General features: G+C 46.3%; 1 protein-coding gene across 1 annotated transcript; it reads right to left on the bottom strand.

The window, feature by feature from the left end:
- Nucleotides 1–478: 478 nt before the first annotated feature.
- LOC137340252 (polycystin-2-like protein 1) lies at nt 479–182,613 on the bottom strand. The gene is made up of 13 exons (XM_068002670.1): nt 182,358–182,613; nt 180,004–180,117; nt 122,058–122,185; nt 64,981–65,228; nt 61,930–62,154; nt 60,426–60,654; nt 59,349–59,519; nt 52,813–52,994; nt 39,709–39,829; nt 35,540–35,638; nt 28,378–28,499; nt 28,051–28,168; nt 479–679 (listed from the first exon to the last, which is right to left on the bottom strand). The coding sequence occupies exons 1-13, from the start codon at nt 182,611–182,613 to the stop codon at nt 479–481; spliced, it is 2,214 nt and encodes a 737-aa protein (XP_067858771.1).
- Between the last annotated feature and the right edge of the window lie 61,180 nt (nt 182,614–243,793).

Here is a 243,793-nt window from a genome sequence, read left to right as displayed (position 1 = left end):
GCAATTAACTTTGTATCATTTTGCAAACCGTGACTCTTTTTCTTAGCACTGCTAGTTTTTGAGTTTATGGCCAAATCAATAATTTAAAGTGACCCCAGACTGCAGTCTTGTTTCCAGGTTTACACAAGAACATTCTGTGAAGGAGAGTGAAATAATAGATGCGTCAGTTTTACCTCTTGAACACGGTCGAGCAGCTTTCCCATCATGTCTTTGCGATTCATTTTGTTTTTTTCCATTATCTCAAGTTTCACAGTGATTGCATCAATTTTGGACACAATGCTGCTCATTGAATGTTCCAGCTGAACAACACAACGCCCCATCCTGGAATAGGAAGATTATATTGTGATACCACTAGGCCATAACAGGTTGATGTTAACAATAAGAAACTTGCTTTCTAAGAAAATACTTCACTAACATTACATAACAATTTTAGTAAAACTATGTCTGTTAGGTCCCAATGTCTTATTTCACCTTTATTTTAACACCTTGCCATCACCTTGCCATCCCCATCCCATGATACGTACATTTTGAATTCCTCATTTGTTACACTGCTGTTTGGTTTATTGTTGCTGTTGATTTTCACATTATCATCAAAGTCTACAGAGTGGTTAAAAGTCTTTGAGCTGTCTGGACACCCAAAGTTCCTTCCCAAGTTCTCTATCTCGGCATTTAGAGCAATCTGTAAAGCAATGGTAGATATTAAATTGACCCTTTAAAGTTATAATAGTTTGATCTTGTAAAAGCTGAAAGGACTACTTTCAGAAATCTTACTCTCCAGGTAGGCAGAGGATAGACTCACTCAGGGAACCATTGCAAAGTCTACAGTTCCACATCTCTTTTAAATCCAGAAAACGTAGAAGACATCAAGTGACATCCTGCAGTCTCAGAGCAGGTACTCATTTATACAGGCAGAATGCTATTATTATATCAGTGTGAAAGCCATTACTGTAGCAGTCAGCTTTCATACTTGTGAGAGGAGTTGCAGCTCTGTGGTGACCCATATCAGATCCACCTTAATATGAATTTGGCAATCTAAATTGAGTCGCAAGTTTGACAAGTCAAACTTTACACTTGAACAATTGTCATTTATTTTTTTTAATGGGGTTTGAGTGGTTAAGTGTGGTTGAATTTTTAATTTATATGTATCTGTGTATATCAGAGAGAACACAAAAGTACAAACATCAAACTTAAAGGAGAGAAATCCTGGAAAGACTGTACTATTATTCAAGTAAAGGGACATTCTGGGCTAAAAAGACATGTTACATAAGCAGACTTCATTGGTAATACTAAATACTGTTGCAGGGAAAGAAACAGTACTGTTGGTGAAAAAGAAAAGATAGAAGTTAGTTTAATCTTTTATGTTTCGGGTTTTTGGTGCTTCCTATAAAAATAAATTCTCTTGCCTGATGAAACAGTCTGCTTATCCAATATCTCCAGTGCTGACTTGGCCTTGAGAAAGCCACTTACGTGGTGAATAAAAGCAGCTGTTTTTAACCACAACTGGCTAATTCTTGTGCCTAACTGACAGAGAGGTACCAGTGCACCAAAAAATGTAATAAAACAACTGCAGAAACCCAACGCACAATACTTGTGTTGAAACAGTGGTTTTTGGAAAGTACTGGAAAGTTAGACATCCCATGTGACTCAAGGAAGGAATGAGGTTGATAACTATGACTGAAACCAGCAAGCTCTGTCGAGATAGTATTTTCGATGTATGTAATGAACCATCAAGGGATAAGCCAGGAACGTTGTAGACATGTGAATTTACCACTGCAGGCTGCCCAATGTTGGGTGGCAATTAGGAACAGAAACTAATGGCAGTCCTGCCCTGTTGGAACTCTGCCCACTGCCCACCCAGATGAATCTTTCGATGGGTGGGACCAGCAATGGAAGATTGTCTGCCTCAAACAGGTAGGAACATCATTTAAATATTCATTTGCAAGCATGTTGATCCTGCATGCCATTTCTTGCCATCCTACATTGACCACACCCATATGACATACATGTACAGGCTTCTAGGCAGCGGTAAGTATCCTAGAGGTCAAGGAAAGGACACATTAATGTGAAGGTAAGTGTATTTAAACCATTTCTTAATGGCTTTTCTTCTTTTTATCTTGATGGCACTTAGCTTCTTATCAACCTTTGTGCCAATTTTTGTATAATATTTATTTTTTACCCCAGCATCTTTACTGGCATCAATGGAAAGGGGAAACCTTCTGTGAGATGTTTGAAAGAAGAGGAGGTTGTACAGAGGGATGTCAGCCAGGTCAGACTATATGAAAGGTGCTCTGTGCCCACCTGCAGGTACCCGAATACCCACATCAGCAGACATAAGCATTACTCAATGAAGAAAACAATTAGTCAGCCATTCACATACCTCATTGGTTATTCAGGCATTTCCTGGGACAGCAGCCCTGATGGCTCCATTGAGATATGCAAATGCCTGGCTAACCATAATAGTTCCTCAGAAGCACTCCAATCACAGTATGTCAAGCTTTCAGTGGCACTGTATGAAAGAAAGTATCCCAGGGTGATAAACAACCAGTACTGCCTAATGGGCCACGCCTACCAAGATGCCATCAACAGCACATTTCGATTTCAGTCTGTCTGGAACCAACTAAAAGCCATTCAACTGAGACTATTCCAATGCTCTCCTGGCCGGCCTCCCACCGTAAACTTGAGCTCATCCAAAACTCTGCTGCCTGTATCCTAACTCACACCAAGTTCCGTTCTCTCATCACCCCTGTGCTCGCTGACCCACACTGGCTCCTGATCCGGCAATGCATCGATTTTAAAATTCTCATCCTTGTTTTCAAATCCCTCCATGGCCTTGCCCCTCCCTATCTCTGTAACCTCCTCCAGCCCTACAACCCTCAGAGATCTCTGCGCTCCTCCAATTCTGGCCTCTTGCAATTTTCATCTCTCCACCATTGGCGGCCGTGCCTTCAGCTCACTAAGCTCTGGAATTCCCTCCCTAAACCTCTCGCTACCTCTCTCTCCTCCTTTGACTTGCTCCTTAAAACCTACTTCTTTGACCTGTCCTAATATCTCCCGATGTGGCTGAACAAACGCTCTTTTGAAGCACCTTGGGACATTTTACTACATTAAAGATGCTATATAAATGCAAGTTGTTGTTGTTGTTATCTCTTTATCCCTACCCTAAGAAGAGGCACAGATATTATTATCAGGAGTTCCCCAGAATCTTCCAGGGAAGCTGGTAAAGTAACCTTATGGTTAGAATCACACAGCACAGAAGGAGGCCATTCAGTCCATCGTGCCTTTGCTGGCTCTTTGAAAGAGCTATCCAATTAGTCCCTCTTCCCTGCTCTATCCCAAAAGCCCTGCAATTTTTTTCCTTTTTAAGTATTTATCCAGTTCCCTTTTGAAAGTTACTATTGAATCTGCTTCCATCGCCCTTTCAGACAGTGTATTCCAGATCTCAACAACTCGCTGAATAAAAAAAAATTCTCCTTATCTCCCCTCTGGTTCTTTTTGAAGTTAAACTGAGGACCTGTCTGCCCTCTCAGATGGATGTAAAAGATCCCATGGCATTATTTGAAGAAGAGCAGGGAATTCTCCCCAGTGCCCTGGCCTATATTTACCCCTCAGTCAACATCACTAAAACAGATTATCTGGTCATTTTGTTTGCTGTTTGTGGGACTTTGCTGAACGCATTTTCCTACATTACAACAGGAGCTCCACTTCAAAAGTACTTCATTGGCTGTAAAGTGCTTTGAGACGTCCTGAGGTCATGAAAGGTGCTATAGAATTGCAAATTCTTTCTTTCTTCTTAAATTACATTCTGCACAAATTCAACACAAAGGAAAAGGCAGGTTGAGAAACGGCAGAGGGGACTGGAAGGGGAACTCCAGTAACAAGTGTCTGGTTGATATGGACCCTGCTAGAGCAGCATCAGCTGTGACTCATCACCATATTATTCCAACAATGTCAGTGAGCAACAAAGCTCAGTTCAGTAGATTACAGAACATTGACCTGAAACGTTAACTCTGTTTCTCTCTCCACAGATGCTGCCTGATCTGCTCAGCGTTTCCAGCATTTTCTGTTTTTATTAGTTATGTATATAAAACAACTAGAACAGTGCTCAAAACATTGTAATAAAATGAAGAAATCTTTTGGACAGGAGGACGAGAAGTTAACAGTGGCCCTTTCACAGCAGACAGAGGCCATAATGCAGTTACGTAAAAAGCCCTTGGTTTTTCATGCTTGTGTGAAAACACGGACTCTGACCAATGGCCCGATATCACTGATAACATCATGGAGGTACAAAAACCCACTTCTCCTAAGCTAGTAAACAAGGTGGCAAAACAGGAGGTCCAATGTAAGCCTGAGGTTTTGAATCAGTACCAAACAGAGTTAAGCAGTAAACATCAGAGATTGAAAGATAAAATTGAAATAAGAGAAAAAGAATAGGTTATCCAGAACAGGAAAAAGGAGAAGAAGCAAAACATCTCTTTTCTACTTTAGACACAGCTTATCCCAGGATTTTAATGTACTGTCTCTTTAAATGTGTGTGTGGAGCTTCAGTGCTGCGGCTGGCTCTGCCCCTCTTCAGTCTGCAGCATTAACTCTTTTGTAAGCCTTAGTTCAGTTAACATTAAGACTGTTTTAACTGAACGAGCTAATCTTTCCTCAGTTATATTCAATGCATTTATAGTTATCTACAAGGCATGCCGAAGAAAGAAACAAGAGGAAGATGACTTGTAATCTACTGGGAATTTGTAAGCATGTGCTGTCCTATATATGTATACATATATGTGTTACTTTGAGATATTGGGGGTAATTTTAACCCCCAAAAACAGGTGGGTTTGGGGCTGGTGGGAGGTTAAAATAACAGTTTTTTGGAGTGGGACCGCATCCCGGCTCCAACGTGCCCACTTCTGGGTTTAACCCAGGCGCTTTTGTATGTGTGCGCACAAGAGACACCAGGAAGTCCAGCCCCTACTTAAAGCTGGCGGGCCGATACTTAAAGGACAATGTACCTCATTGAGATACTTGAGGTCCTTAATATTTGTGTATTACAAAAGTAAAACGAATTTAACCTCACCTGTTCGGGTTTCCCATCACTTTCGATTCATGTCAGGTGAAAGCAGGTGGGAAGATCCACGAGGTGAGGGCCTTTATTACACTGCTTATGGGCCTGGAGGAGTAGGAGTGTTTCATCCAGGCCCAACAAGCTCACCTGGCCGACAGGACCATGGCGATCAGCCACCGCCCCCCCTGAAGCTAGACCCCTCCTTCCCCATGCTGGAACCCCCGATCTTCTGAAACTGGAACCCCTGATCTTCCGATGCTGGCCCCCCGATTTTCCGATGCTGGGCCCCCCCTCACGATCTTCCGATGTTGGGACCCCCAATCTTCCGATGCTGGGCACCCCCCCCCCCCGATCTTCCGATGCTGGGCCCCCTCCACCGATCTTCCGATGCTGGGCCCCCTCCACCGATTTTCCGATGCTGGGCCCCCTCCACCGATCTTCCGATGCTGGGCCCACCGACCTTCCGATGCTGGGCCCCCCGATCTTCCGATGCTGGGCCCCCGATCTTCCGATGCTGGGCCCCCCGATCTTCCGATGCTGGGCCCCCCGATCTTCCGATGCTGGGCCCCCCGATCTTCCGATGCTGGGCCCCCCGATCTTTCGATGCTGGGCCCCCCGATCTTCCGATGCTGGGCCCACCGATCTTCCGATGCTGGGCCCCCCCCACCGATCTTCCAATGCTGGGCCCCCCCCACCGATCTTCCGATGCTGGGCCCCCCGATCTTCCGATGCTGGGCGCCCCCCCACCGATCTTCCGATGCTGGCCCCCCGATCTTCCGATGCTGGGCCCCCCGATCTTCCGATGCTGGGCCCCCCGATCTTCCGATGCTGGGCCCACCGATCTTCCGATGCTGGGCCCCCCGATCTTCCGATGCTGGGCCCCCCCGATCTTCCGATGCTGGGCCCCCCGATCTTCCGATGCTGGGCCCCCCCGATCTTCCGATGCTGGGCCCCCCGATCTTCCGATGCTGGGCCCCCCCGATCTTCCGATGCTGGGCCCGCTGATCTTCCGATGCTGGGCCCACTGATCTTCCGATGCTGGGACCCCCGATCATCCGACGCTGGCCCCCACCCCGATCTTCAAGGCCCACCCGATGTCATCCACGTCCCCCCACCTCCACCCCCACCTCCGATTTTTTCCAGGGCCCACAACCTCTTTCTCCCTCCAGCCCCCCTCTCTGATTCCCGGCTCCTTTTCCTTCCGACAGGCAGCCAGTTTGTCAATCCAGCTGCCTGGTGTGTGGGAAACCCGGAAGCACAAATACTTATCTTCAATCGAGTTGCAATTACTCATTTAGCTTCCGGGTTCCCTACGGGAATATCTACCAACGCGCTGGGTTCCCGGCTCCCAGTGAAAATCATGCCCATTGATCCCTCCTTTTTTGGGTTTGAACTGAATTGGAGTAATTGATGCTAACTGACCGGAGTTTATAGACTGAGTGCCTGATCAAATTATTAAATTATAAATACCGGTTCTCTACAGATGGTCACTGCAGAAAACTGGATGAATAAATTATGTGAACAGTCTCTGGTTCGCAACATGGGATTGTCAAGTAACAATTGGCACTTCTGAGTTTATTATCCTAACAGGGAATCGATAATTTAAGCTTTTTCAGAGTGAATCAGTAGTGAATGTTGATTATAATTAAGGTAAGTGGAGTTGTCATGTTAAATATCGGAGTATGTGAATACAGTTGATATCTAAGAAAACCTCATTAAATAGAAGGCATTAATGAAGTTCAGTTTAACTCCTGGGAGATTTAAGGTAGTTCTGCTTTATCTCATTCATTTTGGTCTATTTTTAAAGGAATTAGAACAGTTCATTCAACCTGGATGTACTGGATTAAGTTTGTCAACGAATAGCTGTCAGCAAGTTGAGAGTACCCTCTGGTCTTGTGGCCGACTCTGATCCAAACAGACCCGAGTCAAGGGAAACACGCGAGTGTTTTCTGCCAACTCTATGGCAACAACTGGAGGCATCTTGTGATTGGACTGTACTGACTGAACCCCAGGTCAAAACTACTTTAACGCTCATACAAAAGAATTAATTAAATAAGGGGCTCATGAAGGAGTATTGAACATCTCTCAACTGCAAAATGCTGATAAATAATTTAACAAAAATTGGGGTTTAATCTGGAATATTTGTAGGTATATCCTTTAGTGTGCATGAGACTGGGCTAGGAAACACTACTTTTCATTTAGAATGAGATGAACAAATTAAATTCTATCTTCTCCAACAAGGTGGAACCACACAAGTTCACAGAAATATGAAAGGCAAAATGTAATCAATCAACTAATTGTTTTGCTTGTTTCAGCAAATTTTCAATTTTTTAAGGATGCAAGATTTTCAATTTTGGAATCCATCTACTTGTACTAATACAGTGTATCTATGGTGCTGTCACTTAAGGTAGCAATGTTAGGAATTGGGAAAACTTTTGTGCTTTCACTAACAATGTTTGAAAATTGGCCATACATTAAAAATCAAAGATAAGTAGCCTAGGTCCATTTCGACTGAAATTCATTTTTATACTTGATTGGTCAAATCATACCTAGGACTTTAATTGTATCATGATCTTTGTGCAAGTTTATTTGACATTAAATTGATTGCAGCAGGTTTTATAAATCCGCTGGATACATTATATCACCATTAAATGTACAAAGTAAAAGAGTAAAGGGAGTTTGAAGAATTACAAAGTTACAGTTACAGGATGATGTCTTGTTTTTTTTTCAATTTGAACTTTTCAAATTATCGCTTTTTAAAATTTATTTGCATGCAGCAAGTCTGAAACTGCTGTTGTAGGGGCTGATTCCACTCCCAAGTTTTTTCCAAGGTACAGCCAAGACAGTAATTAACCCCTTGCTTCTATTCTCCCACGTTGTTAAGAATTTATGATCAGATCCACAGGTCTGCTTGAATATTTACTAATCAAAATTTTGTTAATTTGGAATATTTTTAAGTTTCAGGACTCAAGGTGAGAGCCTCAAATTTTTGTTTTATGCTGAAGAACATCATCAAATATCACGTTTTTTTTCACAGAATGGTGACAAAGCGGAGTAAAGCTTAGTCTCTCAAAGGCCTGACACAAATTGCTCACGGTGGGGAAGCCATGCTATGGCAGTTAGCTCCTTAGGCAACTGCAAGCACTCCAGCTTCTGCTGTCAATCAACTCAGCCTGGACATTGCTTGTTTGACAAAATATCAAACAAGGAACATACAGTCATACGGGTACACAAGAACACAACATTTGCTCAGAACTTACAATACGAGCTTCATTAAACATTGAGACCCACACTCCGAGATAAAAGAACTGACTATAATAGGCATGATATTTTATACAGGTCAAATAAGGGTTTAATAAACTAATTAAATATATTGATAATACATTGTACCAAACTGTGAGGGAATTACTAATCTATATTTTAAGGAGTAATGATTTATAGTTTATTGAACAATAAGGTTCCTCCGGGGCTCATGACCAAGTTGGAATGGTAATTTTTTAAAAATTCATTCATGGGATGTGGGCGTCGCTGGCAAGGGGCATCCCTAATGGCCCTTGAGAAAGTATTGATGAGCCACCTTCTTGAACCGCTGCAGTCCGCATATTATGGGGACATGTCATTTAATTGAACTCAAGAAAGTTACTGAGTGTATGAGGTATAAACAGGAAAATTGCACCACCAATTGGGGTCTAAAATCAGCACCCTAGGTGATCATGGGTAATAATGGTAAATGTTATGATAACCAGAACCAAGGGGTCATGGAAAAAGGACATGTGAGTATCTGCGAGAAACATAAATCACCTGGGAACAACCTGCCAAAGGGTATCAATCTAGAATCAATGCACAATCTAGTGAAAGTCAGGAGAGAGAAAATAAGAATAGTTAATTGATAGCTTTCTCTTGGAGATGGCTGCGTCCTTGCCTATACTCAACAATGAAAATAATGTATTTTAGAGCCTGGCTACTAAATATTTGTTTAACGTCTCTGCCATTTCCTTATTCCCCATTATAATTTCTCCTGTCTCTGCCTTTAAGAGACGTTAACTTTCGCTAATCTCTTCCTTTTTACATACTTACAGTCTATTTTTATATTTCTTGCTAGTTTACTCTCATATTCTATTTTCTCCCTCTTTATCAACTTCTTGGTCATCTTTTGCTGATTTCTAAAACCTTTCCAATTCTCAGGTTTACTGCTCTTTTTGGCAACATTGCAAGCCTCTTCTCTTAATCTAATACTATCCTTAACTTCTCTAGTTAGCCACAGTTGGACCACTTTTCCTGTGGAGTTTTTATTTCTCAAGGGAATGTATATTCATTGAGATTATGAATTATTTCTTTAAATGTTTGCCATTGCTTATCTACCATCATATCTTTTAATCTAATTTCCCAATCTACCTTAGCCAACTTGGCCCTTGAACCTACGTAATTAGCTTTGTTTAAATTAAGACCGTAGTTTCGGATTGAACTACATCACTCTCAAACTCAATATGAAATTCTATCATATTATGATCACTCTACCCCAGAGGATCCTTTACTATAAGATTACTAATTGACCCCGTCTCATTACACAATACCAGATCTAAAATAGTCTGTTCCCTACTTGGTTCCTCGACATAATGTTCTAGAAAACTGTCTCGGATGCATTCCATGAACTCGTCCTCCAAACTACTTTTGCCAATTTGATTTGCCAGTCTATATGAAGATTAAAGTCCCCCACGGTTATTGTATTACCCTTGTTACATGCTCCTCTAATTTCCTGATTTATACTCTGTCCAACACTACAAATACTGTTACGGGGCCTATAAACAACTCCCACCAGTATTTTCTGCCTCTTGTTAACGGGAGTCTAACCACCTCCCCTTAATATTCAACGGCATTACCATCACCCACCATCAACATACTGGGGGGTCACCATTGACCAGAAACTTAACTGAACCAGCCACGTAAATATTGTGGCTACAAGAGCAGGTCAAAGGCTGGGCATTCTGCGGCGAGTGACTCACCTCCTGATTCCCCAAAGCCTTTCCACCATCTACAAGGCACAAGTCAGGAGTGTTATGGAATACTCTCCACTTGCCTGGATGAGAGCAGTTCCAACAACACTCAAGAAGCTCGACACCATTCAGGATAAAGCAGCCCGCTTGATTGGCACCCCATCCACCACCCTAAACATTCACTCCCTGCACCACCGGCGCACCGTGGCTGCAGTGTGTACCATCCACAGGATGCACTGTAACAACTCGCTCAGGGTTCTTCGACAGCACCTCCCAAACCCGCGACCTCTACCACCTAGAAGGACAAGGGCAGCAGGTACATGTGAACATCACCACCTGCACGTTCCCCTCCAAGTCACACACCATCCTGACTTGGAAATATATCGCCGTTCCTTCATCGTCGCTGGGTCAAAATCCTGGAACTCCCTTCCTAACAGCACTGTGGGAGAACCTTCACCACAAGGACTGCAGCAGTTCAAGAAGGCGGCTCACCACCACCTTCTCAAGGGCAATTAGGGATGGGCAATAAATGCTGGCCTCGCCAGCGACGCCCACATCCCATGAATCAATAAATTGTTATTGCTTATCTCCACCCATACAGTTTTAAATCCTAATTTTCTGAGCTAAGGTCCTTTCTCACTACTGCCTTTATCTCACTCTTTATTATCAGGGCTACCCCCCACCCCCGCCTCCTTTTCCATTCTGCCTATCTTTTCTAAAGTCAACTTCCCTGGAATATTTAGATCCCAACCTTGGTCACCCTGCAACCACATCGCATTAATGGCTACTAGATCAAACCCGTCTGTCTCTATTTATGGCATTAATTCATCCACCTTGTTATGAATTTTTTTTTTTATTCGTTCACGGGATGTGGGCGTCGCTGGCAAAGCCAGCATTTATTGCCCATCCCTAATTGCCCTCGAGAATGCTTGTTGTATTCATATATAGCACCTTTAATTTTAATTTTACACTGTTTTTCCCTGTTGTGGCCTTAGTCACGAATGCTCTACTACCTTACTTAAACCCTCTGGGCTCAGTTTTGAAATGGGGGCGGGTTGGCAGCAGGGAGGGGGTTGAAGGTACACGTGCCAAACCCGCATAAATAACACTTACCGTTTCTGACGCGATCGGATTGTAATTGTTGATCAGTAACGTGCTCTCCGGGTTTCACGCCCAGCAGCCAGCCTGATTGACAGGAGGTGCAACACGAGGAGGAAGATCAGGGGGGAGAGTGGAAGATCGGGGGGGGGAGAGTGGAAGATCGGGGGGGGGAGAGTGGAAGATCGGGGGTGGGGGGAGAGTGAAAGATCGGGGGGGGGCAGTGGAAGATCGGGGGGGAGAGTAGAAGATCAGGGGGGGAAGAGTGGAAGATCAGGGGGGGACAGTGGAAAATCGGGGGGAGAGTGGAAGATCAGGGGGAGAGAGTGGAAGATCGGGGGGAGAGTGAAAGATCGGGGGGAGAGAGTAGAAGATCGGGGGGGAGAGTGGAAGATCGGGGGGAGAGTGGAAGATCGGGGGGAGAGAGTGGAAGATCGGGGGGAGAGAGTGGAAGATCGGGGGGAGAGTGGAAGATCGGGGGGAGAGAGTGGAAGATCGGGGGGAGAGAGTGGAAGATCGGGGGGGGGAGAGTGGAAGTTCGGGGGGAGAGTGGAAGATCGGGGGGAGAGTGGAAGATCGGGGGGAGAGTGGAAGATCGGGGGGAGAGTGGAAGATCGGGGGGAGAGTGGAAGTTCGGGGGGAGAGTGGAAGATCGGGGGGAGAGTGGAAGATCAGGGGGAGAGAGTGGAAGATCAGGGGGGGACAGTGGAAGATCAGGGGGGGACAGTGGAAAATCGGGGGGAGAGAGTGAAAGATCGGGGGTGGGGGGAGAGTGAAAGATCGGGGGTGGGGGGAGAGTGGAAGATCGGGGGGGAGAGTGGAAGATCAGGGGGGGAAGAGTGCAAAATCGGGGGGAGAGAGTGAAAGATCGGGGGTGGGGGGAGAGTGAAAGATCGGGGAGAGAGTGTAAGATCAGGGGGTGGGGGGAGAGTGAAAGATCGGGGGGGGCAGTGGAAGATCGGGGGGAGAGTGGAAGATCGGGAGGGGACAGTGGAAGATCAGAAGGGAAGAGTGGAAGATCGGGGGTGGGGGAAGACTGGAAGATCGGGGGGAGGGAGTAGAAGATCGGGGGGAGAGTGGAAGATCGGGGGGGAGAGTGGAAGATTGGGGGGGAGAGTGGAAGATCGGGGGGAGAGTGGAAGATCAGGGGGGAGAGTGGAAGATCGGGGTTGGGGGGAGAGTGAAAGATCGGGGGGGGGCAGTGGAAGATCGGGGGGGAGAGTGGAAGATCAGGGGGGGAAGAGTGGAAGATCAGGGGGGGAGAGTGGAAGATTGGGGGGGAGAGTGGAAGATCGGGGGGGGGGAGAGTGGAAGATCGGGGGGGGGGAGTGGAAGATCGGGGGGGAGAGTGGAAGATCAGGGGGGGAAGAGTGGAAGATCAGGGGGGGACAGTGGAAAATCGGGGGGAGAGTGGAAGATCGGGGGGAGAGAGTGGAAGATCGGGGGGAGAGTGAAAGATCGGAGGGGAGAAAGTAGAAGATCGGGGGTGGGGGGAGAGTGAAAGATCGGGGGTGGGGGGAGATTGGAAGATCGGGGGGAGAGTGGAAGATCGGGGGGAGAGTGGAAGATCAGGGGGTGGGGGGAGAGTGAAAGATCGGGGGTGGGGGGAGAGTGAAAGATCGGGGGGAGAGTGGAAGATCAGGGGGGGGAAGAGTGCAAAATCGGGGGGAGAGAGTGAAAGATCGGGGGTGGGGGGAGAGTGAAAGATCGGGGGTGGGGGGAGAGTGGAAGATCGGGGGGAGAGTGGAAGATCAGGGGGTGGGGGGAGAGTGAAAGATCGGGGGTGGGGGGAGAGTGAAAGATCGGGGGGAGAGTGGAAGATCAGGGGGGGAAGAGTGCAAAATCGGGGGGGGAAGACTGGAAGATCGGGGGGAGAGTGGAAGATCGGGGGGAGAGTGGAAGATCGGGGGGAGAGTGGAAGATCGGGGGGAGAGTGGAAGATCGGCGGGGGGGAAGACTGGAAGATCGGGGGGAGAGTGGAAGATCGGGGGGAGAGTGGAAGATCGGGGGGAGGGTGGAAGATCGGGGGGAGAGTGGAAGATCGGGGGGAGAGTGGAAGATCGGGGGGAGAGAGTGGAAGATCGGGGGGGGGGAGAGTGGAAGATCGGCGGGGGGGAAGACTGGAAGATCGGGGGGAGAGTGGAAGATCGGGGGGAGAGTGGAAGATCGGGGGGAGAGTGGAAGATCGGGGGGAGAGTGGAAGATCGGGGGGAGAGTGGAAGATCGGGGGGAGAGAAGAAGATCGGGGGGAGAGTGGAAGATCGGGGGGGCGGGGGGGAGAGTGGAAGATCAGGGGGAGAGAGTGAAATATCGGGGGGGGAGAGTGGAAGATCGGGGGGGCGGGGGGGAGAGTGGAAGATCGGGGGGAGAGTGGAAGATCGGGGAGAGAGTGAAAGATCGGGGGGGGAGAGTGGAAGATCGGGGGGGAGAGTGGAAGATCGGGGGAGAGAGTGGAAGATCGGGGGGAGAGTGGAAGATCGGGGGGGAGAGTGGATGATCGGGGGGGAAGAGTGGAATATTGGGGGGAGAGTGGAAGATCGGGGAGAGAGTGGAAGATCGGGGGGGGGAGAGTGGAAGATCGGGGGGGAAGAGTGGAATATTGGGGGGAGAGTGGAAGATCGGGGGGGAGAGTGGAAGATCGGGGGGGGGAATACTGGAAGATTGGGGGGAGAGTGGAAGATCGGGGGGAGAGAGTGGAAGATCGGGGGGGAAGACTGGAAGATCAGGGGGGAGAGTGGAAGATTGAGAGGGGAGAATGGAAGATTGGGGGGGGAGAGTTGAAGATTGGGGGGAGAGTGGATGAACGGGGGGAGAGTGGTAGATCGGGGGGGGAGAGTGGAAGATCGGGGGGAAAGAGTGGAAGATTGTGGGGAGAGTGGAAGATAAGGGGGGAGAGTGGAAGATAAGGGGGTGAGTGCAAGTTCGGGGGGGACAGTGGAAGATCGGGGGGACGTCGGGGAGGTGAAGAGGGGAGATGGGGGGGACATCAGGGGGGTGAAGAGAGGGAGATCGGAGAGGGAGACATCGGACGTCGGAGCAGGGTGGAAAGGTAGTTTGATTTTGTGTTTTAACTTCCTGCAATGGTTTTTGATGTACTTTATTTAGTTTCTTTTTCCCTGATTCGACCCTTCATGCCTGGTTTCATCAGGCGTGAATCAGAAGCGGTGGGTGAGCTGCCCAGGTAAGTTAAAAATCATTATAATCTGTCACAGGTAAAGTGCCTTAAGTACCTCAATGAGGTTTTTAACTGTCATCCTGCCGCTTTAATTGCCGGCGGGACTTCCGGTTTCGGGACTCCCGCGCGCACTCGGAACTCGGAAGTTGGCGGGTTGAAGCCGGCTTCCGAACCTGAACGGGATTGCCGCGATTTTTGGAGCCACCCGCCCCCAACGCACCCGCAATTTCCCCATAAAATTGAGACCTCTGTCCCATCCTGACACACTGTGCTTGTTTTTACACAAATTGCTACTCTGCTCTACAGCCTTGACTTTTCTCTTTAGACTTATAAATTTACCTTTCCTGAACCCGCCCCTGTATACAGTTATATACTGAATCATTACTAATTTAAATTTTTATTGACACATGTTCCATAGAGAAACTGACTTTTTACATAGAAATTAATGAAAAAATCAGCGTCGAGTTAAACACACTGATATCTATCAGAGGAATTGAATTAAAGTTGAGAGGGACATAGAACTCGAAATTCCAAAATTCGGTTTTGGGTTCCTCTGAATTAACACTGATTGGAACAGTTAAAGGCTACGGTGAAATAATACTTAGTCAAAATTATCCAGAAGACGGTAAAGGAGAGCTGGAGGATCTTTTAATTCCAGGGGATAATTTCTTGATAGATGGTAGTATTTGGGGGGAGCTTAGTTTTAACTGTTGCTTTCTGTACAATGTGTTATTATTTTCTTTGTCTGTATCATGATGTTAAATATTAACCAAATGAAACTTAAACTGGAAGAGTAATCGGCTCGAGATAGGTATGTGATGCTAACAGGATGTGGTGTAGATCATAGGAACATTCCCAAGATCGCACAAAGAGTCGGGGGGGGGGGATGTTAAAGATAAAGTACAAGAGATAGTAAAGGAATCCATTTTGTACAAAAATAATCCATTTATATTCGATTCTATTTTATATTAGCTCTGTAGTTAAAGGCTTAGAATTAAAAGACTGTAAATGTAGCTGATAGGCAATATCTGCAGAATGTCAACAAATCTGTAAGGTTGTAACTGTCATCATATAAAATAACCTTTCATAGTTCTAATCGTCTCATAGATACATTTATATGTTTATTATTTTCTGTACATATAAATAGATAAGGTCGTTTATGTTATGTCCTGAGACTGTGCTGTGGAGCCTTTTTGAGACTTTGGTATGTTGAGCTAATAATACCTAATGTAAAACCAAGAGTGCAGGTCATGGAGAAGGTGATGTAATGGCCTTTTAGCTGATCTTAAAAATTGAGACCATTATAATGTGAGGTTGGAAGAAATTGGAAAAAGCAGGAGAGAGAGAGAGAGGAGAGAACGTTGAGCTCAACTGGCTGTAACGTGCCTTCTTCTGCAGCAGCATCTTATGTTATCTTGGTATTGGCTCTGAGTGTGTCTATTCATTTAACCCTTAATAAACCTCCAAAGGGGTAAAATTGGCTCACCCCCAAAACCGGGCGTGGGTATCGCGTCCCCTGATTAACCCGCGCCTGGTGCTTCCTGCACAGGCAGGACGAGACATTTGTCCGGCCTGAGGACATACCTGACAAGAACATTAAAAACCAGGCCTGACAGAGGATTCAAGGAAATGTGTACTTTCCACCCGCAGGGGGAGCCCCAGTCTCTTAAAGGGAGGATGTCTCTTAAAATCTCTTAAAGGCAGCTGGTACGTGTTATTTGTTAAGATTAACAGTCTGCTAACTGCACGGAGTATGAAAGGAGATCAGACATCGCACATGTAAAACACAGATACAGGTCCTGTCCCTGTATTTACAAACTGATGAGTTGTGTTAAAACACTGAATAAAGGTTGCACACTACTAAATCCCACATCCTCCAATCTGCATGCCAGTTCTCACCAATCTGCCGATCTGAGTTTGTACCAGGCCTGTGAGAGTGTGTGTACTAAGGTTCTCTGCTGATGCACTAGAAGTCTTGGTTCAAGAGGTGGACAGAAGGAGGGACATCCGATATCCATGGGGGGAGAGGGGGGAGCAAGAGGCCCTCCAGACATATGCCCAAAAGGCAGTGGGAGGCAGCGGGGGACAAAGTCAATGCCAGGCGCAAAGCACCACGAACATGGATGCAGTGCTGGAAGAAGTTCAATGCTTTGACATGAGTGGTCAAGGTGAGTGAGATCAACTGTCAAGTGGTGTCTCCTACCAACTGCACCACACACTACACCCCCATCACCCACATACCAACAAACTCTTTCCATCAGTACTCAACTCTTCCAATCAGATGCTTCCTCTCACCCTTACATATTACCGCTGTTTCAACCCGCCCACCCATAACTCACAGGCCACACACACTGGCAGCTATTCAACCATGACAGGCACATCACCCAGACACACGTCCCACTTTCTTGCAGGGGAAGGTGGTGTATAACAGGAGGCAGCGAGTGGCAGTGAGTATTTAGCCCCTCGAGCCTGTTCCGCCATTCAGTGAGATCATGGTGGACCTGTGACCTAACTCCATATACCCGCCTTAGCCCCATATCTCTTAATACCCTTGGTTCACAGAAATCTATCAATCTCAGATTTAGAATTCACAATTGAGCTAGCATCAGCTGCCATTTGCAGAAGAGCGTTCCAAACTTCTCCCACTCTTTGCCTGTAGAAGCATTTCCTAACTTCACTCCTGCACGAACTGGTTCTAAATGTTAGGCTATGTCCCCCCGTCCTAGTATTCAATTATAGGAGACCTCCAAAAACAGTTACAAATGCATCAGCAGCCAGAAGCAATAATCCAGTAACTAACCTGTAAACCTTGCATGGTCCCTTTAAATAGCGCTGGTGGGGGGTCCTCCAGGCACTCTAAGACTTGTTCAGATGGTCGTGGTTAAGAATGTGCGTTGAATTGAGCGTTAAATTCCAAAATCACTTTAAATCAGCGTTGCACACTGATTGTACGCATTTTCTCCCTGCTTTACAAGTTGCCAGCGCTCGCTCTCTACGCATGCACTAATACCTATACCAAGATGGCGTCCGGCGCACGTCACGCTAGAGGCATGCGTGCGCAGCCAAGACACCACCTTGGCACTTCGAGTGGCGAAACAGTGGGCGCTGGACGGCCCAATTTCTAGCCCCTAGTGTTTGACATCATGTTTCAAACTCATTCTTGGCATATAGGCACAAGACTGCAGCCTTTGTCTATAATAAAACAAAAATACATTCCCAACATACTTGTGTCTCCTCCCATTGCTATATGCTTAAAAATGTTGGCCTAGATTTTCCTGGGGACTTGTGCATCTATGGCGTAGGGACACTGTTGGAGGTGCCGTCTTTCGGATGAGACATTAGGGGGATTTTAACTTTTAGCGATACTGTAAAATGGGCAATATCGGATCAGCCGTTCATTATACAAAGTTAATGGAAAGGAAAATCAGACATGGCGTATAATGGGCAGCTAACTCAATATTGCTCATTTTACACTACTGGCAAAAGTTAAAATTACCCTCATTAAATTGAGGACCTGTCTTCCCTCAATGTCACTTGTTAGTCTGCACTGTCAGAATGTCATTGAGGTTGGATGATTGAATGTTCTTTAATGCAGAATCAAGGGAGTGGTGAAGGGGGTAACAAGGACTGTTAATGCAAAGGGATTTTTTGTCGTTTTTCAGGTAAGGGGATTGAGCAGGTCACCAAAAGCTCTGCTCTATCCACTGCTCCCTGGTCTCTCTAACTGCAATGCGTTGTGCTGCCCCTCTTTCTTGTGGATTTCCCTCATCTTCATCCAATTCTTCCTCATCTGACGATGCTTCTTCTTATTGCTGTGTCTCCTCTAACTCCATTTTACTTTACATTGCCAGGTTGTGTAGAATGCAGCAAACTACAAAGATGCGACCCACTTTGTCTGGGCCATATTGTAGGGAGGCCCCAGTGCAATCAGTGCACCTGAACCTTTGCTTCAATATGCCAATGGTGTGCTCTGATATTCCTGGTAGTCCCATGCTGTGATTGTACCTGAGCTGTTCCGGCATGGTGGAGTTGTGGAAGCAATCAGCCATGTCTATAAGAGTATCCTTTGTCCTCTAGCATCCATCCTCTGACATTCCTGGATGAGTAGAAAGGTGGGGCAGATGGATGAGTGTCACAGAATGAAGGTGTCATGACAGCTGCCAGCGAAACTGACACAGACTTGCATTATCCTTCTGCAGTGATTACACACCCTTTGAACATTGATGGAGTGGAAGCCCTTCCTGTTCACAAAAGCTCCTCGCTCATCTTCTGGTGCCCTGATAGTTACATGAGTGCATTCTACAATGTCCTGGACACAAGAGAAGTTGGCCAATGCTGCAAATCCCACAGCTCTTATTCAATCTGTTGGCATCAATTATGAAGGTAATGTATTGGTTTGCTCTGGCATTGGTGACCTGCTTGATGCAGTTGTGCACTGCAGATTGGAAAATGCAGATTACGTCCCCTGTAGCAGCCTGGAAGGAGCCAGTAGCGAAAAGGTTAAGGGCAGTGGTGACTTTGACAGTCACTGGCAAAGCATAGCCCCCTGATCCAGTAGGCAGCAGGTATCCTGATTCAGTGCCTCTCAGAGATATGCAGGACACTGACTTGGCCTGTGGATCCTATGGGCTGGGTGAGGCCTATTACCATTCACCCATTCCATTCTCGCCTGGTATGTTGGGTTAAAATCAAAGCCTCTATCAGGTTTGTCAAGCACAACCTTCTTTTCTGAAATCCGTGTTGGCTGCTTCTAATTACTTTTTCTTCATCTAGCTATTTCATAATTTCATCTTTAATTAAAGATTTCAAAATTTTCTCTGTCTGTCAAACAAACAGGCCTGTAATTATTCAGATTAGCTCTGTCTCCCTTTTTGAAAATGGGTATTAAATTGGTCACTCTCCAGTCCACTGGTACACATCCACTCTCAATAGAACCTTGAAATATCATTTCTAGGGCTGACACTATTCCTTTCCATTTCCCTCAGAATCCGTGGATCTATCCCATCAGGTCCCGGCACTTCATCCTCCTCTAGCTTAATTAACTTCTCTAATATTTTTCTTTTAATTATTATAATAGATCTCATCTTGCTTTTAAGTAATTCAGGGTTTACCTCCTCCCTGATATCCTTCTCTTTTCCAAACACCGAAGTGAAGTACTTATTAAGTATGCCCGCCAATTTCAGCTAATCAACAATTTGCATTTATATCGCGCCTTTAACATAGTAAAACATCCCTAGGCGCTTCACGGGAGCAATTATCAAACAAAATTTCACATTGAGCCACATAAGGAGGTATTAGGACAGATGACCAAAAGCTTGGTCAAAGAGGTAGGTTTTAAGGAACGTCTTAAAGGAGGAGAGAGAGGTAGAGGGGTGGAGAGGTAGAGAGGTTCAGGGAGGGAATTCCAGAGCTTAGGGGCTAGGCAGCTGAAGCATGGCCACCAATGGTGGAACGATTAAAATCGAGGATGCATTAGAGGCAAGAATTGGAGGAGCGCAGAGATCTCGGAGCGTTGTAGGGCTTGAGGTGGTTAGAGTTAGGGAGGGGTGAGGCCATGGAGGGATTTGGAAACAAGGATGAGAATTTTGAAATCAAGGTGTTCCCAGACCGGGAGCCAATGTAGGTCAGTGAGCACAGGGGTGATAGGAGAATGGGACTTAGGATATAGGCAACAGAGCTTTGGATGAGCTCAAGTTTATGGAGGGTGGAAGATGGGAGGCCAGCCAGGAGAGCATTGTTACCTCCAGACTGCACTATTCCAAAGGCATGGATGAGGGTTTTAGCAGCAGATGAGTTGCGGCAGGGGCGGAGACGGGCGATGTTACCGAGGTGGAAGTAGGCGGTCTTGGTGATGGAGAGGATATGGAGTCGGAAGCACATCTCAGGATTAAATAGGATACCAAGATTGCGAACGGTCTGGTTCAGCCTCAGACAGTGGCCAGGGAGAGGGATGGAGTTGGTGGCTAGGGGACGGAATTTGTGGCAGGGACTGAAGACAATGGTTTTGGTCTTCCCAATATTTAGTTGGAGGAAATTTTTGCTCATTCAGTACTGGATGTTGTTGACAAGCAGTACTCAATCATAGAATCATAGAATGGTTACAGCATAGAAGGAGGCCATTCAGCCCATCAAGCCCATGCCAGCTCTCTGCAAAAGCAATCCAGCTAGTCCCACTCCCCTGCCCTTTCCCCATAACCCTGCAAATTTTTATCCTTCAAGTACTTATCCGATTCCACCACCCTTTCAGGCAGTGCATTCCAGATCATAATCACTCGCTGCGTAAAAAAGTTTTCCCTCATGTCGCCTCTGGGTCTTTTGCCAGTTACCTTAAATCTGTGTCCTCTGGTTCTCAACCCTTCTGCCAATGGGAACAGTTTCTCTCTATCTACTCTGTCTAGACCCTCCATGATTTTGAAAACCTCTATCAAATCTCCTCTCAACCTTTTCTGCTCTAAGGAGAACAACCCCAGCTTCTCCAGTCAATCCGCGTAACTGAAGTCCCTCATCCCTGGAACCATTCTAGTAAATCTTTTCTGCACCCTCTCTTAGGCTTTCACATCCTTCCTAAAGTGTAGTGCCCAGAATTGTATACAATACTCCAATTGTGGCTGAACCAGTGTTTTATAAAGGTTCATCATGATTTCCTTACTTTTGTACTCTATGCCTCTATTTATAAAGCCCAGGATCACGTATCCTTTTTTAACCGCTTTCTCAACCTGCCCTGCCACCTTCAATGATTGGTGCACGTATACCCCCAAGTCTCTGTTCCTGTACCCCTTTTAGAATTGTACCCTTTAATTTATAATGCCTCTCCTAATTCTTCCTGCCAAAATGTATCACTTCGCACTTCTCTGCGTTAAATTTCATCTGCCATGTGCCCGCCCATTCCACCAGCCCGTCTATGTCCTCTATCAATATCCTCCTCACTGTTCACTACACTTCTAAGTTTTGTGTCAATTGCAAATTTAGAAATTGTGCCCTGTACACCCAAGTCCAAGTCATTAATATATATCAAGAAAAGCAGGGGTCCTAATACCAACCCCTGAGGAACACCACTGTATACCTTCGTCCAGTCCAAAAAACAACCGTTCACCACTACTCTCTGTTTCTTGTTACTTAACCAATTTCGTATCCATGCTGACACTGCCCCTTTTATTCCATGGGTTTCAACTTTGATGACAAGCCTATTATGTGGCACTTTATCAAACGCCTTTTGGCGGTCCATATCCATCAACCGCATTATCCTCATCGACCCTCTTTGTTACCTCATCAAAAAATTCAATCAAATTGGTTAAACACGGTTTGCCTTTAACAAATCCGTGCTGGCTTTCCTTAATCAATCCACACTTGTCCAAGTGACTGTTAATTTTGTCCCGGATTATCATTTCTAAAAGTTTCCCCATCACTGAGGTTAAACTGACTGGGCTGTAGTTGCTGGGTTTATCCTTATACCCTTTTGTGAATAAAGGTGTAACATTTGCCATTCTCCAGTCCTCTGGCACCATCCCTATAGCTAAGGATGATTGGGAGATTATGGCCAGTACCTCTGCAATTTCCACCCTTACTTCCCTCAGCAACCTTGGATCCATCTCATCCGGACCGGGTGACTTATCTACTTTAAGTATAGCCAACCTTTCTAGTACCTCCTCTTTATCAATTTTTAGCCTCCTCTTTTACTGTGACTCTGGCAGCATCTTCTTCCTTGGTAAAGACAGATGCAAAGTACTCATTTAGTACCTCAGCCATGCCCTCTGCCTCCATGCGTAGATCTCCTTTTTGGTCTCTTGTTGGCCCCACTCCTCCTCTTACTACCCGTTTACTATTTATATGTCTGTAGAAGTCTTCTGGATTCCCCTTTATGTTAGTTGCCAGTCTATTTTCATACTCTCTCTTTGCCCCTTTTATTTCCTTTTTACTTCCCCTCTGAACTTTCTACATTCAGCCTGGTTCTCACTTGTATTATCAACGTGACATTTGTCATATGCCCCCTTTTTCTGCTTCATCTTACTTTCTATCTCTTCTGTCATCCAGGGAACTCTGGCTTTGTTTGCTCTACCTCGTGGGAATGTACCTAGACTGTACCCGAACCATCTCCACTTTAAAGGTCGCCCATTGTTCGATTACAGTTTTGCCTGCCAATCTTTGATTCCAATTTACCCGGGCCAGCTCCGTTCTCATCCCACTGAAATTGGCCCTCCTTCAATTAAGTATTTTTACTCTAGATTGCTCCTTGTCCTTTTCCATTGCTAATCTAAACCTTATGATACTATGATCACTGTTTGCCTACTGACACTTGCTCCACTTGACCCACCTCATTCCCCAGATCCAGATCCAGCCATGCCTCCTTCCTCGTTGGATAGAATCTTCCACTAACTCACTATCCTCTTCTCTCAGGGGGCTTGCCTCACATTTAACAATGTTTTTTAACTTATATATTTGTACAAAGGTTTACTGTTTTTAATATTTTTGAGGTTTGCTTCTCATACTCCCTTCTTGCTTTTCTTATCCCTTTCTTATCCTCTTTCCTTATTTTCTCATACTGTCTCTTACTTTTATCATTTTTATCATACCTATAGGCCCACTTGCCCTTTTTTTCAATTTTAGTTAGTTTATAACTTCTTTATTTATTCATAGCATTCAGAAACTTGAAGTCGTCTCCTTTTTTAATTGTATATATTTGTTCTGCATCTTTGCAATATCCTTTTTAAAACTATTCCATTGTCGATCCACAGTACTGAGTGCCAATTTCTTTTTCTACCTCATCTCAGCCAGCTCACTCCTCATCTTTGTAAAATCAGCCCTATTTCAGAATGGTGTCCTTATTTTTCAAGTAACTTGCTCTCTTTCTATTTGGGTCCTAAACCTATCATATTATAGTCAATGCACCCAAGGTACTCACCCACATTTAACTTATCTACCTGATCTATTTCATTACTCATAACTAGATCTAGCAACGACTTTCCCTTGGACATATATTACTGTTCCTTTATCGTCACTAGGTCAGCATCCTGGAATTCCCTACCTAGCAGCATTGTGGGAGCACCTTCACCAATAGGACTGCAGTGGTTCAAGGAGTAGGCCCATCACCATTCCCTTCTTAGGCCAACTAGGGGAGTGCAATAAATGCGGCCTTGCCAGTGTCGCCCACATCCGGGTGCAAATAAGAAAAATCATAGAAGTTTGCATCACACTAGGTAGAGAGGGCCTAAAATTACCCAAAGGGTTAAATTACTAAGTTGTCTTCGATTTTATGAAACTTTTAAAGAGAAAACAGTTGTTTAATATTGGGGAGGGGGGAGCAACTGAACCCCATGATGGGTGGTACCTGCACAATATAGGAAGGCCTGGATGCATATGGCTGAGATGACCCATGTGCAACATGGCTCTCTGACTGCTTACAATGGAGCACAAGGTTTCTGAGCTTGAGGAACAGCTGGTGAGACTTCGTCACATTTGGGAAGCTGAAGGGTTCGTGGACTGTACATTCCAGGAGCAAGCAGATTTTGAATCTCACAAGAGTTTGGTGTTAATGGGAGTTCAGGCTCACATTTTCTACATTTTTAAATTAGACACAGAGAGATAACAGTGCAGGATATCCTTGAGATGTGTGTGGAGTGCGATATGTGGGCCATCATGGATCATCAGAGTAACTAGGGGCAGTACATTTGCACTAATTGTAGAGGAAATGCTGGAGCATTGGCTGATCAAGGTGTTCAAAATTGCGGTGGCCTGAATAATCTTCACATTGTAAAGGAGCCTTGCCATGAAGCAGACAGGCAGCAGCAACCAGAGGCAAAAGATGACCCTAATCAGGAAACACAAGACTTATCTTCACAACCAACCTGCCACACAGCAAGAATCATACAGAAGAGTCTAATACACATTTTGGTTAAGCACCTGAAACATCCAATACACAGCAGTCATCTGCATATGTCTATTGGTGCCATTGTACATCAAGACCCATAAATACTATTGCATTTAGCCACAAGTACCTTATTTTGTCCTATCCCAAATTGACTCGAATACAATAGAGTACTTGATAATCCAAGTTTTGTTCCCTCCAACAATGTGTGGTGCATATGGATTTTACAAGGAGAAAGTAGCGGAACATTTGGATAAACATAATTTAATAGGACAAAGTCAGCATGGCTTTATGAAGGGGAAGTCATGTCTGACAAATTTGCTTGAGTTCTTTGAGGACATAACGTACAGGGTGGATAAAGGGGAACCAGTGGACGTAGTGTATTTAGACTTCCAGAAGGCATTCGACAAGGTGCCACATAAAAGATTATTGCTCAAGATAAAGAATCACTGGATTGGGGGTAATATTCTGGTATGGGTGGAGGATTGGTTATCTAACAGGAAGCAGAGAGTTGGGATAAAGGGTTCATTCTCGGACTGGCAACCAGTAGCCAGTGGTGTTCCGCAGGGGTCGGTGCTGGGTCCCCAACTCTTTACAATCTATATTAATGATTTGGAGGAGGGGACCGAGTGTAACATATCAAAGTTTGCAGATGATACAAAGATGGGAGGGAAAGTAGAGAGTGAGGAGGACATAAAAAACCTACAAGGGGATATAGACAGGCTGGCTGAGTGGGCGGAGATTTGGCAAATGCAATACAATATTGGAAAATGTGAGGTTATGCACTTTGGCAGGAAAAATCAGAGAGCAAGTTATTATCTTAATGGCGAGAAACTGGAAAGTACTGCAGTATAAAGGGATCTGGGGGTCCAAGTGCAAGAAAATCAAAAAGTTAGTATGCAGGTGCAGCAGGTGATCAAGAAGGCCAACGGAATGTTGGCTTTTATTGCTTGGGGGATAGAATATAAAAACAGGGAGGTATTGCTGCAGTTATATAAGGTATTGGTGAGACCACACCTGGAATACTGCATACAGTTTTGGTCTCCATACTTAAGAAAAGACATACTTGCTCTCGAGGCAGTACAAAGAAGGTTCACTCGGTTAATCCCGGGGATGAGGGGGCGGACATATGAGGAGAGGTTGAGTAGATTGGGACTCTACTCATTGGAGTTCGGAAGAATGAGAGGCGATCTTATTGAAACATATAAGATTGTGAAGGGGCTTGATCGGGTGGATGCGGTAAGGATGTTCCCAAGGATGGGTGAAACTAGAACTAGGGGGCATAATCTTAGAATAAGGGGCTGCTCTTTCAAAACTGAGATGAGGAGAAACTTCTTCACTCAGAGGGTAGTAGGTCTGTGGAATTTGCTGCCCCAGGAAGCTGTGGAAGCTACATCATAAATAAATTTAAAACAGTTTCCTAGAAGTAAAGGGAATTAGGGGTTACGGGGAGCGGGCAGGAAATTGGACATGAATTTAGATTTGAGGTTAGGATCAGATCAGCCATGATCTTATTGAATGGCGGAGCAGGCTCGAGGGGCCGATTGGCCTACTCCTGCTCCTATTTCTTATGTTCTTATGTTCCTCTTAATGAAAATGAATGGTATGTATTTTCTACTTCCTAACAATGTGTTCCTTCTACGCGAGATTGATGGCTGCTGGGTGTCAGTGTCTGCTCCTAGGAATGGCAATGGCCCAGTAGCAACTTGTATTGGGTCAGTAAATGGCTCTGCTACTGCAGATGGAATGGGTGCAAATATGATGGTAAGACATGTCTGTGTATTTGGAATATAAAACAGTTGACAGAGTGCAGAGCATTCTCCTTCTGTGATATTCCACCGAGCTTTCCGTGAAGTGCTATTAAAACAAAATTATTAAGTTACACAAAATGTACCTTGGCACCCAGAAAAAGATTTCCTCACCTGCTCCCAGCTTCGAGGGACAGGTAAGAACAGCATTCAATCATTCAGTATTCTACATCCAGGCTGCAGTGGTGGTAACCTTGACTTGAGGGTATCCTCTGCTTCAAAAAATCCAACCTTCTGTTTAGCATCCCCGAAGCAGCATCTTGGAACGTTGCCATTCTGCCTCTCTATCTTTCTTCTGCCATCTTAAAACGATGCTGCCCCTTCCCCTTTAGGGGCGAGCAGTGTTCCTTTAAATGCTGCACATTCTGTCCCATCCCCTTGGGCTCCCAACGGATCATTTAAATGGACTGACCTTGTTTTATAGTGCATGGTCAGCTTTGTGCTGTTAAGGTAGGCAGTAAAAGAAAGAAAGACTTGCATTTATATAGCGCCTTTCACGTCCTCAGGACGTCCCAAAGCGCTCTACAGCCAATGACGTATTTTTGAAGTGGAGCCACCATTGTAATGCAGGAAACATGGCAGCCATTTTGTGCTCAGCAAGGTCCCACAAACAGCAATGTGATAACAACCAGATAATCTGTTTTTTGTTGATGTTGGTTGAGGGATAAATATTTGCCAGGACACTGGGGAGAACTCCCCAGCTCTTCTTTGAAATAGTGCCTTCGGGTCTTTTACATCCACCTGAGAGGGCAAACGGGTCCTTGGTTTAACATCTCATCTGAAAGACGGCACCTCCAACAATGCAACTCCCTCAGTACTGCACTGGGAGTGTCGACCTGGTTATGTGCTCGAGTCTCTAGAGTAAGGCTTGAAACCCTGACATTCTGACTCAGAGGTCAGAGTGCTTCCCACTCAGCCAAGGATGACACCGTGTTGTAAGCAAATTATGGATACATAGATGATTGCACAGTGTTCAGTTCCATTCGCAACCCCTCAGATAATGAAGCAGTCCGAGCCCGCATGCAGCAAGACCTGGACAAAATCCAGGCTTGGGCTGATAAGTGGTAAGTAACATTCGCGCCAGCCAAGTGCCAGGCAATGACCATCTCCAACAAGAGAGAGTCTAACCACCTCCCCTTGACATTTAACTGCATTACCATCGCCGAATCTCCCACCATCAATATCCTGGGGGTCACCATTGACCAGAAACTTAACTGGACCAGCCACATAAATACTGTGGTTGCAAGAGCAGGTCAGAGGCTGGGTATTCTGCGGCGAGTGACTCACCTCCTGACTCCCCAAAGCCTTTTCACCATCTACAAGGCACAAGTCAGGAGTGTGATGAAATACTCTCCACTTGCTTGGATGAGTGCAGCTTTAACAGCGCTCAAGAAGCTCGACACCATCCAGGACAAAGCAGCCTGCTTGATTGGCACCCCATCCACCACCCTAAACATTCACTCCCTTCACCACCGGCGCACTGTGGCTGCAGTGTGTACCATCCACAGGATGCACTGCAGCAACTTGCCAAGGCTTCTTCGACAGCACCTCCCAAACCCGCGACCTCTACCACCTAGAAGGACAACAGCAGCGGGCACATGGGAACAACACCACCTGCACGTTCCCCTTCAAGTCACACACCATCCCGACTTTGAAATATATCGCCGTTCCTTCATCGTCGCTGGGTCAAAATCCTGGAACTCCCGTCCTAACAGCACTGTGGGAGAACCTTCACCACACGGACTGCAGTGGTTCAAGAAGGCGGCTCACCACCACCTTCTCAAGGGCAATTAGGGATGGGCAATAAATGCCGGCCTTGCCAGCGACGCCCACATCCCATGAACGAATTTAAAAAAATACAGTTCTGATTACTAACACTTTCTTCTACTTTCCCCATAAATATATAAAATAGGAAATGTCATTTTTTACAATTCAGTCAAGGCTCCACATCTGGTTTGAACCAAATGTCCAAGCTATTCCTTGATTAACTGATCATGATGATGATTGGATGGGCCAAGGTCTTTTCTCACTCCTAGTGTTCTTATGGCTAATTTCCTTACCTTCTTTTCTTCCAATTCATTCCTCATCCTCATCTGCTCTTGCTCATCCAGTATCTTATTGTCATCACAGTCAAATCTTGAGAAAGTATCGTTGATCTCTTGGTCAGAGTGACCCATGCTGAAAAACAATTGATCCTTTTCACAAAACCTTCAAACAAGTTGTAGCCAAACAAAAAGGCGTAACTCCATGATTAGGAGGTATGTACTCTCCACAATTTCCCATCCATTTAGAAAACTGGACTATTCTGGTTTAAACATTTCCTGTAACCAGTTATTGATTTTTTGAACCACTATAATTTAAAAGCTATATTGCAATTAAATTCATACTCCTTAAGATTGCTTCTGAAATCCTCAAAACCCAGCTCCTTGGATCCATTCTGAAGCGTTTTCTGCACATCAGAAATTCGCTCCTTTTTGAGCTTCATTTTCGTCAAAGCCTTATTATAGCCCTATAAATTCAAACAGAACGAAGCATTAGGAAATGACAATGACTTATAAAGACATATAAATCTAGAACTTATTGTTAGGTGATACCAACACAGGCTCATGTGAAATTCTCTGCCCACTATTTTAACACGGAAATTTTACAATTGTGTGCTGCTGGTGATTGAAGTGATTTTTGGTTTGGAAATTGTGGGCAGTGCACCTTGACACCCTAGTTGGTACTTTAAAAAGTAGCATATTTAGAGAGGGCTAAGTATAAATCTACCTAGAACTCTGGTTTATTTTGAACAGATATTGGACAAAAGACAGATCTAATCAGGATTGTGCAGCGAATAGTCCACCACGCTGATACTGCCTGGGAGCAGAGCTTGCAAAAAGTGCAAAGTAGAATGGGATCTAGTTATTACCCCTTAAAGATCTAATTTTGCATTCTTGACAAAATCAGTGCTGAGAATGGCTGGTTGCCAGGGCAGAAGTAACCTACATCTTACTGAGCTGCCTGCACACAATTTTGTAGGCTCAGGTCATGTGAATAATTAACATAAGCTCCTGGCTCAGCTTTTGCATTGCATCACTGCTAGCCTAATAAGATAGGCAGAAAATTTGTCTAGCTATTCAAATTTCACAGAATCGTAGAAAGCTTACAGCACGGAAGGAGGCCATTCAGCCCATTGAGTCCATGCCGACTCTATGCAAGATCAATCCAGCTAGTCCCACTCCCCCTCCCTATCCCCGTAGCCCTGCAATTTTTTTCCTTTCAAGTACTTATCCAGTTCCCTTTTGAAAGCCATGATTGAATCTGCCTCCACCACCCCCTCGGGCAGTGCATTCCAGATCCTAACCACTCGGTGTGTGGATAAGTTTTTCCTCACGCCACCTTTGGTTCTTTTGCCAATCACCTTAAATCCATGTTCTCTGGTTCTTGACCCTTCCGCCAATGGGAACAGTTTCTCTTTATCTACTCTGTCTAGACCCTTCATAATTTGAATACCTCTATCAAATCACCTCGCAGCCGTCTCTGTTCCAGGGAGAAAAACCCCAGCTTCTCCAGTCTATCTACGTAACTAAAGTCCCTCATTCCTGGAATCATTCTCGTAAATCTCTTCTGCACTCTCTCCAAGGCCTTCACATCTTTCCTAAAGTGCGGTGCCCAGAACTGGACACAATACTCCAGTTCTGGCCGAACCAGTGCTTTGTAAAGGTTCATCATGACTTCCTTGCTTTTGTACTCTATGCCTCTATTTATAAAGCCCAGGAATCCATAAGCTTTTTTAACCGCTTTTTCAACCTGCCCTGCTACCTTCAATAATTTGTGCACGTACACCCCCAGATCTCTCTGTTCCTGTGCCACTTTTAGAATTGTGCCCTCTAGTTTATATTGTCTCTCCTCATTCTTCCTACCGAAATGTATCACCTAGCATTTTTCTGCATTAAATTTCATCTGCCACGTGTCCGCCCATGCCACCAGCCTCTCTATATCCTCTTGAAGTCTATCGCTATCCTCCTCACTGTTCACTACACTTCCAAGTTTTGTGTCATCTGCAAATTTGGAAATTGTGCCCTGTACACCCAAGTTCAAGTCATTAATATAGATCAAGAAAAGCAGTGGTCCTAGTACCGACCCCTGGGGAACACCACTGTACACCTCCCTCCAGTCCAAAAAACAACCGTTCACCACTAATCTCTGTTTCCTGTTACTTATCCAATTCAGTATCCATGCCTCAATCTTCATGATAAGCCCATTATGCAGCACTGTATCAAACGCCTTTTGAAAGTCCATATACACCACATCAACTGCATTGCCCTCATCGACCCTCTTTGTTACCTCATCAAAAAACTCAATCAAGATAGTTAAACACGATTTGCCTTTAAGAAATCTGTGCTGGCTCTCCCTAATCAATGCACACTTGTCCAAGTGACTGCTAATTCTGTCCCGGATTATCGTTTCTGAAAGTTTCCCCACCACTGAGGTTCAACTGACTGGCCTGTAGTTGCTGGGTTTATCCTTACACCCTTAAAGTGACGTGCACACTGAAAGGTAAGTGGATGTATACAGGGAGAAATGTTGTTTCGCACTTTATAAAGATTCAAATGGATTTCAAATATTTTGCCAAAGCTGTCATAGGTAGGGTGAAGAAGGAAAGAAAAGTGCCAAGTGAAAATGAACTGGAAGGAAACCCAATGTGGAGACACAAAATGGAATCTGTGGACAATGACAGAGCTGGACAGCAGAGCAGGTGTGTTTCTGCATGAGGTGCCTTGTTTGGCATTCCAAAGCCCCCTTCCCAGAGGGACAGCAGTGCACGTTGCCAGTCAGGAGTTGTTGGCCAGGCTCAACAATCCATACAGTACGGATACCAATTACTACATCCTAGACTCTTAGGAACCCTGCTACCCAGTGAGAGTTCTGTCCCTGTTGAGCTGATTCCTCCTTTCCACAGGGAAAGTGATGAACATGTTGCCTCTTGCAAACAAGTCACTTGCTTCATACATCTGTGAACCACAGACTGGTAGATGTTCTCTGTGGCAGGTTGGAACGATCTGGCGGCATAAATGCTTAAAGCTATGGCAACTTTCACAGCTCCAGACAAAGCAATTCCTGTTGTAGACGTTGCGAATTAAGGTGCAGTTTTTTTTGTGACAGATTTGAAGCGATAGCCTTTAAGAACACATTTTCCTTTGTTTACCTCAAAATGGACGGTAATTCAAATAAAAAGCCAGGTCATTCTAACAATAATAGGGACTCAAAGCAGTAACAGGACGCTGAGCTTTCATTAAAGCACAGACATGCCGAGCCCTGCATCCTATCTAAAGGGCACAGTTTACCACTTTTCACCATATTTATATTTTTGACGCCTCAGGTATGCATTGACTCATGACTCACATCTTGGATTTACACAATGTGGGCAGTTCTGGCTAAACTATAAGTGGAGGCTGGGTTCAAACTGGAGACTTCTGATTAATTCAATGCTACATTTCATGCTATGATGTGGAGATGCCGGTGATGGACTGGGGTTGACAATTGTAAACAATTTTACAACACCAAGTTATAGTCCAACAATTTTATTTTTAATCCCACAAGCTTTCGGAGGCTTCCTCCTTCCTCAGGTGAACGGTGTGGAAATAACATTTTCAAATCCTTCGCATTTTAAAATCACAGAACAATGCCTGGTGATTACTGACCGTTGCCAAGGCAATCACAGTGAGCAGACAGAAAGGTGTCACCTAAAAAGGCCACCGAATATACAAACCCCCAAAAACAAAAAAAGAGAGAGAGAGATAAGGAAGACAGTCAATGACCCGTTATATTAAAAACAGATAACATTTGTTCGCTGGTGGGGTTACGTGTAGTGTGACATGAACCCAAGATCCCGGTTGAGGCCGTCCTCATGGGTGCGGAACTTGGCTATCAATTTCTGCTCGACGATTTTGCGTTGTCGTGTGTCTCGAAGGCCGCCTTGGAGAACGCTTACCCGAAGGTCGGTGGCTGAATGTCCATGACTGCTGAAGTGTTCCCCGACAGGGAGAGAACCCTCCTGTTTGGCGATTGTTGCGCGGTGTCCGTTCATCCGTTGTCGCAGCGTCTGCATGGTCTCGCCAATGTACCATGCTCTGGGGCATCCTTTCCTGCAACGTATGAGGTAGACAACGTTGGCCGAGTCACAGGAGTATGAACCGTGCACCTGGTGGGTGGTGTCCTCTTGTGTGATGGTGGTATCTGTGTCGATGATCTGGCATGTCTTGCAGAGGTTACCGTGGCAGGGTTGTGTGGTGTCGTGGACGCTGTTCTTCTGAAGGCTGGGTAACTTGCTGTGAACGATGGTTTGTTTGAGGCTCCGGGAATTCTACCACAAACCACAAAATTTCAGCAGCGAACCCAATGAGACAATCAACAATCCGGAGCAGCAGACAGAGGGATCCGCGATACAGCAACCGAAGAGGAAAGAGTCTCACTGGACTCCTCCAGAGGGTCGCTGCCCTCAGCTTGACATGTATGCTCAAGCTGTCAGGAGATGCGTCAACGCCAGATTCATCAGCCGCACTCGGAAGACAGTCCTGAATGTCACCCGAGCACAACGCAACGCCATCGACGCTCTCAAGACCAACCGCAACATTGTCATCAAACCAGCGGACAAAGGAGGAGCCATCGTCATACAGAACAGAACGGACTATTGCAAAGAAGCATGCCGACAACTGGACAACCAGGAACACTACAGACGGTTACCCGCAGACCCGACCAAAGAACACACCCATCAGCTCAACAAACTGATCAAGACCTTCGATCCAGACCTTCAAAACATCCTACGCACTCTCATCCCACGTACTCCCCGTGTGGGAGACTTCTACTGCCTCCCAAAGATACACAAAGCCAACACACCCGGACGTCCTATCGTATCAGGCAATGGAACCCGGTGTGAGAACCTCTCTGGATACATCGAGGGCATCCTGAAACCCATCGTGCAGGGAACCCCCAGCTTCTGTCGCGACACTACAGACTTTCTACAAAAACTCAGTACCCACGGACCAGTTGAACCAGGAACACTTCTCACCACGATGGACCTTTCGGCACTCTACACCAGTATCCCCCATGATGACGGCATCGCTGCGACAGCATCAATACTCAACACCAACAACAGCCAATCTCCAGACGCCATCCTACAACTCATCCGCTTCATCCTGGATCACAATGTCTTCACCTTCAATAACCAGTTCTTTACCCAAACACACGGAACAGCCATGGGGACCAAATTCGCACCCCAATACGCCAACATTTTCATGCACAAGTTCGAGCAGGACTTCTTCACTGCACAGGACCTCCAACCAACACTATACACCAGACCCACGGTGAGGAATCACTAAAGAGACTACACGATAACATCAACAAGTTCCATCCCACCATCAAGCTCACCATGGACTACTCCTCAGAATCAGTTTCTTTCTTGGACACACGAATCTCCATCAAAGACGGGCACCTCAGCACCTCACTCTACCGCAAGCCCACGGACAACCTCACGATGCTCCACTTTTCCAGCTTCCACCCTAACCACATCAAACAGGCCATCCCCTATGGACAGGCCCTGCGAATACACAGGGTCTGCTCAGACGAGGAGGAACGCGATGGACACCTACAGACGCTGAAAGACGCCCTAGTAAGAACGGGATATGACGCTCGACTCATCGATCGACAGTTCCGACGGGCCACAGCGAAGAATCGCGTAGACCTCCTCAGAAGACTAACACGGGACGCAACCAACAGAGTACCCTTTGTCGTCCAGTACTTCCCCGGAGCGGAGAAACTACGCCATGTTCTCCGCAGCCTTCAACATGTCATCAATGATGACGAACACCTTGCTATGGCCATCCCCACACCTCCACTGCTCGCCTTTAAACAGCCACCCAACCTCAAACAAACCATCGTTCGCAGCAAATTACCCAGCCTTCAGGAGAACAGCGTCCACGACACCACACAACCCTGCCACGGTAACCTCTGCAAGACATGCCAGATCATCGACACAGATACCACCATCACACGAGAGGACACCACCCACCAGGTGCACGGTTCATACTCCTGTGACTCGGCCAACGTTGTCTACATCATACGTTGCAGGAAAGGATGCCCCGGAGCATGGTACATTGGCGAGACCATGCAGACGCTGCGACAACGGATGAATGGACACCGCGCAACAATCGCCAAACAGGAGGGTTCTCTCCCTGTCGGGGAACACTTCAGCAGTCATGGACATTCAGCCACCGACCTTCGGGTAAGCGTACTCCAAGGCGGCCTTCGAGACACACGACAACGCAAAATCGTCGAGCAGAAATTGATAGCCAAGTTCCGCACCCATGAGGACGGCCTCAACCGGGATCTTGGGTTCATGTCACACTACACGTAACCCCACCAGCGAACAAATGTTATCTGTTTTTAATATAACGGGTCATTGACTGTCTTCCTTATCTCTCTCTCTCTTTTTTTGTTTTTGGGGGTTTGTATATTCGGTGGCCTTTTTAGGTGACACCTTTCTGTCTGCTCACTGTGATTGCCTTGGCAACGGTCAGTAATCACCAGGCATTGTTCTGTGATTTTAAAATGCGAAGGATTTGAAAATGTTATTTCCACACCGTTCACCTGAGGAAGGAGGAAGCCTCCGAAAGCTTGTGGGATTAAAAATAAAATTGTTGGACTATAACTTGGTGTTGTAAAATTGTTTACAACATTTCATGCTAGCATCAAAACATTTATTTAAGTTATAAACTTAACTTCTGCATAACTGGAACCACATGAGAGTCCTAGGACTGATCAAAATGATTTGCAAAGGGAATATTATAAATAAGCACTACTTAAAAAGGAACTTTTTATGAGAGAAATATAATTTCCCCAGGAGTAGATTTCACTGCACTATATTGTGCTATATTGGGCCATTAGAACTCCAATACAGAGAAAGCATCAAAATAAGTGAATGAATATGAGCTGAAATGTAATTTAATTTTAATGGTCATTAGTTTCAGGCCATTTTCCTGCCTCTTACACCACAGAGTGTTTATGTGTTTTGAGCGCTGAGTACAGTAGCCTAGTGATTATTGTGGTACAACTCAAAGGTTGTGAGTTCAAATCCCACCACGCAAGTTGTGAAACTGAATTCAATTAAATCTGGTAATTTGTGGATTGGTTCCAGAAAAAAAAAGAGCATGAAAGCTGCTGGATTGTTGTAAATATCCAACTGGTTTGCTAATGTCCTTCAGGAAAGGGCCTGCCATTCCTACCTGGTCTGGTCTACTTGTGACTCCAGTCCCACACTACATGATTGGATCATAATGCCCTCAGGGCAAGAAATACTGCCTTGTCAGTATCATCCACATCTCAAGAACAACTAATAACAAATAAGTTAATGCTTCCTTGTTATGAACATTGCAAAACAGATTTGATATGTGAAATACCCAACATAAACTAACCTGAAATGTACTTATCCTTAACCAATCAAACTTGTAACTACTTTTATTGGTGTATTATTACATAAAATATCAGTATTGTCACGCACAAACACACCTGTTTAATGATGTCTGTAATCTGGAGTCCATCTTTCTGAGTTGAAAGATCTGCCTTCACCTCTGAGTATGTATCGTTTATGATAGCCAGGAACATATTCTGAAAGAGAAAATTATTAACAAAATTATTATAGCTGTGGAAAAAGACAAGGAACAATCAAGCATAAAAATACTTAACTGGAGGAGGACTAATTTCATTGAGCTAAAAGGGAATCTTGTCCTGGTGGATTGGAATTGAAAATTGGTGGGCAAAACAGTAACTGAACAATGGGAGGCCTTCAAGGGGAGATGGTTCGGGTACAGAGTAGACACATTCCCACGAGGGAGAAAGGAAGGGCATCCAAAGCTAGAGCTCCCTGGATGACTAAAATATAGAGACTAAAATGAAACAGAAAAAGGAGGCCTATGACAAATGTAAGGCTCATAATATAGTAAAGAACCAAACTAAATACAGAAAGTACAGAAGAGATCTAAAAAGGGGAATAAGATGGGCAAAGAGAGAGCATGAGAATAGATTAGTGGCTAACATAAAAGGGAACCCAAAAGTCCTTTATAAACATATAAATAGTAAAAGCATAGTCAAAGGAAGGGTGGGGCTGATTAGGGACAAAAAAGGAGATCTTCTTGTAGAGGCAGAGGGTATGGCTGAAATACTAAATGAGTACTTCACATTGGTCTTCACTAGAGAAGAGGAAGCTGCCAATGTAGCAGTAAAGGAGGAGGTAGTAGCGATATTGGATAGGATAAAAATAGTTAAAGAGGAGGTACTTAAAAGATTGGCAGTAGTCAGAGTAGAAAAGTCACCCGGTCCAGATTGGATTCATCCTAAGTCACTGAGGAAAGTAAGGGTAGAAATTGCAGAGGCTCCTTAGAGGAGAAGTGTGAGTGATACATTTTGGTAGGAAGGAGGAGGAGAGGCAGTATAAACTAAAGGGTACAATTTTAAAGGGGATGCAGGAACAGAAACCTGGGAGTATATGTACACAAATCTTTGAAGGTGGCAGGAAAATTGAGAAGGCTGTTGAAAAAGCATATGGGATCCTGGGCTTTATTAATAGAGGTATAGAGTACAAAAGCAAGGAAGTTATGCTAAACCTTAATAAAACACTGGTTAGGCCTCAGCTGGAGTACTGTTTTCAATTCTGGGCACCACACTTTAGGAAGGATGTCAAGAGAGGGTGCAGAAGGGATTTACGAGAATGGTTCCCATGGATGAGGGACTTCTGTTATGTGGGAGAAGCTGGGGTTGTTCCCCTTAGAGCAGAGAAGGTTAAGAGGAGATTTGATAGAGGTGTTCAAAATCATGAAGCATTTTGATAGAGTAAATAAGGAGAAAATATTACCAGTGGCAGAAGGGTCGGTAACCAGAGGACACGGATTTAAAGTGATCGGCAAAAGAATGAGAGGCAACATGAGTAAGTATTTTTTTACGCAGCTTGTTGTTCTGATCTGGAATTCACTGCCTGAAAGGGCGGTGGAAGCGGATTCAATTATAACTTTCAAAAGGGAATTGGATAAATACTTGAAGGGAAAACATTTACAGGGCTATGGGGAAAGAGGAGGGGAGTGGGACTAATTGAATAGCTCTACCAAAGAGCCGACACAGGCATGATGGGCTGAATGGCCTCTTTCTGTGCTGTATACTATGATAATTTGTATAAATGAATGACTGTCAAACTAGTTCTCAAATTTCTGGTTACAAATAATGGGTTAACTTATAGAAATACATAGAATTTACAACATGGAAAGAGGCCATTAAGCCCAACTAGTTTATGTTTGTGTATACAGTTCACATGAGCGAACAGTTCTAATCACATTTGCTTGCTGTGTTCCCACATCCCTTCAACCAGTTTCCTTCATCCACCTATCCAATCTGATATTGAATGTTGATGAAGTTTCTCCCTCAACCACTAACCCAGGAAGTGAATTCTACAGCCTCACAACTCTCTCTGTGAAGAAGTTTCTCCTGGTCTCTGTTCTAAATGTCTTACATTTAATATTATATCTATGGCCTCTCACTCTGGACCCCTCAACTACAGGAAACAGTCTGCCTCTATCTACCCTATCCCATCCTTTCTTAATTTTAAACACTTCCATCATGCAGCTCCGTAATCTGTGTTGTTCTAATGAAAAAAGACCCAATTTTTCAAGTCTTTATTTGTATTTGTATTTCCTTATACCAGACAGCATCCTGGTGGATCTGTGTAGTACCCTCTCTAAAGCCTTAATATCCTTCCTATAGTGTGGATCTTAGTACTGCACACTGCACTCTGACTGATGTCTTTTTAAGGTTTTATAGAGGCTCTTCATTATGTCTTTGCTTTTAGACTCTATACCTCTTGTGATAAAACTTAAGAATTCCATTAGGTTTTTTGATGGCCTTATCAACCTGAGGTGCTGCCTTTAACGTTCTGTGAACCTGGACCCCCAAATCCCTCTGCCCTTCCACAGCACCGAGCCTGCTTCCATTCAGAGTATAATTGCTGCTGATAGTTTTTTTTTACTGAAATGCATAATTTCACACCTACTGACATTGAATTCCATCTGCCACTTTTTAATCCTTTCCCCCATCAATATCCATTTGTAGCTTCCTTTTGCCTTCTAAAGAATTAACTATACCTCCTGTTTTGGAATCATCTGAAATTTCTGACACAGACCCACATCCAAATCATTGATATACACAGTGAACAGGTGCAACCCCAGAACTGAACCCTGTGGGACACCACTACCCATTTCTAGCTACTCTGAAAAACTGCCCTTAACTCCTACTCTCTGCTTTCTCCCTTCTAACCAATATTTAATCCACTTTGCTATACTACCCCTAATTCCTTACCCCTTAATATTCTCTAGTAATGTCCTGTGTGGTGCCTTGTCAAAGACTTTCCTAAAGTCCACGTACACCATATCCACTGCATTTACCCAGTCTACCATGTCTGTTATCTCCTCAAAGAATTCTGAGGTTTGTCAAGTATGATTTTGAAATCCGTGCTGGCTACTTCTAAATATTTTCTCTTTATCTAGATACTTGTCAATGTCATCCTTCATTAAAGACTCTAAAATTTTCCCTACCACAAATCTTAAGCTAACCGACCTGTAATTACCTGGATTAGCTTTGCCTCGGTTTTTAAAAATGGGTATTCTCCAGTCCTCCGGTACATTTACTCAATAGTGCTGAAATATAAGCCCCAATTTTAAAGGGAGTGCAGGAATGCTGCATGTGAGCCCCGAAGTGAGAGTGATGTCGAGACCCGGCCGTTGAAATTTGCCTCATTTGTATGCTACTTGCCGACTTCCTGACCAAAACGGCCAGAAGCAGCTGCTGGGCCATTAAAATCGTGTCAGTCAGAGGCAGCCACTGGAGACCAGAGGGAACAATCCCCGGCAGCCAGGTAAGTGGTGGTGGGGGTGGGCGGGGAGGTGGCTGGGGAGTGGTCATGAGGTGATCATGACTGGGGAAGGGAGGGGGGGAAACCCAGGGCAAGGGAGGCCCAAGGTTTTCTTATGGACCGCGGAAGAGCACTACTAATCCTCTTGGCCCACAAGAAAACTTTTTTTTAAATTTAAAAACTTACCTTAATGGGCCTCTTGTGGCCCTTGACCAGGCCCCCAGCAGATTTTCCCTGGTGGAGAAGACACCACTGCTCCCCACTCAGGCCTCAGATTAAAATCGCAGATCAGGCTGCATTGGTGTCATTAGAGCCCAACCTGTACATTTAAAGAGGACCCTGTTGGCTTGGGGCAGGTGACCTTGCCACCAGCAATTTAAAATTGCAATCGGTCAGATCAGGGTGGGAAAGGAGTGGCTAGGTACCTCGCTCCATTTAACTGACCCCCCCCAACTCCCCCCAACACATCTGGCGAGGCCATAATTTCTAAAGCCTCTGTAATTTGCTTCCTCATCTCCCCCAGAATCCTAGGATGTATCTTATCAGGCCTTGGCACTTTTTCTTCCTTTAGCTCAACTAGATAATCTAAAAAACAGAAAAATATTCATCATAATGTCACCCATCTTGCTCTCAGCCACTTCAGGATTCACCCATTCTCTGATATGGGTGAATCTCTTTAGTAAAGACCTCTGCCATTTTTTAATCATCATCTGCAAATTGACAATTCTCCTCTCTCAGGGACCCCATTTCATTTATGGTAGGCTCAATACAAGGTGGAACTTACAAGCAGAACAAAGAAGACAAAGAAAACATAGGTGACGAAATAAATCGGACCCAAGATTCTGTTGGCATTGTCTATTTCATCAAAGTTGAAGTCACCAAGGATTATTCGAAACTGAGTGAAGCTGGAAAGAAATTAAAGCAGAGTTAGATGTAGAAACCAAAATAAAAATGTAAGGGGTGATTCTATGATCCAGTGCTCCCAGTGGGGAGTGTGCTCACAGGGAGTGGCACCATGGCCAAGATGTGCTTCCTGTGAGCGCCACTCACTGCTGAACCATTCCTAAAATATTATCTTCAGTGAGATGTAGAAATAAGATATTTCTTTTTGCATAACAGTAATTAGCTGATTTCAGCGTGCGGGTGAACTTTCAGTCTTGATCGAGAGCTGGAAACTACAGTAATTCTGATAATACAAGGTGTAATAATCAGCAACATTCACTATTTAAGTACAGTGCTTTATTTTAATGGCAGTTAATTTTATGTATTATGTGATGATTCAAGATTTTTGCTGTTTTATAAAAACCTGTATTACTACATAAAATATCATTACTTTTATATTAGTTGGTTTCACAAGTAAAGACACCTGTTTAATAATATCTGTCCACAGTGTAGAATGCAGAAAGATTTCAACCAACCACTGAATATCTACCTATAAAGTTTTATGCAAGCCAAGCACTCCCTGTCCACATAAACTTACTTCCTATCTCATGATTTTTCAGTCATGCATTTTGTGTGAACATTTATAACATGTCAAGTTTCATACAATGGAAAATTCTTATGTCAACAATATCTGCCTGCCACAATGTAATTGCCGGGCTCCTGTCAGCCTGCGGCGCTATTACACCTCCCAGGTCTTGTCCCCACATAACAATGAGGTAGATTTTCAACTTACTGCTCGGGTGTAAGACTGGCAGTGCGGATTGTCCAGTCATTATAGAAACTGTTTGATTTTTATTTCGATGGGCGGTTTCTATAATGGTCAGTAAATTCACAACATCAGTTCTACGCTTGGGCAGTAAGTTGAAAATCTATCCCTATATATTTTTGATTAAATTGGTCCTACCAGTTTCTATTTGTAAATATTTCATTGGCAGTAATGCTCATTCTTGTTCTGCAATATTTTTGTCCGTGGACTGGCTCACAGCCACTCCCAGGCCTCCTGTTAATATGGCCTGCCCCATATTTTTCTTCTGCATCCTGGACTTAAGCAATCCACCCTGCCTCTCAGCTTACCTCCTCAGCCACTCCGCCAGTTTCTGGTCAGCCCTGCTCCAATGCCAACTCTTATCCTTGGCTGCACTTTCTCCCTCCTCTCTATGGTCCTTGCCTAGCTCCTCAGACACTTTAGGTTCCCTATCCTCATCACCCTGCGAGTGTGGCTTATCTCTTCAGCCGCTCTTCCTGAGTTCCCACACCAAGCTGGGAAAACAATGTTTTTACTTTTTATAGCACTTACAGCACTTACGATGTACCCGTTATGGCATCCTTGAGGGCTAAGGCAGCAGTTGCAGCTGCCTTTCCAGAAACTATAAATGATCCTTACATCCTTTGTTGGGGAGACCTGTGCTGCAAGTTAAGCTGAAGCTGCCACGTGCTCCAGAGTTGATTGCATGTTTGTACACTCACCCACCATAATGCTGCAGATGTGGTTACTGGAATCCTGCAATTGAGCCACCATCCGCAGTACATTCTAGGAACATATCTCCACTGTCAGTATATATGTTTGATACGCTGCAAGCACCATCCTTCTTTTAAATGCCGGATCCCAGAGATCTGGATCCCAAAACTACTCAGCGATGAGCAGCTGGCTGGCAATCTGTGTCTGATAATTTTTCATCCCCAGTTCCTCCTGGCCACTCGTACTTTGTGCATGACCATGTGAAATCCCCATTGTCTCACCAACTAAGTCCCTGTGTGGGTGTCTCTGAGCTAATGCTTGCGGGGGTGAGGTGCAGTGACAGGTTTGGTGAGCAGAGGCTGTGTGGCCAAGGCAGAGGGACCAAGGTTTTGTTGCTCCTCTTCCTCTTCTTGTTGCTACAGAACACCTAGGAGGGCAGAGAAGGCCAAGAGGTTAAAATCATACAATCATAGAAAGGTTACAGCATGAAAGGAGGCCATTCAGCCCATCGAGTCCAAGCCGGCTCTATGTAAGAGCAATCCAGCTAGTCCCACTCCCCCGCCCTATCCCCGTAGCCCTGCAAATTTTTTCCTTTCAAGTACTCATCCAGTTCCCTTTTGAAGGCCATGATTGAATCTGCCTCCACCATTCCCTCGGGCAGTGCATTCTAGATCCTAACCACTCGCTGTGTAAAAAAGTTTTCCCTCATGTCACCTTTGGTTCTTTTGCCAATCACCTTAAATCTATGTCATAGAGTCATAGAGTCATAGAGTTATACAGCACGGATAGAGGCCCTTCGGCCCACCGTGTCCGCGCCGGCCATCAAGCCCTGTCTACTCTAATCCCATATTCCAGCATTTGGTCCGTAGCCTTGTATGCTATGGCATTTCAAGTGCTCATCCAAATGCTTCTTGAATGTTATGAGGGTTCCTGCCTCCACAACCCTCTCAGGCAGTGAGTTCCAGACTCCAACCACCCTCTGGGTAAAAAAGTTCTTTCTCAAATCCCCTCTAAACCTCCCGCCTTTTACCTTGAATCTATGTCCCCTTGTTATAGAACCCTCAACGAAGGGAAAAAGCTCCTTAGTATCCATCCTATCTGTGCCCCTCATAATTTTGTACACCTCAATCATGTCCCCCCTCAGCCTCCTCTGCTCCAAGGAAAACAAACCCAATCTTCCCAGTCTCTCTTCATAGCTGAAGCGCTCCAGCCCTGGTAACATCCTGGTGAATCTCCTCTGCACCCTCTCCAAAGCGATCACATCCTTCCTGTAGTGTGGCAACCAGAACTGCACACAGTACTCCAGCTGTGGCCTAACCAGTGTTTTATACAGCTCCATCATAACCTCCTTGCTCTTATATTCTATGCCTCGGCTAATAAAGGCAAGTATCCCATATGCCTTCTTTACCACCTTATCTACCTGTTCCGCCGCCTTCAGGGATCTGTGAACTTGCACACCAAGATCCCTCTGACCCTCTGTCTTGCCTAGGGTCCTCCCATTCATTGTGTATTCCCTTGCCTTGTTAGTCCCTCCAAAGTGCATCACCTCGCACTTTTCCGGGTTAAATTCCATTTGCCACTGTTCCGCCCATCTGACCAACCCATCTATATCGTCCTGCAGACTGAGGCTATCCTCCTCGCTATTTACCACCCTACCAATTTTTGTATCATCAGCGAACTTACTGATCATACCTTTTACATTCATATCCAAGTCATTAATGTAGACCACAAACAGCAAGGGACCCAGCACCGATCCCTGTGGTACCCCACTGGCCACAGGCTTCCAGTCACAAAAACAACCTTCGACCATCACCCTCTGCCTTCTACCACTAAGCCAGTTTTGTATCCAAAGTGCCAAGGCACCCTGGATTCCATGGGTCTTGACCCTTCTGCCAATGGAACAGTTTCTCTCTATCTACTCTGTCGAGACCCTTCATGATTTTGAATAGCTCTATTAAATCTCCTCGCAACTGCCTCTGTTCCAGGGAGAACAACCCCAGCTTCTCCAGTCTATCCATGTAACTAAAGTCCCTCATCCCTGGAATCATTCGAGTAAATCTCTTCTGCACCCTCTCTAAGGCCTTCACATCTTTCCTAAAGTGCGGTGCCCAGAACTCCAGTTGTGGCCGAACGAGTGTTTTATAAAGGTTCATCATGACTTCCTTGCTTTTGTACTCTATGCCTCTATTTATAAAGCCCAGGACCCCGTATGCTTTTTTAACCACTTTCTCAACCTGCCTTGCCACCTTCAATGTTTTGTGTGCATGTATCCCCAGATCTCTCTTTTCCTGTACCCCCTTTAGAATTGTGCCCTTTAGTTTATATTGCCTCTCATTCTTCCTACCGAAATGTATCACTTTGCATTTTTCTGCATTAAGTTTCATCTGCCAAATGTCAGCCCACATTCCACCAGCCTGTCTATATCCTCTTGAAGTCTATCACTATCCTCCTCATTGTTCACTACACTTCCAAGTTTTGTGTCATCTGCAAATTTAGAAATTGTGCCCTGTACACCAAAATGAAGAACTTTTATAGTTATATTAGGAAATAGAGGGTGGTCAGAAGCAGTGTTGGCCCCTTAAAAACTGAAAGTGGGGATATTGTCATTGACAATGGGGAAATGGCAGACATGTTGAACAATTACTTTGCGTCAGTATTTACAGTAGAAAAAGAGGATAGCATGCCCGAAATCCTAAGAAAACTTATATTGAATCGGGGACAGGGACTCGATAAAATTAACATAAGTAAAGCAACAGTAATGAAGAAAATAATAGCACTAAAGAGTGACAAATCCCCAGGACCAGATGGTTTCCATCCCAGGGTTTTAAAGGAAGTAGGTAAGCACATTGCGGATGCCCTAACTGTAATCTTTCAAAGTTCTCTAGATTCAGGAACTGTCCCTCTAGATTGTAAAATTGCACGTCAGTCCGTTTTTTAAGAAAGGAGAGAGAGGGAAACCGGGAAATTATAGACCAGTTAGCCTAACATCTGTTGTGGGGAAAATGCTGGAGTCCATAATTAAGGATAGGGTGACTGAACACCTCGAGAATTTTCAGTTAATCAGAGAGAGCCAGCATGGATTTGTGAAAGGTAGGTCGTGCCTGACAAACCTGATTGAATTTTTTGAAGAGGTGACTAAAGTAGTGGATAGGGGAATGTCAATGGATGTTATTTATATGGACTTCCAGAAGGCATTTGATAAGGTCCCACATAAGAGACTGTTAGCTAAGATAGAAGCCCATGGAATCGAGGGAAAAGTACGGACTTGGTTAGGAAGTTGGCTGAGCAAAAGGCGACAGAGAGTAGGGATAATGGGTAGGTACTCACATTGGCAGGATGTGACTAGTGGAGTCCTGCAGGGATCTGTCTTGGGGCCTCAATTACTCACAATATTTATTAACGACTTAGATGAAGTCTCATATCGAAGTTTGCTGATGACACAAAGATTGGTGGCATTGTAAGCAGCGTAGATGAAAACATCAAATTACAAAGCGATATTGTTAGATTAGGTGAATGGGCAAAACTGTGGCAAATGGAATTCAATGTAGGCAAATGTGAGGTCATCCACTTTGGATCAAAAAAGAATAGAACAGGATACTTTCTAAATGGTAAAAAGTTAAAAACAGTGGCTGTCCAAAGGGACCTAGGGGTTCAAGTACATAGATCATTGAAGTGTCATGAACAGGTGCAGAAAATAATCAATAAGGCTAATGGAATGCTGGCCTTTATATCAAGAGGACTAGAGTACAAGGGGGCAGAAGTTATGCTGCAGCTATACAAAACCCTGGTTAGACCGCACCTGGAATACTGTGAGCAGTTCTGGGCACCGCACCTTCGGAAGGACATATTGGCCTTGGAGGGAGTGCAGCATAGGTTTACTAGAATGATACCCAGACTTCAAGGGTTAAGTTACAAGGAGAGATTGCACAAATTGGGGTTGTATTCTCTAGAGTTTCGAAGGTTAAGGGATGATCTGATCGAAGTTTATAAGATATTAAGGGGAACAGATAGAGTGAATAGAGAGAAACTATTTCCACTGGTTGGGGATTCTAGTAGTAGGGAGCACAGTCTAAAAATTAAAGCCAGACCTTTCAGGAGCGAGATTAGAAAACATTTCTACACACAAAGGGTTGTAGAAGTTTGGAACTCTCTTCCGCAAACGGAAATTAATACTAGTTCAATTGCTAAATTTAAATCTGAGATAGGTAGCTTTTTGGCAATCAAAGGTATTAAGGGATATGGGCCAAAGGCAGGTATATGGAGTTAGATCACAGATCAGCCATGATCTTATCAAATGGCGGAGCAGGCACGAGGGGCTGAATGGCCTACTCCTGTTCCTATGTTCCTATAAGTCATTAATATATATCAAGAAAAGCAGTGGTCCTAGTACCAACCCATGGGGAACACCACTGTACACCTTCCTCCAGTCCAAAAAACAACCGTTCACCACTACTCTCTGTTTCCTGTTACTTAGCCAGTTTTGTATCCATGCTGCTATTGCCCCCTTTATTCCATGGGCTTCAATCTTGATGACAAGCCTATTATGCGGCACTTTATCAAACGCCTTTTGGAAGTCCATATACACTACATCAACCACATTGCCCTCATCGACCCTCTCTGTTACCTCATCAAAAAACTCAATCATGTTAGTGAAACATGATTTACCTTCTACAAATCCGTCCTGGCTTTCCTTAATTAATCCACACTTGTCCAAGTAACTGTTATTTTTGTTCCGGATTATCGTTTCTAAAAGTTTCCCCACCACCGAGGTTAAACTGACTGGCCTGTAGTTGCTGGGTTTATCCTTACACCCATTTTTGTACAAGGGTGTAACATTTGAAATTCTCCAGTCCTCTGGCACCATCCCCGTATCTAAGGATGATTGGAAGATTATGGCCAGTACCTCCGCAATTTCCACCTGTATTTCCCTCAGCAACCTAGGATGCATCCCATCCACACCGGGTGACTTATCTACTTTAAGTACAGCCAGCCTTTCTAATACCTCCCCTTTATCAATTTTTAGCCCATCCAGTATCTCAACTATATCTTCCTTTACTGAGATTCTGCCAGCATCTTCTTCCTTGGAAAAGACAGATACAAAGTACTCATTTAGTACCTCGGCCATGCCCTCTGCCCCCATGAGTAAATCTCTTTTTTGGTCCCCTTCTTTGGCCCTTATATTATTACTAACCCAGTCTATATTAGGATAGTTGAAGTTCCCCGTTAACACTACTCTATGGCTTTTGCACCTCTCTGTAATTTCCCTGCAAATTTGTTTCTCTATATCCTTCCCACTAGTTGGTGGCCTATAGAATACACCCAGTAGTGTAATGGCACCTCTATTGTTTCTTAACTTTAACCAAATAGATTCTGTCCTTGACCCCTCCAGGACATCCTCTCTCTCCAGTACTGCAATATTCTCCTTAATCAATACTGCCACCCCCCCCACTACTTTCTTCCCTTCCCTATCTTTCCTGAACACCTTGTATCCAGGGATATTTAGTACCCAATCCTGACCTTTCTTGAGCCAGGTCTCCGTTATCGCCATGACATCATATTCCCATGTGGCTATTTGCGCCTGTACCTCACCAACCTTGTTTACCAGACTTCGTGCGTTTACACACATGCACTGCAAACCTATCTTAGACCTTCTTGTATTCTCTCTTAGTCTGACCCCACCTAATACTGTACAATTTCTTACTCTAGTGCTATCTGTCTCTCCCAATCCTTTCTGCACTTTGTTTCTCCTTTCTTATGCCCATCCCCCTGCCAAATTAGTTTAAACCCTCCCCCCCCACAGCACTAGTGAACCTCCCTGCAGGTTAGCAGAGGTTGAGCTGTACAATGGCGATTTCATTTTCAGAACAAGTTATGAGCTTAAGCATTCACAGTATATTGTGATGCCAGATTGAATTTGAGTAGTAGGTAGTGGAGGCATGATATGAGGAGTTTCCTGACCAACCTACAGCTGTCACCTCCCCTTCTACTTCCCCTGTAAGTCTGCCCAATAGTTCCAGAGCTTCCACCTCATAAGAAAGGCGGTGCCTTGGAGATTCTTCACCAGTGGCATATCATTCTCCTAGGTTATTGGCCATTTTCTCATTCAAGGAGAAAGTAGAGAGTTTGAAAGCCCTTTGCTTGATATCAAATAAAATGCAACCTTTTTGTAAGTAAACATTCCTTATTTGGGATAATAACAGGGCAGAAGATGAGAAAATATATATCAAGCAAGTTTTTTACTACTTCCCTCCATGTTACACCGTGAATGAAGGAATACATGCAGGGAACGAAGGAGGTGTAAAGGGTCTCATGGTCCTTTATGGATGGCAAGGTGGCTAGAAATGTGAAACATGTTGTTACTGCCTCCTCTTACCTTGGCTGATTTGGTGAGGTCACTGAACTTCTTCTGGGACTAAGTAGCTGCATGGGGGTTGCTGGTCATGCTATTCTCGCCGCCAAGTCCACCTCCTTTCATTGAGGTTGGATCATGACCTTCGTGGGCCCACTTGCCTCTCTGCCAGAAAGCTGTGTCCTTCTTCAATGGATTTCAACCAATAACATGTCGACACATCTGCAAATTCAGGGGCTCGGTGTCCTGAAGACATTCAGATATTGCAGAGAGCCAAACTGTTGCTGATAAAAATGGCTGTCTTGGCCCTTTAAGTTGCTGCAGCCACTTAAATGCAGCATCAGTGCCAGAGATAAGAGGTGGGCTCCCAATAGACGATGAAAATAACGCTGGAAGCCCGCTCGAAGTATTAAAATAAGGTTGATCTAGAAAAATAGGATGGGGTCATGGCGGGTCACATGGTCAGGTGGAAGTGATATCTCGAAGCATATTCGGTGGTGACACTGACACAGTAGGAACAGCTCACCCCTCATCTCAGGGCCAGAAATGAGCAAAGTAAACTTGATTAGTAATCAATCTATTTTCCTCTGTCCCACTGCCAATATTTAAAAATGAAAGTGTCCTGCCTTTAGCCCAGCATGGCTTAGCCCAGCTCAACTCATTCTCATTGACTTTTGTCAAAATTTAAAAAACTTTAAAAAATGATTTACCTTAAGCTTTTCAACATAGCATCCCAATTTTTTTTTAAAACCCTGCAACAACAACAATAACTTGCATTTATAGAGCTCATTTAATGTACAAAAACATTCCAAGACGCTTTGAGAGAGGTAATCAAAACAAAATGGACGTTGAGCCAAAGAAGAAGATATTCGGAGAGGTAATCAAAAGCTTTGTCAAAGAGATGGGTTTTAAGGAGGATCTGAAAGGAGGAGAGGGGGGTGGAAAGGCGGAGTGATTTATAGAGGGAATTCCATAACATGGGGCCTAGGTGGCTGAAGGAACAGCTGCAAATAGTGGGGCAAATAGAGAGGTGGTGGGATGTTCAAGAGGCCAGAGTCAGGGAAACAGAGCGGGGGAAATTTGCCTTGGGCACTTGCGAAAATGGCCAATAGCAAATTGGCAGCTCGCTTTACAATCCAGCAAAAGAATACCAGGCAGAGTGTTAAACGGGCGGAGTGTAAAACGGGCAGAGTGATAAACGGGCGGAGTGTAAAACGGGCAGAGTGATAAACGGGCGGAGTGTAAAACGAGTGGAGGGTAAAATAGATGGAGTGAAAAATAGATGGAGTGTAAAATGGGCGGAGTGTTAAACGGACGGTGTGTTAAACGGGCGGAGTGATAAACGGGCGGAGTGATAAACGAGCGGAGTGTAGAACGGGCGGAGTGTTAAATGGGCGGAGTGTAGAACGGGTGGAGTGTAGAACGGGCGGAGTGTAGAACGGGCGGAGTGTAGAACGGGCGGAGTGTAGAACGGGCGGAGTGTTAAATGGGCGGAGTGTAGAACGGGCGGAGTGTTAAATGGGCGGAGTGTAGAACGGGCGGAGTGTTAAATGGGTGGAGTGTAAAAAGGGCGGAGTGTAAAAAGGGCGGAGTGTAAAAAGGGCGGAATGTTAAACAAGCGGAGTGTTAAACGGGTGGAGTGTTAAACGAGTGGAGTGTTAAACGGGCGGAGTGTAGAACGGGCGGAGTGTTAAATGGGCGGAGTGTAGAACGGGCGGAGTGTTAAATGGGCGGAGTGTAGAACGGGCGGAGTGTTGAACGGGCGGAGTGTTAAACGGGCGGAGTGTTAAACGGGCGGAGTGTAGAACGGGCGGAGTGTAGAACGGGCGGAGTGTTGAACGGGCGGAGTGTTAAACGGGCGGAGTGTTAAACGGGCGGAGTGTAGAACGGGCGGAGTGTAGAACGGGCGGAGTGTAGAACGGGCGGAGTGTTGAACGGGCGGAGTGTAGAACGGGCGGAGTGTAGAACGGGCGGAGTGTTAAATGGGCGGAGTGATAAATAGGTGGAGTGTAAAATGGGCGGAGTGTAAAAAGGGCGGAATGTTAAACAAGCAGAGTGTTAAACGGGTGGAGTGTTAAAGGAGCGGAGTGATAAACAGACGGAGTGTTAAACGAGTGGAGTGTTGAACGGGCGGAGTGTTGAACGGGCGGAGTGTTGAACGGGCGGAGTGTTAAACGGGCGGAGTGTAGAACGGGCGGAGTGTAGAATGGGCGGAGTGATAAATAGGTGGAGTGTAAAATGGGCGGAGTGTAAAAAGGGCGGAATGTTAAACAAGCGGAGTGTTAAACGGGTGGAGTGTTAAAGGAGCGGAGTGATAAACGGACGGAGTGATAAACAGACGGAGTGTTAAACGAGTGGAGTGTTAAATGAGTGGAGTGTTAAACGGGCGGAGTGTTAAACGGGCGGAGTGTTGAACGGGCGGAGTGTTGAACGGGCGGAGTGTTAAACAGGCGGAGTGTAAAACAGGCGGAGTGTTAAACGAGTGGAGTGTTAAACGAGTGGAGTGTTAAACGAGTGGAGTGTTAAACGAGTGGAGTGTTGAACGGGCGGAGTGTTAAACGGGCGGAGTGTTGAACGGGCGGAGTGTTGAACGGGCGGAGTGTTGAACGGGCGGAGTGTTAAACAGGCGGAGTGTAAAACGGGCGCAGTGATAAATAGGTGGAGTGTTAAATGAGTGGAGTGTTGAACGAGTGGAGTGTTAAACGAGTGGAGTGTTGAACGGGCGGAGTGTTGAACGGGCGGAGTGTTGAACGGGCGGAGTGTTAAACAGGCGGAGTGTAAAACGGGCGCAGTGATAAATAGGTGGAGTGTTAAATGAGTGGAGTGTAAAACAAGTGGAGTGATAAATAGATGGAGTGTTAAACGGGCGGCCGATTTGCTATCCCCCGTTTTGTGCTATCACCCAAAGTGAATTTCACCCCCAGAGTTTTTGGGGGGTGGGCTGATGGGCTGGAGAAAGTAAGAGAGACAGGGAGTTACAGTAAAGGAGGAAGAGAAATTGGATAGGATAAAAATAGATAAAGAGGAGGTACATAAATGGTTGGCAATGCTCAAAGTAGAAAAGTTACCCGGTCCAGATGGGATGCATACTAGGTTACTGAAGGAAGTAAGGGTGGAAATTTTGGAGGCTCTGACCACAATCTTCCAATGCTCCCTAGATATGGGGGTGGTGCCAGAGGACTGGAGGATTGCAAATGTTATACCCCTGTTCAAAAAAGGGGAGAGAAATAAACTACAGGCCAGTCAGCCTTCTAGAGACCATAATTAGGGACAAAATTAATTGCCACTTGGAAGAACATGGGTTAGTAAATGACAGCTAACATGGATTTGTTAAAGGCAAATCGTGTCTGACTAATTTGATTGAGTTCTTCGATGAAATAACGAAGAGAGTTGATGAGGGTAGTATAGTTGATGTTGTGAATTTGGACTTTCAAAAGGTGTTTGATAAAGTGCCATATAATAGACTTGTTAGCAAAATTGAAGCAATAGGGACAGTGGCAGCATGAACACAAAATTGGCTGTGAGACAGAAAGCAGAGAGTAGTGGTGAACGGTTGTTTTTCAGACTGGAGGGACGTATACAGTGGTGTCCCCCGAGGGTTGGTATTAGGACCACTGCTCTTTTTGATATATATGAATGACCTGGACTTGGGTATATGGGAAATAATTTTAAAGTTTGCAGATGACACAAAGCTTGGAAATGTAGTAAATAATGAGAAGGATTGCAGCAGATGTCACGAGGACATAGATTGGTGAAATGGGCAGACACATGGCAGATGAGATTTAATGCAGAGAAGTGTGAAGTGATACATTTTGGAAGGAAAAATGATGAGAGGCAATATAAACTAAACGGTACAATTTTAAAGGGGTACAGGAACACAGAGAGACCTGGGGGTGCACATACACAAATCTTTGAAGGTGTTGGAAAAGCATACAGAATCCTTGGCTTTATAAAAAGACGCATAGGCCTTGATATTGACAACCGCCATGATAGGCAGGAGAGGGTCGGGGGGTGGTTAAAGATTTAAATATGGGGAACGCAAACTCAACATGCCACGCAGGCTGTGGCCGCCATTTTTACGGCGACTGATATCGGGGCGTCTGAGTGTCCCGCTATGCAGAGGCCGGGCACTTCGTTAACATATTGTGCAATTGGGAGTTCGATTTAAAATTCACTGCTGTTGCGCAGGTGTCCCAGGGGTCGGGAAACCCGCAGTGAAAGGGAGGTGGGAGTTGCCAGCTCCACAAGGTAAAAACCTTTTCCAGCATTCCTTGTGGGCCAGGAGGAGCAGGAGGGCTTCCCCCAGGTCCCTCAAGGAAGCCTACGGCCTCCCCCCTGCCAATTGCGGTCTCTCTGCTGGGATCGCTTCCCTGTCACCCCCCACCCCCCCTCTCTGAGCCCTGCTTGCCGACCTTCCCCACTCCCAATTGCCGGGGACCATCCCCAAGGGTTCCCGGCTGCGGTCTCCTGCCGCTGGTTTTCCCTCTCGGCCGCCGGTCAGGCTGTCAATTTGAGGCTTGGAGGCAAGTCTTTCATTGATTTAGGGCTTATGCTTTAAAATTAACTTGGAACCACACGGGCCCTCAAACATCTATTGTTTATGTAGCTTGAAGTTAAGATATGAGGAATAATGTTGTGAGATTCTGCTGCTGGCCACAGAACCTCATTAGCAGTGATGTGGGCTGTAATGTTGTAGCTCTTCCCCTGATCTGTGCTTGCATCCAGTCAGGCTTTGTTATAGCAGTGAAGTCTCGTGAAATTACCCCTGTAATATAATTCTAGCTCACCATCTATGTGAACAAACCATGTTCCTCTTGTTGCTGGCCCAATGCTGCCAACCATGCAACAAACACAACAAATGTGACAGTTTCTACTCTCCAGAAAAATTCTAAAGATGTAATCACATGAACAGTATTAAATATAACTAACCTTTTCTAACATCTAATTGAAATCTAGCAATTAGCTATATGTTTTGAGTGAACAGATTTATTACTTCCTTACTAGTTTGCTCCAATTTACTAATTATGTTTTGGTTATAACTGGAAAGAATAAATTGACTTAATTGATTTATGCAGTTATAGTTGTGTAATTTTCCTTACTTTTATCATACAGCTGGCCTGAAGCAGAAAAGTACTCACATGCATTTGAGGAAAGTGCTGAAGTTTGCCACCTGGGTTCCAAACAGAAGATATCCCAGCTGAGCGTAGGCAAAGAAAACAATGAAGAACATAATTGCAAAACCAAGAATGTCTTTAGCACATCGTGCCAGGGTTGAGGATAGCTGGGTCATCGTCTTATTAAAACTAATATACTTGAAGATCTGAGTAAAAAAAAGAGAAATATTAAAAGAGTAATCCTTGTAAAAAGATGCACACATGAAGTCGTAATGAGGCAATTGCAAGGGCCATCCCATTCTAACCCCTGGAAATATTTTAGATCAGTGAATGCCCATTGCTGGAAGAGCTAAAACTTGGACCAAGGCAGCGAGGAGAATATCACAAGAAATATTATTGAACAAAAAGACCAACGTGGAGGGAAGATGATGTGATTGTAGGTGAAGCTTCAATCAGCTCACTGTGCTTCCTCATGAGCTTTGGATTCAAAAGTGTTTAATACAACAAACAATATAGGCCTAGAAATTACTCTTAACATGTGAAAAACCTGCCAAATCCACTCCTAACTTCTTTCAGTAACAATGTTATACCCAGAATGAAGCACTTTAACATATTTAATGAAAGAATTGGCTTCGGAGTGAGCAGTATCATTCTGCAATGGCTGGTAAAATCCACTTCCCCAATGGGAATCTCAGTAATAGAGAACAAAATTAACAATACTCACGGCAGTCAGCTAGATTACAATGTTGCAGCAAAGATGACAAGCCAGTAAGACTGCAACTAACACTGTGAATGGAATGTTCAGTGAAGCTATTTGCATTGCTGTAAAGGAGCAGGAGCTACCAAAAGTGGCATTTATTGGCTACGTCAGCTGTTACGGATCAGGAATGACTTGCTAGACAAAAGGGGGGGAAAAAAATTGGATAAGGGCCTTTTTCGGGCAGGCTAGCGTGATGTTCTTTTGCTCCGCGTCCGATGGCCCCCACGCAGGCAAAACGTGAATATCGAGCTGCCTGCTACTTACCATGATATCTCCGTGCAGCCAGCACTAACTGCGCTGCTGAGACGCTGCATGGAGAATGAGGAAGTTGGAAATGGGGCGTGCTCAGCGCACGTCATCAGCAGCCTTCACCTCTTAAAGGTGCAGGTGCACATTTTAAATGGGACATACACAGTCCACTAGGATGGCCGCAAGAATGGCAGGACCGCGTGAGACCGGGCCCCACGCTTCTCCGATGAGGCACTGAAGGCCCTGGTAGAAGGGATGGACGAAAGGAGGCCCAACTTGCTCCGCAGGCATTGACAGGCTGTGGTGCAGGAAGTGAGCGCCAGGAGCATGGCACCACGCAGGTGGGTGCAGTGCCGAAAGAAGTTCAATGATTTGACATGAGTAGTCAAGGTGAGTGAATGCAAGTGTCAAGTGGCACACCCTACCAACTGCACCACTGCTCCACACACGACACCTCGTCACCCCACCAACAAACACTGCCCATCGATACGCAATGCTGCACTTGGCATGCTGCATCTCACCCTCACACAGTACCACACTTGCAGGCCACACAACCACCACTCACAGTTCACAAACACTGGCAGCTATTCGACCATGACAGGCACATCACCCACACACCTTGCAGGATACTCACCGACACACTGTCCTCTGTCTTGCAGGAGAAGGTGACGTATAACACCCGGCAGCAGGAGGGAACTGAGGCTGGACGGGCACGTTTACACATCCTCACCCCCGCTGGAGGAGACAATGCTTCGGAACATTGGGCAGCCCATCGCTGCAGCCGTGACAACGTGCCAATGAAGAGGGCCTCTGTATATCTAATGCTCATCTTGTTTCCCACATCTCCCTCCTCCCATAATCTTTTCTGACTCACGTGCTGCAGATGATGTCGGCACGCACCTCTTACTTGCTCCTCTCCTCACTCCACAACTCAACTCAACCAAGAACACGTGGCAGCACTGTCCAAGGAGGAGGGGGAGGAGGAGGAGGAGGACACTGAAGCCACACCATCACTCGATCTGACACTTGCTTCCACCAGCTCAGAGACTGACACTGCGCGTCCTTTAGAGGCCGGGTTAGAGGAGGGATCTGCATGTGGTGAGACACCGAGCACAAGTGTGCAGGAGCCGGGGCGGAGGGAATGGATACCACAGGTACCAGCTCACCGGAGGGCGAGGTCACTCACTAGTTCAGCTGCAGAGGAGTCAGATGAGGACTTCGATGGGCCAGGCTACAGAAGATGGTTGATGGGCGTACACCACCAAATGCTTGTGGAAAACCTGCCAGAAAGCCTGCACACAATGAGAAGGGGCATGGAGGAGTCCAGCTCCAACTTGGCACAGGACTTTGCGCAGAGCTTGGAGCCCATCCTTTCCAACATGGAACGGGTGGTCACCTCCATCAGCGCACCTGTGGAACCCACCATGATGCAGCGTCTGATGACTGATGTCACAGCTTCCATTGCAGCACAAACATCTGCCATCCAAGGTCTGTCTGCTGCATTTGGAGCTCAGACTGCTTTTATCGTGGCTCTGGGGACCACTGTGGAACGGGGCTTCCAGGGCATCACATCACTCCAGCAATCCGTTCTCCAGCCGATCACCAGGATCGCTGAGGCGCCGTCCCGGGAGAGTGGCAGTGGCGCCATGGCAGTCGGACCTGCTGACCTCTCTCAGGACGACAGCATTCCTGCTCCCACCCCTGCCACTCCGCCAATGCCGCTGTTGTTGCCTATCGGTCAGACTGCTGCAGCTCATGCGAAGATGGTGCAGTCTGAAGCCGGGCCATCCCGACCCAGAGCTGCTCGAGGTCGTCCTCTAAGGCCATCTGCACGCTCCTCCATTGAAGGCCAACAGCCTCCCACCACCCATGCTCCAGCCACTGGGGAAGCACCTCGTAGGAGCACTAGGATCGGTAAAGGCACACGGACAACAGGCACTAAGGGAATGTACAAGGGTGAATAGTTCTGTTCTGTTTCCATAATTTCATTTATTCATTGATAAATGTGACTTTGAATTTACATTTGGTGACGGTTTTTAATTGTGCAATGAGCTGAGAGGGACACCAATGTGCAATCAGATGGAGGGCGATTTGATTGTTTTGTGGGAGCGGAAAGGTGGGGAGTGTAGGACTGTTGGTGAGTTGGGGGATGTAGTTCAAATTATTGATAGCGGGCACGGATCAGGCGAGCACGCACAGCCCTGGCAGACAAGGCGTGTGGTTCCTGTTGCACCCTTGCATCTTCCTCCGATTCTTCTTCTGGCTCCTCCACCTCCTCCACCTTTGGCTCAGGGTCTTCTCCGATCATTGGTGGCAAAGGCTGGTCCCTCATGATGGCGAGGTTGTGCAGGATGCAGCAGACCACCAAGAATCTGCCCACCCACTCAGGGGAGTACTGCAGGGCTCCTCCAGACCGGTCCAGGCAGCAGAAGCGTTGTTTGAGGAGGCCCATGGTGTGCTCCACGATGTTGCGTGTGGCAGCATGGCTCTCATTATAGGCCTGCTGTGCACGTGGGTTCCTGAGCGGTGTCATAACTCACGTCGTGAGGGGATAGCCCTTGTCGCCCAGTAGCCAGACTTTGACTTGCCGAGTCGGATGAAAGATAACTGGCACGTTGGACTGCCGCATGACGAAGGTTTTGTGACTTCTCCCAGGGTAGCGGGCATCGACCTCCATGATTCGATGCGTGTGGTCACACACCAGCTGCATGTTGAGGGAGTGGAAGCCCTTTCGGTTGACGAAGACGGCTGAGTTGATGTGCGGGGCTCGCAGGGCAATATGCGTACAGTCCATGGCTCCCTGCATCATGGGGAAGCCAGCAATGTGGGCGAATTCCTGTGCTCACTCGTTCTGATTGTCTCTGTCAAGAGGGAAGGTGATGAACCTGTTCCTCATCTGGTGCAGTGCGTCTGCGACTTCCCTTATGCAGCAGTGCACTGCATACTGTGAGATGTTGCACATATCGCCAGCAGAGGCCTGAAATGCTCCTGAGCCGTAGAAATTCAGTGCCACGGTGACGTTTCATACCACAGGCAATGCTGTCCTCGCCCTGCTCTGAGGCTGCAGTTGTAGCCGCACCAGTTGACAGATCTTGGTTATGGCTTCCTTGGTGAACCTCAGGCGTCGGATGCAATCCTCCTCGGTCATGTTGAAGTAAGAGAATTGATGCCTGAAGACCCTCATTGGGTAGGGCCTCCTGCACAGTGCCCTGCGCCTCCTCGTCCTCCGTCTCCTCGCAGCTTGACCTGCTGGACGTGGCCACTCTGCATGCTCCCAGTCATGCTCAATGCCCAACGGGAGCCCTAGCAGACCGCCCATGGTTGGCAGGAATGTTGTTCAACCAGGGTTGTAACTTTCCGACCCTTAAGACAGTACCTGCCAAAGCACTCTCAAAAGTAGTGTAGGAACTCTCAGTAGGAATAGGGATCTTCAAAAAACACTTCCTACTCCTCCAGCAGCCAGAAGCAATAATCCAGCAACTAACCTACAACACCTGCATAGTCCCTTTAAATTGCACTGGTGGGGGGTCCTCCAGGCACTGTAAGACACGTTCAGATGGTCGGGGTTAAGACTGTGTGTTGATTTGAGCGTTAAGGCCCAAAATGGTGTCTATCACTTTAAATCAGCTTTGCACACTGATTGCATGCACTTTCTCCCTACTTTACATGCTTCCAGTGTTCATTATCTGCGCCTGCACTAACGTCTATACCAAGATGGTGTCTGGCGCACATCATGCTGGGAATGTGCATGGGCAGCCAAGTCGCCATCTTGGATGTTGGAGAGGCTATGTAGCGCCAAAACAACGGGCGCTACACGGCCCAATTTAGCGCCTAAACAAACCTCCAGGACAGGAAACTGTTAAAGAGCCTCCTTCAGGTCAGAGTGAAAATACCATCACCAGTAACCATTCAGCATATAAGGAGTGTTTCCTGTGAGGCCTAAGGACATCTGTCACCTGTAACCAATCCTTGCAAGGGTGCCAAGATCTGTACATGATTTTCAAAATGCAAAACAATCGCTTAGCAGAGGAAACTAGACAGGATCTTTGTGCTAATGACGATGGTGAGGTCCGGAGAAGCGAACAGGAACAGTCATACTGCCGTAGCCCAAAGCGTGAAGCCACAAATGACTGTGGCACATGCATACATGATAAACACTGGCTGCTCTTTCTTTACACAAGAAGCTGGCTTTTAATAGAAAAGACTTTCAATATATTGGTAGTGCCATTAGGCAACAGTGCCTATTAATCCCCTATGAGGAAACTGTAAAGCCTTGCAAGCTTTTGATAGTCACACTGAGGTAGGATCATTAGGTGATGAACCATGCAATGGGTGATGAGGGTAAAGTGGTGGAGGTTATGGAATGGCCAGATATCGCAGTCCAACACACTGCACAGTGACTGGCTGAGCAGAGGATTGCAGTTCTTATGGGGCCTGCTCTGTAAAGGAGAATATTTCACAAACAGCAACAAACCAAGCAGCCCCATCACTTCTTACACCAAACATTACAAGGCGGTACAGGTCATGTGGAGGAGTCTGCTACTTTGATCTGTGCAGCTATGAGCAATGTAGGTAGTGCACTGAATGAGTACGGGATAGATTTTCTCCCTGAGCAGACTTCGGGTGACTGACCAGTGAAGCACGCCAGCCAGCTGCCCGATAGTCCCGGCGGGAGGCCTGGTCTGGTTTGTAGTTGGGCCTCATCAGCATTTGACTGCTGGGCTGCGGGCAGAAAACTAGCGCTCCGAGCCACCGCAATATTGGGCAGCCCGGCAGCCTCTGGGCTGGAGACCATGATAGTATCAACTTTTATATGGAGAGAAACACAGAATAAATGTGACCAGTGTAAGGCTGCTGAATTTAACTAGATTTCTTCTCAACTGACATTTCACAGACAGTTAACAAGGAGAACAGGATTTGTGCTGGAACAAAACATTACTTTGCACACCTGCTGGAAACCACTTTAGCAATTTCAATACAGGGTAAATTCATCAATCTAATTCTCAGAGACAAGGCTGCATTACAGCACAATTTTCCAATCGATGCTCAAATCCACAGTGGGGCTTGAACCCATAGCCATGGTAGCAAGAGTGCTACCAGCTGAAACAAACCAATACTTTCTTTGCTAAACTGCATGTTTGGTATTATTAAGTGTCTAAGTTGTGGGTTCAAGCACCACTCCATGACCTGAGCATGTAATCTAGGCTGACACTACTGTCAGAGTGCTGTTTTGTTGACTGTGTTGTCTTTCAGATGAGATGTTAAGTCAAGGTCTTATCTGTCATCCAAATTGCTATCTATGAAAGATCGCAAGGTACTATTTGAAGAAGAGCAAGGAGTTCTCCTATGTTCAATGCTCTGTTCTCCGCCAAAAAATAACTATCTGGTCATTCATTTCCTGTAAATTAGTTGCTGCATTTGCCTACATAAATGACTAGACTTCAAAAGAAATTCGTTGAATGTAAAGCACTTTAGGATATCCAGAGGAAACGAAAGGTGCTATGCAAAGGAGAGGTTTATTTTTTATTAATTATGACTAAAACCTATTTACCTTGATCCAAGCAAAAAACAAGTTGACAGCATTCATATTATTGTATTGGGTCTGCCAAAAAGCCAAAAACTCAAAGTCAGCATAGGCTTCAGGATCCGTCAGCAGTGCTCCCATCAGTCTGTTCACCTTAATAGTGCGGAAAACATGGAACCCTATAGAAAGCAGGGAGAGCTGCAACACAAAACCAGAACATTGGCTTTTTGTTCACTACAAATAAAAAGTCCAGAAACCAAACTTCATCAGAAAATAATATTTGTTATTGTTATAGATCTGTAACCTAGTCTAACAAGCACCAAATATTATCACATTCTGTTCATGTTACAGGGACAGGCAGGACCTTTACTTGGACTGATATATCTGTCAATTAATACATCCATTACATCTGTAAATTTATTTACCTGTTGTATTGTAAATTGATAAATGTGCTTTATATATATTGATTATACATATTGATATAGCTGTTACATCTGCAAATTAATGTCTTGGTTATATCTTGGTTATGCATTTATAAATTGATACGTTATATTTATAAATGATATATCAGTTATATTTATCGATTGATATATCAGTTATATCAAATTGTATATTTCTACATTCTAAGATAAATTACTCGTAATTCAAAAAGATAAATTTCCCGACAGGGTGCTTGCCCACTGGGAGGCGTATCGAGAAATGGTGTTCAGATACATCTGGAACACGCAATTAGAAAATGTACCCTTTAATAATCAAAAGATTACCCCAAGCAGTTGGCTGCTTGATTCTGTCAGTAGCTCATAAGCTTGAGTACCAAGATTATTCTGTCACTCAAACCTGTTTGCATTTTGGGGGCAACCTGTCTGTTCTGAGTCGGACACCCAGCGAGGGATGCACATGACGTGGGTGTTTCATTTTAAGGAGAAGTGACAAGACCTTGTCTTATCCCAATTTCAAACACCCCCCCCCCCCCCCCGCCCCCAGCCAAGCACATCATGAAGTGTCAATGAGGACAATTATCCACAATGTCCTGCTAACAGAAAGCGGATGCATGGGGAAGTGTACAAAACATAGGTGAAAATGCCATGAAAAACAGGAGCTTACCAGAATTACCACCAGGTCCAAGCAATTCCAGATACATTTGATGTACTGCAGTTTATGAATTCTGAGTTCCAATATCTCCTCCACAATGTAGTAAAGGATGAAGACACAGAAGATTATTTCACAGCCTATGATAAAATAATCCCAGCTGTTGACATAACGGATGAGCTTCACTGTGCGGAACTGCGAGGAAGGTATTGCGCCGCCCGTGGCAGGGAATTCTATTACAAGCCTTTAAAAAAGATGCAGTTTTAAAATAATAAAAACTAAAAAACTACGGGTAAATGTTAAACTTTAACAATCCCGGCACAGGGCTTTGAACATTGGGAGTGAATATCAGGAATTTCAGCACACAAAATATTACACTGGGAGCACTAAAGGCAAAAGTTTATGCCTGGACTGTGAATATGTTGCTGAATATTTAAAAGTTCTGAAATTGTTATATCCCCCACCAAGCAAATGTTGGTATTTTGTCACATTTTCACAAAGCAAAAATGATTCTGACATTGTCGGTGCTGTGGAGGAAATTAATGACTGGTCGATAAATCCACAGATTAATCAGTTACAGATTCTACATATTTGATGCTTCTTGCCCAAAAATTAAGTAAAAAAATACAAAATACAAAAATAATTTCCCACCATATATTGTTTAACCAAATATGAATGAAGTACATGAACACACCTGGTTCCTATTACAAATTCAGTCAAAAAGTTCCGGACTTATTGTGGGTGAATTCACAAGCTTTTTAGAAATGGTTTTGTTGAGGCGATATGTGGTGTAATTTAGCAAGGCTCCTCACTAGATGGGAGCACAAGCTGCAGAATCAACCCTCCAGTGTTGTAGCCCTATTGGTGAACTGTGCTCCAATCTAGCAAGGTTCCACCCTGAGATCCTTGCCATGCAAAATTGCCCCTTTACTCTCCAACTAAGAACACACTGTAATTTTTCTCCCCAGCATATTCTTTAGTCCTTCACTTCTGCCACTGAAGGTGGGAGGCCTATTTCCAGTCCAGGCCAGGGAGACACATAATAGTGACCCAGTAATAACATCCACATCTGATACTCCAACCTGCCGCCTCCCTGTTCAACATGGTCCAAGTTTGAATTGAATGGAGTGAGGGGTGAGAGAGCATCAAACCAGTGTCCTTCCACTCTGTGATGCTAAATGTTACTGCTTGACTCCACAGCCTGGGTTTAACACAGGTATCTTTGTTGTTGAAAACAGAAGCCTGTGCACTAAAACCCACATAAAATACAATTGTTAAATTACTGGACTTGTTACAAGCCATAATTTCATATATATAGGAGTATATATGATATTCCTACATGAAAACAATTTATATATAGCAGTTATTGGCTTGCAAGACAGAAAGTCTTGGCATCATTCCACTTTTGAACTTAAGTAAGGAAGACTGAGTAACTGAAATAAACATATTCAAATAACTACATCTAAATTAGAGCAGAAGATTTCTGTCCTCAGGGGAAATTGACTGCGGTATGACCTACCTTATAACACAGAAGAGATTAATGTTGGCATTGTACACTGAGAAATCAATGAAAACTGCACGCGTGCCCCGGTCCAGCCACAGGCTATCCTTCAGGTCTTGTAGAATTACAACACTTTCATCCATATTTGTCTTGAGATCCTGGTAATAACCACCACCGCTGTAGACAGTTATCTTACCCCAGTGTGAGGAACCTCCAAGTTCTCTCTCAGAATAATAAGTCCACCTGCACAAAGACCATGTTCATGATTAACAACAATAAACTTGCATTTATAAAGCTTTAACACAGAAATCTCTTCAAGGAGATTCAGAGGAGCAGAAAAAATGGACACCAAACATAAGTGAGAGTTATGAGAAATGATAAAAGCCCTGGTTGAATAGGTAGGCTTTCAGAAAGTTCTTAAGGTGAGACAGAAGGACGAGATGGGAGGGGGCTAGGAAGGGGGTTCCAAACAGTAGGGCCTAGACAGAACCATAAAAGTTTACAGCACAGAAGGAGGCCATTTGGCCCATCAGGTCTGTGCATGCTCTTTGCTAGAACAACCCAAACTAATCCTACTGCCTGCTTCCCCCCATAGCCCTGTATCTTTCTCTGCTTCAAATATTTATCAATTTTCCCTCAAAAGATTCAATGGTCTCTGCCACAATCACTCCCTGTAGCAAAACATTCCATGCTCCAACAACCCTGTGTGTAAAGAAATGTCTCCCAATCTCTCTCCTCATTCTTTTGGTAACTATTTTAAATTGATGATGTTTTATCACTGATTCCTCAAACAGAGGTAATAGTCTTTCCCTATTCACCCTATCAAAACCTTTCATAATTTTTAAAAACTCGATTAAATCTCCTCAGCCTTCTCTGCTCCAGTGGAAAAAACGTCCCAGTATTTCAAGCCCCTCATCATAACTACAGTTTCCTATCCCTTGCATTATCCTGGTGAATCTACACTCTCTCCTTTCTATAGTGGGGCCCTCAAAACTACATACAGTATTCTAACTGTGGCCAACCATTACCTTGTACAACTTTATCATTACTTCTTTGCTCTTGTACTCTATGCCTCTTCTTTATAAAATTCCAAATACTGGTAGCCTTTTATATGGTATATTTGCCTGCACTTTCAGGGAATTATATAGCTGAACCTCTAGGTTTCTGTGTTCATCCACTGTCAAAGCCTTTCCATTGAGTGTATACTCTTATTCCATTTTTTCCTGAGTGTATGCTCTTATTCTTTATTTTTCCTCTGAGTGTACACTACTATTCTTTTTTTCCTCTTAAAATGTATTACCTCACACTTCTCCACATTAAATTATATGTGCCTCCTGTTTGTCCATCCACGAATCTGTCTGTGTCCTCCTGAAATTGTTTGCAGTCTTCCTCACTGACTATCAAACTCCCTACTTTTGTGTCATCAACAAATTCCAATATTATGTTCCCTATGCCCAAGTCCAAAATGCCTTATACAAAGTAAGAACAAAAGTGGACCCAGCACTGACCCCTGGGGTACACCAGTATCAACTCTTCTTCAGTCCAAGCAACACCCATTAACCCTAATCCTTTGTTTCCTGTCTGTCAATCAACTTTCTAACCATGCTGCTACATTTCCTCTTGGAGAACTGAAAGCTCTGCTACCAATGGTGGAACCGAGTCCAGAGCTAGAGGAACAAAAAGCTCAGGATGGGCCATGAAGTTGGAGGAGGTTATAGAAGTAGGGTGGAGCAAGACTGTGGAGGAATTTGTAGATAAGGACAAGAATTTTGAAATCAATGAATAGATAAAAAACAGTCAACAACAACAACATGCATTTATATTGCACCTTTAAAGTAGTAAAATGTCCCAAGGTGTTTCACAGGAGCTTAATCAGATAAAAATTGACACCTAGTCAAAGAAGGAGATATTAGGACAGGTGTCCAAAAGCTTGGTCAAAGAGGTAGGTTTTAAGGAGCATCTTAAAGGAAGAGAGAGGGGCGGAAAGGTTTAGGGAGGGAATTCCAGAGCTTAGGGCCTAGACAGCTGAAGGCACGACTGCCAGTGGTGGGGCAAAGGAAGTGAGGGATGCACAAGAGGCCAGAGTTGGAGGAACACTCACTAAAACAAAATTCTAACCGTGGACAAAACAGAAATCAACTGTAGTCCAATAGTGGAGGGCTGACTGGCTTTCCTGTAATTTACCAATAATTTGGTCCTATTGAAAAGCTGGAGCTAACAATGATATGACTCATTTATTTTATTTTGAATCTAAAATCCAAATGCAATCTGGCTTTCTCATCTGTTTTAAATGCTTGTTTACTCGATTAATTTATCAAGATAAATTTGCCATGACATGTCTTGTTTATTAGTTGATATGTGAGATGTTAATAGGTTAAGTCTAGGGTATTTTTGGTGCCATGGTTGATGTAGACTGTTCTGTGTTTTTAATTCACTGATAACCTACAGGGATAGTTTTGTGAGGTGAGGCTTCTGGTGTGGAGCCTTCCTAGATGGGAGCCCAGGTCATGGAATCAGCCCTGTCTATCATCAAGTGAGGGCTCTACACCACAAGTCCCCCCCACACCCCCTGCATTAAAGAAGTGATGTATTGATTATCCTTAAAATGGCAATATGGGCTCTTCTGATGACTCGGCAAGTATATCCAGTGATGAAGCACACAGACTGGGAAGATTCCAGGTTCGAACCTTGATAAGTAATGACTTAACTGATCTCATCTAGAGTGATGATTGATCTGCGTGCTCCTAGATTAGGGAGGGAAAAATCAGCCAGAGTTCCAGCCTTGATCAAAACCCAGCAACCCCTGCTGTAATGGTATGTGCGTGTACTTTGGGTGAAGACAGATCAGGCTTTTCACTATGATATTCCCTGCATATCCTGCCTGCACACATTGTCAAGGCTAAAACATGAGTAATGATCACTTAGCACTGGGCGGTGACAAGTGCTGAGTACCCCAGCAAGAAGTAAATGGCTTCATGAGTGATGGGAAGAAAAATAGCAATATGTAGTTCAGCTATTAGTTGAGATGATGTTTGCAATCCAACCTTAAAGTAAAAAGACCAAACTCACGCAGTTCCATTTTTGATTGGAGACTTATTTTCATTGTCTGCTGTATAGATATCATAGCATCCAATGATGTCTTTTCGAAAGTCCTTGTGAACCACACAGGAATTATTCATTACTTTGATCTGTCGGATACGGGGAACACCCAGAAGCATATTCTCATAGTAAATAAATGAATGAGGGCCGTGTGAAAATGAATCACTGTTGTACCACTTGGTCCAGTACAGTCCATTCAGCAATGGGCCCTGTGCATACTGAACATAAAATAAAACAAAACAGCCTGTTGTAAAGTACAAAAATGAGCAACACATTGAGTCAAGACTTTTGATGTTTCAAAACCTTATTCATATTACAAAATAACAACTGTATAACATTAACACAGATTTGATATTATTAGCTAAATTTGTGCATTATTATTTCGAGTAATTCATAATGTCATGTAATAGACAAAATAGAAACCTAGTCGTGTAAAGGGTGATTTTCATCCTCATTTTCAGGTGGGAATGGGGCAGTAGTGTGAGAAAATGGGGGTGCAGAATTTACAGCTGCTGTTCTGCCCGCTCCCCCATCTTGATCAGGGCCTAGACATAGGCGTCCAGACAACCTGCCTGAAACAGGAGGGAGCCTGAATGAAGTATGCAAATCAGAATTCAATGACATCAATGGGACCCTGATGCCATTGTCATTAACTTTATTGTGGTGAATGCTCAGTGCTGGACTACAGTCGTATTGGGCTGTACATGCTGGAAACAGCCAATTCCAGCAATACTTAAAAGGGCACTCACTTGCGAGTACTCAAATCATTGGTATCTGTCTGGAGGGTTGGAGGAGCTTTGCTGAGAATGTTTTTTGCATTTCAACCATTCTATTAACACAGAGAGGTGCTTGCTTTACTGAAGGCTGCAGGAAGCGTAGGAACAGAAGCAGCAGCAGCACGTGGGGGGTCTAAAGCAGCCTTGGGGAGGAGCATTTGGCCCTGCAAGGACCTGTTGTAGGCAGCCTTACCCTGCTCAAAAAGTCTACAGGCCCAGACTGAGCTACCTGATCCCTGCCAGTCTAGTGTATAATTGAGTACCTGATTCTTGCCAGTCTAATATATTTTTAAACAGGGTGGTAAGTGTATACTGATCCTTGCCAGTCTAGAATTTGTTTCAGTGGGGCGGTTAGTGTACCTGATCCCTACCAATGTAGTGCCAATGTGTTTGCCTGTGTCTCTCCCTTTGTTTTTCTGGTTACAAAAGGACGGCAGACGTTCACTAGGGAAGTGTCCTTGGCCCAACCATCTTTAGCTGTTTCATCAATGATCTTCCATTTGTTGACAATTCCAGTGTTCAGCTCCATTCACAACGGCTCCAATAATGAAGGAGCATATGCTGGCCTACGGCAGGACCTGGATAACATCCAGAGTTGGGTGGACAAGTGGCAGGTAACATTCACACCATAAAAGTACTAAGTAATGACCAACACCACCAAAAGAAAGCCCAGTCAACTCCCCATGACCATCACCGAATCTTCCATCATCAACACCTTGGGGTTTACCATTAACCAGAAGCTTAATTTGGACTAGCCATGTCAACACTGTGACTATATGAGCAGGGCAGAGGCTCTGTGATAAGGGCTCACCTACTGATTCTGCACCATCTACACAGCTCAAGTCAAGAGTGTGCTGGAATACTCACCATTCACCTGGTACAAAGGTTTGCCTGCCAGGAGAGCAAATTGGGTATTTCAGGCACAGATATCAGGATTTCTGTGGGCCTGTTGATCTCTACGCTCAAATCCCTGATATGCATTCCTGACTCCCACTGAAGCTCTGCACCAGGAGTCTAAATTCAAAAATCTACCCTGAAATGTTCTGCTTTGGTCCACTTCTCTGATGATAATGCAAATTTCTTCTTTGAACTCTGGCTCTGTAATTGTATTGAGAATACTTACAAAATTAATGTTTGCAGTTTTAGAACACCCTTATTTTCTAGTTCTGGAATCATAGAATGTTACAGCACAGAAGCAGATCAAGTCTGTGCGAGTGGTTTTCTCCACAAGTCGTCTAGACTAATCCCAATCTCCTGCTCACTCCTCATAGCCTTTAATATTGCTTTTTCTCAAGCAACTATCTGGGGGCTGAATATCTGCGACTGCAGCGTCCCGGTGTAAGTGTTAGAATGTGCCTGCCTGTGCCCCTGCCAAAATTCATGGGGTTGGGGAGAGGTCACCCAATTTAAATATTGTTAGTTATCCTATCATTATCCTTCATAATCCTGAAGACCTTTATTAGGTCACCCCTCTATCTTTTCAGTTCCACTAAAAAACAGGACGCATAGCAAATAATTCTGAAGAGCAAAGGAAATTGCACAGAGATATTGATAAGATCTCAGGGCTCTTCATAACTGTAAGTCCTCATCCCTGGTAACATTCCAGTAACCATACACTGCACCTTTTCCAGTGCTTTTATATCCTTCCTATAATGGGGTGCCAAAAGTGTACACATTACTTTAGGGTGTAAAGGAACACTATGCTTGACAAACCTGATAGAATTCTTTGAGCAAGTGACAGATATGGTGGATGGTGGATATGCAGCGGATGTGGTGTACAATGGGTTTAACAAGGTACCACGCAGGAGACTGTTGGAGAAGATTAAGGGTAGGATAGCAAATTAGATTAAAAACTAATTAGAAGAGAGGAAGAGCAGAAGATAAGGGCAGTTTCTCAGAGTGGTTGGAATTAGGTAGTGGTGTTCCATTGGGTTCTTTACTGTTTGTGTTCACTGTGTGCACCAATGATTTGGATATCGGGTTAGAGGGAGTGGTGTCTAAATTTTCAGATGATACTAAAACAGGAAGCATAACAAATAATTCTAAAGACCAAAGGAAACTGCAAAGGGATATTGATAAGATGGTGGAATGGACAAAAACATGGCAGATGGAATTCAATGTCAGTGAATGTGAGATGGTACATTATCCCCTGAATGGGGAAAGCTGGATGATGTGGAACATCAGGGGGATTTGGAGGTTCAGGTTCAGGACATTAAAAGTGCCATCTCAAGTGGATAAGGCCATAAAAAAGGTTAACAGGATAATGGATATTATAGAATATAAAAGTCAACGTGCAATGGTGAACCTATATAAAACCTTAATAAGACCACAGTTGGAGTATCACGTGTACTTTTGGGCTGCACAGTACACTGAACCTGATTATGTCACGGTCACTGCTTTCCAAATGTTCTTCTACTGACTTGCTCTGCTTCATTACCCAGAATCAGATCAGGTAACGATTCCTTCCTGGTTGTAGTAGTAAAGTACTGATGGAGACAAGAGTCCTGAATACACTACAAAAAAAACCTCCTCTTTGTCACCGCAAATATTTTCCCTATCCCAGTCTATTTTAGATCATTGAAATCTCCTACAATGATAACAATCATTAATACACACTTCTCTAAGTTGTCTACAAATTTCCTCCTGGATTTACTTTCTATTGTTCAGCAGTCAATATATTCCCGGTAGTGTGACTGATCCCTTGCTATTTCTCAGCTGTTTTTAAATCCTTATGATCTTGAGTTTTGATATTGTCTCTAGTTTTCTCAGGACAGCTGCCTGTTGTGCCCATTAATTTCTGGTAAACAGTTTACCAAATTACTGTAACTTAAAATTATGAGTAATTTATCTATCTTATTAAAAGATTTAACCTGAAATGCAGTTGAAGTTTTAAATTTCCTGAGGCAACACTTTAAAATGACATTGCTTTGCAGGAGATTTTCATTTTAATCCAGACATTGAATGCATTAGGTATTCTATCTGTCCACTTTGTGACATCAAGTTCAAGTTAATTTCTGCATGTAATTCTGCTCCTGTATTCACCAAATAAAACATCTCACTTGTTCTAGCTGGTATCTAAGTGGTGGCATTTCAATGCTATAATATGTCATTCTTAATGATTGCAGTTTCCTTAGCAATTAAAATAGCAGCTTTAAAGTTCGACATGCAAAACATGTGGCCTTTTCCTCTCAGCCTCATAAAGAAAATCCCCAAATCCCAAACATCAGACCAACTTCTTTGAAAAAACCCAAAGCAAAATACTGCGAATGCTGGAAATCTGAAATAAAAATGAAAATGCTGGAAACAATCTGCAGGTCAGGCAGCATCTGTGGAGAAAGAAACAGAGTTAACGTTTCAGGTCGATGACCCTTCATCAGAACTGGAAGATGTTGAAGATTAAACAGTTTTTAAGCAAATACAGAGCCAGGGAAAAGTGGGGGGGAGGGGAGGGGAGGAAAGAACAACAGGGAAGGTCTGTGATAGGGTGGAGGGCAGGAGTGATTAAATGACAAAAGGAATGATGGTGCAAGGCAAGGAGGGTGGTAATGGGACAAGTAAAGAAACAGAAGATTGGTCAGGAGTAGCTGTGAATGGCAGCAGCAGAACCATTACCAGCACCTGCTGTTCGAAAAAATGGAAGCAGTGGTTATGATCTGAAGTTATTGAAATCAATGTTGAGTCTGGAAAATTGTAAAGTGCCTAATCAAAAGATGAGGTGCTGTTCCTCGAACTTCATTGGAACAGTGTAAGAGGCCGAGGACAGAGAGGTCAGAGTGGGAGTGGGACGGGGAATTAAAATGGCAAGCAACCGGCAGGTCAGGGTCACGATTGCGGACAGAGCGGAGGAGTTCAGCAAAGCGATCGCCCAATCTGCGTTTGGTCTCCCCAATGTAGAGGAAGCCGCACCGTGTGCAGTGAATACAGTATAGTCAATTGAAAGAAGTACAAGTAAATCAATGTTTCACCTGGAAAGAGTGTTTGGGGCCCTGGACAGTGGGAGGGGAGGTGAAAGGGTAGGTATTGCATCTCCTGCACTTGCACGGGAAGGTGCCGTGGGGAGGAGAGCAGGTGTTGGGGGCGATGGAAGGGTGGATCAGGGTGTCATGGAGGGAGTGGTCCCTTCGGAATGCTAAAAGGGGAAGGGAGGGGAAGATGTGTTTGGTGGTGGGATCGCGCTGGAGGTGGCGGAAATGGCGGAGGATGATACGTTGAATGTGGAGGCTGGTGGGTGGAAGGTGAGGACAAGGGGGAACATATCATGGTTCTGGGAGGGAGGCGAAGGGGTGAGGGCAGAATGGCGGGAAATGGGATGGACACGGTCAAGGGCCCTGTTAACTACAGTGGAGGGGAATCCTCGGTTGAGGAAAAAGGAAGACATATCGGAAGCACTGGTGTGGAAGGTGGCATCGTCAGAACAGATGCGACGGAGACGGAGAAACTGGGAGAAGGGAATAGAGTCCTTACAGGAAGTGGGGTGGGAGGAAGTTTAATGGTGTAAATAGTGTAAAAAGTGTACATAGGTAGAACTAAGAATGGGGTTCTGCTGAGGGAGTTTGAGGTGCTAGGATCTAAATTAATAATCCAAACCTCAAAGGTAATAATCTCTGGATTACTACCTGAGCCACATGCAATTTGGCATAGGGTCAAACAGATCAGAGAGTTAAATGCGCGGTTCAAAGAGTGGTGTGGGAGACAGGGGCTTCGATTCATGGGGCACTGGCACCAGTACTGGGGAAAGAGGGAGCTTTTCCAATGGGATGGGCTCCACTTAAATCAGGATGGGACCAACATCCTGGCGAATCAAATAACTAGGGCTGTAAATAGGGCTTTAAACTAAAAAGTGGGGGTGGGGGGTCAGGTGAGGGGAAATTAAGAGATCTAATGAAAGTCCAATGCAAAGTCCTCCTCACTAACATCTGGGGACTTGTGCCAAAATTGGGAGAGCTGTCCCACAGACTAGTCAAGCAACAGCCTGACATAGCCATACTCACAGAATCATACCTTTCAGCCAACGTCCCAGACTCTTCCATCACCATCCCTGGATATGTCCTGTCCCACCGGCAGGACAGACCCACCAGAGGTGGCAGCATAGAGATGCACAGCCAGGAGGCAGTGGCCCTGGGTTATCTCAACATCGACTTCGGACCCCATGAAATCTCATGGCATCAGGTCAAATATGGGCAAGGAAACCTCCTGCTGATTACCACCTACCACCCTGCCTCAGCTGATGAATCAGTCCTCCTCCACGTTGAGCACTATTTGGAGGAAGCACTGAGGGTAGCAAGGGCACAGAATATACTCTGGGTGGGGGACTTCAATGTCCATCACCAAGAGTGGCTCGGTAGCACCACTACCGACCGAGCTGGCCAAGTCCTGAAGGACACAACTGCCAGACTGGGCCTGTGGCAGGTGGTGAGCGAAACAATTAGAGGGAAAAACCTACTTGACCTCGTCCTCACCAATCTACCTGTCGCAGATGCATCTGTCCATGACAGTATTGGTAGGAGTGACCACCGCACAGTACTTGTGGAGATGAAGTCCCGTCTTCGCACTGAGGACACCATCCAACGTGTTGTGTGGCACTATCACCGTGCTAAATGGGATAGATTCAGAACAGATCTAGCAGCTCAAAACTGGGCATCCATGAGGTGCTGTGGGCCATCAGCAGCAGCAGAATTGTATTCCAGCACAATCTGTAACCTCATGGCCCGGCATATTCCTCACTCTACCATTACCAACAAGCCAAGGGATCAACCCTGGTTCAATGAGGAGTGTAGAAGAGCATGCCAGGAGCAGCACCAGGCGTACCTAAAAATGAGGTGCCAATTTGGTGAAACTACAACACAGGACTACATGCATGCAAAACAGCAGAAGCAACATGTTATAGACAGAGCTAAGTGATTCCACAACCAACGGATCAGATCAAAGCTCTGCAGTTCTGCCACATCCAGTCGTGAATGGTGGTGGACAATTAAACAACTAACGGGAGGAGGAGGCTCTGCAAACATCCCCATCCTCAATGATGGCAAAGTCCAGCACGTGAGTGCAAAAGAGAAGGCTGAAGCATTTGCAACCATCTTCAGCCAGAAGTGCCAAGTAGATGATCCATCTCGGCCTCCTCCCGATATCCCCACTATCACAGAAGCCAGTCTTCAGCCAATTCGATTCACTCCATGTGATATCAAGAAATGGCTGAGTGCACTGGATACAACAAAGGCTATGGGCCCCGACAACATCCCGGCTGTAGTGCTGAAGACTTGTGCTCCAGAACTAGCCGCACCTCTAGCCAAACTGTTCCAGTACAGCTACAACACTGGCATCTACCTGACAATTACCGCCCCATCAGTCTACTCTCAAACATTAGCAAACTGATGGATCGTGTTGTCGATTGTGCTATCCCAGCGGCACTTACTCACTAATAACCTGCTCACTGATGCTCAGTTTGGGTTCCGCCAGGACCACTCGGCTCCAGACTTCTTTACAGCCTTGGTCTAAACATGGACAAAAGAGCTGAATTACAGAGGTGAGGTGAGAGTGACTGTCCTTGACATTAAGGCAGCATTTGACCGAGTGTGGCACCAAGGAGCCCTAGTAAAATTGAAGTCAGTGGGAATCAGGGGGAAAATTCTCCAGTGGCTAGAGTCGTACCTAGCACAAAGGAAGATAGTAGTGGTTGTTGGAGGCCAATCATCACAGCCCCAAGACATTGCTGCAGGAGTTACTCAGGGCAGTGTCCTAGGCCCAACCATCTTCAGCTGCTTCATCAATGACCTTCCCTCCATCATAAGGTCAGAAATGGGGATGTTCACTGACGATTGCACAGTGTTCAGTTCCATTCGCAACCCCTCAGATAATGAAGCAGTCCGTGCCCGCATGCAGCAAGACCTGGACAACATCCAGGCTTGGGCTGATAAGTGGCAAGTAACATTCACGCCAGTCAAGTGCCAGGCAATGACCATCTCCAACAAGAGAGAGTCTAAACACCTCCCCTTGACATTCAACGGCATTACCATCGCCGAATCCTCCACCATCAACATCCTGGGGGTCACCATTGACCAGAAACTTAACTGGACCAGCCACATAAATACTGTGGTTACAAGAGCAGGTCAGAGGTTGGGTATTCTGTGGTGAGTGACTCACCTCCTGACTCCCCAAAGCCTTTCCACCATCTACAAGGCACAAGTCAGGAGTGTGATGTAATACTCTCCACTTGCCTGGATGAGTGCAGCTCCAACAACACTCAAGGAGCTCGACACCATCCAAGATAAAGCATCCCACTTGATTGGCACCCCATCCACCATCCTACACATTCACTACCTTCACCTGCGGTGCACCGTGGCTGCAGTGTGTACCATCCACAGGATGCCCTGCAGCAACTCGCCAAGGCTTCTTCGACAGCACCTCCCAAACCCGCAACCTCTACCACTTAGAATGACATGGGCAGCAGGCACATGAGAACAACACCACCTGCACGTTCCCCTCCAAGTCACACACCATCCCGACTTGGAAATATGTTGCCGTTTCTTCATCGTCGCTGGGTCAAAATCCTGGAACTTCCCTCCTAACAGCACTGTGGGAGAACCTTCACCACACGGACTGAAGCGGTTCGAGAAGGCGACTCACCACCACCTTCTCAAGGGCAACTAGAGATGGGCAATAAATGCTGGCCTTGCCGGTGATGCCCACATCCCAAGAACGAATAATAAAAAAAAACGACCAAGGGTGGGAACTAAATATTCCAGGGTACATGACATTTAGAAAAGACAGGCAGAATGGAAAAGGAGGGGCTATAGCCCTAATAATAATGGATGAACTAAGGACAGTGGTGAGAAAGGATCTTGACTCGGAAGATCAGGAAGTAGAATCAATATGGGTGGAAATTGGAAATAACAAGAGGCAGAAAACATTGGTGGGATTAATTTATAGCCCCCCTAATAGTACCAATACCGTTGGACAGAGTATTAATCATCAAATAACAGGAGCTTGTAACAAAGGAAATGCAGTCATCAAAGGATACTTTAATCTTCACATAGACAGGGCAAATCAAATTGGCAAAGGTAGTTTGGAAGATGAGTTCATGGAATGTATTCAAGACTGTTTGCTAGAACAATACCTCATGGAACCAACCAGGGAACAGGCTATTTTAGTTACTGCATTATGTAATGAGATAGGGTTAATTAGTAATCTCATAGTAAAAGAACCTGTAGGGAAGAGTGATCATAATATGATAGAATTTCACATTGAGTTTGAAAGTAATGAACTTAAGTCAGAAACTAGAGTATTAAACTTAAATAATGCCAATTACATAGGTATGAGAGGTGAGATGTCAAAGATAGATTGGGAAATTAAATTAAAGGGTTTGACAGTTGAAAAGCAATGGCAAACATTTAACGAAATATTTCAATATTCTCAACAAATATACATTCCATTGAGAAATAAAAACTCCATGGGACAAGTGATCCACCCATGGCTAACTAAAGAAGTTAAGGAGAGTATTAGATTGAAAGAAGAGGCCTGTAATGTTACCAAGGAGAGTAATAAACCTGGGGATTGGGAGAGTTTTAGAAACCAACAAAGGATGACCAAAAAATTGATAAAAAGGGGGAAAATAGAATATGAAAGTAAACTAGCAAGAAATATAAAAACGGATTGTATCAGCTTCTACAAGTATGTAAAAAGGAAGAGAGTAGAAAAGTAAATGTTGATCCCTTAGAGGCTGAGGCAGGAGAAATTATAATGGGGAATCAGGAAATGGCAGATCCGTTAAACAAATATTTTGTATCTGTCTTCACAGTAGAAGACAGAAAAAGCATACCAAAAACTAAGGGGTAAATGATAGTGAGGAACTTAAAACAATTACTATCACTAGAGAAAAAGTACTGGACCATCTACTGGGACTAAAAGCCAACAAATCTCCTGGACCTGATGGCCGACATCCTAGGGTTCTAAAAGAGGTGGCTGCAGAGATAGTGGATGCATTGGTTTTGATCTTCCAAAATTCTCTCGATTCTAGAACGGACCCAGTGGACTGGAAGGTAGCAAATGTAACCCCGCTATTCAAGAAAGGAGGGAGAGAGAAAACAGGGAACTACAGGCCAGTTAGCCTGACATCGGTCGTCGGGAAAATGCTGAAATCCATTGTTAAGGAAGTGGTAACAAATTTATCAGAGTTTTTTGAGGATGTAACTAGCAGGGTAGATAAAGGGGAACCAATGGATGTCGTATATTTGGATTGTCAAAAGGCATTCAATAAAATGCCATGTAAAAGATTGTTACACAAGGTAAGGGGTCATGGGGTTTGGGGTAATATATTAGCATGGATAGAGGATTGGTTAATGGACAGAAAACAGAGAGTAGGGATAAACGGGTCATTCTCAGGTCGGCAGGCTGTAACTAGTGGGGTGCCGCAAGGATCAATGCTTGGGCCTCAGCTATTTACAATCTACATTAATGACTTAGATGAAGGGACTGAGTGTAATGTATCCAAGTCTGGTGATGATACAAAATTAAGTGGGAAAGTAAACTGTGAGGAGGACACAAAGATTCTGCAAAAGGATATAGACAGATTGGGCAGCATTTTAGCACCCGCTATCGGGTGCGTTTCTGGCGGGGGGGCCCCGAAAATCGGGAAATCCCGGAGCGGGACCGGAGCCTGCCTCAAACCCGCGCACTTCCGGGTTCCCCGCTGACGCGCCGGCATGCGTGTGCAGCCCCCGCTGGTGGGAATCCCGCAGGCAATTAAAGCCAGCGGGATACCACTTGAACCTATTTATTTGGCTTGTTCAGGTCATTAACTGACCTGATTAAGGGATTATGTGAGGAGGGGTGGGATTTTGGAGCAAACTGGGACTGTTTCCCGTACTGGGGGAAACACTCCCAGTTGAAATGGACGTGTTGCAGCTATCAGCCTGTGGCAGCTGCAAAGGTCCATTTGACAGGTGGGTGGGGGGAGACCCTCACTCATTGCAGGAGGCCACTCTGTCACTTGGGACAAAGTTTGGCCTCCTCCACCCTCCTCCTGACAATCAAAGTCACCAACTTGCACACTTACCCCGGGGTCCAGAGACATGTACCTACCTTGCGGACCCCCTCAGATGTACATCTTCCAGATGGGGGCCGCCGTAGCTGCAGTCATGACCTCCTCGGAGGGCGAACAGCATCACCAGCCTCACCAGCCTCGCCATCCACGCCGTCTACCTCTGACACGTGGAGCTCCACAACAGAGTGCTTTGACACATCCACCTGTACAGCAGGAGGGAGGGCTACCACAGAGAGAGATGCATCGCAGAGGGCACTACCCTCGCCATAGGGTCCACAGACCGAGGCTCAGCTTCCTGGACCTCTCTGAGCAGCAGTGCACATGGAGGCTCAGAGTCACTCGACATGTAGTCGTGGACATCTGCAGCCTCCTTCATGCCAAGCTGCTCCTGGCTGGCCCGAGCACCATCTTCTTACCTGTTGCTGTCAAAGTCACCACTGCCCTCAACAACCTCTTCTCCGCATCCTTCCAGAGTGCAACCGGGGACATCACCGACGTCTCTCAGCCGTCTGCACAAAAGAGCCCTGCAAATACACCTACACCCACTCTGCAGTGACACAATGGGTGGCATCAGTTGTGGGTTTTCATAGTGATCCTCAGGAAAAGGCATTATTGCACAGACCAGACAAGATTCGCGAAGACATGGCAGTAGTGGTGCCAATATAATATGTAATGTGAGTTGGTCAGAAATTCAATATAAGTAACAACCATGACAAACCCTCAAACACCCTTGTGCATCCCCTTCATGCTCACGACACGTTTGCCTTACGCTGCCTACTGCACATATGTGATGTATGCCCTGTGGCTGCAGCACAGGTAGTGGCAGGTTGAGTGAGGCTGGCCGTGAAAGAGATGTATGAGAGGGTGAGTATGAGATAGAGCCATGAGATTGTATGAGGATTGGGTTGAGTGGTAGTGGCGGGATGAGTACTGGCGAGGTGAGTAGGTGCAGGTAAGATGAGGATGAGGACTGAGTGGGTATGAGGGGTGATGTGACAGAGTAGTGTTGGCAGTGCTGAAGGAGATGTGGGGTGGGGGCGGTGATGTGGCAGACATCACCGCCCCCACCCAATGACCTGCATACAGTGCAGGAGGCGCTCCAATGACCTACTGAGGTCATTGGAGCGCCTCCTGCACTGTATGCAGGTGGGCGATATGTTGGTGGTGCAGGTGACCTCCTCTGCCACCTCGAGCCAGGCCTTCCTGGTGGCAGAGGCAGGCCGCTTCCTCCCGCCCGCCGGGGGGAAGATCTCTGTCCTTGCCCTCCTCCTCACCCCATGTATTGATACCTGGAGTGAGGCATCATTAAACTGGGAGCAGCCTTCCCCCTGGGCTGCTCCATGCTGTGATTTTTCCTGTTTGTTGCAGCATCTGTCAGTGGAGGCCTGCCCCTTTAAATAGAGCTCCTCCAGCTGACAGATCTTACTGCGCATGCGCAGCCCGCCCGACGCGCAGATCAGCAGCGGGGAACCCGGAGGACCAGGTAAGTGGATCTAATTATGCTACGATCGCGCGGGGAGCTGACTGATTTCACCGGGCGCATTACCCACGTGCCCGATAGCCCCCCCCCGCCGAGAACCCACAGCCCTGGTAACATCAGGCCCATTAAGTGAGTGGGCAAGAAGGTGGCAGATGGAGTATAATGTGGGGAAATGTGAGGTTATTTACTTTGGTAGGAAGAATAGAAAAACAGAATATTTTTTAAATGGTGAGAAACTATTAAATGTTGGAGTCCAGAGAGACTTGGGTGTCCTTGTACAAGAAACACAAAAAGTTAGTATGCAGGTACAGCAAGCAATTCGGAAAGCAAATGGCATGTTGGCCTTTATTGCAAGGGGGTTGGAGTACAAGAGTAAGGAAGTCCTACTACAGTTCTACAGGGCTTTAGTGAGACCTCAGCATACAGTTTTGGTCTCCTTATCTAAGGAAGGATATACTTGCCTTGGAGGCGGTGCAATGAAGGTTCACTGGATTAATTCCTGGGATGAGAGGGTTGTCCTATGAGGAGAGGTTGAGTAGAATGAGCTTATACTCTCTGGAGTTTAGAAGAATGAGAGGTGATCTCATTGAAACAAAAAAAATGATGTGGGGGCTTGACAGGGTAAATGCTGAGAAATTGTTTCCTCTGGCTAGAGAGTCTAGAACCAGAGGGCATAGTTGTAGGATAAGGGGGTCGGTCATTCAAGACTGAGATGAGAAGGAATTTCTTCACACAGAGGGTTATGAATCTTTGGAATTCTCTACCTCAGGGTGCTGTGGATGTGGAGTCATTGAATATATTCAAGGCTGAGATGGCTAGATTTTTGGACTGTAGGGGAATCAAGGGATATGGGGATCGGGCAGGAAAGTGGAGTTGAGGTTGAAGATCATCCATGATCTGATTGAATGGTGGAGCAGGCCAGAGGGGCCGTATGGCCTACTCCTGCTCCTATTTCTTATGTTCTTATGTTCTTAATCAAGGTAGCTGTGGGAGTCAGTGGGCTTATAATAGACATTGGTTGACAGCCTATCTCCAGAAATGCAGATAGAGAAGTCGAGGAAGGAAAGGGAAGAGTCGGAGATGGACCATGTGAAGACAAGGGAAGGGTCGAAATTGGAAGCAAAGTTGATTAAATTTTCCAGTTCGGGGCGAGAGCAGGAAATGACACTGATATAGTTATCGATGTACCGGAATGTCTTTGAAAAGAATGTTGTGATCTGCCACGGAATCAAGTCTGTAAGAGAAACAGGTAAAATATTTCCTTGCACTGTTTAATCAAATCTACAATCTTGGTTGTACTTTTGCTGGAAGAGATATGTTGGCTATTAACTTTGTAGACGTATTCTACATGGTTTGCTCTCTTGTGTACACTGCGGAGCTCTTTCTTTCTCATTAACAATGAAACATTATGATATTTAAAGGGCTGGAAATTTATGGGGCCCCACTCTGCTGGCATAGGTGCCAAATCCTGGGGATGGGGTCATTTGCATAGCCAGGATGGGCTGCTGGTGCCTGGAATTTTGCATCAGCGGAGCTGCCTCAGCTGAACTGCTTGCCATTTTGCTTGAGGTCACCCTGAGGCCCATTCAGGCCAAACAAAAACATGTTTTTAAAAGTCTTCAGCTACCAAGAGGCCACTATGCCGCTAGAAAGTTAATTGATCTCCTCCAGGAATGTTTACCGCATTCTAGTGGTGGTCTGGGCCTTTAAAAGGCCACAAAGGGACTCACACCAGGTTTCAGGTGGCTTGCATTCTGCTGAGGCCTTTCAAAGGCCCATGACCCCTGACTGGAATTTTAAGGTCCCATCTAAACAGGGTGGAATTTCAGGACCAAATTTTTTATTTCTTACTGCATAATGGCTCAAATAACATATATCACTTTAAGCTTGCTGCGTCGATGTTGCTGAATGAGGAAATTGATTCTTGGCATAGTTACTTGACAGCATTCCAATCACGTGAGAAGCAGTGACAGCTGGTTGAGAAGTTTGTAATGGTTCTTCTATTTGGTTCCCTGGTGTAAAAGGCTGAGATTATCCTGAGTCAGTTTAGGTTTGAGCAGTGTAGTGAATAATATTTCCCACTGTCACAGTTTGTTCGAAACTGGGGCCCCCAAATTTCTGCGGCTTGGGAGGGAACAAATGGAAGTTACACCTGGGGAGAGGGGCCCAACATGGGTTGGATGACTGGAACTTGTAATTCCAGTTGGGAGGATCTTGGGTGGATATTCTACCTGCCCCTCCCCCATATCAAGAGGCCATGTTGGGAGGGGATCCCGGCTGCCACAGGAAATTTCTCCCTTTACTCCCTTGAAACAAACAACTTCATCTCCAGATGATGAGGAGATAGATTTTATCATTAATGAGCAAAATTTCACATGCAAGAGTCGTGTTTCGGGAGTTATATGGAAGTTATCGATCAAATGAACTGTCCTGGCTGGTAACACTGTTGGTAGCTGTGTGGCCATCCGTGTCCCTACAGACAATGTCACGTGGTCATCCGAGCCCCTACACACAATGTCACGTGGTCATCCGTGCCCCTACACACAATGTCACGTGGTCATCCGAGCCCCTACAGACAATGTCACGTGGTCATCCGTGCCCCTACACACAATGTCACGTGGTCATCCGTGCCCCTACACACAATGTCACGTGGTCATCCGAGCCCCTACACATAATGACACGTGGTCATCCGAGCCCCTACAGACAATGTCACGTGGTCATCCGAGCCCCTACAGACAATGTCACGTGGTCATCCGTGCCCCTACAGACAATGTCACGTGGTCATCCGAGCCCCTACAGACAATGTCACGTGGTCATCCGGGCCCCTACAGACAATGTCACGTGGTCATCCGTGCCCCTACAGACAATGTCACGTGGTCATCCGAGCCCCTACACACAATGTCACGTGGTCATCCGAGCCCCTACACACAATGTCATGTGGCCATCCGAGCCCCTACACACAATGTCACGTGGTCATCTGTGCCCCTACAGACAATGTCACGTGGTCATCCGAGCCCCTACAGACAATGTCACGTGGTCATCCGAGCCTCTACAGAGAATGTCACGTGGTCATCCGAGCCCCTACAGACAATGTCACGTGGTCATCCGAGCCCCTACAGACAATGTCACGTGGTCATCCGAGCCCCTACACACAATGTCATGTGGCCATCCGAGCCCCTACAGACAATGTCACGTGGTCATCCGAGCCCCTACAGACAATGTCACGTGGTCATCCGAGCCCCTACAGACAATGTCACGTGGTCATCCGAGCCTCTACAGAGAATGTCACGTGGTCATCTGTGCCCCTACACACAATGTCACGTGGTCATCCGGGCCCCTACAGAGAATGCCATGTGGTCATCCGTGCCCCTACAGACAATGTCATGTGGCCATCCGTGCCCCTACACACAATGTCATGTGGCAATCCGTGCCCCTACACACAATGTCATGTGGCAATCCGTGCCCCTACACACAATATCATGTGGCAATCCGTGCCCCTACACACAATGCCATGTGCATTCATAAACTGCAAGGAATTCCGCTCCATCAGTGTGCAGATAATTAGTGATCATCAGTACAAGATGCCAGTCAATGCCCACTTCCCAGGCCGCAGTCATGACTCTTTCATTTTAAGACAATCTTGTATATTTGGGTCATTTGAAGGAGAAGGCAGACTGAAAGAATGGGGGTGAAATTTTTTGGGGCTTCTCCCACTCTGCCACTATAACTTCGGTGCAAGTTTGGCAGAATCCACTTTAGTCTTTGTCAAAAACACTAAGTTTCCCCTCTTTGTATTCAGCTAATCCCCAAACCCATTAAGACTGCACTTACATTGCAGTTTCACTTTGCACCTACATTCTGGTTGTAGAATAAATGCAGCCTAAACTACTGTAGCTTCAGCTTTGGATCTTTTTGACCTGGCCCCACGATGTAAAACTATCCCTTTCAGTTGGTTCCACAGCAGCTCCCAGGAACAAATCCTTTGATCCTCCTTCTTGCATTTAAATCCATTGGCTCTGAAATTCTGATGGTGTGAGAGGAAAGAGTTGAATGGATTCCTCGTGGGAGGTGCGCAATCTGGCGATTGGCCAACATTTCAGTGGGGGTGGGGTAGGGGGAGTCGGTGAGTCTCCCAACCAGCCTCATCACATCAGAAGACAGCAACTGAGAGATGGTGTGAGCTATGCAATGGGCGTTTCAATGCCTCAAAAGATTCCCTGGCGTAGCTAATTGATCTCAGTGGGGATCGATTATCTTAAAATTGAGGCCCACATTTCCCTTTGGGGGAAATTTTTAAAAATTTGCCACTAATTATTCAGACTTTCCTGTACATCACATTCCATTGGTGCAGTGTGGTGTCACTCCAACTTTCCTCAGGCACCTCTGCTGTGCCTACAGATGTGAGGCGCCTGTCCCAACTATTTAAAAGACTTCATACCCTCGCGTTGGAGAAGTGGGGGTGGGGGGGGTGTCTATGTCCTCCGTCAACAGCTGGCAGTTCTGGTCTGTCAGACTTTGTGTGCTGCATTTGGGATCTCTGAATTTTGGGGCTATTTTATCAAGAAAATTCCTCTTGGGTTTGCCTATGGATCAATATAAAATGGCTTCTTTTTCCAATTCCCTCAGTAGGAATAAAGAAAAAAAGAAAAAATAACTTGAACATAGCATCTTTTATGCAGCATCTTTCACATTCTCAGGACATCCCAAAGTAGGTCACAACCAATGTGTTCTTTCTGAAGTCACTGTTTTTATGTAGGCAAACACAGCAACCTTATTGTGCACAGCAATGGCTCACCAACAGCTAATGAAATGTGACCAGTTAATCTGTTTTTGGTTGAGGAAGAAATTTTGGCCAGGACACCCGGAGAACTTCCTGCTCTTCTTGAACACTCCCATGAAATCTTTTACGTCCACCTGAATAGGCAGACAGTGTCTTGCTTTAATGTCTCTTTTAAAAGTATTCCCTCATTACTGCGCTGAATGTCAATGTAAATTATGTGCTCAAGTCCTAGTGTGAGGACTTAAACACATTGGGCTCGAATTTAGCAGGCCTGCGGGTTCCCAGCGGGTGGTCCTCCGGGAGCGTCGAAAACGCGGACGGGTAATTGTTCGCGTCCCCCACGCGATCGCGGGATAATTGGACCCATTAAGGCCTGCTTCCGGGTTCTGCGCTCCCCAGCTGCGTGCCGGCCGGCTGCGCATGCGCAGTACCGTCGACGCGATGTAGGAGCTCCAGTTAAAGGGGCAGTCTCCCAAAGCCCCTCCTGCTGCAAGCAAGAGGTCTGGGAGAATGGCTCAACCAAGGGGAAAGGCTGCGCCCCGTTTTTCAGATCTGGCACTGCAGCTGATGCTGGAGGGCGTGAGGAGGAGGAGGGAAACACTCTTCCCTGAGGATGGGCGCAAGTTCCCTGCCGCCGCAACCAGGAAGGCATGGGCAGAGGTGGCGGCGGAGGTGAGCAGCAGGGGCAACACCCCAAGGACTTGGGAGCAGTGCCGCAAGCGCTTCAATGACCTGACTAGGTCTGGCAAGGTGAGTACACCAACGCACCCTCCCACATCCCGTCCCCACCATCACGCCAAGCAGATCACAACCCCCTCCTGCACAGCCACCACTGCGCTCCATCAGCAATCCTCACAGCCACTCATTCACCATCCTCGCCGTGCACGCAAGTACCCACCGTCCCTGACCCCACCCGAACACTACCACACACCCCAATCCCCATGCAATGGGATGGGCACGTGGCCCACACTTCCTCCCATCCGTTCCGCGCCACGCTCAACCCAACCACACCGATGCTCGATGCGTCTCACGATGCAAGACGCACCCACTCACACATCTGTGTTTTGCCTTCACAGGAGAAGAGGAGCAAGAACAACCGCGAAAGGGCACGCACCGGAGGTGGGCCGCCGCAAGTGGTGGAGCTCACCGACGCAGAGGTGGAGGCGCTCGACCTCGCCCGCACGCGACATTGCCTGTCGGTGGCCGATGGCGAGTGTGTCGCTGCCGAAATGGGCGGTAAGGGAAAGCTGACACTCAACACCCATGATCGCGAGTGACCGTATCATCACCTGCCATCAGGCGCACTGTCAAGTTGGTCCACATGCCTCAAAGTGCCCTCTGTTCTCTTGCAGGTGCGTCTTTGGATCAAGCGAGCATGGAGGGCGATTCCTCAGAGGACATGGCGGTCTCTGAGGGTGCATCGTCACATCAGAGCCAACCATCCACCAGCGCAGAGACACGCACCTCGGTGGGTCCCCCTCGCCAACTAGTTGGGGTAGCACTTGGTGAGTCACTGCGCACGAGTGAGCATGAGCAGACCCTGGTGGCAGGGGCAGCCGCGGAGGGTCCGCGACGGAGGGAGCACTCATCTCCAGGCTCTGCTCAGCCGGACCCAGATGCTGAACCCAGGGGGCCACCAGAGAAAAGGAGAGTCGTCGAGGGCCACCAGCTAATTGCTGAGGTGCTGGCAGAGGTGCCGCGCGCATTGTCCACAATAGCGCAGGCGATGGAGGAGTCCACCTCCTGCATGTGGGCATTGGTGGCGCAGGCACAGGAGGGTACCGGCGACACAGTGTCGCGGGTAGGTGCGGGACTGTCTGCGGTGGAGGACAGGCTGGCCTCCCTCGAGCGTCACGCACAGCTCCACTTCGAGTCCTTGCAGGCCCTCACAACGTCTGTACGGATTCAGGGTGAGCAACATTCCGACGCCACCAACAGGCTGAGGGATACACTAGGGGTGGCCTTGCAAGGCCTCACACATGCCATCCAAACTGCCGTCCAGCAGGGTGGAAGGGGTGATGTGGGCCGAGGCCAAGAGAGGGATGATGGTGACCGGGGACATGGAAGCGGGGACGCCTCTCAAGGCGTCCCCACGTCCCACCCGTCGCCCACCTCTCAACCAGCACCCGCAATGGTGCCTCCTCTCCAGGTGGCCGAGTCTGCCCCTGCCCCGGTGCAGGAGGAGCAGTCTGTGGAGGTGCCCTCACGGGCACCGAAACCCAGGGGCCGTCCGCCAAAAGCATCTACCCGGTCAAGGCAAGAAGACGAGCAACCTGCCACTACCTCTGCTGGAGCCACAGGGGTAGCACCACGTAGGGGTTCCCGGAGAAGAATTCCAAAGGCCTTATAATCACAAAGGGAATACACCAGGGTGTTTATTATTTTGTACTTTGTTTCTTAAATGATGTCACATTCCACATATTAAATAGTCTATTCTCACCACTCCTGCCACCTTTCGTCCATTCTTCCGCGGCTTGTGCAGTAGTTGCGTTCCGTGGAGGCCATCATGACGGCGAACACCTGCTGCCACCCATTGGGCACACTGCTGTGGGTGCAGGATTACTGGCAGCACTCTTCAGTGGAGGGGGCTGGTATGGCCGCTCGCATGTGCAGGTGAGGAGATGCGAGCGCCTCGCAGTGTCTGACTCTAGGAGAACCGTTGACGTATGAGTGCGTCCCTGGCCCGGCGACCATCCCGGTGAGTCGCGGCTCGGCGCATGGGTCGTCCAACATCCTCGGGCGCGTCCTCCTCCTCCTCCTCCGCCTCCTCCTCCTCCTCCTCCTCCTCCTCCTCGCCCTCGCCTTCCTCAATGTGGGTGGCGGGTGTGGATGGGGCCTCCTCCAGCGGCACCCCTCTCTGTTGGGCCATGTTGTGCAGGGCACAGCAGACAACTATGATTCGTCCCACTCTGAATGGTGTGTATTGGAGCGCTCCCCCAGAACGATCAAGGCACCTGAAGCGCATCTTGAGAAGCCCTATGGTCTGCTCAATTGTAGACCTGGTAGCAGTGTGGCTGTCATTGTACCGACGCTCCGGCTCGGTGATGGGGTTCCTCAGAGGTGTCATGAGCCACGTGTGGAGGGGATACCCCTTGTCGCCGAGGAGCCAGCCGTTGCCGGCGTTGGGTGCCTGCAGGATGGGCGGGACGGCGGACTCCCTGAGGACGAAGGCATCGTGGCAGCTGCCGGGGTATCTGGCGCACACGTGTAGGAATCTCTGGCGGTGGTCACAAATGAGCTGGGCGTTCATGGAGTGATACCCCTTCCTGTTGATGAACAGCCCTGGCTCATGCGGAGGTGCCCGTATTGCGATGTGGGTGCAGTCGATTACACCCTGCACCCGTGGGAAGCCGGCCATGGCATGGAATCCAACCGCCCTCTCCATCTGGCTGCGCTCGTCCATGGCGAAGTTGATGTAGTGGGAGGCCCTGCGGAACAACCCATCGGTGACCTGCCTTATGCACTTGTGTGCAGAGGACTGACAGACCCCGGTGATGTCCCCGGTGGCACCCTGGAAGGAACCAGATGCGAAGAAGTTGAGGGCAGTGGTGACTTTGACGGCGACAGGTAAGAAGATGCTGCTTGGTCCATCAGGGAGCAGCTCGTCGTTAAGGAGGCTGCAGATGTCGGCGACTACCTGGCGATTGACTCTGAGCCTCCGTATGCACTGCTCCTCGGAGAGGTCCATGAAGCTGAGCCTCGCTCTGTACACCCTGTGCGGAGGGTAGTGCCTCCTGCGACGCATCTCTCTCTGCGGTTGCCCTCCCTCCTGCTGTGCAGGTGGGTGTGCCGCAGCACCGTGTTGGGGGGCCCCACCTCTCCGAGGCGGACGGCGTGGACTGTGAGGCTGCTGGGGCTGGTCATCCTGTTCGTCCTCCGACGATGTCAACGCACCACCCATCTGGCAGGTGTTGGTGTGAGGGGTTGTGCAGGGTAGGTGGGTGGGTCCTCGGACTGGGGCTGCGGTTTCGTGTCGGTCTGTCCTCTGGCTTGGCGGGGGTTGGTGGAGGGCAGGGGTTGCCCTATGTGACGCGGTGGCCTCCTGCGTGGGTGAGGGCGCTCCCCCGTGGAGCGCACCTTGGCACCTGGCACAGGCTGCTGGCTGCAACACGCCTGGTTTGAAGGGTCCTGTTTCCCCCAGTGTGGGAAACTGACTGCTTTGACCGTAAAATCCCACACTTCCTCTTTTGACAGCTGCTTCAGCTCATTAACTGACCACAACGAGCAAGTTAAGTGCTCTCAAGTGGAACCCCGCTGGCTTTAATTGCCTGCGGGATTCCCACCAGCGGGGCTTGCGCGCGCAGCCCCGCACGTCAGCGCGGTACCCGGAAGTGGCCGGGATTTCGTCTGAATCCGGTCACGTGATCGGAGATCGGGATTTTCGGGGCCCCCCCGCTGGAAACCCGCCGGAAACCCGACCCTAAAATCGAGCCCATTATCTTCCGACTCAGATGCAAGAGTGCTACCAACTAAGCCAAACTGACATTGAGTAGTTGAATAACTAAGTTAATACAATAGTTGTTTAAGACTCAACAACCAGATTAATTCGTCAGATACCCAAGCTTTTTTTTTCACACTCTTTCTCCCTTATTCAATGCTCACTTTGAACTTTCATACAATAATTACCACAAGTCCAATCTTCAAAGTAACACACTACAGTCTAATGTGTCAATTATACACATTGCCCAGCATCTTTGACAGTTTAACCTGTTTCCCATTTGGCGGAGTTTCTTAAGGTTTTTCAGAGTTTATTGCATATTCCAGCATGCTGTGATAACTAATCCAACATTTGAATTTCTACATATGAAGAATAGAGTTCCAGGGAATAACATTGTCTGGCAGAGGGAGCAATGTGTGAAGCTTTGCCACTGGTGCCCTGTATGAATTTTATAGGATTGATAAAGAACACTTGAGGTGCAGATGCAGCAGGTTTTGCATGTTAATGTGTTAATTACTTGCAGCTCTTATGGTGCTACTCCAATTTCCAGTTGATACAGGTGCAGGAGGTACTTGTAAATAACAAATGGGCTTGTAAGAACAGTTACGTGCTTCAAGAAAATTAGCTGGAACATGGTTGTGCTGGAGTGGAGTGCTGGAGGGTCAGCAGCCCAGAACACTTAGTACACCTTGATTAACCTAAGCACAGCATTTAAAGCAGGAAAAGAAATCAGATACTTCCACCACTTCCATCCACCCGGGGGAAGCTGGAAGATTGGCTATCGTTATTCTCATCCTGTTAACTCGCTGTTTTTGACAATAATTGGAACATTTTTGCTTGAATCGCATTTCAAGATAATTATTCTTCAGGAATGCATTTTATTGAACAACTTCAGAAAAATGAAAATTCTGAATAATAGGGAGTTCTCCGACATTCCTCCCTCAACCAGCATCTTCAAAAACAGAATACTGGTCATTTATTTCAACCATTGTGTGTGAGGTCTTGCTGTGTGTAAATTGGCTGCTGTGTTTGCCGACATAACAGTGACTGCAGTTCAAGAGTAATTCATTAACTGTGAAGTGGTTTTAGATGTCCTGAAGGTGTAATATGGTGCTATATATTCATTAACATTCAATTTATATGTAGACTTTTTAAAAATTCAGTGTGAAATTGCCACTGGTAAACAAGAATAACTTGAAGAATTCACCGGTTGCATTCCCATGTACCATGATTTCCATCAATTATGAATGGGAGATTGTGGGAGCTCTGCACAATTTTATGATATGTGCTCCTGCCAGCCAAGGTTACACACTGGGAGCATGCATTCAGAATATTTGCCCCCTATAACTATACTTTGGTGGGTTCCATTGACTCCTTGCCAGTGTGATAATAATTCATAATTTTGTTCCTGCAGTTGGCTGAGACTTTGCCTTATCAGTGAATTGTTCGTGGACTATCTACTGTGCTTTCAGATTGCTGCAGTTTCAATATTTCCATTTCCTAGCAATGTTTAAATTGAAGAGGCTGCTACTGCTAAATTTAAGACAGTGTAATTCTCAAAACAAGAAAATAATGATTACCTTTTCTTATGATATGACTGTCACCTAGTGTTGAGTGTTTAGCACAGCATGACTTGACTCAATGCGCTCACTTTCTGAATGTCCTGCTGTGCATCTTCTTACATAGGCACCGAGGTACCAAAGAAGTTACCAGCAAATTATTTTGCCTTTTGCAACTGGGGTAGTGATAAACTCTGAGTAACTGAAGCTATTTTGATGAATTGTGAATCTGAACGGCCTTTTACCTCATTAAACTCTGTAATGATTTTTTGATCTGAGAAGTTATGTTAAACTTATACAGAACCTTGGTTAGACCACACTTGGAGTATTGTGCACAGTTCTGGTCTCCATATTATAAAAAGGATACATAGGCATTGGAGAGGGTGCAAAAAAGATTCACAAGGATGATACCAGAACTGAGAGGATATACTTATCAGGAAAGGCTGAACAGGCTGGGGCTTTTTTCTCTAGAAAAGAAAAGGCTGAGAGATAACCTGATAGAGATCTTTAAGATAATGAAAGGGTTTGATAGGGTAAACGTAGAGAAAATGTTTCCACTTGTGGGGGTGTCCAAAACTAGGGGCCATAAATATAAGATAGTCACTAATGAATCCAATTGGGAATTCAGGAAAAACTTCTTTACTCAAAGAGTGGTAAGAATGAGGAACGCGCTACCACAAGTGTAGTTGAGGCAAATAGACCTTTTTAAGGGGAAGCTAGACAAGCACATGAAGGAGAAAGGAATAGAGGATACGCTGATAGGGTTAGATGAAGAAGGGTGGGAGGAGGCTCGTGTGGAGCATAAACACCGGCATAGACCAGTTGGGCCGAATGGCCTGTTTCTGTGCTGTACATTCAATGTAACTTGATTTAATAAGAATCCTACTGGATCGGTGGTGGGGTGGGTTTGTGCAGGCTCCTCTCATTCCTCCCTGACCCCGGTGCATCATCCAGGGTCAAGCTAATTCTAATAATAATTGTGGCAGGTTCCCAGTGGCATTTCAGGTCCTGCCAAATAGCCCACCTCAGGTGGGGGGAGGGGCGGAAAATCACTGTGGTACTAGTTTTGGATGGCAGGGCAATCCTTACGCAATCCTTACGACAGTTCGCGTAGTGTAATCAATCATTCTGCAATTGATTAAACTAGTTTGTGGTTCTCTTGAAATTTCCTTCTTAATTTCTTAAATTATCTGCCGCTACCTCAGCTCATCTGCTGCTGAAACCCTCATCCATGCCTTTGTTACCTCTAGATTCGACTATTCCAATGCTCTCCTGCCCGATCTCCCATCTTCCACCCTCTGTAAACTTGAGCTCATCCAAAGCTCTGTTGCCTGTATCCTGACTCGCACCAAATCCTGTTCTCCCATCACCCCTGTGCTTGCTGACCTACATTGCTCCCAGTCCGGGAACGCCTTGACTTTGAAATTCTCATCCTTGTTTTCAATTCACTCCATGGCCTCGTCCCTCCCTTTCGTTGTAACCTCCTCCAGCCCTACAACAACCCTCCGAGATCTCTGCGCTCCTCCAATTCTGGCCTCTTGCGCATCCCTGATTTTCATTGCTCCACCATTGGCGGCCATGCCTTTAGCTGCCTAGGCCCTAAGCTCTGGAATTCCCTCCCTAAACCTCTCCGTCTCTCTACCTCTCTCTCCTCCTTTATGAAGCTCCTTAAAATCTATCTCTTTGACCAACCTTTTGGTCACCTGTCCTAATATTTCCTTACGAGGCTCGGTGTCAAATTTTATTTGATAATCGCTCCTGTGAAACACCTTGGATGTTTTACTGCGTTAAAGGCATAATGGGAGATATATCAGATAACGTATTTCTATCAATATTTAATAATTTAAAGCTCAGAAATTCTAGGGGGGTGATTTTAAACCCCAAGAATGGGTGGGTTGGGGGCAGGTGGGAGTTGAAAACAGTTGTTTTTTTCAGGTCGCAACCGCAAAATTTTTGGACTTGGCATTCCCAGTGGGAAGCCTGAAAATTTCTGCGCTGACATTAAACCCGGAAATAAAGCCAGGTTACAGTCACAAATGGCAAATGTATTGGACAACACGAAAAAGAAAAGAAATGAAGAATTTACATTTCCATAGCACCTTTCATGACCTCAGGACATCCCAAAGCACTTTTCAGCCAATGAAGTACTTCCTAAAGCATAGTCACTGTTGTAAGGTAGGAAACGTGCCAGCCAATTTGCGCACAGCAAGATCCCACAAACAGCAATGTGATAAATGACCAGATAATGGCCTAGAAATTTGGGAGTGCCCATTTTAGGCGCCCCCTCCCCAGCTCCCCACACCCCCACCCCTCCACCCCTGCACAGGGTACTTACCCTGCGCATGAATGGGAAGGTCTGCGGAGCCCAGAATTTTGGGCCTCAGACCTTATTCCCATATCAATGGCACTGTGGGAGGAGGCCATGCAGGTGGCGTGGTGTTTGAGCCACTGCTAGCATTGCAACAGTCCACAGGTAAGTGATTGGTAGGCGGGGTGGGGATTGTGGGTCTCGGGGACAGGAGTGATTGGAGGGCGGTGTGGGAGGGGGGGAGGGAGATCGGGAAGTCTGGAGATCATGGTTGGGGCGAGGGGAGCTTGGAGGTCAAGGCCAGGGGAGGGAGATTGGGGAGCCTGGAGGTCAGGGTCGGGGAGGGAGGGTGGGGAGACTGGAGGTCAGGGTCGGGGAGGGAGGGTGGGGAGACTGGAGGTCAGGGTCGGAGGAGGAAAATCAGGGAGCCTGGAGGTCAGGGTCGGGGGAGGGAGATCGGGGAGCCTGGAGGTCAGGGTCGGGGGAGGGAGATCGGGAAACCTGGAGGTCAGGGTCGGGGGAGGGAGATCGGGGAGCCTGGAGGTCAGGGTCGGGGAGGGAGATCGGGGAGCCTGGAGGTCAGGGTCGGGGAGGGGGGGTGGGGAGACTGGAGGTCAGGGTTGGGGAGGGAGATCGGGGAGCCTGGAGGTCGGGGTCGGGGGAGGGAGATCGGGGAGCCTGGAGGTCAGGGTCGGGGGAGGGAGATTGAGGAGCCTGGAGGTCATGGTCGGGGGAGGGAGATCGGGGAACCTGGAGGTCGGGGTCGGGGGAGGGAGATCGAGGAGCCTGGAGGTCGGGGTCGGGGGAGGGAGATCGGGGAACCTGGAGGTCGGGGTCGGGGGAGGGAGATCGGGGAGCCTGGAGGTCGGGGTCGGGGTCGGGAGATTGAGGAGCCTGGAGGTCAGGGTCGGAGGAGGGAGATCGGGGAACCTGGAGGTCGGGGTCGGGGGAGGGAGATCGAGGAGCCTGGAGGTCGGGGTCGGGGGAGGGAGATTGAGGAGCCCGGAGGTCGGGGTCGGGGGAGGGAGATTGAGGAGCCTGGAGGTCGGGGGAGGGGGAGGGAGATTGGGGAGACTAGAGGTCAGGGTCGGGGGAGGGAGATCGGGGAGCCTGGAGGTCGGGGTTGGGGGAGGGAGATTGAGGAGCCCGGAGGTCGGGGGAGGGAGATTGGGGAGCCTGGAGGTCGGGGTCGGGGCGAGGGAAACCTGCAACTCGAGGCCGGGGATCTCGGGGCCGGGGGGGCGGAGGTGGTGGCGATCGGGAGGAGGGTTTAATTTGGGGTTGGGAGCAGCACTCCTACGCCTCCTGGCTCCACATTCAAGTCAATAACTTACTTTTTATCTGTTGGCGATCAGTAGGGCTGGTTTCCCCGAGCGGAGCCCACGATGGCGCTGGCTGTCTCGAGGCAAACAAATCTTGCAGCGGGGACCTGAAGCACGTGTTAGGCCCCTTATTTGCATATGCAAAGGGCCTATCTGCTTCAGGCGTTGGTAAAGGACGCCTCTTGTTTGTCCTTACCCAAAATGGCTGGCAGCGCATTTCCAGTCAGAAATATGCGCATGCTTCCTGCCCGCCATTTTGGGGACTTAGGAGGTTGTGCAGTGCCTGAAAAACAGTCGTTGCGTATCTAAATTTCTAGGCCAGTATGTTTTAGTGATGTTGGTTGAGTGATAAAAATTGGCCAGGACACCTGCAGAACTCTCCTGCTCTGCTTCGAGGGATCTTTTACATCCAACTGAGATTACTAAGAGTATATTATAGATCACTGAGTAATGGTAAGGAAATTGAGGATGAAATTTGTAGATGAATTAAAAATAGAGTTATAATTGTAGGAGATTTCAATTATCCAAAAAACTGACTGGAATAGGGAAAATATTTGTAGTAATAAAGAGGCGTTTAATTCTAATGTGCTCAGGACTGTTGTCTCAGCCAATACATTGGTAATCCAACTAGGAAGGAAGCATTACCTGACCTGCTTCTGGATAATGAGGCAGAGTGGATGAGTGACTTATAGGCAGGGGTACATTTGGGAAACAGTGACTGCAATATAATCAGGTTCAGTGCAAGAGGAGAAATGGAAAAAGACATCAGGCCCAAAAATACATGAGTGGATAAAGAAAATTATATCATAATAAAAAGGGACCGTCTCCAAATTAAATGGAAGGAAAAATTGGCAATTGGGACCGTAGATTAGCAATGGGAAGGGTGATGGAAAGGGTACAAGTATATTCCAGTAACGATATTGAAGACTGGAGTTCCAAGATGAATATGGAGATAAAAAAAGCATTTAGTAGTAACAAGTCACATAATAAAAATGACAGCCAGGAAAATAATACTGTTAATGTATAAAGAGGCACTCAATGTCACCCTATTTAAAGAGGCGTTCTCACTCACTGTCAGCCAATTTAAAGAAGAGTTCTCACACTGACACCCTGTCTAAAGAGGCATTCTCACTGATTGTTACCCTGTTTAAAGAGATGTGCTCACTCATCGTCACCCTGAATAAAGAGGCGTTGACATTCACTGTCGCCCTGTCTGCAGAGACGTTCTCACTTACTGTCACCCTGTCTGAAGAGACGTTCTCACTTACTGTCACCCTGTTTAAAGAGGCGTTCTCAGTCACTGTCTCCTTGTTCAAAGAGATGCTCTCATTCACTGTCATCCTGTTTAAAGAGGCGTCACACTCAGTCAACCTGTTTAAAGAGGCGTTCTCATTCACTGTAACTCTGTTTAAAGAGGTATTCTCACTCACTGTTACACTGTTTAAAGAGGCGTTCTCACTCAGTCTCCCTCTTTCAAGAGGCAGTCTCACTCACTCACAAATTGTTTAAAGAGCTGTTCTCACTCAGTCACCCTCTTTAAAGAGGTGTCTCACTCACTGTCTCCCTGTTTAAAGAGGTGTCTCACTCACTGTCAAACTGTTTAAAGAGGTGTCTCACTCACAGTCTCCCTGTTTAAAGAGGTGTCTCACACACAGTCTCCCTGTTTAAAGAAGTGTCTCACTCAAAGTCTCCCTGTTTAAAGAGGCGTCTCAATCAGTCACCCTGTTTAAAGAGGCGTCTCACTCAGTCTCCCTGTTTAAAGAGGCGTCTCACTCAGTCTCCCTGTTTAAAGAGGTGTCTCACTCACAGTCTCCCTGTTCAAAGAGGCGTCTCACTCACTGTCAAACTGTTTAAAGAGGTGTCTCATACACAGTCTCCCTGTTTAAAGAGGTGTCTCACTCACTGTCTCCCTGTTTAGAGAGGTGTCTCACACACAGTCTCCCTGTTCAAAGAGGTGTCTCACTCACTGTCTCCCTGTTTAAAGAGGTGTCTCACTCAGTCACCCTGTTCAAAGAGGCGTCTCACTCACTGTCTCCCTGTTTAAAGAGGCGTCTCACTCAGTCACCCTGTTTAAAAAGGCGTCTCAATCAGTCTCCCTGTTTAAGAGGTGTCTCACTCACTGTCTCCCTGTTTAAAGAGGTGTCTCACTCACTGTCTCCCTGTTTAAAGAGGTGTCTCACACACAGTCTCCCTGTTTAAAGAGGTGTCTCACACACAGTCTCCCTGTTTAAAGAGGTGTCTCACTCACTGTCAAATTGTTTAAAGAGGCGTCTCACTCAGTCTCCCTGTTTAAAGAGGCGTCTCACTCAGTCACCCTGTTTAAAGAGGTGTCTCACACACAGTCTCCCTGTTTAAAGAGGTGTCTCACTCACTGTCAAATTGTTTAAAGAGGCGTCTCACTCAGTCTCCCTGTTTAAAGAGGCGTCTCACTCAGTCACCCTGTTTAAAGAGGTGTCTCCCTGTTTAAAGAGGTGTCTCACACACAGTCTCCCTGTTTAAAGAGGTGTCTCACTCACTGTCAAACTGTTTAAAGAGGTGCCTCACTCAGTCTCCCTGTTTAAAGAGGCGTCTCACTCAGTCTCCCTGTTTAAAGAGGCGTCTCACTCACTGTCTCCCTGTTTAAAGAGGCGTCTCACTCAGTCTCCCTGTTTAAAGAGGCGTCTCACTCAGTCTCCCTGTTTAAAGAGGTGTCTCACACACAGTCTCCCTGTTTAAAGAGGCGTCTCACTCAGTCTCCCTGTTCAAAGAGGTGTCTCACACACAGTCTCCCTGTTTAAAGAGGTGTCTCACTCACTATCTCCCTGTTCAAAGAGGTGTCTCACTCAGTCTCCCTGTTTAAAGAGGTGTCTCACTCACTGTCTCCCTGTTAAAAGAGGCGTCTCACTCAGTCTCCCTGTTTAAAGAGGTGTCTCACACACAGTCTCCCTGTTTAAAGAGGTGTCTCACACACAGTCTCCCTGTTTAAAGAGGTGTCTCACACACAGTCTCCCTGTTTAAAGAGGTGTCTCACTCACTATCTCCCTGTTTAAAGAGGTGTCTCACTCACTGTCTCCCTGTTTAAAGAGGTGTCTCACACACTGTCAAACTGTTTAAAGAGGTTTCTCACACACAGTCTCCCTGTTTAAAGAGGTGCCTCACTCACTGTCTCCCTGTTTAAAGAGGTGTCTCACTCAGTCTCCCTGTTGAAAGAGGTGTCTCACTCACTGTCTCCCTGTTTAAAGAGGCGTCTCACTCACTGTCAAACTGTTTAAGGAGGTGTCTCACTCACTGTCAAACTGTTTAAGGAGGTGTCTCACTCACAGTCTCCCTGTTTAAAGAGGCGTCTCACTCAGCCTCCCTGTTCAAAGAGGTGTCTCACACACAGTCTCCCTGTTTAAAGAGGTGTCTCACTCACTGTCTTCCTGTTTAAAGAGGTGTCTCACACACAGTCTCCCTGTTTAAAGCGGTGTCTCACACACAGTCTCCCTGTTTAAAGCGGTGTCTCACACACAGTCTCCGTGTTTAAAGAGGTGTCTCACTCAGTCTCCCTGTTTAAAGAGGCGTCTCACTCAGTCTCCCTGTTCAAAGAGGTGTCTCACACACAGTCTCCCTGTTTAAAGAGGTGTCTCACACACAGTCTCCCTGTTTAAAGAGGTGTCTCACTCAGTCTCCCTGTTTAAAGAGGTGTCTCACACACAGTCTCCCTGATTAAAGAGGTGTCTCACTCACTGTCAAACTGTTTAAAGAGGTGTCTCACTCACAGTCTCCCTGTTCAAAGAGGCGTCTCACACACAGACTCCCTGTTGAAAGAGGTGTCTCACTCACTGTCAAACTGTTCAAAGAGGCGTCTCACTCAGTCTCCCTTTTTAAAGAGGTGTCTCACTCACTGTCTCCCTGTTTAAAGAGGTGTCTCACTCACTGTCTCCCTGTTTAAAGAGGCGTCTCACTCAGTCTCCCTGTTTAAAGAGGTGTCTCACTCAGTCACCCTGTTTAAAGAGGTGTCTCACTCACAGTCTCCCTGTTCAAAGAGGCGTCTCACACACAGACTCCCTGTTTAAAGAGGTGTCTCACTCACTGTCTCCCTGTTTAAAGAGGTGTCTCACTCAGTCTCCCTGTTCAAAGAGGTGTATCACTCACTGTCTCCCTGTTTAAAGAGGTGTCTCACTCACAGTCTCCCTGTTTAAAGAGGTGTCTCACTCACAGTCTCCCTGTTCAAAGAGGCGTCTCACACACAGTCTCCCTGTTTAAAGAGGTGTCTCACTCACTGCCAAACTGTTTAAAGAGGCGTCTCACTCAGTCACCCTGTTTAAAGAGGCGTCTCACACACAGTCTCCCTGTTTAAAGAGGTGCCTCACTCAGTCTCCCTGTTTAAAGAGGCGTCTCACACACAGTCTCCCTGTTTAAAGAGGTGTCTCACTCACTGTCACCCTGTTTAAAGAGGTGTCTCACTCACAGTCTCCCTGTTTAAAGAGGCGTCTCACTCAGCCTCCCTGTTCAAAGAGGTGTCTCACACACAGTCTCCCTGTTTAAAGAGGTGTCTCACTCACTGTCTTCCTGTTTAAAGAGGTGTCTCACACACAGTCTCCCTGTTTAAAGAGGTGTCTCACACACAGTCTCCCTGTTTAAAGAGGTGTCTCACTCAGTCTCCCTGTTTAAAGAGGTGTCTCACTCAGTCTCCCTGTTTAAAGAGGTGTCTCACACACAGTCTCCCTGTTTAAAGAGGTGTCTCACTCACAGTCTCCCTGTTCAAAGAGGCGTCTCACACACAGTCTCCCTGTTTAAAGAGGTGTCTCACTCACTGTCAAACTGTTTAAAGAGGCGTCTCACTCAGTCACCCTGTTTAAAGAGGCGTCTCACACACAGTCTCCCTGTTTAAAGAGGTGCCTCACTCAGTCTCCCTGTTTAAAGAGGCGTCTCACACACAGTCTCCCTGTTTAAAGAGGTGTCTCACTCACTGTCACCCTGTTTAAAGAGGTGTCTCACTCACAGTCTCCCTGTTTAAAGAGGCGTCTCACTCAGCCTCCCTGTTCAAAGAGGTGTCTCACACACAGTCTCCCTGTTTAAAGAGGTGTCTCACTCACTGTCTTCCTGTTTAAAGAGGTGTCTCACACACAGTCTCCCTGTTTAAAGAGGTGTCTCACACACAGTCTCCCTGTTTAAAGAGGTGTCTCACACACAGTCTCCCTGTTTAAAGAGGTGTCTCACTCAGTCTCCCTGTTTAAAGAGGCGTCTCACTCAGTCTCCCTGTTCAAAGAGGTGTCTCACACACAGTCTCCCTGTTTAAAGAGGTGTCTCACACACAGTCTCCCTGTTTAAAGAGGTGTCTCACTCAGTCTCCCTGTTTAAAGAGGTGTCTCACACACAGTCTCCCTGATTAAAGAGGTGTCTCACTCACTGTCAAACTGTTTAAAGAGGTGTCTCACTCACAGTCTCCCTGTTCAAAGAGGCGTCTCACACACAGACTCCCTGTTTAAAGAGGTGTCTCACTCACTGTCAAACTGTTCAAAGAGGCGTCTCACTCAGTCTCCCTTTTTAAAGAGGTGTCTCACTCACTGTCTCCCTGTTTAAAGAGGTGTCTCACTCACTGTCTCCCTGTTTAAAGAGGCGTCTCACTCAGTCTCCCTGTTTAAAGAGGTGTCTCCCTCAGTCACCCTGTTTAAAGAGGTGTCTCACTCACAGTCTCCCTGTTCAAAGAGGCGTCTCACACACAGACTCCCTGTTTAAAGAGGTGTCTCACTCACTGTCTCCCTGTTTAAAGAGGTGTCTCACTCAGTCTCCCTGTTCAAAGAGGTGTCTCACTCACTGTCTCCCTGTTTAAAGAGGTGTCTCACTCACAGTCTCCCTGTTTAAAGAGGTGTCTCACTCACAGTCTCCCTGTTCAAAGAGGCGTCTCACACACAGTCTCCCTGTTTAAAGAGGTGTCTCACTCACTGTCAAACTGTTTAAAGAGGCGTCTCACTCAGTCACCCTGTTTAAAGAGGCGTCTCACACACAGTCTCCCTGTTTAAAGAGGTGCCTCACTCAGTCTCCCTGTTTAAAGAGGCGTCTCACACACAGTCTCCCTGTTTAAAGAGGTGTCTCACTCACTGTCACCCTGTTTAAAGAGGTGTCTCACTCACAGTCTCCCTGTTTAAAGAGGCGTCTCACTCAGCCTCCCTGTTCAAAGAGGTGTCTCACACACAGTCTCCCTGTTTAAAGAGGTGTCTCACTCACTGTCTTCCTGTTTAAAGAGGTGTCTCACACACAGTCTCCCTGTTTAAAGAGGTGTCTCACACACAGTCTCCCTGTTTAAAGAGGTGTCTCACTAAGTCTCCCTGTTTAAAGAGGTGTCTCACTCAGTCTCCCTGTTTAAAGAGGTGTCTCACTCACAGTCTCCCTGTTCAAAGAGGCGTCTCACACACGGTCTCCCTGTTTAAAGAGGTGTCTCACTCACTGTCAAACTGTTTAAAGAGGCGTCTCACTCAGTCACCCTGTTTAAAGAGGCGTCTCACACACAGTCTCCCTGTTTAAAGAGGTGCCTCACTCAGTCTCCCTGTTTAAAGAGGCGTCTCACACACAGTCTCCCTGTTTAAAGAGGTGTCTCACTCACTGTCACCCTGTTTAAAGAGGTGTCTCACTCACAGTCTCCCTGTTTAAAGAGGCGTCTCACTCAGCCTCCCTGTTCAAAGAGGTGTCTCACACACAGTCTCCCTGTTTAAAGAGGTGTCTCACTCACTGTCTTCCTGTTTAAAGAGGTGTCTCACACACAGTCTCCCTGTTTAAAGAGGTGTCTCACACACAGTCTCCCTGTTTAAAGAGGTGTCTCACTCAGTCTCCCTGTTTAAAGAGGTGTCTCACTCAGTCTCCCTGTTTAAAGAGGTGTCTCTCACACACAGTCTCCCTGATTAAAGAGGTGTCTCACTCAGTCACCCTGTTTAAAGAGGCGTCTCACTCACTGTCTCCCTGTTTAAAGAGGTGTCTCACTCACTGTCAAACTGTTCAAAGAGGTGTCTCACTCACTGTCAAACTGTTTAAAGAGGCGTCTCACACACAGTCTCCCTGTTTAAAGAGGTGTCTCACTCACTGTCTCCCTGTTTAAAGAGGTGTCTCACTCACTGTCTCCCTGTTTAAAGAGGTGTCTCACACACAGTCTCCCTGTTTAAAGAGGTGTCTCACACACAGTCTCCCTGTTTAAAGAGGTGTCTCACACACAGTCTCCCTGTTTAAAGAGGCGTCTCACTCAGTCTCCCTGTTTAAAGAGGTGTCTCACTCACAGTCTCCCTGTTTAAAGAGGCGTCTCACTCAGTCTCCCTGTTTAAAGTGGTGTCTCACTCACTGTCTCCCTGTTTAAAGAGGTGTCTCACTCAGTCTCCCTGTTTAAAGAGGTGTCTCACTCAGTCTCCCTGTTTAAAGAGGTGTCTCACTCACAGTCTCCCTGTTTAAAGAGGTGTCTCACTCAGTCTCCCTGTTTAAAGAGGTGTCTCACACACAGTCTCCCTGTTTAAAGAGGTGCCTCACTCAGTCTCCCTGTTTAAAGAGGCGTCTCACACACAGTCTCCCTGTTTAAAGAGGCGTCTCACTCAGTTTCTCTGTTTAAAGAGGTGTCTCACTCACTGTCACCCTGTTTAAAGAGGCGTCTCACTCACTGTCAAACTGTTTAAAGAGGTGTCTCACTCAGTCTCCCTGTTTAAACAGGTGTCTCACTCACAGTCTCCCTGTTTAAAGAGGTGTCTCACTCACAGTCTCCCTGTTCAAAGAGGCGTCTCACACACAGTCTCCCTGTTTAAAGAGGTGTCTCACTCACTGTCAAACTGTTTAAAGAGGCGTCTCACTCAGTCACCCTGTTAAAAGAGGCGTCTCACACACAGTCTCCCTGTTTAAAGAGGCGTCTCACTCAGTTTCCCTGTTTAAAGAGGTGTCTCACTCACTGTCACCCTGTTTAAAGAGACGTCTCACTCAGTCACCCTGTTTAAAGAGGCGTCTCACTCACTGTCTCCCTGTTTAAAGAGGCGTCTCACACACAGTCTCCCTGTTTAAAGAGGCGTCTCACTCAGTTTCCCTGTTTAAAGAGGTGTCTCACTCACTGTCACCCTGTTTAAAGAGGTGTCTCACTCAGTCTCCCTGTTTAAAGAGGTGTCTCACTCACAGTCTCCCTGTTTAAAGAGGTGTCTCACTCAGTCTCCCTGTTTAAAGAGGTGTCTCACTCACTGTCACCCTGTTTAAAGAGGTGTCTCACTCAGCCTCCCTGTTCAAAGAGGTGTCTCACACACAGACTCCCTGTTTAAAGAGGTGTCTCACTCAGTCTCCCTGTTTAAAGAGGCGTCTCACTCAGTCTCCCTGTTCAAAGAGGTGTCTCACACACAGTCTCCTTGTTTAAAGAGGTGTCTCACACACAGTCTCCCAGTTTAAAGCGGTGTCTCACACACAGTCTCCCTGTTTAAAGAGGTGTCACACTCAGTCTCCCTGTTTAAAGAGGTGTCTCACACACAGTCTCCCTGATTAAAGAGGTGTCTCACTCACTGTCAAACTGTTTAAAGAGGTGTCTCACTCACTGTCACCCTGTTTAAAGAGGTGTCTCACTCAGTCTCCCTGTTTAAAGAGGTGTCTCACTCACTGTCACCCTGTTTAAAGAGGTGTCTCACTCAGCCTCCCTGTTCAAAGAGGTGTCTCACACACAGTCTCCCTGTTCAAAGAGGTGTCTCACTCAGTCTCCCTGTTTAAAGAGGCGTCTCACTCAGTCTCCCTGTTCAAAGAGGTGTCTCACACACAGTCTCCTTGTTTAAAGAGGTGTCTCACACACAGTCTCCCAGTTTAAAGCGGTGTCTCACACACAGTCTCCCTGTTTAAAGAGGTGTCTCACTCAGTCTCCCTGTTTAAAGAGGTGTCTCACACACAGTCTCCCTGATTAAAGAGGTGTCTCACTCACTGTCAAACTGTTTAAAGAGGCGTCTCACTCAGTCACCCTGTTTAAAGAGGCGTCTCACTCACTGTCTCCCTGTTTAAAGAGGTGTCTCACTCACTGTCAAACTGTTCAAAGAGGCGTCTCACTCAGTCTCCCTTTTTAAAGAGGTGTCTCACTCACTGTCTCCCTGTTTAAAGAGGTGTCTCACTCACTGTCAAACTGTTTAAAGAGGCGTCTCACTCAGTCTCCCTTTTTAAAGAGGTGTCTCACTCAGTCTCCCTGTTTAAAGAGGCGTCTCACTCAGTCACCCTGTTCAAAGAGGTGTCTCACTCACAGTCTCCCTGTTTAAAGAGGTGTCTCACTCACAGTCTCCCTGTTTAAAGAGGTGTCTCACTCACAGTCTCCCTGTTCAAAGAGGCGTCTCACACACAGTCTCCCTGTTTAAAGAGGTGTCTCACTCACTGTCAAACTGTTTAAAGAGGCGTCTCACTCAGTCTCCCTGTTTAAAGAGGCGTCTCACACACAGTCTCCCTGTTTAAAGAGGCGTCTCACTCAGTTTCCCTGTTTAAAGAGGTGTCTCACTCACTGTCACCCTGTTTAAAGAGGTGTCTCACTCACTGTCAAACTGTTTAAAGAGGTGTCTCACTCAGTCTCCGTGTTTAAAGAGGTGTCTCACTCAGTCTCCCTGTTTAAAGAGGTGTCTCACTCACTGTCTCCCTGTTTAAAGAGGTGTCTCACTCACAGTCTCCCTGTTCAAAGAGGCGTCTCATAAACAGTCTCCCTGTTTAAAGAGGTGTCTCACTCAGTCTCCCTGTTCAAAGAGGCGTCTCACACACAGTCTCCCTGTTTAAAGAGGTGTCTCACTCACTGTCAAACTGTTTAAAGAGGCGTCTCACTCAGTCACCCTGTTTAAAGAGGCGTCTCACACACAGTCTCCCTGTTTAAAGAGGTGCCTCACTCAGTCTCCCTGTTTAAAGAGGCGTCTCACTCAGTCTCCCTGTTTAAAGAGGCGTCTCACTCAGTCTCCCTGTTTAAAGAGGTGTCTCACTCACTGTCTCCCTGTTTAAAGAGGTGTCTCACTCACAGTCTCCCTGTTTAAAGAGGTGTCTCACTCACAGTCTCCCTGTTCAAAGAGGCGTCTCACACACAGTCTCCCTGTTTAAAGAGGTGTCTCACTCACTGTCAAACTGTTTAAAGAGGCGTCTCACTCAGTCACCCTGTTTAAAGCGGCGTCTCACACACAGTCTCCCTGTTTAAAGAGGTGTCTCACTCAGTCTCCCTGTTTAAAGAGGCGTCTCACACACAGTCTCCCTGTTTAAAGAGGTGTCTCACTCACTGTCTCCCTGTTTAAAGAGGTGTCTCACTCACTGTCACCCTGTTTGAAGAGGTGTCTCACTCACTGTCAAACTGTTTAAAGAGGTGTCTCACTCAGTCTCCCTGTTTAAAGAGGCGTCTCACTCAGTCTCCCTGTTTAAAGAGGTGTCTCACTCACTGTCTCCCTGTTTAAAGAGGTGTCTCACTCAGTCTCCCTGTTTAAAGAGGTGTCTCACTCAGTCTCCCTGTTTAAAGAGGTGTCTCACACAGTCTCCCTGTTTAAAGAGGTGCCTCACTCAGTCTCCCCGTTTAAAGAGGCGTCTCACACACAGTCTCCCTGTTTAAAGATGCGTCTCACTCAGTTTCTCTGTTTAAAGAGGTGTCTCACTCACTGTCACCCTGTTTAAAGAGGCGTCTCACTCACTGTCAAACTGTTTAAAGAGGTGTCTCACTCAGTCTCCCTGTTTAAAGAGGTGTCTCACTCACTGTCAAACTGTTTAAAGAGGTGCCTCACTCAGTCTCCCTGTTTAAAGAGGCGTCTCACAAACAGTCTCCCTGTTTAAAGAGGTGTCTCACTCACTGTCAAACTGTTCAAAGAGGTGTCTCACTCACTGTCAAACTGTTTAAAGAGGCGTCTCACACACAGTCTCCCTGTTTAAAGAGGTGTCTCACTCACTGTCTCCCTGTTTAAAGAGGTGTCTCACTCACTGTCTCCCTGTTTAAAGAGGTGTCTCACACACAGTCTCCCTGTTTAAAGAGGTGTCTCACACACAGTCTCCCTGTTTAAAGAGGTGTCTCACACACAGTCTCCCTGTTTAAAGAGGCGTCTCACTCAGTCTCCCTGTTTAAAGAGGTGTCTCACTCACAGTCTCCCTGTTTAAAGAGGCGTCTCACTCAGTCTCCCTGTTTAAAGTGGTGTCTCACTCACTGTCTCCCTGTTTAAAGAGGTGTCTCACTCAGTCACCCTGTTTAAAGAGGTGTCTCACTCAGTCTCCCTGTTTAAAGAGGTGTCTCACTCACAGTCTCCCTGTTTAAAGAGGTGTCTCACTCAGTCTCCCTGTTTAAAGAGGCGTCTCACTCACTGTCTCCCTGTTTAAAGAGGTGTCTCACTCACTGTCAAACTGTTCAAAGAGGTGTCTCACTCACTGTCAAACTGTTTAAAGAGGCGTCTCACACACAGTCTCCCTGTTTAAAGAGGTGTCTCACTCACTGTCTCCCTGTTTAAAGAGGTGTCTCACTCACTGTCTCCCTGTTTAAAGAGGTGTCTCACACACAGTCTCCCTGTTTAAAGAGGTGTCTCACACACAGTCTCCCTGTTTAAAGAGGTGTCTCACACACAGTCTCCCTGTTTAAAGAGGCGTCTCACTCAGTCTCCCTGTTTAAAGAGGTGTCTCACTCACAGTCTCCCTGTTTAAAGAGGCGTCTCACTCAGTCTCCCTGTTTAAAGTGGTGTCTCACTCACTGTCTCCCTGTTTAAAGAGGTGTCTCACTCAGTCTCCCTGTTTAAAGAGGTGTCTCACTCAGTCTCCCTGTTTAAAGAGGTGTCTCACTCACAGTCTCCCTGTTTAAAGAGGTGTCTCACTCAGTCTCCCTGTTTAAAGAGGTGTCTCACACACAGTCTCCCTGTTTAAAGAGGTGCCTCACTCAGTCTCCCTGTTTAAAGAGGCGTCTCACACACAGTCTCCCTGTTTAAAGAGGCGTCTCACTCAGTTTCTCTGTTTAAAGAGGTGTCTCACTCACTGTCACCCTGTTTAAAGAGGCGTCTCACTCACTGTCAAACTGTTTAAAGAGGTGTCTCACTCAGTCTCCCTGTTTAAACAGGTGTCTCACTCACAGTCTCCCTGTTTAAAGAGGTGTCTCACTCACAGTCTCCCTGTTCAAAGAGGCGTCTCACACACAGTCTCCCTGTTTAAAGAGGTGTCTCACTCACTGTCAAACTGTTTAAAGTGGCGTCTCACTCAGTCACCCTGTTAAAAGAGGCGTCTCACACACAGTCTCCCTGTTTAAAGAGGCGTCTCACTCAGTTTCCCTGTTTAAAGAGGTGTCTCACTCACTGTCACCCTGTTTAAAGAGCCGTCTCACTCAGTCACCCTGTTTAAAGAGGCGTCTCACTCACTGTCTCCCTGTTTAAAGAGGCGTCTCACACACAGTCTCCCTGTTTAAAGAGGCGTCTCACTCAGTTTCCCTGTTTAAAGAGGTGTCTCACTCACTGTCACCCTGTTTAAAGAGGTGTCTCACTCAGTCTCCCTGTTTAAAGAGGTGTCTCACTCACAGTCTCCCTGTTTAAAGAGGTGTCTCACTCAGTCTCCCTGTTTAAAGAGGTGTCTCACTCACTGTCACCCTGTTTAAAGAGGTGTCTCACTCAGCCTCCCTGTTCAAAGAGGTGTCTCACACACAGTCTCCCTGTTTAAAGAGGTGTCTCACTCAGTCTCCCTGTTTAAAGAGGCGTCTCACTCAGTCTCCCTGTTCAAAGAGGTGTCTCACACACAGTCTCCTTGTTTAAAGAGGTGTCTCACACACAGTCTCCCAGTTTAAAGCGGTGTCTCACACACAGTCTCCCTGTTTAAAGAGGTGTCACACTCAGTCTCCCTGTTTAAAGAGGTGTCTCACACACAGTCTCCCTGATTAAAGAGGTGTCTCACTCACTGTCAAACTGTTTAAAGAGGTGTCTCACTCACTGTCACCCTGTTTAAAGAGGTGTCTCACTCAGTCTCCCTGTTTAAAGAGGTGTCTCACTCACTGTCACCCTGTTTAAAGAGGTGTCTCACTCAGCCTCCCTGTTCAAAGAGGTGTCTCACACACAGTCTCCCTGTTCAAAGAGGTGTCTCACTCAGTCTCCCTGTTTAAAGAGGCGTCTCACTCAGTCTCCCTGTTCAAAGAGGTGTCTCACACACAGTCTCCTTGTTTAAAGAGGTGTCTCACACACAGTCTCCCAGTTTAAAGCGGTGTCTCACACACAGTCTCCCTGTTTAAAGAGGTGTCTCACTCAGTCTCCCTGTTTAAAGAGGTGTCTCACACACAGTCTCCCTGATTAAAGAGGTGTCTCACTCACTGTCAAACTGTTTAAAGAGGCGTCTCACTCAGTCACCCTGTTTAAAGAGGCGTCTCACTCACTGTCTCCCTGTTTAAAGAGGTGTCTCACTCACTGTCAAACTGTTCAAAGAGGCGTCTCACTCAGTCTCCCTTTTTAAAGAGGTGTCTCACTCACTGTCTCCCTGTTTAAAGAGGTGTCTCACTCACTGTCAAACTGTTTAAAGAGGCGTCTCACTCAGTCTCCCTTTTTAAAGAGGTGTCTCACTCAGTCTCCCTGTTTAAAGAGGCGTCTCACTCAGTCACCCTGTTCAAAGAGGTGTCTCACTCACAGTCTCCCTGTTTAAAGAGGTGTCTCACTCACAGTCTCCCTGTTTAAAGAGGTGTCTCACTCACAGTCTCCCTGTTCAAAGAGGCGTCTCACACACAGTCTCCCTGTTTAAAGAGGTGTCTCACTCACTGTCAAACTGTTTAAAGAGGCGTCTCACTCAGTCTCCCTGTTTAAAGAGGCGTCTCACACACAGTCTCCCTGTTTAAAGAGGCGTCTCACTCAGTTTCCCTGTTTAAAGAGGTGTCTCACTCACTGTCACCCTGTTTAAAGAGGTGTCTCACTCACTGTCAAACTGTTTAAAGAGGTGTCTCACTCAGTCTCCGTGTTTAAAGAGGTGTCTCACTCAGTCTCCCTGTTTAAAGAGGTGTCTCACTCACTGTCTCCCTGTTTAAAGAGGTGTCTCACTCACAGTCTCCCTGTTCAAAGAGGCGTCTCATAAACAGTCTACCTGTTTAAAGAGGTGTCTCACTCAGTCTCCCTGTTCAAAGAGGCGTCTCACACACAGTCTCCCTGTTTAAAGAGGTGTCTCACTCACTGTCAAACTGTTTAAAGAGGCGTCTCACTCAGTCACCCTGTTTAAAGAGGCGTCTCACACACAGTCTCCCTGTTTAAAGAGGTGCCTCACTCAGTCTCCCTGTTTAAAGAGGCGTCTCACTCAGTCTCCCTGTTTAAAGAGGCGTCTCACTCAGTCTCCCTGTTTAAAGAGGTGTCTCACTCACTGTCTCCCTGTTTAAAGAGGTGTCTCACTCACAGTCTCCCTGTTTAAAGAGGTGTCTCACTCACAGTCTCCCTGTTCAAAGAGGCGTCTCACACACAGTCTCCCTGTTTAAAGAGGTGTCTCACTCACTGTCAAACTGTTTAAAGAGGCGTCTCACTCAGTCACCCTGTTTAAAGCGGCGTCTCACACACAGTCTCCCTGTTTAAAGAGGTGTCTCACTCAGTCTCCCTGTTTAAAGAGGCGTCTCACACACAGTCTCCCTGTTTAAAGAGGTGTCTCACTCACTGTCTCCCTGTTTAAAGAGGTGTCTCACTCACTGTCACCCTGTTTGAAGAGGTGTCTCACTCACTGTCAAACTGTTTAAAGAGGTGTCTCACTCAGTCTCCCTGTTTAAAGAGGCGTCTCACTCAGTCTCCCTGTTTAAAGAGGTGTCTCACTCACTGTCTCCCTGTTTAAAGAGGTGTCTCACTCTGTCTCCCTGTTTAAAGAGGTGTCTCACTCAGTCTCCCTGTTTAAAGAGGTGTCTCACACAGTCTCCCTGTTTAAAGAGGTGCCTCACTCAGTCTCCCCGTTTAAAGAGGCGTCTCACACACAGTCTCCCTGTTTAAAGAGGCGTCTCACTCAGTTTCTCTGTTTAAAGAGGTGTCTCACTCACTGTCACCCTGTTTAAAGAGGCGTCTCACTCACTGTCAAACTGTTTAAAGAGGTGTCTCACTCAGTCTCCCTGTTTAAAGAGGTGTCTCACTCACTGTCAAACTGTTTAAAGAGGTGCCTCACTCAGTCTCCCTGTTTAAAGAGGCGTCTCACAAACAGTCTCCCTGTTTAAAGAGGCGTCTCACTCTGTTTCTCTGTTTAAAGAGGTGTCTCACTCACTGTCACCCTGTTTAAAGAGGCGTCTCACTCACTGTCAAACTGTTTAAAGAGGTGTCTCACTCAGTCTCCCTGTTTAAAGAGGTGTCTCACTCACTGTCAAACTGTTTAAAGAGGTGCCTCACTCAGTCTCCCTGTTGAAAGAGGCGTCTCACAAACAGTCTCCCTGTTTAAAGAGGCGTCTCACTCTGTTTCCCTGTTTAAAGAGGTGTCTCACTCACTGTCTCCCTGTTTAAAGAGGCGTCTCACTCAGTCTCCCTTTTTAAAGAGGTGTCTCACACACAGTCTCCCTGTTTAAAGAGGTGTCTCACTCAGTCTCCCTGTTTAAAGAGGTGTCTCACTCACTGTCTCCCTGTTTAAAGAGGCGTCTCACTCACTGTCTCCCTGTTTAAAGAGGTGTCTCACTCACTGTCAAACTCTTTAAAGAGGTGTCTCACTCACAGTCTCCCTGTTTAAAGAGGCGTCTCACTCAGTCTCCCTGTTTAAAGAGGTGTCTCACACACAGTCTCCCTGTTTAAAGAGGCGTCTCACTCAGTCTCCCTGTTTAAAGAGGCGTCTCACTCAGTCTCCCTGTTTAAAGAGGCGTCTCACTCAGTCTCCCTGTTTAAAGAGGTGTCTCACTCACTGTCTCCCTGTTTAAAGCGATGTCTCACACACAGTCTCCCTGTTTAAAGAGGTGTCTCACTCAGTCTCCCTGTTTAAAGAGGTGTCTCACTCACTGTCAAACTGTTTAAAGAGGCGTCTCACTCACTGTCTCCCTGTTTAAAGAGGTGTCTCACTCAGTCTCCCTGTTCAAAGAGGTGTCTCACACACAGTCTCCCTGTTTCAAGAGATGTCTCACACACAGTCTCCCTGTTTAAAGAGGTGTCTCACTCACTATCTCCCTGTTTAAAGAGGCGTCTCACTCAGTCACCCTGTTTAAAGAGGCGTCTCACTCACTGTCTCCCTGTTTAAAGAGGTGTCTCACTCACTGTCAAACTGTTTAAAGAGGTGCCTCACTCAGTCTCCCTGTTTAAAGAGGCGTCTCACACACAGTCTCCCTGTTTAAAGAGGCGTCTCACTCAGTTTCCCTGTTTAAAGAGGTGTCTCACTCACTGTCACCCTGTTTAAAGAGGTGTCTCACTCAGTCTCCCTGTTTAAAGAGGTGTCTCACTCAGTCACCCTGTTTAAAGAGGTGTCTCACTCACTGTCTCCCTGTTTAAAGAGGCGTCTCACTCAGTCTCCCTGTTTAAAGAGGTGTCTCACACACAGTCTCCCTGTTTAAAGAGGTGTCTCACTCACTATCTCCCTGTTTAAAGAGGTGTCTCACTCAGTCTCCCTGTTTAAAGAGGCGTCTCACTCACTGTCTCCCTGTTTAAAGAGGCGTCTCACTCACTGTCAAACTGTTTAAAGAGGTGTCTCACGCACAGTCTCCCTGTTTAAAGAGGCGTCTCACTCAGCCTCCCTGTTCAAAGAGGTGTCTCACACACAGTCTCCCTGTTTAAAGAGGTGTCTCACTCTGTCTCCCTGTTTAAAGAGGTGTCTCACTCAGTCTCCCTGTTTAAAGAGGTGTCTCACTCAGTCACCCTGTTTAAAGAGGTGTCTCACTCACAGTCTCCCTGTTCAAAGAGGTGTCTCACACACAGACTCCCTGTTTAAAGAGGTGCCTCACTCACTGTCTCCCTGTTCAAAGAGGCGTCTCACTCAGTCTCCCTGTTTAAAGAGGTGTCTCACTCACAGTCTCCCTGTTTAAAGAGGTGTCTCACTCACTGTCAAACTGTTTAAAGAGGCGTCTCACTCAGTCACCCTGTTTAAAGAGGCGTCTCACACACAGTCTCCCTGTTTAAAGAGGTGCCTCACTCAGTCTCCCTGTTTAAAGAGGCGTCTCACTCAGTTTCCCTGTTTAAAGAGGTGTCTCACTCACTGTCACCCTGTTTAAAGAGGTGTCTCACTCACTGTCAAACTGTTTAAAGAGGTGTCTCACTCAGTCTCCCTGTTTAAAGAGGTGTCTCACACACTGTCTCCCTGTTTAAAGAGGCGTCTCACTCAGTTTCCCTGTTTAAAGAGGTGTCTCACTCACTGTCACCCTGTTTAAAGAGGTGTCTCACTCACTGTCAAACTGTTTAAAGAGGTGTCTCACTCAGTCTCCCTGTTTAAAGAGGCGTCTCACTCAGTCTCCCTGTTTAAAGAGGTGTCTCACACACAGTCTCCCTGTTTAAAGAGGCGTCTCACTCAGTTTCCCTGTTTAAAGAGGTGTCTCACTCACTGTCACCCTGTTTAAAGAGGTGTCTCACTCACTGTCAAACTGTTTAAAGAGGTGTCTCACTCAGTCTCCCTGTTTAAAGAGGCGTCTCACTCAGTCTCCCTGTTTAAAGAGGTGTCTCACTCACTGTCTCCCTGTTTAAAGAGGTGTCTCACTCAGTCTCCCTGTTAAAAGAGGTGTCTCACACACAGTCTCCCTGTTTAAAGAGGTGCCTCACTCAGTCTCCCTGTTTAAAGAGGCGTCTCACACACAGTCTCCCTGTTTAAAGAGGCGTCTCACTCACTGTCAAACTGTTTAAAGAGGTGTCTCACTCAGTCTCCCTGTTTAAAGAGGCGTCTCACTCAGTCTCCCTGTTTAAAGAGGTGTCTCACACACAGTCTCCCTGTTTAAAGAGGCGTCTCACTCAGTTTCCCTGTTTAAAGAGGTGTCTCACTCACTGTCACCCTGTTTAAAGAGGTGTCTCACTCACTGTCAAACTGTTTAAAGAGGTGTCTCACTCAGTCTCCCTGTTTAAAGAGGCGTCTCACTCAGTCTCCCTGTTTAAAGAGGTGTCTCACTCACTGTCTCCCTGTTTAAAGAGGTGTCTCACTCAGTCTCCCTGTTAAAAGAGGTGTCTCACACACAGTCTCCCTGTTTAAAGAGGTGCCTCACTCAGTCTCCCTGTTTAAAGAGGCGTCTCACACACAGTCTCCCTGTTTAAAGAGGCGTCTCACTCAGTTTCTCTGTTCAAAGAGGTGTCTCACTCAGTCTCCCTGTTTAAAGAGGTGCCTCACTCAGTCTCCCTGTTTAAAGAGGCGTCTCACAAACAGTCTCCCTGTTTACAGAGGCGTCTCACTCTGTTTCCCTGTTTAAAGAGGTGTCTCACTCACTGTCTCCCTGTTTAAAGAGGCGTCTCACTCAGTCTCCCTTTTTAAAGAGGTGTCTCACACACAGTCTCCCTGTTTAAAGAGGTGTCTCACTCACAGTCTCCCTGTTTAAAGAGGCGTCTCACTCAGTCTCCCTGTTTAAAGAGGTGTCTCACACACAGTCTCCCTGTTTAAAGAGGCGTCTCACTCAGTCTCCCTGTTTAAAGAGGCGTCTCACTCAGTCTCCCTGTTTAAAGAGGCGTCTCTCTCAGTCTCCCTGTTTAAAGAGGTGTCTCACTCACTGTCTCCCTGTTTAAAGCGATGTCTCACACACAGTCTCCCTGTTTAAAGAGGTGTCTCACTCAGTCTCCCTGTTTAAAGAGGTGTCTCACTCATTGTCAAACTGTTAAAAGAGGCGTCTCACTCACTGTCTCCCTGTTTAAAGAGGTGTCTCACTCAGTCTCCCTGTTCAAAGAGGTGTCTCACACACAGTCTCCCTGTTTGAAGAGATGTCTCACACACAGTCTCCCTGTTTAAAGAGGTGTCTCACTCACTATCTCCCTGTTTAAAGAGGCGTCTCACTCAGTCACCCTGTTTAAAGAGGCGTCTCACTCACTGTCTCCCTGTTTAAAGAGGTGTCTCACTCACTGTCAAACTGTTTAAAGAGGTGCCTCACTCAGTCTCCCTGTTTAAAGAGGCGTCTCACACACAGTCTCCCTGTTTAAAGAGGCGTCTCACTCAGTTTCCCTGTTTAAAGAGGTGTCTCACTCACTGTCACCCTGTTTAAAGAGGTGTCTCACTCAGTCTCCCTGTTTAAAGAGGTGTCTCACTCAGTCACCCTGTTTAAAGAGGTGTCTCACTCACTGTCTCCCTGTTTAAAGAGGCGTCTCACTCAGTCTCCCTGTTCAAAGAGGTGTCTCACACACAGTCTCCCTGTTTAAAGAGGTGTCTCACTCACTATCTCCCTGTTTAAAGAGGTGTCTCACTCAGTCTCCCTGTTTAAAGAGGTGTCTCACTCACTGTCTCCCTGTTTAAAGAGGCGTCTCACTCACTGTCAAACTGTTCAAAGAGGTGTCTCACGCACAGTCTCCCTGTTTAAAGAGGCGTCTCACTCAACCTCCCTGTTCAAAGAGGTGTCTCACACACAGTCTCCCTGTTTAAAGAGGTGTCTCACTCACTGTCTCTCTGTTTAAAGAGGTGTCTCACACACAGTCTCCCAGTTTAAAGCGGTGTCTCACACACAGTCTCCCTGTTTAAAGAGGTGTCTCACTCAGTCTCCCTGTTTAAAGAGGTGTCTCACACACAGTCTCCCTGATTAAAGAGGTGTCTCACTCACTGTCAAACTGTTTAAAGAGGCGTCTCACTCAGTCACCCTGTTTAAAGAGGCGTCTCACTCACTGTCTCCCTGTTTAAAGAGGTGTCTCACTCACTGTCAAACTGTTCAAAGAGGTGTCTCACACAGTCTCCCTTTTTAAAGAGGTGTCTCACTCTGTCACCCTGTTTAAAGAGGTGTCTCACTCAGTCTCCCTGTTTAAAGAGGTGTCTCACTCAGTCACCCTGTTTAAAGAGGTGTCTCACTCACAGTCTCCCTGTTCAAAGAGGCGTCTCACACACAGACTCCCTGTTTAAAGAGGTGCCTCACTCACTGTCTCCCTGTTTAAAGAGACGTCTCACTCAGTCTCCCTGTTTAAAGAGGTGTCTCACTCACAGTCTCCCTGTTTAAAGAGGTGTCTCACTCAGTCACCCTGTTCAAAGAGGTGTCTCACTCACTGTCTCCCTGTTTAAAGAGGTGTCTCACTCACTGTCTCCCTGTTTAAAGAGGTGTCTCACTCACAGTCTCCCTGTTCAAAGAGGCGTCTCACACACAGTCTCCCTGTTTAAAGAGGTGTCTCACTCACTGTCAAACTGTTTAAAGAGGCGTCTCACTCAGTCACCCTGTTTAAAGAGGCGTCTCACACACAGTCTCCCTGATTAAAGAGGTGTCTCACTCACTGTCAAACTGTTTAAAGAGGCGTCTCACTCAGTCACCCTGTTTAAAGAGGCGTCTCACACACAGTCTCCCTGTTTAAAGAGGTGTCTCACTCACTGTCAAACTGTTTAAAGAGGCGTCTCACTCAGTCACCCTGTTTAAAGAGGCGTCTCACACACAGTCTCCCTGTTTAAAGAGGTGTCTCACTCACTGTCAAACTGTTTAAAGAGGCGTCTCACTCAGTCACCCTGTTTAAAGAGGCGTCTCACACACAGTCTCCCTGTTTAAAGAGGTGCCTCACTCAGTCTCCCTGTTTAAAGAGGCGTCTCACTCAGTTTCCCTGTTTAAAGAGGTGTCTCACTCACTGTCACCCTGTTTAAAGAGGTGTCTCACTCACTGTCAAACTGTTTAAAGAGGTGTCTCACTCAGTCTCCCTGTTTAAAGAGGTGTCTCACACACTGTCTCCCTGTTTAAAGAGGCGTCTCACTCAGTTTCCCTGTTTAAAGAGGTGTCTCACTCACTGTCACCCTGTTTAAAGAGGTGTCTCACTCACTGTCAAACTGTTTAAAGAGGTGTCTCACTCAGTCTCCCTGTTTAAAGAGGCGTCTCACTCAGTCTCCCTGTTTAAAGAGGTGTCTCACACACAGTCTCCCTGTTTAAAGAGGCGTCTCACTCAGTTTCCCTGTTTAAAGAGGTGTCTCACTCACTGTCACCCTGTTTAAAGAGGTGTCTCACTCACTGTCAAACTGTTTAAAGAGGTGTCTCACTCAGTCTCCCTGTTTAAAGAGGCGTCTCACTCAGTCTCCCTGTTTAAAGAGGTGTCTCACTCACTGTCTCCCTGTTTAAAGAGGTGTCTCACTCAGTCTCCCTGTTTAAAGAGGTGTCTCACACACAGTCTCCCTGTTTAAAGAGGTGTTTCACTCAGTTTCTCTGTTTAAAGAAGTGTCTCATTCACTGTCACCCTGTTTAAAGAGGCGTCTCACTCACTGTCAAACTGTTTAAAGAGGTGTCTCACTCAGTCTCCCTGTTTAAACAGGTGTCTCAGACACAGTCTCCCTGTTTAAAGAGGTGTCTCACTCACTGTCAAACTGTTTAAAGAGGTGCCTCACTCAGTCTCCCTGTTTAAAGAGGCGTCTCACAAACAGTCTCCCTGTTTAAAGAGGCGTCTCACTCTGTTTCCCTGTTTAAAGAGGTGTCTCACTCACTGTCTCCCTGTTTAAAGAGGTGTCTCACTCAGTCTCCCTGTTTAAAGAGGTGTCTCACTCACTGTCTCCCTGTTTAAAGAGGCGTCTCACTCACTATCTCCCTGTTTAAAGAGGTGTCTCACTCACTGTCAAACTGTTTAAAGAGGTGTCTCACTCACAGTCTCCCTGTTTAAAGAGGCGTCTCACTCAGTCTCCCTGTTTAAAGAGGTGTCTCACACACAGTCTCCCTGTTTAAAGAGGTGTCTCACTCACTGTCTCCCTGTTTAAAGAGGCGTCTCACTCAGTCTCCCTGTTTAAAGAGGCGTCTCACTCAGTCTCCCTGTTTAAAGAGGTGTCTCACACACAGTCTCCCTGTTTAAAGAGGTGTCTCACTCAGTCTCCCTGTTTAAAGAGGTGTCTCACACACAGTCTCCCTGATTAAAGAGGTGTCTCACTCACTGTCAAACTGTTTAAAGAGGTGCCTCACTCAGTCTCCCTGTTTAAAGAGGCGTCTCACACACAGTCACCCTGTTTAAAGAGGTGTCTCACTCACTGTCAAACTGTTTAAAGAGCCGTCTCACTCAGTCACCCTGTTTAAAGAGGCGTCTCACTCACTGTCTCCCTGTTTAAAGAGGTGTCTCACTCACTGTCAAACTGTTTAAAGAGGTGCCTCACTCAGTCTCCCTGTTTAAAGAGGCATCTCACTCAGTCTCCCTGTTTAAAGAGGTGTCTCACTCACTGTCTCCCTGTTTAAAGAGGTGTCTCACTCAGTCTCCCTGTTTAAAGAGGTGTCTCACACACAGTCTCCCTGTTTAAAGAGGTGTCTCACTCAGTTTCTCTGTTTAAAGAAGTGTCTCATTCACTGTCACCCTGTTTAAAGAGGCGTCTCACTCACTGTCAAACTGTTTAAAGAGGTGTCTCACTCAGTCTCCCTGTTTAAACAAGTGTCTCAGACACAGTCTCCCTGTTTAAAGAGGTGTCTCACTCACTGTCAAACTGTTTAAAGAGGTGCCTCACTCAGTCTCCCTGTTTAAAGAGGCGTCTCACAAACAGTCTCCCTGTTTAAAGAGGCGTCTCACTCTGTTTCCCTGTTTAAAGAGGTGTCTCACTCACTGTCTCCCTGTTTAAAGAGGTGTCTCACTCAGTCTCCCTGTTTAAAGAGGTGTCTCACTCACTGTCTCCCTGTTTAAAGAGGCGTCTCACTCACTGTCTCCCTGTTTAAAGAGGTGTCTCACTCACTGTCAAACTGTTTAAAGAGGTGTCTCACTCACAGTCTCCCTGTTTAAAGAGGCGTCTCACTCAGTCTCCCTGTTTAAAGAGGTGTCTCACACACAGTCTCCCTGTTTAAAGAGGTGTCTCACTCACTGTCTCCCTGTTTAAAGAGGCGTCTCACTCAGTCTCCCTGTTTAAAGAGGCGTCTCACTCAGTCTCCCTGTTTAAAGAGGTGTCTCACACACAGTCTCCCTGTTTAAAGAGGTGTCTCACTCAGTCTCCCTGTTTAAAGAGGTGTCTCACACACAGTCTCCCTGATTAAAGAGGTGTCTCACTCACTGTCAAACTGTTTAAAGAGGTGCCTCACTCAGTCTCCCTGTTTAAAGAGGCGTCTCACACACAGTCACCCTGTTTAAAGAGGTGTCTCACTCACTGTCAAACTGTTTAAAGAGCCGTCTCACTCAGTCACCCTGTTTAAAGAGGCGTCTCACTCACTGTCTCCCTGTTTAAAGAGGTGTCTCACTCACTGTCAAACTGTTTAAAGAGGTGCCTCACTCAGTCTCCCTGTTTAAAGAGGCATCTCACTCAGTTTCCCTGTTTAAAGAGGTGTCTCACTCACTGTCTCCCTGTTTAAAGAGGCGTCTCACTCAGTCACCCTGTTTAAAGAGGTGTCTCACTCACTGTCTCCCTGTTTAAAGAGGTGTCTCACTCAGTCTCCCTGTTTAAAGAGGCGTCTCACTCAGTCTCCCTGTTCAAAGAGGTGTCTCACACTCAGTCTCCCTGTTTAAAGAGGTGTCTCACACACAGTCTCCCTGTTTAAAGAGGTGTCTCACACACAGTCTCCCTGTTTAAAGAGGTGTCTCACTCAGTCTCCCTGTTTAAAGAGGTGTCTCACACACAGTCTCCCTGATTAAAGAGGTGTCTCACTCACTGTCAAACTGTTTAAAGAGGCGTCTCACTCACTGTCTCCCTGTTTAAAGAGGTGTCTCACTCACTGTCAAACTGTTCAAAGAGGCGTCTCACTCAGTCTCCCTTTTTAAAGAGGTGTCTCACTCACAGTCTCCCTGTTTAAAGAGGTGTCTCACTCACTGTCTCCCTGTTTAAAGAGGTGTCTCACTCACTGTCAAACTGTTTAAAGAGGCGTCTCACTCAGTCTCCCTTTTTAAAGAGGTGTCTCACTCAGTCTCCCTGTTTAAAGAGGTGTCTCACTCAGTCACCCTGTTTAAAGAGGTGTCTCACTCACAGTCTCCCTGTTCAAAGAGGCGTCTCACACACAGACTCCCTGTTTAAAGAGGTGTCTCACTCACTGTCAAACTGTTTAAAGAGGCGTCTCACTCAGTCTCCCTTTTTAAAGAGGTGTCTCACTCAGTCACCCTGTTTAAAGAGGTGTCTCACTCACTGTCTCCCTGTTTAAAGAGGTGTCTCACTCAGTCTCCCTGTTCAAAGAGGTGTCTCACTCACTGTCTCCCTGTTTGGAGAGGTGTCTCACTCACTGTCTCCCTGTTTAAAGAGGCGTCTCACTCACAGTCTCCCTGTTCAAAGAGGTGTCTCACTCACTGTCTCCCTGTTTAAAGAGGCGTCTCACTCGGTCTCCCTGTTCAAAGAGGTGTCTCACTCACTGTCTCCCTGTTTAAAGAGGTGTCTCACTCACAGTCTCCCTGTTTAAAGAGGTGTCTCACTCACAGTCTCCCTGTTTAAAGAGGTGTCTCACACACAGTCTCCCTGTTTAAAGAGGTGTCTCACTCACTGTCAAACTGTTTAAAGAGGCGTCTCACTCAGTAACCCTGTTTAAAGAGGCGTCTCACACACAGTCTCCCGATTTTAAAGAGGTGCCTCACTCAGTCTCCCTGTTTAAAGAGGCGTCTCACACACAGTCTCCCTGTTTAAAGAGGCGTCTCACTCAGTTTCCCTGTTTAAAGAGGTGTCTCACTCACTGTCAAACTGTTTAAAGAGGTGTCTCACTCAGTCTCCCTGTTTAAAGAGGCGTCTCACTCAGTCTCCCTGTTTAAAGAGGTGTCTCACTCAGTCTCCCTGTTTAAAGAGGTGTTCTCACTGTGTCACCCTGTTTAAAGAGGTGTTCTCATTCACTGTCACCCTGTTTAAAGAGGATCTCTCACTCACCGTCACCCTGTTTAAAGAAGCATTTTCACTCACGGTCATCCTGTTTAAAGAGGGGTTCTTACTCACCATCATCCTGTTTGAAGAGGCGCCTCACTCAGTCACCCTGTTTAAAGAGGCATTCTCACTTACTGTCATCCTGTTTAAAGAGGCATTCTCACTCAGTCACCCTGTTTAAAGAGGTGTCTCACTTACTGTCATCCTGTTTAAAGAGGCATTCTCACTCAGTCACCCTGTTTAAAGTGGTGATCTCACACTGTCACCCTGTTTAAAGAGGCATTCTCACTCAGTCACCCTGTTTAAAGTGGTGATCTCACACTGTCACCCTGTTTAAAGAGGCATTCTCACTCAGTCACCCTGTTTAAAGAGGCATTCTCACTTACTGTCATCCTGTTTAAAGAGGCATTCTCACTCAGTCACCCTGTTTAAAGAGGTGTCTCACTTACTGTCATCCTGTTTAAAGAGGCATTCTCACTCAGTCACCCTGTTTAAAGTGGTGATCTCACACTGTCACCCTGTTTAAAGAGGCATTCTCACTCAGTCACCCTGTTTAAAGTGGTGATCTCACACTGTCACCCTGTTTAAAGAGGCATTCTCACTCAGTCACCCTGTTTAAAGAGGCATTCTCACTTACTGTCATCCTGTTTAAAGAGGCATTCTCACTCACTGTCACCCTGTTTAAAGTGGTGATCTCACACTGTCACCTTGTCTGAAGAGGCATTCTCATTTACTGTCCATAATACCATAAGACCATAAGAGATAGGAGCAGGAGTAGGCCATTCGGCCCCTCGAGCCTACTCCGCCATTCAATGAGATCATGGCTGATCTGATTTTTACCTCAACTCCACTTTCCTGCCCTTTCCCCATATCCTTTGACTCCCTTGCTGATCAAAAATTTGTCTAACTCAGACTTGAATATATTCAATGGGCTCGATTTTCACACCCGCGATCGGGTGCATTCGTGGCGGGGGGGCTGTGAAAATCGAGGATTCCCGGGGCAGGTCCGGAGCCCGGCTCCAACCCGCCCACTTCCGGGTTCCCCACTGACACGCTGACATGCGCGCGCAGCCCCCGCATGTGGGACTCCCACCGGCAATTAAAGCCAGCAGGGTGCCACTTAAAGTACTTGAACAGGTACTTCATGTTGTTTACAGACCTGATTAACCTGATATTTTAGCAGGGATCAGATTTTGCAACTGACTGAGACTGTTTCCCGTACTGGGGGAAACACTCCCAGTTGAAATGGACGTGTTGCAGCCATCAGCCTGTGGCAGCTGCAAAGGTCCATTTGACAGGTGGCGGGGGGGGAGACCCTCACTCATTGCAGGAGGCCACTCTGTCACTTTGGATAAAGTTTGACCTCCACCACCCTCCTCCTAACAATAAAATTCACCAACTTGCACACTTACCCCGGGGTCCAGAGACATGTACCTACCTTGCGGACCCCCTCAGATGTACATCTTCCGGATGGGGGCCGCCGTAGCTGCAGTCATGACCTCCTCGGAGGGCGAACAGGATCACCAGCCTCACCATCCACCTCTGACATGTGGAGCTCCACAACACAGTGCTGTGACACAGCCACCTGCACAGCAGAAGGGAGGGTAACCGCAGAGAGAGATGCGTCGCAGAGGGCACTACCCTCGCCACAGGGTCCACAGACCGAGGCTCAGCTTCCTGGACCTCTCTGAGCAGCAGTGCACACGGAGGCTCAGAGTCACTCGACATGTAGTCGTGGACATCTGCAGCCTCCTTCATGCCGAGCTGCTCCCAGCTGGCCCGAGCACCATCTTCTTACCTGTCGCTGTCAAAGTCACCACTGCCCTCAGCAACTTCTCCTCCGCATCCTTTCAGGGTGCCACCGGGGACATCACCGCCGTCTCTCAGTCGTCTGCACAAAAGAGCCCTGCAAATACCCCCATACCCACTCTGCAGTGACACAATGGGTGGCATCAGTTGTGGGTTTTCATTGTGATCCTCAGGAAAGTGCATTATTGCACAAACCAGACAAGATTCGCAAAGACATGGCAGTAGTGGTGCCAATATAATATGTAATGTGAGTTGATCAGAAATTAAATAGAAGTAAAAACCATGACAAACCCTCACACACCCTTGTGCATCCCCTTCATGCTCACGACACGTTTGCCTTACGCTGCCTACTGCACATGTGTGATGCATGCCCTGTGGCTGCAGCACAGGTAGTGGCAGGTTGAGTGAGGCTGACCGTGAAAGAGATGCACGAGAGGGTGAGTATGAGACGGAGCCATGAGATTGTATGAGGATTGGGTTGAGTGGTAGTGGCGGGATGAGTACTGGCGAGGTGAGTAGGTGCAGGTAAGATGAGGATGAGCTTTGAGTGGGTGTGAGGGATGATGTGACAGAGTAGTGTTGGCAGTGCAGAAGGAGATGTGGGGTGGGGGCGGTGATGTGGCAGACAGAGTGTAGGGGAATGAGTAAGTGTTCTCACTTTGGTTGACTTACTGAGGTCATTGGAGCGCCTCCTGCACTGTATGCAGGTGCGTGATATGTTGGTGGTGCAGGTGACCTCCTCTGCCACCTCGAGCCAGGCCTTCTCGGTTGCAGAGGCAGGCTGCTTTCTCCCGCCCACCGGGGGGAAGATCTCTGTCCCCCCTCCTCCTCACCCCATCCAATAAGACCTGGAGTGAGGCATCATTAAACCTGGGAGCAGCCTTCCTCCTGGGCTGCTCCACGCTGTAATTTTTCCTATTTCCTGCAGCATCAGTCAGTGGAGGACTGCCCCTTTAAATAGAGCTCCTCCAGCTGACAGACCTTACTGCGCATGCGCAGTCCGCCCACCGCGCAGCTCAGCAGCGGGGAACCCGGAAGACCAGGTAAGTGGATCCAATCAGCCTGCGATTGCGTGCGGAGCAGACTGATTTCACCGGGCGGGTTACCCACGCGCCCAATCGACCCCCCGCCGCGAACCCGCCTCCCTGGTAATATCGGGCCCAATGACTCAGCCTCCACAGGTTTTTGGGATAAAGAATTCCAAAAATTCACAACCCTCTGGGAGAAGAAATTCCTTCTCATTTCTGTCTTAAACGGGCGACCCCTTATTCTGAGACTATGCCCCCTAGTTTTAGATTCCCCCATGAGGGGTAACATCCTCTCAGCATCTACCCTATCACAGCTGGAGTACTGTGTGCAGTTCTGGTCGCCACACTACAGGAAGGATGTGATCGCTTTGGAGAGGGTGCAGAGGAGATTCACCAGGATGTTACCAGGGCTGGAGCGCTTCAGCTATGAAGAGAGACTGGGAAGATTGGGTTTGTTTTCCTTGGAGCAGAGGAGGCTGAGGGGGGACATGATTGAGGTGTACAAAATTATGAGGGGCATAGATAGGATGGATACTAAGGAGCTTTTTCCCTTCGTTGAGGGTTCTATAACAAGGGGGCATAGATTCAAGGTAAAAGGCGGGAGGTTTAGAGGGGATTTGAGAAAGAACTTTTTCACCCAGAGGGTGGTTGGAGTCTGGAACTCACTGCCTGAAAGGGTTGTGGAGGCAGGAACCCTCACAACATTCAAGAAGCATTTGGATGAGCACTTGAAATGCCATAGCATACAAGGCTATGGACCAAATGCTGGAATATGGGATTAGATTAGACTGGGCTTGATGGCCGGCGCGGACACGATGGGCCGAAGGGCCTCTATCCGTGCTGTATAACTCTATGACTCTATGACTCTATCGAGTCCTCTCAGAATCTTGTATGTTTCAATAAGATCTCCTCTCATTCTTCTAAACTCCAATGAGTATAGACCCAACCTGTTCAATCTTTCCTCATAAGACAATCCTTCCATACCCAGAATCAACCTAGTGAACCTTCTCTGAACTGCCTCCAATGCAAGTATGTCCTTCCTTAAATAAGGGCACCAGAACTGCACGCAGTACTCCAGGTGTGGTCTCACCAGCACCCGGTACAGTTGTAGCATGACTTCCCTGCTTTTATACTCCATCCCCCTAGAAATAAAGACCAAAAGAGGTTTAAAGAGGTATTCTCACTCACTGACATCTTGTTTAAAGAGGCATTCTCAGTCTGTCACCCTGTTTAAAGGGTCGTTCTCACTCACTGCCATCCTGTTTAACGAGGCATTTTCACTCACTACCGCCCTGTTTGAAGTAGTGTTCTCACTCAATGCCGCCCTGTTTGAAGTAGTGTTCTCACTCACTGTCTCCCTGTTTAATGAATTGTAAACAATTTTACAACACCAAGTTATAGTCCAGCAATTTTATTTTAAATTCACAAGCTATAGTCCAGCAATTTAAAATAAAATTGCTGGACTATAACTTGGTGTTGTAAAATTGTTTACAATTGTCAACCCCAGTCCATCACCGGCATCTCCACATCATGTTTAATGAAGGGCTCTAACTCACCGTCACCCAATTTAAAGAGTTATTTTACCATTTCATATTGCTAGTGGAGCTGGAAAATATTGGAAAGTGCCTTTGGAATTCCTAATGTGCTTCCGCTAGGCAAAACTCCACCCTGGGAGTACAAATTCATAACATTAGCCTGATGGTCGCCTCTAAAATCTGACAAATAAAAAACATTTTAACAACAACTAAAGACTGCTTTTTATAACTGTACATGTAATTATTTTGTAGCTGGTGTGGTTACGAGATACGCCGTCAGTCGCAAATCTCCAGAACTTGATGGTCGGTTTCCGCCGCTCCAACATTCGCTTCACACAAACAACATCTCGCCCTTCGCCTCCCTGTTATTTTTAAGAACTTACTGGATTTTCACATTAATTGGCCAGTAAACTAACCATAGAAAGTTAAGTCTAGCAGTTAATAGCATAAGTAATCTTTTAACAACGTGACGATTGTTAATGACTGCCAATCAACCTCTCTGACCCAGAAAGTGAACAATTTCAACTTTGGAGTCTCATTCCTTCATGTCGTGAACTGGTGTTAAAGATTTTTAAAATATCAAATTTTACATTTTAACATTTTTTCCTTACTTTTCCTTTCTGTCTCTTTTTTTCTCTCTCTCTTAATCTAATCTTTCTTTCCCTCTCTTTAATTTCTCTTTCTGTACCTGATTTGTCTCTAATTCACCCTTCTTCTCCGTCGTTCCTCTGTTTATTTCTCAATCCTTAAATCTCACTTTTGGTCCTACCATTCACTAAGTACCCAGTTGCCCCATTGCCCTTGCCAGGCTGGTATCAGGCACTTCCAGTAAATTAGGGCTCAAAAATTTTTTGAGCTGAAAGGTGCAGGAAGGGGTCTAACTAACGACGTACGCCGTGAGATGCCCCACTCCAGCAAGGTGTTTAAAGCATTTCAATTTCATGAAGAATACCAACAACTGACAATTTCTCAGATTTGCTAAGTCTCTTCAGGGTATATATAGATTTTTTGTTCAATATATAGAATTCAGACAGTTATGCACATTTTGTTAAAATCTTCAGTGCAAAATGCCAGCTTTCATTCATTTCTGGGAACTTTATGATTGAAAACTTTATGATTGATGCTCCCAAAACAAACCATCTGCAAACTCACCAAATGTCAATTTTGAATACTTTGGTGTATTGGACCTGATTAAAGATCAGTCTGGCATAATACATGAGGCATTGCAGATTGCCGTGTTGTAACAGAAATGTATTGTGCTGGATTCACTGAGTTCTACTCACACTCCAGAAGTCAGCCATGCTGTGGATAGTTTGAAAGGTGACCCCTGTATCTACTGCAGTAGAGAGGAAGAGGTTGGACATAACCTTGGTGTAGTAGTAGGTATTTGAACTGGTCATTCCATAGGTCACTAGAAAAAAGAAGAGTCCAGAAGATTACTAATATCAAACGTAACCAATTACTATTGAATTTTTATTTATGATCTCCAGCAGAAAGTAAAGACTTATTTCTCGAGGGAAAGTGCTAACAGTGCTGCGCATGGAATATTTTGCCCTTCTTATCAAGTATTTCTAGTTCAGCTAATAGATGTGCCCCACCCATGTACACCAGTTAACATAACAGCAACCACAACAGGCTGATGTTTCCATGGATTAAATTCTCAGTCTTTAAACACTTTAATGCTGAGGGATTATAGTCAGCGTGACAATGGTTAGAGTATAAGAGTACAAGGCGAGCTACCACTGTGTCCTTGAGCCAACTTTTTGTAGGTCCTGAGAAAGGAGGTTAGAGGCACAGAAAATAAGTATCTCTTCTATTGGTCCTTCATTAGTGACCGGTGTCACCCGAATGCAAAGAAAGAGAAGTGACATTTGGAAGTAGGTTGTTTCAGGTCCCAATTTCAGCAGTGCACTCTCAGCATCTTCTCTAAGTGAGACTGCCAAACTACAGCCATTTGGTGGAAGCAACCTTCGATTCGGTTGGATTGATTCTGCTGAAACTTATTTCCCTTGAGGCTCTTTGACAATGATCACAGAAATTGGGTGGGTGGGGGTGGGTGAGGGAGAGAATTGAAGCCAGGTAAAAGGAAAGCATAATAACACACACCTTCCCTCCCGAAAGGCCAAATTTAAAAGCAGAAAATACTTTTCCTGGACAACAGTTTTTGTTTGAACAATTGGAGAGTTGGTTGTAACTGATAGTTCTGATATTGCTGGGAAGTAATCTGCTTTGGCAATGTCAGCTTTGCTGGGCTGCTGATGAGTTGAGTTACTTTGAGCATCCAGAAAGCACAATGAAATAGTGCTCTTATTACTTCACTGACAAAGTTTTAAGCCCTTGGCCAACTTTGGCTGATGTGAATATCACGACGAGAATGGACAGGAGGAACCTGGAGGCTCAGGAAAATGGATAAGTTAAAAGAAAAAAAATATAGAAAAAAGATACATAAAATTAGCTAAAAATGAAGTAGAAGTAAAGTTAAAATAATAAAAATGGCAGAGGAAACGAATGGGGCAAAATAGAGACTCGCGAAAAAAGAAAGATAGAGTGAGGGGAAGTGAAACGATCGACTCTATAGGGTGAGGGGAAGTGAAACGATCGACTCTACAGGGTGAGGGGAAGTGAAACGATCGAGTCTATAGGGTGAGGGGAAGTGAAACGATCGAGTCTATAGAGTGAGGGGAAATGAAACGATCGACTCTATAGGGCGAGGGGAAGTGAAACGATCGACTCTATAGAGTGAGGGGAAGTGAAACGATCGACTCTATAGGGTGAGGGGAAGTGAAACGATCGACTCGAAAGAGTGAGGGGAAGTGAAACGATCGAATCTATAGGGCGAGGGGAAGTGAAACGATCGACTCTATAGGGTGAGGGGAAGTGAAACGATCGACTCTATAGGGTGAGGGGAAGTGAAACGATCGACTCTATAGAGTGAGGGGAAGTGAAACGATCGACACTATAGGGTGAGGGGAAGTGAAACGATCGAGTCTATAGAGTGAGGGGAAGTGAAACGATCGACTCCATAGGGCGAGGGGAAGTGAAACGATCGACTCTATAGAGTGAGGGGAAGTGAAACGATCGACTCTATAGGGTGAGGGGAAGTGAAACGATCGACTCGAAAGAGTGAGGGGAAGTGAAACGATCGAATCTATAGGGCGAGGGGAAGTGAAACGATCGACTCTATAGGGTGAGGGGAAGTGAAACGATCGACTCTATAGGGTGAGGGGAAGTGAAACGATCGACTCTATAGAGTGAGGGGAAGTGAAACGATCGACTCTATAGGGTGAGGGTTAGTGAAACGATCGACTCTATAGGGCGAGGGGAAGTGAAACGATCGACTCTATAGAGTGAGGGGAAGTGAAACGATCGACTCTATAGGGCGAGGGGAAGTGAAACGATCGACTCTATAGGGTGAGGGGAAGTGAAACGATCGACTCTATAGGGTGAGGGGAAGTGAAACGATCGACTCTATAGGGTGAGGGGAAGTGAAACGATCGACTCTATAGGGTGAGGGGAAGTGAAACGATCGACTCGATAGGGTGAGGAGGAGTGAAACGATTGACTCTATAGGTCGAGGGGAAGTGAAACGATCGACTCTATAGGGTGAGGGGAAGTGAAACGATCGACTCTATAGGGTGAGGGGAAGTGAAACGATCATCTCCATAGGGCGAGGGGAAGTGAAACGATCGACTCTATAGGGTGAGGGGAAGTGAAACGATCGACTCTATAGAGTGAGGGGAAGTGAAACGATCGACTCTATAGAGTGAGGGGAAGTGAAACGATCGACTCTATAGAGTGAGGGGACGTGAAACGATCGACTCTATAGGGTGAGGGGACGTGAAACGATCGACTCTATAGGGTGAGGGGAAGTGAAACGATCGACTCTATAGGGTGAGGGGAAGTGAAACGATCGACTCTATAGGGTGAGGGGAAGTGAAACGATCGACTCTATAGGGTGAGGGGAAGTGAAACGATCGACTCTATAGGGTGAGGGGAAGTGAAACGATCGACTCTATAGGGTGAGGGGAAGTGAAACGATCGACTCTATAGGGCGAGGGGAAGTGAAACGATCGACTCAAAAGGGTGAGGGGAAGTGAAACGATCGACTCAAAAGCGGGAGGGGAAGTGAAACGATCGACTCTATAGGGTGAGGGGAAGTGAAACGATCGACTCTATAGGGTGAGGGGAAGTGAAACGATCGACTCTATAGGGTGAGGGGAAGTGAAACGATCGATTCTATAGGGTGAGGGGAAGTGAAACGATCGACGTAATAGGGCGAGGGGAAGTGAAACGATCGATTCTATAGGGTGAGGGGAAGTGAAACGATCGACTCTATAGGGCGAGGGGAAGTGAAACGATCGATTCTATAGGGCGAGGGGAAGTGAAACGATCGAATCTGTCGGGCGAGGGGAAGTGAAACGATCGACTCTATAGGGTGAGGAGGAGTGAAACGATCGACTCTATAGGGTGAGGGGAAGTGAAACGATCGACTGTATAGGGTGAGGGGAAGTGAAACGATCGACTCTATAGGGTGAGGGGAAGTGAAACGATCGACTCTATAGGGTGAGGGGAAGTGAAACGATCGACTCTATAGGGTGAGGGGAAGTGAAACGATCGACTCTATAGGGCGAGGGAAAGTGAAACGATCGACTCTATAGAGTGAGGGGAAGTGAAACGATCGACTCTATAGGGTGAGGGGAAGTGAAACGATCGACTCTATAGGGCGAGTGAAAGTGAAACGATTGACTCAAGAGGGTGAGGGGAAGTGAAACGATCGACTCTATAGGGTGAGGGGAAGTGAAACGATCGACTCTATAGAGTGAGGGGAAGTGAAACGATCGACTCTATAGGGTGAGGGGAAGTGAAACGATCGACTCTATAGGGCGAGGGAAAGTGAAACGATTGACTCAAGAGGGTGAGGGGAAGTGAAACGATCGACTCTATAGGGTGAGGGGAAGTGAAACGATCGACTCTATAGGGTGAGGGGAAGTGAAACGATCGACTCTATCGGGTGAGGGGAAGTGAAACGATCGACTCTATAGGGTGAGGGGAAGTGAAACGATCGACTCTATAGGGCGAGGGGAAGTGAAACGATCAACTCTATAGAGTGAGGGGAAGTGAAACGATCAACTCTTTCGGGCGAGTGGAAGTGAAACGATCGACTCTATAGGGTGAGGGGACGTGAAACGATCGACTCGATAGAGTGAGGGGAAGTGAAACGATCGACTCTATAGGGTGAGGGGAAGTGAAACGATCGACTCTATAGGGTGAGGGGAAGTGAAACGATCGACTCTATAGGGTGAGGGGAAGTGAAACGATCGACTCTATAGAGTGAGGGGAAGTGAAACGATCGACTCTATTGGGAGAGGGGAAGTGAAAGGATCGACTCTATAGGGTGAGGGGAAGTGAAAGGATCGACTCTATAGAGTGAGGGGAAGTGAAACGATCGACTCTATAGGGTGAGGGGAAGTGAAAGGATCGACTCTATAGGGTGAGGGGAAGTGAAACGATCAACTCTATAGGGTGAGGGGAAGTGAAACGATCGACTCTATAGGGCGAGGGGAAGTGAAACGTTCGACTCTATAGGGTGAGGGGAAGTGAAACGATCAACTCTATAGGGTGAGGGGAAGTGAAACGATCGACTCTATAGGGTGAGGGGAAGTGAAACGATCGACTCTATAGGGTGAGGGGAAGTCAAACGATCGACTCTATAGAGTGAGGGGAAGTGAAACGATCGACTCTATAGGGTGAGGGGAAGTGAAACGATCAACTCTATAGGGTGAGGGGAAGTGAAACGATCAACTCTATAGAGTGAGGGGACGTGAAACGATCGACTCTATAGGGCGAGGGGACGTGAAACGATCGACTCTATAGGGCGAGGGGAGGTGAAACGATCGACTCTATAGGGTGAGGGGAAGTGAAACGATCGACTCTATAGGGTGAGGGGAAGTGAAACCATCGACTCTATAGGGCGAGGGGAAGTGAAACGATCGAATCTATAGGGTGAGGGGAAGTGAAACGATCGACTCTATAGGGTGAGGGGAAGTGAAACGATCGACTCTATAGAGTGAGGGGAAGTGAAACGATCGACTCTATTGGGTGAGGGGAAGTGAAAGGATCGACTCTATAGAGTGAGGGGAAGTGAAACGATCGACTCTATAGGGTGAGGGGAAGTGAAACGATCGACTCTATACGGCGAGGGGAAGTGAAACGATCGACACTATAGGGTGAGGGGAATTGAAACTTTCGACTCTATAGGGCGTGGGGAAATGAAACGATCGACTCTATAGGGTGAGGGGAAGTGAAACGATCGACTCTATAGGGTGAGGGGAAGTGAAACGATCGACTCTATAGGGTGAGGGGAAGTGAAACGATCGACTGTATAGGGTGAGGGGAAGTGAAACGATCGACTCTATAGGGTGAGGGGAAGTGAAACGATCGACTCTATAGGGTGAGGGGAAGTGAAACGATCGACTCTATAGGGTGAGGGGAAGTGAAACGATCGACTCTATAGGGCGAGGGGAAGTGAAACGATCGACTCTATAGGGCGAGGGGAAGTGAAACGATCGACTCTATAGGGCGAGGGGAAGTGAAACGATCGACTCTATAGGGTGAGGGGAAGTGAAACGATCGAATCTATAGGGCGAGGGGAAGTGAAACAATCGACTCTATAGGGTGAGGGGAAGTGAAACGATCGAGTCTATAGAGTGAGGGGAAGTGAAACGTTCGACTCTATAGGGTGAGGGGAAGTGAAACGATCGACTCTATAGAGTGAGGGGAAGTGAAACGATCGACTCTATAGGGTGAGGGGAAGTGAAACGATCGACTCTATAGAGTGAGGGGAAGTGAAACGATCGACTCTATAGGGTGAGGGGAAGTGAAACGATCGACTCTATAGGGCGAGGGGAAGTGAAACGATCGACTCTATAGAGTGAGGGGAAGTGAAACGATCGACTCTATAGGGTGAGGGGAAGTGAAACGATCGACTCGATAGGGTGAGGGGAAGTGAAACGATCGAATCTATAGGGTGAGGGGAAGTGAAACGATCGACTCGATAGGGTGAGGGGAAGTGAAACGATCGAATCTATAGGGTGAGGGGAAGTGAAACGATCGACTCTATAGGGTGAGGGGAAGTGAAACGATCGACTCCATAGAGTGAGGGGAAGTGAAACGATCGACTCGATAGGGTGAGGGGAAGTGAAACGATCGACACTATAGGGTGAGGGGAATTGAAACTTTCGACTCTATAGGGCGTGGGGAAATGAAACGATCGACTCTATAGGGTGAGGGGAAGTGAAACGATCGACTCTATAGGGTGAGGGGAAGTGAAACGATCGACTCTATAGGGTGAGGGGAAGTGAAACGATCGACTCTATAGGGTGAGGGGAAGTGAAACGATCGACTCTATAGGGTGAGGGGAAGTGAAACGATCGACTCTATAGGGTGAGGGGAAGTGAAACGATTGACTCTATAGGGTGAGGGGAAGTGAAACGATCGACTCTATAGGGTGAGGGGAAGTGAAACGATCGACTCTATAGAGTGAGGGGAAGTGAAACGATCGACTCTATAGGGCGAGGGGAAGTGAAACGATCGACTCTATAGGGCGAGGGGAAGTGAAACGATCGACTCTATAGGGTGAGGGGAAGTGAAACGATCGAATCTATAGGGCGAGGGGAAGTGAAACGATCGACTCTATAGGGTGAGGGGAAGTGAAACGATCGACTCTATAGAGTGAGGGGAAGTGAAACGATCGACTCTATAGGGTGAGGGGAAGTGAAACGATCGACTCTATAGAGTGAGGGGAAGTGAAACGATCGACTCTATAGGGTGAGGGGAAGTGAAACGATCGACTCTATAGAGTGAGGGGAAGTGAAACGATCGACTCTATAGGGTGAGGGGAAGTGAAACGATCGACTCTATAGGGCGAGGGGAAGTGAAACGATCGACTCTATAGAGTGAGGGGAAGTGAAACGATCGACTCTATAGGGTGAGGGGAAGTGAAACGATCAACTCTATATGGTGAGGGGAAGTGAAACGATCGACTCTATAGGGTGAGGGGAAGTGAAACGATCGACTCTATAGGGTGAGGGGAAGTGAAACGATCGACTCTATAGGGTGAGGGGAAGTGAAACGATCGACTCTATAGGCTGAGGGGAAGTGAAACGATCGACTCTATAGGGTGAGGAGAAGTGAAACGATCGACTCTATAGGGTGAGGGGAAGTGAAACGATCGACTCTATAGAGTGAGGGGAAGTGAAACGATCGACTCTATAGGGTGAGGGGAAGTGAAACGATCGACTCTATAGGGTGAGGGGAAGTGAAACGATCGACTCGATAGGGTGAGGGGAAGTGAAACGATCGAATCTATAGGGTGAGGGGAAGTGAAACGATCGACTCGATAGGGTGAGGGGAAGTGAAACGATCGAATCTATAGGGTGAGGGGAAGTGAAACGATCGACTCTATAGGGTGAGGGGAAGTGAAACGATCGACTCCATAGAGTGAGGGGAAGTGAAACGATCGACTCTATAGAGTGAGGGGAAGTGAAACGATCGACTCGATAGGGTGAGGGGAAGTGAAACGATCGACTCTATAGGGTGAGGGGAAGTGAAACGATCGACTCTATAGGGTGAGGGGAAGTGAAACGATCGACTCTATAGGGCGAGGGGAAGTGAAACGATCGACTCTATAAGGTGAGGGGAAGTGAAACGATCGACTCTATAAGGTGAGGGGAAGTGAAACGATCGACTCTATAGGGCGAGGGGAAGTGAAACGATCGACTCTATAGGGGGAGGGGAAGTGAAACGATCGACTCTATAGGGTGAGGGGAAGTGAAACGATCGACTCTATAGGGCGAGGGGAAGTGAAACGATCGACTCTATAAGGTGAGGGGAAGTGAAACGATCGACTCTATAGGGTGAGGGGAAGTGAAACGATCAACTCGATAGGATGAGGGGAAGTGAAACGATCGACTCTATAGGGTGAGGGGAAGTGAAACGATCGACTCTATAAGGTGAGGAGAAATGAAACGATCGACTCTATAGCGTGAGGGGAAGTGAAACGATCGAATCTATAGGGCGAGGGGAAGTGAAACGATCGACTCTATAGGGTGAGGGGAAGTGAAACGATCGACTCTATAGAATGAGGGGAAGTGAAACGATCGACTCTATAGGGTGAGGGGAAGTGAAACGATCGACTCCATCGGGTGAGAGGAAGTGAAACGATCGACTCTATAGGGTGAGGGGAAGTGAAACGATCAACTCTATAGGGTGAGGGGAAGTGAAGCGATCGACTCTATAGGGTGAGGGGAAGTGAAACGATCGACTCTATAGGGTGAGGGGAAGTGAAGCGATCGACTCTATAGGGTGAGGGGAAGTGAAGCGATCGACTCTATAGGGTGAGGGGAAGTGAAACGATCGACTCTATAGGGTGAGGGGAAGTGAAACGATCGACTCTATAGGGCGAGGGGAAGTGAAACGATCGACTCTATAGGGTGAGGGGAAGTGAAACGATCGAATCTATAGGGTGAGGGGAAGTGAAACGATCGACTCTATAGGGTGAGGGGAAGTGAAACGATCGACTCTATAGAGTGAGGGGAAGTGAAACGATCGACTCTATAGGGTGAGGGGAAGTGAAACGATCGACTCTATAGAGTGAGGGGAAGTGAAACGATCGACTCTATAGGGTGAGGGGAAGTGAAACGATCGACTCTATAGGGCGAGGGGAAGTGAAACGATCGACTCTATAGAGTGAGGGGAAGTGAAACGATCGACTCTATAGGGTGAGGGGAAGTGAAACGATCGACTCTATAGGGTGAGGGGAAGTGAAACGATCGACTCTATAGGGTGAGGGGAAGTGAAACGATCGACTCTATAGGGTGAGGGGAAGTGAAACGATCGACTCTATAGGGTGAGGGGAAGTGAAACGATCGACTCTATAGGGTGAGGAGAAGTGAAATGATCGACTCTATAGGGTGAGGGGAAGTGAAACGATCGACTCTATAGAGTGAGGGGAAGTGAAACGATCGACTCTATAGGGTGAGGGGAAGTGAAACGATCGACTCTATAGGGTGAGGGGAAGTGAAACGATCGACTCTATAGGGTGAGGGGAAGTGAAACGATCGAATCTATAGGGTGAGGGGAAGTGAAACGATCGACTCGATAGGGTGAGGGGAAGTGAAACGATCGAATCTATAGGGTGAGGGGAAGTGAAACGATCGACTCTATAGGGTGAGGGGAAGTGAAACGATCGACTCCATAGAGTGAGGGGAAGTGAAACGATCGACTCTATAGAGTGAGGGGAAGTGAAACGATCGACTCGATAGGGTGAGGGGAAGTGAAACGATCGACTCTATAGGGTGAGGGGAAGTGAAACGATCGACTCTATAGGGTGAGGGGAAGTGAAACGATCGACTCTATAGGGCGAGGGGAAGTGAAACGATCGACTCTATAAGGTGAGGGGAAGTGAAACGATCGACTCTATAAGGTGAGGGGAAGTGAAACGATCGACTCTATAGGGCGAGGGGAAGTGAAACGATCGACTCTATAGGGGGAGGGGAAGTGAAACGATCGACTCTATAGGGTGAGGGGAAGTGAAACGATCGACTCTATAGGGCGAGGGGAAGTGAAACGATCGACTCTATAGGGTGAGGAGAAATGAAACGATCGACTCTATAGGGTGAGGGGAAGTGAAACGATCGACTCTATAGGGTGAGGGGAAGTGAAACGATCGACTCTATAAGGTGAGGAGAAATGAAACGATCGACTCTATAGGGTGAGGGGAAGTGAAACGATCGACTCTATAGGGTGAGGGGAAGTGAAACGATCGACTCTATAGGGTGAGGGGAAGTGAAACGATCGACTCTATAGGGTGAGGGGAAGTGAAACGATCGACTCTATAGGGTGAGGAGAAATGAAATGATCGACTCTATAGGGTGAGGGGAAGTGAAACGATCGACTCTATAGGGTGAGGGGAAGTGAAACGATCGACTCTATAGGGTGAGGGGAAGTGAAACGATCGACTCTATAGGGTGAGGGGAAGTGAAACGATCGACTCTATAGGGTGAGGGGAAGTGAAACGATCGACTCTATAGGGTGAGGGGAAGTGAAACGATCGACTCTATAGGGTGAGGGGAAGTGAAACGATCAACTCGATAGGATGAGGGGAAGTGAAACGATCGACTCTATAGGGTGAGGGGAAGTGAAACGATCGACTCTATAAGGTGAGGAGAAATGAAACGATCGACTCTATAGCGTGAGGGGAAGTGAAACGATCGAATCTATAGGGCGAGGGGAAGTGAAACGATCGACTCTATAGGGTGAGGGGAAGTGAAACGATCGACTCTATAGAATGAGGGGAAGTGAAACGATCGACTCTATAGGGTGAGGGGAAGTGAAACGATCGACTCCATCGGGTGAGAGGAAGTGAAACGATCGACTCTATAGGGTGAGGGGAAGTGAAACGATCAACTCTATAGGGTGAGGGGAAGTGAAGCGATCGACTCTATAGGGTGAGGGGAAGTGAAACGATCGACTCTATAGGGCGAGGGGAAGTGAAACGATCGACTCTATAGGGTGCGGAGAAATGAAACGATCGACTCTATAGGGTGAGGGGAAGTGAAACGATCGACTCTATAGGGTGAGGGGAAGTGAAACGATCGACTCTATAAGGTGAGGAGAAATGAAACGATCGACTCTATAGGGTGAGGGGAAGTGAAACGATCGACTCTATAGGGTGAGGGGAAGTGAAACGATCAACTCGATAGGATGAGGGGAAGTGAAACGATCGACTCTATAGGGTGAGGGGAAGTGAAACGATCGACTCTATAAGGTGAGGAGAAATGAAACGATCGACTCTATAGCGTGAGGGGAAGTGAAACGATCGAATCTATAGGGCGAGGGGAAGTGAAACGATCGACTCTATAGGGTGAGGGGAAGTGAAACGATCGACTCTATAGAATGAGGGGAAGTGAAACGATCGACTCTATAGGGTGAGGGGAAGTGAAACGATCGACTCCATCGGGTGAGAGGAAGTGAAACGATCGACTCTATAGGGTGAGGGGAAGTGAAACGATCAACTCTATAGGGTGAGGGGAAGTGAAGCGATCGACTCTATAGGGTGAGGGGAAGTGAAACGATCGACTCTATAGGGTGAGGGGAAGTGAAGCGATCGACTCTATAGGGTGAGGGGAAGTGAAGCGATCGACTCTATAGGGTGAGGGGAAGTGAAACGATCGACTCTATAGGGTGAGGGGAAGTGAAACGATCGACTCTATAGGGCGAGGGGAAGTGAAACGATCGACTCTATAGGGTGAGGGGAAGTGAAACGATCGAATCTATAGGGTGAGGGGAAGTGAAACGATCGACTCTATAGGGTGAGGGGAAGTGAAACGATCGACTCTATAGAGTGAGGGGAAGTGAAACGATCGACTCTATAGGGTGAGGGGAAGTGAAACGATCGACTCTATAGAGTGAGGGGAAGTGAAACGATCGACTCTATAGGGCGAGGGGAAGTGAAACGATCGACTCTATAGAGTGAGGGGAAGTGAAACGATCGACTCTATAGGGTGAGGGGAAGTGAAACGATCAACTCTATATGGTGAGGGGAAGTGAAACGATCGACTCTATAGGGTGAGGGGAAGTGAAACGATCGACTCTATAGGGTGAGGGGAAGTGAAACGATCGACTCTATAGGGTGAGGGGAAGTGAAACGATCGACTCTATAGGGTGAGGGGAAGTGAAACGATCGACTCTATAGGGTGAGGAGAAGTGAAATGATCGACTCTATAGGGTGAGGGGAAGTGAAACGATCGACTCTATAGAGTGAGGGGAAGTGAAACGATCGACTCTATAGGGTGAGGGGAAGTGAAACGATCGACTCTATAGGGTGAGGGGATGTGAAACGATCGACTCGATAGGGTGAGGGGAAGTGAAACGATCGAATCTATAGGGTGAGGGGAAGTGAAACGATCGACTCGATAGGGTGAGGGGAAGTGAAACGATCGAATCTATAGGGTGAGGGGAAGTGAAACGATCGACTCTATAGGGTGAGGGGAAGTGAAACGATCGACTCCATAGAGTGAGGGGAAGTGAAACGATCGACTCTATAGAGTGAGGGGAAGTGAAACGATCGACTCGATAGGGTGAGGGGAAGTGAAACGATCGACTCTATAGGGTGAGGGGAAGTGAAACGATCGACTCTATAGGGTGAGGGGAAGTGAAACGATCGACTCTATAGGGCGAGGGGAAGTGAAACGATCGACTCTATAAGGTGAGGGGAAGTGAAACGATCGACTCTATAAGGTGAGGGGAAGTGAAACGATCGACTCTATAGGGCGAGGGGAAGTGAAACGATCGACTCTATAGGGGGAGGGGAAGTGAAACGATCGACTCTATAGGGTGAGGGGAAGTGAAACGATCGACTCTATAGGGCGAGGGGAAGTGAAACGATCGACTCTATAGGGTGAGGAGAAATGAAACGATCGACTCTATAGGGTGAGGGGAAGTGAAACGATCGACTCTATAGGGTGAGGGGAAGTGAAACGATCGACTCTATAAGGTGAGGAGAAATGAAACGATCGACTCTATAGGGTGAGGGGAAGTGAAACGATCGACTCTATAGGGTGAGGGGAAGTGAAACGATCGACTCTATAGGGTGAGGGGAAGTGAAACGATCGACTCTATAGGGTGAGGGGAAGTTAAACGATCGACTCTATAGGGTGAGGAGAAATGAAATGATCGACTCTATAGGGTGAGGGGAAGTGAAACGATCGACTCTATAGGGTGAGGGGAAGTGAAACGATCGACTCTATAGGGTGAGGGGAAGTGAAACGATCGACTCTATAGGGTGAGGGGAAGTGAAACGATCGACTCTATAGGGTGAGGGGAAGTGAAACGATCGACTCTATAGGGTGAGGGGAAGTGAAACGATCGACTCTATAGGGTGAGGGGAAGTGAAACGATCAACTCGATAGGATGAGGGGAAGTGAAACGATCGACTCTATAGGGTGAGGGGAAGTGAAACGATCGACTCTATAAGGTGAGGAGAAATGAAACGATCGACTCTATAGCGTGAGGGGAAGTGAAACGATCGAATCTATAGGGCGAGGGGAAGTGAAACGATCGACTCTATAGGGTGAGGGGAAGTGAAACGATCGACTCTATAGAATGAGGGGAAGTGAAACGATCGACTCTATAGGGTGAGGGGAAGTGAAACGATCGACTCCATCGGGTGAGAGGAAGTGAAACGATCGACTCTATAGGGTGAGGGGAAGTGAAACGATCAACTCTATAGGGTGAGGGGAAGTGAAGCGATCGACTCTATAGGGTGAGGGGAAGTGAAACGATCGACTCTATAGGGTGAGGGGAAGTGAAGCGATCGACTCTATAGGGTGAGGGGAAGTGAAACGATCGACTCTATAGGGTGAGGGGAAGTGAAACGATCGACTCTATAGGGTGAGGAGAAGTGAAATGATCGACTCTATAGGGTGAGGGGAAGTGAAACGATCGACTCTATAGAGTGAGGGGAAGTGAAACGATCGACTCTATAGGGTGAGGGGAAGTGAAACGATCGACTCTATAGGGTGAGGGGAAGTGAAACGATCGACTCGATAGGGTGAGGGGAAGTGAAACGATCGAATCTATAGGGTGAGGGGAAGTGAAACGATCGACTCGATAGGGTGAGGGGAAGTGAAACGATCGAATCTATAGGGTGAGGGGAAGTGAAACGATCGACTCTATAGGGTGAGGGGAAGTGAAACGATCGACTCCATAGAGTGAGGGGAAGTGAAACGATCGACTCTATAGAGTGAGGGGAAGTGAAACGATCGACTCGATAGGGTGAGGGGAAGTGAAACGATCGACTCTATAGGGTGAGGGGAAGTGAAACGATCGACTCTATAGGGTGAGGGGAAGTGAAACGATCGACTCTATAGGGCGAGGGGAAGTGAAACGATCGACTCTATAAGGTGAGGGGAAGTGAAACGATCGACTCTATAAGGTGAGGGGAAGTGAAACGATCGACTCTATAGGGCGAGGGGAAGTGAAACGATCGACTCTATAGGGGGAGGGGAAGTGAAACGATCGACTCTATAGGGTGAGGGGAAGTGAAACGATCGACTCGATAGGGTGAGGGGAAGTGAAACGATCGAATCTATAGGGTGAGGGGAAGTGAAACGATCGACTCGATAGGGTGAGGGGAAGTGAAACGATCGAATCTATAGGGTGAGGGGAAGTGAAACGATCGACTCTATAGGGTGAGGGGAAGTGAAACGATCGACTCCATAGAGTGAGGGGAAGTGAAACGATCGACTCTATAGAGTGAGGGGAAGTGAAACGATCGACTCGATAGGGTGAGGGGAAGTGAAACGATCGACTCTATAGGGTGAGGGGAAGTGAAACGATCGACTCTATAGGGTGAGGGGAAGTGAAACGATCGACTCTATAGGGCGAGGGGAAGTGAAACGATCGACTCTATAAGGTGAGGGGAAGTGAAACGATCGACTCTATAAGGTGAGGGGAAGTGAAACGATCGACTCTATAGGGCGAGGGGAAGTGAAACGATCGACTCTATAGGGGGAGGGGAAGTGAAACGATCGACTCTATAGGGTGAGGGGAAGTGAAACGATCGACTCTATAGGGCGAGGGGAAGTGAAACGATCGACTCTATAGGGTGAGGAGAAATGAAACGATCGACTCTATAGGGTGAGTGGAAGTGAAACGATCGACTCTATAGGGTGAGGGGAAGTGAAACGATCGACTCTATAAGGTGAGGAGAAATGAAACGATCGACTCTATAGGGTGAGGGGAAGTGAAACGATCGACTCTATAGGGTGAGGGGAAGTGAAACGATCGACTCTATAGGGTGAGGGGAAGTGAAACGATCGACTCTATAGGGTGAGGGGAAGTGAAACGATCGACTCTATAGGGTGAGGAGAAATGAAACGATCGACTCTATAGGGTGAGGGGAAGTGAAACGATCGACTCTATAGGGTGAGGGGAAGTGAAACGATCGACTCTATAGGGTGAGGGGAAGTGAAACGATCGACTCTATAGGGTGAGGGGAAGTGAAACGATCGACTCTATAGGGTGAGGGGAAGTGAAACGATCGACTCTATAGGGTGAGGGGAAGTGAAACGATCGACTCTATAGGGTGAGGGGAAGTGAAACGATCAACTCGATAGGATGAGGGGAAGTGAAACGATCGACTCTATAGGGTGAGGGGAAGTGAAACGATCGACTCTATAAGGTGAGGAGAAATGAAACGATCGACGCTATAGCGTGAGGGGAAGTGAAACGATCGAATCTATAGGGCGAGGGGAAGTGAAACGATCGACTCTATAGGGTGAGGGGAAGTGAAACGATCGACTCTATAGAATGAGGGGAAGTGAAACGATCGACTCTATAGGGTGAGGGGAAGTGAAACGATCGACTCCATCGGGTGAGAGGAAGTGAAACGATCGACTCTATAGGGTGAGGGGAAGTGAAACGATCAACTCTATAGGGTGAGGGGAAGTGAAGCGATCGACTCTCTAGGGTGAGGGGAAGTGAAACGATCGACTCTATAGGGTGAGGGGAAGTGAAGCGATCGACTCTATAGGGTGAGGGGAAGTGAAGCGATCGACTCTATAGGGTGAGGGGAAGTGAAACGATCGACTCTATAGGGTGAGGGGAAGTGAAACGATCGACTCTATAGGGTGAGGAGAAATGAAACGATCGACTCTGTAGGGTGAGGGGAAGTGAAACGATCGACTCTATAGGGTGAGGGGAAGTGAAACGATCAACTCTATAGGATGAGGGGAAGTGAAACGATCGACTCTATAGGGTGAGGGGAAGTGAAACGATCGACTCTATAAGGTGAGGAGAAATGAAACGATCGACTCTATAGCGTGAGGGGAAGTGAAACGATCGAATCTATAGGGCGAGGGGAAGTGAAACGATCGACTCTATAGGGTGAGGGGAAGTGAAACGATCGACTCTATAGGGTGAGGGGAAGTGAAACGATCGACTCTATAGGGTGAGGGGAAGTGAAACGATCGACTCCATCGGGTGAGGGGAAGTGAAACGATCGACTCTATAGGGTGAGGGGAAGTGAAGCGATCGACTCTATAGGGTGAGGGGAAGTGAAGCGATCGACTCTATAGGGTGAGGGGAAGTGAAAGGATGGACGCTATAGGGTGAGGGGAAGTGAAACGATCGACTCTATAGGGTGAGGGGAACTGAAACGATCGACTCTACAGAGTGAGGGGAAGTGAAACGATCGACTCTATAGGGCGAGGGGAAGTGAAAGGATCGACTCTACAGAGTGAGGGGAAGTGAAACGATCGACTCTATAGGGTGAGGGGAAGTGAAACGATCGACTCTATAGGGCGAGGGGAAGTGAAAGGATCGGCTCTATAGGGTGAGGGGAAGTGAAACGATCGACTCCATCGGGTGAGAGGAAGTGAAACGATCGACTCTATAGGGTGAGGGGAAGTGAAACGATCAACTCTATAGGGTGAGGGGAAGTGAAGCGATCGACTCTATAGGGTGAGAGGAAGTGAAACGATCGACTCTATAGGGTGAGGGGAAGTGAAACGATCAACTCTATAGGGTGAGGGGAAGTGAAGCGATCGACTCTATAGGGTGAGGGGAAGTGAAACGATCGACTCTATAGGGTGAGGGGAAGTGAAGCGATCGACTCTATAGGGTGAGGGGAAGTGAAGCGATCGACTCTATAGGGTGAGGGGAAGTGAAACGATCGACTCTATAGGGTGAGGGGAAGTGAAACGATCGACTCTATAGGGCGAGGGGAAGTGAAACGATCGACTCTATAGGGTGAGGGGAAGTGAAACGATCGAATCTATAGGGTGAGGGGAAGTGAAACGATCGACTCTATAGGGTGAGGGGAAGTGAAACGATCGACTCTATAGGGTGAGGGGAAGTGAAACGATCGACTCTATAGGGTGAGGGGAAGTGAAACGATCGACTCTATAGGGTGAGGGGAAGTGAAACGATCGACTCTATAGAGTGAGGGGAAGTGAAACGATCGACTCTATAGGGTGAGGGGAAGTGAAACGATCGACTCTATAGGGTGAGGGGAAGTGAAACGATCGACTCTATAGGGTGAGGGGAAGTGAAACGATCGACTCTATAGGGTGAGGGGAAGTGAAACGATCGACTCTATAGGGTGAGGAGAAATGAAACGATCGACTCTATAGGGTGAGGGGAAGTGAAACGATCGACTCTATAGGGTGAGGGGAAGTGAAACGATCGACTCTATAGGGTGAGGGGAAGTGAAACGATCGACTCTATAGGGTGAGGGGAAGTGAAACGATCGACTCTATAGGGTGAGGGGAAGTGAAACGATCGACTCTATAGGGTGAGGGGAAGTGAAACGATCGACTCTATAGGGTGAGGGGAAGTGAAACGATCAACTCGATAGGATGAGGGGAAGTGAAACGATCGACTCTATAGGGTGAGGGGAAGTGAAACGATCGACTCTATAAGGTGAGGAGAAATGAAACGATCGACGCTATAGCGTGAGGGGAAGTGAAACGATCGAATCTATAGGGCGAGGGGAAGTGAAACGATCGACTCTATAGGGTGAGGGGAAGTGAAACGATCGACTCTATAGAATGAGGGGAAGTGAAACGATCGACTCTATAGGGTGAGGGGAAGTGAAACGATCGACTCTATAGGGTGAGGGGAAGTGAAACGATCGACTCTATAGGGCGAGGGGAAGTGAAACGATCGACTCTATAGGGCGAGGGGAAGTGAAACGATCGGCTCTATAGGGCGAGGGGAAGTGAAACGATCGACTCTATAGGGTGAGGGGAAGTGAAACGATCGACTCTATAGGGTGAGGGGAAGTGAAACGATCGACTCTATAGGGTGAGGGGAAGTGAAACGATCGACTCGATAGGGCGAGGGGAAGTGAAACGATCGACTCTATAGGGTGAGGGGAAGTGAAACGATCGATTCTATAGGGTGAGGGGAAGTGAAACGATCGACTCTATAGGGCGAGGGGAAGTGAAACGATCGACTCTATAGGGCGAGGAGAAGTGAAACGATCGACTCCATAGGGTGAGGTGAAGTGAAACGATTGACTCTATAGGTTGAGGGGAAATGAAACGATCGACTCTATAGGGCGAGGGGAAATGAAACGATCGACTCTATAGGGTGAGGGGAAGTGAAACGATCGACTCTACAGAGTGAGGGGAAGTGAAACGATCGACTCTATAGGGCGAGGGGAAGTGAAAGGGTCGACTCTACAGAGTGAGGGGAAGTGAAACGATCGACTCTATAGGGTGAGGGGAAGTGAAACGATCGACTCTATAGGGCGAGGGGAAGTGAAAGGATCGGCTCTATAGGGTGAGGGGAAGTGAAACGATCGACTCTATAGGGCGAGGGGAAGTGAAACGATCGACTCTATAGGGTGAGGGGAAGTGAAACGATTGACTCTATAGGGTGAGGGGAAGTGAAACGATCGACTCTATAGGGCGAGGGGAAGTGAAACGATCGACTCTATAGGGCGAGGGGAAGTGAAACGATCGACTCTATAGGGTGAGGTGAAGTGAAACGATTGACTCTATAGGGTGAGGGGAAATGAAACGATCGACTCTATAGGGCGAGGGGAAATGAAACGATCGACTCTATAGGGTGAGGGGAAGTGAAACGATCGACTCTATAGGGTGAGGGGAAGTGAAACGATCGAATCTATAGGGTGAGGGGAAGTGAAACGATCGACTCTATAGAGTGAGGGGAAGTGAAACGATCGACTCTATAGGGTGAGGGGAAGTGAAACGATCGACTCTATAGGGTGAGGGGAAGTGAAACGATCGACTCTATAGGGCGAGGGGAAGTGAAACGATCGACTCTATAGGGTGAGGGGAAGTGAAACGATCGAATCTATAGGGTGAGGGGAAGTGAAACGATCGACTCTATAGGGCGAGGGGAAGTGAAACGATCGACTCTATAGGGTGAGGGGAAGTGAAACGATCGACTCTATAGTGTGAGGGGAAGTGAAACGATCGACTCTATAGGGTGAGGGGAAGTGAAACGATCGACTCTATAGGGTGAGGGGAAGTGAAACGATCGACTCTATAGGGTGAGGGGAAGTGAAACGATCGACTCTATAGGGTGAGGGGAAGTGAAACGATCGACTCTATAGGGTGAGGGGAAGTGAAACGATCGACTCTATAGGGTGAGGGGAAGTGAAACGATCGACTCTGTAGAGTGAGGGGAAGTGAAACGATCGACTCTATAGTGTGAGGGGAAGTGAAACGATCGACTCTATAGGGTGAAGGGAAGTGAAACGATCGACTCTATAGGGTGAGGGGAAGTGAAACGATCGACGCTATAGGGTGAGGGGAAGTGAAACGAGCGACTCTATAGGGTGAGGGGAAGTGAAACGATCGACTCTATAGGGTGAGGGGAAGTGAAACGATCGACTCTATAGGGTGAGGGGAAGTGAAACGATCGAATCTATAGGGCGAGGGGAAGTGAAACGATCGACTCTATAGGGTGAGGGGAAGTGAAACGATCGACTCTATAGAATGAGGGGAAGTGAAACGATCGACTCTATAGGGTGAGGGGAAGTGAAACGATCGACTCCATCGGGTGAGAGGAAGTGAAACGATCGACTCTATAGGGTGAGGGGAAGTGAAACGATCAACTCTATAGGGTGAGGGGAAGTGAAGCGATCGACTCTATAGGGTGAGGGGAAGTGAAACGATCGACTCTATAGGGTGAGGGGAAGTGAAGCGATCGACTCTATAGGGTGAGGGGAAGTGAAGCGATCGACTCTATAGGGTGAGGGGAAGTGAAACGATCGACTCTATAGGGTGAGGGGAAGTGAAACGATCGACTCTATAGGGCGAGGGGAAGTGAAACGATCGACTCTATAGGGTGAGGGGAAGTGAAACGATCGAATCTATAGGGTGAGGGGAAGTGAAACGATCGACTCTATAGGGTGAGGGGAAGTGAAACGATCGACTCTATAGAGTGAGGGGAAGTGAAACGATCGACTCTATAGGGTGAGGGGAAGTGAAACGATCGACTCTATAGAGTGAGGGGAAGTGAAACGATCGACTCTATAGGGTGAGGGGAAGTGAAACGATCGACTCTATAGAGTGAGGGGAAGTGAAACGATCGACTCTATAGGGTGAGGGGAAGTGAAACGATCGACTCTATAGGGTGAGGGGAAGTGAAACGATCGACTCTATAGGGTGAGGGGAAGTGAAACGATCGACTCTATAGGGTGAGGGGAAGTGAAACGATCGACTCTATAGGGTGAGGAGAAATGAAACGATCGACTCTATAGGGTGAGGGGAAGTGAAACGATCGACTCTATAGGGTGAGGGGAAGTGAAACGATCGACTCTATAGGGTGAGGGGAAGTGAAACGATCGACTCTATAGGGTGAGGGGAAGTGAAACGATCGACTCTATAGGGTGAGGGGAAGTGAAACGATCGACTCTATAGGGTGAGGGGAAGTGAAACGATCGACTCTATAGGGTGAGGGGAAGTGAAACGATCAACTCGATAGGATGAGGGGAAGTGAAACGATCGACTCTATAGGGTGAGGGGAAGTGAAACGATCGACTCTATAAGGTGAGGAGAAATGAAACGATCGACGCTATAGCGTGAGGGGAAGTGAAACGATCGAATCTATAGGGCGAGGGGAAGTGAAACGATCGACTCTATAGGGTGAGGGGAAGTGAAACGATCGACTCTATAGAATGAGGGGAAGTGAAACGATCGACTCTATAGGGTGAGGGGAAGTGAAACGATCGACTCTATAGGGTGAGGGGAAGTGAAACGATCGACTCTATAGGGCGAGGGGAAGTGAAACGATCGACTCTATAGGGCGAGGGGAAGTGAAACGATCGGCTCTATAGGGCGAGGGGAAGTGAAACGATCGACTCTATAGGGTGAGGGGAAGTGAAACGATCGACTCTATAGGGTGAGGGGAAGTGAAACGATCGACTCTATAGGGTGAGGGGAAGTGAAACGATCGACTCGATAGGGCGAGGGGAAGTGAAACGATCGACTCTATAGGGTGAGGGGAAGTGAAACGATCGATTCTATAGGGTGAGGGGAAGTGAAACGATCGACTCTATAGGGCGAGGGGAAGTGAAACGATCGACTCTATAGGGCGAGGAGAAGTGAAACGATCGACTCCATAGGGTGAGGTGAAGTGAAACGATTGACTCTATAGGTTGAGGGGAAATGAAACGATCGACTCTATAGGGCGAGGGGAAATGAAACGATCGACTCTATAGGGTGAGGGGAAGTGAAACGATCGACTCTACAGAGTGAGGGGAAGTGAAACGATCGACTCTATAGGGCGAGGGGAAGTGAAAGGGTCGACTCTACAGAGTGAGGGGAAGTGAAACGATCGACTCTATAGGGTGAGGGGAAGTGAAACGATCGACTCTATAGGGCGAGGGGAAGTGAAAGGATCGGCTCTATAGGGTGAGGGGAAGTGAAACGATCGACTCTATAGGGCGAGGGGAAGTGAAACGATCGACTCTATAGGGTGAGGGGAAGTGAAACGATTGACTCTATAGGGTGAGGGGAAGTGAAACGATCGACTCTATAGGGCGAGGGGAAGTGAAACGATCGACTCTATAGGGCGAGGGGAAGTGAAACGATCGACTCTATAGGGTGAGGTGAAGTGAAACGATTGACTCTATAGGGTGAGGGGAAATGAAACGATCGACTCTATAGGGCGAGGGGAAATGAAACGATCGACTCTATAGGGTGAGGGGAAGTGAAACGATCGACTCTATAGGGTGAGGGGAAGTGAAACGATCGAATCTATAGGGTGAGGGGAAGTGAAACGATCGACTCTATAGAGTGAGGGGAAGTGAAACGATCGACTCTATAGGGTGAGGGGAAGTGAAACGATCGACTCTATAGGGTGAGGGGAAGTGAAACGATCGACTCTATAGGGCGAGGGGAAGTGAAACGATCGACTCTATAGGGTGAGGGGAAGTGAAACGATCGAATCTATAGGGTGAGGGGAAGTGAAACGATCGACTCTATAGGGCGAGGGGAAGTGAAACGATCGACTCTATAGGGTGAGGGGAAGTGAAACGATCGACTCTATAGTGTGAGGGGAAGTGAAACGATCGACTCTATAGGGTGAGGGGAAGTGAAACGATCGACTCTATAGGGTGAGGGGAAGTGAAACGATCGACTCTATAGGGTGAGGGGAAGTGAAACGATCGACTCTATAGGGTGAGGGGAAGTGAAACGATCGACTCTATAGGGTGAGGGGAAGTGAAACGATCGACTCTATAGGGTGAGGGGAAGTGAAACGATCGACTCTGTAGAGTGAGGGGAAGTGAAACGATCGACTCTATAGTGTGAGGGGAAGTGAAACGATCGACTCTATAGGGTGAAGGGAAGTGAAACGATCGACTCTATAGGGTGAGGGGAAGTGAAACGATCGACGCTATAGGGTGAGGGGAAGTGAAACGAGCGACTCTATAGGGTGAGGGGAAGTGAAACGATCGACTCTATAGAGTGAGGGGAAGTGAAACGATCGACTCTATAGAGTGAGGGGAAGTGAAACGAGCGACTCTATAGGGTGAGGGGAAGTGAAACGAGCGACTCTATAGGGCGAGGGGAAGTGAAACGATCGACGCTATAGGGTGAGGGGAAGTGAAACGAGCGACTCTATAGGGCGAGGGGAAGTGAAACGATCGACTCTATAGGGTGAGGGGAAGTGAAAGGATCGACTCTATAGGGCGAGGGGAAGTGAAACGATCGACTCTATAGGGTGAGGGGAAGTGAAACGATCGACTCTATAGGGCGAGGGGAAGTGAAACGATCGACTCTATAGGGTGAGGGGAAGTGAAACGATCGACTCTATAGGGTGAGGGGAAGTGAAACGATCGACTCTATAGGGTGAGGGGAAGTGAAACGATCGACACTATCGGGTGAGGAGAAGTGAAACGATCGACTCTATAGTGTGAGGGGAAGTGAAACGATCGACTCTATTGGGCGAGGGGAAGTGAAACGATCGACTCTATAGGGTGAGGGGAAGTGAAACGATCGACTCTATAGGGCGAGGGGAAGTGAAACGATCGACTCTATAGGGCGAGGGGAAGTGAAACGATCGGCTCTATAGGGCGAGGGGAAGTGAAACGATCGACTCTATAGGGTGAGGGGAAGTGAAACGATCGACTCTATAGGGTGAGGGGAAGTGAAACGATCGACTCTATAGGGTGAGGGGAAGTGAAACGATCGACTCGATAGGGCGAGGGGAAGTGAAACGATCGACTCTATAGGGTGAGGGGAAGTGAAACGATCGATTCTATAGGGTGAGGGGAAGTGAAACGATCGACTCTATAGGGCGAGGGGAAGTGAAACGATCGACTCTATAGGGCGAGGAGAAGTGAAACGATCGACTCTATAGGGTGAGGTGAAGTGAAACGATTGACTCTATAGGTTGAGGGGAAATGAAACGATCGACTCTATAGGGCGAGGGGAAATGAAACGATCGACTCTATAGGGTGAGGGGAAGTGAAACGATCGACTCTACAGAGTGAGGGGAAGTGAAACGATCGACTCTATAGGGCGAGGGGAAGTGAAAGGGTCGACTCTACAGAGTGAGGGGAAGTGAAACGATCGACTCTATAGGGTGAGGGGAAGTGAAACGATCGACTCTATAGGGCGAGGGGAAGTGAAAGGATCGGCTCTATAGGGTGAGGGGAAGTGAAACGATCGACTCTATAGGGCGAGGGGAAGTGAAACGATCGACTCTATAGGGTGAGGGGAAGTGAAACGATTGACTCTATAGGGTGAGGGGAAGTGAAACGATCGACTCTATAGGGCGAGGGGAAGTGAAACGATCGACTCTATAGGGCGAGGGGAAGTGAAACGATCGACTCTATAGGGTGAGGGGAAGTGAAACGATCGACTCTATAGGGTGAGGGGAAGTGAAACGATCGACTCTATAGTGTGAGGGGAAGTGAAACGATCGACTCTATAGGGTGAGGGGAAGTGAAACGATCGACTCTATAGGGTGAGGGGAAGTGAAACGATCGACTCTATAGGGTGAGGGGAAGTGAAACGATCGACTCTATAGGGTGAGGGGAAGTGAAACGATCGACTCTATAGGGTGAGGGGAAGTGAAACGATCGACTCTATAGGGTGAGGGGAAGTGAAACGATCGACTCTGTAGAGTGAGGGGAAGTGAAACGATCGACTCTGTAGTGTGAGGGGAAGTGAAACGATCGACTCTATAGGGTGAAGGGAAGTGAAACGATCGACTCTATAGGGTGAGGGGAAGTGAAACGATCGACGCTATAGGGTGAGGGGAAGTGAAACGAGCGACTCTATAGGGTGAGGGGAAGTGAAACGATCGACTCTATAGAGTGAGGGGAAGTGAAACGATCGACTCTATAGAGTGAGGGGAAGTGAAACGAGCGACTCTATAGGGTGAGGGGAAGTGAAACGAGCGACTCTATAGGGCGAGGGGAAGTGAAACGATCGACGCTATAGGGTGAGGGGAAGTGAAACGAGCGACTCTATAGGGCGAGGGGAAGTGAAACGATCGACTCTATAGGGTGAGGGGAAGTGAAAGGATCGACTCTATAGGGCGAGGGGAAGTGAAACGATCGACTCTATAGGGTGAGGGGAAGTGAAACGATCGACTCTATAGGGCGAGGGGAAGTGAAACGATCGACTCTATAGGGTGAGGGGAAGTGAAACGATCGACGCTATAGGGTGAGGGGAAGTAAAACGATCGACGCTATAGGGTGAGGGGAAGTGAAACGATCGACGCTATAGGGCGAGGGGAAGTGAAACGATCGACTCTATAGGGCGAGGGGAAGTGAAACGATCGACTCTATAGGGCGAGGGGAAGTGAAACGATCGACTCTATAGGGTGAGGGGAAGTGAAACGATCGATTCTATAGGGTGAGGGGAAGTGAAACGATCGACTCTATAGGGTGAGGGGAAGTGAAACGATCGACTCTATAGGGTGAGGGGAAGTGAAACGATCGACTCTATAGGTGGAGGGGAAGTGAAACGATCGACTCTATAGGGTGAGGGGAAGTGAAACGATCGACGCTATAGGGTGAGGGGAAGTGAAACGATCGACTCTATAGGGTGAGGGGAAGTGAAACGATCGACTCTATAGGTGGAGGGGAAGTGAAACGATCGACTCTATAGGGTGAGGGGAAGTGAAACGGTCGACTCTATAGGGTGAGGGGAAGTGAAACGATCGACGCTATAGGGTGAGGGGAAGTGAAACGATCGACTCTATAGGGTGAGGGGAAGTGAAACGATCGACTCTATAGGTGGAGGGGAAGTGAAACGATCGACTCTATAGGGTGAGGGGAAGTGAAACGATCGACTCTATAGGGTGAGGGGAAGTGAAACGGTCGACTCTATAGGGTGAGGGGAAGTGAAACGATCGACTCTATAGGGTGAGGGGAAGTGAAACGATCGACTCTATAGGGTGAGGGGAAGTGAAACGATTGACTCTATAGGGTGAGGGGAAGTGAAACGATCGTCTCTATAGAGTGAGGGGAAGTGAAACGATCGACTCTATAGGGTGAGGGGAAGTGAAACGATTGACTCTATAGGGTGAGGGGACGTGAAACGATCGACTCTATAGGGTGAGGGGAAGTGAAACGATCGACTCTATAGGGTGAGTGGACGTGAAACGATCGACTCTATAGGTGGAGGGGAAGTGAAACGATCGACTCTATAGGTGGAGGGGAAGTGAAACGATCGACTCTTTCGGGTGAGGGGAAGTGAAACGATCGACTCTATAGGGTGAGGGGAAGTGAAACGATCGACTCTGTAGGTGGAGGGGAAGTGAAACGATCGACTCTATAGGGTGACGGGAAGTGAAACGATCAACTCTATCGGGTGAGGGGAAGTGAAACGGTCGACTCTATAGGGTGAGGGGAAGTGAAACGATCGACTCTAGAGGGCGAGGTGAAGTGAAACGATCGACTCTATTGGGTGAGGGGAAGTGAAACGATCGACTCTATAGGGTGAGGGGAGGTGAAACGATCGAATCTATAAGGTGAGGAGAAATGAAACGATCGACTCTATAGGGTGAGGGGAAGTGAAACGATCGAATCTATAGGGCGAGGGGAAGTGAAACGATCGACTCTATAGGGTGAGGGGAAGTGAAACGATCGACTCTATAGGGTGAGGGGAAGTGAAACGATCGACTCTATATGGTGAGGGGAAGTGAAACGATCGACTCCATCGGGTGAGGGGAAGTGAAACGATCGACTCTATAGGGTGAGGGGAAGTGAAACGATCAACTCTATAGGGTGAGGGGAAGTGAAGCGATCGACTCTATAGGGTGAGGGGAAGTGAAACGATCGACTCTATAGAGTGAGGGGAAGTGAAGCGATCGATTCTATAGGGCGAGGGGAAGTGAAACGATTGACTCTATAGGGTGAGGGGAAGTGAAACGATCGACTCTATAGGGTGAGGGGAAGTGAAACGATCGACTCTATAGGGCGAGGGGAAGTGAAACGATCGACTCTATAGGGCGAGGGGAAGTGAAACGATCGAATCTATAGGGTGAGGGGAAGTGAAACGATCGACTCTATAGGGTGAGGAGGAGTGAAACGATCGACTCTATAGGGTGAGGGGAAGTGAAACGATCGTCTCTATAGAGTGAGGGGAAGTGAAACGATCGACTCTATAGGGCGAGGGGAAGTGAAACGATCGACTCTATAGGGTGAGGGGAAGTGAAACGATCATCTCTTGGGTGAGGGGACGTGAAACGATCGACTCTATAGAGTGAGGGGAAGTGAAACGATCGACTCTATAGAGTGAGGGGAAGTGAAACGATCGACTCTGTAGGGTGACGGGAAGTGAAACGATCGACTCTATAGGGTGAGGGGAAGTGAAACGATCGACTCTATAGAGTGAGGGGAAGTGAAACGATCGACTCTATAGGGTGAGGGGAAGTGAAACGATCGACTCTATAGAGTGAGGGGAAGTGAAACGATCGACTCTATAGAGTGAGGGGAAGTGCAACGATCGACTCTATAGAGTGAGGGCAAGTGAAACGATCGACTCTAGAGGGGGAGGAGGAGTGAAACGATCGACTCTATAGAGTGAGGAGAAGTGAAACGATCGACTCCAGAGTGAGGGGAAGTGAAACGATCGACTCTATAGAGTGAGGGGAAGTGAAACGATCGACTCTATAGAGTGAGGAGAAGTGAAACGATCGACTCTATAGGGTGAGGGGAAGTGAAACGATCGACTCTATAGGGTGAGGGGAAGTGAAACGATCGACTCTATAGGGTGAGGGGAAGTGAAACGATCGACTCTATAGAGTGAGGAGAAATGAAACGATCGACTCTATAGGGTGAGGGGAAGTGAAACGATCGACTCTACAGAATGAGGGGAAGTGAAACGATCGACTCTATAGGGTGAGGGGAAGTGAAACGATCGACTCTATCGGGTGAGGGGAAGTGAAACGATCGACTCTATAGGGTGAGGGGAAGTGAAACGATCGACTCTATAGGGTGAGGGGAAGTGAAACGATCGACTCTATAGAATGAGGGGAAGTGAAACGATCGACTCTATAGGGTGAGGGGAAGTGAAACGATCGACTCTATAGAGTGAGGGGAAGTGAAACGATCGACTCTATAGAGTGAGGGGAAGTGAAACGATCAACTCTATAGGGTGAGGGGAAGTGAAACGATCGACTCTATAGAGTGAGGGGAAGTGAAACGATCGACTCTATAGGGTGAGGGGAAGTGAAACGATCGACTCTATCGGGTGAGGGGAAATGAAACGATCGACTCTATAGGGTGAGGGGAAGTGAAACGATCGAGTCTATAGGGTGAGGGGAAGTGAAACGATCGACTCTATAGGGTGAGGGGAAGTGAAACGATCGAGTCTATAGGGTGAGGGGAAGTGAAACGATCGACGCTATAGGGTGAGGGGAAGTGAAACGAGCGACTCTATAGGGCGAAGGGAAGTGAAACGATCGACTCTATAGGGCGAGGGGAAGTGAAACGATAGATTCTATAGGGTGAGGGGAAGTGAAACGAGCGACGCTATAGGGTGAGGGGAAGTGAAACGAGCGACTCTATAGAGTGAGGGGAAGTGAAACGATCGACTCTATAGGGTGAGGGGAAGTGAAACGATCGACTCTATAGAGTGAGGGGATGTGAAACGATCGACTCTATAGGGCGAAGGGAAGTGAAACGATCGACGCTATAGGGCGAGGGGAAGTGAAACGATCGATTCCATCGGGTGAGGGGAAGTGAAACGATCGACTCTATAGAGTGAGGGGAAGTGAAACGATCGACTCTATAGGGTGAGGGGAAGTGAAACGATCGACTCTATAGGGCGAAGGGAAGTGAAACGATCGACTCTATAGGGCGAAGGGAAGTGAAACGATCGACTCTATAGAGTGAGGGGAAGTGAAACGATCGACTCTATAGGGTGAGGGGAAGTGAAACGATCGACTCTATAGGGCGAAGGGAAGTGAAACGATCGACTCTATAGGGTGAGGGGAAGTGAAACGATCGACTCTATAGGGCGAGGGGAAGTGAAACGATCGACTCTATAGGGTGAGGGGAAGTGAAACGATCGACTCTATAGAGTGAGGGGAAGTGAAACGATCGACTCTATCGGGCGAAGGGAAGTGAAAGGATCGACTCTATAGGGCGAGGGGAAGTGAAACGATCGACTCTATAGGGCGAAGGGAAGTGAAACGATCGACTCTATAGGGCGAGGGGAAGTGAAACGATCGACTCTATAGAGTGAGGGGAAGTGAAAGGATCGACTCTATAGGGTGAGGGGAAGTGAAACGATCGACTCTATAGGGTGAGGGGAAGTGAAACGATCGACTCTATAGGGTGAGGGGAAGTGAAACGATCGACTCTATAGGGCGAGGGGAAGTGAAACGATCGACTCTATAGGGCGAGGGGAAGTGAAACGATCGACTCTATAGGGTGAGGGGAAGTGAAACGATCGACTCTATAGGGTGAGGGGAAGTGAAATGATCGACTCTATAGAGTGAGGGGAAGTGAAACGATCGACACTATAGGGTGAGGGGAAGTGAAACGATCGACTCTATAGGGCGAGGGGAAGTGAAACGATCGACTCTATAGAGTGAGGGGAAGTGAAACGATCGACTCTATAGGGTGAGGGGAAGTGAAACGATCGACTCTATAGGGCGAGGGGAAGTGAAACGATCGACTCCATCGGGTGAGGGGAAGTGAAACGATCGACTCTATAGGGTGAGGGGAAGTGAAACGATCGACTCTATAGGGCGAGGGGAAGTGAAACGATCGACTCTATAGGGTGAGGGGAAGTGAAAGAATCGACTCTACAGGGCGAGGGGAAGTGAAACGATCGACTCCATCGGGTGAGGGGAAGTGAAACGATCGACTCTATAGGGCGAGGGGAAGTGAAACGATCGACTCTATCGGGTGAGGGGAAGTGAAACGATCGACTCAAAAGGGCGAGGGGAAGTGAAACGATCGACTCTATAGGGTGAGGGGAAGTGAAACGATCGACTCTATAGGGTGAGGGTTAGTGAAACGATCGACTCTTTCGGGTGAGGGGAAGTGAAACGATCGACTCTATAGGGTGAGGGGAAGTGAAACGATCGACTCTATAGGGTGAGGAGAAGTGAAACGATCGACTCTATAGGGTGAGGGGAAGTGAAACGATCGACTCAATAGGGTGAGGGGAAGTGAAACGATCGACTCTATAGGGTGAGGGGAAGTGAAACGATCGACTCTATAGGGTGAGGGGAAGTGAAACGATCGACTCTATAGGGTGAGGGGAAGTGAAACGATCGACTCTATAGGGCGAGGGGAAGTGAAACGATCGACTCTATAGGGCGAGGGGAAGTGAAACGATCGACTCTATAGGGCGAGGGGAAGTGAAACGATCGACTCTATAGGGCGAGGGGAAGTGAAACGATCGACTCTATAGGGCGAGGGGAAGTGAAACGATCGACTCTATAGGGCGAGGGGAAGTGAAACGATCGACTCTATAGGGCGAGGGGAAGTGAAACGATCGACTCTATCGGGCGAGGGGAAGTGAAACGATCGACTCTATAGGGCGAGGGGAAGTGAAACGATCGACTCTATAGGGCGAGGGGAAGTGAAACGATCGACTCTATAGGGCGAGGGGAAGTGAAACGATCGACTCTATAGGGCGAGGGGAAGTGAAACGATCGACTCTATAGGGTGAGGGGAAGTGAAACGATCGACTCTATAGGGTGAGGGGAAGTGAAACGATCGACTCTATAGGGTGAGGGGAAGTGAAACGATCGACTCTATAGGGCGAAGGGAAGTGAAAGGATCGACTCTATAGGGCGAGGGGAAGTGAAACGATCGACTCTATAGGGCGAAGGGAAGTGAAACGATCGACTCTATAGGGCGAGGGGAAGTGAAACGATCGACTCTATAGAGTGAGGGGAAGTGAAAGGATCGACTCTATAGGGCGAGGGGAAGTGAAACGATCGACTCTATAGGGCGAGGGGAAGTGAAACGATCGACTCTATAGGGTGAGGGGAAGTGAAACGATCGACTCTATAGGGTGAGGGGAAGTGAAAGGATCGACTCTATAGAGTGAGGGGAAGTGAAACGATCGACTCTATAGGGTGAGGGGAAGTGAAACGATCGACTCTATAGGGCGAGGGGAAGTGAAACGATCGACTCTATAGAGTGAGGGGAAGTGAAACGATCGACTCTATAGGGTGAGGGGAAGTGAAACGATCGACTCTATAGGGCGAGGGGAAGTGAAACGATCGACTCCATCGGGTGAGGGGAAGTGAAACGATCGACTCTATAGGGTGAGGGGAAGTGAAACGATCGACCCTATAGGGCGAGGGGAAGTGAAACGATCGACTCTATAGGGTGAGGGGAAGTGAAAGGATCGACTCTACAGGGCGAGGGGAAGTGAAACGATCTACTCCATCGGGTGAGGGGAAGTGAAACGATCGACTCTATAGGGCGAGGGGAAGTGAAACGATCGACTCTATCGGGTGAGGGGAAGTGAAACGATCAACTCTATAGGGCGAGGGGAAGTGAAACGATCGACTCTATAGGGTGAGGGGAAGTGAAACGATCGACTCTATAGGGTGAGGGTTAGTGAAACGATCGACTCTATAGGGTGAGGGGAAGTGAAACGATCGACTCTATAGGGTGAGGGGAAGTGAAACGATCGACTCTATAGGGTGAGGAGAAGTGAAACGATCGACTCTATAGGGTGAGGGGAAGTGAAACGATCGACTCTATAGGGTGAGGGGAAGTGAAACGATCGACTCTATAGGGTGAGGGGAAGTGAAACGATCGACTCTTTCGGGTGAGGGGAAGTGAAACGATCGACTCTTTCGGGTGAGGGGAAGTGAAACGATCGACTCTATAGGGTGAGGGGAAGTGAAACGATCGACTCTATAGGGTGAGGGGAAGTGAAACGATCGACTCTATAGGGTGAGGGGAAGTGAAACGATCGACTCTATAGGGTGAGGGGAAGTGAAACGATCGACTCTATAGGGCGAGGGGAAGTGAAACGATCGACTCTATAGGGTGAGGGGAAGTGAAACGATCGACTCTATAGGGCGAAGGGAAGTGAAACGATCGACTCTATCGGGCGAGGGGAAGTGAAACGATCGACTCTATAGGGTGAGGGGAAGTGAAACGATCGACTCTATAGGGTGAGGGGAAGTGAAACGATCGACTCTATAGGGCGAGGGGAAGTGAAACGATCGACTCTATAGGGCGAGGGGAAGTGAAACGATCGACTCTATAGGGTGAGGGGAAGTGAAACGATCGACTCTATAGGGTGAGGGGAAGTGAAACGATCGACTCTATAGGGTGAGGGGAAGTGAAACGATCGACTCTATAGGGTGAGGTGAAGTGAAACGATTGACTCTATAGGGTGAGGGGAAGTGAAACGATCGACTCTATAGGGTGAGGTGAAGTGAAACGATGGACTCTATAGGGTGAGGGGAAGTGAAACGATCGACTCTATAGGTGATGGGGAAGTGAAACTATCGACTCTATAGGGTGAGGGGAAGTGAAACGATCGACTCTATAGAGTGAGGGGATGTGAAACGATCGACTCTATAGGGCGAAGGGAAGTGAAACGATCGACGCTATAGGGCGAGGGGAAGTGAAACGATCGATTCCATCGGGTGAGGGGAAGTGAAACGATCGACTCTATAGAGTGAGGGGAAGTGAAACGATCGACTCTATAGGGTGAGGGGAAGTGAAACGATCGACTCTATAGGGCGAAGGGAAGTGAAACGATCGACTCTATAGGGCGAAGGGAAGTGAAACGATCGACTCTATAGAGTGAGGGGAAGTGAAACGATCGACTCTATAGGGTGAGGGGAAGTGAAACGATCGACTCTATAGGGCGAAGGGAAGTGAAACGATCGACTCTATAGGGTGAGGGGAAGTGAAACGATCGACTCTATAGGGCGAGGGGAAGTGAAACGATCGACTCTATAGGGTGAGGGGAAGTGAAACGATCGACTCTATAGAGTGAGGGGAAGTGAAACGATCGACTCTATCGGGCGAAGGGAAGTGAAAGGATCGACTCTATAGGGCGAGGGGAAGTGAAACGATCGACTCTATAGGGCGAAGGGAAGTGAAACGATCGACTCTATAGGGCGAGGGGAAGTGAAACGATCGACTCTATAGAGTGAGGGGAAGTGAAAGGATCGACTCTATAGGGTGAGGGGAAGTGAAACGATCGACTCTATAGGGTGAGGGGAAGTGAAACGATCGACTCTATAGGGCGAGGGGAAGTGAAACGATCGACTCTATAGGGCGAGGGGAAGTGAAACGATCGACTCTATAGGGCGAGGGGAAGTGAAACGATCGACTCTATAGGGTGAGGGGAAGTGAAACGATCGACTCTATAGGGTGAGGGGAAGTGAAATGATCGACTCTATAGAGTGAGGGGAAGTGAAACGATCGACACTATAGGGTGAGGGGAAGTGAAACGATCGACTCTATAGGGCGAGGGGAAGTGAAACGATCGACTCTATAGAGTGAGGGGAAGTGAAACGATCGACTCTATAGGGTGAGGGGAAGTGAAACGATCGACTCTATAGGGCGAGGGGAAGTGAAACGATCGACTCCATCGGGTGAGGGGAAGTGAAACGATCGACTCTATAGGGTGAGGGGAAGTGAAACGATCGACTCTATAGGGCGAGGGGAAGTGAAACGATCGACTCTATAGGGTGAGGGGAAGTGAAAGAATCGACTCTACAGGGCGAGGGGAAGTGAAACGATCGACTCCATCGGGTGAGGGGAAGTGAAACGATCGACTCTATAGGGCGAGGGGAAGTGAAACGATCGACTCTATCGGGTGAGGGGAAGTGAAACGATCGACTCAAAAGGGCGAGGGGAAGTGAAACGATCGACTCTATAGGGTGAGGGGAAGTGAAACGATCGACTCTATAGGGTGAGGGTTAGTGAAACGATCGACTCTATAGGGTGAGGGGAAGTGAAACGATCGACTCTATAGGGTGAGGGGAAGTGAAACGATCGACTCTATAGGGTGAGGAGAAGTGAAACGATCGACTCTATAGGGTGAGGGGAAGTGAAACGATCGACTCAATAGGGTGAGGGGAAGTGAAACGATCGACTCTATAGGGTGAGGGGAAGTGAAACGATCGACTCTATAGGGTGAGGGGAAGTGAAACGATCGACTCTATAGGGTGAGGGGAAGTGAAACGATCGACTCTATAGGGCGAGGGGAAGTGAAACGATCGACTCTATAGGGCGAGGGGAAGTGAAACGATCGACTCTATAGGGCGAGGGGAAGTGAAACGATCGACTCTATAGGGCGAGGGGAAGTGAAACGATCGACTCTATAGGGCGAGGGGAAGTGAAACGATCGACTCTATAGGGCGAGGGGAAGTGAAACGATCGACTCTATCGGGCGAGGGGAAGTGAAACGATCGACTCTATAGGGTGAGGGGAAGTGAAACGATCGACTCTATAGGGCGAGGGGAAGTGAAACGATCGACTCTATAGGGCGAGGGGAAGTGAAACGATCGACTCTATAGGGCGAGGGGAAGTGAAACGATCGACTCTATAGGGTGAGGGGAAGTGAAACGATCGACTCTATAGGGTGAGGGGAAGTGAAACGATCGACTCTATAGGGTGAGGGGAAGTGAAACGATCGACTCTATAGGGCGAAGGGAAGTGAAAGGATCGACTCTATAGGGCGAGGGGAAGTGAAACGATCGACTCTATAGGGCGAAGGGAAGTGAAACGATCGACTCTATAGGGCGAGGGGAAGTGAAACGATCGACTCTATAGAGTGAGGGGAAGTGAAAGGATCGACTCTATAGGGCGAGGGGAAGTGAAACGATCGACTCTATAGGGCGAGGGGAAGTGAAACGATCGACTCTATAGGGTGAGGGGAAGTGAAACGATCGACTCTATAGGGTGAGGGGAAGTGAAAGGATCGACTCTATAGAGTGAGGGGAAGTGAAACGATCGACTCTATAGGGTGAGGGGAAGTGAAACGATCGACTCTATAGGGCGAGGGGAAGTGAAACGATCGACTCTATAGAGTGAGGGGAAGTGAAACGATCGACTCTATAGGGTGAGGGGAAGTGAAACGATCGACTCTATAGGGCGAGGGGAAGTGAAACGATCGACTCCATCGGGTGAGGGGAAGTGAAACGATCGACTCTATAGGGTGAGGGGAAGTGAAACGATCGACCCTATAGGGCGAGGGGAAGTGAAACGATCGACTCTATAGGGTGAGGGGAAGTGAAAGGATCGACTCTACAGGGCGAGGGGAAGTGAAACGATCTACTCCATCGGGTGAGGGGAAGTGAAACGATCGACTCTATAGGGCGAGGGGAAGTGAAACGATCGACTCTATCGGGTGAGGGGAAGTGAAACGATCAACTCTATAGGGCGAGGGGAAGTGAAACGATCGACTCTATAGGGTGAGGGGAAGTGAAACGATCGACTCTATAGGGTGAGGGTTAGTGAAACGATCGACTCTATAGGGTGAGGGGAAGTGAAACGATCGACTCTATAGGGTGAGGGGAAGTGAAACGATCGACTCTATAGGGTGAGGAGAAGTGAAACGATCGACTCTATAGGGTGAGGGGAAGTGAAACGATCGACTCTATAGGGTGAGGGGAAGTGAAACGATCGACTCTATAGGGTGAGGGGAAGTGAAACGATCGACTCTTTCGGGTGAGGGGAAGTGAAACGATCGACTCTTTCGGGTGAGGGGAAGTGAAACGATCGACTCTATAGGGTGAGGGGAAGTGAAACGATCGACTCTATAGGGTGAGGGGAAGTGAAACGATCGACTCTATAGGGTGAGGGGAAGTGAAACGATCGACTCTATAGGGTGAGGGGAAGTGAAACGATCGACTCTATAGGGCGAGGGGAAGTGAAACGATCGACTCTATAGGGTGAGGGGAAGTGAAACGATCGACTCTATAGGGCGAAGGGAAGTGAAACGATCGACTCTATCGGGCGAGGGGAAGTGAAACGATCGACTCTATAGGGTGAGGGGAAGTGAAACGATCGACTCTATAGGGTGAGGGGAAGTGAAACGATCGACTCTATAGGGCGAGGGGAAGTGAAACGATCGACTCTATAGGGCGAGGGGAAGTGAAACGATCGACTCTATAGGGTGAGGGGAAGTGAAACGATCGACTCTATAGGGTGAGGGGAAGTGAAACGATCGACTCTATAGGGTGAGGGGAAGTGAAACGATCGACTCTATAGGGTGAGGTGAAGTGAAACGATTGACTCTATAGGGTGAGGGGAAGTGAAACGATCGACTCTATAGGGTGAGGTGAAGTGAAACGATGGACTCTATAGGGTGAGGGGAAGTGAAACGATCGACTCTATAGGTGATGGGGAAGTGAAACTATCGACTCTATAGGGTGAGGGGAAGTGAAACGGTCGACTCTATAGGGTGAGGGGAAGTGAAACGATCGACTCTATAGGGTGAGGTGAAGTGAAACGATTGACTCTATAGGGTGAGGGGAAGTGAAACGATCGACTCTATAGGGTGAGGTGAAGTGAAACGATTGACTCTATAGGGTGAGGGGAAGTGAAACGATCGACTCTATAGGGTGAGGGGAAGTGAAACGATCGACTCTATAGGTGGAGGGGAAGTGAAACGATCGACTCTATAGGGTGAGGGGAAGTGAAACGATCGACTCTATAGGGTGAGGGGAAGTGAAACGATCGACTCTATAGGGTGAGGGGAAGTGAAACGATCGACTCTATAGGGTGAGGGGAAGTGAAACGATCGACTCTATAGGTGGAGGGGAAGTGAAACGATCGACTCTATAGGGCGAGGGGAAGTGAAACGATCGACTCTATAGGGCGAGGGGAAGTGAAACGATCGACTCTATAGGGCGAGGGGAAGTGAAACGATCGACTCTATAGGGCGAGGGGAAGTGAAACGATCGACTCTATAGGGTGAGGGGAAGTGAAACGATCGACTCTATAGGGTGAGGGGAAGTGAAACGGTCGACTCTATAGGGTGAGGGGAAGTGAAACGATCGACTCTATAAGGTGAGGGGAAGTGAAACGATCGACTCTATAGGGTGAGGGGAAGTGAAACGATCGACTCTATAGGGTGAGGGGAAGTGAAACGGTCGACTCTATAGGGTGAGGGGAAGTGAAACGATCGACTCTATAGGGCGAGGGGAAGTGAAACGATTGACTCTATAGGGCGAGGGGAAGTGAAACGATCGACTCTATAGGGTGAGGGGAAGTGAAACGATCGACTCTATAGGGTGAGGAGGAGTGAAACGATCGACTCTATAGGGTGAGGAGGAGTGAAACGATCGACTCTATAGGGTGAGGGGAAGTGAAACGATCGACTCTATAGAGTGAGGGGAAGTGAAACGATCGACTCTATCGGGTGAGGGGAAGTGAAACGATCGAATCTATAGGGTGAGGGGAAGTGAAACGATCGACTCCATCGGGTGAGGGGAAGTGAAACGATCGACTCTATAGAGTGAGGGGAAGTGAAACGATCGACTCTATAGAGTGAGGGGAAGTGAAACGATCGACTCTATAGGGTGAGGGGAAGTGAAACGATCGACTCTATAGAGTGAGGGGAAGTGAAACGATCGACTCTATAGGGTGAGGGGAAGTGAAACGATCGACTCTATAGGGCGAGGGGAAGTGAAACGATCGACTCTATAGGGGGAGGAGGAGTGAAACGATCGACTCTATAGGGTGAGGAGGAGTGAAACGATCGACTCTATAGGGGGAGGAGGAGTGAAACGATCGACTCTATAGGGTGAGGAGGAGTGAAACGATCGACTCTATAGAGTGAGGAGAAGTGAAACGATCGACTCTATAGAGTGAGGAGAAGTGAAACGATCGACTCTATAGGGTGAGGGGAAGTGAAACGATCGACTCTATAGGGCGAGGGGAAGTGAAACGATCGACTCCATCGGGCGAGGGGAAATGAAATGATCGACTCTATAGGGTGAGGAGCCTCATCCGCTGCGAGAGCATATCAGGAAATTGCATGCATGCAGCCCATGATTTTCCAACCAGCAGTGAGCAGTCAGAAAATGTACCTTTCATTGTGTACTTTAGGACTGCTCGGTTAATATCATAATGTAGTTACTGTTGACATCACCGCGACTTTATTATTTTAATGTTGGGACTTGTTTCAACACCCAGATGGGAGTTGTAAACTTAAAAATCCAGCTCGCCCGGGTAGCCCTAGATTCCCTGTAACTGCTGGCAGGCTAAGGGTTAATGTAATGTTCATAAACTTCAGAAACCAAGCTAATAAAAAGTTACTATAGAAAGCCACATTTTAAAGTTAACTAATGAAAACCTCCTTCTCAATTGGCAAGGCCATATTGGAAAGTTCCTCTGTCACAGCGGCAAAACTGAATTGAACCTTTTGGGCTCTAACTGTTATCTAGTTTGTGAATTTAAGCTCCTTTCGAAGTGCCAGCATGGGTCAGTGGTAGCACTTTCATCTCTAAATCAGAAGATTATAGGTTCAAGCCCCACTCAGTCCTTGAGCACGTAAGCTAAGCTTGCACTTCAGTACAATAGTGAGGGTGTGCTGCCCTATCAGGACTGCTGTCCTTTGAATGAGATGTTAAACATTGTTCAGATGGAAGTTAAAAATCTCATGATACTTTCAAAGCAGGACAGGAAGTCCTCCTGGTGTCCCAGCAAACAGTCTTCCCTCATCCAATACCTCCAAAAAACTGATTAATTAGTCACTCATCTCAATTTTGTTTGTGGGATCTTGCTGTGTGCAAATTGGCTGGGATGTTTGCCCACACAACACTGAATGCATTTCAAAAGTAATTTTGTAAACAGATGTTTCTGAGGGATTTGACGAGCTGCTATATTAATGTGTCTTTCTGACTAGCGAATTTAATGAGAATTCAGTTTTGCTAACTGCCAGTCACCATTATTCTGCTATATTGTTCAACTAACAATCAATTTTTAATTCTGTATTAAAGAAATTAAATTAGCTGATTTCTGGCAGATTGAAATGGATCCTTTCTGGCCCAATAGTGAGCCACAGGCAAAAAACATGCCTTGGTTGTACACACTGTGGAGATTATGGGGAGACCAGGCAGTTAATATGCACTGTGTATCTTACCCCTCTGATCTCGCTGCCTACCCGTGAGTCCCGATATTAACCTGGTCTTTTTAGCAGGCAAACGGGAAAGCCGCCAGAAGTGGGTCCGGCTTTAAATATGCAGGTCGAGCTCCGATTACATCATCAGGGCCCGACTGCAGTCCGACCCCAGAGTTCGTTTAGGGGATCATTTCCCTGAGAATGAAGGACCTGGTTTCCCTTTGGGGAAAATTTTAAAATGTGGTATTTACCTCTTCAGCCCATTAAGAATTCCTGGCTCCCTCCTTGGAATGGTCTCTGCTGCATCTCTACAGGTGCAGGCTGTCCAGCTCAATTATTAAACTGATCTGGTCCTGTGATTTAGGACAGGGGCCTCTCCAGCAGGCAGCCAGGACACATAGAACCATAGAACCATAGAAAAGATACAGCACAGAAGGGGGCCATTCGGCCCATCGTGTCCGTACCGGCTCGAAGAACAACCAGATGCCCATTCTAATCCCACCTTCCAGTACCCGGTCCGTAGCCCTGCAGCTTACAGCACTTTAGGTGCAGGTCCAGGTACTTTTTAAAAGAGATGAGGGTCCCTGCCTCTACCATCAATTCGGGCAGCGAATTCCATACACCCACCACCCTCTGGGTAAAAAAGGTTTTCCTCATGACCCCTCTATTCCTTCCACCAATCAGCTTAAATCTATGTCCTCTAGTTCTTGAACTCTCCGCTAGGGGAAACAGGTACTTCCTGTCTTCTCTCTCTGGGCCCTCATAATTTTGTACACCTCAATCAAGTCTCCCCTCAGCCTCCTCTGCTCCAAGGAAAACAACCCCAGTCTATCCAATCTCTCCTCGTAGCTGCAATTTTCAAGCCCTGGCAACATTCTTGTAAAACTTCTCTGCACTCTCTCCAGAGCAATTATGTCCTTCCTGTAATGTGGTGACCAGAATTGCGCACAATACTCCAGCTGTGGCCTTACCAGCGTTTTATGAAGTTCCATTATTACATCCCTGCTTTTGTATTCTATACCTCGGCTAATAACGGAGAGCATTCCGTATGCCTTCTTCACAACCTTATCTACCTGTACTGTCACCTTCAGGGACCTGTGCACATGCACTCTGAGGTCTATCACTTCCTCTATCCCTCTCAATATATTCCCGTTTACTGCGTATTCCCTTTTACTGTTTGCCCTCCCTAAGTGCATTACCTCACATTTCTCTGGGTTGAACTCCATTTGACACTTTTCCACCCACTCCATCAACCCATTGATATCTTCTTGGAGTCTACAGCTATCCTCTTCACTATCAACTACACAACCAATTTTTGTGTTGTCTGCAAATTTGCCAATCATGCCCCCTATATTCAAGGCCAAATTATTAATATACACCACAAACAGCAAGGGACCCAACACTGAGCCCTGTGGCACATCACTGGAAACAGATTTCCATTCGCAAAGACATCCATCGACTTTTATCCTTTGTTTCCTGTTACTGAGCCAATTTTGGATCCAATTCGCCACATTTCCCTGTATCCCATGGGCTTTTACCTTTCTGACCACTCTGCCATGTGGGACCTTGTCAAATGCCTTACTAAAATCCATGTAAACAACATCCACTGCACTACCCTCATCAATCCTCCTTGTCGCTTCCTCAAAGAATTCAATCAGATTTGGAAGGCATGACCTTCCCTGAGCAAATCCATGCTGACTATCCCTGATTAAACCATGTCTTTCCAAGTGACAGTTTATCCTATCTCTCAGTATTGATTCTAATAGTTTGCCCACCACCGAGGTAAGACTGACCGGCCTATAATTGTTCGGCCTTTCCCTCGTACCCTTTTTAAACAATGGTACTATGTTTGCAGTCTTCCAGTCCTCCTGTACCTCCCCTGTATCTAGTGAGGATTGGAAAATGATCCTCAGAGCATCTGCTATTTCCTCCCTGGCTTCCTTCAATAGCCGAGGAAACAATCCATCCGGCCCTGGTGACTTATCAACTTTCAAGGATTCCAGTCCCTCTAGTACTTCCTCTCTCATTATGTTTACGCTATCCAATATTTCACATCTCTCCTCTTTAACTACTACGTCCGGATCATCCCTTTCCTTTGTGAGTACGGAGACAAAATATTCATTTAAAACCCTACCCACATCCCCTGCTTCTACACACAAGTTACTCTTATCATCCCTGATAGCTCCCACCTTTTCCTTAGCTATCCTCTTGTTCTTAATGTACTGATAAAACATCTTTGGGTTTTCTTTAATCTTACTAGCTAATATTTTTTCATGCCTTCTCTTTGCTTTCCTTATTTTCTTTTTTACATCATCCCTGTACTTTCTATACTCCTTTAGGCTTTCTGCAGTATTTAGTTTTCTGTGATAGTCATAAGCTTTCTTTTTCTGCTTTATCTTTCCCCGTATCCTTCTAGACATCCAGGGGACTCTAAATTTGGCAGTGCCACCCTTTCTCTTTGAGGGGACGTGTCTGCATTGTACCCATAGAATTCCACTTTTTAGTGCCTCCCACTGGCTTGCCACTGATTTCTCCTCAAGTAGTTGTGTCCAGTCCACTCCTGCCAAATCACCTCTTAGTTCTGTAAAATTTGCCTTCCCCCAATTTAAAACGTTTACTCCTGATTTAACTCTGTCCTTTTCCATAATAATGCTAAAACTAACTGAATTATGGTCACTATTCCCAATATGGTCACCCACTGTCACTTCACCCACTTGCCCATCTTCATTTACCAGGACTAAATCTAGAATTGCATCCCCTCTTGTTGGGCCGGTCATGTGCTGGCTAAAAAAGTTCTCCTGGACACCGATCAGTAATTTTGCGCCCTCTGTGCCCCTCACACTGTTTGAATCCCAGTTGATGATAGGGTAGTTGAAGTCCCCTATTATTATTGCCCTCTTATTTTTGCACTCAGAAATTTGCCTACATATTTGTTCTTCTATCTCCCTTTCACTATTCGGGGGTCTATAGTACACTCCTAGTAGTGTGACTGCCCCTTATTTATTTCTTAGCTCAACCCATATGGCCTCGATTGATGATCCATTTAGCATATCATCCTTTCTCACAACTGTAATTGATTCTTTAACCAATAATGCTACCTTTCCTCCTTTTTTATCACCCACTCTATCCTGCCTAAAAACTCTATATCCAGGGATATTGAGCTGCCAATTATCCCCCTCTGTAATGTAAAATGGAGCTGAAAGAAGTAAGCCTTTAAATTTAAACTGCACTTACATCAGTGCATGGCAATTTTTACAGTTCTGTTTTATAATGATGTAAAGAAGAGCTTGATCAAGTTACGTCTCATTAAACCTCTCACAGAGAGGAAGCAGGTGGGTTGACAGTAGCCATGTTACTCTGCAACCTCTAGTTTGCCTGTGAAATATGTCAACACCCACACTTGTTGAAACTATGTAGTTTGAACAAATGAAACCCTATTTTCTGTCAGTTAAATTTGCAAAGTTTATAGTCCCAAATGAGAGTCAAATCATCCAGTACTTGTCCTTGTGAAATGCTTCCCATTTGTGCTTATAAGGAAAGTGTTAGTGTGAAAATCTGTGAAAACTGAGATTGATGATCCTGTTAATTGGTGGTGGATCTCTAAAACCAGGATTAATGGGAACATGGGTTAAACAAGAAACCTTTCAGAGCTGGATAACCAACAAGCAAAAGAAATCAAAATTCAAGTCAGGCTCACAGTAATCAATCAAATCAGAAAGAGAGAAACACCATACAATGGCACCTGACATTTCTTCATTCATCTGTTTAGGAAATGTCAGCCTTAAAAATACTACAATCCTTTTTAGAAAGAAAGATCTCTTTATCAGACACACCTTCTGCTCTGCTACGTCAGGCATTCATCACTTGTGTTTTGTTCAAATCTATTAAACAGCTTCAGTGACACTGAGTACACAATTCCCAAATATTTGTTATCGCATTTGATTCATGAATCGCAGGCTTATTCCTTTTTATTGGGATACATATGTTTTGCAGTAAATGTTAAATTATTACATGTGTCTGTCAGAGATAGGGATATAATAGTACTGCAGAGAGACCAAGGTACAAATGTACTATTTAGTACGTTTTAGGATCAAACAGCATACATCATCATAATTAATCTTGCTCATAAGTAAAACAGGATGTTTTAAAACGTAAATATAAAGTGTGCACACATATCACCTTCTTGCAGATAGTCATTAATTCAATGGCAGATTAGAATAGACACTGTTGCTTGGGGAAAAAAACAACTCAATTCTGCTGCTTCTATGTTATGGTAATATAGAAATTCATGACCTCAGTGCTGGTTTGTGTGTAAAGTCAGAAATGCATTTTGAAGCCAAGATTAATTATAGTGAATGGATCAAGTTTAGTTCAGCATATAGAAAAATTCAAAAGAGATGAACAGATGTTGTGTACATGCAGAAGCTGGGCAAACATGAAAAACAATAAAACAATACCTTTTACCAGCTGACAAAAACAGAGTAAGCATAAGGGCATTAATAAAAACAATTATCATGAAGCTATACAGTGCAACCTGTCCATGCAGGCCGGGTAATTGTAATTTTTAGGGGGAGACTCCTTTGCTTATAAATATTTTCTTCTCTTCCCTTTTCTTGGATCTTGCCAAGCTGAGGGGCCATGCAACATAGGAAAAATAGGAAACATAGGAACAGGAGTAGGCCATTCAGCCCCTCGTGCCTGCTCCGCCATTTGATAAGATCATGGCTGATCTGTGATCTCACTCCATATACCCGCCATTGGCCCATATCCCTTAATACCCTTGGTTGCCAAAAAGCTATCTATCTCAGATTTAAATTTAGCAATTGAGCTAGTATCAATTGCCGTTTGCGGAAGAGAGTTCCAAACTTCTGCCACCCTTGTGTGTAGAAATGTTTTCTAATCTCACTCCTAAAAGATCTGGCTCTAATTTTTAGACTGTGCCCCCTACTCCTAGAATCCCCAACCAGCGGAAATAGTTTCTCTCTATCCACCCTATCTGTTCCCCTTAATATCTTATAAACTTCGATCACATCACCCCTTAACCTTCGAAACTCTAGAGAATACAACCCCAATTTGTGTAGTCTCTCCTCGTAACTTAACCCTTGAAGTCCAGGTATCATTCTAGTAAACCTACGCTGCACACCCTCCAAGGCCAATATGTCCTTCCGAAGGTGCGGTGCCCAGAACTGCTCACAGTACTCCAGGTGCGGTCTAACCAGGGTTTTGTAGAGCTGCAGCATAACTTCTGCCCCCTTGTACTCCAGTCCTCGAGATATAAAGGCCAGGATTCCATTAGCCTTATTGATTATTTTCTGCACCTGTTCATGACACTTCAATGATCGATGTACCTGAACCCCTAAGTCCCTTTGGACATCCACTGTTTTTAACTTTTTACCATTTAGAAAGTACCCTGTTCTATCTTTTTTGATCCAAAGTGGATGACCTCACATTTGCCTACATTGAATTCCATTTGCCACAGTTTTGCCCATTCACCTAATCTATCAATATCGCTTTGTAATTTGATGTTTTCATCTACACTGCTTACAATGCCAAAAATCTTTGTGTCATCGGCAAACTTAGATTTGAGACTTTCTATGCCTTCATCTAAGTCATTAATAAATATTGTGAATAATTGAGGCCCCAAGACAGATCCTTGCGGGACTCCACTAGTCACATCCTGCCAATGTGAGTACCTTCCCATTATCCCTACTCTCTGTCGCCTTTCACTCAGCCAATTTCCTAACCAAGTCCGTACTTTTCCCTCGATTCCATGGGCTTCTATCTTAGCTAACAGTCTCTTATGCGGGACCTTATCAAATACCTTCTGGAAGTCCATATAAATAACATCCATTGACATTCCCCTGACCACTACTTTAGTCACCTCTTCAAAAAATTCAATCAGGTTTGTCAGGCACGACCTACCTTTCACAAATCCATGCTGGCTCTCTCCGATTAACTGAAAATTCTCGAGGTGTTCAGTCACCCTATCTTTAATTATAGACTCCAGCATTTTCCCCACAACAGATGTTAGGCTAACTGGTCTATAATTCCCTGGCTTCCCTCTCTCTCCTTTCTTAAAAAGCGGAGTGACGTGCAATTTTCCAATCTAGAGGGACAGTTCCTGAATCTAGAGAACTTTGAAAGATTATAGTTAGGGCATCTGCAATGTGCTCACCTACTTCCTTTAAAACCCTGGGATGGAAACCATCTGGTCCTGGGGATTTGTCACTCTTTAGTGCTATTATTTTCTTCATTACTGTTGCTTTACTTATATTAATTTTATCAAGTCCCTGACCCCGATTCAATATAAGTTTTCTTGGGATTTCCGGCATGTAAATACTGACGCAAAGTAATTGTTCAACATGTCTGCCATTTCCCCATTGTCAATAACAATATCCCCACTTTCAGTTTTTAAGGGGCCAACACTGCTCCTGACCACCCTCTTCTTCCTAATATAACTATAAAAGTTCTTCGTATTGGTTTTGATATCCCTTGCGAGTTTCTTTTCATACTCTCTTTTTGTAGCTTTTACTATCTGTTTTGTGACCCTTTGTTGATTTTTGTATCTTTCCCATTCGCCAGGATCTGTGCCATTTTTTGCCTTTTTGTATGCCCTTTCCTTGTGTCTTATACTGTCCCTTACCTCTTTAGTTGTCCATGGCTGTTTTTTTTGGCAAGTAGAGTTCTTGCCCCTCAGGGGTATAAACCGATTCTGTATCACGTTAAATGTTTCTTTAAACATTTGCCACTGATTGTCAGTCGTTTTACCCATTAACAGATTTGCCCAGTTTACTGTGGACAGTCTCTGTCTCATCCCATTGAAGTCGGCCTTTCTCAAGTCTAGAATCTTAGCAGCTTATTCACTATTTTCCCTTTCAAACACTACCTTGAACTCGATCATGTTATGATCGCTATTGGATAGATGTTCACATACAGTCAAGCTGTTAACTAAATCTGGTTCATTACTCATTACTAAATCTAGTATGGCTTGCCCCCTTGTTGCCTCTAGGACATTCTGCTGTAGAAAACTATCCTGGACACACTCAAGAAATTCACTACCTTTCTGACAGTTGCTAGTCTGCTTTTCCCAATCTATGTGAAGGTTAAAGTCCCCCATTAAGACCACTATGCCTTTCTTACACGCTTATCTAATCTCTGTATTTATACAATATAGCACTTCAGAGCTGCTGCCAGGGGTCCTATACACAACTCCCACTATAGTCTTGGATCCTTTCCTATTTCTCAATTCAACCCATAAGGTCTCTGTTGGCTGCTTACCTCTCGTTATATCCCCCTTTGTCATTGAAGTGATTTCATCTCTAATCACTAAGACTACTCCTCCCCCTCTTCCATTTTCCCTGTCTCTCCTGTAGACCTTATAACCCAGTATATTTAGTTCCCAATCCTAACCATCCTGCAGCCATTTCTCAGTAACAGCTATCATTTCATACCCTCCAATTTGAATTTGAACCTGTAGTTCATTTAATTTATTCCTTATACTCTGTGCATTTGTATATAGAACTCTTAGTTGGGCCACACACCCTAGCCTGACCTTCAGCTTTGATGCTGGGTTAATCGCCTTACGCCTTCTAGTTTTCACTATATCTCTATTGCCTAAAGTACACTTTCTTTCTGCTGCTCTACGCTTTTCCCTTTCACTTGTTCTTGAACAACTGTTTGTATTGAACCTATCCCCAGGCTCCACCAATGGCACTCTTAAACTACAGTAGATGTGCAAGAGTTTCTATAATTCTCACTGTGAACTACAGAATACAGTCTGGAATACAGTCTTTGATTGCCAGCTGCCTGTGGCAGCACGGCTAAGATCGGAAGGTAAAAATGTAAAGGATCATGAGTGGTGAACCAGCATCCTACCACTCCCACTGTGTAGTACATTAGGGCCCCAACATACTGAACCACTGTACTGTCAGGTTTTATGGTGACTCCAAAGACCAGAAGGTTCTATTTGTAGTTCATGCACTTAACACATTTTTAAAAATGTGTTCTTGGGATGTGGCCATTACTGACAAGGGGCAATATTTATTACCTATCTCTAGTTGCTCTGACAAAATTGTGGTGAGCCCACTCCTTATGCCGCTGCAGTCCTTGTACTAATGGTGCTCCCAAAATGGTGTTAGGTAGGGAATCCCAGGATATTGATCAAGCAACAATGAACAAATAGTAATATCAGTTCAAGTCAGGATCCTCTGGTACTTTCTCCTCCTTTGAGCACCTCACCTCGTTCCACCCTTCTCACCTCTCCATTAAAATCCTCATTCTCTACATCTCACCAAGCCCCACCTAGCCTCCCTCAGCTTCTGCACCGAGCGACTTCTCATCCTCAGCGATTTCAACCTCCATCTCAACTCACCTTGCCCTCTTTCCTCTGAGCTCACTGCCTAGAAAAAATCTCCCCCAAGTCACTTACAACAACACGTTCAAACTCCCAACTGTTTACCCTTTGGCCTTCCATTTGCAACGATACTTCTGCAGCTGCCAATCTGCTCAATCCTTTGCTTTTGATGCCCTTCTTTCCAGTAAAACCATTACACTCTCCCACCCTGGTCGCCTCCCCGGTACAGCCGCCATTTTCACTCAATTAAGTCCAAGAGGTGCAGATTTGAACATATATGGTGCACAACTGGTTTAGCCATTCATTGCCAGATAACCTATTGCATCAGGCCCTGTTCTTCTCTGCCAAAACTGCTCACCACTCCAGAATTGTCTAAGGGACAGAAAGCGGAGAGTAGTGGTGAACGGTTGTTTCTCAGACTGGAGGGAAGTATACAGTGGGGTTCCCCAGGGGTCAGTATTAGGACCACTGCTCTTTTTGATCTATATTAATGACCTGGACTTGGATATACAGGTCATAATGTCAAAGTTTTCAGATGACACGAAACTTGGAAATATAGTAAACAATGAGGAGGGTAGTAACAGATTTCAGGAGGACATAGAAAGACTGATGAAATGGGCAGACACATGACAGATGAAATTTAATGCAGAGAAGTGTGAAGTGATACATTTTGGTAGGAAGAATGAGGAGAGACAATACAAACTAAATGGTACAATTTTAAAGGGGGTACATATGGAATCATTGGCTTTTTAAATAGAGGCATAGAGTACAAAAGCAATGAAGTTATGCTAAACCTTTATATAACACTGGTTAGACCTCAGCTGGAGTATTGTGTTCAATTCTGGGCACCACACTTTAGGAAGGATGTCAAGGCCTTAGAGATTTACTAGAATGGTACCAGGGATGAGGGACTTTAGTTATGTAGAGAGACTGGAGAAGCTTGGATTGTTCTCCTTAGAGCAGTGAAGGTTAAGAGGAGATTTGATGGAGGTGTTCAAAATCATGAATGGTTTTCATCGAGTAAATAAGGAGAAACCGTTTCCAGTGGCAGAAAGATTGGTAACCAGAGGACACAGAGTTAAGATGATTGGCAAAAATGAGGGAAAAAATTTTTACGCAGCAACTTGTAATCTGGAATGCCTGCCTGATGGGCTGGATGGCCTACTCCTGCTCCTATTTCTTATATTCTTATGAAAAGGTGGTGGAAGCAGATTCAATAGTAATTTTCAAAAGAGAATTGGATAAATACTTGAAGGGAAAAAATTTGCAGGGCCATGGGGAAAGAGCAGGGGAGTAGAATTATTTGAATAGCTCTACCACAGAGCCGGCACAGGCACGATGGGCTGAATGGCCGCCTTCTGTGCTGTATCATTCTATGATTCTGTGATCTCCCCTCATTCCCTATTTGAGCTCATCTTGTCCGTGAAACCCACCTCGTACTCTCTCGACCCGATTCCCACTATACTGCTGACCACACAACTTCCCCTCTTGGCCCCCGTGCTAGCTGATACTGTAAACGGTTTCCTCTCCTCAGGTACTGCCCTCCTCCCTTTCAAATCTGCCATCATCATCCCCTACTCAAAAAATCCACCCTTGAACCCTTTGTCCTTGTAAACTACCACCCCGTCTCCAACCTCCCTTTCCTCTTGATCGTGTTGTTGTCTCCCAAATCTGTGCCCATCTTTCCTGCAATTCTATGTTTGAACCTCTCCAATCAGGTTTCCGTTCCTGCCACAGCAGTGAAGCCTCCCAAATCAAAGTCACAAACGACTGTAGTACACTATCCTGCCTTATCCTTCACGACCTCTCTGTAGCCTTTGACATGGTTGACTGCACCATCCTCCTCCAATGCCTTTCCTCCATTGTCCAGCTGAGGGACAGCCCCCATCTGGTTCCACTCTTACCTATCCAGTCGTAGCCAGAGAATTACCTGCAATGGCTTCTCTTCCCGCTCCCACACCGTTACCTCTGGAGCCCCCAAGGATCTATCCTTGGCCCCCTCCTATTTCTCATCTACATTCTGCCCCTCAGTGACATCATCCAGAGACTTGACATCAGGTTCCACTTGTATGCTGACGACAACCAGCTCTACCTCACCACCACCTCCCTCGACCCCTCCACTGCCTCTTGTACGACATCCAGTCCTGGGTGAACTGCAATTTCCTTCAATTAATCATTGGAAAGACCGAAGCCATTGTCTTCGGCCCCCGCCAAAAACTCTATCCCCTCACCTCCGATTCCATCCCTCTCCCTGGTCACTGTCTCAGGCTGCACCAGACTGTTCGGAACCTCGGCATCCTGTTTGACCCTGAGCTTTCAACCCCGTATCCTCTCGATCACAAAGACCATCTACTTGCGCCTCTGTAACATCACCCGTCTCCATTCCTGCCTCAGCTTATCTACTGCTGAAACCCTCATCCCTGCTTTTGTTACCTCCAGATACAACTAATATCAGGAAGTTCTTGTATACACAAAGACTGATCAACACATGGAATAGACTCCGGATAGAGTAATGGAGGTGATGGGGTGGACTTTTGGGTCACTCTGGATTGATGAACTAAGATAGGCTAAATGGTCTTCCTCATCTGGAATTATCTTGTGATCCTAGAATTCAGAAGTGGCTCTTGCTTGGCCATGAGCCAAATTATCCCCTGTTTCTTGCTGTTTGTGATTCCAGGCTCCTTTCAGTAGCCGTTCCTATATTTTCTAAGAGACAATATTTTTTCTCAAAGATGTGGTATGAATTCACCCAAATAATTGATGATTCTTGAGAATCTTTGCATGTTTTTCTTGTACTTTGGATGTGTCAAGTACTCAACAGCTCAGATTTTCATCTTGGCAAACTCAAACCGCTTTGGGACGTCCTGAGGTTGTGAAAGGCGTTATATAAATGCAAGTCTGTCTTTCTTTTAATGTTTCACAAGTGACGATGTCACTAACAAATGTCAGCTCAGGGACTCTAAATGCTCATTTGCTTTTATTAAGTTTCAAGTTGACTCTTCTAGTAACTTCAAACATTTTCCAAATTCTGCTGTCGCATTTCTTCTTGGGCTAACTCCATATTATTGTGATATCTTTTGATGTGTCCAGGCCTCCAGTTTATTTACATAGGATGTGACTTTATGATATACTTTGTGGGGGGGGGGAGATTGCTCATCATTTCTTGATGTACATTCCCAGTGGGGGGAACTACACACAGGGAGAGTGCATTGAGAGAACCTATGGTACCTGTGCCCTAAACCTAGAGATAGATGATGTCACTGACCATAAAAGACATAACAGAACAGTGGATTTATATCTGAACTTTGAACCTGACTATTTAATTAACATGCTTCTACAAATCAAATCCAACTTATTTTGGTTAAAATATATATGATCTATTTTAATGTGTCCAACAGCTTCAGGTGTTCTCTCTCACTCTTTCTGATCATTAATCTCACTCCTAATGTTTCCCTCATGTTGGCAGCTCCAGTCTAGAGGGTGAAAAGTGATTTATTGTGGATGTTTCAAACTCAGCAAAAGCCAATTCCGTTCATATCTGCAAGGGGCCAAAGTGAGGCATATGTCCATAAGAAGCAACTTAATCTAAACAAGCTTTGAAGAGTTACTGTGACAATAGCGTATTGTGGAGCCATTTGAGCCAGCCTTTATTATACAGATTGTACATAGAAAGGGAATGTAACATGATTTCCATAGCAACATTCAAAAAATCACTGAGAAAAAAGCTTTGTGCAGGAAGATCTCACAACAGCATGCTATCATTTCCTATCCCGGCAGCATACTGCTCCAGAAACACTTCAGCATACTAAAATCCATGCTGATGTTGCTCAGTTCAATTTCTGAGTACTGCATCCAAAATGAGTCTGAGATTAATTCAGAATGTTTCCACGGTCAATGTAATTGAAAGGTAAGTTCTGTATGGACAAATAATGACAGATCGCAATGGAGACAGCAAACTGAGAATCTGTAGCAAAAGGGTAACACATGAAAATGGAACAGTATTTCATGAAATGTGTTTTAGAATCATAATTTTTTACATAGGATTACACAGAATTACATCTATGTAATTCTATGATTCATAATTTGTTAGACTTGAATTCATATTCTTTTTTTCTCTCCTCTCTGTTTAAGTTTTTGGGTTCCTTAAAATGAAGAATGAAAATGCTGCAAAATAGAAAACTGCTTTCTTTTCAAAGCCTGTGACAACCTGGCATGACACCAATCAGATCCTAATGTAAAGCATCAATCAACTGTACCAATCGTACATCCCAAATCCAAACTTAGCCGAGCTTCTCTACCATACCAGTATGTCACTTCCATTTCCAGCACTGTATATTTTTCTGGTATCGTGTACACATACTCCGAAACTGCTGCTTACCCCAACATACAACCATCACAGTTGCCCCTACACTACTGCTCAAACAGGGTGGAGGGCAGCTACTAGGGTTGTTGACAGCCTTGGCAGAGCTAGCTGACAGCCTTGGCTTAGTGGGAGCACTCTTGCCTCTGAGTCAGAAGATCATGGATTAAAGGCCCACTCCAGGACTTGAGCACATAATCCAGACTAACACTTCAGTACAGTAATGAGGGAGTGTTGGAGGTGCTGTCTTTTGGATGAAATGTTAAACAGTGTGCTCTCTCAGGTGATCATAAAAGATCCCATGGCACTATTGGAAGAACAGCAAGGGTATTCTCCTAGAGTCTGCGCCAATATTTATCCCCCAACCAACATCACAAATTGTTGTTTGTGGGATCTTGCTGTGTACAAATTGGCTGCCATGTTTCCCTACATTACAACAGTGGCTACATTTCAAAAATGCCTCATTGGCTGTGAGATGCTTTGGGATGTCCCGAGATTGTGAAAGATGCTATATAAATCCAAGTTCTTTCTTTGACAGATATCCCCATGAGCCTTTGCACAATAATTGTTCCCCTGAATCCTTTCTGAATAATGGTTAACCATTCACCCCGGTGCCCTCTGCTCTTAACTCTCAATCCTCTTCATCACATTAACAGCCTTAGTTCCTTTCGTCCACAGCCTTTTTCAGAATCTCCCACTCTGCTTCCACAAAACCTTAATGTTCCATTGCACACAATCAAAATGTCCAATTGTTTCCTAAAATATATAGGTGAAATTTTGCAAGGCTCTGTGCCAGCGGTGGAGTTTAATGAAATTGCCACTTATGTCAATATAAACTCTTGAACGTACAAGGAAAAAAGATATCTGTTCATTAGCTCAGTGATAATGACACAATATAGTGCAGTAATGAGCCACAGAGACCAAGAAGGTCGTATATTCAATACGAGACCAGTGCTGAATTCATGAATTGACCTTAACCTGGGCAATTGTGGGGTGTCACGGTATCCCTTGGCTGGAGGAAGGGAAAAATCAACAAGGCTTCCTGATGATAGGAATAGGCTCAGCTCTGATTTCCCCCTCTGTCACTGCCTCCACCACCCCCCTCCCCCCAACCCCACCAGCACTGCCACCAGTCAAGAAGGTTGCTGATACTCACTTATCTCAAGTCACACAGGAAAAAGGACCATTTAGATGAGGTAGTGCAGGATTGCTGGCCCTACATACTCCAACATGCACGGGGTGGTGTTTTTCTCATTCAACCTTAGATAAATCTTATATTCAATTTAAAAAACAAAGATTATTGCAACAATATTTACACTGAGGAAGACCACAATTATTTGGCTGGATTATTAAAAATTCAGGGTTGTAAGTAAAAAATGTAGCTAACCAGAAGATGTCCTTGTATTTCAGATAACTGCAGTACACATCCCAACACAACACATACAAAGATTTCACCTGGCTCCTATGTGTTAGTGACATTGTAAGCACATAGGGCTAAATTTTGACGATCAGACAGCCGAGCTAATTACGATACTGCACCCCCCTCACCCACCAGTGGTGCAATATCATACAGCTTGGAGGCCAGGGGTGGTAAGATAGGGCTGAGAAAGGTAGGGGTGGGGCATTCAAGAGTGGGGGGAGCCCAGTATGGCAGCGACCCAGATTATTTTTGTGTAACTCGGAGGAGAAATCCCACTTGTCCTGGCCCCGCAAAAATACAAACTTACTTTTGGGCTTCCCTTTGGCTGGACCACCAGCTCAAAATTGGCCTGAGCTTGAGTTCTTTGAGGATATAATGTACAGGGTGGATAAAGGGGAACCAGTGGACGTAGTGTATTTGGACTTCCAGAAGGCATTCGACAGGTGCCACATAAAAGATTATTGCTCAAGATAAAGAATCACTGGATTGGGGGTAATATTCTGGCATGGGTGGAGGATTGGTTATCTAACAGGAAGCAGAGAGTTGGGATAAATGGTACATTCTCGGACTGGCAACCTGTAGCCAGTGGTGTTCCGCAGGGGTTGGTGCTGGGTCCCCAACTTTTTCAATCTATATTAACGATTTGGAGGAGGGGACCGAGTGTAACATATCAAAGTTTGCAGATGATACAAAGATGGGAGGGAAAGTAGAGAGTGAGGAGGACATAAAAAACCTACAAGGGGATATAGACAGGCTGGGTGAGTGGGCGGAGATTTGGCAGATGCAATACAATATTGGAAAATGTGAGGTTATGCACTTTGGCAGGAAAAATCGGAGAGCAAGTTATTATCTTAATGGCGAGAAACTGGAAAGTACTGCAGTACAAAGGGATCTGGGGGTCCAAGTGCAAGAAAATCAAAAGGTTAGTTTGCAGGTGCAGCAGGTGATCAAGAAGGCCAATCGAATGTTGGCTTTTATTGCTAGGGGGATAGAATATAAAAACAGGGAGGTATTGCTGTAGTTATATAAGGTATTGGTGAGACCGCACCTGGAATACTGCATACAGTTTTGCTCTCCATACTTAAGAAAAGACATACTTGCTCTCGAGGCAGTACAAAGAAGGTTCACTCGGTTAATCCCGGGGATGAGGGGGTGGACGTATGAGGAGAGGTTGAGTAGATTGGGACTCTACTCATTGGAGTTCAGAAGAATGAGAGGCGATCTTATTGAAACATATAAGATTGTGAAGGGGCTTGATCGGGTGGATGCGGTAAGGATGTTCCCAAGGATGGGTGAAACTAGAACGAGGGGGCATAATCTTAGAATAAGGGGCTGCTCTTTCAAAATTGAGATGAGGAGAAACTTCTTCACTCAGAGGGTAGTAGGTCTGTGGAATTTGCTGCCCCAGGAAGGTGTGGAAGCTACATCATTAAATAAATTTAAAACAGAAATAGACAGTTTCCTAGAAGTAAAGGGAATTAGGGGTTACGGGGAGCGGGCAGGAAATTGGACATGAATTTAGATTTGAGGTTAGGATCAGATCAGCCATGATCTTATTGAATGGCGGAGCAGGCTCGAGGGGCCGATTGGCCTACTCCTGCTCCTATTTCTTATGTTCTTATGTTCTTATGCACAACACACGCTCTGCCCAGTTCTGTCCTTAAATAAGAAGTGGTGTTCTATGTATGTCATAGGATCCCAATTTGCTTATTAAAGGAGCCAACCAACTGAAACAGGCAGCGCTTTGGCCACCCAGTAGTCGGGCCCTTCGAATGTGCTGGCGGCCAGAGTGCGGGTGTCAATCGTGCTGTAAGCCAATTTCAGCTACTGCCACATTTGTGCTGGGCAGCCCAAGTTAAAATCTAACCCATAGATATTGTGATGGGAGGACAGTAGATTTATAAGGAAGGATGGGCCAAGTGGCCTCCCTTGTCTGTACATATCTTTATGATCTTGGCAAACAGCTGGAAGATTTCCTTTGTTAAACTTTTCGAGTGAAATTGTAATTGCATTCTAAAAGAAAGCATTTGTGATTCCATTAGAGATAGTGGTCAGAGGTGACATTCCCCAATAACTCTCGAGGCCACCCAGAGTGAAACCTCTTTCACTTCATGTATGTACGTTTAATGATTCATTCAGAGGACTGCATGCATGCTAAACAGCAAAAGCAGCACGCTGTAAACAAAGCTAAACGGTCAATGGATCAGGTCAAAACTCTGCAACCCTGCAACAACCAATCATGAATGATGGTGGACAATTAAGCAATGAACGGGACTAGGAGGCTCAATGAACATTCCCATCCTTAAGATGGAGCTCCACAAAGGACAAGGCTGAAGCATTTACCACCATCTTCAGCTATAAATGCCGAGTGGATGAACCTTCTCGGCCTCCTCCCGAGTTTTCCATCATCACAGATGCCAGTCTTCAGCCAATTCGATTCATTCCATGTGATATCAAGAAAAGACTGAGTGCATTGGACACAGCAAAGGTTACAGACCCCGACAACATCCGGGCTGTAGTGATGGAGACCTGTGCTCCAGAACTAGCTGCATCCCTATGTAAGCTGTTCCAGTACAGCTACAACACTGGCATCTACCTGACAATGTGGAAAATTGCCCAGGTATGTTCTGTTCACAAAAAGCAGCACAAATCCAATCCGGCCAATTACCGCCCCATCAGTCTACTCTCAATCATCAGCAAAGTGATGGAAGGTGTCGTCGACAGTGCTATCAAGCGGCACTTACTCACCAATAACCTGCTCACCAATGCTCAGTTTGCGTTCTGCCAGGACCACTCGGCTCCAGACCTCATTACAGCCTTGGTCCAAACATGGAAAAGAGCTGAATTCCAGAGGTGAGGTGAGAGTGACTGCCCTTAACATCAAGGCAGCATTTGACCGAGTGTGGCATCAAGCAGCCCTAGTAAAACTGGTCAATGGGAATCAGGGGATAAACTCTCCAGTGGCTGGAGTCATACCTAGCACAAAGGAAGATGGTAGTGGTTATTGGAGGCCAATCATCTCAGCCCCAGGACATCGCTGCAGGAGTTCCTCAGGGCAGTGTCCTAGGCTCAACTATCTTCAGCTGCTTCATCAATGACCTTCCCTCCATCATAAGGTCAGAAGTGGGACTGTACCCTGCTCATTGCAGTGTTCAGCTCCATTCACAATTCCTCAGATAATGAAGCAGTCCATGTCCACATATAGTAAGACCTGGACAACATCCAAGCTTGGGCTGATAAGCGGCAAGTAACATTTGCGCCAGGTAATGACCATCTCCAAAAAGAGAGAACTTAACCACCTCCCCTTGACATTCAATGACATCACCATCACCAAGTCCTCCACCATCAACATCCTGGGGGTCACCACTGACAAGAAACTCAACTGGAAAAGCCACATAAATGCTATGGCTACCAGAGCAGGTCAGAGGCTGGGTATTCTATGGCGAGTGGGTCACGTCCTGACTCCCCAAAGCCTCTCCACCACCTACAAGGCACAAGTCAGGAGTATAACGGAATATTCTCCACTTGCCTGGATGTTTGCAGCTGCAATAACACTTAAGAAGCTCGACACTATCCAGGACAAAACAGTCTGCTTGATTGGCACTCTATCTACTGGCTTAAACAATCCACCCTCTCTACCATCGGCGTACCATGGCTGCAGTGTTTACTATAAATAGGATGCACTGCAACAAATCTCCAAGGCTTCTTCAGCAGCACCTCTGAAACTTGCGGCCAGCTAGAAAGACAAGGGCAGCAGGTGCATAGGAACACCACCACCTCCAAGTTCCCCTCCAAGTCACACACCATTCATATATCACCATTCCTTCACCACATGGACTGCAGCGGTTCAAGAAGTAGGGCCACTACCACCTGCTCAAGATCAATTAGGAATGGGCAATAAATGCTGGTCTTGCCAGCGATGCCCACATCCCGAAGAACGATGACAAAAGTCTTTTTAATTCTTTATATATTTGAGTTTTTGTGCTGATCAAGGTGAGGGCTATCAGTAATGGGAAGCAAATTCCGTTTCAACACAGTGTCAGCAACATTTGTTTGAATTTATATCACACCTTTAATGTACAGTACATTTCAAGGCACTTCACAGAGGAGAAAGAAACACTGAGCAGTAGAAGAGTCAGGAGAGGTGATGGAAAGCATGGTGAAAGACCTAGGTTTTGAAGAGGCTTGAAGGTAAGGAGAGAAGTAGCAAGAAAAAGGGCTTTATGTAGTCATTAGATGTATTCAAGAAGGCGATAGATATATTACTTAATGCTAAACGGATCAAGGGATATGGGGAAAAAGCGGGAACAGGGTACTGAGTTAGATGATCAGCCATGATCATTTTGAATGGCGGAGCAGGCCCGAAGGGCCGAATGGCCTACTCTTGCTCCTATTTTCTATGTTTTTCTATGGAGGGGTTTCAGAGAGTAGAACTGATATAGCCAATGGTGGAGTGGGAGGGGTGCAGAGTTAGAGGACCAAAGAGCATGGGTAGGATAAAAAGTTATAGGAGTTTTCAGCAGGAGGGTAGAATGAAGGCATGGAGGAACTTGTAAATCAGGGCTATAATTTCAATTCAATGTGTTGGGGACAGGAAGCCAGGGAAGGTAAATGAGGACAGGGGTGAAGGGTGAGCAAGAATGTGGGTGGCAGAATTTTGAGTGAGTTGGTGTTTGTGTAGTGTGGAGCTTGAAAGGGCGATGAGGAAAACATTGGAAGTAATGAAAATGTGGAAGAAGGTTTCTGTGGTAGTGGAATGTGGAAAAGCTGGAAACAGGCGACACTGTGGAATTGGAGGGAAGTGATCTTGGTGATGGATAGGATATATGGGGTTTGAAGTTCAGCTCCAGGCCAAACAGTACACCCAAGTTGTTTAAAGATTATAACATATTGAACAATTAACTCATTTTTAATATGAAACTGACAACAGATGCAAAGATAATTTCACAGACAAAAAGTCACCAACAATAATAGGGCCTTATCACCTTCAAGAGAAATAACTTATTTGGATTTTAGCATTTACTTTGCTGTATTGAGAATTTCACACCTCATTGATGTGGCAAGTTAGAATTTTTTTAAAAATATATTAAAGTTAGTGAATAGTATTAAATGCAAATACAGCAAATCAGTTTGTTATAAACTGTGTGATTTTGAATGTCACAATATGTTATTTAACAGTTTCTAAAGAATCCCAAATATATTTTCTGGGGCAAACACAGACTGGTCTACAGAAAGGTGCTCTCTTGTTCGTGTTAATATAAATTAATATAATTAACATCATCAAAATACCGATTAATTAATCTAACAATTTATCACTGTTTTCGTTCTAGAAATGGCATTGGGGATCATGTTTTTACTGGAAATTATTATCTGTACACTGCACGTGTTACAGTTGGTAGATTTGCTTTGGGATAGAAATTATTTCTTTCATCAAAGATACATGTGTTGATTTTTTAAAAAATCAATAAAGGAACTATCGAATTGAATTTGGTTATCATGTAATTAAAAGCAAGTTACTTACACAAACAAATGTCCACTAGGAAAACGATGTAAACTAATAGTTCACGCAATGTTCTCCTGATGTATAGCTCTGGGTTATTGGACAAGTTGTCGGTCAGTTTTGTGCCCCACAAGCCTGCAGACATGGAAAGAAACAAAGGCATATTCATTGCAGGATTTTAAAAAGTCTAACAGCAACAAATACCACAATCTCAAACAGTAACCTTCAGAGGTGTGTGCCTTTAAACAGGCAGATCAAAGTAATTCTGTTGCTTGAAACAGTAATTCATGCTACACCAGACGTTTTCTATTCATTTTTATGGTACCTAAGTGCATCAATAGAACTAGTGCTATAAGTTGTCATTATTATTACGTAAATAGATTTAAGGATAAATTCATCCACCCCGTACTCCCACAATCAACAGAATTACTGCTGCCCTTTGAGCACAACACAATGCTTGGTGTGTGGGAGTGCTAAAATTACTTTACAAACCCAAAAATAAGTGAAAATCATAAAACACATTAAAAATTCTCCTTTCTGTCCCTAAATATTATTGCAAAACTTGAGTTTTATTTGATTCTTGTAATCTAAGTTTATTATATTTACTGCTACTGCCACCGACAATCCTACAGCTACTGACAATCGTACTACCAATGATAATTCTGCTGCCACTGACAATCCTTCTGCTCTTGGCAATCCTACTGCCACTGGCGGCCTAACTGCTATTGGCGATCCCACTGTTATTGGGGTCCTACTGCTATTGGTAGTCCTACCGCCACTGACAATGGTAACATATGCCTGCTTCTGGCTTACCACAGCAAAATGACTTCAATCTTCTTTAAGGCAGCAGTTACGCTGAACTACTGGTTAGCTAGAGTCAGCATTTCACAGCTATACTTTGGGCTGGGCTTGGCTACAAATCACACTCCTGACATTATGATAAAGGTTTCGGAGATTATCTCCTTCGTCACCTGACGAAGGAGATAATCTCCGAAAGCTTGTGATTTTAAAATAAATTTGTTGGACTATAACCTGGTGTTGTAAGATTCCTTACATTTGTCCACCCCAGTCCATCACCGGCATCTCCACATCATTATGATAAAGAGCAGTGTGCATGCCCGTAGGTGATAGATTTGGACTATTGGAATTTCCGCAGGGGTTCTCCCGATCGTTTCTTGTAACTTTGTTGTAAACCCTGGAGAAACAGCGCAAATGGCTGTTTGCACCTTTTCTACAGAATTTCAGCCAATGTTATGGTGAGAGATCAGGGAACCCCCATTGAAATTCAACCCCTGAATGTTTTGAGAATTTGGGATGGTGTAGCCATATTCTCAAAACAGGAGAAAAGTCATCTTATGTTCATAAAATACCCGAGAGGTCCAACAGACCCACGTTCACTTTTTAAAGCAGTTTGATATTATTGACTGAAGTTATATTCCATGTGATGTCACGTGCAATTGGCAGAAGGAGATCTGACTCTGAAATTATATCGTGACTTTACAGTCACATCTGACTCTGAAATTATATTTACAGTCACATCTGACTCTGAAATTATATTTACAGTCACATCTGACTCTGAAGTTACAATCTCAGAAAAGTGACCGTTCTATTGTAAAGTGTCAAATAGATTTTAAATATGTTGGCCCTATTGTAGGTTTCATTACTATGGGTGGCACTTTCCCTGCTGTGAGATCCCCAGAAAAAGCCCCACCCAGCAACACCTCAATAGAAACCCTTCTGCACACTAAGTTCTATATCCTTTCCGCCTGTGACTTCCACTTTATACAAACCTCATCCAAACTGTTCAGTATTCTTTAGGATTGTTCATAGAATCATAGAATGAAACAGCACAGAAAGAAACCATTCGGCCCATCGTGCCTGTGCCAGCTCTTTGAAAGAGCTGGCCAATTCAGCCCATTCCTCTGCCCTTACCCCATAGCCCATAGCCCTGCAAATTTTTCCCATTCCAGTATTTATCCAATTCCCCTTTGAACGTTATTATTGTCCGCTTCCACCCTATCATGCAGTGCATTCCATGTTCTAGTCAAAACCTCATGATTCTTTGAACTATTGGTAATGTATTTGATCACAGCAGTGCCGTGGGACCTGTACTTACCCAGGTTTTAGAAAACAAAGGAAAATACTTAACAGGAAAAAGATTAAACATATGATAATATTCTAATATTTTTAGGATAGGGCTCAAAGACGTTAAAATAGAAAACATCTGGAAATTAGAAGCCGGACACATTTATAAAGTTAACACCATCAATATCTAATTATTATTTGGAAAATGAAACTTTGCACTGGTTTTCTTCGAAATTCATTATGAAAGTGACATCTTGTGATTCGGAAAGGGCCGAATCCCTTTAACTTACTGAGAATTCCTTTAAAGAAGGTCTTGCAGCATCCCGAGGAAGGTTTGCACTTGTCGGTATACAGCGGGGGCTCTTCACACCCATAAGGGTTGGTTGGGAAGGAGCTGGGGTTGTAGATAGTCTGCACTTTGAAAGGAGAGCTGGGAGGCGACCCCTCGTACGCTTCGTTATCCCAGGCTTTCTTATTAGATAAACTTTCCATTTCATGCACCTCCTGGATCGGTAACTTCAAGCCGCTGCCCCGAGTTGAGCTCATTTTGATGAGTTCAGCCTTTCACAGAAGCACAGGTCTTCCTGGATCCCAGTCGTGGGTAACTGTGGTGAGCAGTCTGCACGGTCTTTCAGGGTAAAGGGTTGACAGCTGGTGGTAGGCACTGCCTGAGTCACACACCACAGTCACAATTTTATCAACGCCCCCTTCACCAGCTTGTGTTAATGGATGACGCCAAGCAAAGGGAGGAACTGCGTCCTGGGAGAATCAGAACTCCCAATGGGAAACTTGAGAAATGGGATGTTCAGGAGAGCCATGGGAACGAGCGACTAGAATACAGTATTATTAATTCCCTCTGATGAACAATTATTCCATAAGGCTGTGGTTACACTGTGCTGATGGGCTGGGACAGATAGCTAGAGAATCGATTTGCAGCTGGCAACATCTGATTTACACTGGAATGGCATTCTGGTGCTCAGGAGAGAGCTCCGGGTCAGTAAACGCCGCATGCTTTAGGAGCGCAGAACATTAAAAAAAACTTTGTTTTCTTTTTTAAAGACTTCAAAATGTCCAATGGGTTGACAGGGCGCTGGAGTTATATCCCACGCCGAGTCCCCATAACTTGGGAAGTCAGATTGAGATTTTACTTCGGAGTTATATCGTTATGTTTGCATCACTGCGCAGTGTAATTTCAATCGATTAGGTCTGATGCAATGACGTGTATAAGTTTTGACATAGATTTTACTTCGTTCAGATCGAGAAAAAATGAAAGTTTTTCTGTTTATCTAAATACTTTGTTACTAAAAGAAGCTTTTTGTCTGATAGTACCGATGAGCTTGATAAAATCCAGATAAAATAACAAAAAGTGAATACTGGTGATAGCTTATTTTAATTATGTTTCAGGCTTAAGAGGAAAGGTTGGCATATTGAAAACTATAAGAATTACACTAAAATACGTTAGATGAAGTGAAAGGCTGATTGTAAATTGTAATATGATTAGTGCCCGTTGAATCGTAATGACTACAGTTAGGAAAAAGAGAAACACGCTATAAATTGAAATCTTAAGACTAAGTCAAATGGAGAGAGAAGCATTAGTTACTTTGGAAAAGAGAAGGAGAAATATTATTTAAGTATTAAAGGTTTTTAAGTGAATAGATAAATTGAACCCCAATACGTTTGAGATTGCTACAAACCAAAGACAAGGGCTCTAATTTGGATCAGGGAAGGTACACGGACGTTTAGATTTAATTACTTTACACAAAGAATGATGAACTTGTGGAACAGGGAGGCAGTGGAAGCAGATAGTGTGAAAAGATTTAAGGAAATATTGGATAGATACTTAAGGGACTGAGGGCTGTCAGTTTTGGGGACTGGCCAGTTGGACTGCAGTCATTTCCAGTTCTGTACTTTCCTATGTTCAGAAGGCTTTTTGTGAATTCCTGTCAACATTGAGGAAACATTAAGAGCATCATTTGTATCACTAGCATAAAAGAAAGATTTGCATTTATATTGCACCTGTCATGACCTCAGGATGTCCCAAAGCACTTTACAGCCAATGAACTATTTTTTTTGCAGTGCAGTCACTGTTGTAATGTCGGAATTACAACATAACGAAATTGACGGGCAGGAAAAGGCCAGCTGGTCCATCAAGCCTGCCCCACACTCATGATGGCCGACCATCATGACTAAATACTTGCTCCCTCCTCCACCACCACCCCCGCCCCCCCCCCACCGCTCCTGGAGAGGCAAAAAAAGGGAAAAAACCCGGGGCCAATAAGGGAAAAAATACTCTGGAAAATTCATTTCCGACTCCCTCAGGTGATCGAAACCAGTCCAGGAGATCACATGGACCAAGTGTTATCTATAAATATAAATATAACTAAGAGTAGGAGACTCACTCATTATTGTTAACAGATTAATGTCTGCATTACAGTAATGATGATCAGAAAATCTAGGCTTTAGAGTGTTTGTGCTTTTGAGATTGAGTAGGCAAAAAATAGGGACATTTGAAAACCAAAATGAGTCAGTCTTTAACTACGACTTAATAATTCTGAAATTATAGTGGTTAGGGTAAGGGTTAGAAGCAGGAGTTGCTTTTGTCTGAGCTTAGCAAAAGATAATTTCATTTTAGGATGAGGAAAAATGTCTGCTTCCTTTACCACATTTTATCTCAATGATGCTGAATTGTCATTTAGAATGCACTGAAATGAATGGTTTTTGCCCATTCTTATCATATTATTATCTTAAAATAATCAAAGGTGAAGTATTGCCAAATTAAATGTTTATTGTTGTATATTATGTTAGCGGTTACATTGTTATATTATGTTATGTTAGTCTTTATGTTGTCATATTAGGTTTTGTTAGTGTTTGAGTTATGTTATATGGCATGTTATTACATAGAATTACATGAGAACACCACCACCTGCACGTTCCCCTTCAAGTCACAGCAACAGGCCATTCGGCCCAACTGGTCTGTGCTGTTGTTTATGCTCCACATGAGCCTCCTCCCACTTTACATCATCTAACCCTATCAACATATCCTTGTATTTCTTTCTTCCTCATGTACTTATCTAGTTTATCTAGCTTCCCCTTCCATGCATCTATGTTATTCACCTCAACTGCTCTATGTGGTACCAAGTTCCACATTCTAAAGAAGTTTCTCCTCAATTGCCTAAGGGATTTATTAGTGACTATCTTATATTTATGGCGCCTAGTTTTGGACTCCCCCACAAGCGGGAACATCTTCTCTATGTCTACCCTTCATAAAACCTCTATCAGGTCACCCCTCAGCCTTCTCTTTTCTAGATGAATAGCAAGATATAATAATAGTAAAATAGTAAGATGAGTTCAACCATTAATTGATTAGTTGTTCCAAAAAATCTGATCTCTTCGGATGGTGAGTACTCCAACAGTATTGGGCATAGCTGTGATGCTGCTTATGGTCTTAACATCTAACAGGGTGGAAATGTGAGGCACAGCAACCAAGATGCAAAAATTAATTTCATTAAATAGAGTTAAAGGGTTCATAGGAGGAACCGAAAACTGGTTAACTATTGAAAATCCAGGCAGCAAAAGGCTAAAAGAGCTCTATATTCAGGTCACAAAGCTATTTTTTGGTATGAAATTGTTCAAACACAGCTAAACTTCAACAAAATTACGTGTATATGTTTTATGTTATGGTTACTTTGCTGCTAATATTTATGTAATGTTTACTGTTAGTCTGTTTTTTTTTATTCGTTCATGGGACATGGGCGTCGCTGGCAAGGCCAGCATTTATTGCCCATCCCTAATTGCCCTTGAGAAGGTGGTGGTGAGCCGCCTTTTTGAACCACTGCAGTCCATGTGGTGAAGGTTCTCCCACAGTGCTGTTAGGAAGGGAGTTCCAGGATTTTGACCCAGCGACGATGAAAGAACGGCGATATATTTCCAAGTTGGGATGGTGTGTGACTTGGAGGGGAACGTGCAGGTGGTGTTGTTCCCATGTACCTGCTGCCCTTGTCCTTCTAGGTGGTAGAGGTCGCGGGTTTGGGAGGTGCTGTTGAAGAAGTTGCTGCAGTGCATCCTGTGGATGGTACACACTGCAGGCACAGTGCGCCGGTGGTGAAGGGAGTGAATGTTTAGGGTGGTGGATAGGGTGCCAATCAAGCGGGCTGCTTTGTCCTGAATGGTGTCAAACTTCTTGACTGTTGTTGGAGCTGCACTCATCCAAGCAAGTGGAGAGTATTCCATCACACTCCTGACTTGTGCCTTGTAGATGGTGGAAAGGCTTTGGGGGAGTCAGGAGGTGAGTCACTCGCCACAGAATACCCAGCCTCTGACCTGCTCTTGTAGCCACAGTATTTATATGGCTGGTCCAGTTAAGTTTCTGATCAATGGTGACCCCCAGGATGTTGATGGTGGGGGATTCGGTGATGGTAATGCAGTTGAATGCCAAGGAGAGATGGTTAGAATCTCTCTTATTGGTGATGGTCATTGCCTGGAAAATTATGATGGGCCTAGATAGAGTGAATAGGAAGGACCTATTTCCCTTAGCAGAGGGGTCAGTGACCAGGGGGCATAGCTTTAAAGTGATTGGTAGAAGGATTAGAGGGGAGCTGAGGGGAATTTTTTTTACCCAGACGGTGGTGTGGGTCTGGAACTCACTGCCTGAATGGGTGGTAGAGGCAGAAACCCTCAACTCATTTAAAAAGTACTTGGATGTGCACTTGAAGTGCCGTAACCTACAGGGCTACGGACCAAGTGCTGGAAAGTGAAATTAAGCTGGATAGCTCTTTTTCGGCCGGCACAGATACAATGGGCCTAATGGCCTCCTTCTGTACCCTAACTTTCTATGATTCTATGATTCCACATTTACACTCCCCACTTCATCCTTGAGTGATCCTGCCCACTCTTCAACTATACTTTTAGATTTTATATACTTGTAAAAATATTAGCTTTTATATTATGTTGATCTTCTATCATTTTCCCTTTTAGCCATTTCTAATCTCTTTTTTCCCTCTCTATCACACTTTTTATATTCTCATCTTTAGTATTATGAGTCCTCACTTCATCACATGAACTTTTAAGTTTCAGGACGTCGCTGCAGGAGTTTATCAGGACAGTGTCCTAGGCCCAAACATTTTCAGCTGCTTCATCAATGACCTTCCCTCCATCATAAGGTAAGAAGTGGGGATGTTTGCTGATGATTGCATAGTGTACAGTTCCATTTGCAACCCCTCAGATAATGAAGCAGTCCATGCCCATATGCAGCAAAACCCGAACAACATCCAGGCTTGGGCTGATACTTATCTGTTCCTCTACACCCCTCAGTATCCTATCATTTATTGTGTATTCCCTTGCCTTTTTTGCCCTCCCCAAATGCATTACCTCACACTTCTCCGGATTGAATTCCATTTGCCACTTTTCTGCCCACCTGACCAGTCCATTGATATCTTCCTGCAGTCTACAGCTTTCCTCCTCACTATCAACCACACGGCCAATTTTTGTATCTTCTGGAGAATGAAGGTACGGCAGAAATATTAAATAAATATTTTGCAACAGTTTTTATAAATGTTAATGGAAGAGTGATCATAGATGTACCACAGCAGGATAAAAAACATTGTTAAAGATAACTGTGGAAAAGGAATTGGTTCTGAAAAAAATTAGGAGAACTCAAGGCAGATCAGTCACCAAGCCCTGACGGTACACACCGCAGAATGTTGAAAGAAGTCAGAGAGTTACATCGAGTCTACAGCACAGACACAGGCCATTCGGCCCAACTGGTCTATTCCGGTGTTTATGCTCCACATGAGCCTCCTCCCATCCCTCTTCATCACACCCTATCTGCATATCCTTCTTTTCCTTCCTCCCTCATGTGCTTATCTAGCTTCCCCATAAATGCATCTATGCTAGTTGCCTCAACTATTCCTTGTGGTAGCGAGTTCCACATTCTGACCACTCTTTGGATAAAGAGGTTTCTCCTGAATTCCCTATTGGATTTATTAGTAACTATTTTATATTTATGACCTCCTATTTTAGACTCCCCCACAAGTGGAAACATTTTCTCTACGTCTACCCTATCAAACCCTATCATTATCTTAAAGATATCTACCAGGTCACCCCTCAGTCTTCTCTTTCTAGAGAAAAGAACCCCAACCTGTTCAGCCTTTCCTGATAGGTATAACCTCTCAGTTCTGGTATCATCCTTGAGAATCTTTTTTGCAACTTCTCCAATGCCTCTATAGCTTTTTTATAATATCGAGACCAGAACCGTTCACAGTATCCAAGTATGGTCTAACCAAGGTTCGATACAAATTTAACATAACTTCTCTGCTTTACAATTCTATCCCTCTAGAAATGAATCCCGGTGATTGGTTTGCTTTTTTTATAGCCTTATTTACCTGCGTCGCTACTTTTAGTGATTTGTGTATCTGTACCCCGAGATCCCTTTGCTCCTCCATCCCATTTAGACTCTTATTATCCAAGCAATATATGGCCTTTTTATTTTTCTGACCAAAATGTACCACATCATTTTTTTAAAATTCGTTCACGGGATGTGGGCGTCGCTGGCAAGGCCGGAATTTATTGCCCATCCCTAATTGCCCTCGAGAAGGTGGTGGTGAGCCGCCTTCTTGAACCGCTGCAGTCCGTGTGGTGACGGTTTTCCCACAGTGCTGTTAGGAAGGGAGTTCCAGGATTTTGACCCAGCGACAATGAAGGAACGGCGATATATTTCCAAGTCGGGATGGTGTGTGACTTGGAGAGGAACGTGCAGGTGGTGTTGTTCCCATGTGCCTGCTGCCCTTGTCCTTCTAGGTGGTAGAGGTCGCGGGTTTGGGAGGTGCTGTCGAAGAAGCCTTGGCGAGTTGCTGCAGTGCATCCTGTGGATGGTGCACACTGCAGCCACAGTGCGCCGGTGGTGAAGGGAGTGAATGTTTAGGGTGGTGGATGGGGTGCCAATCAAGCGGGCTGCTTTATCTTGGATGGTGTCGAGCTTCTTGAGTGTTGTTGGAGCTGCACTCATCCAGGCAAGTGGAGAGTATTCCATTACACTCCTGACTTGTGCCTTGTAGATGGTGGAAAGGCTTTGGGGAGTCAGGAGGTGAGTCACTCGCCGCAGAATACCCAGCCTCTGACCTGCTCTCGTAGCCACGGTATTTATATGGCTGGGCCAGTTAAGTTTCTGGTCAATGGTGACCCCCAGGATGTTGATGGTGGGGGATTCGGCGATGGTAATGCTGTTGAATGTCAAGGGGAGGTGGTTAGACTCTCTCTTGTTGGAGATGGTCATTGCCTGGCACTTATCTGGCGCGAATGTTACTTGCCACTTATGAGCCCAAGCCTGGATGTTGTCCAGGTCTTGCTGCATGCAGGCTCGGACTGCTTCATTATCTGAGGGGTTGCGAATGGAACTGAACACTGTGCAGTCATCAGCGAACATCCCCATTTCTGACCTTATGATGGAGGGAAGGTCATTGATGAAGCAGCTGAAGATGGTTGGGCCTAGGACACTGCCCTGAGGAACTCCTGCAGCAATGCCCTGGGGCTGAGATGATTGGCCTCCAACAACCACTACCATCTTCCTTTGTGCTAGGTATGACTCCAGCCACTGGAGAGTTTTCCCCCTGATTCCCATTGACTTCAATTTTACTAGGGCTCCTTGGTGCCACACTCGGTCAAATGCTGCCTTGATGTCAAGGGCAGTCACTCTCACCTCACCTCTGGAATTCAGCTCTTTTGTCCATGTTTGGACCAAGGCTGTAATGAGGTCTGGAGCCGAGTGGTCCTGGCGGAACCCAAACTGAGCATCGGTGAGCAGGTTATTGGTGAGTAAGTGCCGCTTGATAGCACTGTCGACGACACCTTCCATCACTTTGCTGATGATTGAGAGTAGACTGATGGGGCGGTAATTGGCCGGATTGGATTTGTCCTGCTTTTTGTGGACAGGACATACCTGGGCAATTTTCCACATTGTCGGGTGGATGCCAGTGTTGTAGCTGTACTGGAACAGCTTGGCTAGAGGCGCAGCTAGTTCTGGAGCACAAGTCTTCAGCACTACAGCTGGGATGTTGTCGGGGCCCATAGCCTTTGCTGTATCCAGTGCACTCAGCCGTTTCTTGATATCACGTGGAGTGAATCGAATTGGCCGAAGACTGGCTTCCGTGATGGTGTGGATATCGGGAGGAGGCCGAGATGGATCATCCACTCGGCACTTCTGACTGAAGATGGTTGCAAACGCTTCAGCCTTGTCTTTTGCACTCACGTGCTGGACTCCGCCATCATTGAGAATGGGGATGTTTGCAGAGCCTCCTCCTCCCGTTAGTTGTTTAATTGTCCACCACCATTCACGACTGGATGTGGCAGGACTGCAGAGCTTTGATCTGATCCGTTGGTTGTGGAATCGCTTAGCTCTGTCTATAGCATGTTGCTTCCGCTGTTTAGCATGCATGTAGTCCTGAGTTGTAGCTTCACCAGGTTGGTGAAATGCATTTGCCAATTACATGCCCATTCTGTAAGTTTATTATTATGGTATTTTGTCACAATCTTCCATTGTGTTAATTACACCCCCCAATTTGGTGTCATCTGCAAATTTTGAAATTGTGCTTCTGATTCCCAAGTCCAAATCATGTAAATTGTGAATAACAATGGTCCCAGCACTGACCCCTGTAGAACATCACTTCCCACCTTTTTCCAGTATGAGTAGCTACCTTTAACCCCTACTCTCTGTTTTCTGTTCTGTAGCCAGCTTGCTATCCATTCTGATATCTGCCCCCTGACTCCACATACTCTGATCTTAGTCATGAGTCTACAATGCAATACTTTATCGAAGGCCATTTTGAAAATCCAAATATATTACATCTACTGCATCACCACCGCCTTCTCAAGGGCAATTAGGGAGGGCAATAAATGCTGGCCTCGCCAGCGACGCCCACATCCCATGAACGAATAAAAAAAAACCCTTGTCTACTTTTTCTGTTAATTCTTCAAAAAATTCAATAAGGTTAGTCAAGCATGTCCTTCCCTTTTGAAATCTATGCTGACTACTTTTTATTATATTTTCGGTTTCCAGATGTGTTTCAGTCTTTGAGGAAATATTCCATTATCTTTCCTAACACCAACGTTAATATAACTGGTCTATAGTTCCCTGGAATTGTTTTATCTCCCTTTTTAAATATAGGAAAAATATTAGTTGTCCACCAGTCCTTTGGCACGAGTCCCTTTTCTAATGAATTTTTATATATTTGTGTGTCCTGGTGTCCTGAAACACCACATGTGCAGGAAGTGCCACCAACTACTCGAGCTCGAGCTCAGAGTTTCTCCACTTCAGGGGCGGCTGGCGTCACTACAGTGCACACGGGAAGCTGAGAGTTTCATGGATAGTACATTTCAGGAGGTGGTCACCCCGCAGTTACAGAGAGTTCAGGAGGAGAGGGAATGGGTGACCACCAGGCAGACTAGGAGGAACAGGCAGGGAGGGCAGGAATCCCCTGGGAGTGTGGGACTCACAAACCGGTATTCATTGTTGAATATCAGTGAGAGTGATGACACCGGTGTTTTATAAAGGTTCAACATAACTTTTGTACTCTATGCCTCTGTTTATAAAGCCCAGGATCCTGTATGCTTAGTAGAATAAGACAGGTTAATGTGTGGCTGGAGGAATGGTGCAGGAGGGAGGGCTTCAGATTCCTGGGGCATTGGGACTAGTTCTGGGGCAGGAGGGACCTGTACAAGCCGGATGGATTGTACCTCAACAAAGCTGGGACCAATGTCCTCGCGGGGAGGTTAACTAATGCTGTGGGGGAGGATTTAAATTAATTTGTCTGGAGGCACCAGAAGAAAACATTAGAAAGGAGAAATAAGGCGCACAGAGGACTGGGAGAGACAAATAGCAATGAGGGAGGAAACAGTGCTGGATCTAGTCCTGGGGAATGAAATGGGGCGAGTGAAGTATGTGGGGGAGCATTTGGGGCTAGAGTAAAAAGTAGTTCAAAAATAGAAGAGATCAGACGGGGCAAATGTGAGGCAGTCTAAGATGAGTGTGGAGTGCATGTGTGTAAATGCTCGTAGTGTGGTAAATAAGGTTGGTGAGCTGCAGGCTCAAGTCACCACATGGGACTATAATATAATGGCAATAACAGAGACCTGGATCAAATAAGGGGAGGATTCGGTATTTAATATTCCTGGCTACAAGGTATTCAGGAAAGATAGTGAAGGAAAGAAAGGAGGGGGCAGCAGTATTGATCAAATAAACTATTATAGCACTGGAAAGGGATGATTTAGTTGAGGGTTCAAAGACAGAATCTATTTGATCGGAATTAAGGAAGAATAGAGGAGCTATTACACTACTGGGTGCATACTATAGGCCACCAAATAGTGGGAAGGAGATAAAGGAGCAAATTTGCAGGCAAATTACAGAAAGATGCAAGAACTACAGAGTAGTGATAATGGGGGACTTCAATTATCCCAATATGGACTGGATAGTAACAGTGAAAAGGGCAAAGAGAGGGAGGAATTCCTGAAATGGATACAAGAGAACTTTCTTGATCAGTGTATTTCCAGCCCAACAAGGAAGCAAGGATGGATCTGGTTCTGGGGAATGAAGTGGGGCAAGTGGAACATGTTTCAGTGGGGGAGCATTTGGGGAACAGTGATCACAATATCATTAGGTTTAGAATAGTTAAGAAAAAGGGCTAGGAACAATCAAGCGTAAATATACTTAACTGGAGGAGGGTTACTTTCAATGAGTCAAAAATGGATCTTGCCTTGATGAATTGGAATCAAATATTGATGGGCAAAACAGTAATTAAACAATGGGAAGGCTTCAAGGAGGAAATGGTTTGGGTACAGAGTAGACACAATCCCACGAGATGGAAAGGAAGGACCACCAAAGCTAGAGCTCCCTGGATGACTCAAATATAGAGGTTAAAATGAAACAGAAAAAGGTTCATAAAACAGTGGAGGAACAAGCTAAATACAGAAAGTATAGAAGATCTAAAAAAGGGCAAAAAGAGAGTATGAGAATAGATTAGCAGCTAACATAAAAGAGAACTCAAAAGTCTTTTATAAATATATAAATAGTAAAAGGGTAGTCAAAGAAAGGGTGGGGCCAATTAGAGACCAAACAGGAGATCTTCTTATGGAGGCAAAGGGCATGGCTGAGGTACTAAATGAATACTTCACATCGGTCTTCACTAGAGAAGAGGATGCTGCCATTCTAGCAGTAAAGGAGGAAATAGTAGTGACATTGGATAGGATAAAAATAGATAAAGAGGAGGTACTTAAAAGGTTGGCAGTACTCAATGTAGTAAAGTCACCCGGTCCGGATGGGATGCATCCTAGGTTACTGAGGGAAGGGTAGAAATTGCGAAGGCTCTGGCCACAATCTTCCAATCCTCCTTAGATATGGGGGCAGTGCCAGAGGACTGGAGGATTGCAAATATTACATTCCTGTTCAAAAAAGGGGAGAGGGATAAGCCCAGAAATTACAGGCCAGTCAGCCTAACATCAGTGGTGGGGAAACTTTTAGAGACAATAATTTGAGACAAAATTAATTGGCACTTGGAAAAGTATGGGCTAATAAATGAAAGTCAGCATGGATTTGTTAAAGAAAAATCATGTTTGACTAGCACGATTGAGTTCTTTGATGAAGTAATAGATAGGGTTGATGGGGTAGTGCGGTTGATGTTGTGTATTTGGACTTTGACAAAGCATTTGATAAAGTACCACATAATAGACTTGTTAGCAAAATTGAAGCCCATGGGATTAAAGGGGCAGTGGCAGCGTGGATACAAAATTGGTAAAGAGGAGTGGTGAATGGTTGTTTTTCAGACTGGAGGGAAGTATACAGTGGTGTTCCCCAGGGGTCAGTATTAGGACCACTGCTCTTTTTGATATATATTAATGACCCTGGACTTGGGTATATAGGGTATAATTTCAAAGTTTGCACATGGCAGAAATGTAGTAAACAATGTGGAGGATAGTAACAGGCTTCAGAAGGACGTAAACAGACTGATGAAATGGGCAGACATGGCAGATGAAATTTAACTCAGAAGTGTGAAGTGATACATTTTGGTAGGAAGAATGAGGATAGACAATATAAACTAAATGGTACAATTTGAAAGGGGGTGCAGGAACAGAGAGACCTGGGGGTGTAGGTACGCAAATCTATGAAGTTGGCAGAACAAGTTGAGAAGGCTGTTAAAAAAGCATATGGGATCATTGGATTTATAAACAGAGGCATAGAGTACAAAAGCAAGGAAGTTATGCTAAACCTTTATAAAACAATAGTTAGGCCTCAGTTGGAGCATTGTGTTCAATTCTGGGCACCACACTTTAGGAAGGATGTCAAGGTGTTAGAGAGGGTGTAGAAGGGATTGACTAGAATGGTACCAGGGATGAGGGACTTCAGTTATGTGGAGAGACTGGAGCAGCTGGGGGTTTTCTCCTTAGAGCAGAGAAGGTTAAGAGGAAATTTGATAGAGGTGTTCAAAATTATAAATGGTTTTGATAGAGTAAATAAAGAGAAACTGTATCCAGTGGCAGAAGGGTCAATAACCAGAGGACACAGATTTGAGGATATTGGCAAAAGAACCAGAGACAACATGAGGAAACATTTTTTTACACAGGGATTTGTTATGATCTGGAATGCACTGCCTGAAAGGGTGGTGGAAGCAGATTCAATAATAACTTTCAAAAGTTGAATTGGATAAATACTTGAACAGAAAAAATGTGCATGGCCATTGGGATAGAGCAGGGGAATGGGACTAATTGGATAATTCTTTCAAAGAGTCGGCATAGGCACGATGGGCTGAATGGCCTCCTTCTTTGCTGTAACATACTATGATACTATGATATATGTAATAGTGCCTCTGCTATCTCTTCCCTAATTTCTTTTAATATTCGTGGATGCAATCCATCCGGACCAGGATTAGTTTATCAATTATCTTCCCCCGTTCTATCTTAAATGTCTTTATATCATTTTTTCCTCTTCTTCTAATGTCATGCCCATGTTATTAATTTCCCTGGTAAATATTGAGGTAAAATAACTATTCAATATTTCTGCCATTTCGCTGTCATTACCTGTGAGTTTATCATGTGCACCTCTTGGTGGCCCTATCCCTATCCTGACTTTTCTTTTGTTATTTATGTGTTAGTAGAATACTTTACTATTTCTTTTTATATTCCTTGATAATTTAATTTTGTAGGTGCTCTTTGCTTTCCTAATTGTTTGTTTGATTTCCTTGCTAACCTCTTCGTATTCCCTTTTGTCATCCTCTCCTTTATTGACTGCGTACTTAGACTTTGCCTTTTTCTTTAGTTTCAATTTTACCCTTACCTCTTTATTCGTCCATGGTGTTTCATTACTGGCTAGTTTGTTCTTGTTTTTAGAGGAGTATATTTCTCCTGAACTCTATTGATCACCGTTTTAAATATTTCCCACTGCTGTTCTATCTCTTTGTCAATTTTTTTTCCAGTTTACCTTCCCTAGTTCCATTCTCATCCCCTCAAAATTAGTTTTTTTCCAATCTATTACTTTGGTCTATGTCTTTCTCAATCATTATTTTAAATCATATTATGTTAAGATCACTATTGCCTAGATGTTCCCCTACGCTTACTTCTCTTATCTGTTCTTGTTCATTTCCCATTACTAGTATATAACTAGAATTTGAAAGTACATTTGCAAGAAAATATCAATAGTTTTGTCTTAATGGCACCACCTAATTCAAATTCTTCATTTCCTGCATCCTGCATATGCCAAGAGTGAGCCTGGCTGGAGGAGTGGGGCGGTGGGGGATGAGGGGGAGGGTTGTTGGCACAATCTATGAGGCACGATGGCGCTTTAAGATATATTGATACATATGACATTGGGAATTTGCCGAAGTTCCCTTTCAGACGCAGAGAATCATAGAAGCTTACAGCACAGAGGGAGTCCTTTTGGCCCAATGTGTCTTTGCTGAAGCAATCTAAAGCTAAACTCACTGCCTAGTTCTCTCGTCTTATAACTTCCTATCTCTCAAAAAAGGGAAAGTGCTTTATGCTTGGAATCTCCTTTCTAATTGAAAAACTTATTTATTAAAAATTCCTGAAACATCCAGTAGGGCTTCGGGATTCAAGTAATGTACCAAATGTAGTTTATGGTGGTTGATTGCCACATTGAATGTCCCTGACATCTCTTCTTGAGTCACAACATGGCCTCATTTAAAATCTTTTTGGGCTTTTCATCCAGATTGAGTTTGAGAGTGATGTCGTTAAGTCCGAAACTAGGGTCTTAAATTTAAATAAAGCCAATTACTTAGGTATGAGGGGCGAGTTGGTTAAGGTTGATTGGGAAATTAGATTAAAAGATATGATGGTAGACAAGCAATGGTGAACATTTAAAGAAATAATTCATAATTCTCAACGAATACACATTTCCTTGAGGAATAAAAACTCCATGGGAAAAGTGATCCAATTGTGGCTAACTAGAAAAATTAAGGATAGTATTAGATTAAGAGAAGAGGCTTACAATGTTGCCAAAAAGAGTAATAAGCCTGAGGATTGGGAGGGTTTTAGAAATCAGCAAAGGATGACCAAGAAATTGATAAAGAGGGGAAAAATTGAATATGAGAGTAAACTAGCAAGAAATACAAAAACAGATTGTAAGAGCTTCTACAAGTATGTAAAAAGGAAGAGAGTAGTGAAAGTAAACGTGGGTCCCTTAAAGGCAGAGACAGGAGAAATTATAATGGGGAATAAGGAAATGACAGAGCTGTTAAACAAATATTTTGTATCTGTCTTCACAGTAGAGGACACAAAAAACATACCGGAAATAGTGGGGAACCAAGGGTCTTATGAGAGTGAGGAACTTAAAGTAATTAATATTAGTAAAGAAGAAGTACTGGAGAAATTAATGGGAATAAAAGCTGACAAATCCCCTGGACCTGATAATCTACATCCTAGAGTTTTAAAAGTGGTGGTTACAGAGATAGTGGATACATTGGTTATGATATTCCAGAATTCCCTAGATTCTAGAATGGTCCCTGTGGATTGGAAGGTAGCAAATGTAACCCCGTTATTGAAGAAAGGAGGGAGAGAGAAAACAGGGAACTACAGGCCAGTTAGCCTGACATCAGCAGTAGGAAAAATGCCAGAATCTATTATTAAGGATATAGTGACAGGGCACTTAGAAAATTATAATATGATTAGGCAGAGCCAACACGGTTTTATGAAAGGGAAATTGTGTTTGACAAATCTATAGAGATTTTTGAGGGTGTAATTAGCAGGGTAGATAATGGGGAACCAGTGGATGTAGTATATTTGGATTTTGAAAAGGCATTTGATAACGTACCACACAAGAGGTTGTTACACAAGATTAGGGCTCATGGGATTGGGGGTAATATATTAGCATGGATTGAGGATTGGTTAATGGATAGAAAACTGAGTGGAGGAATAAAAGGGTCATTTTCGGGTTGGCAGGTTATAACTAGTTGGGTGCCGCAAGGATTAGTGCTTGGGCCTCAGCTGTTTACAATACATATCAATGATTTAGATGAAGGGACCGAGTGTAATGTATCCAAGTTTGCTGATGATACAAAGCTAGGTGGGAAAGTAAGCTGTGAGATAGACAGGTTAAGCGAGTGGGCAAGAAGGTTGCAGATGGAGTCTGATGTGGAGAAATGTGAAATTATCCACTTTGGTAGGAAGAATAGAAAAGCAGAATATTTTTTAAAAGGTGACAGACTATAAATGTTGGTATTCAGAGAGATTTGGGTGTCCTTGTACACAAAGCACAGAAAGTTAACATACAGGTACAGCAAGCAATTAGGAAAGCAAATGGTATGTTAGCCTTTATTGCAAGGGGGTTGGAGTATAAGTGTAGGGACGTCTTGCTGCAATTGTACAGGGCTTTGGTGAGATCACACCCGCAGTACTGTGTACAGTTTTGTTCTCCTTCCCTAAGGAACGATGTACTTGCCTTAGAGGGGGTGCAATGAAGGTTCACTAGATTAATTCCTGGGATGAGAGGGTTGTCCTATGAGGAGAGATTGAGTAGAATGGGCCTATACTCTCTGGAGTTTAGAAGAATGAGAGGTGATCTCATTGAAACATATAAAATTCTTAAGAGGGCTTGACAGGGTAGATGCTGAGAGACTGTTTCCCCTGGCTGGAGAGTCTAGAACTAGGGGTCATAGTCTCAAGATAAGGGGTCGGCCATTTAGGATGAGATGGGGAAACATTTCTTCACTCAGAGGGTTGTGAATCTTTGGAATTCTCCATCCCAGAGGGATGTGGATTCTCAGTCGTTGAATATATTCAAAACTGCGATCGATAGATTTTTCGACACTAAGGAAATCAAGAGATATGGGGATTGGAGGGGAAAGTGGAGTTGAGGTCAAAGATCAGCCATGATCTTATTGAATGGTGGAATAGGCTCGAGGGGCCATATTGCCCACTCCTGCTCCTGTTTTTTATGCAGTTAAGTTATAGAATCATAGAATGATACAGCACAGAAGGAGGCCATTCGGCTCATCATGCTTGTGCTGGCTCTTTGAGTCCCACTCCCTTACTCTTTCCCCATAGCCCTATAATTTTTTTCCCTTCAAGTATTTATCCCATTCCCTTTTGAAAGTTACTATTGAATCTGCTTCCACAACCCGTTCAGGCAGTGCATTCCAGATCATAACAACTCGCTGTGTAAAAAAATTCTCCTCATGTTGCCTTTGGTTCTTTTGCCAATTAATTTAAATCTGTGTCCTTTGGTTACATACCCTCCTGCCACTGGAAACAGTTTCTTGTTTTGTACTCTATCAAAACCCTTCAAGATTTTGAACACCTCTATTAAACCTCCTTTTCACCTTCTCTGCTCTAAGGAGAACAACCCCAGCTTCTCTAGTCTCTCCATGTAACTGAAATCCCGCCTCCCTGGGGCCAAACTAGTAAATTTCCTCTGCACCCTCTCTGAGGCCTTGATATCCTTCCCAAAGTGCGGTGCCCAGAATTGAACACAATACTCCAGCTGGGGACTAACCAGTGTTTTATAAAGGTTTCGATGGTAGTCATGATGTGGAGATGCCGGTGATGGACTGGGGTTGACAATTGTAAACAATTTTACAACACCAAGTTATAGTCCAGCAATTTTATTTTAAATTCACAAGCTTTCGGAGATTTTCTCCTTCCTCAGGCAAATGTTTCAAGAGCTCCTTGAAGCCTACGCATTTATACATATAGAACAATACATGGTGTTTACAGACTGCCCCTGCAACTGCCCGTTGCCAAGGCAATCACCGTGTTCAGACAGAGAGGTGTCACCTGCAGAACCCCCGAATACACATTCAACAAAAAAACAAACAGGGAAAAAAAACAGAGAAAAAAAACACAGAGAGAGGCAGAAACATCCAGAAGGCAGAGAGAGCCAGCAAATGACCCATTATATTAAAAACAGATAACATTTGTTCGATGGTGGGGTAACGTGTAGCGTGACATGAACCCAAGATCCCGGTTGAGGCCGTCCTCATGGGTGCGGAACTTGGCTATCAATTTCTGCTCGACGATTTTGCGTTGTCGTGTGTCTCGAAGGCCGCCTTGGAGTACGCTTACCCGAAGGTCGGTGGATGAATGTCCATGACTGCTGAAGTGTTCCCCGACTGGGAGGGAACCCTCCTGTTTGGCGATTGTTGCGCGGTGTCCGTTCATCCGTTGTCGCAGCGTCTGCATGGTCTCGCCAATGTACCATGCTCTGGGGCATCCTTTCCTGCAACGTATGAGGTAGACAACGTTGGCCGAGTCACAGGAGTATGAACCATGCACCTGGTGGGTGGTGTCCTCTCGTGTGATGGTGGTATCTGTGTCGATGATCTGGCATGTCTTGCAGAGGTTACCGTGGCAGGGTTGTGTGGCGTCGTGGACGCTGTTCTCTTGAAAGCTAGGTAATTTGCTGCGAACGATGGTCTGTTTGAGGTTGGGTGGCTGTTTAAAGGCGAGTAGTGGAGGTGTGGGGATGGCCATAGCGAGGTGTTTGTCCTCATTGATGACATGTTGAAGGCTGCGGAGAACATGGCGTAGTTTCTCCGCTCCGGGGAAGTACTGGACGACAAAGGGTACTCTGTTGGTTGCGACGCCACACAACCCTGCCACGGTAACCTCTGCAAGACATGCCAGATCATCGACACAGATACCACCATCACACGAGAGGACACCACCCACCAGGTGCATGGTTCATACTCCTGTGACTCGGCCAACGTTGTCTACCTCATACGTTGCAGGAAAGGATGCCCCAGAGCATGGTACATTGGCGAGACCATGCAGACGCTGCGACAACGGATGAACGGACACCGCGCAACAATCGCCAAACAGGAGGGTTCCCTCCCAGTCGGGGAACACTTCAGCAGTCATGGACATTCATCCACCGACCTTCGGGTAAGCGTACTCCAAGGCGGCCTTCGAGACACACGACAACGCAAAATCGTCGAGCAGAAATTGATAGCCAAGTTCCGCACCCATGAGGACGGCCTCAACCGGGATCTTGGGTTCATGTCACGCTACACGTTACCCCACCATCGAACAAATGTTATCTGTTTTTAATATAATGGGTCATTTGCTGGCTCTCTCTGCCTTCCGGATGTTTCTGCCTCTCTCTGTGTTTTTTTTCTCTGTTTTTTTTCCCTGTTTGTTTTTTTGTTGAATGTGTATTCGGGGGTTCTGCAGGTGACACCTCTCTGTCTGAACACGGTGATTGCCTTGGCAACGGGCAGTTGCAGGGGCAGTCTGTAAACACCATGTATTGTTCTATATGTATAAATGCGTAGGCTTCAAGGAGCTCTTGAAACATTTGCCTGAGGAAGGAGAAAATCTCCGAAAGCTTGTGAATTTAAAATAAAATTGCTGGACTATAACTTGGTGTTGTAAAATTGTTTACAATTATAAAGGTTTAGCATAACTTCCTTGCTTTTGTACTCTATGCCTCTGTTTATAAACCCCAGGATCCCATATGCTTTTTTTAACAGCCTTCTCAACTTGCCCTGCCAACTTCATAGATTTATGTACGTACACCCCCAGGTCTCTGCATCCACTTTAAAATTGTACCATTTAGTTTATATTGCCTCTCCTCATTCTTCCTTCCAAAATGCTTCAAACTTCTCTGCGTTAAATTTCATCTGCCATGTGTCTGCCCGTTTCATCAGTCTGTCTATGTCCTCCTGAAGTCTGTTACTGTCCTCCTCACTGTTTACTATATTTCTGAGTTTTGTGTCATCTGCAAACTTTGAAATTATGCCCCATATAGCCAAGTCCAAGCCATTAATATATATCAAAAAAGCACTGTCCCCTGGGGGCCACCACTGTATACTTCCCTCAAGTTTGAAAAACAACCATTCACCACTACCCTCTGCTTTCTGTCTCATTATCATTTGGTTTAGAGTTGTTATGGAAAAGAGCAAGGAATAATTAAATGTGAAAATACTGAACTGGAGCAGGGCTAATTTCAGTGAGTTGAAAGGGGATGTGGCCCAGATGGATTGGAATCAAAGATTGGCAGGTAAAACAGTAATTGAACAATGGGAGGCCTTCAAAGAGGAAATAGTTTGGGTACAGAGTAGACATATTTCCACGAGGGGGAAAAGGAAGGGCATCGAAAGCTAGAGTTGCCTGGCCGACTAAAGATACAGAGATTAAAATGGAACAGAAAAAAGTGGCTTATGATAAATGTCAGGCTCATATACAGTATCGAACAAGCTGAATATAAAAAGTACAGGGGAGAACTGAAAATAAATAAGAGGGGCAAAGAGAGAGTATGTGAATAGATTAGGAGGTAACATAAAAGGGAACTCAAAAGTCTTTTATAAACATAGAAATAGTAAAAGGATAATCAAAGGAAGTGTGGGACCGATTAGGGGCCAAAGAGATCTTCTTGTAGAGGCAGAGGGTACGGCTGAGGTACTAAATGAATACTTTGCATCGGTCTTCACTAGAGAAGAGGATGTTGCCAATGTCACAGTAAAGGAGGAGGTAGTAGCGATATTGGATAGGATAAAAATAGATAAAGAGGAGATATTTAAAAGATTTGCAGTACTCAATGTAGAAAAGTTACCCGGTCCGGATGGGATGCATCCTAGGTTACTGAGGGAAGTAAGGGTGGATATAGCGGACGCTCTGGCCACAATCTTCCAACCCTCCTTAGAGGATTGGAGGATTGCAAATGTTACATCGCAGTTCAAAAAAGGAGAGAGTGATAAACCAGATAACTACAGGCCAGTCAGCCTAACCTCGGTTGGGGGGGGAAAACCTTTGGAGAATCCTGACAAAATCAATTGTCACTTGGAAAACGTGGATAACCAATGACAGCCAGCACGGATTTGTTAACGGCAAATCGTGTTTGACTAACTTGATTGAGTTCTTTGATGAAGTAACGGAGAGGGTTGACGAGGATAGTGTGGTTGATATGGTGTATATGGACTTTCAAAAGGTATTTGATAAAGTACCACATAATAGATTTGTTAGCAAAATTGAAGCCCATGGGATTAAAGGGACAGTGGGCAGTGTGGATACAGAATTGTCTAAGGGACAGAAAGCAGAGAGTAGTGGTGAACGGTTGTTTTTCAGACTGGAGGGAAGTATATCCCTCAGGGGTCAGTATTAGGACCACTGCTCTTTTTGATATATATTAATGACCTGGACTTGGGTATACAAGACATAATTTCAAAGTTTGCAGATGACACGAAACTCAGAAAAGTAGTAAACAATGCAGAGGATAGTAGAAGATTTCAAGAGGACATAGACAGACTGGTGAAATGGGCAGACACATGGCAGATGAAATTTAATGCAGAGAAGCGTGAAGTGAAGCATTTTAGAAGGAAGAATGAGGAGAGGCAATAAAATCTAAATGGTACAATTTTAAAGGGGGTGCACTATATTTATTAATGACATGGATACCATAATAGAGAGCCATATTTCCAAGTTTGCCGATGATACAAAGAGAGGTGGCAGAGTAAGTGGGTTAGATTGGAGCACAAAGAGACATTGATAGATTAAGTGAGTGGGCAAAACCGTGGCAGATAGATTTCAAAGCAAGTAAGAGAAAATTAGGGGTCCATGTACACAGATCATTAAAATGCAGAGGTCAGGTACAAAAAATAATCAAAAAGGCTAATGGAATGTTAGCCTTTATAACTAGAGGGTTAGAATATAAAGGGGAGGAAGTTTTGCTACAGCTATACAAAGCTCTGGTTAGACCATATCTGGAGTTCTGGGCACCGCACCTTAGAAAGGATATTATGGCCTTGGAAGGAATGCAGCGCAGATTCACCAGAATGTTACTAGGGCTCCAAGGGTTAATTTATGAGGAGGGATTACATAAACTAGGCTTGTATTCTCTGGAATATAGAAGGTTAAGGGTTGATTTGATTGAGGCTTTTATGATTTTGAAAGGAATTGAAAAGGTAGATAGAGAGAAACTTTTTCTGCTGGAGGGGGAGTCTAGGATAAGGGGATATAACCTTAAAATCAGAGCCAGGCCATTCAGGAGAGAAGTTAGGAAACACTTCTTCACGCAAAGGATGGTAGAAGTGTGGAAAACACTCCTACAAAAAGCAGTAGATGCCAGCTCAATTAATAATGGTAAATCTGCAATTGATAGATTTTTGCTAATCAATGGTATTAAGGGATTCGGAACCAAGGTGGGTAAATGGAGTTAGGGAACAGCCATGATCTCATTGAATGGCGGAACAGGCTCGAGGGGCTGAATGGTCTACTCCTGTTCCTATGTTCCTGTGTGCAGGAACAGAGAGACCTGGGGGTTTACGTACAGAAATCTTTGAAAGTGGCAGGATAAGTTGATAAGGCTGTTAAAAAAGTATACAGGATCTTTTTTATTCGTTCATGGGATGTGGGCATCGCTGGCGAGGCCAGCATTTATTGCCCACCCCTAATTGCCCTTGAGAAGCTGGTGGTGAGCCGCCTTCTTGAACCACTGCAGTCCGTGTGGTGAAGGATCCTTGGCTTTATAAATAAAGGCATAGAGTACAAAAACAAGGAAGTTATGTTAAACCTTTATTAGACTTAGATTATGTCCAATTCTGGGCACCACATTTTAGGAAGAATGTGAAGGCCTTGGAGAGATTGCAGAGGAGATTTATTAGATTGGTACCAGGGATGAGGGACTTCAGTTATATGGAGAGACTAGAGAAGCTGGGATTGTTCTCCTTAGAGCAGAGAAGGTTAAGAGGAGATTTGATAGAGGTGTTCAAAATCATGAAGGGTTTTGATAGAGTGAATAAGGATAAACTGTTTCCAGTGGCAGAAGGGTCGGTAACCAGAGGACACAGATTTAAGGTAATTGGCAAAAGAGCCAGAGGTGAAATGAGGAGTTTTTTTTTTACGCAGCGAGTTGTTATGATCTGGAATGCACTGCCTGAAAGGGCGGAGGAAGCAGATTCAATCGTAACTTTCAAACGGGAATTGGATAAATACTTGAAGGGGAAAAATTGCAGGGCTATGGGGAAAGAGCAGGAGAGTGGGACTAATTGGATAGCTCTTTCAAAGAGCCGGCACAGGCACGATGGGCCAAATAGCCTCCTCCTGTGCTGTAAGATTCTACGAATCTATGATTTATATCCTTCGGGTGTTTTCAGTACCTATTGGCTTCAAGATATTATTTGAAGACTGTGGGCTCAATTTTAAAAGGGCAGCGGGATTGCAGCGGGGGGGTTAGGGGGTCAATGGGCGCACGGCAGATCCGAAAAATAAAAACTTGACCCCACGCGGTCACGAGGTAACTGATGCTCATTAATCTTGTTTCTGGTTTTCGTTCCCGGCAGCCAGTCTGATTGACAGGCTATCTGCCGACAGGAGCTGCAACATCGAGGCGGGGGGAGGGGGCGTGGAGAAAGAGAGAGAGAGAGACATCATCCGGCATTGCAAGAGAGAGTGGGTGGGGGGGACAAAGATCGTGGAGGGGGGGGCAAAGATCGGCAGGGAGGACATCGGAGCTGGGGAGGAGATCTCAGAGAGACATCGGAGAGGGAGACATTGGGGGAGGAGACATCGGAGAGGTGGACAGGGGTGGGGGGGCGAGAGGGAGACATCGGAGAGGTAGACAGGGGGGGCGAGCGGGAGACATCGGAGAGGGAGACATCGGGGGGGGGCGAGAGGGAGACATCGGAGAGGTAGACAGGGGGGGCGAGCGGGAGACATCGGAGAGGGAGACATCGGGGGGGGGGGGGGCGAGAGGGAGACATCGGAGAGGTAGACAGGGGGGGCGAGCGGGAGACATCGGAGAGGGAGACATCGGGGGGGGGGGGCGAGAGGGAGACATCGGAGAGGTAGACGGGGGGGGCGAGAGGGAGACATCAGAGAGGGAGACATCGGGGGGGGGGGCGAGAGGGAGACATCGGAGAGGTAGACGGGGGGGGCGAGCCGGAGACATCAGAGAGGGAGACATCGGGGGGGGGGGGCAAGAGGGAGACATCGGAGAGGGAGACAGGGGGGGCGAGAGGGAGACATCGGAGAGGGAGACATCGGGGGGGGGGGGTGACATTGGAGAGGGAGACATCGGAGAGGGAGACATCGGAGAGGGAGACATCGGGGGGGGGGGGCGAGAGGGAGACATCGGAGAGGGAGACAGGGGGGGCGAGAGGGAGACATCGGAGAGGGAGACATCGGGGGGGGGTGACATTGGAGAGGGAGACATCGGAGAGGGAGATATCGGATATCGGAGCAGGGGGGTCAACAAGTGACATTGTTTCAAAGGTAGGTTCATTTATTTTTTTACGTTGTGAAATGTTATTTTATTTCATTTATTTACTTTATTTTAGGCTGACCCGCCTGGTTTCACCATGCGTGATTCGGAAGTTGTGGGAAAGCTGCCCAGATACGTTGAAAATCTACCTAATATGTAAGAAATAAAGTACCTTAAGTACCTCAATGAGGTACATTTGCTTCTTTAAATATCGTCCCCCCGGCCTTAATTGTGAGTTAGAGAGTGTGAGTTAGAGACACTCCGACACATTACAGAGGGGCAATAATTTCGGGATAGTTTTCTCCAGAGTATAGTCGCATCACAGAGGAAAGCACAGGTACAGGAAGGGGAGAGTGTGACTGTTAGTCAGCAGGGTGAGGGGAACCAAGGGAAGGTAGAGAAGGAGGTCCCGCAAACACTGGTCCTGTCCAACAGGTACAAAGTACCTGCTACCTGTGAGGATAAGGATTTAGGTTGCGGGGTGGACAGCCAGAATGCGAACCATGGCACCATGGAGCAGGAGGCAGTCCAAGGGAGGGTGGGGGGGGGGAGGATCAGAATAGAAAGGTTGTAGTCATAGGGGATTCGATAATTAGGGGAATAGATAGCATCCTCTGCACTCGCCACCGAGAGTCCAGGAGGGTGTGTTGCCTACCTGGTGTAAGGGTAAAGGACATCTCGGAGCAACTGGAGAGGAACTTGGAAAGGAAGGGGAAGATCCATGGTTCATGTTGGTCCGTGGGACCAATGACACAGGCAAGAAAAGGGAGGAGGTCCTGCTAAAGGGATATCAGAAGTTAGGAACTAAATTAAAAAGCAGGATCTCACGGGTGGTAATCTCAGGATTATTACCCGAGCCATGTGCTAATTGGCGTAGGGAATGGCAGATCAGGAAGGTGAGTGTGTGGCTGAAAGAGTGGTGTGGGAAGGAGGGGTTCCATTTCATGGGACACTGACACCAGTTCTGGGACAGGAAGGAGCTGTACCACTGGGACGGGCTCCACCTGAACCGGAATGGGACCAGTGTCCTCGCGGAAAGGATAAATAGGGCTGTGGATAGGACTTTAAACTGGTAAGACAGCGAGAGGGATCTGGGGAAAACAATGTAAGTCTGAAGATAAAAGAAATAGGAGATGAGAGTAAAGGTCAGACCAAGGAAAGGGTCAAGGGTAACAAATGGTAAGGGAACAAATACAGTAATAGAACATGAGTACAAAATGACTGTTAAAAATAAAATGAGGGGAACAATTGCCTGTACAGCAATGTGCACAGCATCCGAAAGAAAATGGGGGAACAGGAGGCAATAATTAATAACGAGGAATCAGATATAGTTGGGATAACTAAAACATGGCTACATAAAGAATAGGATAGGCAGTTAAATATCGCAGGATATAATGTATTTAGACAGGATAGTGAAGGGAAAAGGCGGGGGTTGGAGCTGGGCTAATTAGAGAAAACATAATGGCAATAGAAAAACAGGACATAAGTAATAAGATAGAAACAGAATCCATATGGATTGAGACAAAGGATAAGAAGGGATTGATCACGTTAATAGGTATATTTTACAGACCGCCTAATAGTGCAAGAGAAGTGGAGGAAGAAATATGTAAACAAATCTATGAAATGAGTAAAAAATATCGAATAATAATCATGGGAGATTTCAACTACCCCCAAATAAACTGGCAAGAAGAGGAAGGGAAAGGAGAAAGGAGAATATAGTTTTTATACTGTGTACCTGATTCCTTTCTTACCCAGTGTGTGAGATACCCAACAAGAGACAGCTGGATCAAAAGCAAAATACTGCGGATGCTGGAAATCTGAAATAAAAACAGAAAATGCTGGAAATACTCAGCAAATCAGGCAGCATCTGTGGGGAAAGAAACAGAGTTAATGTTTCAGTTGATGACCCTATATTATACATTGCATAAGAGACAGCTGGATCTAGTAACGGGAAATGAACCAGAGCAGATAAGAGAAGCGAGCGTAGGGGATCATCTAGGCAATAGTGATCATAACATATTAAGGTTTAAAGTAATGATTGAGAAAGACATACGTAAGACAAAGGCCAAAGTAATAGACTGGAAAAAAGCTAATTTTGAAGGGATGAGAATGGAACTAGGGAAGGTAAACTGGAAAAAAATGGACAGACAAAGAGATAGAACAGCAGTGGGAAATAATTAAAACGGTGATCAATAGAGTCCAGGAGAAATATACTCCTCTAAAAAACAAGAACAAACTAGCCAGTAATGAAACATCATGGATGAATAAAGAGATAAGGGTAAAATTGAAACTAAAGGAAAAGGTACACTCCAAGTTCATAAACAATAAAGGACTTACACTAAGTACATAGACAACAAAGGAAAGGATAGCAAAAGGGAATATGATGAGGTTAGGAAAGATGTCAAAAATAATTAGGAAAGCGAAGAGGAACTATGAAATTAAATTATCAAGGAATGTAAAAAGAAATAGACACATAAATAACAAAAGAAAAATCAGGATAGGGATGGGGCCACTAGGGGATACACATGATAAACTCACAGGTAGTGACAACGAAATGGCAGAAATATTAAATAATTACTTTGCTTCACTATTTACCAGGCACACTAACAAGGTGGGCATGACATTAGATGAAGAAATCAAAAAAGATATAAAGACATTTATGATAGAAAGGGAAGAGATAATTGATAAACTAATCAAACTTAGACATGATAAAACCCCTGGCCCAGATGGATTGCATCTGCGCATATTAAAAGAAGTTAGAGAAGAGATAGCAAAGGCATTATATCATATATATATAAATTAATTAGATAAGGGACTAGTGCCAGAGGACTGGCGGACAGCTAATGTGATTCCAATATTTAAAAAGTGAAATAGAACAAGTCCAGGGAACTATTGACCAATTAGCTTAACGTCGGTGGTAGGAAAGATAATGGAATCTTTACTCTAAGATGTAATAGAAAAACATCTAGAGAACAAAACTATAATAAAGAATGGTCAGCATGGATTTCAGAAGGGAAAGTCATGCTTGTCCAACCTTATTGAATTCTTTGAAGAAGTAACAGAAAGGGTAGACAAGGGTATTGTAGTAGATGTAATATATTTGGATTTTCAAAAGGCTTTCGATAAGGTAACCTTAGCCATTGTAGACTCATGTAAGGAATCTTACAACACCAGGTTATATTCCAACAATTTTATTTTAAAATCACAAGCTTTCGGAGATTATCTCCTTCGTCAAGTGAGTCAGGAGATTATCTCCTTCGTCACCTGACAAAGGAGATAATCTCCGAAAGCTTGTGATTTTAAAATAAAATTGTTGGACTATAACCTGGTGTTGTAAGATTCCTTACATTTGTCCACCCCAGTCCATCACCGCCATCTCCACATCATTGTAGACTCATGACTAAGGTCAGAGCACGTGTAGTCAGGGGACAGGTATCAGCAAGCTGGCTACAAAACAGAAAACAGAGAGTAGGGGTTAAGGGTAGCTATTCAGACCGGCAAAAGGTGGGAAGTGATGTTCCACAGGGATCGGTGCTGGGGCCACTGTTGTTCACAATTTACATTAATGATTTGGACTTGGGAATTGGAAGTACAATTTCAAAATTTGCAAACGACACCAAATTAAGGAGTGTAGATAATACAGAGGAAGAATGCGTCAAGATGCAAGAGGATATTAATAAACTTGCAGAATGGGAATCTAATTGGCAATAAGTGTGAGGTGATGAATTTTGGTCGAAAGAATAAGGAGGCCACTTATTGCTTGGATAATGAGTTTAAATGGGATAGAGGAGCAAAGGGATCTAGGGGTACAGATACACAAATCAGTAAAAGTAGCGACGCAGGTTAATAAGGCCATAAAAAAGGCAAACCAATCACTGGGGTTCATTTCTAGAGGGATAGAATTAAAAAGCAAAGAAGTTACGTTAAACTTGTATAGAAACTTGGTGAGACCACACTTGGAATATTGTGCATAGTTCTGGTCTCCATATTATAAAAAAGATATAGAGGCGTAGGAGAGGGTGCAAAAAAGATTTACAAGGAAGATACCAGAACTGAGAGGATATACTTATCAGGAAAGACTAAACAGGCTGGGGCTTTTTTCTCTAGAAAAGAGAAGGCTGAGAGGTGACCTGATAAAGGTCTTTAAGATAATAAAAGGGTTTGATAGGATTAGATGTAGAGAAAATGTTTCCACTTGTGGGGGAGTCCAAAACTAGAGGTCATCAATATAAGATAGTCACTAATAAATCCAATAGGGAATTCAGGTGAATCTTCTTTTCCCAGAGAGTGGTGAGAATGTGGAACTTGCTACCACATGGAGTCGTTGAGGCAAATTGCACAGATGCATTTAAGGGGAAGCTGGATAAACACACGAGGGAGAAAGGAATAGAAGAATATGCTGATAGGGTTAGATGAAGTAGGGAGGGAGGAGGCTCGTGTGGAGCGTAAACGCCGGCATGAACCTGTTGGGCCGAATGGCCTGTTTCTGTGGTGTCGACTCGAAGTAACTCAATAATTAGTTCTATTCACTTATTGCATTTCTAAATTATAATCTGCACAGCCAAATTTTATTTTATTTCAGCACTCCCTCAGTATTGCACTGAGTGTCAGTCTAGAATATGTGCTCGAGCCTCTGGAGTGGGGCTTGGACGTACCACTGCTGACTCAGAGGCGAGAGTGGTTCCCCAGAGCCACGGCTGACAACTAATTGAAAACAGTAACATCCCTCAATATTTTATTTATGTTTCCATTGATCATGACTGTCCTGACCATAGGGACAAGATCTAACTCTGGTTCATGATTCAAGAGAGCTGATTATAGATATAAAATGCTCATGTGTTGAAGGAGAATTTGCTTTCAAAGTAAATGGATGTCTAAACAGTCTGTGTGCTCCAACAGCTTGAAAATTAAAGGGAAGGCCTGACAGGAGTTGCTGTTATACAGGGTTGATATTCCAAAGTTTAGATTTTTCTATTCATTCTCGGGATGTGGGCATCGCTGGCAAGGCCAGCATTTATTGCCCATCCCTAATTGCCCTTGAGACGGTGGTGGTGAGCCGCCTTCTTGAACCACTGCAGTCCATGTGGTGAAGATTCTCCCACAGTGCTGTTAGGAAGGGAGTTCCAGGATTTTGACCCAGCGACGATGAAGGAACGGCGATATATTTCCAAGTCGGGATGGTGTGTGACTTGGAGGGGAACGTGCAGGTGGTGTTGTTCCCATGTGCCTGCTGCTCTTGTCCTTCTAGGTAGAGTAGGTTGCAGGTTTGGTTTTAAAATAAAGGTAAGATTTGGATGGCTACATTAAGCATTTCCAGAAGCTTTTTCTTCAATAACATAATAAATCCAGTAAAACCATCGTAAATCCATGATGGGATACACCAATGATTCACAAACCTAATTTAAAAATGGCAGTTGTGGCAGTGTTAGGGAGAGAACTGTACAACACAGTCTTTATTTTAAAAGAATTACAGTAAAGTAGGAGCTTTTAACACAAATTATTTAGGCAGGATCTGGACATCAAATAACTAAAGCTTTAAGCATTCTGAACATGGCACTTGGCTCCTTTAAACTGGTCCCAGAATCATTTACCTGAAGCTATAAGTGAGGTGAGTGAGGAAATCTCTTTCTGGACGTGCTTTGTTCTTGAATATTATCCCAGTTTTGTACAATGTAATTACACAAACAAACCACAGCTTTTTTTGTGGATTGCGATTAGGTTTTAAGCATGGTGATGCAACCACAAGCATAGGGGATTTGTTCATGCTGAATGAGTATATTCCCCAGCAAAGACTGCCACCTTGTGTTCACTTTCTGCTTTAGCAACTGACTTTAATCTGGCCATTACATCATTCAAATAGCAAATTTAATGGAAGATTTAAATTCCAAGTGTTCAGATAGAAATAAAAACAACCTGACCTTGAAGATGTTCTTGGAAAGAGCAGAATAAAGTGTCTTTCAGCCTAGGAATTCTTTTATATGGAAAGATTTCTCTACATTATATAGATGCGGGTTATATTGCAAATGAAAATAAGGAAATGGCAGACTTGTTGAATAATTACTGTGTGTCAGTCTTCACAGTAGAGGAAGAGGATAATGTACCTGACATTCCAGGGAAATTAATAATGAATCAAGGACTGGAACTCACTAAAGTTAACGTAAGCAAGAAAACAATATTAGAAAAGATAATGGCACTAAAGACTGACAAATCCCCAGGACCTGATGGTTTCTACCTCAGAGATTTAAAGGAAGGAGGTGAGGAAATTGCAGATACTTTAGCAATAATTTTCCAAAGCTCTCTCGATTCAGGAATTGTCCCTTTAGATTGGAAAATTGCAAATGTAACTCCATTATTTAAGAAAAGTGAGAGAGAGAAACCAGGAAATTATAGTCCTGTTAGTCTAAGATCTGTTGTGGGGAAGTTATTGGAATTGATAATTAAGGACAGAGTGTCTGAGCACTTAGAGAAATTTGAGCTGATTAGAGAGAGCCAACATGGATTTGTAAAGGGTAGGTCATGTCTAACGAACCTAATTGAATTTTTTGAGGAAGTAACGAAAGTAGTAGAGAGGGCATTGTCTATGGATGTAGTGTATATGGACTTTGAGAAGGCATTTGCTAAGGTTCCATATGAGAGACTGTTAGCTAAAATTAAAGCTCATGGAATTGAAGGCAAGTTATTAACCTGGTTAGGAGATTGGTTAGGCGGTAGAAGACAAGAGAGTAGGGTAGTGGGTATGCACTCGAATTGGAAGGAAGTGACTAGTGGTGTCCCACAAGAATCTGTGCTGGGGCCTCAACTATTCACTATATTTATTAATGACTTAGATACTACAATAGAGAGCCATATATCCAAATTTGCTGGTGACACACAGGTTGGTGGCAGAGTAAGTAGTGTAGACGGGAGCATAAAATAACGAAGAGACATTGAAAGTTTAAGTGAGTGGGCAAAACTGTAGCAGATGGATTTCAACGCAGGTGAGTGTGAGGTCATCCATTTTTGATCAAAAAAGGATCGGTCAGAGTATTTTTTAATTGGTGAAAAGCTCGGCACAGTGGAGGTCCAAAGGGACTTAGGCGTCCATGTACACAAATCACTAAAATGTAGTAGTCAAGTACAAAAAATAGTCAAAAAGGCCAATGGAATGTTAGCCTTTATATCTAGAGGGCTAGAATATAAAGGGAGGAAGATTTGCCACAGTTATACAAAGTCGTGGTTAGACCACATCTGGAGTACAGTTCTGGGCACCGCACTTTAAAAGGGATATATTGGCCTTGGAAGGAATGGAGCGCAGATTCACCAGAATGTTACCAGGGCTCCAAGGATTATTGATGATGAGGAGAGATTACATAAACTAGGCTTGTATTCCCTGGAATATAGAAGGTTAAGGGTTGATTTGATTGAGGTTTTTATGATTTTGAAAGGAATTGATAGGGTAGATAGAGAGAAACTTTTTCTGCTGGTGGGGGAGTCTGGGACAAGGGGACATAACCTTAAAATCAGAGCCAGGTCATTCAGGAGAGAAGTTAGGAAACACTTCATCACACAAAGGCCCCAATAGTACCAGGGAGGCAGGATGGCAGCAGCGGGGGGGGGAGGGGGGAATGGGCGCGTGGGTAACCCACCCAATAAAATCTGTCCGTTCCCCATGCAATCGCGGGTAAATTGGAGCCACTTACCATGGCTTCTGGGTTTGCCGTCAGAAACCTGCGCAGCGGGCGGACTGTGCACCCACATCACAGCTGGAGGAGCCCTAGTTAAAGGGGCAGTCCCCCAATGGCTGCTCCTGGAGCAAACACCCAAATTACACAATGGAGCAGCCCGGGGAAATGCTGCTCCTAGATTCACTGATGCCTCACTCCAGGTGCTATTGGATGGGATGAGGAGGAGGAGGGATGTCTTTTACCCGGCGGACGGGAGGAAGTGGCCTGTCTCTGCCACCAAGAAGGCCTGGCTCGAGGTGGCAGAGGAGGTCACCAGCAGCAGCAACATCTCCCACACCTGGATCCAGTGCAGGAAGCGCTTCAATGACCTAACTAGGTCAGCCAAAGTGAGAACACTTACTCATTCCCCTACACTCCGTCTTCCACATCACCGCCCCCACCCCACAACTCCTTCTGCACTGCCAACACTACTCTATCACATCACTCCTCACACCCACTCAAACCTCATCCTCAACTTACCTGCACCTCCTCACCTCCCCAGTACTCACCCCACCACTACCACTCAACCCAATCCTCATACAATGTCATGGCTCTGTCTCATACTCACCCTCTGATGCATCTCTTTAACGGTCAGCGTCACCCAAACCAATGCATTCAGCTGTTGGCGATGCCACCATCCCTCACTCACACCTCTCTACTTCCTCCCCTTATAGGAGAAGAGAGCCCAGAATGCACAGGAGAGGGTGAGGACCGTAGGGAGGCCGCAACATCTGGTCGTCCTCACAGACGCAGAGCAGGAGGCTCTGGAGTTGAGCCGCACCCTCGAGTGCCTGTCCGTCGGGGACGCCGAGACTGCCACCCGACAAACGGCTGGTGACAGAACTTTAACATTCAGCACACACAATATGAATTGATGTTAACATGCCTTGCCATCTTCAGCACCTCAACATCTGTGATCATGCTTAATATTGCCTTCTGTTCTCTTACAGGGCCTTCAGCGACCACCGTGACGGCGGAGGGCAATTCCTCAGAGGATCTGCCGGCCTCTGAGGGAGCACCGTCACATCTGAGTGAGCCATCCACCAGCGCAGATACACACACCTCGGTGGGTCCCCGTCCTCACTTAGTTGGGGTCGCACATGGTGAGTCACCACACACGTGAGCACGAGCAGACACTGGTGGCAGGGGCAGCTGTGGAGAGTCCGTGTCGGTGGGAGCACTCTTCTCCAGGCTCTGCTCAGCTGGACAGAGATGCGGAACCCTGGGGGCCATCCTTTAAAAGGAGAATGATCGAGGGGCAGCAGCACATTTGTGAGGTGCTGGAACAGGTGCCACGCGCACTCTACACAATCGCGCAGAGGATGGAGGAGTCCAACTCCTGCATGAGGGAAATGGTGACACAAGTAAGGGAGGGCATCTCTGAGATAGTGTCGTGGGTAAGTGCGGGAATGTCTGCGATGGAGGGAGGGCTAGCCTCCATGGAGCTTAAAGCACGGCTCACAAATGAGTCCACTGAGGTCCTGAAACAGCCCTTCGGACTCATGGTGAACAACATTCTGCCGCCTTAAACATGCAGGCAGATACTCTGGCACTGGCCTTACAAGGCTCCACACATGTCCTCCAAATTGTCGTCCAGCAGAGTGGTAGAAGTGGTGTGGGCCTGGCCCAGGTGAGGGATGATGGCGAAAGGGGACATGGAAGTGGGGACACCATTCAAAGCGCTCTCACATCTCACCCGTTGCCCCCCTCTCAACCAGTACCCGCAATGTCCTCTCCAGGTGGCCGTGTCTGCCCCTGCACAGGAGGGGCCCTCACGGGCACCGAAATCCAGAGGGCGTAGGCCCAAAGCATCTAATCGGTCAGGGCATAAACAAGAACAACCTGCCACTATCTCTGCTGCAGCCACAGGGGATGCACCACATAGAAGTAGTCGGAAGCAAAAGGCGAAGGTTTTGTAAGCACGAAGGGGATGTGCAAGGGTGTTTGACGGTTTGTCATGTTTTTTATTTATATTTGCTTTTTGTTAAACACACATTAAATATTATTATTGTCACCACTACTGCCACGTCTTGGCCATTCTTGACTGGCTTGTGTAATAAGTCCCTTTCATGAGGTTCACCATGAACGCCCACACTTGATGCCACCCATTGGGTCATTCTACAGTGGGTGTATGTGTAGTTGCAGGACTGTTTGGTGCAGGGGTCGGGGGAGGGGGCTGGTGTGGCCGCTGCTCTGTCCAGGTGGTGAGGGCTGGGCTCTTTACACTGTCTGATGTTAGGAGAACCGTTCACATATCAGTGACTCCCTGGCCTCGCAAGCAGCCAGGTGAGCCGCTATTCTGCCCACGGGTTGCTCTTCCTCCTCCTCTGCCTCCTCCTCCGCCTCATCGTCATCCTCCACCTCCTCCGCCTCGTCCTCCTCCTCCTCCTCAATGTGGGTGGTAGATGTGAATGGGGCCTGCTCCAGCGGCCCCCCTCTCTGTTGTGCCATATTGTGCAGGGCACAACACACGACTACAATGCGTCCCACTCTGTGTGGTGCGTATTGAAGTGCTCCCCCAGAACGATCAAGGCACCTGAAGCGCATCTTGAGCACCCTATAACATGCTCAATTGTAGACCTGGCAACAATGTGGCTGTCGTTATATCGATGCTGTTGCTCGGTGGTGGGGTTCTTCAGAGGTGTCATGAGGCACGTGTGCAGGGGGGGTATCCCTTGTCCCCGAGGAGCCAGCCCTTGCGGATGTTTGGAGCGTAAAAGAGGGGCGGGATGTTGGACTCCTGGAGGATGAAGGAATCGTGGCAGCTGCCAGGGAATCTGGTGCACACGTGAAGGAATCTCTTGCGGTGGTCACAAATGAGCTGAGTGTTGATGGAGTGATAGCCCTTCCTGTTGATGAACAGTCCTGGCTCGTGAGGAGGTGCTCGTATTGCCATATGGGTGCAATCGATTACACCCTGCACCCGTGGGAAGCCAGCCACAGCGTGGAATTCCACTGCCCTCTCCGTCTGGCTGTGGTCGTCCATGGGGAAGTTGACGTAATGTGAGGCCCTGCGAAACAGGCCATCGGTGACCTGCCTTATGCACTTGTGTGCAGACGATTGAGAGTCCCCGGCGATGTCTCCGGTGGCACCCAGGAATGATCCGGAGGTGAAGAAGTTGAGGGCACTGGTGACTTTGACAGCGACAGGTAAGGAGATGCTGCTCGGGCCCAGCCGGGAGCAGTTCGGCATAAAGGAGGCTGCAGATGTCTGCGACTACCTGGCGACTGACTCTGAGCCTCTGTATGCACTGCTCCTCAGAGAGGTCCAGGAAGCTGAGCCTCGGTCTGTAGACCCTGTTGCGAGGGTAGTGCCTCCTGCGACGCCGCTCTCTCTGTTGTTGCCCTTCGTGCTGTTGTGCAGGTGCCTGTGGCGCAGAACTGTGTTGTGGAGCTCCACGTGGCGGAGGTGGATGGCATGCCTGGCGAGGCTGGTGATGTTGCTCGTTCTTGGATGAAGTGATGAATGCAGCTATGGTGCCCCCCCCATCCTGATGGTGTGAGTTTGAGGGGGTCCACAAAGTAGGTAAATGTGTTTGCACAGCAGAGTTTTGGGTGTAAAGTAAGAATTTTGAGTGAAAAGACAAAGGTGATGCAGCCAAAACTTTGTCTGAAGTGACAGAGTGCCCTGCTGCAATAAATGAGTTTTTCCCCCACCTGTCAAATAATCCTTTGCATCTCCCACTGGCTGCTGGCTGAAACACGTCTGCTCCAACAGGGAGTGTTTCCCACAGCACGGGAAACACGCTGAGGATCCTTCAAAATTGCACCCCTGCCAAAATCTCCACTCGATGAGGTCTCTCAAGTAACTCAACTATCTGACAAACTATGGAAAGCAGCATCTCGCCGGCTTTAATTGCCGGTGGAGTCCTGCATTTGGGAGGTGTGCGCGCACCTGAACGCGTCACTGGGGAACGCGGAAGTCAACGGGCTCCGAATCCACTCCGGATTTTTAACATTTTAGGAGCCCCCCGCCCCCCCAACGCACCTGCTCCGCCATCCGAAAATCAGCCCCAAAGTGTGGAATTCTCTCCCACAAAAGCAGTAGATGCTAGCTCAATTAATCATTTTAAATCTGAGATCAATAGATTTTTGCTAGCCGAGGGTATTAAGGGATATGAGTGGATGGAATTAAGATACAGATCAGCCATGATGTCATTGAATGGCGGAACAGGCTCAAGGGGCTGAATGGCCTACTCCTGTTCCAATGTTTCTATGTCAGAGTGAATTCACAGCAGTCACACTGATTGTGAAAAATTTTTAAAGAATTTTAAAATTTTATTTGATATGAAACTACAGCAGAACATGTGAGACTTATTTTAATAAAAGCAGAATAAATGACATTTTGTGGGATAAATTAGCTGACATGACAACAAAGGGTAAAGTTGAAGATAACTGTAGAAAGGGGTGGTGTCCCACAGAATTGATGCTGGTGGTTACTGGGAGTGCAGAGAAACTCGGGAATTGGGCACGTCGCAGATAACATAAATTATCCATTGGTGCCAGTGGCCACTTCACAGATCATTTAAAATTGTACTGGGTGCAAATGGGCACATCACAGATTGAGAAAATACACAGACGGTCAGCCAGCATCTGTAAAAAGAACTCTTCCAATTAGCGTTTCTGGTTTAGATCCTCTGTATGAATATGATGGTTAACTTGGTGCTTAGACTTCTATGTACAACAAAGTTCCAGGTGATAAGATTATTTGGGAGAATTTCACAGACAGGAGAAGCAGTGTTTGGAGCTTCGTTGTTCACATTTTATGTGGGGTTTTGGACAGACCAATGTAGCACCCGGACCACTGTCCATCAGGTGCTGGCCGTGCCTACACACAAATGAGATGACTTCACACCATAAATATATTTTGGATATTCCGGGGACATAGTGCTTGATGTGCAGGGAGTACACTGAGTTCATATATAAAACCACATTATCTGGTCATTTATCACATTGCTGTTTGGGTGACCTTGCTGAGTGCAAATTGGCTGCTGTGTTTTCTACATTACAACAGTGACTTCACTTCAAAAGTACTTGGGCTTTGGGATGTCTTGAGGCCATGAAAGGCGCTGTATAATTACAAGTCTTTCTTTATAGGAATGGGATTTCGGGTTCCAGTAGTATGTAAACGGGAACAGAAAAAGTCCATTTTAGGGGGAGGGGACGAAAGGAACACTGCAGCAGGGAAGAATCAGTCTTTCAAGGCCTTTTGGTTGCAGTTGGGTGGGTGGCTCCAGTCCAAGGTCAGACCCATCCAGGAAATATTTTTTTTACTGTAACGGGTCTTTTCAATCCAAGATAATTCCGTCACATTATGGGGAGGCTCTCTAATATGAACATTCTCTGGGGCCTCAGTGAACCTTGTGAACAGTTTGTATGCAGACTCCAGTGATTTACACGTTGGTCAGCTGCATTTTGAGGCCCCAATCACTTTGACCATGGTGGGGCTTTCGGCACCGCACCCGATAGTATGGAGAGTGTTTAACTGATAATAGTGAAGAATCATAGAATGTTACAGCACAGAAACAGGCCATTCGGCCAATCAATCTGTGCCAATGTTTTTCTCCATGTGAGCCACCTAATCTAATTGGCACCCTCCTGCTCACCAGTATAACCTCAATGTTCATCTTTTTCCAACAACTACCTAATTACCGATTAAATGAATTTATGGATATTGCTCCATCATAGTTTATAGAAGGGAATTCCACATTCTAATCATCCTCTGGAAAAGACTTTCTTTCCAGCCTCTCGTTTAATTCTTTTTGTGATTACCTTAAATTTGTGCCTTCTCATTATCTTCTTGCTGACAAATAGAAACAATTTAACACAATTTATTCATCTACTTAGTTCACTGTTTTCAAATTAAAGTATCACATTACCACCTATCTATTGTATTAAAATTGGTACTTGGGACATGTGTCCCATTGAAAACTCATTGGGGTAACAATTTGTCTTGGGCCTAGCACAAGACCGGCGGTACCTCATTGGCCGCCTGTTATACGCCCCGCAAGACCGGCGGTACCTCATTGGCCGCCTGTTATACGCCCCGCAAGACCGGCGGTACCTCATTGGCCGCCTGTTATACGCCCCGCAAGACCGGCGGTACCTCATTGGCCACCTGTTATACGCCCCGCAAGGCCGGCGGTACCTCATTGGCCGCCTGTTATACGCCCCGCAAGGCCGGCGGTACCTCATTGGCCGCCTGTTATACGCCCCGCAAGGCCGGCGGTACCTCATTGGCCGCCTGTTATACGCCCCGCAAGACCGGCGGTACCTCATTGGCTGCCTGTTATACGCCCCGCAAGACCGGCGGTACCTCATTGGCCGCCTGTTATACGCCCCGCAAGGCCGGCGGCACCTCATTGGCCGCCTGTTCCATGCCCCGCAGGATCGGGCGGGTGGAGTGTATAATGGGTGGCCAATGTGACACTGCCCATTTTGCGCTAGTGCCCAAGCTGGATTTCTACCCCATTATATAAGTACCTGCCATACCTGTTACTCCTGTAGGTGGCAGTGTGATGGGTATTTCCCTGTTACAGCCTGTGTCTCGCACAGTAGCTGCTATTTTAGAGTCAAAGCATTTAACACTGTGATTATGCAGTCTGGAGTTCCGTAGATTGTTCACATTTTTTTCATCCACCATTTTTCCCAGTAACTTAAATTTCCAATGTCCAAAATAAGCGTTTAAACAAAATAAAAATATGTTTAAAATATTACACCATTCACAATAACATGATTAAATTTATCCATTAAATTGTCCTCTGCAGCTTCTAAAGCCTTCACTAAAGTTTTTGCTCTGAATTGTGACTCTGTGAGCTGAATTTAGATTGTACAGTCTGAGAATTTACAGTGTTCCAAATTTCCAAGGATGCGTCTGTACTGTTGAGTCAGTTGTGCTGATGGAATATTCTAGCAGTTTCTGTTGAGAAGTTTTTCAAAATTATTTGAAGAAACGCTACAGGAGAAATTTCAAAATCTTTAAGCAACTTTGTATTGAGCATTTTTTAAAGAGAGGCTGCGTATATATGAAAGATTACACACCTGTTACAGCTTTTGTGTTCTATGAGCTTCAGAAAGTTTATTAAACTAAGAGAGAGAAAGTGAGACGAGGGTCAGAGAGAGAGGGCGGGAGTTAAATAATGTCTTTCTTTATGAAATGTTACGTCAATTTTCGACAAAGAACAACAATTAAATTTTGAAGACACCTGATTATCTCCACCACTTTTGTTGACAGAAAAGGCACTGAGACAGAGACATGCAGAACCAGACGCCATGGGCTCCATTTTCCAGTGAAGTAGTGGGTGCATTGGGGGCAGGGGGGCTCCGAAAATTGCAGAAATCCCGAGCAGGTTCGGAACCCGGCTCCAACCCGCAGACTTCCGGGTTCCCCACTGACAAGTCTGGGTGTGCGCAGGCCTCCCGAATGCAGAAGTCCCACCGGCAATTAAAGCCGGCAGGATGGTAGTTAAGAGACTTATTTAGATAATTCGAGTACTTAATTTTGTCCACATTAAGGCAGGGGTCCGATTTTGAAACATCCTCAGCGTGGTTCCCGTGCCGTGGGAAACACTCCATGTTCTACCAGAGGTAGCAGCCAATGGGACATTCAAATACTTATTTGACAAATGGGGAGAAAAGGTGAGTTCTTGCTGCAGGGCACTCAGTTCTTTCAAACAAACTTTTGGCTGTGAGATCTTTGTGTTTTCACTGAAAATTCTTACTTTCCACTCACAATTCTCCTGTTCACACATATTTAACAACTTTTCGGACCCCCTCAAACTCACACCACCAGGATGGGGGGTGCCATGGCTGCATTCACCACTACATCCGAGGACGAGCAACATCACCATCCTCGTCAGGCACTGTGTGAACTTCCGCCACTTGGAGCTCCACAACACAGTGTGGCACCACAGGGACCTGCACAACAGCACGGTGGGCAACAACAGACAGGGGTGCCATTTGAGGAGGCCCCATCCACATCTGCCACCCACATGGAGGAGGGGAAGGAGGAGGAGGAGGAGGAACCCATGGGCAGAGCAGTGGCTCACCTGGCTGCTCGTGAGGCCAGGGAGTCACTGATAAGTGAACAGTTCTCCTAACATCAGAAAGTGTGAAGAGTCCAGTCCTCACACCACCTGGAAAGAGCAGCGCCCACACCAGGCCACCCACCCCTCCCTGCACAAAACAGTCCTGTAACTACACATACACCCACTGTAAAGTGACCCAATGGGTGGCATCAAGTGTCGCCGTTCATGGTGAACCTCATGAAAGCCAGTCAAGAATGGGCAAGACGTGGCAGTAGTGGTGACAATCATAACATTTAACGTCACTTTAACAAAAACTAAATATAAATGAAAAACATGACCAACCACCAAACGCCCTTGTGCATCCCCTTCGTGCTCACAAAACCTTCGCCTTACTCTTCCGAGTACTCCTATGTGGTGCATTCCCTGTGGCTGCAGCAGAGGTAGTGACAGGTTGCTCTTGTTCATGCCCTGATCGATTAGATGCTTTGGGCCTACGCCCTCTGGGTTTCGGTGCCCGTGAGGGCCCCTCCAAAGACTGCTCCACCTGCACCTGTGCAGGGGCAGACTCGGCTCCCTGGAGAGGAGGCAGCATTATGGGTACTGGTTGAGAGTGGGGCAACGGGTGAGACATGGGAGCGCTTTGAGTGGTGTCCCCACTTCCATGTCCCCTTTCGCCATCATCCCTCTCCTGGGCCAGGCCCACATCACTCCTTCCACCCTGCTGGACAAGTGGTTGGAGGACATGTGTGAAGCCTTGTAAGGCCAGTGCCAGAGTATATGCCTCCCTCCATCACAGACATTCCTGCACTTACCCACGACACTATCTCAGAGATGGCCTCACGTCCCTGTGACAGTATCTCAGAGATTCCCTCCTGTACCTGTGCCACCATTCCACTAATGCAGGAGTTGGACTCCTCCATCCTCTGCGCTATTGTGGAGAGTGTGCGTGGCACCTGTTCCAGTATCTCGCAAATGTGCCGCTGTAACCTCGATCATTCTCCTTTTAAAGGATGGCTCCCAGGGTTCAGCATCTGCGTCCAGCTGAGCAGAGCCTGGAGAGCAGTGCTGCCACCGACGCGGACTCTCCACAGTTGCCCCTGTCACCGGTGCTGCTTGTGCTCACATGTGTGTGGTAACTCACCATATGTGACCCCAACTAACTGAGGACTAGGACCCACCGAGGTGTGGGTATCTGCGCTGGTGGACGCTCCAGGAACAGCCACTGAAGCAATGGCCCTTTAAATAGAGCTCCTCCAGCTGTCAGCCTGTGATGCGGGTGCACAGTCCGCCTGCTGCGCAGTTTTCGGACGGCAAACCTGGAAGCCATGTTAAATGACACCAATTGAATTGCGATCACATGGGAAACAGACATTTTTTATTGATTGGTTTATCTGTGCGCCAATTCATCCCCCCACCTACCCCGCTACCATCCCTCCTCCCCGCTAATATCGAGGCCCATGTCTTTGGATGATGTCTCCAAGGTGCAACATGTCATTAAGGTAAAGGATGGTGCCAAAGATGGAATTTTGGGGTATTGCCATGTGGAAGTGAAATGAGAAGCCAAAACTGGAAATAGGGTTGTAGGGATTTGAACAGGATCTGATGGGAGATATAATCACAGAGCTGGATGTTGATGCTGCATTCAAGGACCTTAGAGAAGACAGGGAAATAAGAGATGAAGAAATAGTTGGAGACACTGGAAGTGTTGAGGGTGGGATTTTTGAAAAGGGAGAAAACTGAGGCATCTGAGCAAATGGTCTCAATCTTGCAAATGAAAAAACTCTTTGAACTCTTTGCATTTATCAAAGGTGGGGATGAATGCCACAGTGGAATTGGAGGTGATAGTGGATAGGGCAGGTGAAGGGGGATGAAGGAGACAGCTTGTCATTGAGATGAGTTTGTGATTATGCTTACACTCGTGGATAATCCTGGAGTAGTAGGTTAATTTGACCATGGTGAGGACAACATATAATTGCTTGAAATGGTCAAGCCAGATCTGGCAGTGAACAACCAGGCCAGTCATCTGCTAAATGCACTCAGTCCTGCAGTCCTCGGACTTGAGGGTTCAACGGGAAAGGTAGGCATGGGAGATGTGCAGGGTGAGGACAGGAGTATGGAGAAACTGGAGGAAAGGATGACAAGGGAAAGTTAGGCGATGTTTGAAATCACCAAAAATGAGCGGCTAGGTGGAAAGGCTAAGTGAGGGGAATAGATAGGAGAGCTCATTGGGGAAATCACCATGTGACTTGGATGGTAATATACAAAGGGAAGGTGGGAGGGGTGGAAGAGGGTGAGATGCTCGAGCAAAGAGAAGGTGCTGGAAAAGTAGGAGGGGAAAATAGAGGCATAGAGTATAAAAGCAAGGAAGATATATTAAACCTTTATAAATCACTGGTTAGGCTTCAGCTGGAGTATTGTGTCCAATTCTGGGCATCACATTTTAGGAAGGATGCCAAGGCCTTAGAGAGGGTCCAGAGGAGATTTACTAGAATGGTACCAAGGATGAGGGACTTCAGTTATGTGGAGAGACTGGAGAAGCTGGGGTTGTTCTCCTTAGAACAGAGAATGCCGGTGATGGACTGGGGTTGACAATTGTAAACAATTTTACAACACCAAGTTATAGTCCAGCAATTTTATTTTAAATTCACAAGCTTTCGGAGGCTTCCTCCTTCCTCAGGTTCATTTACCTGAGGAAGGAGGAAGCCTCCGAAAGCTTGTGAATTTAAAATAAAATTGCTGGACTATAACTTGGTGTTGTAAAATTGTTTACAATAGAACAGAGAAGGTTAAGAGGAGATTTGATAGAGGTGTTCAAAATCATGTAGGGTTTTGACAGAGTAAATAAGAAGAAACTATTTCCAGTGGCGGAAGGGTCGGTAACCAGAGGACACAGATTTAAGGTGATCGGCAAAAGAATCAGAGGTGAGATGAGAAGAATTTTTTTTTACGCAGCGAGTTGTTATGATCTGGAATGCATTGCCTGAAAGGGTGGTGGAAGCAGATTCAATAATAACTTTCAAAAGGAAACTGGATAAATACTTGAAGGGGAGAAAATTGCAGGGCTATGGGGAAAGAGCAGGAGAGTGGGACTAATTGGACAGCTCTTTCAAAGAGCTGGCACAGACACGATGGGCCGAATGGCCTCCTTCTGTGCTGTAAGATTCTATGATACTAAGGCCTCAGTATTAACGAGGAGACGGGGAGACTGCGGGGGGGCCGTAATCAGCCGAAGAACCCGCCAAAGCTGAAGATGTGGAGGCCCGGCTGATCTTAACGGCAGGGCCTCATTTAAATAAAATGCTACAGTCTCCCGCCCAACAGCTGGCCAGATTGACAACCTGACCGGCAGGTGGGAGCAGGAACAAGTGGCAGGAAGCTGCAGCCGCGGACCGTGGGGTTTCAAAGCTCAGGTCCACGATCTGGAGGGCAGTGGGGGGCTGAGAGGTCAGGGCCACAATCCGGGCTGGGGGAAGGGGAGTGGGGCTGGGGAAGGGGAGTGGGGGGGAGGGAGGTGGAGGGAGGTCTTGCAGCGATCGGGGCCGGGGTGGTGGGGGGAGGAGGGGGGAGGTGGAGAGGGAGGTCTTGCAGCGATCGGGGTCAGGGTGGTGGGGGGAGGGAGGTCTTGCAGCGATCGGGGTCAGGGTGGTGGGGGGAGGGAGGTCTTACAGCGATCGGGGCCGGGGTGGTGGGGGGAGGGAGGTCTTACAGCGATCGGGGTCGGGGTGGTGGGGGGAGGGAGGTCTTACAGCGATCGGGGTCGGGGTGGTGGGGGGAGGGAGGTCTTACAGCGATCGGGGTCGGGGTGGTGGGGGGAGGGAGGTCTTGCAGCGATCGGGGTCGGGGTGGTGGGGGGAGGGAGGTCTTGCAGCGATCGGGGTCGGGGTGGTGGGGGGAGGGAGGTCTTGCAGTGATCGGGGCCGGGGGTTGGACTGGTCTTGCCATGATCGTGGGGAGAGGGTTAGCCCGATTCAAGGGATGCCCAAGGCTCCCTTGTGATCCCCGAGGAATGCTCCTGCCCACAAGAAAACCTGAAAAATACATTTTAAACTAATCTGCTGGGCCTCTCCTGGCCCGGGGACCAGTTCCGGCAGGTTGACGGGGACTCGACACTGCCCTCTTCCCCCTCCCACCCTCAGGCCCCTTGTTGAAGTTGCAGGCTGGGTGCTGATCCACATATTTAAAACAGGACCCCACTTCCTTCCTGTGGGTGTCCTCCTCGCCTGCTCAAAGGAGCAGGTTAATATGGGCACACACCGGGAAGGAAGAGGGATTGGTGGGGGTTACTGAACAAATTATTTTAACGGCCCCCCTGTCCAGATTCCGCCAGGTAGGGGCAGTTAAAATCGGGACCTAAGTGTTAGGTACTGACTGGAAGGAGAGGAAGCTGTTGTAGGGCCCTCTCCTTCCATGGGGGATCAATGGGGCCTTTACTGCTGCTTCACAGGGCCGACTGTCACCTTCCATATAGAAGCAGTGATAAGTGGGGTGGTGAGTGGGAGGGAAATCCATTGTGGGCCCGGGTGGCAGTAGGCCTCATTACCCAAATTTGCTGACTCTCTGCATTGTGATCCTGCCCAATTTTAGGCAGGTCACAGAGTAGATGGCCCCTCTGTAAGTGTTTTTTTCTGAAAAAGTTAAGTGTACCAAATTTGTACTGTGTACCATTAGCAGCTGAACCAGCCCACTCAGTATTATATCCGACTCAAACTATCATTATTGAGGATAATAATAGTGGAGCCTGTTAATTAATTAGTGCAACAAGAGCCTGCTGTTTGTGATCATTTTAATTATACTGCCAAATTCAAACTCGTTTGACTTTAAAACTTGTAAAACATCTGGGTGTGAGTAAAACTGTAAGGGAGTAAACATTCAATCAGCCTCGTCCAATCCAGTTGAGTTTTTAGGTAAACTTTCACCTTGCTGCTTTCGGAAATCCAGTACAATCGATGCTAGGTAGTTTGTCTCACAATCGGTACAGACTCGTTTTGACAAATAGCTTGCTTCAAACATTTAATAATTAGATCACGGTTCAAGAGAGAATTGACCGAAAGGTTATAGTGTTAACACGGTCACAATACTATACAACATATGTCAATGATTTTGTGACCTTGAGGTCTGAAAGCCTGATAACAGACAGAGCAAGGGCATTCTAATCTAAAATAAACTCAAGAGCTCAAAATACCATCTGAGGTTCTGTTGACACCTTCCACATGTATTGTATGATCCGTGACATATAAATAACTCGTTAAGGGGTTTAATTGGCCGGGGGCCCTCAAAGTCACCACAACTCAGTATTTCTTCCCCATTAAATCCTTTCAGTCTGCTACAGGGAACATCAGCCGCACCTCCCAGTCTGCAGTTAAACTGTATTAAGCAGGTGACCCTGTTCTCTTCGCCAGGGCCGAGCAGTACATCACCTTCCCCGCTGACCTCAGCAATGAACAGGACAGAGCTCATGGCTTTGCAGCAATGGCTGACTTCCCTCGCGTGCGAGCCGTGATTGACTGTACACACGTGGCTATCAGGGCACCCGAACACCAGCTAGTAATATTCATCAATAGAAAAGGATACCACTCTATCAATGTACAGCTAGTGGGTGGGGCAGTCTGGCCCAGCTGACATGCAGGCACCATGGTGGGTATTGGTTGAGAGGGTGGTGAAGGAGCAGACACGCTGACACCCTGAGAGAGGGCAACATGTATCGCTCCCATAGTGTCACTGCCACTCCCACTTCCACTGATCAGCGGGAAAGCAGACTGCAGAAGACGAGCGACCCCTTCAAAGCCCCTAACAATTCAATCCACCAATATCTCCAATGTGGAGCCCACAGCCTGCATGGCAGCCATTTGAATTTTCACCAAAACTGCAAAGCACGAGAACATGAAGTCCTGGTGTGAGGGCCCGGCTGCAGCGTCCCTGAAGGTGGCCACACTCTCCAGGGTAGACCACAGAGTGCTGATCCCATTGAGATGACACTATACAGGCTGGATGTGGACTCCTCCATACTTTCAGCCATACAGCGGGAACTCCTTGGCAGGCCTTCCAATACCTGATATAACTGCTTCTTCTTCTAGCTGGCCCCACAAAGTCCTCATCAATATCCTCCTTAGCAGAGCTGGGAGAGGGCCTTTTCCTCCGACGAGCTTTCTCCTAGGCTGTCTCTGCCATCTATACCTGCTGCTGTCCATTGGTGCTGGGTGATCCCCACGTGCAGACCCCTCTAACTCACTGTTTGCTCCGCACAGACTGCCGATATCTGAGCTGTTGCCTGGGAAGGCTGGAGCAGGTAAAGCTGCATCCTCAGGAATATTGTTCTCCTCTGAGGTATCGTCTTGTGCAGGAGCCTCTTGCTGTTCAGAAGGATTGATAAAAAAGAGAAAACGGAGAAATGTTAGGAAGGGAGATTAGCAGATGATCGTTTTGAAAATGTAGGTTAAAGTTTCTAAGCTTGCTGCACATTTGCTGAGCTGAACAAAGTGATACAAGTAACTTGCAGACAGCATGGTGCTTACACATACTGAGGGATGCAATTCTTCACACTGTGCTCCAGATAATCTTGTAATCCAGGTGCCTAGCCAGTAGATTGGTCCTGGATAGACACGTACTGGCATGCTTGCCAATGCTCTGTGCTAGCAGACTAAACGGGTTTCAGCTTGCTTACCCCCCCAGCAGTACTCATTTGCACATTTGGGAATCCCTAAGCTTTGGCTCTTGCCAACCTGGAGCTAAGATCCCTGGACTTAGTAAGGTGGGATATATCCCTATGGTGAGAAATTCCACATTGTACCAATAGATATTCTACCTATATAGTCCCTGAGTTATTTGGGTCAGAGACTCGTTTCCACCATGGTGGGTTTCCATGTACGTCAAACATCCTTCTTATCAAAATAAAACTGTATGCTGGTCAGTGGCAATGCACAACAATGCCCACTGGGTGGTAGAATCTGTTGGGGGCTACGTTGGGCCACGTAGCGGACGTTTTTTAGGCGCTACGCGGCCACCTAATCTAGTACCACATAATAGACTTGTTAGCAAAATTGAAGCCCATGGGATTAAAGGGGCAGTGGCAGCATGGATACAATGGAGTGGCAGGGGTGGGAGCAGCAGTGCAGTCATCCTGAGAGAGGACAGCAGGTTCCTGTTCCATGGAGCCACTGTAACTCTCCTGGGGCGATGCCTCGGCAATCCTGGTGATCTGCTGTGACGCCCTGGAAGCCCCTTTCATCAGTGGTACCCAGAGTCACAATGGCAGTAGTCTGAGCTTTGATGGAAGCTATTTGAGATGCAATAAGAACATAAGAAATAGGAACAGGCCATAGGGCCCTTCAAGCCTCCTCTGCCATTCAATCAGATCATGGCCGATCTTCGACCTCAACTCCACTTTCTCGCTCGATCCCCATATCCCTTGATTCCCCTAAAGTCCAAAAATCTATCGATCTCAGCCTTGAATATACTCAATGAGTCAGCATCCACAGCCCTCTGGAATGGAGAATTCTAAATAATCACGACCCTCTGAGAGAAGAAATTCCTCCCCATCTCAGTCCTAAATGTCCGATTCCTTATCCTGAGACTATTTCCCCGAGTTCTAGACTCTCCAGCCAGGGGAAACATCCTCTCAGCATCTACCCTGTCAAGCCCTCCTAGATTCTTATACGTTTCAATGAGATCACCTCTCATTCTCCTAAATTCCAGATAGTAAAGGCCCATTCTACTCAACCTCTCCTCATAGAACAGCCCTCTCATCCCAGGAATCAATCTAGTGAACCATCTCTAAGGCAAGTATATCCCTCCTTAGATAAGGAGACCAAAACTGTACACAGTACTCCAAGTGAGGTCGCACCAAAGCCCTGTAGAACTGTAGCAAAACTTCCTTACTCTTGTACTCCAACCCCCTTGTAATAAAGGCCAATATACCATTTGCCTTCTGAATTGCTTGCAGTACCTGCATGTTAACTTTCTGAAATCTCTCTGAACACCAACATTTAATAATTTCTCACCAGTTCAAAAATATTCTGCTTTTCTATTTTTCCTACCAAAGTGAATAACCTCACATTTCCCCACATTATACTCCATCTGCCACCTTCTTGCCCACTCACTTAACCAGTCTATATCCCTTTGCAGACTTTTTGTATCCTCCTCACAGCTTACTTTCCCACCTAGCTTTGTATTGTCAGCAAACTTGGATACATTACACTCGGTCCCTTCATCTAAATCATTAATATAGATTGTAAATAGCTGAGGCCCAAACACTGATCCCTGCGGCACCCCACTGGTTACAACCTGCTGAAAGCCGTTTGTGCTGCATGGAAGCTATGACCTCAGTCATCAGACGCTGCATCATGGTGGGTTCCACAGTTGTGCTGATGGAGGTGACCACCCGTTCCATGTGGGAAAGGATGGGCTCCAAGCTCTGCGCAAAGCCCTGCGCCAAGTTGGAGGTAGACTTCTCCATGTTCCTTGACATTGTGCGTAGGCTTTCTAGTGCACCAAGCATTTGGCTGTGTATGCCCATCAGCCTTCTTCTGTGGCCTGGGCCATTGAAGTCATCATCTAACTCCTCTGCAGCAGAACTAGTGAGCGACCTCACCCTTCGGCAAGCTGGCACCTGTGGTGTCCTTCCCCCCACCCTGGCTCCTGTACACTTGTGCCCAGTGTCTCACCATGTGCCGATCCCTCCTCTATCCGATCCTCTAAAGTGCACACAGTGTTCGTCTTTGAACTGGTGGCTTTGGGTGTAAGATCGAATTATGGTGTTTCTTCATCATTACTGTCTTCTTCTTCCTCCTCTGGCTGGTAAAGTTCCTGTTCATGGGTATCTGAAATGAAAAAGGGACAAGGGTTAGACTGTGGTGAGGGGAGAGGAGAGAGTAAGAAGTGTGTGCTTACACCATCTGCAGCTTGTGAGTCATAAGAGATTGTGGCATGTGGGAGAAGGGAGAAGTGGGAAGAGAGAAGGAGGATTAGGAATACAGAGACCCTCATCATCGATCCCTGCAGCGCCACCAGTGGCCATGGCCTCAGCGATGCCCTTTCTCATGATGGCCAACACTGTCTCCTCCATGGGGGTTAAAGCATGCAGGCGTGCTTGTCCTCCACCAGTTTCTTGCTGCTGCCTCCTGTTGTGCGCCACATTCTCCTGCAAGAAAGAAGGAAATGTAACTGAGTGTCCTGCAATATGTCTTGGTGATGTGGCTGTCATGGTTGAATAGCTGCCAGTGTGTGTGAGTTGTGAGATGTGAGGGTGAGGCTTGCAATAGTGCTAAGTGTGTGAGGGTGAGGTAAACCATTTGAATTGAATGGTTGAGTACTGATTGATAGAGATTGTTGGTAGTTGGGTGATGGAGGTATAGTGAATTGAGCAGTTGATGAGGCTAGTGGTGCAGTTGGCAGGATATGCCATTTGAAGCTTGAACTCATTCACCTTCACAACTCATGCCAGATCATTAAACTTCTTCCTGCACTGCATCCATATCCTTGGAGCTATAGTCCTGGCATTGACCTCCGCCGTTACTTCCTCCCACTGCCTCCTAAGCATATGTCTCGAGGGCCTCCTGCCCCACTGCAGATGCAGGACGCCCCTCCTCCTCTCCACCTCCTGCACCAAGGCCTCCAGTGCATCCTCAGGACACCTTGGTGCACGCACTCTCACAGGTTGAGCCACTTTGACAAAATTCTTCAAAATCAATTCACTTCCTGACACCACTTTCAAGAGCCAGAATGCACCTCCCCTTTAAGAGTTGCAGGCTGCCTTTAAGTAGCGCTAGCCACTCATGATATCGGGCCTCCGGCTGATGTGTGCAGCCAATGAACAGTGTAGGTTACGCTGGCTGCACCCAGCAATCATGGAAATCAGCAGGCAGCACGAAATTAATGTGCTGCCTGCAGCGCAATGAACGGGCACAGGTTAATCGTAGACCTATTTTCAGGGGTTATTCCATTCAACCCCCATAGTCTCATGAAATTCATGCCCATGAAGTATTATACCAGTGATGGCCAACCTTTTGTAAAGGAGTGCCACATTGTGAGAGTTGGATGTACAGGCGTGCCACTTGCAATATTGTCATGAATAATACTAATTTTTTAAACTTGGCAATCTTAAGAATTGTTGGAATTATTATTATTTGTTTTATTTTAGCTGAATAAAACAAATAATAATAATTTCAACAATTGTTATAGGGCCAATATAGGCCTAATTATGTAATGGTCACTAGATCTACAAATGAAACATGAATCTTACTTACTTAATGTGGCTTCTGAACCTGCTTGTTCCTGATGATAGTTTCGATGTTTGGATTCAATTTTGAACATGTCAGATGCAGAATATTATTGAGGTGGTCATCTGTTAGTCTAGAGCGGAAGTTATTTTTGATAAAACTCATGATAGAAAAATGTCTGCTCACAAATGTCAGTTGAGGCGAATCTACATGTATAACGCAGAGCAAACTAGGAAAATTATTCTGTGGTACTAACTTCCAAAACGACTTCAAGTCTTGATGTATTGTTGAATCGCACAATTCTTTGAATTTGGCACGCAGCCCGGAATTATATTTCAGTTCTAAAATTTCCATCTGCAGGTCTGGTGGATAACTTTCAATCTCGATATCTGAGAGGGTGAATGGGTTGGTGAAGAGTATTACGTTTTTTGATCATCACTGAAATCTTGAAACCGTAATTGAAATGAATCCACTAGCGAAGAAACAGTGTCCTTATACCTCTCAAAATGAACGTGGAAATCACCGTCAGTGGTCTCAGAGTTTAGCTCCAGCAGACATTTGAAATGATCAAGATTTTTCTGACCAAAAGCACTTACAAACAATTTCAGTTTTGCCTTGAATGTTGAGACAGAATTAAACAGTGTTGGGAAAAGGCGGTCCTTCCCCTGCAAACTTTTGTTGAATGTAAGAAGACTTACAACACCAGGTCACCTGACGAAGGAGGAAACCTCTGAAAGCTTGTGATTTCAAATAAAACTGTTGGACTATAACCTGGTGTTGTAAGACTTCTTACATTTGTCCACCCCAGTCCATCACCGGCATCTCCACATCATGGCAACTTTTGATGAGGTTGTTGAGGTGTTTGGTAATATCAGTGAGAAAGGCAAGGTCACTGAGCCAGTCTTTATCTTCAATGGGATAGATGCAGAACAGATCTAGCAGCTCAAAACTGGGCATCCATGAGGCGCTGGGGGCCATCAGTAGCAGTAGAATTGTATTCCATCACAATCTGTAACCTCATGGCCCGGCATATTCCTCACTCTACCATTACCAACAAGCCAGGGGATCAACTCTGGTTCAATGAGGAGTGTAGAAGAGCATGCCAGGAGCAGCAACAGGCATACCTAAAAATGAGGTGCCAACCTGGTGAAGCTACAATTCAGGACTACATGCATGCTAAACAGTGGAAGCAACATGCTATAGACAGAGCTAAGCGATTCCACAACCAACGGATCAGATCAAAGCTCTGCAGTCCTGCCACATCCAGTCGTGAATGGTGGTGGACAATTAAACAACTAACGGGAGGAGGAGGCTCTGCAAAATCTCCATCCTCAATGATGGCGGAGTCCAGCACGTGAGTGCAAAAGACCAGGCTGAAGCGTTTGCAACCATCTTCAGCCAGAAGTGCCGAGTGGATGATCCATCTCGGCCTCCTCCCAATATCCCCACCATCACAGAAGCCAGTCTTCAGCCAATTTGATTCACTCCACGTGGATACAGCAAAGGCTATGGGCCCCAACAACATCCCGGCTGTAGTGCTGAAGACTTGTGCTCCAGAACTAGCCGCGCCTCTAGCCAAGCTGTTCCAGTACAGCTACAACACTGGCATCTACCCGACAATGTGGAACATTGCCCAGGTATCTCCTGTCCACAAAAAGCAGGACAAATCCAATCCGGCCAGTTACCGCCCCATCAGTCTACTCTCAATCATCAGCAAAGTGATGGAAGGTGTCGTCGACAGTGCTATCAAGCGGCACTTACTCACCAATAACCTGCTCACCGATGCTCAGTTTGGGTTCCGCCAGGACCACTCGGCTCCAGACCTCATTACAGCCTTGGTCCAAACATGGACAAAAGAGCTGAATTCCAGAGGTGAGGTGAGAGTGACTGCCCTTGACATCAAGGCAGCATTTGACCAAGTGTGGCACCAAGGAGCCCTTGTAAAATTGAAGTCAATGGGAATCAGGGGGAAAACTCTCCAGTGGCTGGAGTCATACCTAACACAAAGGAAGATGGTAGTGGTTGTTGGAGGCCAATCATCCCAACCTCAGGACATTGCTGCAGGAGTTCCTCAAGGCAGTGTCCTAGGCCCAACCATCTTCAGCTGCTTTATCAATGACCTTTCCTCCATCATAAGGTCAGAAATGGGGATGTTCGCTGATGATTGCAGTGTTCAGTTCCATTCGCAACCCCTCAGATAATGAAGCAGTCCGAGCCCGCATGCAGCAAGACCTGGACAACATCCAGGCTTGGGCTCATAAGTGGCAAGTAACATTCGCGCCAGACAAGTGCCAGGCAATGACCATCTCCAACAAGAGAGAGTCTAACCACCTCCCCTTGACATTCAACGGCATTACCATCGTTGAAACCATCAACATCCTGGGGGTCACCATTGATCAGAAACTTAACTGGATCAGCCATATAAATACTGTGGCTACAAGAGCAGGTCAGAGGCTGGGTATTCTGCGGCGAGTGACTCACCTCCTGACTCCCCAAAGCCTTTCCACCATCTACAAGGCACAAGTCAGGAGTGTGATGGAATACTCTCCACTTGCTTGGATGAGTGCAGCTCCAACAACACTCAAGAAGCTCGACACCATCCAGGACAAAGCAGCCCGCTTGATTGGCACCCCATCCACCACCCTAAACATTCACTCCCTTCACCACCGGCACACAGTGGCTGCAGTGTGTACCATCCACAGGATGCACTGCAGTAACTCGCCAAAATCCTGGAACTCCCTTCCTAACAGCACTGTGGGAGAACCGTCACCACACGGACTGCAGCGGTTCAAGAAGGCGGCCCACCACCACCTTCTCAAGGGCAATTAGGGACGGGCAATAAATGCCGGCCTCACCAGCGACGCCCACATCCCATGAACGAATAAAAAAAACTTTTGTTGAGGTTGTTGAGGTGTTTTGGTAATATCAGTGAGAAAGGCAAGGTCACTGAGCCAGTCTTTGTCTTCAAGTAAACTGCTGTCCTCAACAAGTTCACCCTTTTCTGTTAAAAACATTAACACTTTATCTTTTAGTTTCCAAAATCTCATAAGAGCCTGTCCCTTTGACAACCAACGTACTTGGCATTAAGAAGGAATTCCTCGGCATTGTGTGAATCATCATCAGATAAGTCGGGGAATTCACGGCAGTTTAACGCACGAGCACGAATTTTGTTTACACAGCGTGCCACAGGATCAAGAAAGTACGAAATGTCCATGTCTTTGGCACAGAGAGACTCTTGGTGAATGATGCAATGATACTTGAATAACTTGCGTTCCAAATAATTTTCATGCCAAGCAACACAACCATTTCTTTAGCCAGTCATACAGGACGGCCCATCAATGCAAACACTGTCTAATTTTTGACCCGTTCAACTCCTTCTCAGATCTGTAAATATGTCCTCTCCCGTGGTGAAAATGAGAGGACGCAAAGGTAGAAGTTCTTCAGTCACATCGAAGTTCTCATTTATACACCTGACAAAAATACTAAGCTGCGTCGTATCAGTAGAATCACAGCTTTCATCCATTGCCAGCAAAAAATATTGACAAGCAGAAAGGTGAAATTTAATTTGTTCTGTGACGTCACTCGACATTTCATCAATTCTTCTCGTGGTTGAGTTCTGGGAAAGTGCAATTTCATTTACCATTGATTTTATTTTTGGATCACCAGATTGTGCAGCAAAAATTTGCAAACACTCTTTAACACCCTCTTCCCCTTCAATGGAAGATCGCTTCCTCCTGCATAGCAGGAGAGAAATCTCATACGATACTCTCACCAGAGACACCAATTCCTCTGTTTTTCTAACAAAGAATCCCTGTTGCACTGCGAGACAAGCCTTTTTCTTGGAAATAAAATCTGCAGCTACAGTTGAACCAACTGGATATTTTAAGTTGAATTCTCCACACTTCTCTTCAAAATGCCTTTCCAAATTACATTTTTTTGGGACAGCCACAATAGCATCACAAATCAAACAAATTGGCTTCGACGTTTTATCTGGAGTAAATGAGAACAAATTACTCTTCCTAAGCAGGATTAAACTTTTTCTCAGTCATGTCTTCTTCATACTTTGGTTTGGATGTGTTCGGTTTACTCAAAGACATTGTTAGGATGGAAATGAAACAAAAACTATAAACACCATGAACTGAGAAAACAGTGCAAAACTGACCCCACCACTCACTCAGAAAAATCAACTGCCGCGGATGCATGGCGAGAGCTTTGTGCTACCGAGAAGAGGGAGTGAGAGGGTGACGTCACTTCCTCCATGGGACGTGATGGTGCCCGAGCCGTGCCCGAGCCTCGGCCTCAGCATTGGGTAATGCCGCCACCACCCGCACTCGACCGACCGACCTGGCCCGACCGACACAGAAGGGCACAGCGCGCCGCTCCCGTAGCGTGCCACTCTCCGGAGAGAGGCGTGCCTCTTGTGGCACGCATGCCTGGGGTTAGCTATCACTGTATTTTACCATAACATTGGTGACCCACCTGAGACAGAATCATATAGTGATTCAGCAGCTGTACCTCCACATAGAAACAACCACTCCCTACTGAGTCATCCCTTCACACATCCCTGGACCCTCTTCAAACTCACCGAAACCCTCTGAAGTGAATGTGCTTGGCTGGCACCTTTTCCAAGTGATAACATGGCTGGGTGACACACAGCGCTGAGGTGATGGTTCTGCAGTACTCTCTTGTTTCTCTGTTTAAAAAAAAGCTAAGCATTGCTACACATTTATTTGTTGTAATGACAGTACATGATATGTTTTGTCTTGGAGTATAAGCATTACATTGAATCTGATGAAAGTGAAAATTGTCAGTGAACGTATAGTGTTATCACTGCACAAACCAGGAGCATTGTCATCTCCACAAACTTCAGTGCCCCAACAGGCCCTGAACCATCTCCCAGCCTAGGATCTCCATGGTGGCCTCCTTATTGCAGGGATTTTTTTCTGCTGTGTTCTAGTCCCCCTCCTTGCATGGTAGCACCTGTCAAACTCATCTTTTTCTGCAAAAGAAAGAACAGTGACCTTTACTAAGATTACATTTTTCACAGAAAGGGTTGCACAACAGTGTGGATATTGGTTCAATAAAAAGTGAAATATCTTGCTAGACAGAGATGGAAAATCAGAGTATTTTTGTTTAATGTTTTATATACTGAACAATCTTTTTTCAGCTGCTAATAAGCTTGTCTGCCTATTGTAACTTGCTATAATATTTCTGAAACATCCGCTGTTACAATTTTGGGTTTTTACTTGAGATATTTTTTCAGATACTGTGGGCTCAATTTTGATTCCTGGGCGAAAACACGGCCTAGCGAGTTACCGACCCATCTGGGAGCGGTAGCAGGGAGGCTTGGCCGATTGTGACGGTCAGGCCTCATTAACGTGCCGCTTGCCGACTTCTCGATCAAAACGGCCAGGACATCGGCAGTAAGCTGCTGGCCAGCTGTTAAAATCGAGTGGTAGGAGGCAGCCATCAGGGAACCTGGGGAATGATCTCCGACACATGGTACAGGAGGAGAATCCAGGTCAGGGGAAGGGGGGAAAGCCTGGGACAAGGGAGGCCCAAGGTTTCTATGTTTCTATGTGGGACCTGGAGAAGCACTCCTGCTCCTTCTGGCCTGCATGGAGACCTGTTTTTTTTTTAAATTAAAACTTACCTTACTGGGCCTCTTCTGGCCATGACTGCTGTTCCCAACAGGGTTTGCCTGGTGGAAAAGCCACCATTGGATCCTTGCTCAGGCTTCAGGTTAAAATGCAGGTTGGGCCCCGATGTCCTTGTAGTCTTTAATGTAAAATTGCAGTCAGCCAGATCAGGGTGGGAAAGGAGTGGGTGAGTCCCCCGCTCCACTTTAACTGCCCCCCGCCTGGTTCCCATTGGGCGGTGGAGTTAAAATCAACACCATTGTCTCTACTATTCCTATAGCCTTTCTTCCCCATGACCTGGAGTGTGACTTCCCTGCCCAATATCTGTGTGGTTTGTCATAAGCTCAGGGATAGTTCACAAAACCTAAGGGCTGATTTTAACCCACCTCTGCCTGGTGGGAGCAGTGCGGCAGGGGTGGGGATGGTCAAGATAGCAATGGTGCTCGTGCCGTGTTTCAGACTCGTTTCCACCCTCCACCATTCCTCCTTCACTAAATTCAGACATGGGAAAGCCGCCCGCCCCGGAGAAGCAGGGGCCAAATTTAAATAGCATAGTCACGTGCCAATGACATAATCGGCACGTGCAAACCATTTTAACCACAAGCCCGACTAAGGCTCACACAGTCTCCAACCTGGCAGCGAAAGTTGGTGACAGGAAGGATCCTTGCCACAGCAGGCCCAGGTAAGTGATCTCTAAAACTATTTTTAAAGGTTCCTTGTGGTCCAGTAGGAGCAGGAATGCCCCTCCTAGCCCCATAAAGATACTTTGGGGCTCCCCTGCCCTGGGCTGTCCTCCCCACCCCCAATGACGGACACAAAGGGAGGTAGAAGTGTGGATCTCTCTCCCACAAAAAGCAGTAGATGCTAGCTCAATCAATCATTTTAAATCTGAGATCAATAGATTTTTGCTAACTGTGGGGATTAAGGGATATGGGATCAAGGCAGGTGGATGGAGTTAGGCTACAGATCAGCCATGAGCTCAGGCTCCGGGGCTGAATGGCCTACTCCTGTTCCTATGTTCCTATGACAGTGCATCGGCATTTCCATTATGGGAACCACATTGCTGTTGGAAAAACCATTTTGTATTTTTACAAGGGGATGCTTTATCGCAACAGATGCATATTTTTGTTGCAAGTCAAATGTGACTACACAAAGGGATTGTGGTCAGAATACACTGTAAATGTAATCCCATAACTACATAATTTTAGCTACGGAAGTGTCGGAATGTTGCCTAGGCATTCTTTTTCAATTTCTGAATAAACTATTTGCCATGGCAGTAGCTTATAACTCAGGGAGCTGTCTGGGTATTCCTCCCCACCATTATTTAACTGGCTCAGTGTGACACCAATGCTCCTATCCAATGCATTATCATGGACTGTATCAAGGAAACCAGCTGAAGATCCAAAATATTGATGAAATCCACAAAAATGTCTTGGAAAAATAGTGCGTACAACGTGCAGATGGTACTTACACAACCTGGAAAAACATTGCTGTTAATTCTGATTCAGGGAACTTAGAAACAGAGGGAAGTGGTTATCTGCAAAAAAACATCTGGATACAAGCTTGAGAGAAAAAAGGACAAACCTGCTATATGGTGACTTGCAGGCCATCTATTGTACTGCTGTTATTTACACAGCAGTCTCAAATAATGGAGGCCATGTACAAAATACCGATTATGTCAGTGATGTTTTATTGGCTATGACGCATGATTCTAGCTGAAGTCCAGGCAGCAGAGGAGATGTGATTATACTCGAGACAAGTTAGCTCAAAAGAGAACATTTAAATTTGTTATCGTGCTATGGAAAATAATCCTGCAAAAAGAGAGGAGGCACTGTTAAGTTAAATAAAGAAGGTCATTTGTGAGTGGCGTAAAGTTTCTGACATACACTAGAACGGAGATGTTGAGGGAAAGTGATCGTGCTAATTCATCCTGATCTGCAGCGAGTTTGTTTTCTCCCTACAAATAGGCATTAAGAAAATATTCAAGAATAAGACCCTGTAATTGCATTAGGCTTAAGTAATGGCCCAAAAAAGAAACAGCATTGATTTATTTTTTTAAATTATAAGGTAAATAAATGAACTTTTATCACACAACAGCTGAGATTTTAATCTCAGACACTAGCTCCCAGCCATTTATTTATTTATTAATGAGACTGGACATTTCAGTGTGATGTGTGACCACGTAACCTTTGCTCCCAGTGCCTACTGGACGGACTCCCACTGCTCCACTGAAAGCAATGAGCAGCAGGGGGAATGCAGAAAAGCTAAGATCCAGACTCACGCCTCACCGCCCACCCCTGGAAATGGCATAAAGGTGGCAGCTCTGACCAGGAGGCTAGGAATTATAAGCTTTTTTAAATTAACTTATAAATACACTTTCTGTTTGGGTGAATATTCAGGGACAAGGCTAATGGAGGGCCTTGTCCTGGAGTGTTCATTTAATGATTCCTATGGTCAAAGTAATTTCAAAGTCTGATTGCAGCCCTTTGAGGGCAGTGGTACTAAACTGACCCGAATACAACCATAGTGGGAGAGCTAGTAGCCCAGAAGTTACAACAGTGATTTTCAACTTCAGTGTACTACAATATTGTGGACACAATCCTGGTGTCAAGTGTCCCATATCAGATTTTGTTAAATCGCCTCCAAAGTGCACTATACAAAATGCCAATACAAAATACGAACATACAAAAAAATGACAGACAGGAAAATACCCACTAGTCCATCCAGCCTCCCCATGCAGTTGGGATGCTTTATGCATCACAATACATACACTCCCAACCCGGAAGCTGTGTAATTGCCTGGGAGAAGCAGGAAACTAGATAAAAACCCAGGCCAATTAGGGAGAAAAAACCTGGAAATATTTTCTCCGCCCTCCCCTTCTTAGGCGATCAGAACTAGTCCAGCAGATTTTGAAGTTACTTTGACCGTAGGAATCATTAAATGAACACTCCAGGACAAGGCCCTCCATTAACCTTGCCTCTGAATATTCACCCAAACAGAAAGTGTATTTATAAGTTAGTTTAAAAAAAGCTTACAATTCCTAGCCTCCTGGCACTGATTAATGTTACCAAGTATCTCTTGTACGAAGGGATCAGCAAAGGAATTCAATGAATCAGCATTCACCACACGAGCCGGTAACCTGTTCCACAGGTCGAAAATGGGCGTTAGGCCCCTTATTAGCATATTCAAGGGGTCTAACGCCTCTTTTAAGTGGCTACCAGGGAAGTCTTTACAGAGCCCAAACCAATATGGCATCGGACATGTTTCTGACACTGTTCAGGCGCGGGAGGTTGGCCCCCTAAATTGGACCTCTTCGCACCTGGAAAATGGGTGCAACGAGATCCAAGTTCCACCTGACTACACCCCATAAAACGGAGCGAGAGCGGGACCTGAGAGAGACCGTAAAACGGAGCGAGAAAGTGGGACCTCAGAGAGATCGTAAAACGGAGCGAGAAAGTGGGACCTCAGAGAGACTGTAAAGCAGTGAGAGAGAGCGGGACCTGAGAGAGACCGTAAAGCAGCGAGAGAGAGTGGGACCTGAGAGAGACTGTAAAGCAGTGAGAGAGAGCGGGACCTGAGAGAGACCGTAAAACGGAGCGAGAAAGTGGGACCTCAGAGAGACTGTAAAGCAGTGAGAGAGAGTGGGACCTGAGAGAGACCGTAAAGCAGCGAGAGAGAGTGGGACCTGAGAGAGACCGTAAAGCAGTGAGGGAGAGTGGGACCTGAGAGAGACCGTAAAACGGAGCGAGAAAGTGGGACCTGAGAGAGCCGTAAAGCAGTGAGAGAGAGCGGGACCTGAGAGAGACCGTAAAGCAGCGAGAGAGAGCGGGACCTGAGAGAGACCGTAAAGCAGCGAGAGAGAGCGGGACCTGAGAGAGACCGTAAAACGGAGCGAGAAAGTGGGACCTCAGAGAGACTGTAAAGCAGCCGGAGAGAGCGGGATTTGAGAGAGACCGTAAAGCAGTGCGAGAGAGAGTGGGACCTGAGAGAGACCGTAAAGCATCGAGAGAGTGGGACCTGAGAGAGACCGTAAAGCAGCGAGAGAGAGAGTGGGACCTGAGAGAGACCGTAAAGCAGTGAGAGAGAGCGGGACCTGAGAGAGAGTGTAAAGCAGTGAGAGAGTGTGACCTGAGAGAGACTGTAAAGCAGCGAGAGAGAGAGTGCGACCTGAGAGAGACCGTAAAGCAGCGAGAGAGAGAGTGGGACCTGAGAGAGACCGTAAAGCAGCGAGAGAGAGCGGGACCTGAGAGAGACCGTAAAGCAGCGAGAGAGAGTGGGAACTGAGAGACCGTAAAGCAGTGAGAGAGAGCGGGACCTGAGAGAGACTGTAAAGCAGCGAGAGAGAGTGGGACCTGAGAGAGACTGTAAAGCAGCAAGAGAGAGAGTGGGACCTGAGAGAGACCGTAAAGCAGCGAGAGAGAGTGGGACCTGAGAGAGACTGTAAAGCAGTGAGAGAGAGTGGGAACTGAGAGAGACCGTAAAGCAGTGAGAGAGAGTGGGACCTGAGAGAGACTGTAAAGCAGTGAGAGAGAGAGTGGGACCTGAGAGAGACCGTAAAGCAGCGAGAGAGTGGGACCTGAGAGAGACCGTAAAGCAGCGAGAGAGAGTGGGACCTGAGAGAGACCGTAAAGCAGCGAGAGAGAGAGTGGGACCTGAGAGAGACCGTAAAGCAGCGAGAGAGAGAGTGGGACCTGAGAGAGACCGTAAAGCAGCGAGAGAGAGCGGGACCTGAGAGAGACCGTAAAGCAACGAGAGAGAGAGTGGGACCTGAGAGAGACCGTAAAGCAGCGAGAGAGAGAGTGGGACCTGAGAGAGACCGTAAAGCAGCGAGAGAGAGAGTGGGACCTGAGAGAGACCGTAAAGCAGCGAGAGAGAGAGTGGGACCTGAGAGAGACCGTAAAGCAGCGAGAGAGAGAGTGGGACCTGAGAGAGACTGTAAAGCAGCGAGAGAGCGATGAGTCTGAAACAAGCAGAAAAATCAAAAAGTGACATTACAAGTGTGGCGGGGGTAAGTGACAGATAAGTATTTAGTTTATTTGTTCGTGTTTTTGGTGGTTAGTGTTAAGTTAGTGTAAGCAATGTGCACAGCATCCGAAACAAAATGGAGGAACTGGAGGCAATAATTCATAGCAAGGAGTGAGATGTGGTAGGGATAACTGAAACATGGCTACATAAGGAACAAGACTGGCAGTTAAATATTGCAGCATATAATGGGTTTAGAAAGGATAGGGAAGGAAGAAGGGGGGTGGGGTAGCTGTACTAATTAGAGACAACATAATGGCAATAGAAAAAAAGGGACATAAATCAGCCATGATCTCATTGAATGGCGGAGCAGGCTCGAAGGGCCAAATGGCCTACTCCTGTTCCTACCTTCTCTTACGTTCTTATGTTCTTAGAAACAGAATCCATATGGAATGAGACAAAGGATAAGAAGGGATCGATCACATTAATAGGTATATTCTACAGACCACCTAATAGTGGAAGGGAGGATGAAATATGTAGGCAAATCTAGGAAATGAGTAAAAAACATCAAATAATTTCAACTACCCCCAAATTAACTGGCAAGAAGAGGTAGGGAAAGGGGTAAAGGAAATGGAGTTTTTAGAGTGTGTATGGGACTCCTTTCTTACCCAGTATGTGAGAAGCCCAACAAGAGAGGATCTAGTAATGGGAAATGAACAAAAGCAGATAAGAGAAGTAAGCATAGGGGAACTTCTAGGCAATAGCGATCATAATAAAACAAGGTTCAAAATAATGATTGAGAAAGACATAAATAAGGCAAAGACCAAAGTAATTGACTGGAAAAAAAGCTAATTTTGAGGGGATGAGAATGGAACTAGGGAAGGTAAACTGGAAAAAAAATTGACAGACAAAGAGATAGAACAGCAGTGGGAAATAATTAAAACGGTGATCAATAGAGTCCAGGAGAAATATATTCCTCTAAAAAACAAGAACAAACTAGCCAGTAATGAAACATCATGGACGAATAAAGAGGTAAGGGTAAAATTGAAACTAAAGAAAACGGCATACACTAAGTACATAGACAATAAAGGAGAGGATGACAAAAGGGAATACAAAAAGGTTAAGAAAGAAGTCAAAAAACAATTAGGAAAGCAAAGAGGAACTACAAGATTAAATTATCAAGGAGTGTAAAAGAAATAGTAAAGTACTCTACAGACACATAAATAACAAAAGAAAAATCAGGATAGGGATAGGGCCACAAAGGGATACACATGATAAACCCACAGGTAATAACATCGAAATGGCAGAAATATTGAATAATTACTTTGCTTCACTATTTACCAGGGAGACTAACATGGTGGACATGACATTAGAAGAGATCAAAAAAGATGTAAAAACATTTAAGATAGAAAGGGGGAGATAATTGATAAACTAATCAAACTTAGAGAGGATAAAACCCCTGGCCCGGATGGATTGCATCCCCGAATATTGA

The sequence above is a fragment of the Heptranchias perlo genome, chromosome 21 (genome assembly GCF_035084215.1).
Source record: "Heptranchias perlo isolate sHepPer1 chromosome 21, sHepPer1.hap1, whole genome shotgun sequence".
In the NCBI taxonomy this organism is placed as follows: Eukaryota; Metazoa; Chordata; class Chondrichthyes; order Hexanchiformes; family Hexanchidae; genus Heptranchias; species Heptranchias perlo.
The sequence above is the reverse complement of the archived record's forward strand: the minus strand, read 5'-3'. Positions and strand labels throughout refer to the sequence as shown.

Coding starts and splice junctions, on each gene's coding strand:
- LOC137340252 (XM_068002670.1), bottom strand. CDS start 182,613: ATGAGCTCAACTCGGGGCAGCGGCTTGAAGTTACCGATCCAGGAGGTG. Junction 180,118..182,357: donor CTTCTTTAAAGGAATTCTCA/GTAAGTTAAAGG, acceptor CCATGTCTGCAG/GCTTGTGGGGCACAAAACTG. Junction 60,655..61,929: donor AATCTCTTCTGTGTTATAAG/GTAGGTCATACC, acceptor TCTTTTTTAAAG/GCTTGTAATAGAATTCCCTG.